At 34.6% G+C, this 235896-nt stretch overlaps 5 protein-coding genes and 1 pseudogene across 15 annotated transcripts; 3 read left to right on the top strand and 3 right to left on the bottom strand.

The window, feature by feature from the left end:
* Positions 1-49126: 49126 nt before the first annotated feature.
* On the top strand, positions 49127-86224 carry LOC143228749 (alpha-tubulin N-acetyltransferase 1-like). 10 transcript variants are annotated; one of them, XR_013015446.1, is made up of 12 exons: positions 49148-49370; positions 54359-54811; positions 56354-56411; positions 56690-56781; positions 57399-57570; positions 69289-69436; positions 72109-72176; positions 72550-72623; positions 74369-74448; positions 74695-74779; positions 75224-84544; positions 84622-86224. XR_013015446.1 is itself a non-coding variant. In XM_076460051.1 (11 exons), exons 2-11 carry the CDS (start codon positions 54636-54638, stop codon positions 75348-75350), a joined length of 1080 nt encoding a protein of 359 aa, XP_076316166.1. In that variant the 5' UTR covers positions 49127-49233; positions 54359-54635; the 3' UTR covers positions 75351-86224. The 10 variants fall into 10 exon arrangements, 9 of the variants coding, with proteins under 9 accessions (XP_076316166.1, XP_076316167.1, XP_076316169.1 ...); XM_076460051.1 differs by having other exon boundaries at positions 49127-49233; positions 75224-86224; XM_076460052.1 differs by having other exon boundaries at positions 49136-49198; positions 75224-86224.
* Positions 86225-86635: 411 nt separating this feature from the next.
* On the bottom strand, positions 86636-100117 carry LOC143228750 (calcium channel flower-like). Its single transcript, XM_076460059.1, has 5 exons — positions 99589-100117; positions 92612-92684; positions 92034-92159; positions 91651-91758; positions 86636-88206 (listed from the first exon to the last, which is right to left on the bottom strand). Exons 1-5 carry the CDS (start codon positions 99689-99691, stop codon positions 88095-88097), a joined length of 522 nt encoding a protein of 173 aa, XP_076316174.1. The 5' UTR covers positions 99692-100117; the 3' UTR covers positions 86636-88094.
* Positions 100118-103056: 2939 nt separating this feature from the next.
* Positions 103057-152706, top strand: LOC143227958 (transforming growth factor beta receptor type 3-like). The gene is made up of 10 exons (XM_076459308.1): positions 103057-103395; positions 116377-116591; positions 131979-132103; positions 132979-133185; positions 142069-142240; positions 143529-143655; positions 150028-150223; positions 151351-151531; positions 151756-151914; positions 152621-152706. The coding sequence occupies exons 2-10, from the start codon at positions 116510-116512 to the stop codon at positions 152704-152706; spliced, it is 1335 nt and encodes a 444-aa protein (XP_076315423.1). The 5' UTR covers positions 103057-103395; positions 116377-116509.
* Positions 152707-153037: 331 nt separating this feature from the next.
* Positions 153038-164976, top strand: LOC143228008 (transforming growth factor beta receptor type 3-like). The gene is made up of 8 exons (XM_076459355.1): positions 153038-153271; positions 154100-154345; positions 155528-155660; positions 157503-157599; positions 159350-159542; positions 160401-160542; positions 161493-161699; positions 163548-164976. Exons 1-8 carry the CDS (start codon positions 153098-153100, stop codon positions 163691-163693), a joined length of 1338 nt encoding a protein of 445 aa, XP_076315470.1. The 5' UTR covers positions 153038-153097; the 3' UTR covers positions 163694-164976.
* A 14174-nt stretch (positions 164977-179150) lies between these two features.
* Positions 179151-189183, bottom strand: LOC143228748 (cell division cycle 7-related protein kinase-like; annotated as a pseudogene). The gene is made up of 11 exons (XR_013015445.1): positions 189047-189183; positions 187377-187551; positions 186803-186883; positions 185069-185204; positions 184047-184140; positions 183347-183491; positions 182816-183029; positions 182276-182607; positions 180204-180286; positions 179761-179910; positions 179151-179508 (listed from the first exon to the last, which is right to left on the bottom strand). The product of XR_013015445.1 is annotated as a cell division cycle 7-related protein kinase-like (transcript).
* Positions 189184-192742: 3559 nt separating this feature from the next.
* Positions 192743-229473, bottom strand: LOC143227957 (uncharacterized). Its single transcript, XM_076459307.1, has 8 exons — positions 229258-229473; positions 212106-212314; positions 205714-205844; positions 202246-202349; positions 195278-195330; positions 194914-194993; positions 193829-194220; positions 192743-192941 (listed from the first exon to the last, which is right to left on the bottom strand). The coding sequence occupies exons 1-8, from the start codon at positions 229437-229439 to the stop codon at positions 192878-192880; spliced, it is 1215 nt and encodes a 404-aa protein (XP_076315422.1). The 5' UTR covers positions 229440-229473; the 3' UTR covers positions 192743-192877.
* Positions 229474-235896: the final 6423 nt, after the last annotated feature.

Genomic DNA, 235896 nt, shown 5'->3' with positions numbered 1-235896 from the left:
TTCAAATAACAGTTTATTATATACCTACATACTTCATCAAATAACAGTTTGCTATATACCTACATACTATCAAATAACAGTTTGTTATATACCTACATACTTCATCAAATAACAGTTTGCTATATACCTACATACTTCATCAAATAACAGTTTGCTATATACCTACATACTTCATCAAATAACAGTTTGCTATATACCTACATACTTTCAAATAACAGTTTGCTATATATACCTACATACTTCATCAAATAACAGTTTGCTATATATATACCTACATACTTTTATCAAATAACAGTTTGTTATATACCTACATACTTCATCAAATAACAGTTTGCTATATACCTACATATCATCAGTCAACAGTTTATTATATAAACCTACATACTTCATCAAATAACAGTTTGCTATATACCTACATACTTCATCAAATAACAGTTTTGTTAATATACCTACATACTTCATCAAATAATAGTTTGCACAGGTATCCTACATACTTCATCAAATAACAGTTTGCTATATACCTACATACTTCATCAAATAACAGTTTGCTATATATATACCTACATACTTCATCAAATAACAGTTTGCTATATATACCTACATACTCATCAAATAACAGTTTGCTTATATATACCTACATACTTCATCAAATAACAGTTTGCTATATACCTACATACCTCATCAAATAACAGTTTGCTATATATACCTACATACTTCATCAAATAACAGTTTGCTATATACCTACATACTTCATCAAATAACAGTTTGCTATATATACCTACATACTTCATCAAATAACAGTTTGCTATATACCTACATACATACTTCATCAAATAACAGTTTGCTATATACCTACATACTTCATCAAATAACAGTTTGCTATATACCTACATACTTCATCAAATAACAGTTTGCTATATACCTACATACTTCATCAAATAACAGTTTGCTATATACCTACATACTTCATCAAATAACAGTTTGCTATATACCTACATACTTCATCAAATAACAGTTTGCTATATACCTACATACTTCATCAAATAACAGTTTGCTATATACCTACATACTTCATCAAATAACAGTTTGCTATATATACCTACATACTTCATCAAATAACAGTTTGCTATATACCTACATACCTCTCATGAAATAATCAACAGTTTGCTATATACCTACATACTTCATCAAATAACAGCTTTATATATACCTACATACTTCATGAAATAACAGTTTGCTATATACCTACATACTTCATCAAATAACAGTTTGCTATATATACCTACACATACTCATGAAATAACAGTTTGCTATATATACCTACATACTTCATCATCAAATAACAGTTTGCTATATATACTACATACTCATCAAATAACAGTTTGCTATATACCTACATACTTCATCAAATAACAGTTTGCTATATACCTACATACTTCATGAAATAACAGTTTGTATATATACCTACATACTTCATCAAATAACAGTTTGCTATATACCTACATACTTCATCAATAACAGTTTGCTATATACCTACATACTTCATCAAATAACAGTTTATATATACCTACATACTTCATCAAATAACAGTTTGCTATATACCTACATATCATCAAATAACAGTTTGTTATATACCTACATACTTCATCAAATAACAGTTTGCTATATACCTACATACATACTTCATCAAATAACAGTTTGCTATATACCTACATACTTCATCAAATAACAGTTTGCTATATACCTACATACTTCATCAAATAACAGTTTGCTATATACCTACATATCATCAAATAACAGTTTGCTATATACCTACATACTTCATCAAATAACAGTTTGCTATATACCTACATACTCATCAATAACAGTTTGCTATATATACCTACATACTTCATCAAATAACAGTTTGCTATATATACCTACATACCATCAATAACAGTTTGCTATATATACCTACATACTTCATCAAATAACAGTTTGTATATATACCTACATACTTCATCAAATAACAGTTTGCTATATACCTACATACTTCATCAAATAACGGTTTGTTATTATATACCTACATACTTCATCAAATAACAGTTTGCTATATATACCTACATACTTCATCAAATAACAGTTTGCTATATACCTACATACTTCATCAAATAACAGTTTGCTTATATACCTACATACTTCATCAAATAACAGTTTGCTATATACCTACATACTTCATCAAATAACAGTTTGCTATATATACCTACATACTTCATCAAATAACAGTTTGCTATATACCTACATACTTCATCAAATAACAGTTTGCTATATACCTACATACTTCATCAAATAACAGTTTGCTATATACCTACATACTTCATCAAATAACAGTTTGCTATATACCTACATACTTCATCAAATAACAGTTTGCTATATACCTACATACTTCATCAAATAACAGTTTGTTATATACCTACATACTTCATCAAATAACAGTTTGCTATATACCTACATACTTCATCAAATAACAGTTTGCTATATATACCTACATATCATCAAATAACAGTTTGCTATATACCTACATACTTCATCAAATAACAGTTTGCTATATATACCTACATATTCTCATCAAATAACAGTTTGCTATATACCTACATACTTCATCAAATAACAGTTTGCTATATACCTACATACTTCATCAAATAACAGTTTGCTATATATACCTACATACTTCATCAAATAACAGTTTGTTATATACCTACATACTTCATCAAATAACAGTTTGCTATATATACCTACATACTTCATCAAATAACAGTTTGCTATATACCTACATACTTCATCAAATAACAGTTTGCTATTATACCTACATACTTCATCAAATAACAGTTTGCTATATACCTACATACTTCATGAAATAACAGTTTGTATATATACCTACATACTTCATCAAATAACAGGTTTATATATACCACATACTTCATCAAATAACAGTTTGCTATATACCTACATACTTCATCAAATAACAGTTTGTTATATACCTACATACTTCATCAAATAACAGTTTGCTATATACCTACATACTTCATCAAATAACAGTTTGCTATATACCTACATACTTCATCAAATAACAGTTTGCTATATACCTACATACTTCATCAAATAACAGTTTGCTATATACCTACATACTTCATCAAATAACAGTTTGCTATATATACCTACATACTTCATGAAATAACAGTTTGCTATATACCTACATACTTCATCAAATAACAGTTTGCTATATATACCTACATACTTCATCAAATAACAGTTTGCTATATATACCTACATACTTACTATCAAATAACAGTTTGCTATATACCTACATACTTCATCAAATAACAGTTTTGTTATATACCTACATACTTCATCAAATAACAGTTTGCTATATACCTACATACTTCATCAAATAACAGTTTGCTATATACCTACATACTTCATCAAATAACAGTTTGCTATATACCCTACATACTTCATCAAATAATCAATAGTTTGTTATATACCTACATACTTCATCAAATAACAGTTTGCTATATACCTACATACTTCATCAAATAACAACAGTTTGCTATATATACCACATACTTCATCAAATAACAGTTTGCTATATACCTACATACTTCATCAAATAACAGTTTGCTATATACCTACATACTTCATCAAATAACAGTTTTGTTATATACCTACATACTTCCATCAAATAACAGTTTGCTATATACCTACATACTTCATCAAATAACAGTTTGTTATATACCTACATACTTCATCAAATAACAGTTTGCTATATACCTACATACTTCATCAAATAACAGTTTGCTATATACCCTACATACCCCTACATCAAATAACAGTTTGCTATATACCTATAGATGTTCCAAAACATTCAATGTTATCTTAAATTAATGTTAATACCTGTAGTCATTGTCTTTTTTTTTCTTCGGTTACAGGCCTTACAACGATATCAAAAAAATTACTCTGTTAAAACGCTTAAGATGGGTCCCAGTCTGCGGATCTCATACAACAGTAGAAACTGAGCGTCATATACCCGTTATGGGCAGAGCACGGATAGCCCACTGTGTAGTTTTGTGCTTCAAACAAACAAACAATGCTATGCTTTTTCAGTTTTAAATATGTCACAATAGTGTCACTTTCATGGCGTCGTGGCTGTAACAGACGAATGCCGTATTTTGTACGCGAAAAGAAGTTGTATTTATATTTTATACTCTCGTGTAAAGGTTTCGTGTACGGCGTAAATTTGTACTCTAAATAACGTGTCTGGATATTTCTAAAAGCCATTCGAGGAAAGACTTGTGAATGTACAAGGAAATGATGAACAGGACAGAACTCCAGAGATATTGACTTAACAAGCGTCAACAAAACAACGTGCGTAGTGGTCGTTTTCACGTACGAAAGCAACACGCAACACAACTCTCGCGAAACTGTTGAGACCGAACTACATATTTTAGGTTTACCTACTGAGAAATATTGATACCCACAGGATACGATATTAAGGACATTTATTTGGAAGTGTTTCTATAGTTTCTTCTGTTGTCATCGAACAACAAAGGTGTCGACAGTCTGAACATTCCCTCAGCTAGCTGACTTAGCGCCTCCTAGCGACAGGTATGAGTTTAAAATACTTCTTGTTCTAAAACGAAACGTTCGTTACACACACAGTGTTTCAGAAGCGTTATTACTTTTCATGTAATAGCAAGGACTTGCCAAGAAGAATGAACGTACCCAACTATGGAGACAAGTGAGAAGTTTTATAATATAGCACCACCTGGTGTATCAGTGTGAACGAAGTACAAACCCCGAATCACAGAGTATTCATAGTTAACTTACTCTTTCAAAGCTCTAATAACATTAAGCAAACACGTTTATAAAGTTCTAAGCCTAGAGTTATAAGATATTAACAGGCGACTAAAGATTAAGATAGTTTTATAAGGATAGTTTGTGAAACAGTATTCATTATTAGTATTCTGTGTGAATAGTGTGTGTGAAACAATATACATCACCGGAGAGATAGTTCTATATGAATAGAATGTGTGAAACAGTATTGATTATCAGAGAAATAATTCTATACGGATAGTGTGTGTGTGTGTGAAACAGAATATATTAAAGAGGTAGCTCTATACGGATAATGTGTGTGAAAAAGTGTATATTATCAGAAAGATATTTCTATATGGATAGTGTGTGTGTGAAATAATATACACTATCAAACAGATAGTTCTATATGGATAGTGTGTGTGTGAAATAATATACACTATCAAACAGATAGTTCTATATGGATAGTGTGTGTATGAAATAATATACACTATCAAACAGATAGTTCTATATGGATAGTGTGTGTATGAAATAATATACACTATCAAACAGATAGTTCTATATGGATAGAGTGTGTGTGAAATAATATAGACTATCAAACAGATAGTTCTATATGGATAGTGTGTGTGTGAAATAATATACACTATCAAACAGATAGTTCTATATGGATAGAGTGTGTGTGAAATAATATAGACTATCAAACAGATAGTTCTATATGGATAGAGTGTGTGTGAAATAATATAGACTATCAAACAGATAGTTCTATATGGATAGTGTGTGTGTGAAATAATATACACTATCAAACAGATAGTTCTATATGGATAGTGTGTGTATGAAATAATATACACTATCAAACAGATAGTTCTATATGGATAGAGTGTGTGTGAAATAATATAGACTATCAAACAGATAGTTCTATATGGATAGTGTGTGTGTGAAATAATATAGACTATCAAACAGATAGTTCTATATGGATAGTGTGTGTATGAAATAATATACACTATCAAACAAATAGTTCTATATGGATAGTGTGTGTGTGAAATAATATAGACTATCAAACAGATAGTTCTATATGGATAGTGTGTGTGTGAAATAATATACACTATCAAACAGATAGTTCTATATGGATAGTGTGTGTGTGAAATAATATACACTATCAAACAGATAGTTCTATATGGATAGTGTGTGTGTGAAATAATATACACTATCAAACAGATAGTTCTATATGGATAGTGTGTGTATGAAATAATATACACTATCAAACAGATAGTTCTATATGGATAGAGTGTGTGTGAAATAATATAGACTATCAAACAGATAGTTCTATATGGATAGTGTGTGTGTGAAATAATATAGACTATCAAACAGATAGTTCTATATGGATAGTGTGTGTGTGAAATAATATACACTATCAAACAGATAGTTCTATATGGATAGTGTGTATGAAATAATATACACTATCAAACAAATAGTTCTATATGGATAGTGTGTGTGTGAAATAATATAGACTATCAAACAGATAGTCTCTATGGATAGTGTGTGTGTGAAATAATATACACTATCAAACAGATAGTTCTATATGGATAGTGTGTGTGTGAAATAATATACACTATCAAACAGATAATTCTATATGGATAGTGTGTGTGTGAAATAATATACACTATCAAACAGATAGTTCTATATGGAGAGTGTGTGTGTGAAATAATATACACTATCAAACAGATAGTTCTATATGGATAGTGTGTGTGTGAAAATAATATACACTATCAAACAGATAGTTCTATATGGAGTGTGTGTGTGAAATAATATACACTATCAAAACAGATAGTTCTATATGGATAGTGTGTGTGTGAAATAATATAGACTATCAAACAGATAGTTCTATATGGATAGTGTGTGTGTGAAATAATATACACTATCAAATAGATAGTTCTATATGGATAGTGTGTGCGAAACTATTTATTATCAGAGAAATAGCTCTATATGGACAGCTTGTGTAAAACAGTATACATTATCAGTGAGATAATTCTATACGGATATTGTATGTGAAACAGTTACATTATCAGAGAGATAATTCTATACGGGTATTGTATGTGAAACAGTTACATTATCAGAGAGATAATTCTATACGGATATTGTTGTGAAACAGTTACATCATAAGAGAGATAATTCTATACGGATATTGTATGTGAATCAGTTACGTTATCAGAGAGATAATTCTATACGGATATTCTATGTGAAACAGTTACGTTATCAGAGAGATAAATCAATGCGGATATTGTGTGTGAAACAGTTACATCATCAGAGAATAATTCTATACGGATATTGTATGTGAAACAGTTACATTATCAGAGAGATAATTCTATACGGGTATTGTATGTGAAACAGTTACATTATCAGAGAGATAATTCTATACGGGTATTGTGTGTGAAACAGTTACATTATCAGAGAGAATTCTATACGGGTATTGTACGTGAAACAGTTACATTATCAGAGATAATTCTATACGGATATTGTTGTGAAACAGTTACATCATAAGAGAGATAATTCTATACGGATATTGTATGTGAAACAGTTACGTTATCAAAGAGATAATTCTATACGGATATTCTATGTGAAACAGTTACGTTATCAGAGATAAATCAATGCGGATATTGTGTGTGAAACAGTTACATCATCAGAGAATAATTCTATACGGATATTGTATGTGAAACAGTTACGTTATCAGAGAGATAATTCTATACGGGTATTGTATGTGAAACAGTTACGTTATCAGAGAGATAATTTTATACGGATACTGTGTGTGAAACAGTTACGTTATCAGAGAGATAATTCTATACGGATATATGTATAAAGTGTGATTGTGTATTATAAAGATATAAACCATAAATGTTTACAAAATATATTTTTTGAAAGGTGAGATTTGAGAGCAGTGTGTAAAACAATATGGATTATTAGAAAGATAGTTGTGAGTGTACAGTAAGTTCTGTCAGGAAGTTAGAGTAACGTGTATAATTGTTTATATTATGATGGAGATGGTTCTTTAAGTATAGGGTATAAGACTCTATATGTAGTGTGAGATAGTTCTAAGAGAACAATACAATATCTATTATTTCTGTTTTCTGGTATTCATACGCATCTGCTCAAGGACTACTTGCACTTATAAACTGGATCTGGCGGTTATTAAAATAACACCACACTTGACGTACTCTTGTTCTATCGAATAACTTGATTCGGCTTTCACCCTAGTACCGTGAGAGATAGTTCAACAGTGTAATGTGTAAAACAATAGAAGTTATCAGGAGATAGTTCAACAGTGTAATGTGTAAAACAATAGAAGTTATCAGGAGAGAGTTCAACAGTGTAATGTGTAAAACAATAGAAGTTATCAGGGAGAAAGCTATACAGTGTAATGTGTAAAACAATAGAAGATATCAGGGAGAGAGTTCAACAGTGTAATGTGTAAAACAATAGAAGTTATCAGGGAGAAAGCTATACAGTGTAATGTGTAAAACAATAGAAGATATCAGGGAGAGAGTTCAACAGTGTAATGTGTAAAACAATAGAAGTTATCAGGGAGAGAGTTCAACAGTGTAATGTGTAAAACAGTAGAAGTTATCAGGGAGAGAGTTCAACAGTGTAATGTGTAAAACAGTAGAAGTTATCAGGAGAGAGTTCAACAGTGTAATGTGTAAAACAATAGAAGTTATCAGGAGAAAGCTATACAGTGTAATGTGTAAAACAATAGAAGTTATCAGGGAGATAGTTCAACAGTGTAATGTGTAAAACAGTAGAAGTTATCAGGGAGAGAGTTCAACAGTGTAATGTGTAAAACAGTAGAAGTTATCAGGGAGAGAGTTCAACAGTGTAATGTGTAAAGCAATAGAAGTTATCAGGGAGATAGTTCAACAGTGTAATGTGTAAAACATTAGAAGTTATCAGGAGAGAGTTCTACAGTGTAATGTGTAAAACAATAGAAGTTATCAGGGAGAGAGTTCAACAGTGTAATGTGTAAAACAGTAGAAGTTATCAGGAGAGAGTTCAACAGTGTAATGTGCAAAATAATAGAAGTTATCAGGGAGAGAGTTCTACAGTGTAATGTGTAAAGCAATAGAAGTTATCAGGGAGATAGTTCAACAGTGTAATGTGTAAAACAATAGAAGTTATCAGGGAGATAGTTCAACAGTGTAATGTGTAAAACATTAGAAGTTATCAAGGAGAGAGTTCTACAGTGTAATGTGTAAAACAATAGAAGTTATCAGGGAGAGAGTCTCAACAGTGTAATGTGTAAAACAGTAGAAGTTATCAGGGAGAGAGTTCAACAGTGTAATGTGTAAAGCAATAGAAGTTATCAGGAGAGAGTCTCTACAGTGTAATGTGTAAAGCAGTAGAAATTATCAGGGAGAAAGCTATACAGTGTAATGTGTAAAATAGTAGACGTTATGAGGGAGAGAGTTCTACAGTGTAATGTGTAAAACAATAGAAGTTATCAGGGAGAAAGCTATACAGTGTAATGTGTAAAACAGTAGACGTTATGAGGTAGAAAGTTCAACAGTGTAATGTGTAAAACAATAGAAGTTATCAGGGAGAAAGCTATACAGTGTAATGTGTAAAACAGTAGACGTTATGAGGGAGAGAGTTCTACAGTGTAATGTATAAAATAGTATATGTTATCAGAAAAACAGAATTATACATTTTTCGTATATTATGTATTATAAGAACTGATCTCTAATGTGTAATGTGTTACACAGTAGGTATTATCAAGGCTGATCTCTAAAGTGTAATGTGTTAAACAGTAGGTATTATCAAGGCTGATCTCTAAAGTGTAATGTGTTAAACAGTAGGTATTATCAAGGCTGATCTCTGATGTGTAATGTGTTAAACAGTAGGTATTATCAAGGCTGATCTCTAAAGTGTAATGTGTTAAACAGTAGGTATTATCAAGGCTGATCTCTGATGTGTAATGTGTTAAACAGTAGGTATTATCAAGACTGATCTCTAAAGTGTAATGTGTTAAAGAGTAGGTATTATCAAGGCTGATCTCTAAACTGTAATGTGTTAAACAGTAGGTATTATCAAGGCTGATCTCTAAAGTGTAATGTGTTAAACAGTAGGTATTATCAAGGCTGATCTCTGATGTGTAATGTGTTAAACAGTAGGTATTATCAAGACTGATCTCTAAAGTGTAATGTGTTAAACAGTAGGTATTATCAAGGCTGATCTCTAAAGTGTAATGTGTTAAACAGTAGGTATTATCAAGGCTGATCTCTGATGTGTAATGTGTTAAAGAGTAGGTATTATCAAGGCTGATCTCTAAACTGTAATGTGTTAAACAGTAGGTATTATCAAGACTGATCTCTAAAGTGTAATGTGTTAAACAGTAGGTATTATCAAGGCTGATCTCTAAAGTGTAATGTGTTAAACAGTAGGTATTATCAAGGCTGATCTCTAAGGTGTAATGTGTTAAAGAGTAGGTATTATCAAGGCTGATCTCTAAGGTGTAATGTGTTAAACAGTAGGTATTATCAAGGCTGATCTCTAAGGTGTAATGTGTTAAACATTAGGTATTATCAAGGCTGATCTCTAAAGTGTAATATGTTAAACAGTAGGTATTATCAAGGCTGATCTCTAAGGTGTAATGTGTTAAACAGTAGGTATTATCAAGGCTGATCTCTAAAGTGTAATGTGTTAAACAGTAGGTATTATCAAGGCTGATCTCTAAGGTGTAATGTGTTAAACAGTAGGTATTATCAAGGCTGATCTCTAAGGTGTAATGTGTTAAACAGTAGGTATTATCAAGGCTGATCTCTAAGGTGTAATGTGTTAAACAGTAGGTATTATCAAGGCTGATCTCTAAGGTGTAATGTGTTAAACAGTAGGTATTATCAAGGCTGATCTCTAAGGTGTAATGTGTTAAACAGCATGTGTTATCAAGGCTGATCTCTAAGGTGTTATGTGTTAAACAGTAGGTATTATCAAGGCTGATCTCTAAGGTGTAATGTGTTAAACAGTAGGTATTATCAAGGCTGATCTCTAAGGTGTAATGTGTTAAACAGTAGGTATTATCAAGGCTGATCTCTAAGGTGTAATGTGTTAAACAGTATGTATTATCAAGGCTGATCTCTAAGGTGTAATGTGTTAAACAGTAGGTATTATCAAGGCTGATCTCTAAGGTGTAATGTGTTAAACAGCATGTGTTATCAAGGCTGATCTCTGAGGTGTAATGTGTTAAACAGAAGGTATTATCAAGGCTGATCTCTAAGGTGTAATGTGTTAAACAGTAGGTATTATCAAGGCTGATCTCTAAGGTGTAATGTGTTAAACAGTAGGTATTATCAAGGCTGATCTCTAAGGTGTAATGTGTTAAACAGCATGTGTTATCAAGGCTGATCTCTAAGGTGTAATGTGTTAAACAGTAGGTATTATCAAGGCTGATCTCTAAGGTGTAATGTGTTAAACAGTATGTATTATCAAGGTTGATCTCTAAAGTGTAATGTGTTAAACAGTAGGTATTATCAAGGCTGATCTCTAAAGTGTAATGTGTTAAACAGTAGGTATTATCAAGGCTGATCTCTAAAGTGTAATGTGTTAAACAGTAGGTATTATGAAGGCTGATCTCTAAGGTGTAATGTGTTAAACAGTAGGTATTATCAAGGCTGATCTCTAAGGTGTAATGTGTTAAACAGTATTACGTTTTTAACTCGACTTTACTTCACACGAATGTTGGTTGAACCCTTTTACAGTTTCAGTGAATAATTGATATCAGAGCCTCTTTGGTAATGCAGTATAACTGCATTTCACTCTCCTAAGCTCAATGAAGTAACTTACGTTATCATAACGTTAGGGATACGTCAGAATACTCTGAATCAGGTCTTTAGTTTTGTGTTCTTGTTATGGAACGTTTGTAAGAGGAAATATTTCCTATAGCTTCTAGTTTCGAAAGTGGTGCAGAAGTACAGGTAATACATTAAACGAAGAGCCCTCTATCGGTAGCATACTTTACTAATCATCTTTCTTATTGAACAATACAGATCTGACAAAATAAAATTAGTGTAATTAGAATGTTCCCATTACCATTCAGAAGTGTTACTTTGTTACGGGTTCTTCCAGCTACTTCCCTAAGTTACCTCCTACCTATTGAGAACAAACATTTCGAGTTTCTAAGCTCCCTCTCACGACAAAAAAAAACAACTGTCTAACAACAGCAACAGTGGCGAAAGCACGCGAATTTGACTTTCCGTTTGTTTTTCACTTTCTTCAGGGGCCTGGCATGGCCTAGCGCGTAAGGCGTGCGACTCATAATCCGAGGGTCGCGGGTTCGCGCCCGCTAAACATGCTCGCCCTCCCAGCCGTGGGGGCGTTATAATGTGACGGTCAATCCCACTATTCGTTGGTAAAAGAGTAGCCCAAGAGTTGGCGGTGGGTGGTGATGACTAGCTGCCTTCCCTCTAGTCTTACACTGCTAAATTAGGGACGGCTAGCACAGATAGCCCTCGAGTAGCTTTGTGCGAAATTCCAAAAACAAAACAACAAATAAACTGACTTGAATATTTAAAATACTTTTTGAAGTAAAATAAACTACAACCGAAGGATGAACAGAGAAAAAAAAATACTGTCATGTCTTCGTTTTCTGTATAATTATTAAATTATAGATGAGGAAAGAGAACCAGTGAGATGCTTAATTATCTAAACATTAAAATAACTTAATAATTATGTAATCTACCCTAAATTTATTGAGGTTTTATTTTTAAATGAAGGTATTACTCACATATTTTTACAAAATACTCTTAAACACATGTTTATGTACAAAGTCTTATGAAACATAGTTTAAGATTTTTTTTCTGTAATTTAATTATAATTTCATATCACTATTATTACTTTCCATTAAAATATTAATTTATCTGGTTCTTCATACGATTGTCATTCTCTTCTTTATATATGTCAACTAGAACTTACAGTCGTCATGTCTTTTGCGACGAACGATTGTGGACCAAACAGTGCGATGTGACATAGTTATAACCTTTGGAACTTTAACAACCAACGTTCAACTTCGCCGATTTAGCACTAAAAAAACACAGTATCCTTTCTCTCAGATCTGTGTATCCAAATAGAACTTGAACATAATACAGGGTTTGAACTCGTGGGAAAGAAATCAACCAATTTGTGTTTTAAGATTATTTACAACGACACGTAACACAGACATAGACTAGACTCCCGCGGACTTAAAGCACGCGTTTCGTGAGGGACACGCGCGTATCTACTTCCTGATTGCAACCGTTTCCTCCCAGGCCTGGCCGGAAGTTTCGACGTCCTCGGCCTCCCATTGGGAGAAATGGTGACGTAAAACACCGTGCTGAGCGTTCGTGTTAAGCAAAACAGAGGAGCGCAGGGCTGCTTCGTGTTAATATTTTTTGTCTCGAACGCTAAAAGGCCACAACACTAAACGTATTTCAGTGAAATTGTAATCCTGTGAAAATACACACAGTGATACACAGGACATTAATTAAAGACAAGACATATTTTTACATTTTATGACATTAACAAAGACATGTAACTGGACAAGGGGCAGTAAATAAAGGTTTATTTCACACGAAACAAAACGATTACTGCCTTAAGCTATAATTATAAAAAAACAACCAAAAACTAATGTATCATTTTAACCTTCTCGAAATACGCGATTTAAGTTACTAACTACGGATACGCTGTTTACTAGGATTACCGTGTAAAACTAAAAAACTAAGGGCGTTTATTTTTAAATTACGTTCGTGTACGTGCACCATCAGTGCAAGTCTCGAACTGAATCTCTTATGTATGAATCCCAGAACCGTTTTCTCTTCTGTTATCTCAAGGAAAGGATTTCTTACTGAATGTTGACCGAGACTCTTCCAAAGCCGCCGAACAAGCTCATGATTGGACAATACAGATTATATAAAAATTAACTTATGCAAGCCAATGTTCCCACATCCAATCAATACTACATTTTAAAACTCTAAGCCTAACCTCGTATGCCTACAGTATATCCAACTCTTAATTTTGAGCTACTGGCCATAGGGAAGGTAACCAGCAACAAGTACGCTCCGCCTCACGGAATTTTATCGGCTACTTACACCGAATAATATGATCGAGTGTATCAGTTACAGTTAACACATTTAGCACTAGATGTCGCAAAGAGCAGGTCTTCACTCGCAGATGGCGCTGATTGTCCTTATTTGGCCTGGTGATTAGGAAGCTAGACTCGCAATCTGGGGGTCGTACGTTCGAATCCCTGTCACACCGAACATGCTTGCCCTTTCCACCGGGGGGGTGGGTATTATAACGTCACGGTCAACCACATTATTTGTTGATAAATGAATAGTCCAAAATTAGCGGAGTGTAGTGGCCTTCCCTTTAGCTCATCACAACTAAATTAGTGACGGCTAGTACAGGTAGCCCTGTTGCAGCTTTGGGTGAAATTCAAAACAAACAAAACTGTCATTATTTTAAGATTTTTTAACTGTGTGAAAGCTCTTGTTTTGGCCCGGCATGGCCAAGCGTGTTAAGGCGTGCGACTCGTAATCTGAGGATCGCGGGTTCGCATCCCCTTCGCGCCAAACATGCTCGCCCTTTCAGCCGTGGGGGCGTTATAATGTGACGGTCAATCCCACTATTCGTTGGTAAAAGAGTAGCCCAAGAGTTGGCGGTGGGCGGTAATGACTAGCTGCCTTCCCTCTAGTCTTACACTACTAAATTAGGGACGGCTAGCACAGATAGCCCTCGTGTAGCTTTGTGCGAAATTCAAAACAAACAATCAAGCTCTTGTTTTGACTTTTAATAATAACTTAGTTCATTTGTTGTAGTGTTTTTATCGTATATTACATAATATACTGACAAATAATCGCTGAACTGAAAACTTTATAATTCACTGTAACATTTTTATTTCGCAAAGTTATTTTGTTTATTTCGTGCAGTCCAATACAATACGATCAGATCATAATAAGACAGGAAGACAAAATTCATTCATTCCACAAGAGGGGGCCCGGCATGGCCAAGCGCGTAAGGCGCGCGACTCGTAATCCGAGGGTCGCGGGTTCGTGCCCGCGTCGCGCTAAACATGCTCGCCCTCCCAGCCGTGGGGGCGTTATAATGTGACGGTCAATCCCACTTTTCGTTGGTAAAGAGTAGCCCAAGAGTTGGCGGTGGGTGGTGATGACAAGCTGCCTTCCCTCTAGTCTTACACTGCTAAATTAGGGACGGCTAGCACAGATAGCCCTCAGTAGCTTTGTGCGAAATTCAAAACAAACAAACAATCCACAAAGGGAACTGGTAGTTAAAAAATTTTCTCCAGTAAATACAAAATAAAATATTCTATGGTGCATTCTCAAACACTCCGAGGAAATTTTTTTTTAAGAAATACAATTTGCATTTAAAGTAGACTCCTCTGGGTGGAAATACCCATCAATAATTAATGTAAAGTCACGAACAAAATATACCATTTAATCACCGCATGGTTGCTTTGCGTTCAGTGAATTCAAATCACGTTAATACATTACTTTGTTTCATCTTAAGAACAAAGCTACACAATGAGCGCTATCTATATCATGCTCACTAAGGGTTCCAAAACCCAGTTTTTAAACATAAATCAATATAAATTTGAATCGCAAGAAAAATATATTAGTATAATTTTAAAATTATATTACACAAGCGGAGACCATCACCTTACGAGTGGCTGTTTGTGCGAATAACTACCAAACGTAGTATTAAACAGTAATGTTTTCGTATGTTTAAAGTTGTACAGTTTTATAAAAAGGACAGTTTTTAAGAACTCTAGTTTCTCAGAACTACGTTTAAAAATTAAATCGATAAAGATGTAATCAAACGCTCACGTTCAGTCCTAGTGAAAGTCGTGATTTTGTCGTGACGAAACAAATGTTATTTAAAGCTGTGTTATTCGTGATGACGAGAACCCCACTTGAAGTAATAATGCTACGGTTATTAAAACTTTTATTTAAATAAAGGAGAGAACAAGGTTACGACCTTCTTAGGTCACCCTCACTTAACTTGAAGATGACCTAAAAAGGTCGAAACTTTGTTCTCTACTTTATCGCGAATTTTAACACCCATACCAGCTGTCTTGAATCCCAGTAAAGCCAAACGTGCTCGCCCTTTCAGCCGTGGAGAGAGGGGGTTATAATGTGACAGTCAATCCCACTATTCGTTGGTAAAAGAGTAGCGGCGGTGAGTGGTGATGACTATTTGCCTTTCCTCTTGTTTTACAATACTAAATTAGGAACGGCTAGTGCAGATAGCCCTCGTGTAGCTTTGCGCGAAATTCAAAAACAAACAAACAAACCAGCCGTCTTGAGATACAAAATTATGTTCTGTCATAAAGAAATGGTTGTTACACAAGCCAAAATTATTTTTCTAATTGTCTGAATCGTGAATACTCAAAGTGTGGGCCCGACATGACAAGGTGGATAAGGCACTCGACTCGTAATTTGAGGGTCGCGGGTCGAATCCCCATCATACCAACCATGCTCGCTCTTTCAGTTCCAGGGGCGTTACAATGTGACTGTAAATCACACTATTCGTTGGTAAAAGAGTAGCCCAAGAGTTGGTGGTGGGTGGTGATGACTAGCTGCCTTCCCTCTAGTCTTACACTGTTAAGTTAGGGACGGCTAGCGCAGATAGCCCTCGTGTAGCTTTCGGCGAAATTCAGAAACAAACCAAACCCAAAGTGTGAATTTTTTCACGGATTTTTATTTGTCGTGCCATTCAGTAGACAGCAGAGGAGTTTTGGTAACATACATAGAAACTGACATATACTCTTCGTTCATTACAGTAAGATTATCAGTTGAATAAGATGTGTTATTTATTTACAAGTTATAACATTTTAATTAAAATGAGTTGGTTATTTCGTTTCTCAGTATCAGTGTATAATATTAAGTGACCAATCAGGCAAACTTTTCAAAGAAAAAAGGCACAAAAGTAATTTACAAATAGGGCGCTGTTGTAATATATAAGTTGCATCGTTAAGCAAACGCCAGCTTGACAAAGATAACGCTAATTGCGACTCACTTTAGTCAAATATATATATTTTTGTACCAGTTAAAAATGGGTACAGTTGTAAACTAAAGTGCATTCAATTATTCGTAATACATAGTTATCAATATTTACGTAATGAAGGCCTCTAACTTTATTTGGGTGGGGGGCAGCCTCAAAATAGTTCCCTTTGTATGTGATAAGTCTCAGTGATTGTGACTGAAGAAAAACGTTCTGTAAAAAGTTTTCAGGTTAAAAGTAATAACATTCTTTAGGCCTACTAGTTTTAGAAGTGCTGATTATTTATTATCCAATCACTTTATTTCAACATCGTGGTTTAGAAATGTGTTTAAGTCAGACTTTTCAAAAGTACAATTTACGCTTGCGGTAAAGAGCAGTGAAGGTTGTAGGCAGTATATGGGGTGTATAAGAGAATGCTAGCCCAGAAAATCTTTTATTCAGTGAGAGAAAATTGTATATTTACTGGTTCAATGTGACGCTGAATTTTATCTGAATCTAATTATAGAGAACTATTTTATAAATTGACCAAAAAGATTCTGGTATTAATGCGCAAAATAATGAAAACAAGCCATTTTATAACAGCCAATAGTAGTAATTACTAATTGGACTATCTTTCAATAAGGTAAATACACCTACAAATGAAAAGAGAGCCTTATTTTTTAAAGGGTATTTTTGAAATTTCACTGTTTCAAAAGCACGGGTGACATGGGCATGGTGGATAGCAAAAACATACAGAGAGGCCTAAAAATAAGAATTGGTGAACTCTTTACAGTAAACAATTATGCTGATTGATGAAACAAGTTCAAAGAAATAACAAAAAAGCTGTGAAAATACAATAGCATGTTTAAACTTAGTTAAAGAAAGGCATATAAACAAAGAAAAAGTGAGCGAACACAGCTTTATCGCAACCCAATAATATTCGATAGGCTTAATATCTAAATCATTAGGAACAATAGGCCTAATATCAAAACCGTTAGAAGCATGCTAGCTGACGTAAGTGAAGTGTTATTCATGCACCACATATTTTTTCGTGGATAAAATGTTAAACATCTGTCATTTTGATATTTAATAGATATCACAAACATGCTGAGTTAACGTTTTCTTCCCGAAAAAACAACAACCTTTCTCTTACGTCTTTAGGCGTCATTTTGTAAATCATGTAAAAATGTTTTATGTTTTTCTCGCTACCGTTCTCTAGCGCGACATCTTGTATTCTGTCAACGCGGTGCTGAATCTATAGGCCTGAAACAACTGGTTTCTTTATGGAGAGAAAGGATGAAGGAGTTACTTTTGTCATATAACGGTCAACTAGCATGTCAGGAAAAGTAAATCATGGGTCCAGTAAATCGAGTAACGAGTTAGTTTTATTTTATCATATATGAAATTGTCAACAAAAGAAGCGTTTCTGAACCTACTTTTGGGTATTTTATTACGTCTATGAAATAACTACAAGGAGATAATTTAATGTATATTGTGTGTTCTCTCCGATTTTACATCGTTTTAAAGGTACCACTCTCCTTAATGCTAGTACAGATTGTAGTAATATATAGTCAATGATTAGTAAAAAATCTGGTCAAATTTTGTTGAACCTGCTCACTTGATAATTCCACAAATCATACATACCTTCAGTTCTTTTTTCTTTCACGCATACAAAAAAAAATCACTTTTATTTACAAAGTCAGAAGACCACACCACGTATTAACATGATGAATCCTTATTAGTCTTAGTATTTAGGACTATAGAGTGGCCTTTCTCAACAAAGCACCGCGAAGTTAATAACGTGCACCCTAGCGCCCTGTTAGATTAAACTGTTTTTCGAGAGCGGCAACAAATTCATACCCGAATAAACTCTTCGGAAAAGGACCACTTCCAGATGTTGATATTTTGTTAGCCCACTACGATTTTACCTAGAATTACTATGCCACATCCTGAAATTTGAAGGCACTTGAATTTTTGAGTATGAGAGGAGAGTCATGGAACCCCACTTCGAGACTTTTGCTTGGATTTGCCTATGGGTAATATTCCGTTACCGTTAAACCGATGTTATGACGAATCAATGAATTTGATAAGTAGAGATAAAGTGGCTATTTTTCAGTACTCTGAGGCTTATATTATTTATTAATGGATTACTTTCCCTAACCAAAATGTATAATTACAGTGAAAAGAAAAAAAAACAAACAAATTGACGTAGATATCTAATATATTCTTCGATTCGCTAAGTTCACAGTTCATCAGTACTGCTTGGAAAAGCGAAATAAGTGAACAAGGTAAGCCTAATATATAATATAAAATACTTTACCTGTTTGGATAACACTTGACACAGACAAAATTATATCGAATCACTAAATTTAGGTTTTCTTCTACTTACGTTAGACCTACATTATGATAAATCATTGTATTTGTTGAGTAAGAATGACAGGGCTTTAATGCAATATCTGTAAGCCGACTTTGGGATAAGTCGATTACTTTGGCAAGTAGAGATAAGAAGGCTGACTAATTCGATGTGTCCTAGCCTACATAAAGCCTATGTACTATATAAATGTATATGTATGTTAAGCTATAGTATTTTTCGGTTGTTCGATATTTTTCACTTAATTCTAAATGGTTATATGCACTAAATAAATTTAAGTGTTATTATTTGCATATATAAATATTTAATATATCAATAAAGCACGACGCAGCTGATGTGCCGTCACGAATACAAAACATTTAAGTTACATATATCAATCTATAACTACGCGTTGGTCACACTGGTTTATAGTTATGATATGTAAATATTATAGTTTGAGTTTTTCGAGCGTATTCACTTTTTCGTTTTTCATTTCTTTTATAGATTTCTGTACTTGGTTAAATATTTTATATTATCAAGACGTGACCAGCCTTGACTTACACTTATCTTACTGTGATACACAACAAAGAGAGAGGTCAGTTGAAGGACAGATGTATTTTATTTCCTGACGGCCTACCGCTAGTACAACGGTAAGTCTATGGATTTGCGTTCGATTTCCCTCGGTGGGCTCATTAGATAGCCCAATGTGGCTTTGCTATAAGAAAAATAAAAACGTATTTGCCGACGTTTCTAGGTCAAGTTATAAAGCTGTTTTGAAACAATATGGCTAACATACCTGTCGCGTGAGGTAAGAAATCTAGAGGACTCTAGTCTTCCTTTTCTTTGCCCCTCCTTATAATGCTAAAAGTCAGATTTCGATCCCCGCGTTGGTACAGCGCAAATAGCCCATAGCGTAGCTTGCGCGTAAAAAGAAAAAAAAATGTTTCCATGAGATTGTGTGTGTGTAGGCTGACATGTTGAGAGGTTATGATGGGTTTTAAGACTGAATATAGGACTAAACAAAGTTGATTCTTGGTCAAATTTGCCTTGGTGATTGTCTAGGGTAGACTTCTGCACCTGACTTCGTATTGCTTTACAAAGGGAAACTGCCCACTTCAACGATATCACATAAACAAATATTCGGAACAACTTGTAATTGTGGTATTGGTAGTTAAAGTTTTACTTGGTAACACCATGGGGTTTATAATGGTTATGATCAGGTAAGTAGGTATTGCTTTTGATAAAACCAGATTATAGCAGAGAGGTGTCTCTCTCGAGTGTAAAAATATGTGTAATGGAAGGGATACTAAAATTTAGGCTTAGGATCTTCAGTATATAAAGATTCTCTAATCATTCTTGAGTGTAGTTTTATTTTATGATACATCAAAATAAATGAGAATCACTAGAAATACTGAGAACAAGTAGCAAACTGGAAATGGTATGATCAACAAAATATGAAATATTTACACGCCAGAGGAGTCTAATCCAGAGTGGGTTGTACTGGATTTGCAGTTTTAGTGGACTGTATCTGCCTAGAGCGTAGAAATGGATAATGTGCTGAATCCTTAATCAGGTTGTTTGTAAAAAGAAACAAAAACAAAAAACTCAACACACAACCACCTTTTCATTCCAGACGGATACAATCCATAAAAACTTGAAATCCAAAACAATCCGTAAAACTTTAAAATCCAGAAAAATCCGTAAAGACTTGAAATCCAGAACAATCCAAAAAACTAAAATCTACTACAGTCCATAAAAACTTAAGATCTAGTACAATCCATAAAAAACTTAAGATCTAGTACAATCCATAAAAAACTTAAGATCTAGTACAATCCATAAAAACTTAAGATCTTGTACAATCCATAAAAACTTAAGATCTTGTACAATCCATAAAAACTTAAGATCTAGTACAATCCATAAAAACTTAAGATCTTGTACAATCCATAAAAACTTAAGATCTAGTACAATCCATAAAAACTTAAGATCTAGTACAATCCATAAAAACTTAAGATCTAGTACAATCAATAAAGGAACTTAAGATCTGGTACAATCCATACAAACTTAAGATCTAGTACAATCCATAAAACTCTTTCAAAATTTGTGTAAACCTGTTGGACTGGAACTAAAATTTCACTGATTGCAACTGTCTTGGGTTTAGGTATGGAAGACATTTTGATATCTGAACTGGAGCCATCACTAACTTGATGTAGTCCACACACATACATGGTGTATGTTCTCTGTTCGCCTTTGTATTCATATTGTCGACTTTTTTTTAGTGTTAAACAGCTTTATATATATAGAAATCTGTATGATACGTAAACACAAAAATACATACATACCTGTATCTGATTCACCATTAAACCGAATGCAATTAAAGTTTTAATGCGAGATGATAAAGAATTTTCAATGTAAATCCGCAATATACATAAGTGCCCACCCTGACATTTCAAATAAAAACCTGATCACCCCACCCAAGCTAATCTTTAGGGGTTTTTTTCAGCACTAATTGTGGGGAAGTAATTTGTTGAAAATGCACGGATTTATTAAAAATCAAGTTCGGGAAGACTCAACTTTTCAACAACTGGTAATCGTGTTTCTTGCGTCGAAGCTCATAAAAATAAAACTGTATTTTAGCAAAATTCAATATGTCACTGAACTTTAGTCACGTGACTGTGACACACCAGCACAAAGAGAAATTACTTTGTTGCCATACGCTGCACAATTAGACTCAAGCCAGTGACGTCACGCAAATGATGACTCACCCTTAAAGTGTGGGTAAAAAAAATCTCTGAAGGTAAGTATTTCGTTACCAATAGCAACACACGTAAAAACATTGTGACAGTTAACGGTTTGTACCTTGCTACAAAACAGGCACAGACTTATTTATAGATAAAAGTTAAGAGAAATTGTCCTAATAAAAAACACGAAAAGGAAGAGTGAAAATCATTAGATTTTTAAGACGAAATACAGTAAACTAAACATATTTGATAAACATGTTCAAATGTTTAGATCAAATTAGTGCAACTTATCAGACTTAAGGCTGATGAGAACACTGCAAAAAAATTTATATATTAATTTTTCAGTCAAACCATGTTGTTAGGTTAAAAAAAAAGTAAATTATTATGTTAACCCGATCAGTGCTTTGGCCCAACGACTTTTATTATTAGCTTCCCAGGAGCTCACTAGTAAGTTTTTGTTGTTTTTTTTTATTGTTGTCAAGCCCAAAACGGTTCAGTTGGCTATGTGTGCTTTTCCCACCACGGGTATCGGAACACTATCTTTTAACATGATAAGCCTGAGACTTACCATAAGACTTCACAGATAAGCTTGTTTGTTTGTTGTTAACCACAAAACTACTCTGTGCTGTGCTCACCGATGACATTGAAACCATTGTTTCAGCCTCATAAGCAATCAGACTTTCAAATGAGCTCCCCAATGGCTCAGTGGTAAATCTGTAGGCTTGTAACGAATATAAACAGGTTTCGATACCCTCGTAAGCGAGTACTTAACAAATAGTTATTAAGCTTTGTGTTTAACAATAAACAACAACCATTAGAACAACAGCAGTCAATACCTGGGGGGAGGTCAGTGTTGCTATCGATGATCGATTTGTAAAGTTTTATTAAAAAAAGTATAAAATTGGAAAATCTGCTTAAATTAACTTGTCAAGTTTCGCGCCTCAAAAGATTTAACAGAATTCTGAGCATAACATTTAAAGTACAACAATAAAAATAATTATGTTCGATTGTAAAAAATTATCTCCTGAACGCTTATGTGGTGATATTTAGCAGAGCTAGTGTGGACTTTCTGAGAAAACTAAGATTAATATAAGATTGTTTATTTTAAGCGCAAAATTTCACAATGGACTATTTGCGTTATGCTTGATGCAGGGTTATAACCCTGACCTTAAAGTTATAAACTCTCGACCTCTCCACGAGGCCCAGCATGGCAAGGTGGTTAGGGCGATCGACTCGTAACCTTAAGGTGGCAGGCTCAAATCCCCCTCACATCAAACATGCTCGTTATTTCAGCCGTGGGGGCGTTACAATCCTTCGGTCAATCCCACCATTCCCTGGTAAAAGAGTAGTCCAAGAGTTGGCGGCGGATGGTGATGACTAGCTGCCTTCCTTCTGGTTTTACATTGCTGAATTAGGGTCGACGGTTAGTGCAGATAGCCTTCGTGCAGATTTGCGCGAAATTCAAACCAAACGTATCTCTTTACTAAGCCGTCTCACAAAATGCTCGTATAAAAGTAAACTCGTTTCTTCTGTATACTGTATCAGATGTCACCGTCTTTTCAGTATTCTTCTAGATGAATCAAACACGTCAAGAGGTTTAATTTTAGTAATAAGTGTAAGTAACAATTTAAAAGACAGGAAGTGGATGTAAAAGAACAATAATGACCCGAAATACCGACGTAACGAACGAGAAAGAAATCTCTCCATAAACGCACACGTGTTTTCCAACATGGTGGATGCAATGTTCTCTTACTCTATCCTTGTTTGTCTAAAGGAATGTCATCGTTTTATTTAGCCAGATTTCCTTGTCACCAGGACACGTTACACCTACTGGTAGGTTATGTCTTCAGTGTTCCTAAGAACATCTGGTTATGCATCGAGCTAACTCTGAACCAGAAGGGATGGCTTCATCTCTTAAAACGTTTTACGAATTCCTATGTTTAATGTATCTAAATTATGACGTCTGGTCCAATTAAACCAAAAGGGATTAAACGTAACACAAACAAAATTTGAAGGAAAAATGCACAGTCTTTTTTTTCCTCGCTTCAAATAATTAAAACAACTGTGTGAAATAAAAATGTAGCACGTGACCACGAGTTTCTTCACATCCAATCACGACAAAGAAGAGGTACACGTGATATTTCTTTCAAAATGTTAAAAACTACTGTAACAAAAGTTGAAGTACATTTATTTTTTTACAAACAACTTTAACGACATATGCTACACACATCTTGTTACAGACATTCTATTCAAAGTTATCGTCTTCGAGGTGATAAGAAATTATCTCTGAAGTTACTTAGATACACATCGTGGGTTTCCTAAATGAAATGTTCAAACTGTTGCAAACTTCTCGAAACTCTGCAGGTATAACATCAATTTTTTTTTATTTTTTTTTTTTTACTTTATCGATGACGACGAAGTTTGGGACGAATTATTTTCCTTTTTGTTTCGGACTTTTCTTCAACCGTAACTTTTATAACTTACATTTTGACAAATAACCGTCAGTAATATTGTTAATACTAGCTGCACCGACAGAACAGTTGTTGTGGTCTCATTCTCTCTGCTTCAATTTTCCTTATTATATCATTTACACGCACGGAATTTAAGCTACTTATTTTGCAGGTATTACGCGTTAAATCGATAAGTGTTGGTCTATTTGTAAAACCAAAAAACTACGCAGTCAGACGAACAAACTCACTTGAACGTAACTTTAATTAATAAAATCAGATATACAGTAAACACTAACGAATAGTAATGGTATTTGTAATAATGCACAGAGTCTAGAACAGTTATGAACGATCAGCGAACGACACGGTTTTACAAGCTGAAACAAAGCAAATCACAAGAACGAAAACTAAAACTTGTAGTAAAAAAGAAACTTAGTTAAAAGGTGTTTATAGCAGCCTATGAAATGAATTGAAGCAATATTATTACAAAGTAAACTAAATGTAGAGTTGTAATGAAGGCAAACGTAGCTGATAATGCAGAAACGTCTGAATACGTGTTCACAAAGTGATACGCATTTTGTTCAAAACAAAATACATATGCATATTCTAGTCCTAAATAAGTTGAGAACGTCCACAGCAATTGTAGATAATATAATGTCCATTTTTTAGGACGCGTATATTAATTGTTGTTCGTGTAAAATGCTTTGTAATTAAAAAAACTAAAGTTGAAATCGAAGCCATTTGTCACGTGGTGACAATGACATTGTATCACTGCCTAGCATTCTCATTGTTTTAAAAGTTTTGACCAAACAGGTAAGGTGTTTCTGAATTTAAAAGCCAATAAGCATCCGGACTTCTTGGACAAAGGCCTTTCTAACTATATGATGTTTGTAATATATTTTCCGGTCTTGTCCTTCACACATCTTATTGTTCTCAAACTTCCTGTTCGTAATTTCATACCTGGAGACGAAAACAATTTTCGTCCTAACTAAGGTATTTATTTTAATCACCGTATTTAATTTTATATCACCAGTTGTCGTTCTAAGAATTCTGGGTGATTTTATAATGCACACATCTCTCCAAACTACACGGACAATGACAATATAAAACAACATAGCTGACGCCATTTCCGGCGGATAATCACTGATCTGTGCAAAACCATACATTATAATTACCAAGGGTTCAGAATTAGTGTTGAGGCTAGCGTTAGGGGTGGGGAAGAACAGAGGGAAGGCCCCACAAGTTAATTTTGTCTCAGACAAAATTGGATGTTTCATAGGCTTCCATTTTTTTTTGTTAATTTTGCAAAAAAGTGATTATCACAGATTTGTTTTATTTAAAATGTTCCTCGAAGCTAATGAGTATTTAATATTCACATGAACTCTGGTTGGATGAGACTGAAAACGAAAACTAGAAAGGTTTTGATGCAATAACAGCATTAAGATTTACCGATTCTATGACAGCTTAGATATAATCGAACGCATTTAGTGGAAACTCTAACTGAAAATGATACACCACAAAAGTGGATTACAATCACCTTCGGCTAGTAATCCGAGGGTCGCGGGTTCAAATCTCCATTGCACCAAACATGCTCGCCCTTTCAGCCGTGAAGGCGTTATAATATGACGGTTAATCCCATTATTCGTTGATAAAAAAAGTAGCCCAAGAATTGGCGGTGGGCGGTAATGACTAGCTGCCTTCCCTCTAGTCTTACACTGCTAAATTAGGGACGGCTAGCGCAGATAGCCCTCGAGTAGCTTTGCGCGAAATTCAAAACCAGATCAAACCAATCACGTTCAACAATTTACGTCGTGAGGTAAATATTTCAATAAAAGGTCAACAAAACCTGAAACAGAAGATGAGGAGATATATCCCCTCAACAAAACCTCAAACAGAAGCTGAGGAGATATATCCCCTCAACAAAACCTCAAACAGAAGCTGAGGAGATATATCCCCTCAACAAAACCTCAAACAGAAGCTGAGGAGATATATCCCCTCAACAAAACCTCAAACAGAAATTGAGGAGATATATCCCCTCAACAAAACCTCAAACAGAAGATGAGGAGATATATCCCCTCCATTGAAAACGTATTTAACTTATATTCTATTGACGGGCTAGAATATACAAATATTAATCATTTGATAAAGCTTTGCTATCATCCAGAAAACAGCGTCATCTAGTGTTAAGAAATAGCTCTAATATTAAAGATTACGCTGGTATAGTATTTTCTTGAGTTTTCACTGTTATAGAATGGCTGACAGATTTTGCTGAAGTTGGTACCCACATGGGTTTTCAGTAACATGGAACAAAGCTCTGTTCATTTGAAAGGCTCTGGTTTTGTCTTTCTTACTTGAGGTTTTTAGTAGTATAGAACAAAATTGTGTAACTTTATAGATTGTAGTTTTGTTTTTCCTTACCTGGATTTTCAGTAGTTCGGACCTTGAAAGGTTTCGTTGGTATGGTACTTACCTAAGTTTTCAACAATGTGCTTGCCACACAGTAGTTTAGTCAGAGATCGAGGAAGTGACATACTATTGGTTCATGTGGTTCGAAATAGTTAATAAACTGTTTCGAATTACATCATTTTTAGCGCCTTTACATCAATTTCCAGTCTTTTTAAAACTAGTTATCTAATAGCCTCATGAAGCGAAACTAAACAGAACTATAACAAACACATTCAACTAGGAGAGGCGTTGTGGGGGGTCGTAATTTAAGGACATTAAAGCCTTTACTGTTCCAACAAAGCTTTGGTCCTTGTTGTTTGTATATACCACGAGCGGTGAAGTAACTTAGCGTGAAACGTCACGTCCGGTTGTAACCCAAGCGTCTTGTTACGGTAGGTCGACTCTTAACTCACTTATAGCTTCATGTGATGCACCAACTTTAAAGACTTGACACGTGGGATAACAGTACGTTACACCTCAAACTTTCATATGCTTCACTACACGTACCAGTAAAAACGCGATCTCCCCATGACAGGAAGTTTCACAGCTTGTCATGAAGCCGATTCTCTACTGGTATTACGTTGTGCGTAACATCCAGCCAGACTCCGCCTTCAGAACTGTGGTGAACAGTACATATCCAATCAGAAGACGAATCACATTGAGTACCACAAATCATTTTGTTTTTCGTGCAGTTTTATTACTCCCAGATAGAAGGGAACTGCTGTCAATGAAGACAGCCTGCTCGATGTGCAGTCAATACTGTAGTCAGAGTTTTAGTGAAGGTAATGGACAACGTGCTTTTCACACACAAAGGCACATTTTCAGTCGAACGTTTAATAGATGTTACGTATTATGATTTATTCAAGACAATCCCCTAATTTATTGTATTACGTGTTACGATTGGAAATAACTCGAAAATGAGTGAAGTTTTAATTTTAATTATGAAGTTTCCTTTATTAATACAAACATATTTTAATAACAAAGAATAATACGATTTATAATAATGGTTATAACAAATATTAATTTATTTACAAAAGTTTTACAAGCAATATCGAGTCTTCTATCTGGTCAGGAACTAAATATTTTATGGACGGTTCACAGTGAGCGAATTAATTTTGAGCTGATAAAGGTACAATTTACTTAATGAGAAGCTAGCAAGCTCTTCGCCGATCACTCGTACGTTTTTCACCGCTGAAATTATATAATGTTTTCATGAAACGTTCGACGTTAATTCGCTGAAATTAAAAGATTTATAATGTTCGAAATCTATAAACTTTCCTGGTCAAATATCTGAAGTTCTCGATCAATAAGCGTTACTCAAACTGTAGCAAACCGACTTTCAGCACGTTGTGTTGGTTAATATTATAAACTTGAGAAGAGATGGTTGTAGATATTTTAGCTAAGGTACCAATACTGCTATTTACATACATATATACACTGTAGATTCTTACACTCTAGAGGCTTCCACAATTTCAGTGAATAGGCGAGAATTTTGCAATACACGTTCAACAGTATAAGTTACGTGCATTTGTAAGTATACATATTTAATTCCAACAGACAAAAATATAACAAATAAATATGTAATAATAAATCCTTCACATGGCTTATTACAAAGCCTGATATAGGAGTTATATAATAACCATAAAAATGCCCTTTCTCCTATAAATAAAACGAGGAAAGGTTTTCAGGTAATAAGTAAAAGATGATATTTGTGATGATATCAAGGCAGACAGAAGTTGAATGAAAATGAGGAAAGACAAGTAGATATCACCACATCATACGCCGCTAAGTGACACTTACTAATCCTAGCACTCTATTTCAGTATAACGTCTTTCCCATCTCGTGCTCCTCGGTGACACATGCAGGTAGAACTCTTATAAGGTACATAAAATAAGACTAAATAATGTATAAAAGTTTTATCAAATTAAAGACGTAGATACTGATGAACACAGTTTATCCCTCTTTATTCCACTAGTTGATTCTGATAAACACAGTTTATCCCCCTTTATTCCACTAGTTGATACTGGTAAACACAGTTTATCCCTCTTTATTCCACTAGTTGATACTGATAAACACAGTTTATCCCTCTTTATTCCACTAGTTGATACTGATAATACAGTTCATTTCACTTTATTCCACTAGTTGATTCTGATAAACACAGTTTATCCCTCTTTATTCCACTAGTTGATACTGATAAACACAGTTTATCCCTCTTTATTCCACTAGTTGATACTGATAATACAGTTCATTTCACTTTATTCCACTAGTTGATACTGGTAATACAGTTTATCCCTCTTTATTCCACTAGTTGATACTGGTAATACAGTTTATCTCTCTTTATTCCACTAGTTGATACTGATAAACACAGTTTATCCCTCTTTATTCCACTAGTTGATACTGGTAATACAGTTTATCCCTCTTTATTCCACTAGTTGATACTGATAAACACAGTTTATCCCTCTTTATTCCACTAGTTGATACTGGTAATACAGTTTATCCCTCTTTATTCCACTAGTTGATACTGATAAACACAGTTTATCCCTCTTTATTCCACTAGTTGATACTGGTAATACAGTTTATCCCTCTTTATTCCACTAGTTGATACTGGTAATACAGTTTATCCCTCTTTATTCCACTAGTTGATACTGATAAACACAGTTTATCCCTCTTTATTCCACTAGTTGATACTGGTAATACAGTTTATCCCTCTTTATTCCACTAGTTGATACTGATAAACACAGTTTATCCCTCTTATTCCACTAGTTGATACTGGTAATACAGTTTATCCTCTTTTATTCCACTAGTTGATACTGATAAACACAGTTTATCCCTCTTTATTCCACTAGTTGATACTGGTAAACACAGTTTATCCCTCTTTATTCCACTAGTTGATACTGATAAACACAGTTTATCCCTCTTTATTCCACTAGTTGATACTGATAATACAGTTCATTTCACTTTATTCCACTAGTTGATACTGGTAATACAGTTTATCCCTCTTTATTCCACTAGTTGATACTGGTAATACAGTTTATCCTCTTTATTCCACTAGTTGATACTGATAAACACAGTTTATCCCTCTTTTTATTCCACTAGTTGATACTGGTAATACAGTTTATCCCTCTTTATTCCACTAGTTGATACTGATAAACACAGTTTATCCCTCTTTATTCCACTAGTTCATACTGGTAATACAGTTTATCCCTCTTTATTCCACTAGTTGATACTGGTAAACACAGTTTATCCCTCTTTATTCCTCTAGTTGATACTGATAAACACAGTTTATCCTCTTTATTCCACTAGTTGATACTGATAAACACAGTTTATCCCCTTTATTCCACTAGTTGATACTGATAAACACAGTTTATCCCTCTTTATTCCACTAGTTGATACTGATAAACACAGTCTATCCCCCTTTATTCCACTAGTTGATACTGATAAACACAGTTTATCCCTCTTTATTCCACTAGTTGATACTGGTAATACAGTTTATCCTCTTTATTCCACTAGTTGATACTGATAAACACAGTTTATCCCTCTTTATTCCACTAGTTGATACTGGTAATACAGTTTATCCCTCTTTATTCCACTAGTTGATACTGGTAATACAGTTTATCCTCTTTATTCCACTAGTTGATACTGGTAATACAGTTTATCCCTCTTTATTCCACTAGTTGATACTGATAAACACAGTTTATCCTCTTTATTCCACTAGTTGATACTGGTAATACAGTTTATCCTCTTTATTCCACTAGTTGATACTGGTAATACAGTTTATTCCTCTTTATTCCACTAGTTGATACTGGTAATACAGTTTATCCCTCTTTATTCCACTAGTTGATACTGATAAACACAGTTTATCCCTCTTTATTCCACTAGTTGATACTGATAAACACAGTTTATCCCTCTTTATTCCACTAGTTGATACTGATAAACACAGTTTATCCCCCTTTATTCCACTAGTTGATACTGATAAACACAGTTTATCCCCTTTATTCCACTAGTTGATACTGATAAACACAGTTTATCCCTCTTTATTCCACTAGTTGATACTGATAAACACAGTCTATCCCCCTTTATTCCACTAGTTGATACTGATAAACACAGTTTATCCCTCTTTATTCCACTAGTTGATACTGATAATACAGTTCATTTCACTTTATTCCACTAGTTGATACTGGTAATACAGTTTATCCCTCTTTATTCCACTAGTTGATACTGGTAATACAGTTTATCCCTCTTTATTCCACTAGTTGATACTGATAAACACAGTTTATCCCTCTTTATTCCACTAGTTGATACTGGTAATACAGTTTATCCCTCTTTATTCCACTAGTTGATACTGATAAACACAGTTTATCCCTCTTTATTCCACTAGTTGATACTGGTAATACAGTTTATCCCTCTTTATTCCACTAGTTGATACTGGTAATACAGTTTATCCCTCTTTATTCCACTAGTTGATACTGGTAATACAGTTTATCCCTCTTTATCTCACTAGTTGATACTGATAAACACAGTTTATCCCTCTTTATTCCACTAGTTGATACTGATAAACACAGTTTATCCCTCTTTATTCCACTAGTTGATACTGATAAACACAGTTTATCCCTCTTTATTCCACTAGTTGATACTGATAAACACAGTCTATCCCCCTTTATTCCACTAGTTGATACTGATAAACACAGTTTATCCCTCTTTATTCCACTAGTTGATACTGATAAACACAGTTTATCCCCCTTTATTCCACTAGTTGATACTGATAAACACAGTTTATCCCTCTTTATTCCACTAGTTGATACTGGTAATACAGTTTATCCCTCTTTATTCCACTAGTTGATACTGATAAACACAGTCTATCCCCCTTTATTCCACTAGTTGATACTGATAAACACAGTTTATCCCTCTTTATTCCACTAGTTGATACTGATAAACACAGTTCATCCCCTTTATTCCACTAGTTGATACTGATAAACACAGTTTATCCTCTTTATTCCACTAGTTGATACTGATAAACACAGTTTATCCCTCTTTATTCCACTAGTTGATACTGATAAACACAGTCTATCCCCCTTTATTCCACTAGTTGATACTGATAAACACAATTTATCCATCTTTATTCCACTAGTTGATTCTGATAAACACAGTTTATCCCTCTTTATTCCACTAGTTGATACTGATAAACACAGTTTATCCCTCTTTATTCCACTAGTTGATACTGATAAACACAGTTTATCCTCTTTATTCCACTAGTTGATACTGATAAACACAGTTTATCCCTCTTTATTCCACTAGTTGATACTGATAAACACAGTTTATCCCCCTTTATTCCACTAGTTGATACTGATAAACACAGTTTATCCCCCTTTATTCCACTAGTTGATACTGATAAACACAGTTTATCCCTCTTTATTCCACTAGTTGATACTGATAAACACAGTTTATCCCTCTTTATTCTACTAGTTGATACTGATAAACACAGTTTATCCCCCTTTATTCCACTAGTTGATACTGATAAACACAGTTTATCCCTCTTTATTCCACTAGTTGATACTGATAAACACAGTTTATCCCTCTTTATTCCACTAGTTGATACTGATAAACACAGTTTATCCCTCTTTATTCCACTAGTTGATACTGATAAACACAGTTTATCCTCTTTATTCTACTAGTTGATACTGGTAATACAGTTCATTTCACTTTATTCTACTAGTTGATACTGATAAACACAGTTTATCCCTCTTTATTCCATTAGTTGATACTGATAAACACAGTCTATCCCCCTTTATTCTACTAGTTGATACTGATAAACACAGTTTATCCCTCTTTATTCCACTAGTTGATACTGATAAACACAATTTATCCCTCTTTATTCCACTAGTTGATACGGATAAACACAGTTTATCCCCCTTTATTCCACTAGTTGATACTGATAAACACAGTTTATCCTCTTTATTCCACTAGTTGATACTGATAAACACAGTTTATCCCCTTTATTCTACTAGTTGATACTGATAAACACAGTTTATCCTCTTTATTCTACTAGTTGATACTGATAAACACAGTTTATCCCCCTTTATTCTACTAGTTGATACTGATAAACACAGTTTATCCCTCTTTATTCCACTAGTTGATACTGATAAACACAATTTATCCCTCTTTATTCCACTAGTTGATACGGATAAACACAGTTTATCCCCCTTTATTCCACTAGTTGATACTGATAAACACAGTTTATCCCTCTTTATTCCACTAGTTGATACTGATAAACACAATTTATCCCTCTTTATTCTACTAGTTGATACTGATAAACACAGTTTATCCCTCTTTATTCTACTAGTTGATACTGATAAACACAGTTTATCCCCCTTTATTCTACTAGTTGATACTGATAAACACAGTTTATCCCTCTTTATTCCACTAGTTGATACTGATAAACACAATTTATCCCTCTTTATTCCACTAGTTGATACGGATAAACACAGTTTATCTCCTTTTATTCCACTAGTTGATACTGATAAACACAGTCTATCCCCCTTTATTCCACTAGTTGATACTGATAAACACAGTTTATCCCTCTTTATTCCACTAGTTGATACTGGTAATACAGTTTATCCCTCTTTATTCCACTAGTTGATACTGATAAACACAGTTTATCCCTCTTTATTCCACTAGTTGATACTGGTAATACAGTTTATCCCTCTTTATTCCACTAGTTGATACTGGTAATACAGTTTATCCCTCTTTATTCCACTAGTTGATACTGGTAATACAGTTTATCCCTCTTTATTCCACTAGTTGATACTGATAAACACAGTTTATCCCTCTTTATTCCACTAGTTGATACTGATAAACACAGTTTATCCCTCTTTATTCCACTAGTTGATACTGATAAACACAGTTTATCCCCTTTATTCCACTAGTTGATACTGATAAACACAGTCTATCCCCCTTTATTCCACTAGTTGATACTGATAAACACAGTTTATCCCTCTTTATTCCACTAGTTGATACTGATAAACACAGTCTATCCCCCTTTATTCCACTAGTTGATACTGATAAACACAGTTTATCCCTCTTTATTCCACTAGTTGATACTGATAATACAGTTCATTTCACTTTATTCCACTAGTTGATACTGGTAATACAGTTTATCCCTCTTTATTCCACTAGTTGATACTGGTAATACAGTTTATCCCTCTTTATTCCACTAGTTGATACTGATAAACACAGTTTATCCCTCTTTATTCCACTAGTTGATACTGGTAATACAGTTTATCCCTCTTTATTCCACTAGTTGATACTGATAAACACAGTTTATCCCTCTTTATTCCACTAGTTGATACTGGTAATACAGTTTATCCCTCTTTATTCCACTAGTTGATACTGATAAACACAGTTTATCCCTCTTTATTCCACTAGTTGATACTGGTAATACAGTTTATCCCTCTTTATTCCACTAGTTGATACTGATAAACACAGTTTATCCCTCTTTATTCCACTAGTTGATACTGGTAATACAGTTTATCCCTCTTTATTCCACTAGTTGATACTGATAAACACAGTTTATTTCTCTTTATTCCACTAGTTGATACTGGTAATACAGTTTATCCCTCTTTATTCCACTAGTTGATACTGATAAACACAGTTTATCCCTCTTTATTCCACTAGTTGATACTGGTAATACAGTTTATCCCTCTTTATTCCACTAGTTGATACTGATAAACACAGTTTATCCCTCTTTATTCCACTAGTTGATACTGGTAATACAGTTTATCCCTCTTTATTCCACTAGTTGATACTGATAAACACAGTTTATCCCTCTTATTCCACTAGTTGATACTGGTAATACAGTTTATCCCTCTTTATTCCACTAGTTGATACTGATAAACACAGTTTATCCCTCTTTATTCCACTAGTTGATACTGGTAATACAGTTTATCCCTCTTTATTCCACTAGTTGATACTGGTAATACAGTTTATCCCTCTTTATTCCACTAGTTGATACTGGTAATACAGTTTATCCCTCTTTATTCCACTAGTTGATACTGGTAATACAGTTTATCCCTCTTTATTCCACTAGTTGATACTGGTAATACAGTTTATCCCTCTTTATTCCACTAGTTGATACTGATAAACACAGTTTATCCCTCTTTATTCCACTAGTTGATACTGGTAATACAGTTTATCCTCTTTATTCCACTAGTTGATACTGGTAATACAGTTTATCCCTCTTTATTCCACTAGTTGATACTGATAAACACAGTTTATCCCTCTTTATTCCACTAGTTGATACTGGTAATACAGTTTATCCCTCTTTATTCCACTAGTTGATACTGGTAATACAGTTTATCCCTCTTTATTCCACTAGTTGATACTGATAAACACAGTTTATCCCTCTTTATTCCACTAGTTGATACTGGTAATACAGTTTATCCCTCTTTATTCCACTAGTTGATACTGATAAACACAGTTTATCCCTCTTTATTCCACTAGTTGATACTGGTAATACAGTTTATCCCTCTTTATTCCACTAGTTGATACTGATAAACACAGTTTATCCCTCTTTATTCCACTAGTTGATACTGGTAATACAGTTTATCCCTCTTTATTCCACTAGTTGATACTGGTAATACAGTTTATCCCTCTTTATTCCACTAGTTGATACTGGTAATACAGTTTATCCCTCTTTATTCCACTAGTTGATACTGGTAATACAGTTTATCCCTCTTTATTCCACTAGTTGATACTGGTAATACAGTTTATCCCTCTTTATTCCACTAGTTGATACTGGTAATACAGTTTATCCCTCTTTATTCCACTAGTTGATACTGGTAATACAGTTTATCCCTCTTTATTCCACTAGTTGATACTGGTAATACAGTTTATCCCTCTTTATTCCACTAGTTGATACTGATAAACACAGTTTATCCCTCTTTATTCCACTAGTTGATACTGATAAACACAGTTTATCCCTCTTTATTCCACTAGTTGATACTGATAAACACAGTTTATCCCTCTTTATTCCACTAGTTGATACTGGTAATACAGTTTATCCCTCTTTATTCCACTAGTTGATACTGATAAACACAGTTTATCCCTCTTTATTCCACTAGTTGATACTGGTAATACAGTTTATCCCTCTTTATTCCACTAGTTGATACTGATAAACACAGTTTATCCCTCTTTATTCCACTAGTTGATACTGGTAATACAGTTTATCCCTCTTTATTCCACTAGTTGATACTGATAAACACAGTCTATCCCCCTTTATTCCACTAGTTGATACTGATAAACTCAGTTTATCCCTCTTTATTCCACTAGTTGATACTGATAAACACAGTCTATCCCCCTTTATTCCACTAGTTGATACTGATAAACACAGTTTATCCCTCTTTATTCCACTAGTTGATACTGATAAACACAGTTTATCCCTCTTTATTCCACTAGTTGATACTGATAAACACAATTTATCCCTCTTTATTCCACTAGTTGATACGGATAAACACAGTTTATCCCCCTTTATTCCACTAGTTGATACTGATAAACACAGTTTATCCCTCTTTATTCCACTAGTTGATACTGATAAACACAGTTTATCCCTCTTTATTCCACTAGTTGATACTGATAAACACAGTTTATCCTCCTTTATTCCACTAGTTGATACTGATAAACACAGTTTATCCCTCTTTATTCCACTAGTTGATACTGATAAACACAGTTTATCCCTCTTTATTCCACTAGTTGATACTGATAAACACAGTTTATCCCCCTTTATTCCACTAGTTGATACTGATAAACACAGTTTATCCCCCTTTATTCCACTAGTTGATACTGATAAACACAGTTTATCCTCTTTATTCCACTAGTTGATACTGATAAACACAGTTTATCCCTCTTTTATTCTACTAGTTGATACTGATAAACACAGTTTATCCCCCTTTATTCCACTAGTTGATACTGATAAACACAGTTTATCCCTCTTTATTCCACTAGTTGATACTGATAAACACAGTTTATCCCTCTTTATTCCACTAGTTGATACTGATAAACACAGTTTATCCCTCTTTATTCCACTAGTTGATACTGATAAACACAGTTTATCCCTCTTTATTCTACTAGTTGATACTGGTAATACAGTTCATTTCACTTTATTCTACTAGTTGATACTGATAAACACAGTTTATCCCTCTTTATTCCATTAGTTGATACTGATAAACACAGTCTATCCCCCTTTATTCTACTAGTTGATACTGATAAACACAGTTTATCCCTCTTTATTCCACTAGTTGATACTGATAAACACAGTTTATCCCTCTTTATTCCACTAGTTGATACGGATAAACACAGTTTATCCCCCTTTATTCCACTAGTTGATACTGATAAACACAGTTTATCCCTCTTTATTCCACTAGTTGATACTGATAAACACAGTCTATCCCCCTTTATTCTACTAGTTGATACTGATAAACACAGTTTATCCCTCTTTATTCTACTAGTTGATACTGATAAACACAGTTTATCCCTCTTTATTCTACTAGTTGATACTGATAAACACAGTTTATCCCTCTTTATTCCACTAGTTGATACTGATAAACACAATTTATCCCTCTTTATTCCACTAGTTGATACTGATAAACACAGTTTATCCCCCTTTATTCCACTAGTTGATACTGATAAACACAGTTTATCCCTCTTTATTCCACTAGTTGATACTGATAAACACAATTTATCCCTCTTTATTCTACTAGTTGATACTGATAAACACAGTTTATCCCTCTTTATTCTACTAGTTGATACTGATAAACACAGTTTATCCCCCTTTATTCTACTAGTTGATACTGATAAACACAGTTTATCCCTCTTTATTCCACTAGTTGATACTGATAAACACAATTTATCCCTCTTTATTCCACTAGTTGATACTGATAAACACAGTTTATCCCCCTTTATTCCACTAGTTGATACTGATAAACACAGTTTATCCCTCTTTATTCCACTAGTTGATACTGATAAACACAGTTTATCCCTCTTTATTCTACTAGTTGATACTGATAAACACAGTTTATCCCTCTTTATTCTACTAGTTGATACTGGTAATACAGTTTATCCCTCTTTATTCTACTAGTTGATACTGATAAACACAGTTTATCCCTCTTTATTCCACTAGTTGATTTGGATGATTGTGTTCAAACATAAATGTATTTCATGAATGCCAAATACTATAAATACTCTTTATAGAGATTTGTTCATAGATAGTGGTGAATTCTTTATAAACGAATGATATATAGTATGACATTTTTTTGTCAAGTGATGGTTTAATGTCAATAGTTGTTTGATTAGATGCATAGTGCCTCTGAAAAAATATAACAGTATTCTAGTAACATGCTGTATGTGTTTGTAGTTTGAAGAAATATTTTTGCTAATTTTTTGGATAAAAATGACTTATAAAACTAAGTAGTTGTTATTCATTTTGATTTTATAAAATGTCGAAGATTTATGTAAAACGTTTTAATAAGAATCCATTCAAAATTCAGGACAGAGATTCAAGTAATAATTGTATGGTGCAAACTAAGACAACAGTTATCACTTTTAATAAAATTATGTGATACAAACTGAGACAACAGTTATCACTTTTAATAAAATTATGTGACACAAACTGAGACAACAGTTATCACTTTTAATAAAATTATGTGATACAAACTGAGACAACAGTTATCACTTTTAATAAAATTATGTGATACAAACTGAGACAACAGTTATCACTTTTAATAAAATTATGTGACACAAACTGAGACAACAGTTATCACTTTTAATAAAATTATGTGATACAAACTGAGACAACAGTTATCACTTTTAATAAAATTATGTGATACAAACAAAGACAACAGTTATCACTTTTAATAAAATTATGTGACACAAACTAAGACAATAATTACTGCCTTTGATAAAATTATGTGATACAAACTGAAACAACAGTTATCACTTTTAATAAAATTATGTGATACAAACTAAGACAATAATTACTACTTTTGATAAAATTATGTGACACAAACTAAGACAATAATTACTACTTTTGATAGAATTATATGACACAAACTAAGACAATAATTACTACTTTTGATAAAAGTATGTGACACAAACTAAGACAATAATTACTACTTTTGATAGAATTATATGACACAAACTAAGACAATAATTACTACTTTTGATAAAAGTATGTGACACAAACTAAGACAATAATTACTACTTTTGATAAAAGTATGTGACACAAACTAAGACAATAATTATCAGGTTTAATAAGCATTCTTAAGTGCAGTACTCAACACATTTAGTAAATACATCAGTTGTTTTCTCATTTTTAAATAAAGTTATTCAAGGAATCGTCGACCACTACATTTGTTTATTATACTGTATGTATTAGTGTGAACATAACTAAATGGAGGAACACCCAGTGGGGTATGTACCTCCATCGTACACCGTTGATCATATTCAGCCCCAAAAATATACGAAAATACATCAGTGTATTTGTCGTTATCAAAATACACGGACCATGAGGGCTTATAGTTTCATCAAAATTCGATCAGTTTTGAATAAGTTATAGAGCAAATGTAATGTGAAAAATCGGTCCTCATGTTAACAGGTAGAGATATGTTGGACTTTCGTGACCCTGCTGTGACCTTGACTTCCCCAAAACCAGTCAATTCTAAGGTGAGTCCTAGTCCAAATATGTACCAACTTTCGTTCAAATTCATTCATCTATTTTTGCGAAGTCTTGCCAACAATCACACAGAGGTGAAAACATAACCTCCGTTCACCTTCTATTCCTAAGTTAACCAGTAATTGTAACCAGGGAATATTCTCTATTAGCATGGTTAAATATTACTGTTGTTCAGAAAGTAACTCTGATGCCCAATTATGGTTTTATGTGTTAGAATGGTTCACTAAAGCCTGTTTGACCTACGAAACCAACATAAGATTAACAGAGAAAATTTAACTTTAATGATGAAAGAAAGTGCTGTTTCTAATGTTGTTTTTAATGTATTTCACACAATTCATAGGAAATCAAGTTTAAAAACTGAAGATAAATGGGTTAATTTTTCACTAATAGAAACATTCACTTACATAAAATTTAAGAACAACTAACATATTATAGACTGGTTTTAAAACCATTTCAGTACCTCAGCAATAAGTGTAAGGGCTTGTAACGCTAAATTTGGGTTTCGATACCTGCATTTTTCAGAGTATAGATAATCTATTTGCTCTTAACAACAAATAAAAAAAATTAAAATCTACTCATCTTATAGAGCACTGTCTATCTTACAGGCCCGGCATGGCCAGGTGGTTAAGGCACTTCACTTCCTAATCTGAGGGTCGTAGGTTCGAATCCCCATCGCACCAATCATGCCCACCCTTTCCGGCGTGAGGGTATTACAATGTGACGGTCAATCCCACTATTCCTTGGTAAAAGAGTAATCCAAGAGTTGGCGGTGAGTGGTGATGACTAGCTGCCTTCCCTCTTGTCTCACACTGCTAAATTAGGACTGCTATCGCAGATAGTTCCCGAGTAGCTACATACTTGCTAAGTGGTAGTTAAATCGAAGGATTGTTTTAGTATAAAGTCGTGGTACGGAGGTTAGAGACCTTCTGGTACACAGCCCAATGGTTAGCGTGTTGTCGGTCTTTGGAGCTGAGGTTCCATAGTTCACGTCCCGTTACTCCTAACAAATATCGTGCCTCGACCTTTGAGGTTGTGCATGCGTTGTAAGAGTAACTGTCAAATCCTACTGTTCGGTCTTACAAGATACTCGTTCCATCAGGTCTATCACTTCAAAAGTAGGGACGGTTAGCGCTGATCGCCCTCGTGTTATTTAGCGCAAAATTCAAGAAACAAATATATTCATGATCGGGTGACGTCATAAGTAGCTTTTGGTTATGCTGTTCATTTTAAAAACCACGTAACCAATCTGACGAAAGTAATTATTAGTATTTTACCAGGGGACTCATTGGTACTGAACAAATAGATACTAAAAATAAGGGTTTGGTTTTGGTTTGAATTTCGCCAAAGTTCACAAAAAGGCCATCTGCGCTTGTCGCCCCTAATTTAGCAGTAAAAGACCGAAAGGAAGGCAGCTGGTCATCACCACCCACCTCTGAATCTCTTGGAATACTCTTTTACCAAATAATGATGGGATTGATCGTAACATTGTGACGCTCCTACGGCTGAAAAACAATGAGTTGAATGATTTCAACCTAGTTTTTGTTTATTCAACTAACATGGTTGGATTTAAAACGATGTTCCTTTATCCTATTGTAGGAGTTTATTTTAACTTGGACTAAGACTGCAGTACCTGGAAAGATGCGAACCTAAAACATCCAATCCATCTTCACTCTTTCTTAAGTCAAGCTTACATCAGAAAATTTATTGAAAGATGAAACGAATACTTAAACGTATATACGATGAAACCAGCGAAGCTCAGGAGAGTTCTAAGATTAGCACATCAACATCCACGAAAATTCAGTTTGAATAACACTGTAATAACAGACGAACTGTAATCTTAATGTTTATGTTTGTTTTACACACAAGGACTGTCTGTCCTTATTTTGAACTGATAGACTAAAGGAACAGTGATTAGTCACCAGCACCTACTGTCCATCCTTGGACTATTAATCGAATTCTGGGATCTTACCATTACTCTTATACAGCTTGAAGTACGATTTTTATGGTAATGAGACGCGATCCACGAATTCTTGGATTCATAAACCTTCACGCAAACCGCTAAGCCACGTCCGGTTCCATAAAATCCACAAATGGAGAATTCGTCCTCCTTATGAGATTTGACATGTGAGAGATGTGCCCCCCAATTCGTCATATCACGAACTCAGTGACGTATTTAGGTAGGGGCTGGAGAGGGCTCAGCTACAGGGCAGATGGTGTTATTGGGGGCCCAATGATAATTTTATTATATGTAAAATTACTTCGGATATAAGGCTTATAAAAGGTATTAGCCCCTGGGCCCACACAACCTTAAATCCGCCACTGGATGAGCTGATATTGGATTATGCTTTTCTTACACGACAAGGAAATGGATTCCTTCTTGATAAATGTTATGCCATCACTTACACAAACATGCAACATGAAATGTTTGAAACTTTGTTTTACTGCTCCAGCTCGGTTTATTACAGAGAAACAAGCAACTGTAAATCGATCTATCCGTACACGTATTTTCAAGACAGTTTTAATTCGAGAAGACCCGGTAGGGTCAGCTGGTTAGAGCGATCGACTCGTGACCTTAAGGTGGCGGGCTCGAATCCCCGTCACACCAAACATGCTCGCCCTTTCAGCCTTGGGGGCGTTATATTGTGACGGTCAATCCCACTATTATTTGATAAAAGAGTTGGCGGTGAGTGGTGATGACTAGTTGCCTACCCTCTAGTCTTACACTGCAAAATTAGGGACGGCTAACGCAGATAGCCCTCGTGTACCTTAGCGCGAAATTCGAAACAAACCAATCATTTCAATAACAATTATAACCAAAAGGTTTAGATTCAATACTTCATATTTACAGTGTGAATATTTGATTGGCATACTTCGTGAACATTCATAAAGTAGGTCAACTTTACAATCTTTTGTTTGTTTCTGAATTTCGCACAAAGCTACACGAGGGCTATCTACGCTAGCCGTCCCTAATTTAACAGTGTAAGACTAGAGGAAAAGCAGCTAGTCATCATTACCCACCGCCAACTCTGGGGCTACTCTTTTACCAACGAATAGTGGGATTGATCGTCGAATTATAACACCTCTACGGCTGAAAGAACGGGCATGTTTGGTGTGACGGAGTCGAGCGCCCTAACCATGCTGGGCCTGTTTTCATGCCCTAACCACGCTGGGCCTGTTTTCATGCCCTAACCACGCTGGGCCTGTTTTCATTCCCTAACCATGCTGGGCCTGTTTTCATAACTGGACAAAAACTGGGGATACTGAAAAGTTTGAAATTTTTTGGAAGACTTCATGTAGACAAATCTGGTGAATAAAATTTTACAGAGCCCTCTAGTGGCACAACGGTATGTCTGCGGACTGACGCAGCTATAAACAGGGTTTTGATACCCGTGGTGGGCAGAGCACAGATAGCCCATTGTGTAGTTTTGTGCATAATTATTAAACAAGTTTTACAAAACTGTTCTAGATGTACATAATGTTTTAAGATTCGTATTTAGACAATCATTCGCTAAATTTACTGATTTCTATAGAAAGGCCCCGGCATGGCCAGATGGGCTAAGGCGTGTGACTCGTAATCTGAGGGTCCCGGGTTCGAATCCCTGTCACACCAAACATGCTCGCCCTTTCAACCGTGGGGGCGTTATAATGTTCGGTCAATCCCACTATTTGTTGGTAAAAGTGTAGCCCAAGAGTTAGCGGTGGGTGGTGATGACTAGTTGCCTTCCCTCTAGCCTTACACTGCTAAATTAGGGACGGCTAGCGCAGATAGCCATCGTGTAGCTATACGTAAAATTTCCAAACAAGCAAACAAATTTAACGTGGTTAGAATGTTATTATCATATACGTATTGAACGATGTTAATATATTAGGCCTACTATGCTTTTAAAACTGCATATACTGCAAGTCTTCGGTGGGTACGGTGAACTTAACGTGGTTAGAATATTAAAGTATAACCTATCTAAGCTGGAAACATGTACAAGTCGGAAAAATTTTGCAGTATTATCTTAAGGTTTCTCTCATAGAAGGCCCTCTATATGACGAAACCTGCGTAACGTGGACGGAAAACTATCTTTCACCAACCTCATCTGTTAACATGTAGGATCAGAACCTGAGTAAGGGGTTTAATTAATAATTTGTTTAAAAATTTTTTAATTTGTTAAATATTAATTTCTTGTTTAATTAATAATTTGTTTAAATATTAATAATTTCTTGTTTAATTAAAAATTTGTTTGAATATTAATAAATTCTTGTTTAATAAATAATTTGTTTAAATATTAATAAATTCTTGTTTAATTAATAATTTGTTTAAATATTAATAAATTCTTGTTTAATTAATAATTTGTTTAAATATTAATAAATTCTTGTTTAATTAATAATTTGTTTAAATATTAATAAATTCTCGGACATTTTGTTACAGTAAGTATTGGTTAAATATATTCTGTTCTTTTTACTGCCGTCATTATTTTTACAGTTAAACTAAATTCATGATTTCCAGAAATATATTTGTCTTTTAAGTGAAAAATTTTACTCTTTAAATAATTCTCACGAAAAAAATAAATTCCTATCTTCATTCATTTTAAAATTTAGGGAAAATTTAACATGGGTAAAAGTGAAAATCCGCGCTGTTTTAAAAATTTAAGGAAGAATGAACTTCCTGTGGAATAGAAAGCAAATAATAAAGTGTGGATGACAAGTCTTATATTAAAGGAATTTTTAACAAATTAAACAAAAGAATGGAACAAGAAAATATGAATATTCTACTTTTAATAGATAATACAACTTGTCACCCATGTACAACATCAGTTCTACAGCCACTAAATAATGGAATTATACAGTGTATAAAATTGAAGTACAGAAAACTGATGCTTCAGTATATTATTACAAACATGGACGACTGTAAGAGAACATCTGAAATGACCATGAAAACTGACGTGTTAGATACTATTGCATTTTTAAGTCATTTAATCAAATGTGTAATAAAGTGCTTTCGGAACTGTGGATTTTTTATTGATAATGGCGGAGATTGTGGAGAAGTTGTTTGTTATGACGATTCTAGTGGAATCCAAACTGATGGAGAAGATTGATTCAGATGATTCTGTGAACGTTCACAAGAATGTTTTTTACATAAACTGGTGAAACTGATTTAAAATCTATAATAGAATCACAAGATGGTAACGGTGTGCAAGATTCAGAAGATGAACAAAATGTAAAAGATAGTGAGAAAATAGAAATTCCTACTTTATCACAAGTGTTAAGTTGTATTAAGATTATCAAATTGTATACAAAAATGAAGGGGGGAAAATGAACTTCATGAAGAGTTCGTAGAATTGGTGTTCTCTTTTAACCACATGAGAAAGTCCATTGAAACAACGAGACAGTTGAAACTGGACACTTTCTTCAAATAAATTTAAGATTTTGTGTACTTATGTATATTTTGAATGTCTATTTTTGTTCTTATTCTAATAAATATAACATAAACAGTATAATAACTCTATTCACAGACGTCTTACTTCCCTTGAATTAAGCAAGTATAACGTTCCGTTTAAAAATTATATATAATTAATGAAATGCATGTTTAATAGGTCTAAACCAGAAAACCTGCTTAAGCCGGAAATTTTATCTGGTCCCATGCGTTTCCGCCTTAGACAGGTTTTACTGTATTATCATACATTTATTAAACGACGTTAATATATTAAGCCTACATGTATTTTTAACACTGCATATACTATGGCGTGAGTGAAATAAGTCGTCGTCAGAGGGCACGGTTAACTTAATGTAGTTGGAATATTATTGTCATATACTTATTCTAATACTAGAAAATTCCAAGTCACTGTATAACACATACAGTGTTATAAAATACAATAGGCCTGGTACTAATGTATGACAATTATAATTGAATTTTCTTCAGCTTTACCAGTTTGTAAAATGTGTTCATACCATAACCACTGTAGTCTGGTTCTTTTCTTCCGTTTTTACTTCGACTACAAATCTACAGTTTTGTTGTATCTTTAAAATAAACACTCTAGTTGCACCAAAGCTCTTGAACAGGTTGTAGTAACATGGTCAGGCGCGCGAAACAAACTCAGAAATTTGAGTCGTTCTGTTTTATATGGGCATGATTCACGTGAGTGAGTCTACCGTGAAACGTGAGAGTATATGGCAAGCACATTTGACCGATTGAACTGATACAAACTTGTGAAAAGAATTTTTTTATTATTCCATAACGTGCGAAATTTTGGGCTGTGGGTATATTATAAGGGCAACCAGTCCGACAAGAATATTACCGGGAGTTGGTGGTAGGTGGTGTTGATTAGGTGCCTTCTTATTATTCTGTTACTTCAAAACAACGGACAGATATAGCACAAGATAGCCCTCGTGCGGCTTTTCATAATATTCAACAAACAAACAAATGTCTTAAATTAATACAAGTCCGTTTTACTGTGTGGCAGTTGGTTTAAATTACATGTAGACAGGTGTGTTTATGTAGCTGTTTAATACAGCTGCGGCTAATGAATAAAATGTTTTGTATGTGAGAAAAACAGCGCCATCTGTTGGTTATTCTTTCAAATATTGCTAATGTTATCAAAGATGTGTTTTTTGTTACTGTTGTTTCATTCTATCTCGACAAATTCGTGGCTGCGGAGGATAGAACTATTTTCAATTTGATTTGTTGTGACTTTAGCACGTTACCTTTATCTATCGCCAGAGAACTGAGTCGCTTATTTTAGTGATGTAAGTAAGTAAACTTACCGCTAACCCAAGGCGGATGAAGACAGAATAGAACAGTGTTAGCAACACACCTACATGTTCTAAAAACACTCTAATAAGCCGAAAACCATATATATTTTGACATGGAACTATTCAAGGTATGAAGCCTTTCAAGATAGAACAGGTAATTTTAGAAACAAATTTAAAAAATTAGAGCCTCGTGAAACAGTTTTAATTATATAATTATTTTTAGTTTGTTTGTGCGTTTTCTTATAGCAAAGCCACATCGGACTATCTGCTGAGCCCACCGAGGGAATCGAACCGCTGATTTTAGCGTTGTAAATCCGTAGATATACCGCTGTACTAGCAGGAGGCAATTATTTTTAGAGTACAGATCTTTGCATGAGATAATCTGACCTGCTCTTATCTGTGCACCCTAGTGGCACAGCGGTATATCAGCGGACTTCCAACAAACTCTTATGTGCTAACGCTATTACTCTGTTTATTAATGAAACTTATAATTAAAAAACTAAATACGTAATAAAACAATATCCGTAATTTCGTTCTAAAAATTCTATATCCAAAATATTCCTTGATCTGTAATACTATGATTTATCTTTAACGATATTACAATTGTAATCTTGTTGATACTTACCTTATAAACATCATGTTGTTGTTGTTGTTTTGAATTAAGCACAAAGCTAAACAACGGGCTATCTGTGCTCTGCCCACCACGGGTATCGAACGTTTGTTGTCCGCAGACATTCCGCTGAGCTACTGGGAGGGGGTTAAACATCATGCCCAAGAAATTTGGAAACATTTTTGAAAAATCATACAGGGAAATGTTAAACATAGAAACACACGGTTTGTTGCACGTGCAAAAATAATTTGAGTTTTTTGTTGTTTTTTTTTTACAGTCCATATATATGTTGTATCCACAACAGAACTTTTTACTGTCACCATTACACTCTATGAAACATTACCCAGTCGTACTTGAGTTTCTTTGTCTGATCGCATAATATTTATTCAAATAATCCAAGATTTATCGATCTAACATATAATGCCTGCAAGAAAGCATAGCTTGAATTGTATGTGTGAAAATGATAGAATAAGGAAAACTGAAGCTATGAAAAGTAATACAAACGTTTTGTGGATTCAGGATAGTATTAACATGTTTATATAACAAACATGGCTTTCCAATTGCACAAGTGTAAATCGGGTTATTTTAACTAAATTTGTTTTAATATTTTACTTTTTTGTTACTTACGATAGGTCTCGTTCCTCAGTTGGTTAGCGGTAAGTTTACGGACTGACAACTAACATTTGGGGTTCGATTCCCGGCAATAAACGAGCACGGACAAGAGTAGCCTTCTTTTAGAACAATGAAGATGACGTCATGTGCACCACTCTTTCTGACTGTGGTAAGTATGTAGGCTTACGACACTAAAAGTCGCTTTTCGATAACTGTGATGGGCAGGAGGACACAGATAGGCAGTTGCTTAGAGAAGGTTTTTTTTGGAATTTCGCACAAAGCTACTCAAGGGCTATCTGTGCTAGCCGTCCCTAATTTAGCAGTGTAAGACTAGAGGGAAGGCAGCTAGTCATCACCACCCACCGCCAACTCTTGGGCTACTCTTTTACCAACGAATGGTGGGATTGACCGTAACATTATAACGCCTCCACGGCTGGGAGGGCGAGCATGTTTTGGCGCGACTCGGGCGCGAACCCGCGACCCTCAGATTACGAAGCGCACGCCTTAACGCGCTAAGCCATGCCAGGCCCTACTTAGAGAAGTGAAAACTGGTGTCGTAAGGGGTTTGATCCATGAATCTGAGTATCGGGGCCAACTATGCATCTACACCTGGTTTTGCGTTCCGTTACCAATACGTCTGCAAACTCACAAGCAAACAACCCGTTTCCACTTTAATGGTTACAAAGGAGAGTATTAGACTTGTAATTCGCATTTATATTATATAGAGTTATGTAAAGATATTAGGATAGTTTGTCTATTGACCAGTTCAACAACTTTTGAGGCCCGGGATGACCAGGTGGATAAGGCACTCGACTCGTAATCCGAGGGTCGCGGGTTCGAATACCCATCACAAACATGCTCGCACTTTTGGTCGTTATAATGTAATGATCAATCTCATCATTCGTTGGTAAAAGAGTAGCCCAAGAGTTGGCAGTTTTTGGTAATGAGTAACTGCCTTTTCTCTTGTCTAACACTGTTAAATTAGGTACGACTATTGCAGATAGCCCTCGTGAAGCTTTGCGCGAAATTCAAGACAAACCAAACCGAATAATTGGATTTGAACGTCAATCTTATAGCTCTCCTACCCCCCTCTCCCCCATGTTTGGAGAGTGTTCGTTTAGAAAAGGAACGCGTAGCGACATCTTTGGATGGTAATCACTAGGCCTCGTTCGACTCGTGCAAATAAAAATAACATTAATGAAAATTTTAAAATTGATGTTTTTAGTGCCTAAAATCTTTGTAAAAAGAAGAAAAAACAAGATTTATAATTACTTTCTCGTTGTACCAAGGCTGACAAAATATTGATACTTCATAGATATATTGCCATCGGCATAATTATTAGATATCACTAGGAATAAATTAGTAAGATAATGTATATAAATAACCTAATCAGTATTTCAGATTACTACCTCACAAACATAGGTAATTAAGTTGAAGAAAATCTCTACATGAAATTAAATTTATTCAATTACATGTAAAAGTAAAATAAAAATCACACAGAATTCAGTTTCATCGCATTTGGTTTAAATAGTGAACCCAAGTAAATATATATAAATATATTGTTAGAGTGCAAATAATATTAAAATTACAGAGGGCGTTAAAGAACCACAACAACAGCTATGGAGCCTTAACTACGAAGAATGTTTCCATTGGTGATGACTAATTGCCCAAGTATCTTAATAGTTCAGAATATATTTCAGTTCAAAGTTTGTATGAATGGAGTTACCGAAATACCATTTTGAAATATTTTTTTTGTCTGTTTGAAATGTGCAGTAGTGGTTTGGAGACGTAAATATTATTTCTAAGTAAATTAACGTAACTCTAAGTTGTAACAGTATCTAAAGTGAGTAAAACACTACGTGATACCGAAATTCTGTGTTTTTGTACGTTTGTATCGAACACGTAATGTCCATGACATGTAGACTCCATTGTAAATATAAAACTATTTACTCTAGTTTTGACTTTAGTTCAAGTGTTACTGATTAGTACATTATTATTATTGAACTTATGTAAATTAATTAATGTTAGTCTGTGTAAATTAATTTGATGGTAATTATATATTTTGTAACTACAGTAATAATTGAGACTAAATCTCTCCATTTGAATCTCTAAATAATACATAAATTGTTTTGTGGTAAATGAACATGTCTCTTTTTAAAGTGCTGTTTAAAATATGAAACTTTCCATGATACTTTGTTGGTAGGTAAGTTCTTGAATTTGTTTTTATGGCAGCTTTTAAGAATCTAGTTAGCATGTTCATTCTTAGGTAACAAGAATGTATAATGAAAGGCATATTGTTAACGGTTCTTATTTTATTCTGTCAATGTGAACAGATTCTGACCTATTTACACCAATATACCTGTCTCAAGTTTGTTTTTGTATGAGTAACTTATAGTGCATTTCAACAAAATTACTACTATAAAAATTACTTAAGCACAGTAATATCTGTTATTTACCAACCTAATTAATCAATAGATTTAAGCATATTTGAGCTTTTATAGTTATTATTTTGTATGAGTAGATAAATTGAAATGTAACTCATAAACTTTGTGAAATTTCAAATGTTGACACTTTAGTTATATGGAACGTTAAGAAACTTTAAATATTATAGTATGCAAGTTAAACCTCTTATCAGGCCTACACTTAATGTTGAATGATTGAACTTCAGACATTGAGGACAGTTCGTGGTGAAAAACTTTATAAACAGATGAGTTTGTTACTTGACCTTAATGTATACAGAGGGTATGTAATTGTTATTTACTGAGATACATTTGAAATTTTGTATACTGCATATAGATTTGTCTATATGTGGTTAGATGGCAAGATACTATCATGGTTTACCCAAGCCCAATAATTAAATCATTCACAGTTTACAATGAATAATTTTGTTTTATTAATCAAGATATTAAGAGCATGGGCTAAAGTTAGAAAGTACAAGAACTTGAAATTTTGTATGTATAACAATAGAAAACTTGTGAATTAAGTAGTAATTTACAGTAAAACTTAAAGACTGTAATACTGTTAAAGCCCTCTAGAGCAAGGGTCCCCAACCTTTGGCACTCATGACCCCTTACCTAAAAGTTTGAAACCCATGTGACCCCTACTTAGGGCTTACTATCAGCAGCTTAATTTTTCTTTTATTTTCTGTGAAGGAGAGGGAAAGAAACATCTAAAAAAATATTTAAAAATTCTGTAATTATTTATTAACAAATTAAATCACATTGGTCCAACCTGAATTCACTAAAAGAACATATATTTCTTAAAATAATATTAACATAGGTTTGAACAGCTATCCAACCCAGCTAGTGAGATGCCTGATGTTGCATTTCAGCAGCAAGCTTTGAAATTCGTGGCGGCGTTTGTTAGAGCCAGTTTCATGTCATCTCCAACATCCAATCTGTTCCTATTTTTTTGTTTTATATTGACAAGAGTGGAAAATCCTGCCTCACACAAGTAAGTAGAAGCAAATGGAACAAGGACACGTAAAGCTATCATGCTGACTTTGGAGTATGACTGATACATAGCGCACCAGAACTGAGTCACGGATTTCACCTTGAAGAGATCACGAGCTGAAGAGTCGTTCCTTAGATCCAGAAATTCATCTTGGATATCATCTGGGATGCTGGATACATCAAGTTCAGTACAAAATGGGTTCCTTACCAGGGCCTCCTGTTCCTGTGATAGCTCAGGAAAGTAACGCTCGACTTCCTTTTCTAGAGACTGAAGATGTTCGATAATCTCATCCTTGAGGAACTGATCCAGTTGGATCTGAGACTCACCCGTCACTCCACAAAGTTTTTCAAACATAGCGATGTTTCCAAGATTGATTTTCCGACACCAGTTCTGCAGTTTGGAAACAAAGGCCCGAAGACTATCTTGAAAAAGGAGAACATGTGTTTCCCTTCCTTGAAACTTCAAATTGAGCTTGTTCAGCTGGTCCAAAATGTCGGCTAGGTACGCAACCCTTTTATTCCATGCTTCATCTTTGAAGTGAGCTAAAAGATCTTTCCTTTCTTGAGTCTCCAGGAATAGCTTTATTTCATCTTTCATTTCAAAGACACGATTAATAACGTTTCCTTTCGACAACCAATGTACTGCTGTGTAGAAGAGAAGGACTTCGTGGTCAACATTCATGTCTTTGCATAGTTCTTTGAATAGGCAAGTGTTGAGTCTTCACATAATTTACAATTTTGATTACAGATTTAAGCACTTCCTGCAGAGAGGCAGGGAGAGTCTTACTGGCGAGAGCATATTGGTGAATCATGCAGTGCTTGAGGTGCTAGCTTCTTCACTCTCGACTGGAATCCTGATTTCGGTCCCAGCATAGCCGGTTCCCCATCCGTACAAACCCCACACACGTTTTCCCATTGAAGATCTTCGTCTTGAAAAAAAGTTGAAACTTTTTCCATGACATCATCAGCTTTTGTTGTGGTTTCAAGTGCACTGCAGAATAAGAATTCGTCTTTGATGTCACCTGACTTAATGTATCTCACGAAGACAAGCAACTGAGAACATGAACTTACAGCTAAACAGACACACAAGCATCACATTACGCGCTGCACTCACATACTCGCTACTCACTAGTACACACATATATAGAGTTGCAGACACATACACATTCACACAGGCACATTCACTCACAGGCACGCTGCACATACACCCATAATATCACCTAATGACATTGAACTAACGTAGCACACGTTTTGCTTTGCACCAAAACAAAAAAAATGTAAGAGCATGAAAATGTAATTGATGAAATAAAATTAATGTTATCCCAAGCTACTTCTAACAAGGCTACGCGACTCCCCTGCCAAAGCTTTGCGACCCCCTGGGGGGTCGCGACCCACCGGTTGGGAACCCCTGCTCTAGAGGTCATTGCATTGTGTGTTTTGTAACTGCTTCCATTAGGCCTAGATTATGGTTTGTAATAAATCCTTAAAATATTTATAAACATTATTGTGTGTATAACATGTCTTATAAATAAGATGGAAACAAGATGGTCAATTCTGAGCTTGTTAACAAAAAGGAAGTTCAAAACTCATAAGATCACGTAACATTTCCTGAGGGTTTTCAAGGAATCATAAGATCACGTAACATTTCCCTGAGGGTTTTCAAGGAAGCATAAGATCACGTAACATTTCCCTGAGGGTTTTCAAGGAATAATAAGATCACGTAACATTTCCCTGAGGGTTTTCAAGGATCATAATTTCCCTGAGGGTTTTCAATGAATCATAAGATCACGTAACATTTCCCTGAGGGTTTTCAAGGAATCATAAGATCACGTAATATTTCCCTGAGGGTTTTCAAGGAATCATAAGATCACGTAATATTTTCCTGAGGGTTTTCAAGGAAGTTAATGATTGGATATGCAGTCACTTGCTAACATATTTTGTAAGCCCTTTCAAAGGAGGTTATAAGGATTATTCAGGTAATTGTAGGCTTATTACTCCTATGTAGTGATGGGAAAAGGTTTTGAAGTCTGATAAGAGATACTTTGCCAAGTCATTTTGGAAAGTTCAACACTTTGTTGGATAGTCAAAATGGTGTCACTGGAGGAAAAATCTTTGGTTACTAATCTTTGGAGAGGTTGTTACTAATGAAGATAAGGGTAAGTGTGTGTGTATTTGGAGTATCTGGATTGTCAGAAAGCATTCGACAAAATGCCACTTAAAAGGCTTGTTATAAAGAGTTTCTCTGTAAGAGTTGGGGATAAGTTGACTCCTTGGATAGAAAACAAGCTGAATGGAAACTGGATTAAAATCATAAATGGATTTTCTGAGAGCTCAGTGATTTATGTCAGTTACATAGATGGAGGAATGGTCAGTAAGTTACTTAAATTTGCTAGTGATATTAAAGTCCTGGGTGTTGCTGGCTGTAAAGAGGAAGTTACTGATTTACAAAAGGAGTTAGATCATTTAGTGAGTTGGACAAACAAATGAAATGTGGTTTTTAATTATAATAAATACAAGGTAGTATGTGTGAAATACTGCAATATGAATCATTGGCATAATTTTGATGGGAATAACCGTAACAGTGTTATGGAAGAACATGATACTGATGTAGTAGTTTATCAGACTTTTAAACCACCTCAGTAATATGCTGTTGATAATGGTACAGGAAATATGATTTCATATTGTAACTAGACATATACTGAGAATAAAGTTTGAAGATGTTATAATTTAATTATATGGGTCACTTCTTAGGCCTAATTAGGCCTTTAGTGTTTTGTCTCCTTACCATAGAGAGAGCATTGAATTGTTGGACAAGATTCAGAGGAAGACTACTTGGAAGGTACCTGAGATAGAGGGGGGGTGTCATGAGAAGACAGGTTAATATCTCTTAAAGTTGTTTTCTCTTGAAAAAGAAGAGATAAAAGAGGGTTTGATTGAAGTGTTTAAGGGAACTGACTCATTATTTTTTACCAAATTTAATTAACTAGGACTAGGGTAGGATAGGGGCCTTTTTCAGTTAAAATAGTTTTATATTTCTAACAGGGTAATTGGCCCTCAAAATGAAATGCCTCTAAATGTAGTGGATACAAGAAATGTAAGAGAGAGCTTGATAAATATTTAAATGAAAGTTTTGGGATTCAGTTTTTAGTTTGGTTGTTTTCGTAAGTTTAGTTTGGTAGATGGGACAGCACAGGTGGACCAACAGGACCTTTGCTGTCCATAAATTTTATGTTAAAACCTTTTTTTTCTCTTTTTTTTATAACAACTTAAGTATATTTTAGTAACTTTAGGTTAGTAACTTATAATTTTTATTGTTTGAAACATTTGCAATTCTGACAAATAAACTTATAAATGTAATATGTACATGGGTGTTCTTTAGATTCTGATTTTTCTGGAGCTAGGAGAACTGAATTGAGTGTAATATATCCATTAAGCTGCTGTATAAACGAACCAGTGATCATGTCCAGATGTGAAGATTTATAAGAGAAACAATTGTTGATGTGCTTGTCTCACTTGGCAGTCAGAAATTAACAAGTGTGAAGTCAGTTAGAAATACAAGAGTTGTTGAGAATCGGGAAATAATTCTCTTTGGAGGAAGATATCTCAGGAAATAATTCTCTTTGGAGGAAGATATCTTGTTTGCCGTTTATCGACCAATGGAATTTCCCTTCACTGTACACTCTTTATTTCCAGTTTTAATATCCAAAGTAAACTGTCATCTTCAAGTGGAACCTGTAACCTCAGTTACACCAGACCATAATGACAATATTCAAGAAACATTCAGTAAACGTAAAGAGGAGAGCAGTTCTCACAACAAACTTTCAAACGGAAGGTTAGCATTTGAAGTTTTCTTGTCTTGAAAGATTGGTTTAAAATACTAAAATAAATCTTTATTAGGATAGTGGTTGTCACTTATGTTTTCTTTTTTTTCACAGATTGTTGTTTGATCCATTTTACCTTATCTCAGTTTTAATTGGAGATACCCGATGAATATTCTAACCACCTGAACTGAGATATGTTTTTGTAAACATTTTCTGTATACTATTTCAACTGCTCGGTTTTATTTTATTAACTGAGGAAGTGTAAAACTGTGTTCTTGAAATTTTGTTTTCTTTGACACAGCTTGTATTACTGCTTTATATCTGGCTATAATTTTCAGCTATAAGTAGTGGCTCCAATTTGGATATTCATTTTTTTTTTCATTTCTTAAAATAACAAACATTATTGAAACATTTGAGTTTTTACCCTATTTTTATTTTCCAAACATTTTTCAATCTGTTTTTTCTCCAACTTTGGCTTAGCCTCCACTAGTGCTTGGTTTATGGTCTTCATTTTCCGTTATTGCCAGATGTAGCATACACACACATGTATACAGTTCTGTTTTCTTTATTAATCTTTGGCTATTATTAGGTTTTGACTCAGGTTTTGGTTTGTTTTAAACTCAAATTTCTGCATATATATATATTTATTTTACAGTTTTGTTCCAATACTAAAAAAATACATTACTTGAACATAATTTAAAAAAAAATTTATATTCAAGAAGTATGAAACCTAAAAATGTTTTTTATTTTCCTTGTCTGGTTCTACTGTATTTTTGGTTCAGTTTTCAGTCCTTTAGAAACCTTTTATGTGTTGTTTTTGTATTTTGTGTTTTTCTGAGTTGATATATCAAGTTTTCTTGACTTAGGGTAGGTTAGGGACTCACAAACATTTTATCTGTTTTTGTATGGCTTTGTTTCTCTGTTTTTAATGTTCTTATTCTATCTGTGACCATTTTATAACTAACATCGTTTTTTTTGCTGAGGTCATATGTTATTTTATGGAGTTGTATAAAGTTTGTCATTGGAGAGTTAACTTTATTTCTTTTTGGTTTGTTTTTCTGTTGGATACGTTAATCTGCCACTAATATGTTTCTTGTTTGACATAACTTCAGTTTGATTACTTTGGATGCCTTAAAGTTCTTCTGTGCATATTTTGCTTGGCTTTTCCATAGCTTTAAATGTTTCTCTATGGCTTCTATTCTTCACAAAAACAGCTCTTTTCTCACAACTTGTATTAATAGTAGTTCGATATGCTTCCCTGATTGAAAAATTTATGATTTTTGTGAACAGAGAAAGAAAACCTCACCAGTATTTTAGTTATATTTATGAAAATTTGAATGTTCAGTATGTTATAAATAGAAATGATTGTGCAGTCATTAAGTTAATGTTGGTATTTAAATAACTTTAATACAATTTATTTTAAAGGACGTAAGTTTGTTTTCATGTAATTGTAAGGGACCTTAAGGTCTGACTTGACAGCAACTATATTACTGAATCATGATACATTACGGGGTATATATACATGTAACAGTTATTCAAATATGTCTTTTCAGATCAGATATTCAGAGACTCAAGCACGTAATTGATGCCTTAGGTGAAGCTTCTGCAGTGGTACGTTATTTTTGTTACTAATGAAAGAAGGAAAACCTCAGAAAAATTGACACACGTCTGTTTTTTTTTATTATTTCACTGTCAACTAAGAAAAACAATCCTCCCTTCAACATTTTGTATAATGTTTTTAAAGCTGGTTTTATGTACGAACATTGTATATATATGTGATTTTTTTGTTGCTTGTGAATAGTACTGTGTATATTTAAAACAAATATTAGGAACTTATGATGGTTTGTGGTTCCCTGGGGTGTAACATATCGCTACATTCCTTTCTGTAGGCACAGGGATTACAAAGTGCAATCACAAATGCTTCAAAACTTCAAAATTCAAATCACTGGATGTACGTAATGAAAAATTCAGAAACCAACAAGTGAGTACTGGTATTCTTGTAGAAAATTCCAGAAATTAATCAAAGCCTTTATAATAACTAGATAAAAAAAGTGACCATCAAGTTGTCAGCTGTTTAGGGTACTTTACTGATAGATCGTCTGAGATTATTACTCACTATTCATGAGCCATTTCTTACTATTTTTCTCTAATTTTCTGCTTTGTTGAGGGTGATTATTGTTTGTTAAAAGGTGATTTGGGGCTTAAAGGCTATTAATTGTAATTTGAGAATCATCTTTTGGTGTTCAGGGTTAATTTTTTTGGTGTTGAAAGGTCATGTGTTTGCTCTCCAGTGACCATTTTGGTCATTCAAGGGTAATTTCTTTCTAGAATAGACATGGCTGGACTAAAGTTTAATTTGGCCCTAAACCCAGGTAATATGTGTAAATAATAATAACTCACTGTGGCCTCTATTCTGCTTGTTTTATAAATCACATTTCTTTTCCTTGGGTAGCTGGCAGGGCTTTAGCCTTGAATCTATGTTAATCCAGTATTGGTAATTATTTTATTATTCAAGGGCCATTTTGTTGTAATGGTCTCTAAAACCATGAAAATATTTGTTATTCAACTGATTTTTGTATGTATTCACTGGCTTTCTAGTAGTTGTGGTGCTATCATTGGTTTCCTGAAGATTGGAAGAAAGAAACTTTTCATTATTGATGAGCACGGAGACATTCAGGAGCTATGGCCGCTCTGTGTTCTAGATTTCTACATCCATGATTCGTGTCAGAGGCAAGGCTATGGTCTTCAGGTTTTTAAAACAATGCTAAAAGTGAGTACAATACTTCTCTTGATAACCCGCAGTTGTTACCACATGTAAACCAATAACTCAGAACCCAACTGAACACATGGAAAGTTCAAATGTAATTCTTGTTTTTTATTAACTATGTTGTTACACATCAAATTTCTTTATATGCCACTACTTTTCTTACACATGGAAGACATGAAAACATTGTGGTGTTTTAACAGAGCTTAGAAAAATAGGTACAAGTATGTTATCTTTTATGAGGTTTACATTTTTAGGCTCTATTTTGTTATTTCAGAAATCCTTTAAAAAATTGATTTTCTGTTTTGTCCTAATTGCTGCTTAATTAGTTGGAAAAATATCTTTATAAAGTTTCTTCTGTTATTTTCAGTAAATTAATAGTTGTATTTTGAAAGTAATTAATGTTACAATTTCAGTGACAATTCTTCATGAGGTGCTGCTACACATTCTTGTTAAGTGTTTGAATTAATGTAGTAGTGGTAACAGAGGTCTTCACTATGGTTACAGGTAATAACACATAATTATTTTAAAAGTATATATTGCTTCTTCAAAACCAGTATTTATGTACTTATGATCTACTATTTTGTATTATAAGTGCCTGATCTGACTTACTACAACTTCTATTTTTGTTTTACATGTTTCTCAAAGCCATACTTGTTTCTTATGTTCAAGTTACCTACACGTGTGTTAAAAGTAGAACTGAAATGTTCCTGGTAGTAACTCATGTTGTTGGTTACAGATTGAAGAAGTTTCTGGTAGTAACTCATGTTGTTGGTTACAGATTGAAGAAGTTTCTGGTAGTAACTCATGTTGTTGGTTACAGATTGAAGAAGTTTCTGGTAGTAACTCATGTTGTTGGTTACAGATTGAAGAAGTTTCTGGTAGTAACTCATGTTGTTGGTTACAGATTGAAGAAGTTTCTGGTAGTAACTCATGTTGTTGGTTACAGATTGAAGAAGTTTCTGGTAGTAACTCATGTTGTTGGTTACAGATTGAAGAAGTTTCTGGTAGTAACTCATGTTGTTGGTTACAGATTGAAGAAGTTTCTGGTAGTAACTCATGTTGTTGGTTACAGATTGAAGAAGTTTCTGGTAGTAACTCATGTTGTTGGTTACAGATTGAAGAAGTTTCTGGTAGTAACTCATGTTGTTGGTTACAGATTGAAGAAGTTTCTGGTAGTAACTCATGTTGTTGGTTACAGATTGAAGAAGTTTCTGGTAGTAACTCATGTTGTTGGTTACAGATTGAAGAAGTTTCTGGTAGTAACTCATGTTGTTGGTTACAGATTGAAGAAGTTTCTGGTAGTAACTCATGTTGTTGGTTACAGATTGAAGAAGTTTCTGGTAGTAACTCATGTTGTTGGTTACAGATTGAAGAAGTTTCTGGTAGTAACTCATGTTGTTGGTTACAGATTGAAGAAGTTTCTGGTAGTAACTCATGTTGTTGGTTACAGATTGAAGAAGTTTCTGGTAGTAACTCATGTTGTTGGTTACAGATTGAAGAAGTTTCTGGTAGTAACTCATGTTGTTGGTTACAGATTGAAGAAGTTTCTGGTAGTAACTCATGTTGTTGGTTACAGATTGAAGAAGTTTCTGGTAGTAACTCATGTTGTTGGTTACAGATTGAAGAAGTTTCTGGTAGTAACTCATGTTGTTGGTTACAGATTGAAGAAGTTTCTGGTAGTAACTCATGTTGTTGGTTACAGATTGAAGAAGTTTCTGGTAGTAACTCATGTTGTTGGTTACAGATTGAAGAAGTTTCTGGTAGTAACTCATGTTGTTGGTTACAGATTGAAGAAGTTTCTGGTAGTAACTCATGTTGTTGGTTACAGATTGAAGAAGTTTCTGGTAGTAACTCATGTTGTTGGTTACAGATTGAAGAAGTTTCTGGTAGTAACTCATGTTGTTGGTTACAGATTGAAGAAGTTTCTGGTAGTAACTCATGTTGTTGTTACAGATTGAAGAAGTTTCTGGTAGTAACTCATGTTGTTGGTTACAGTTTCTGGTAAACTCATGTTGTTGGTTTCTGGTACAGATTGAAGAAGTTTCTGGTAGTAACTCATGTTGTTGGTTACAGATTGAAGAAGTTTCTGGTAGTAACTCATGTTGTTGGTTACAGATTGAAGAAGTTTCTGGTAGTAACTCATGTTGTTGGTTACAGATTGAAGAAGTTTCTGGTAGTAACTCATGTTGTTGGTTACAGATTGAAGAAGTTTCTGGTAGTAACTCATGTTGTTGGTTACAGATTGAAGAAGTTTCTGGTAGTAACTCATGTTGTTGGTTACAGATTGAAGAAGTTTCTGGTAGTAACTCATGTTGTTGGTTACAGATTGAAGAAGTTTCTGGTAGTAACTCATGTTGTTGGTTACAGATTGAAGAAGTTTCTGGTAGTAACTCATGTTGTTGGTTACAGATTGAAGAAGTTTCTGGTAGTAACTCATGTTGTTGGTTACAGATTGAAGAAGTTTCTGGTAGTAACTCATGTTGTTGGTTACAGATTGAAGAAGTTTCTGGTAGTAACTCATGTTGTTGGTTACAGATTGAAGAAGTTTCTGGTAGTAACTCATGTTGTTGGTTACAGATTGAAGAAGTTTCTGGTAGTAACTCATGTTGTTGGTTACAGATTGAAGAAGTTTCTGGTAGTAACTCATGTTGTTGGTTACAGATTGAAGAAGTTTCTGGTAGTAACTCATGTTGTTGGTTACAGATTGAAGAAGTTTCTGGTAGTAACTCATGTTGTTGGTTACAGATTGAAGAAGTTTCTGGTAGTAACTCATGTTGTTGGTTACAGATTGAAGAAGTTTCTGGTAGTAACTCATGTTGTTGGTTACAGATTGAAGAAGTTTCTGGTAACTCATGTTGTTGGTTACAGATTGAAGAAGTTTCTGGTAGTAACATGTTGTTGGTTACAGATTGAAGAAGTTTCTGGTAGTAACTCATGTTGTTGGTTACAGATTGAAGAAGTTTCTGGTAGTAACTCATGTTGTTGGTTACTGGTAGTAACTCATGTTGTTGGTTACAGATTGAAGAAGTTTCTGGTAGTAACTCATGTTGTTGGTTACAGATTGAAGAAGTTTCTGGTAGTAACTCATGTTGTTGGTTACAGATTGAAGAAGTTTCTGGTAGTAACTCATGTTGTTGGTTACAGATTGAAGAAGTTTCTGGTAGTAACTCATGTTGTTGGTTACAGATTGAAGAAGTTTCTGGTAGTAACTCATGTTGTTGGTTACAGATTGAAGAAGTTTCTGGTAGTAACTCATGTTGTTGGTTACAGATTGAAGAAGTTAGTAACAGTTGTTGGTTACAGATTGAAGAAGTTTCTGGTAGTAACTCATGTTGTTGGTTACAGATTGAAGAAGTTTCTGGTAGTAACTCATGTTGTTGGTTACAGATTGAAGAAGTTTCTGGTAGTAACTCATGTTGTTGGTTACAGATTGAAGAAGTTTCTGGTAGTAACTCATGTTGTTGGTTACAGATTGAAGAAGTTTCTGGTAGTAACTCATGTTGTTGGTTACAGATTGAAGAAGTTTCTGGTAGTAACTCATGTTGTTGGTTACAGATTGAAGAAGTTTCTGGTAGTAACTCATGTTGTTGGTTACAGATTGAAGAAGTTTCTGGTAGTAACTCATGTTGTTGGTTACAGATTGAAGAAGTTTCTGGTAGTAACTCATGTTGTTGGTTACAGATTGAAGAAGTTTCTGGTAGTAACTCATGTTGTTGGTTACAGATTGAAGAAGTTTCTGGTAGTAACTCATGTTGTTGGTTACAGATTGAAGAAGTTTCTGGTAGTAACTCATGTTGTTGGTTACAGATTGAAGAAGTTTCTGGTAGTAACTCATGTTGTTGGTTACAGATTGAAGAAGTTTCTGGTAGTAACTCATGTTGTTGGTTACAGATTGAAGAAGTTTCTGGTAGTAACTCATGTTGTTGGTTACAGATTGAAGAAGTTTCTGGTAGTAACTCATGTTGTTGGTTACAGATTGAAGAAGTTTCTGGTAGTAACTCATGTTGTTGGTTACAGATTGAAGAAGTTTCTGGTAGTAACTCATGTTGTTGGTTACAGAAGAAGTTGAAGAAGTTTCTGGTAGTAACTCATGTTGTTGGTTACAGATTGAAGAAGTTTCTGGTAGTAACTCATGTTGTTGGTTACAGATTGAAGAAGTTTCTGGTAGTAACTCATGTTGTTGGTTACAGATTGAAGAAGTTTCTGGTAGTAACTCATGTTGTTGGTTACAGATTGAAGAAGTTTCTGGTAGTAACTCATGTTGTTGGTTACAGATTGAAGAAGTTTCTGGTAGTAACTCATGTTGTTGGTTACAGATTGAAGAAGTTTCTGGTAGTAACTCATGTTGTTGGTTACAGATTGAAGAAGTTTCTGGTAGTAACTCATGTTGTTGGTTACAGGTTGAAGAAGTTTCTGGTAGTAACTCATGTTGTTGGTTACAGATTGAAGAAGTTTCTGGTAGTAACTCATGTTGTTGGTTACAGATTGAAGAAGTTTCTGGTAGTAACTCATGTTGTTGGTTGAAGAAGTTTCAGATTGAAGAAGTTTCTGGTAGTAACTCATGTTGTTGGTTACAGATTGAAGAAGTTTCTGGTAGTAACTCATGTTGTTGGTTACAGATTGAAGAAGTTTCTGGTAGTAACTCATGTTGTTGGTTACAGATTGAAGAAGTTTCTGGTAGTAACTCATGTTGTTGGTTACAGATTGAAGAAGTTTCTGGTAGTAACTCATGTTGCTGGTTACAGATTGAAGAAGTTTCTGGTAGTAACTCATGTTGTTGGTTACAGATTGAAGAAGTTTCTGGTAGTAACTCATGTTGTTGGTTACAGATTGAAGAAGTTTCTGGTAGTAACTCATGTTGTTGGTTACAGATTGAAGAAGTTTCTGGTAGTAACTCATGTTGTTGGTTACAGATTGAAGAAGTTTCTGGTAGTAACTCATGTTGTTGGTTACAGATTGAAGAAGTTTCTGGTAGTAACTCATGTTGTTGGTTACAGATTGAAGAAGTTTCTGGTAGTAACTCATGTTGTTGGTTACAGATTGAAGAAGTTTCTGGTAGTAACTCATGTTGTTGGTTACAGATTGAAGAAGTTTCTGGTAGTAACTCATGTTGTTGGTTACAGATTGAAGAAGTTTCTGGTAGTAACTCATGTTGTTGGTTACAGATTGAAGAAGTTTCTGGTAGTAACTCATGTTGTTGGTTACAGATTGAAGAAGTTTCTAGTAGTAGTAACTCATGTTGCTGGTTACAGAGTGAAGAAGTTTCTGTAGTAACTCATGTTGTTGTACAGATTGAAGAAGTTTCTGGTAGTAACCCATGTTGTTGGTTACAGATTGAAGAAGTCGTTGGTTACAGAGTGAAGAAGTTTCTGGTAGTAACCCATGTTGTTGGTTACAGATTGAAGAAGTTTCTGGTAGTAACCTCATGTTGCTGTTTACAGATTGAAGAAGTCTGGTAGTAACTCATGCTACAGAGAAGATTCTCTAGTAACTCATGTTGTTGGTTACAGATTGAAGAAGTTTCTAGGTAACTCATGTTGCGGTTGAGTGAAAGTTTCTGGTAGTAACTATGTTGTTGGTTACAGATTGAAGAAGTTTCAGTAGTAACTCATGTTATTGGTTACAGATGAAGAAGTTTCTGGTAGTAACTCATGCTGGTTACATTGAAGAAGTTTCTGGTAGTAACTCATGTTGCTGGTTACAGATTGAAGAAGTTTCTGGTAGTAACTCATGTTGTTGGTTACAGATTGAAGAAGTTTCTGGTAGTAACTCATGTTGTTGGTTACAGATTGAAGAAGTTTCTAGTAGTAACCATGTTGTTGGTTACAGATTGAAGAAGTTTCTGGTAGTAACTCATGTTGTTGGTTACAGATTGAAGAAGTTTCTGGTAGTAACTCATGTTGTTGGTTACAGATTGAAGAAGTTTCTGGTAGTTCATGTTGTTGGTTACAGATTGAAGAAGTTTCTTGGTAGTAACTCATGTTGTTGGTTACAGATTGAAGAAGTTTCTGGTAGTAACTCATGTTGTTGGTTACAGATTGAAGAAGTTTCTGGTAGTAACTCATGTTGTTGGTTACAGATTGAAGAAGTTTCTGGTAGTAACTCATGTTGTTGGTTACAGATTGAAGAAGTTTCTGGTAGTAACTCATGTTGTTGGTTACAGATTGAAGAAGTTTCTGGTAGTAACTCATGTTGTTGGTTACAGATTGAAGAAGTTTCTGGTAGTAACTCATGTTGTTGGTTACAGATTGAAGAAGTTTCTGGTAGTAACTCATGTTGTTGGTTACAGGTTGAAGAAGTTTCTGGTAGTAACTCATGTTGTTGGTTACAGATTGAAGAAGTTTCTGGTAGTAACTCATGTTGTTGGTTACAGATTGAAGAAGTTTCTGGTAGTAACTCTGCATGTTGTTGGTTACAGATTGAAGAAGTTTCTGGTAGCTCTATGTTGTTGGTTTTTTTCGATTGAAGTTCCTGGTAGTAACTCTTAAATGTGTTATTACTTACAGATTGAAGAAGATTCTGGTAGTAACTCCTAAATGTGTTATTAGTTACAGATTGAAGAAGTTTCTGGTAGTAACTCCTAAATGTGTTATTACTTACAGATTGAAGAAGTTTCTGGTAGTAACTCCTCAATGTGTTGTTGGTTACAGATTGAAGAAGTTTCTGGTAGTAACTCATGTTGTTGGTTACAGATTGAAGAAGTTTCTGGTAGTAACTCATGTTGTTGGTTACAGATTGAAGAAGTTTCTGGTAGTAACTCATGTTGTTGGTTACAGATTGAAGAAGTTTCTGGTAGTAACTCATGTTGTTGGTTACAGATTGAAGAAGTTTCTGGTAGTAACTCATGTTGTTGGTTACAGATTGAAGAAGTTTCTGGTAGTAACTCATGTTGTTGGTTACAGATTGAAGAAGTTTCTGGTAGTAACTCATGTTGTTGGTTACAGATTGAAGAAGTTTCTGGTAGTAACTCATGTTGTTGGTTACAGATTGAAGAAGTTTCTGGTAGTAACTCATGTTGTTGGTTACAGATTGAAGAAGTTTCTGGTAGTAACTCATGTTGTTGGTTACAGATTGAAGAAGTTTCTGGTAGTAACTCATGTTGTTGGTTACAGATTGAAGAAGTTTCTGGTAGTAACTCATGTTGTTGGTTAGAGATTGAAGAAGTTTCTGGTAGTAACTCATGTTGTTGGTTACAGAGTGAAGAAGTTTCTGGTAGTAACTCATGTTGTTGGTTACAGATTGAAGAAGTTTCTGGTAGTAACTCATGTTGTTGGTTACAGATTGAAGAAGTTTCTGGTAGTAACTCATGTTGTTGGTTACAGACAGATTGAAGAAGTTTCTGGTAGTAACTCATGTTGTTGGTTACAGATTGAAGAAGTTTCTGGTAGTAACTCATGTTGTTGGTTACAGATTGAAGAAGTTTCTGGTAGTAACTCATGTTGTTGGTTACAGATTGAAGAAGTTTCTGGTAGTAACTCATGTTGTTGGTTACAGATTGAAGAAGTTTCTGGTAGTAACTCATGTTGTTGGTTACATTGGTTACAGATTGAAGAAGTTTCTGGTAGTAACTCATGTTGTTGGTTACAGATTGAAGAAGTTTCTGGTAGTAACTCATGTTGTTGGTTACAGATTGAAGAAGTTTCTGGTAGTAACTCATGTTGTTGGTTACAGATTGAAGAAGTTTCTGGTAGTAACTCATGACAGATTGAAGAAGTTTCTGGTAGTAACTCATGTTGTTGGTTACAGATTGAAGAAGTTTCTGGTAGTAACTCATGTTGTTGGTTACAGATTGAAGAAGTTTCTGGTAGTAACTCATGTTGTTGGTTACAGATTGAAGAAGTTTCTGGTAGTAACTCATGTTGTTGGTTACTGGTAGAACTCATGTTGTTGGTTACAGAAGAAGTTTCTGGTAGTAACTCATGTTGTTGGTTACAGATTGAAGAAGTTTCTGGTAGTAACTCATGTTGTTGGTTACAGATTGAAGAAGTTTCTGGTAGTAACTCATGTTGTTGGTTACAGATTGAAGAAGTTTCTGGTAGTAACTCATGTTGTTGGTTACAGATTGAAGAAGTTTCTGGTAGTAACTCATGTTGTTGGTTACAGATTGAAGAAGTTTCTGGTAGTAACTCATGTTGTTGGTTACAGATTGAAGAAGTTTCTGGTAGTAACTCATGTTGTTGGTTACAGATTGAAGAAGTTTCTGGTAGTAACTCATGTTGTTGGTTACAGATTGAAGAAGTTTCTGGTAGTAACTCATGTTGTTGGTTACAGATTGAAGAAGTTTCTGGTAGTAACTCATGTTGTTGGTTACAGATTGAAGAAGTTTCTGGTAGTAACTCATGTTGTTGGTTACAGATTGAAGAAGTTTCTGGTAGTAACTCATGTTGTTGGTTACAGATTGAAGAAGTTTCTGGTAGTAACTCATGTTGTTGGTTACAGATTGAAGAAGTTTCTGGTAGTAACTCATGTTGTTGGTTACAGATTGAAGAAGTTTCTGGTAGTAACTCATGTTGTTGGTTACAGATTGAAGAAGTTTCTGGTAGTAACTCATGTTGTTGGTTACAGATTGAAGAAGTTTCTGGTAGTAACTCATGTTGTTGGTTACAGATTGAAGAAGTTTCTGGTTGGTTACAGTAAGAAGTTTCTCTCATGTTGTTGGTTACAGATTGAAGAAGTTTCTGGTAGTAACTCATGTTGTTGGTTACAGATTGAAGAAGTTTCTGGTAGTAACTCATGTTACAGATTGAAGAAGTTTCTGGTAGTAACTCATGTTGTTGGTTACAGATTGAAGAAGTTTCTGGTAGTAACTCATGTTGTTGGTTACAGATTGAAGAAGTTTCTGGTAGTAACTCATGTTGTTGGTTACAGATTGAAGAAGTTTCTGGTAGTAACTCATGTTGTTGGTTACAGATTGAAGAAGTTTCTGGTAGTAACTCATGTTGTTGGTTACAGATTGAAGAAGTTTCTGGTAGTAACTCATGTTGTTGGTTACAGATTGAAGAAGTTTCTGGTAGTAACTCATGTTGTTGGTTACAGATTGAAGAAGTTTCTGGTAGTAACTCATGTTGTTGGTTACAGATTGAAGAAGTTTCTGGTAGTAACTCATGTTGTTGGTTACAGATTGAAGAAGTTTCTGGTAGTAACTCATGTTGTTGGTTACAGATTGAAGAAGTTTCTGGTAGTAACTCATGTTGTTGGTTACAGATTTGAAGAAGTTTCTGGTAGTAACTCATGTTGTTGGTTACAGATTGAAGAAGTTTCTGGTAGTAACCCATGTTGTTACAGATTGAAGAAGTTTCTGGTACAGATTGAAGAAGTTTCTGGTAGTAACTCATGTTGTTGGTTACAGATTGAAGAAGTTTCTGGTAGTAACTCATGTTGTTGGTTACAGATTGAAGAAGTTTCTGGTAGTAACTCATGTTGTTGGTTACAGATTGAAGAAGTTTCTGGTAGTAACTCATGTTGTTGGTTACAGATTGAAGAAGTTTCTGGTAGTAACTCATGTTGTTGGTTACAGATTGAAGAAGTTTCTGGTAGTAACTCATGTTGTTGGTTACAGATTGAAGAAGTTTCTGGTAGTAACTCATGTTGTTGGTTACAGATTGAAGAAGTTTCTGGTAGTAACTCATGTTGTTGGTTACAGATTGAAGAAGTTTCTGGTAGTAACTCATGTTGTTGGTTACAGATTGAAGAAGTTTCTGGTAGTAACTCATGTTGTTGGTTACAGATTGAAGAAGTTTCTGGTAGTAACTCATGTTGTTGGTTACAGATTGAAGAAGTTTCTGGTAGTAACTCATGTTGTGGTTACAGGTTACACAGATTGAAGAAGTTTCTGGTAGTAACTCATGTTGTTGGTTACAGATTGAAGAAGTTTCTGGTAGTAACTCATGTTGTTGGTTACAGATTGAAGAAGTTTCTGGTAGTAACTCATGTTGTTGGTTACAGATTGAAGAAGTTTCTGGTAGTAACTCATGTTGTTGGTTACAGATTGAAGAAGTTTCTGGTAGTAACTCATGTTGTTGGTTACAGATTGAAGAAGTTTCTGGTAGTAACTCATGTTGTTGGTTACAGATTGAAGAAGTTTCTGGTAGTAACTCATGTTGTTGGTTACAGATTGAAGAAGTTTCTGGTAGTAACTCATGTTGTTGGTTACAGATTGAAGAAGTTTCTGGTAGTAACTCATGTTGTTGGTTACAGATTGAAGAAGTTTCTGGTAGTAACTCATGTTGTTGGTTACAGATTGAAGAAGTTTCTGGTAGTAACTCATGTTGTTGGTTACAGATTGAAGAAGTTTCTGGTAGTAACTCATGTTGTTGGTTACAGATTGAAGAAGTTTCTGGTAGTAACTCATGTTGTTGGTTACAGATGAAGAAGTTTCTGGTAGTAACTCATGTTGTTGGTTACAGATTGAAGAAGTTTCTGGTAGTAACTCATGTTGTTGGTTACAGATTGAAGAAGTTTCTGGTAGTAACTCATGTTGTTGGTTACAGATTGAAGAAGTTTCTGGTAGTAACTCATGTTGTTGGTTACAGATTGAAGAAGTTTCTGGTAGTAACTCATGTTGAAGAAGTTTCTGGTAGTAACTCATTGACAGATTGAAGAAGTTTCTGGTAGTAACTCATGTTGTTGGTTACAGATTGAAGAAGTTTCTGGTAGTAACTCATGTTGTTGAAGAAGTTTCTGGTACAGTTGGTTGAAGAAGTTTCTGGTAGTAACTCATGTTGTTGGTTACAGATTGAAGAAGTTTCTGGTAGTAACTCATGTTGTTGGTTACAGATTGAAGAAGTTTCTGGTAGTAACTCATGTTGTTGGTTACAGATTGAAGAAGTTTCTGGTAGTAACTCATGTTGTTGGTTACAGATTGAAGAAGTTTCTGGTAGTAACTCATGTTGTTGGTTACAGATTGAAGAAGTTTCTGGTAGTAACTCATGTTGTTGGTTACAGATTGAAGAAGTTTCTGGTAGTAACTCATGTTGTTGGTTACAGATTGAAGAAGTTTCTGGTAGTAACTCATGTTGTTGGTTACAGATTGAAGAAGTTTCTGGTAGTAACTCATGTTGTTGGTTACAGATTGAAGAAGTTTCTGGTAGTAACTCATGTTGTTGGTTACAGAGTGAAGAAGTTTCTGGTAGTAACTCATGTTGTTGGTTACAGATTGAAGAAGTTTCTGGTAGTAACTCATGTTGTTGGTTACAGATTGAAGAAGTTTCTGGTAGTAACTCATGTTGTTGGTTACAGATTGAAGAAGTTTCTGGTAGTAACTCATGTTGTTGGTTACAGATTGAAGAAGTTTCTGGTACTAACTCATGTTTCTGAAGTAGTAACTCATGTTGTTGGTTACAGATTGAAGAAGTTTCTAGTAGTAACTCATGTTGTTGGTTACAGATTGAAGAAGTTTCTGGTAGTAACTCATGTTGCTGGTTACAGATTGAAGAAGTTTCTGGTAGTAACTCATGTTGCTGGTTACAGATTGAAGAAGTTTCTGGTAGTAACTCATGTTGTTGGTTACAGATTGAAGAAGTTTCTGGTAGTAACTCATGTTGTTGGTTACAGATTGAAGAAGTTTCTGGTAGTAACTCATGTTGTTGGTTACAGATTGAAGAAGTTTCTGGTAGTAACTCATGTTGTTGGTTACAGATTGAAGAAGTTTCTGGTAGTAACTCATGTTGTTGGTTACAGATTGAAGAAGTTTCTGGTAGTAACTCATGTTGTTGGTTACAGATTGAAGAAGTTTCTCCAGAAGAGCTTGCTATTGATCGACCGTCCCACAAATTTTTAACATTCTTGAAGAAACATTTTGGACTTGAATACACCATTCCTCAAACAAACAATTTTGTTGTGTTTGTAGGATTTTTCAAAGACAAACATGGTAAGTTACTGGTTTAAGGAATGTGCATGTAGTTACAAACCTTCATGTTTAAATAATAACATGACAAAATTCGATCATTTTGTTGCATGTGCGGTAACAAGAGTACTTCTGTGTCTACAGACTAATTTGACTAGATTGAAGTTTGTTTTTTTTAGACTGTGGAAGTGGTGTATCTGTAGAACATCTTAACACCCAAACCTTATACATTTCTGTAACTACTGGTAGATAGGAAAAACACCAGTTAACTTTTTATATCTGACTTGGTGAGAATGCAGACTGAATTAGCAAGAGTTAGAAGAATGTGTTCAGGGAACCTAAGTGGTGGGAAGGGACGTGTTCAGGGAACCTAAGTGGTGGGAAGAGACGTGTTCAGGGAACCTAAGTGGTGGGAAGGGACGTGTTCAGGGAACCTAAGTGGTGGGGAGGGACGTGTTCAGGGAACCTAAGTGGTGGGAGGGACGTGTTCAGGAACCTAAGTGGTGGGAAGGGACGTGTTCAGGAACCCAAGTGGTGGGAAGGGACGGTTCAGGAACCCAAGTGGTGGGAAGGGACGTGTTCAGGGAACCCAAGTGGTGGGAAGGGACGTGTTCAGGGAACCCAAGTGGTGGGAAGGGACGTGTTCAGGAACCCAAGTGGTGGGAAGGGACGTGTTCAGGGAACCTAAGTGGTGGGAAGGGACGTGTTCAGGAACCTAAGTGGTGGGGAGGGACGTGTTCAGGGAACCTAAGTGGTGGGGAGGGACGTGTTCAGGGAACCTAAGTGGTGGGAAGGGACGGTTCAGGAACCCAAGTGGTGGGAAGGGACTTGTTCAGGAACCTAAGTGGTGGGAAGGGACGTGTTCAGGAACCTAAGTGGTGGGAAGGGACGTGTTCAGGGAACCTAAGTGGTGGGGAGGGACGTGTTCAGGGAACCTAAGTGGTGGGAAGAGACAGAAGTTTATTTTGTGTTTGGTGGGAAGTGAATGTCAAAGACAGTATGTTTATAAATATGATATTGTGTTTATAAAACAAAGACAGTATGTTTATAAATATTATATTGTGTTTATAAAACAAAGACAGTATGTTTATAAATATGATATTGTGTTTATAAACAAAGACAGTATGTTTATAAATATAATATTGTGTTTATAAAACAAAGACAGTGTGTTTATAAATATGATATTGTGTTTATAAAACAAAGACAGTGTGTTTATAAATATGATATTGTGTTTATAAAACAAAGACAGTATGTTTATAAATATGATATTGTGTTTATAAAACAAAGACAGTATGTTTATAAATATGATATTGTGTTTATAAAACAAAGACAGTATGTTTATAAATATGATATTGTGTTTATAAAACAAAGACAGTATGTTTATAAATATGATATTGTGTTTATAAACAAAGACAGTATGTTTATAAATATAATATTGTGTTTATAAAACAAAGACAGTGTGTTTATAAATATGATATTGTGTTTATAAAACAAAGACAGTGTGTTTATAAATATGATATTGTGTTTATAAAACAAAGACAGTATGTTTATAAATATGATATTGTGTTTATAAAACAAAGACAGTATGTTTATAAATATGATATTGTGTTTATAAAACAAAGACAGTATGTTTATAAATATGATATTGTGTTTATAAAACAAAGACAGTATGTTCATAAATATGATATTGTGTTTATAAAACAAAGACAGTATGTTTATAAATATGATATTGTGTTTATAAAACAAAGACAGTATGTTTATAAATATGATATTGTGTTTATAAAACAAAGTCAGTATGTTTATAAATATAATATTGTGTTTATAAACAAATTTTATAAAAGTTTGTGTAAAACTGTATGTTTTTAAGGATACCCAGCTTTTCACATGAAGTGTTATTGTCTGGAAATAAAATCCATAAATTTGAAAAATCTGGGAGGGGGCAATTGAGTTTTTGAGGAAGATACCCCCACTCCTCATATATGGAAAGAAAGTCTGAAGTATTACCCACACTTCTGTTTGTTTCTCTCACTTTTCATAAAGAAACATTATTGAAATGTAGTTCTCTGTATGTTTTGGTATATTTCGAAACTTCCATTGTAATGGTTAATTATAGAATCTGAACTCGTTCTTGATGATTGATATGTGACGGACTAAAATATCCATCAACTTAAAACAGTGTGAGTTTAACAACAATCATGTGTTACAAAGTAATAACCTGATCATAAACTTTATTTTAAAGTTATAATAAAACTTCTTCACAAACAATATTTGTAGTTTGTTTTCCATCTACCAACAAATAAAGATTCTGAGGTGATCCCACCCTTGAACACCCTACATCTCAGTGACTCTGAGAAAAACATGGTTGTACAAGAAACAATCCAACAACTTTCACACTTTGGATCTCCTCAGAATATTCAACATGGTCTAAAGTGTCAACTTCCCAAGATTGTTTGAGATTGACTCAATAGGCTGGGGGTGACTACACCAAGAGGATTTACAAAATAGAAATAGAGTTAAGTTCAAGTTTGACCCTGTTAGGAATTTCCCATAATTTCCAATTTACGTGTTTACATACATATTTTGAGAGAGATTGGCTGAGTAGACTTTGAGGAGTTAGGATGTAAATAAACACACACGTTTTGACTTTATCTGTGTATATGTGATAAGAACACTCTACTTCATTTAATTACACTTAGAAAGTGGCTCATCTCATCCAACGCACCAGAAATCTACCAGAAGAGAACAGCATAATTCTGTGAAGAAGGTATAAAATTTATGTCCAATATATATTAGATTACTTATATGAACTGTTATTATAATAACTCATATGAACTTTTAAAAAATTGTAGAAATGTTTATCACATGTTTAAAAATTTTAAGTCGGACAAAATTGTGTGAACTTTCCACAAAATATACACCAGTTTCATCAAAATGTTAATTCTAGAGTTAATGTATTTTTGTCTACTGTCTGGTTATTTCTCACAAGTTTCAATGTTTCTCTGTCTATGTATGTGTTTTGAGACTCATTTCTTAGCTATGGATGGAAAACTAATGCATGTGTTCTTTCAAGTGATTAGATTTCCTCACGTCAGTTGATTATACAAATATAATAAGTTAGCACTGTTCTTACTTTATAGTTTTCTTCAAGAATAGACCTTTCTTTAAAACCAGAACCTGTAAGCAAGAACTTCAATTCTTCTGGTACCGAGGGGTGAGTGGAATATTACTTATCCCAGAAATGTTTGTGACGTTAATTTAAGATTTTTCTGTGTGTGTGTACTAGATTTTTTTATGCTATTGTTTTTCTACACATATACCTGAATATATTCTAGTCGTGCGTAGTTCAGAGTAGGAAAAATGAAAGTGTGTAAAACAAGTGCTTGTTTCTGGCTGCTAATTTACATATCTAGGAAAAATCCGAACCTCTGCAATATATAATCAAACCATATAGTGCATGATTTCTGTTTTGTTAGGAAGATTCATAGTTTTTGACACGTGTGTGAAATAACAGCAGTTGGTTTGAGGTTAGTAATTCACAGTCACAAGTGTTGACATCTTACGTTTTGTCCTAAAGAAAACTTTCTATCTCGTGATTATAAATAAACTCACAGATTTATTTTATAATGAAGTAACTATATTAATCGATAATGTCTTTGGATTGGTGTATCTTGCAACTTATGACTTCAACTCTCTAAGTATTTGTGTTTGTCAGTTATAACATGTTGCTAGTTGTCTAAAGAACTTTATTTTAAATCAATAACAACATCTATTATTAACTGTCTCTGGATTACTGAAAGGCAGCTTTTTAAATTAATATTGTTTTAATAATAAAATTTGGAGCACTTTACTTTCACTTGTTGGAATTAATTAAGTGCTTCTTAGGTTTAACAGTGTTGATAAATAAGGTTGGATATTTATTTAGTTTCACTCTAGTCAGTTGATAATTCTGCTTCTAAATTTGTTGAAAACAAAACTGTTACGTTTAACCTTCTGTGTTTGTTCTGTTATGTTTAACCTGCTGTGTTTGTTCTGTTACGTTTAACCTGCTGTGTTTGTTCTGTTACGCTTTAACCTTCCGTGTTTGTTCTGTTAAGTTTAACCTGCTGTGTTTGTTCTGTTACGTTTAACCTGCTGTGTTTGTTCTGTTAAGTTTAACCTGCTGTGTTTGTTCTGTTAAGTTTAACCTGCTGTGTTTGTTCTTCACGTGTCTTCATTCATTCAGTTATTTGTATTAACACATTCACTGCTAACAATGTATTAACACATCAATCAACAAATGTGTTGTAACTATGTGTTAGAATACAGATAAACAGCCCTTTAAGACTGTATGGTGACCACGTGTGCAGTGTTCCTTTGTGAATAACAGAAAATTTTTTTTTACCAAGGTGTCGAGTGATGTGACCTTAAATGTTTTGCAGTGATTTGTTTTAGTCACCACTATAGCTACAAGATGGCAGGGTTGGGCTGCACAGATGTTCCAGTATGAGTGAATTTGTGTTCAACCAGAACCTGATTATGTCACTTTAGAATAATGATATAGATATGGATACTGCTAGTAGTGTCAATTGATGGATGGTGGACTCTTCAGACAATATGTGTTAATCCAATTGATATTTGTTTTACTGTACGACCTTAAGTAATGGCAGCTTTGCCATCAGAGGCTGTTCCACTTGTCATTTTCAAACTGTTTGTAATGGAGGACGTTGCAAATCTGATGGTTAGTGAAACAAAGATTGATTGAACAGTTCTTGGAATTGAACTGTCTGTTTCTCATGCCTCGAGTAAATGCTGCTAGTGGCTGGACTTCGTAGGCTTAACGCATGGGTTAAGAAAGCTGCAAGAGGGAACATATTAGGAACGTTTATATAGAAGTTGTTTAGTGATGTGTGATTAACGTATTACTAAAAAAGTACAAGGACATATTGTGTAAAGTGTAGTCCCTGTAAACTTTTACAGATGTCTCCAGTGGAGTACAGATATTCCTTCTAATACCCCCAAGTCCAGCAACCATAGCACTAATACACCTAACGAACTTGGTAAGTCTGTGTCTTTCATTGATTTGAGGTTAATGTAGATAAAGTAATGCTAATTTTTAATTAATATTTTTTTGGTAATGTAACTGAGTATCAGTTGTTTGAATATTATTTATTAGTATTATTGTAAGAAGACTTAAGTTTTCTCTTACTACTTTTGTACGTTAACCTCTACAGAAGAGGTGAACTTACACTACGATAACTTCCAAGTTGCACATTTGTAGCATTTACTTAAGAAATAAATTTCAGATTCTCAGAAAAATGAAGAAGTTATTGCTAAACGAAGTTGTAATGGAAATGCTGTAAGCCATGGAAAAGAAAATATCTCTGTGTTGTAAGTGTATTTTTATCTTAAAAGATATATTAGAAAATGCTTGTTTATTTAAAGTTATATCAATAAACTAAACTTACTGTTGGTTACATAACACCCTAATAATATGCACAAGTCTTCCAAAAAATAGTATACATTAAAGTACCTTCACCGATTATCACGTGAACCTTCTGTCTATTTTACTGATAAAGTGGGTCACTTCATCCAATATGTTACATGTAATGCTGTATCAGACAAATACAATTATTTGATCTAATGCAATTCTTGGGCCTCACCAGTATTGAGGAATATAAAAAGAAATATATATATATTACTCATTACTTTACAACATATAAACTTTCATATTAGTACTCATTGTACGGGTGATACAGGAATTTCTGTTTCAGTCTCACAAACCATAATGAAAAAAGTCATGATGCTAAATATGAAGTATTTCTGTTACTACAGAAAACATCTATACAGTCCGATCAAACCAGACACCTCCATGAGGCAGTCACCTCCCCAGAGAAGACGTCTAGAAACTGCAAGCTCTTGGAAACTTTTTGGGGTGCCTCCACCAGAGTTGGAGGACTAAAGTTAATGACTTCAGATTTATAAGTTTAACTACTCATAATTTTGCTAGCTTACTAAAAAGACTAGGTCATATTAGTCAATTAAGTTATTGTTTATACATAGATGTTAGAAAAATATTTTATTCATTTTCATGAAATTTTTTACAAAGAAAAAATTACAATTTTTTTAGGTATTTAATGAGTTCTATTGTATATTAAGAAAGTTATTCCAAAGATGTATCTTTATCATGTGTTAAATGTTACTGTGTTTTTGTATATTGTAAATAACTAAGTATATTGTGACTTCATCATGTTAACCACGATTAACTGTTAACAACATTTTTAGTTTTATACACAGTTTACAACAGCCTTAGAAAGTCTGAAACTAGGAGTTTGTTGTTATACCGAGTGATAATGGTTGTAGGAGTCTGTCATTATACCGAGTGATAATGGTTGTAGGAGTTTGTCATTATACCGAGTGATAATGGTTGTAGGAGTTTGTCATTATACCAACTGATAATGGTTGTAGGAGTTTGTCATTATACCAACTGATAATGGTTGTAGGAGTTTGTCATTATACCAACTGATAATGGTTGTAGGAGTTTGTGATTATACCGAGTGATAATGGTTGTAGGAGTTTGTCATTATACCAACTGATAATGGTTGTAGAAGTTTGTCATTATACCAACTGATAATGGTTGTAGGAGTCTGTCATTATACCGAGTGATAATGGTTGTAGGAGTTTGTAATTATACCAACTGATAATGGTTGTAGGAGTTTGTCATTATACCGAGTGATAAGGGTTGTAGGAGTTTGTCATTATACCAACTGATAATGGTTGTAGGAGTTTGTCATTATACCAACTGATAATGGTTGTAGGAGTTTGTCATTATACCAACTGATAATGGTTGTAGGAGTTTGTCATTATACCAAGTGATAATGGTTGTAGGAGTTTGTCATTATACCAACTGATAATGGTTGTAGGAGTTTGTCATTATACCAAGTGATAATGGTTGTAGGAGTTTGTCATTATACCAACTGATAATGGTTGTAGGAGTTTGTCATTATACCAACTGATAATGGTTGTAGGAGTTTGTCATTATACCAAGTGATAATGGTTGTAGGAGTTTGTCATTATACCAACTGATAATGGTTGTAGGAGTTTGTCATTATACCAACTGATAATGGTTGTAGGAGTTTGTCATTATACCAACTGATAATGGTTGTAGGAGTTTGTCATTATACCAACTGATAATGGTTGTAGAAGTTTGTCATTATACCAACTGATAATGGTTGTAGGAGTCTGTCATTATACCGAGTGATAATGGTTGTAGGAGTTTGTAATTATACCAACTGATAATGGTTGTAGGAGTTTGTCATTATACCGAGTGATAAGGGTTGTAGGAGTTTGTCATTATACCAACTGATAATGGTTGTAGGAGTTTGTCATTATACCAACTGATAATGGTTGTAGGAGTTTGTCATTATACCAACTGATAATGGTTGTAGGAGTTTGTCATTATACCAAGTGATAATGGTTGTAGGAGTTTGTCATTATACCAACTGATAATGGTTGTAGGAGTTTGTCATTATACCAAGTGATAATGGTTGTAGGAGTTTGTCATTATACCAACTGATAATGGTTGTAGGAGTTTGTCATTATACCAACTGATAATGGTTGTAGGAGTTTGTCATTATATCGAGTGATAATGGTTGTAGGAGTTTGTGATTATACCAACTGATAATGGTTGTAGGAGTTTGTCATTATACCAACTGATAATGGTTGTAGGAGTTTGTCATTATACCAACTGATAATGGTTGTAGGAGTTTGTCATTATACTAACTGATAATGGTTGTAGAAGTCTGTCATTATACCAACTGATAATGGTTGTAGGAGTTTGTCATTATACCGAGTGATAATGGTTGTAGGAGTTTGTCATTATGCCAACTGATAATGGTTGTAGGAGTTTGTCATTATACCAACTGATAATGGTTGTAGGAGTTTGTGATTATACCGAGTGATAATGGTTGTAGGAGTTTGTGATTATACCGAGTGATAATGGTTGTAGGAGTTTGTCATTATACCGAGTGATAATGGTTGTAGGAGTTTGTGATTATACCGAGTGATAATGGTTGTAGGAGTTTGTCATTATACCAACTGATAATGGTTGTAGGAGAGTGTCATTATACCGAGTGATAATGGTTGTAGGAGTTTGTAATTATACCAACTGATAATGGTTGTAGAAGTCTGTCATTATACCAACTGATGATTGTTGTAGGAGTCTGTCATTATACTAACTGATAATGGTTGTAGGAGTTTGTCATTATACCAACTGATAATGGTTGTAGGAGTTTGTGATTATACCGAGTGATAATGGTTGTAGGAGTTTGTGATTATACCGAGTGATGATGGTTGTAGGAGATTGTGATTATACCGAGTGATAATGGTTGTAGGAGTTTGTCATTATACCAACTGATAATGGTTGTAGGAGTTTGTCATTATACCAACTGATAATGGTTGTAGGAGTTTGTCATTATACTAACTGATAATGGTTGTAGGAGTTTGTCATTATACCAACTGATAATGGTTGTAGGAGTCTGTCATTATATCGAGTGATAATGGTTGTAGTAGCCTGTCATTATACCAACTGATAATGGTTGTAGGAGTTTGTCATTATACCGAGTGATAATGGTTGTAGGAGTTTGTCATTATACCGAGTGATAATGGTTGTAGGAGTTTGTCATTATACCAACTGATAATGGTTGTAGGAGTCTGTCATTATACCGAGTGATAATGGTTGTAGGAGTTTGTAATTATACCAACTGATAATGGTTGTAGGAGTTTGTCATTATACCGAGTGATAAGGGTTGTAGGAGTTTGTCATTATACCAACTGATAATGGTTGTAGGAGTTTGTCATTATACCAACTGATAATGGTTGTAGGAGTTTGTCATTATACCAACTGATAATGGTTGTAGGAGTTTGTCATTATACCAAGTGATAATGGTTGTAGGAGTTTGTCATTATACCAACTGATAATGGTTGTAGGAGTTTGTCATTATACCAAGTGATAATGGTTGTAGGAGTTTGTCATTATACCAACTGATAATGGTTGTAGGAGTTTGTCATTATACCAACTGATAATGGTTGTAGGAGTTTGTCATTATATCGAGTGATAATGGTTGTAGGAGTTTGTGATTATACCAACTGATAATGGTTGTAGGAGTTTGTCATTATACCAACTGATAATGGTTGTAGGAGTTTGTCATTATACCAACTGATAATGGTTGTAGGAGTTTGTCATTATACTAACTGATAATGGTTGTAGAAGTCTGTCATTATACCAACTGATAATGGTTGTAGGAGTTTGTCATTATACCGAGTGATAATGGTTGTAGGAGTTTGTCATTATGCCAACTGATAATGGTTGTAGGAGTTTGTCATTATACCAACTGATAATGGTTGTAGGAGTTTGTGATTATACCGAGTGATAATGGTTGTAGGAGTTTGTGATTATACCGAGTGATAATGGTTGTAGGAGTTTGTCATTATACCGAGTGATAATGGTTGTAGGAGTTTGTGATTATACCGAGTGATAATGGTTGTAGGAGTTTGTCATTATACCAACTGATAATGGTTGTAGGAGAGTGTCATTATACCGAGTGATAATGGTTGTAGGAGTTTGTCATTATACCAACTGATAATGGTTGTAGAAGTCTGTCATTATACCAACTGATGATTGTTGTAGGAGTCTGTCATTATACTAACTGATAATGGTTGTAGGAGTTTGTCATTATACCAACTGATAATGGTTGTAGGAGTTTGTGATTATACCGAGTGATAATGGTTGTAGGAGTTTGTGATTATACCAGTGATGATGGTTGTAGGAGATTGTGATTATACCGAGTGATAATGGTTGTAGGAGTTTGTCATTATACCAACTGATAATGGTTGTAGGAGTTTGTCATTATACCAACTGATAATGGTTGTAGGAGTTTGTCATTATACTAACTGATAATGGTTGTAGGAGTTTGTCATTATACCAACTGATAATGGTTGTAGGAGTCTGTCATTATATCGAGTGATAATGGTTGTAGTAGCCTGTCATTATACCAACTGATAATGGTTGTAGGAGTTTGTCATTATACCGAGTGATAATGGTTGTAGGAGTTTGTCATTATACCGAGTGATAATGGTTGTAGGAGTTTGTCATTATACTAACTGATAATGGTTGTAGGAGTTTGTCATTATACCGAGTGATAATGGTTGTAGGAGTCTGTCATTATACCAACTGATAATGGTTGTAGTAGCCTGTCATTATACCAACTGATAATGGTTGTAGGAGTTTGTCATTATACCGAGTGATAATGGTTGTAGGAGTTTGTCATTATACCGAGTGATAATGGTTGTAGGAGTTTGTCATTATACCAACTGATAATTGTTGTAGGAGTTTGTCATTATACCGAGTGATAATGGTTGTAGGAGTTTGTCATTATACCGAGTGATAATGGTTGTAGGAGTTTGTCATTATACCGAGTGATAATGGTTGTAGGAGTTTGTCATTATACCGAGTGATAATGGTTGTAGGAGTTTGTCATTATACCAACTGATAATGGTTGTAGGAGTTTGTCATTATACCAACTGATAATGGTTGTAGGAGTTTGTCATTATACCGAGTGATAATGGTTGTAGGAGTTTGTCATTATACCGAGTGATAATGGTTGTAGGAGTTTGTCATTATACCAACTGATAATGGTTGTAGGAGTTTGTCATTATACCAACTGATAATGGTTGTAGGAGTTTGTCATTATACCAACTGATAATGGTTGTAGGAGTTTGTCATTATACCAACTGATAATGGTTGTAGGAGTTTGTGATTATACCAACTGATAATGGTTGTAGGAGTTTGTCATTATACTAATTGATAATGGTTGTAGAAGTCTGTCATTATACCAACTGATAATGGTTGTAGGAGTTTGTCATTATACCGAGTGATAATGGTTGTAGGAGTTTGTCATTATACCGAGTGATAATGGTTGTAGGAGTTTGTCATTATACTAACTGATAATGGTTGTAGGAGTTTGTCATTATACCGAGTGATAATGGTTGTAGGAGTCTGTCATTATACCAACTGATAATGGTTGTAGTAGCCTGTCATTATACCAACTGATAATGGTTGTAGGAGTTTGTCATTATACCAACTGATAATGGTTGTAGGAGTTTGTCATTATACCAACTGATAATGGTTGTAGGAGTTTGTCATTATACCAACTGATAATGGTTGTAGGAGTTTGTCATTATACCAACTGATAATGGTTGTAGGAGTTTGTCATTATACCAACTGATAATGGTTGTAGGAGTTTGTCATTATACCGAGTGATAATGGTTGTAGGAGTTTGTCATTATACTAACTGATAATGGTTGTAGGAGTTTGTCATTATACCAACTGATAATGGTTGTAGGAGTTTGTCATTATACCGAGTGATAATGGTTGTAGGAGTTTGTCATTATACCAACTGATAATGGTTGTAGGAGTTTGTCATTATACCGAGTGATAATGGTTGTAGGAGTCTGTCATTATACCAACTGATAATGGTTGTAGGAGTTTGTCATTATACCAACTGATAATGGTTGTAGGAGTTTGTCATTATACCAACTGATAATGGTTGTAGGAGTTTGTCATTATACCAACTGATAATGGTTGTAGGAGTTTGTCATTATACCAACTGATAATGGTTGTAGGAGTTTGTCATTATACCAACTGATAATGGTTGTAGGAGTTTGTCATTATACCAACTGATAATGGTTGTAGGAGTTTGTCATTATACCAACTGATAATGGTTGTAGGAGTTTGTCATTATACCAACTGATAATGGTTGTAGGAGTTTGTCATTATACCGAGTGATAATGGTTGTAGGAGTTTGTCATTATACTAACTGATAATGGTTGTAGGAGTTTGTCATTATACCAACTGATAATGGTTGTAGGAGTTTGTCATTATACTAACTGATAATGGTTGTAGGAGTTTGTCATTATACCAACTGATAATGGTTGTAGGAGTTTGTCATTATACCGAGTGATAATGGTTGTAGGAGTCTGTCATTATACCAACTGATAATGGTTGTAGGAGTTTGTCATTATACCAACTGATAATGGTTGTAGGAGTTTGTCATTATACCAACTGATAATGGTTGTAGGAGTTTGTCATTATACCAACTGATAATGGTTGTAGGAGTTTGTCATTATACCAACTGATAATGGTTGTAGGAGTTTGTCATTATACCGAGTGATAATGGTTGTAGGAGTTTGTCATTATACCAACTGATAATGGTTGTAGGAGTTTGTCATTATACCAACTGATAATGGTTGTTGGAGTCTGTCATTATACTAACTGATAATGGTTGTAGGAGTTTGTCATTATACTAACTGATAATGGTTGTAGGAGTTTGTCATTATACCAACTGATAATGGTTGTAGGAGTTTGTGATTATACCAACTGATAATGGTTGTAGAAGTCTGTCATTATACTGAGTGATAATGGTTGTAGTAGCCTGTTATTATACCAACTGATAATCCATTATTACATGGTTGATATTAACAGCCTAGAATTCTGTAGATGAGCATTATTTAGGGGTGTTGATGAACCTATGTTTTATAGACAAGTAATGTTCGACAGATTAATGAAACAAAATATCTTGATAATAATTTCTACTTAACAAAAAGTAATATTATATCCTGACATGTTTCTTTGTCTTATGTGACCTGAGAAACAGCTGTGATATTCATGTTTTCAACCATACATTAATAAATTAATTAATCGGTTTTATCATTTTGTTATACTTTCTATGTAACCCCAGTACATGTCATTAGTCAGTAAGAAATGAAACTAAGGCTTTGGTGCTGGTATAGCTGTGTTTCGGTAATTGGTCTCAATAGTTAGTCCAAGAAAATAAACAATACCCGACACATAGTTGAGGTACTTTATTAGTGTTTAAGATCTATAAACTGAAACTTAAGAGTTAAAGAACAAAATAGTGGTAATGCAGGTGTATAACTGACAGAAGGTAGCAAGTTGAACTGTTTTTGTCTGCACAGAAACATAAATAATTTTATTACTTCTATTAAAAATCTAATGTTATATTACCTAACTTTTAACAAAAGTATTAACGTCACATTATAAAGTTACTTCAGTAACTGATCGCAGTTGTATTTTTATGTGGACAACTATCATTAACAAGGGTATTGACAGACTTGCATTCTTTGGACGAGTATCACTACAGCTGGTTGGTTGACCTGTGTTCTTTGGTCACATTTATATCTTGTGTGAAGTTGTATTTCACTTAAGTTTAAATGCCACAAGTTATATGAGGGTTGTTCAAAAAATATGCGGACCGACGTCATAAAACAAAATGTACTTTATTTAGAAGTTACAGGTCTGGGACCCCTTCAAAGTACTCTCTTCCCAACGCACACACTTATCCCAACGGTGTTTCCACTTGTTGAAACAGTTCTGGTACGCTTCTTTTGTAATGTCCTCCAGCTCCTTCGTCGCATTTGCCTTAATCTCGGGAATCGTCTTAAATCTTCTTCCTTTTAAGGGTCTTTTGAGTTTGGGAACAAGAAAAAATCGCAATGAGCAAGGTCAGGTGAGTAGGGGGGTGGGGAAGAACAGTGATCGAGTGTTTGGCCAAAAACTCACGAGTTCTGAGGCACAAATTTCGCAGCAACGCGGTGCATCTTCAATTTTTCGGTCAAAATCTCGTAACAAGATCCAACTGATATCCCACACTATTCAGCAAGCTCCCTGACAGTCAGACGTCGATTTGCCCGCACCAGGGTGTTGATTTTGTCGACTTGTGGGTCGTCAGTTGACGTGGAAGGACGTCCAGGACGCTCATCATCTTCAATGGACTGTCGACCATCCTTAAAACGTTCATGCCACTTGAAACATGCCGTATGCTTTATAGCAACATCACCGTAAGCCGTGTTAAGCATAGCAAAAGTTTCAGTCGCAGATTTTCCAAGTTTAACACAGAATTTCACAGCAAGTCGTTGCTCCTTCAGGTCATTCATTCTGAAATCCGCCAAACGAGAAAATCGCACTTCACTTAAAACAGCGTAGCTAATACACAAATGAAGATATCTGCAATCGGGAAATGGCGCCGTAATCAGCTGATCTGTGCGAACCTAGTGGATTCCCCTGGAACCAACTGGAGCTGCGCAATTGAAACGGTCCGTGTATTTTTTGAACAGCCCTCGTAATCGATGTTGTCAATTTTTAAGGTTTTTCAAAAAATGTTAATAGTGTTCATTTTGATAAGTGGCACTTTCTCATAATGATAACACTTAAAAAACTTGTGTGTCATTGTTGGGAAGGATATAATTGTGTTAAAAGTATTTGATGAGCATTATTTATTAGAATTAGTTTTATTTTAAATTTGTAAATTAAATAATGTCATTTTTAATGAAAGTTTGAAGACCAAACTTATTTTTAAATGTTTTTTTTTAAACTCAAAATACAAAAGGTATTGAAAAACAAATATGTACTTGCAATATTATGTCATTAACAAAGTACCTCATTTTTATTTTTCTCTACTTTGAAGAGCAGTTACCAACCCACAACTGAGTGAAGGGTGATATAGATATGGGCTTGAGTGCTTGCATCTTTCTCTCCTATTTGTATTATTTTATTTCTTTATATTTTATGTGAAACTGGTGAATGGAGGTTAAGACTGATAGACGGTGTATCCCCACCACAGTGTGGGTCCTACTTCTTCAGTCACCTCCAAAACCTAGGGTACATTCTATTTCCTATGCTATAGCATGTACCATGTGATTCTGTCAATCAGTGAGAATTTTTATTTATTTTTTTAGTTTCAGCTTGTTTTTTTTTTGTAATAAACTGAATTTAGTCAGATGTTTGGATTTACTGTTCTCAGTGCAGTCTTTCCTTTATCTGATTTAGCTCAAGCCTTAGTATTAATATTTTCATACACACACAAAATCTTTGAGAAACGCCATCATCTTATCCACTGAATGTTCACACTAACATTAAAGTAATTGAAAACAAACCATTTTTATGTATCAAAGTACTTTAATGTATTTCATTACTTCTTTGATAGGGAGCAACTATCTGATGGTTTCAGTTTTGATTTCTATATCAAAGTATTTCAATATAAGCTAGTTCTTCTTTGACAGGTAGTGACTTCACAGTAGGTTTCAGTTTTGATTTCTATATCAAAGTATTTCAATATAAGCTAGTTCTTCTTTGACAGGTAGTGACTTCACAGTAGATTTCAGTTTTGATTTTTACATCAAGGTACCTTAACACGCATTTCTTTTTTGGCAGGTAGCAACTGAATGGAGTTTTTCAGTTTTGCTCTTATGATAAGCAGACCAACATATTTATAAATATGTTTGTTTAAAAATCAAACAGTTTCAAAATTCAGTTGTAGCGACTTGCCCCCAAATCATGAACACTTTCTAAAATGATTCGAAAGTCATATGTAAGAAGTGTCAACACACAAGGTTAATCACTTATTACACATTTTTATAATTGTGTTTTTCAATAAAATGAATGTTATTTTTCTTTAGGATATTTTTGTTTTCTGTTCTTCCTTCACTTTCAGAGATATAAATTTAAAACAAATTGTACAGTTTAAACTATAATGCCCTCTCTCCCAGTTTAACCATAGTAATTAGTTTAAAATGTGATTGAAAATTACTTTTTGACACTACCTTTCGTTCGTACAATAGAAAAAGATTCAACCAGATAAACAAATTTGTATTTTCTATTGACATTTTCAAATATGCACAATACATCCTCCCATTTCAACTGGAGTGCACAGTGTAATAAAGTACATTAGACTAATTTATAATTCACTTCATATCTGAATAATATACATTTCTTTACTACAGTTTTTAAACAGTAATTAGTGTTTCTGAAAAGTGATATTTAATGGGTAGTTACTTACACATAATTATGCATGTTTTTAATTATGTAATTACCACGTTCTGGATTAATTGGTCACCTGTTTTTTGGTATAGTTGAAACGAATAGATAAAAGCATACTATAAAGGACTTTACTTCCCCAATTTCTTTCTTTTATATATAGAATACAAAAATATTTTTTTTCAGTTGATATTTTACAATAACTCCAGCAGTACTATGTGTGTAATGGCCACATTTTCCCACATGCAAAATTCATTTAAGTTGAAAAGTTTGATTTATACAACTTGTTTTAGTAAATTGTTTAAGACAGCTGTATATTACTGATCAAGAAATTCCACAGTTATACCAACTTATTGTTAATAAGTTAACAGTAAACTGACAAAAACAGTCAACTGAATTTTGTGTTTCAGTCTGTATGATCTTTAGATTTATATCACTGTGTATTTACATTACAGGTTTATGTTTTTTGTTCTACTTCTGGAAGAAAGCTGTGATATTTATGTGAAATTTTGGGCTTATGAAAGCTAATATTTTTACTTAGATTCTCTCGTGCACGATACTGACATTACGTGTTTGTACAACACTTATGAAACAGTGCTAGTAGTATCAATGAACTAAAAATTATACAGGTTCAAACCAAGGTCAGCAGGAAAGTAATTGTAATAATACACAAACTGCTGTTTTTGAAGTAGCTTTATTTTTTGTTAGCAGATCACTAAACAATATTATTGAGGTGGAAAACATCACACACTAACTGTATTTGGATTAATTGTAACTTTAGAAAAATCTGTGTTATAACTTTTTGGAATGTGTTTTTCACTCGTTAATTTGCTAGGAAATGAAACTCATTGTCAAATTTGTATTTTTTAGCATGTACTAACAGTCTCTTCTAATATTCATGTGTTTTAATGTAACCGAAGACCAATAAATAACTGTTAAAAGACTAGTCTCTGGTGTCTCTACAGTATTGTTTGGTCAATAAGGACTGTCAGAAGAGAAGTCTCATTGTTTGTAACTTGACACGTAAACTTTAACATCTAAAACATGCATGTTTCATGTAGCACAAGTTTCCTTAGGCTTGTTTTTGTTTTAGCTAATGTACTTAAGTTTATGAAATGACTTATTTTTCAAAATTGCTATTTACTCTATTATGTGAATTTATAAACTTTCGTAAGTCCTATGTTTCATACATCCATGTAAATTTCAAAACTTAAATACAATAAAACACTCAAATCTCTGCATTATATGCAGTTTTTAATTTCAGATACATCAACTGAAAGATACACTAATACCAGAAGTTAAATACTTAAAATGTTTTATATAAGATTTTGTAAACAAATCAAAAGTTCACTATATAAATGTAATTATTTTATTACTTTGAAAGTATTAAAAAACAAAATGGACAAGTATCTTGACTGCTACTCTTAAAACATCTTTTCAATATTATATGGATTCTTCTACATGAATTATCACACAGATGATTAAACGTTAGTGAGAGGACCATGTGCTTAATGTCGTCAGCTAACTTTAGAAACGAAGCCAGGTTTCATGTTCTTCTGCTTAGTGGAGAAACAACTTCCTATGAAAAACTTTACTCTTGCATGAAACTATTTATACTAATGTCCCATCAAAACTTCCACCTTGACTTACATACCGGTTCTGTCTTTCGAAACAAGGCTTAATTTTGGCTGTCAGAAATCTCAAAGCTTTTGTGTATATATTAAAAAAATTATGCTTGCAAAGTTTCCATTACAAAAGAAGTTACTGCTGAATGAACAAGAAACTGCTACGCAAACGTTACGTATCACCGATAAAACTTGTTTTCAGTTAAAAATTAAGCCCTGTTTAGAATAGTTTACCAAACATATTTGTATATTCAGTAGAAACTGTTTTCGGGAAGATCTGGATATCTGGTAACACTTTTTGAGTAATAACCCTATAAATGTTTGCACACTGTCACTGAAGAGAACATTTAACTGTAATCACAATAAGTGACCTGAAAACACAATAACAGCACTGAAAATGTCAAACAACAGGGTTACTGGAATGTATGCAATGCACAAAAAAGAAAATAATTTGAATATCAGACCACCAGTATACAAAGGAAGTATCAAAAAAATAAAGCATATGAAAATAGATACTTAGTTTTTTGAATATGAAGTATAACCAACTTTAGTATGTGATCAAATTTATCCAAAACTATCTTGATGACAAAAGACACCTTTATTTCAAATATTGGTTTATCCTATACTTATATTATAATTAAATCATGCTGGTAAACATGTTTTAATGTACTAATAGTTTGTTTTCATTCCTTTATGTGTTAACACCAAAGCAATGACTAAAAGTAAACACAACAGTTGAACTATTTGTGTTGTTATTAGAGCAGTGTTTTTACAAGAGGTTCAAAACATTTTTAACATATAAAGTGCAGGAAAACTAAACAGTTCAACAATATTAGGTAAACCTACAGTCAGGACATCAGAAGAGAAAAGAAAGCATTCTCTACAAACTGTAGATACCTCAAAGCCTATATCTTTATAACACTCAAACCTTACAATAATAGTAATAAGAAGTGATATTATGGTAAAAGAAACCACACTATGGTGAACCATCGGCCAACTTCAAACTGATAAAGCTATCAATCAACAGATCAAAATTTCTTACAAATTTAACAATGTAAGAGTTAAATTGTACTGCTTAATATATACTCACAACTCGCTGTGTACAAAACTCATAGCCTCTTACTATTAATAAATTATTTCAATAAGATATTCGCTGCTACTAAAGTGAACTATTTACACAAATAATAACTTAAGATCTTTCTTGAGTTTCGGGTCCAGCCTCCACATCTCTTTGCTCTTCATTAGTTTGAATAAGGTTAAACGTGCTTGATGACTTTGCCATCATCTCCTCTTTGCTAGCCCTGCAGAGAGATGATGATGCATTGTTATTCACATCTCAAAACAATGTGCAAACTGTTTACTGTATGTTGAAACATCTTTACAGTAGACAATTTATATTCAACAGTTTTTTACTAGAAAACCTGTTTCTGCCTCACATTTACCAGTCTAATACAACAGTCTTGTGTAAATCATTACAAATAATACTTGGATAAGTAAACGTTCCAGCATTATTTGCTGAGACGAATTTACCTTTTTAAATTACACGTTATGTAACAACTGAAATTCAAGCAACCTGATGATCCTTTTGTTTTTAGGCCTAGTTGCAGAAAGAACTCCAATGGTCAGGTCTCTTAGTTTGTTTTTAAGCATTGATTATTAGGAAGACAGGAAGAAACTTAAGATGCTACATTGGCCCATAACTGTAGCAAAAACTTACTTGTAATTTCTTTATATTCCCATATTATGAACGTTGCTTTGAAGTGTTGACAAGAAACATCCTGTATTAACCCTTCCATTATGGGTTGGGTTCAAGAGTTTTTCTCACAATCAAACCATTGAAAGAAATAATTTGGACTCAGAGTTGGTTGGTTTGGTGTTTTATGACACAAAGCAACCAAGTTTAAAGAAAAAATCCTTCTGGTCACCCTCAATTAAAAGGGAATCACATCTTGAGGGTTCTGTTACTACAGTTGGAAATGAACCAATTCAAGCCATTAACTCCAACTCAAAAGTATAAAACAATCTCTCATACAGTGAACATATTTCTCTAATTTTGTTTAAACAGGAAAATAAAATTATTATTAAGCATACTGATAAAGCGGTGCCACTGTCATAAGTCAGACTACATTGACAAACCTTACCAATAACTTAATGAACAAACTACTGTTAAAAAGGTAGATCTGGACCCTGCACCACAACTGTTAAAATCATGGAAGATATGTTATGTAGTTTACAGAAAACATCAGTCATAAAACATTAGTTTCTTTTACCTAAACAGCTAGTACCAGATAACTTTCACATTACCACAAATACAACAATCCTGGTTATCCTTTATTTTTAAATGCTGTATGCCTACTGTAAACTTGCATGCTTATGTTGACCATCACAACAAAAATATCCCCCACATTTGATGTTGTACATTAAAGATGCAACATGTTTTCTGAACATGATCTCCAACATGAACAACAAGAAGAAACACTATTCTCTGTGCTATGGATGTTTCTTCCCTCTACTCAAACATTTCCCACAAAGAGGGTTTAAAAGCCTTAGAATCTTCTCTGCTAAAACTAGACAAACACTTAAATTATTACAGACTTAGCTGAACTAGTAGTTACACTTAATGGTTTCGAATTTAGTAATTAGTTCTATATTCAAACAAAAAGTAAAACTGTGGACACCAAGATATGCTAAAGTTTTTAAGGCAGACTTAGAGGCGAGGCTGTTGGAAAGTTACACAGATAAACAAGCATTTTGGAAACACTACATCAATGACAAGTTGTTGTTTTTTTTCATTTGGGTAGGAGACGAAGATTCACCACTGTCCTTTTACAGATGTACTAACACCTACCACAGTTATATTAAACTTATTCTATAATATTCCACTTCCCAAACAAGTTTCTTAGATGTAAACCTAACACTAAAAGATTGTATACTACACACTAATTTGTACCAAAAACCAGCAGATAAACAGCAATACTTACAGAATCACAACTGTCACCCTCCAAACACAAAATCACAATCAATCAAACACTTGAAGATATACTGTGACAGTAAGAACTATGACAGTCACATTAGTTCTTTGCTGTGACAGTAAGAACTATGACAGTCACATTAGTTCTTTGCTGTGACAGTAAGAACTATGACAGTCACATTAGTTCTTTGCTGTGACAGTAAGAACTATGACAGTCACATTAGTTCTTTGCTGTGACAGTAAGAACTATGACATCACATTAGTTATTTGCTGTGACAGTAAGAACTATGACAGTCACATTAGTTCTTTGCTGTGACAGTAAGAACTATGACCATCACATTAGTTCTTTGCTGTGACAGTAAGAACTATGACAGTCACATTAGTTCTTTGCTGTGACAGTAAGAACTATGACAGTCACATTAGTTCTTTGAAATGGACTGAATGAAAGTGGTTATTAACAAAATACTGTCACCCAACAACTTGAGCAACTAACAAAACATCACATGAATCTGTCTTGAAACAATTACCGAACACAACTTTATTATCCAAAACTAAAAAACCTACCCTGGATAATAATAAAAAAAACAACAGTTATATATGTCCTCCAACGTAATTATTCACTGAAATCCATTTTTAGAAAAGTTTACATTGTTTCTTTCAAGAAAAATCAAACTTTGTATTCACACTTAATTCATGCTAAAGTCAGTTTCAAGCTGGCACCAGGTGGAAGTCACCCTCACAATAACAAGAGATGCCAAAACTGTCAGTTCATGCAGAAAACAAATTTTCTGATAAAGACAGCCAAAAGCAATTTAAAATAACTAAACCCATAACCTGCTCTACTAAAAATGTTATTAACTTAACACAGTGCCAAAATTACAATATGTATATCAAACCCAAATAACTACAGAGAAAAATTTTAATAACCACAAATCAGCAATCAAGACAAAGAATTTCCAGTCACAAAAACACTTTAACGTTCGTGGACACCACCGACAACATCAAACTGATGACAAACTTTACATCTAACAGAAACAGGGAAGTTAAAGAATCTTACTGGATAGCACCGTTAAATACCATTATGCCAAATGGCATCAACCTCAAACACAAGATTGTTGACTTTCATGTCTCTAAAACGATTTTCAAAACTAAATTCACAGTTAAACACCTTTCACATTAATAGTATTACTTTGATACTGTATGTTGCACCACATCATTGTTTTCTCTGTTTCCCACCATCTTGTTATTCAAATCTTATTTTTAATTTTATCTATATAAAGACTGGTTAACATTTCTTATAACTGTTATCAAAGATTTTTGGCACAAACGAAATCTAACGCCAATAACTATAGTTTATGATTGGCTAGTTCTCAAAGCCAACTCATTCTGAACACCTGGTTTACGTGACATCCATGCCCATATATTTCACCATATTCGTTTACTGTAACCCTTTATTCTCCTGGAAAAGAACAGTGAATTATTCAAAAGCGTTCGAGTTTTGGGTCTCTCTCTTAAAAACCAGTAGTTACGTTACATTATTAAACCTATAGTTTTGATAAACCAAGAAACTAATTCTAGTAAATAACTGTTACTGTGTTTTCTAAGAACTCATTACAATTAAAGTTTTCACATAGAACATCTGATTTAAACAAATGTTACAACTGGAAGTAGTTTCTGAATATAACCTTACTATTAGTAAATGTTAAAAACTATAAGGTATCAAAAATAGAGTTTAATAACAAAACAGAAACCTGAGGTAAAAAAAAGAACTTACTTTTTCCCCAATGACATAATTCCGTACAAGCTACCAGTAACAAAAATCAGCCCCGATCCAAAGAAGGTAGAGAGATTGGTACAAATTATTACAATGAGCGACGACAAACTAACAGGAGAAAATAAAATGAGTCAGTAACTTAAAGGAAGAACAAACAAAAAATTTTTCACCACAAGAGGAAAACAAGGACAGTTCTATTGCAATTAGACAGGATACACTTTTAATATATAAGAAATTCAAATTAACCACCAGAAACAATATCTGACAACAAATAGTACACAATTTGTATGTGTGCATACTTTCTTCTGAAAAATAAATGTACAATGTGAAAGTTGATTCTCTGTCTTAAATGACACATTCAAATCACAATTCAAAAGACTTACATAACATACAGCAATGCCTTATGCCAATATGGTTTCTTCTCAAAGTAATTGTGTGGAATTTGAGCAAAGTCCAGAAAAGCACAAAAGCACGGTGCTTCAATCAGTGCCACCGTAACACCCAGCAACCTATGATTAAGGGTAGGTAAGAAAACTCTCTTATTATGGTCTGCTGAAAATATTTGTAATTCAACTGTTCTTACCTCATACTTATATCCTTGAAATTGTATATATTTAAATGTCAGTTTTAACTGTTCAAACCTGAAACTTTGGAATCACAACTGAGTGCTTATCATAAAGAAAATTTCTTTGACATAAGATATCCACATAGAAACTTTCTCAGATGTAAACAGATGAACAACTCTGAAGTTTTAGATACAAAAGATAATGTAAATAAACAAAAGAACAATACTTTTAATACTTATGAAATTTAAAAACTTTTTTAAATAATAGAGAATTTAAAACTAAAAATCATTTGTCCAAAATGCATAACAGTACCACAAAGAAAAAAAATACACACCAGACTTTACAACAAGTGTGGTAATTTTTTAAATGCAAACCAGAGATTGCCACAGACTTACATTTGTAATATTCCTGCCATGAGACATCGAGGGGTAATGGTAACACATGCCCAAGCACCAGTTCCTATGGCCACTGTAAGACAAGAAAATAAATAGTAAAATAGAAATAAGTAAACATTTTAAAAATATTTGCAAATTTAAAACCTTACACATTACTAGGACATCTCATTTTCTGATTTGTGTACTTAAAATATTTAGAACCTTACACATTACTAGGACATATCATTTTCTGATTTATGTACTTAAAATATTTAGAACCTTACACATTACTAGGACATCTCATTTTCTGATTTATGTACTTAAAATATTTAGAACCTTACACATTACTAGGACATCTCATTTTCTGATTGTGTACTTAAAATATTTAGAACCTTACACATTACTAGGACATCTCATTTTCTGATTGTGTACTTAAAATATTTAGAACCTTACACATTACTAGGACATCTCATTTTCTGATTTATGTACTTAAAATATTTAGAACCTTACACATTACTAGGACATCTCATTTTCTGATTGTGTACTTAAAATATTTAGAACCTTACACATTACTAGGACATCTCATTTTCTGATTTGTGTACTTAAAATATTTAGAACCTTACACATTACTAGGACATCTCATTTTCTGATTGTGTACTTAAAATATTTAGAACCTTACACATTACTAGGACATCTCATTTTCTGATTTATATACTTTGTGATTTGGTTAATATTAAAACTACTAGCAGTGACCATAGCTATTATCTTGAAATCAACCTGGCACCATTTTCATTGTGTTTGTTGGTAAAAATTCTGAAAAGATTATGCAGAAACCTATTATGTTCTTTGATTCCCTATTTCTGCTGCAACAGACTAGTTGCACAGAATTCACAGCTCTGCAATACAGTTTGGAAGACAAAAAATAAATAAATAAATACATTAGGCCTAATACAACAAGGTAATCAAATCTGTCTGGTTTAAATGTGTGTCTTTACATTTCACCAAGAATGTGACACACTATAGCAATGAATTATTCACTAGTATCCCACAGACTGAATATTATTCACTTAAGTTTCTTTTTTCACAATATGTGAATTCAGTGAAGAGAACCTCACACAGAGGTCTAATTTAGTCTTAGCTTAGCTATTCCAACAGAACCTAAAGATGTTTAGGTTTAATACTGCTAAGTAAATGACTATGTTTAAATCAAATAATATTAGTTGTTGTAACTATCACTGACAAGAGTGGAGAAAGGAATATGAAACCTAATCTACAAATTCCTTTGCATAAGGACAGTATTTTGGATTTAGTAATACAATGGAAGGTTCTTCAAACTTGTTTAAAAATATTAATGTTTTTCTGGTTACTAAAAATATGTTATCTCTAAATTTGGTTTGATCTTTCAATTTATCAAGTCTGTTTTTTTCACTTTATTAACATCCATTTTATGTTATTAACTGTATGCTGTGGAATACTGTAGCAAACAATTTGAAACATATTCTGGGCTTCCACTACAAAAATAACTCTCTTAACCACTGTGGCTAAACAAAGTAATTTTCTTTTAGCCACAGTGACAGTTGTTTAGCCACAATTTTAGGTCGCCAAAAACTGTGTAGTGTGTGACTTTTAATATGCATCAATTCCATCCAGTAACAAATTGTTGTAATTATGTGAAAATCTACAAGACATTAAGTTTTATTTTTTTATTCTCCAGCAATCTTCCCCACCAAAAGAAAGAAAATAAACATGATAAAGAGGAAAATAAAGATACATTTCTCAAAATAACACAGAAACAAAACAATGACTTAAGACTAGAATATGGTAGCATGACTAGTAAGTATATAAATCCAATGGCAGCTCTTCAGCCAAATCATTCTCAACAGAAGATGTGGTAGAAGTGGACACCTGAGGTTCTGAAGCACATTTCTTCAACAGGGAATGGTACCCACACCTGTCTTTATGAGTGACCCAGTATCTGAATGCAGAGTCAAAGTTAAAATGATCTAAAGGTTTGGACTCCATGGATAAGTTCAGTAACATTTCTGTCTTGGCCACAGACAGACTGCTCCTGGCATCTGTTTTGATGCTGTTGTACCTGCTAATTCCCCCACTCACAGCCAACAGACGTAACTGGAATTATTAATCCAATTCCTGCAAGCTGAGACAGATTTGGAAAAGTCTGGTGGATGTATTCCTTGTAGAAGCTCTTGATGTTTCTGTTTTTGTGAGCATCCTGTTCCATTATGTTCCTTAGTAAGAGCCATCCAGTCAGTGCCTCATCCTCATTGATGAAAGGAGAAAAGTGCTGGATGAGTTTCTTCAGATCATCCTCATCAGATACTGCTTTGCTGTGACATGGGCTAAATATTGAAAAAATTGGCATGATGTTAGTGTCTGGGAATGCCACTTGTAGTCTTGTGACCACCTCTTCAACAAATGTCTCAGCAGCTGATCTGTACTTTTCACATTGTTTATCAATATCTTTGATGTCATGGCCTCTGTAAGAAGTATAACCACTGGCATCAGGAGCTTGTGGGAGTTCCTTCAGTGCAGTCTGTGTATAAGGACCAGCAACTGAAATCTTCACAAAAGTCCAAGAATGCTGACAGTGTCATGTGTCATCATGACAAAGCTGTAACATGACATTTGCTGGACTAGACCATGTAGCAAGGCTCGGCCTGGAGTACCACATTCCATTGCTAAAACCTGCAGGCAGCTTATCACAGATGCAATACAGTTGACTAGTGCTTGGACGGAATCATTAAAAGAGAGCCATCATGTGAAGAACACTTGCTTGGTTTTGTTGCTTTTCTCTCCATGCAATGCTTTGGTCTCTTCCAGAACCCGACACAACTTGGTAGAATATTTCAGGCTTTTTGCAAACTGGTTCAAAACTGAAATGTACTTCACAAGGTATGCACCTGGTTTGCTGTGCAAACAATGGCTTGTTATTATCCAGAGGCATTTCTCCTTAAATTTTGTAGCAACACCTGTTTTATTCCCACCATGACATTTGCACAATCAGTTGCAAGTCCAGTCAAGTCAACATCAAACAATCCTCGATGTGCCATGACTGAGCACATTGTATTGTAGATAGAATCAGCCCCAGTGTTGGTCAGCTCACTCACAGCAAGGAACCGACTTGTAACCTCACCTAATGATGAATGATACCTGATATAAATTATCAGTATAGAGGTGTTTCCTGCATCAGTTGCTTCATCTGCTTCAAGAGCAAAAAATGGGAAAGGCAAAGCCCGAAAGTCTGCCTGTATTTCATCGTGAACTACATGATTTAGGGCACTGTACATATCATCCAGAAACTGGCTGTGGGTGTATGTGAAGCTCTCTGTTCCACTTTGTGACTGAGTCTGTAGTTTCTTTAGAGAGGTCACTCTCTGTTAAAAAATATATAAAAACTTGTGTTTTGAAATAAAACCACCAATTAAAGTAATTTAAGTAAATAAAAGATATTCGGAAGAGTTGGCTAGCTACTTAATTTTTGATAGATATTTTCAAAATGCTTCACTTTTAGAAAATCAAATTGCCTTTTGTTTTAAGAAAATACTGTAGAAAACAGAAAGTATCTTATTAATACTAGAATGAATATTCTTACACTGAATACTTGTAGTGAAAGGAGGGAATGAAACTTCACAGTTGGGATGGCTTCCTTTGTTTGTACAAGTAATTTCGCCACCTATGCCTGAATGCCACCCTTACACCCCACATACATATTCACAGCAGCAGTTGCATTGTCCTTCTTCAAAACTTGTGATGCTACTGCACTGCAATGATCTTCTGACCGTGCATGTTTCACTAAGTCATCTTTTTTAGGCTTAGTAGCAGTTTTCCCAGTGGTAACATAAATATTTGTCTTCTTGTTGTCCCTGCATAATTTGCAATGAAATGTATTTTGTTGGGAAACATGTTCCAGCCAAGGAAACTGTGAAAACCAAGTTTCCTTAACAACTCTGTGAAAATCTCGGGTATACATTTTTTTCACACCGACAGTCTGATCACTGCTGCAAGTTTCAGTTTCTTCAGAGCTGTCTTTTCTTTTGGAAGTGGATTTCCCACCATCAGTTAATGTTCTTGCTTCGATCTTCTTTTGAAAAAAAATTTATATATCTAACTGTTTAGACATCTTTTTATCTGATCTAGGAGTTATCATGATTTAAATTCAAACACATGTCAAATGAAACTTGGGATTTCCACTTTTGTACAGACCATATGTTGGTTTGATGAAAGTCAGGTTTTCTCTGATTACTGTTTGTTTACCACTGGCAGAATCAAACATGTAGCATAAGAAATGAAAATAAAAGAAATCATTAGCACAGCTGAGTAATAATTTTTAAAAATTTAATTTGTTAGTTGTCATATCCCTGAAATCATAAAAATACATATATAAAGAAAATATATATTACAGTCAGTGGTAGTTTTTAAAAGACATTTCTTGTCTCTTCAACTCGCTGGGGAGCGCCTCTGATCATTTGTCATCATTAACAGCATGGATGGCGATAAAAACCATGAAAGCTGTTAAGACTGAAGAAACTTAAGCAGAATAAATAAAGGAAAACCATCCAAGACCGAAAAATTATCATCTTTCGCCACTGTAGCGAAAACAAAACTAGATTTTTTTAGCCACAGGTTGTTTCTTTTTGCCAATAGTTCTAACATGTTCTATCATTGGGCAAGTTCTTTTGAATTATTTGGTGAAAATAGTTCACAGTTAAGACCATGCAATGGTAACAAATTAATTTATTTATTCAATAAAATTACATCAGAGACTATGTTCACTTTGATGCAAACTGTAGGCCTAAGGTTACAAACTTTTTACGATATAAACTTCAAACTACTTTAGGCCTATATACTAATTGATTTTAAAAGAAATTTCTTTGATTGATAAGAAATGTTGAATAACTTAAGAATTAACTTACAGAACTGGAACCTCCTACTCAACTTTTCAACAAATAATTCACTGAAATAATTACTCTCTATTCTTATATATTTCTATACGTATAAGCTTATCACTTGATATTCATCACAATTACTAGATTCTTTATTAATAGTTCCATCTAGCAAACATTTAAAATATAACAATACTGTAAAGTTTGTATGATAACAAACTCAGTAATCACAATTTACACAATAATTCTCAGTTCATACTAACTAAACAATAAAAAATTACACAACACTTTTAACTCTTTTCAGATAAATACTGCATCAAAATATACACTTATCAAGCAGGTACCACGGTTTTAGAAACAGTCTTAAATAACCATAGATTTTTTTTGTTTTGCTCATATTTATTAAGAACAAACCAACTGGTTAAAACTGTTCCAACTTTGTAACAGTCATACAAAGGGATAGGTCTAACACCTGTTCTGTGAATGTTACAGCCACTTACGTGGTGTGTGACCAATTAATATTATTTGAAATGTGTTATTAGAGGCTAAAACTTTCAGTGATGAGATCTTGTATTATCTGAATTAAACTCAGAAACTGAAAAACTCACAAATCCAATTAATAAATTGTTAATCTACATTCCCACAGATGTTCGTCTGAAGACGCAACTTAAAAACGTAGCAAGAGACAATTCTGTTTGAAGTTAATAAGCACAAAGCTACACGCTGAGCTACCTGTGTTCTGTCCAACATGGGTATCTAAACCTGGGTTCTAGCACTGTACGTCTGCAGACATAACACCATGCTACTGGGAGGGCAAAAAACGTAGGCAGCTTAGCAATGAATATTTACATATTCTTAACAGTAGTTCATTTCTATAAACAGTCATTTGACAGCCTGTATTCCCTAAAAATATAAGCATCTCAGTAACAAGCCTCAAATGCACTGAACAATGGTTAGTAGTTATTTAAATTAAACATTTATTTAATTTTAAAAAAATTACAAGACAACAGCAGTATACATGGCTGTACAAAAACCTTGAACAAATTAAACATTATTTTCTCAGCTGTACAGCAGGAAGGTAATACGTTTCATAGCTACTAAAAGTAAAATAAGTAAGCAAAGGAAAAATATCTATCTCTACAAACCTATGAACAATTATTGTCTTTATGATGGGATTTGATTTTGAATTTCACAAAGAGCTACTCTAGGACTATCTGTGTTAGCCTTTCGTAATTTAGAAGTGATAGGCTAGAGGGAAGTTAGCTAGTCAACACCACCCAAAATCAACTCTTGAAAACAAAAAGTGGGATCGATTGTTATATTGTAACCCCCATGCCGTCTTATAGCGAGTCAAGAGCCCTAACCACCAAGTAGCATTCTTTATGACAAGCTGAAACCAAGTATTTGAATTTCATAGTGTAGAATATCAAAGTTTTTGAAAGTAGATTTTTTAAAAAATGTTTGAATACAATATTAAGAAACTAGCAGGTTTATTTCATCTGAAGATGTGAGAAACTACTCACTTATAACTCATATACGATACACTACAGTTATCCAATTTGTATTCCATCCAGTAGCATATTTTAACGTGTATGCTACATGGAGGTTTTTAATGGCTATTATCGTATATTGTACTGTATAATAAACTTCTGTAATAGTTTGAAAATTAACACAATTTATTTTCAGTTTCATCAAAAAGGTCGGTATGACATCAAGATGTTGTGCAGTATATGTGATATAATTTCAGTAAAATGCACTGTATATGATTTTTAACAAGGTGTACAATATATCATTTAATATTGCTGAATATTGGGCATACGTATATATTTATAATTAAAAACAAAATGTCCGACGTACTAAACTCTAAACCATACGTTATTATTTTCTTACAGACTGTGTACATTACATTCTCAGTCTACGGAGTGGCTAATATAATTCTACGTATAATTTGAACGACGTATAAATTATGTATATATGGGAAAAAAAATGTACAACATATAGCAAAACACAAAATTATTTATACACTGTGTACACTATTAATTTTTTTTAAATAACTTGACAAATATTATGAAAATATATATACATCCATCTTACCAAGTGAACTAACCGAGCCCAAAAATCGTGTAAAATATTTGAGCCACCATGGAGCATCGTCTAACGTATCCTTCTTTACGGTATTTTGTTCTTGGTTATTCATATTTTTTATCACAACTTACATCACTTTGCCCCTCTAACTTTGCTGGATTAAAATGACAGAAAAAAAAGGAATCGTATTTTGTACCTGTTATTGATAGCTTTTACTAAAAATATTCACCAATTATGACGTTATTACTTAAAACGCAAAAACTCTGAGACGCGTGATTCTACCATACGTTGATAACCATGAAGAAATCATCTGTACCATCTACGTGACGTTTTCGCTAACATACGTAACAAGGGTTAATAACACTAGTTAAAACAGTCGATTATCTACGTTTGGCAATCGTACTTTGCACACTATTACGAATAAAGCACGATTAGCCATTAGACGTGCATTATCGAATAACAGTGTGCACTTACAAATAATTACTCAAAATAGTTAAGCACAGTCTCTCGATAAAACAAATAACTCCTAGGCCGCAGTACAACTAACGATTTCTAGATAGTAATACTTATAGTATTTTAAATATAAATTATTTATCACAGTCGTGTACAACAACGATATCGAAATATTTATACAAACGAATGACAGTCGTTTAAAAAACATATATTTACAGAAAAATAAACGTATTTTTATTTTACAGGTATTGGTAATGAATATAATGCGAAAAAAAGATAAAACTAATTTTAACGAAGTACAGCTGTTACGTTTTCGACGAAACTCTGTAATGCGCATGTGAAATTCCGCCACCTATCAAGTTAATTTGATTAATCTGATTAAAGCAAACCGACAGGTATCATGGAAACGAGAAGAAACAGAAAATTTATGTTGCATATGTTAAGATATTTTATTTATTTAACAAATATCCGCGTCAAAATCTGAAAGAATAATTTATATAAATCCCAAATTCCCATTTAGAAATTTGCGCAAATGTAAAAATAAATCCAATATTAAAAAACCTACATCTTTATTTTTTTCTTTAACTAACACTCGGATAAAAAAAACCGGTAACAAGCTTTTCTTTAAGGAGTTAAAGAAGGTTAAATAATAAATTTGCGGGTCTCTTTGTCTTTTTCTGATAGACCAATAAAGAGTGAGTAGGTGTCTGGAGGTTGGAGATTTGTTAAGTTTGGTGTAGTATGTACGCATATCATATACATTTTATGCCTTCTTATTTTAACGTAGAATTTTTCAATACAATTTAGCAATGAGCATGGGCTAGATTAGGCTAATTTAGCGATGAGTATGGGTTAGATTAGGTTAATTTTTGTATGCAATAATATGCGTGTTCTTTACCTTCTCATACTAAGGACAACTGTTTTCAAAATTTTTCGTTTATTCTAAGTCTCTACAGATTTTGCAAAACACGAGGTAAAAAAAATCATTAATCCGATTTCAATCTAGCTACATTTGTTTTTAGTCATTCTATTGAGGTCACATCAATTATATTCATGGAGGTATAGTTGTATGTTGCACACGAATGTTCACAACCCATGTCCACCAATACTAGAATATATCGCTATCTCGAGAAAATAGTCTATCCTGTGTTTGAATGAGAATGGTCAGTCACGTGGGTAGTAATAATTAATATGGATACATTAGACATTCTTCACTGGATAATAAATTTTAAATTTAAATATTTGCGTATCATATATGGTTTGTTTTGTTTTTAAATTTCGCGCAAAGCTACACAAGAACTATCTGCGCTAGCCGTCCCTAATTTAGCAGTGTAAAACTAGAGGCAAGGCAGTTAGTCATCACCACCCACCGCCAACTCTTGGGCTACTCTTTTACCAACGAATAGTGGGATTGACCGTCACATTATAACGCCCACACGGCTGAAAGGGCAAGCATATTTGGTGCGACAGGGATTCGAACCCGCGCCCCTCAAATTGAGAGTCGAGTGCCTTAACCACCTGGCCATACCAAACCCAGTGTGTCATTTCTCGAACGATAGGTTTTACACTGTTCTGTAGATTTTCCTAATGACAAATTAACGATAATTTTGTATTATATTTACACATGATTTAGTTAGATTTAGCTTTATTTACACACCTACATACAAAACCTACTATTATGACATAAAACACATGACGTATTTTATAACTTCTTGTGTTATTATTTTTTTTTTTTGAGAATTTGTTATATCTGCATGTGTGTGCAGTTTTGACAAAACACGTTGGCCAAGCGGGAAGACCTGGCATGGCCAAGCGCGTAAGGCGTGCGACTCGTAATCCGTGGGTCGCAGGTTCGCGCCCGCGTCGCGCTAAACATGCTCGCCCTCCCCGTGGGGGTGTATATTGTGACGGTCAATGCCACTATTCGTTGGTAAAAGAGTAGCCCAAGAGTTGGCGGTGGGTGATGATAACTAACTGCCTTCTTTTTAGTCTTACACTGCTAAATTAGGGACGGCTAGCGCAGATAGCTCTGGTGTAGCTTTGTGCGAAATTCCCAAACAAACAAAAACAAACCAAGCGGGAAACTAATTTCTTTTTCCTTTTCTACCTATTGTTCTGAGTCATTCTCCTGGAGTAGCACTTTTTCTATTTCACTGGAAAAATAGCTGCTGTAAAAATCATCGTAGTATGCATAGTTAAAGAATTACGTTTTCTATTGACAATCAGTCAATCTTTTGAGGTTATAGTTTTCGTTATTGTCTCTCTGGATAAAACTAATGTTAACGAGTTAATTGAGTAACGTGAGATTTATTTCGGGCTGGAACACGATTTCCATAGATCTAGTCTGGAAGAGAATGTATTTATCACTTACTCTTGTTTGTGATTCTGAAGTTAGAACAATTTCAGATTTAACTCATTAGTCAATTGTTTGTTTGTTTTGGAATTTCGCACAAAGTTACTCGAGGGCTATCTGTGCTAGCCGTCCCTAATTTAGCAGTGTAAGACTAGAGGGAAGGCAGCTAGTCATCACCACCCACCGCCAACTCTTGGGCTACTCTTTTACCAACGAATAGTGGGATTGACCGTCACATTATACACCCCCACGGCTGGGAGGGCGAGCATGTTTAGCGCGACGCGGGCGCGAACCCGCGACCCTCGGATTACGAGTCACACGCCTTACGCGCTCGGCCATGCCAGGCCATCATTAGTCAATACAACTGTCTGTTGTGACAAGTAAAATTCATTTATTAGCGTGCTTATCTAAATAAAAATTGTACAGTCTGATTACCCAGTCTTTCTTTACTCCTTCTAACGCATTTAGTCGTAGAATACATGATTATTTAATAAAAAAAATATATATTGAAGGATTTCCCAAAATCTCAAAACTGACACTATTGCAGTCGACGTGACGATGTCGTAGTTTTTATTTACATGGATAGATGGTGCTATTGGGACAAAAGCATGATTAAACTCATGGAGAACTGGGGTTTCTCTGACAGTTTGACTGTAAAGAGTAATAAAATGTGTGATGTTCACTATGAAGAGACGTGCGGATTGGTCTTCGAGCGGTAAAATGTTCTTAATGTGAAAGTAATATGCGTACACTTATTCATAAGAATGTTTATACAACTGTGATGTTGTACACACAATGTATGTCTTTATACAAGAGGATTGACTCAACCGATTACTGAGAAATGTTTATTAATACATTTTACATGAGAGACTGAAGAAGTCGAAGCCAGTATATTTTCTAAAGCCTGAAAATATAAAGTGTTATTACTGGTACTTTCTTCTTTGCAAGTTGAGGTACTACTAGACTACAAATTCGAAAGAAAAAATTGAGCACCTTTCAAGCACACCAAGGTGTTTTTTTATTCTTGTATTCATAATTAAAACTTTACTGAAAGTTAATATTAGTTTTCGAGTAATATAGAGTAACTTGAATAAGATATATTAACATTCTATAAAAGTTGTTTGTAATGTGTAAGTTGATGTATTTCAAAAGCTTTCACTGTATATTTTTTTGCTTTTGCTTCGGGTTTTGTCACTTGTTACTTAGGGCTTTTTTTGGTATCTCAAAAATTTGAACCAGCTCTCTTTTAATCTATAATCTTGTAGAAATTATACCCAATATGCTTATGTTCATTCTTGATGTATAAACTAGAATTTACATGATTTTTTTTTCAATCTAATTTGTATTTAATTTATAAATTTGGATTTAGGACGTGGGGAGACATGGGTAAAATTTTTAAGAGCCTCAGAAATGAACTTTATAAGTCATACAGTTTAGTAGTGTTCATTAGCTATATTTTGAGCAGTTTAGAAACACCAGCGATGGGTAGATAATATTCAAATACATATAATATTTGTAATAGCATTTTATTTAAATGGCAGAACAAGTACTTTTAGGACTAAAATAACAATCTGTGAGAATCTGTTAATAAAAAAATTGTTAAAAAGTTTAAATGAAATTAAAAATCACTGTTGTCATTGAGACACAGTTGTAAATATACATGTATTTTCAATGGATCATCCAGCTTTGATTACGCAATGTAACAAAATGTTTACTGTTTCTTGTTCCTGGACAGAAAGTGTTATTTACCAATTACTTAAGCCTAAAGTAAATGGAAAGACCTATTTTTCTCTTCAAACTTTGCTTTTGTGACCTGGGAACGTATAACGAAAACATGATGGGAGATTATATTTGGGGGCTGATACGTGAAAGTGTTTACATTACAGTCGCTAATTTCGAAAGACTACTCACTTCTAAACATTTTTGTACAACTTTAATATAAATACATGTAAATCTTGATCCATATGTTGTTTTATTCAGACCTTATGTAAATGAAAATGTACAAATTTGTCCCTTTTTACCTAGAAAATAGGTTAATTTCTAAATTTCATTATCCAGGTCACAAAACCAAAGTTTGAAGGGAATAATGGCCATTTTCTGTACTTTTACAACATAAGCAAATAACACATACTATCCAGGAACAAAATTTGTGTTACATAGTGTTATTTGTGTTACATAGTGTTATTTGTGTTACATAGTGTTATTTGTGTTACATTGTGTAATTTGTGTTACATAGTGTTATTTGTGTTACATTGTGTAATTTGTTTCATAGTGTTATTTGTGTTTCATAGTGTTACTTGTGTTACATAGTGTTATTTGTGTTACATTGTGTAATTTTTTCTTTCACTTGGGAGAGTGCAGAGCAACTATATCCACTTGACCTTTGCCCTAAAATCTGACCCTGAGTAAACCATAAGTAAATTGGTTTCATTTAAGGGACCATATAGGCCCTTTACGGCTGTCCTTTCACACCCATATGGAAGGTAAATGTTTAAAATAGATAATTTTCGTTTTAAAATCCCTTAAAGTGCTAGCCTTTACTACTACCTGTGGTAACTCATTTGATTAATTAATTTAGCTTGCATGTCTTTTTTTTTTCCAAATCTGAAACTTCTGTCCTGTGGTCATTATTGTTATCAGAATATTACAAAAATAAATCTGAGATTTTTTATTTTATTAGTTGTCGAGATAGTCTTGTAAACTTGAATAAGATCATCTCTTACCCATCTTCTCCTAGGAGAACATATTAAATCATAACCTGTCTTGTGAGATAACCCTTCAATTCTCAAAATTGTCCTTTTTTGAACTCTTTCCAATAAGTCTGTATTATTTCTTACTCTAAGGAGAACAAACCAGTACACAGCATTCTAAGTGATTCATAATAGGTGATTTTCATGATTACTTGTTTTTCACTTGTAGTCCGTATGCTTATAAATACATCCTGAAATTCTAACAACAGCATTACTGGTTCTCTCTCCAGCCTTACTGTTAACTAAGTTTCCATATATAATAAAGAGAATCCTCATTTTAACAACTTAAGTGCACTATCCTCCATTTATTATAAAGAAAAATAATTTGCCAAATATCTGGCCAGCTTACAAATGGCTCCAAGACAGTTTGTAAGATCTCAGTATTATCTGGCCAGCTAACAAATGGCTCCAAGTCAGTTTGTGAGATCTCAGTGATTTTTACAGCTAATCTTCTGTGTGGCAGTTTATCAGAGCTACATAATTCACTGGAACTATCCTATTATCCAATTAAATAGTCTTTCTCTAACCTATACCAGTGTGAGTTTTACAGCTAATCTTCTGTGTGGTAGTTTATCAGAGCTACATAATTCACTGGAACTATCCTATTATCCAATTAAATAGTCTTTCTCTAACCTATACCAGTGTGATTTTTACAGCTAATCTTCTGTGTGGTAGTTTATCAGAGCTACATAATTCACTGGAACTATCCTATTATCCAATTAAATAGTCTTTCTCTAACCTATACCAGTGTGATTTTTACAGCTAATCTTCTGTGTGGCAGTTTATCAGAGCTACATAATTCACTGGAACTATCCTATTATCCAATTAAATAGTCTTTCTCTAACCTATACCAGTGTGATTTTTTACAGCTAATCTTCTGTGGTAGTTTATCAGAGCTACATAATTCACTGGAACTATCCTATTATCCAATTAAATAGTCTTTCTCTAACCTATACCAGTGTGATTTTTACAGCTAATCTTCTGTGTGGTAGTTTATCAGAGCTACATAATTCACTGGAACTATCCTATTATCCAATTAAATAGTCTTTCTCTAACCTATACCAGTGTGAGTTTTACAGCTAATCTTCTGTGTGGTAGTTTATCAGAGCTACATAATTCACTGGAACTATCCTATTATCCAATTAAATAGTCTTTCTCTAACCTATACCAGTGTGATTTTTACAGCTAATCTTCTGTGTGGCAGTTTATCAGAGCTACATAATTCACTGGAACTATTGTTTGACAGTCAATCAGTGATTGACAGTGCAACACTACAACCAATGAACAAATCAAGTTGCACCTCCAGTGGCACAGTGCAATGTTTGTGGACTCACACTGTTAGAAACTGGGTTTCAATACCCATAGTGAGAATAACAAAGATAGCCCTTTGTGCTTACTAACAAAGTTTCTAACAGGTGACCTGGAATTCTGTAATACAGTTTATCTTATCATTTTAGAATAAAAATATTGGCAGATTGAAATAGACATATTTCTTGCTTAGCATTGCTAAGTAATAAAAGGTAGGATTTTATAAAGAGTGTCTCCTACTGAGTACCATTATCTCCTACTGAGTACCATTATCCTCCATTATAAAAAAGTTTCAGAGTAAATCCAGTCATTTTTGTTACTTGGTCTAATGCTTCAGTGAACTTGCAGACTAATAGTAAAGTTGTTTACAAAACAAGAAATGAAAATTATGATTTTCAGGAAAATATTTAATTTTTAATTGGTATTAATAATTTATATTTGTTCTAAGGCATGAAGACACTGTATTTGTTGTTATCAGATTTTTCATCTGTGACACTGTATTCATTGGTATCAGATGTTTCATCTGCGACACTGTATTTGCTGTTATCAGATTTTTCTTCTGTGACACTGTATTTGCTGTTATCAGATTTTTCATTTGTGACACTGTATTTGTTGTTATCAGATTTTTCATCTGTGACACTGTATTTGTTGTTATCAGATTTTTCATCTGTGACACTGTATTTGCTGTTATCAGATTTTTCATTTGTGACACTATTTGTTATCAGATTTTTCATCTGTGACACTCTATTTGTTGTTATCAGATTTTTCATCTGTGACACTGTATTCATTGGTATCAGATGTTTCATCTGCGACACTGTATTTGCTGTTATCAGATTTTTCTTCTGTGACACTGTATTTGCTGTTATCAGATTTTTAATTTGTGACACTGTATTTGTTGTTATCAGATTTTTCATCTGTGACACTGTATTTGTTGTTATCAGATTTTTCATCTGTGACACTGTATTTGCTGTTATCAGATTTTTCATTTGTGACACTGTATTTGTTGTTATCAGATTTTTCATCTGTGACACTGTATTTGCTGTTATCAGATTTTCAGCTAACATTGTTTGAAATGATTTTGGGATAAGTCCACAGTTTCCATCACAGGTAATATTGCTTTTTTAACCATATAATTTAGTAAATTTATTTATACATCAGAAATATCTTCTGTAATAAGAATAAAACATACTACTGTGGTAGTCATGGACAGGGGTACAGAAGGGACATGTACCATACATCCTGAATGTTATTTTCAGCCAAAAAAATGTTTCATCTCGTTTGCTTGTCACTTTCTCACTTTTAACCAAGTTTGGAGTATGTGGTGGTGGGTGGATTTGGAAACCGGAAAATGCATTTAGTGACAGAAATAGGATGAAAGAAGGTGAAACCAGTCACAATTTCAAAGTTTCTAGGAATGCATTCTTTTAATGCTTACTTTAGACACACGTGCAGCATTTCTGTACGTTACGATTGACTCTCAGATTAAAGATGGTACAGTGTCCGTATCAGAAGGATATAAAAACCCAAATTAGTCTTCACTGCTTGTGTTTTAACAGCTTCAGGTACAGATGTAATCATGTTTTATTATTACTTTTGGACTTTGAGAAGATGGGTTAGGCACAATGTAGCTATTGTAATTTTTGTTTTCTAACAGGGTGATTGTTTTACAGACAAAAGGTGTTGTTGTAAGTTGTAGAAGCTGTTACTTAAAAAGCATTGAAGAGGAAAATTGATGCTTGGTTTACATTATATGTTCTCCTGAGGATGGATTACAAGGGTAGCTATGAAGGACTAAAGTGGTTCATTCTTGTTATGAAACCACTTGTAGTTATAATACCTACAAATATTTCACTTCATCACTTAAATATTAAAATTATGCACGTTGTTTTACTTTTGGACTTTATTTAGAATTCTGATGTATGTTCAGGATAGCTTTTGGGCTTCATTAAAATGATGTATGTTCAGGATAGCTTTTGGGCTTCATTAAAATGATGTATGTTCAGGATAACTTTTGGGCTTCATTAAAATGATGTATGTTCAGGATAACTTTTGGGCTTCATTAAAATGATGTATGTTCAGGATAACTTTTGGGCTTCATTAAAATGATGTATGTTCAGGATAACTTTTGGGCTTCATTAAAATGATGTATGTTCAGGATAACTTTTGGGCTTCTTTAAAATGATGTATGTTCAGGATAGCTTTTGGGCTTCATTAAAATGATGTATGTTCAGGATAGCTTTTGGGCTTCATTAAAATGATGTATGTTCAGGATAACTTTTGGGCTTCATTAAAATGATGTATGTTCAGGATAGCTTTTGGGCTTCATTAAAATGATGTATGTTCAGGATAGCTTTTGGGCTTCATTAAAATGATGTATGTTCAGGATAACTTTTGGGCTTCATTAAAATGATGTATGTTCAGGATAACTTTGGGCTTCATTAAAATGATGTATGTTCAGGATAACTTTTGGGCTTCATTAAAATGATGTATGTTCAGGATAGCTTTGGGCTTCATTAAAATGATGTATGTTCAGGATAGCTTTTGGGCTTCATTAAAATGATGTATGTTCAGGATAACTTTTGGGCTTCATTAAAATGATGTATGTTCAGGATAGCTTTTGGGCTTCATTAAAATGATGTATGTTCAGGATAACTTTTAGGCTTTACTAAGATGTTAAGATGTAGGTTTAGGATAACTTTTGGGCTTCACTTAACATGTTGAGGTGTTTAGGGTAACTTTTAGGCTTCATTAAAGAGTAGTGTGTATTAGATATTTGTTAGGCTTAAATGTGTTTGTCATTAAATGTAGTAAATGTAGGTTTTTGCTTTTAGAAGATTGTGGTTTGATCAAACTAACCGTACAAATCTGTACTTTCAGTGATAAAAGCGACTTCTTAATTTGCATGTCCAGAAAATGATATAACATTTGTGGTGAAGGTTTAATGTTATAAAACAGCTGTAATATACACATTTTTTATGAGCATAGGTAAATATTTTATCTACTTTTTAATATGATTCAATGAAGGAGCTTGTTTAGTTTTCACTGTCATGTTTAGAAACAGCTGCCAGCTTCAGTATGTACTGAATAGTATGATATGTTGACTACCAGTTGCTGTTATCCATGGTATATTTAGATATGTACTGAATAGTATGATATGTTGACCTCCAGTTACTATTATCCATGGTATATTTAGGTATGTACTGAATAGTATGATATGTTGACTACCAGTTACTGTTATCTATGGTATATTTAGGTATGTACTGAATAGTATGATATGTTGACCACCAGTTACTATTATCCATGGTATATTTAGGTATGTACTGAATAGTATGATATGTTGACTACCAGTTCCTGTTATCCATGGTATATTTAGGTATGTACTGAATAGTATGATATGTTGACCACCAGTTTCTGTTATCCATGGTATATTTAGGTATGTACTGAATAGTATGATATGTTGACTACCAGTTGCTGTTATCCATGGTATATTTAGGTATGTACTGAATAGTATGATATGTTGACCACCAGTTACTATTATCCATGGTATATTTAGGTATGTACTGAATAGTATGATATGTTGACCACCAGTTACTGTTATCCATGGTATATTTAGGTATGTACTGAATAGTATGATATGTTGACCACCAGTTACTATTATCCATGGTATATTTAGGTATGTACTGAATAGTATGATATGTTGACTACCAGTTTCTGTTATCCATGGTATATTTAGGTATGTACTGAATAGTATGATATGTTGACCACCAGTTACTGTTATCCATGGTATATTTAGTTATGTACTGAATAGTATATGTTGACCACCAGTTACTATTATCCATGGTATATTTAGGTATGTACTGAATAGTATGATATGTTTACTACCAGTTGCTGTTATCCATGGTATATTTAGGTATGTACTGAATAGTATGATATGTTGACCACCAGTTACTGTTATCCATGGTATATTTAGGTATGTACTGAATAGTATGATATGTTGACCACCAGTTACTATTATCCATGGTATATTTAGGTATGTACTGAATAGTATGATATGTTGACTACCAGTTACTGTTATCCATGGTATATTTAGGTATGTACTGAATAGTATGATATGTTGACTACCAGTTACTGTTATCCATGGTATATTTAGGTATGTACTGAATAGTATGATATGTTGACTACCAGTTACTGTTATCCATGGTATATTTAGGTATGTACTGAATAGTATGATATGTTGACTACCAGTTACTGTTATCCATGGTATATTTAGGTATGTACTGAATAGTATGATATGTTGACCACCAGTTACTATTATCCATGGTATATTTAGGTATGTACTGAATAGTATGATATGTTGACCACCAGTTACTGTTATCCATGGTATATTTAGGTATGTACTGAATAGTATGATATGTTGACCACCAGTTACTATTATCCATGGTATATTTAGGTATGTACTGAATAGTATGATATGTTGACTACCAGTTTCTGTTATCCATGGTATATTTAGGTATGTACTGAATAGTATGATATGTTGACTACCAGTTTCTGTTATCCATGGTATATTTAGGTATGTACTGAATAGTATGATATGTTGACCACCAGTTACTATTATCCATGGTATATTTAGGTATGTACTGAATAGTATGATATGTTGACTACCAGTTACTATTATCCATGGTATATTTACGTATGTACTGAATAGTATGATATGTTGACTACCAGTTACTATTATCATGGTATATTTAGGTATGTACTGAATAGTATGATATGTTGACCACCAGTTACTGTTATCCATGGTATATTTAGGTATGTACTGTATAGTATGATATGTTGACCACCAGTTACTATTATCCATGGTATATTTAGGTATGTACTGAATAGTATGATATGTTGACCACCAGTTACTATTATCCATGGTATATTTAGGTATGTACTGAATAGTATGATATGTTGACCACCAGTTACGATAATCCATGGTATATTTAGGTATGTACTGAATAGTATGATATGTTGACCACCAGTTACTATTATCCATGGTATATTTAGGTATGTACTGAATAGTATGATATGCTGACCACCAGTTACTGTTATCCATGGTATATTTAGGTATGTACTGAATAGTATGATATGCTGACCACCAGTTACTGTTATCCATGGTATATTTAGGTATGTACTGAATAGTATGATATGTTGACTACCAGTTGCTGTTATCCATGGTATATTTAGGTATGTACTGAATAGTATGATATGTTGACTACCAGTTACTGTTATCCATGATATATTTAGGTATGTACTGAATAGTATGATATGTTGACTACCAGTTACTATTATCCATGGTATATTTAGGTATGTACTGAATAGTATGATATGTTGACTACCAGTTACTATTATCCATGGTATATTTACATTATGTACTGAATAGTATGATATGTTGACCACCAGTTACTATTATCCATGGTATATTTAGGTATGTACTGAATAGTATGATATGTTGATCACCAGTTACTATTATCCATGGTATATTTAGGTATGTACTGAATAGTATGATATGTTGACCACCAGTTACTATTATCCATGGTATATTTAGGTATGTACTGAATAGTATGATATGCTGACCACCAGTTACTGTTATCCATGGTATATTTAGGTACGCACTGAATAGTATGATATGCTGACTACCAGTTTCTGTTATCCATGGTATATTTAGGTATGTACTGAATAGTATGATATGTTGACTACCAGTTGCTGTTATCCATGGTATATTTAGGTATGTACTGAATAGTATGATGTGTTGACTACCAGTTGCTGTTATTCATGGTATATTTAGGTATGTACTGAATAGTATGATATGTTGACCACCAGTTACTATTATCCATGGTATATTTAGGTATGTACTGAATAGTATGATATGTTGACCACCAGTTACTGTTATCCATTGTATATTTAGGTATGTACTGAATAGTATGATATGTTGACTACCAGTTACTGTTATCCATGGTATATTTACGTATGTACTGAATAGTATGATATGTTGACCACCAGTTACTATTATCCATGGTATATTTAGGTATGTACTGAATAGTATGATACGTTGACTACCAGTTACTATTATCCATGGTATATTTACGTATGTACTGAATAGTATGATATGTTGACTACCAGTTACTATTATCATGGTATATTTAGGTATGTACTGAATAGTATGATATGTTGACCACCAGTTACTGTTATCCATGGTATATTTAGGTATGTACTGTATAGTATGATATGTTGACCACCAGTTACTATTATCCATGGTATATTTAGGTATGTACTGAATAGTATGATATGTTGACCACCAGTTACTATTATCCATGGTATATTTAGGTATGTACTGAATAGTATGATATGTTGACCACCAGTTACGATAATCCATGGTATATTTAGGTATGTACTGAATAGTATGATATGTTGACCACCAGTTACTATTATCCATGGTATATTTAGGTATGTACTGAATAGTATGATATGCTGACCACCAGTTACTGTTATCCATGGTATATTTAGGTATGTACTGAATAGTATGATATGCTGACCACCAGTTACTGTTATCCATGGTATATTTAGGTATGTACTGAATAGTATGATATGTTGACTACCAGTTGCTGTTATCCATGGTATATTTAGGTATGTACTGAATAGTATGATATGTTGACTACCAGTTACTGTTATCCATGATATATTTAGGTATGTACTGAATAGTATGATATGTTGACTACCAGTTACTATTATCCATGGTATATTTAGGTATGTACTGAATAGTATGATATGTTGACTACCAGTTACTATTATCCATGGTATATTTACGTATGTACTGAATAGTATGATATGTTGACCACCAGTTACTATTATCCATGGTATATTTAGGTATGTACTGAATAGTATGATATGTTGATCACCAGTTACTATTATCCATGGTATATTTAGGTATGTACTGAATAGTATGATATGTTGACCACCAGTTACTATTATCCATGGTATATTTAGGTATGTACTGAATAGTATGATATGCTGACCACCAGTTACTGTTATCCATGGTATATTTAGGTACGTACTGAATAGTATGATATGCTGACTACCAGTTTCTGTTATCCATGGTATATTTAGGTATGTACTGAATAGTATGATATGTTGACTACCAGTTGCTGTTATCCATGGTATATTTAGGTATGTACTGAATAGTATGATGTGTTGACTACCAGTTGCTGTTATTCATGGTATATTTAGGTATGTACTGAATAGTATGATATGTTGACCACCAGTTACTATTATCCATGGTATATTTAGGTATGTACTGAATAGTATGATATGTTGACCACCAGTTACTGTTATCCATTGTATATTTAGGTATGTACTGAATAGTATGATATGTTGACTACCAGTTACTGTTATCCATGGTATATTTAGGTATGTACTGAATAGTATGATATGTTGACCACCAGTTACTGTTATCCATGGTATATTTAGGTATGTACCGAATAGTATGATATATTGACCACCAGTTACTGTTATCCATGGTATATTTAGGTATGTACTGAATAGTACGATATGTTGACTACCAGTTACTGTTATCCATGGTATATTTAGGTATGTACTGAATAGTATGATATGTTGACCACCAGTTACTGTTATCCATGGTATATTTAGGTATGTACTGAATAGTATGATATGTTGACCACCAGTTACTATTATCCATGGTATATTTAGGTATGTACTGAATAGTATGATATGTTGACTACCAGTTACTGTTATCCATGATATATTTAGGTATGTACTGAATAGTATGATATGTTGACCACCAGTTTCTATTATCCATGGTGTATTTAGGTATGTACTGAATAGTATGATATGTTGACCACCAGTTACTATTATCCATGGTATATTTAGGTATGTACTGAATAGTATGATATGTTGACTACCAGTTTCTGTTATCCATGGTATATTTAGGTATGTACTGAATAGTATGATATGTTGACTACCAGTTTCTGTTATCCATGGTATATTTAGGTATGTACTGAATAGTATGATATGTTGACTACCAGTTGCTGTTATCCATGGTATATTTAGGTATGTACTGAATAGTATGATATGTTGGCCACCAGTTACTATTATCCATGGTATATTTAGGTATGTACTAAATAGTATGATATTTTGACCACCAGTTACTGTTATCCATGGTATATTTAGGTATGTACTGAATAGTATGATATGTTGACTACCAGTTACTATTATCCATGGTATATTTAGGTATGTACTGAATAGTATGATATGTTGACTACCAGTTACTATTATCCATGGTATATTTACGTATGTACTGAATAGTATGATATGTTGACTACCAGTTACTATTATCATGGTATATTTAGGTATGTACTGAATAGTATGATATGTTAACCACCAGTTACTGTTATCCATGGTATATTTAGGTATGTACTGTATAGTGTGATATGTTGACCACCAGTTACTATTATCCATGGTATATTTAGGTATGTACTGAATAGTATGATATGTTGACCACCAGTTACTATTATCCATGGTATATTTAGGTATGTACTGAATAGTATGATATGTTGACCACCAGTTACTATTATCCATTGTATATTTAGGTATGTACTGAATAGTATGATATGCTGACTACCAGTTACTGTTATCCATGGTATATTTAGGTATGTACTGAATAGTATGATATGTTGACCACCAGTTACTATTATCCATGGTATATTTAGGTATGTACTGAATAGTATGATATGTTGACCACCAGTTACTATTATCCATGGTATATTTAGGTATGTACTGAATAGTATGATATGTTGACCACCAGTTACTATTATCCATTGTATATTTAGGTATGTACTGAATAGTATGATATGCTGACTACCAGTTACTGTTATCCATGGTATATTTAGGTATGTACTGAATAGTATGATATGTTGACCACCAGTTACTGTTATTCATGGTATATTTAGGTATGTACTGAATAGTATGATATGTTGACTACCAGTTACTGTTATCCATGATATATTTAGGTATGTACTGAATAGTATGATATGTTGACCACCAGTTACTATTATCCATGGTATATTTAGGTATGTACTGAATAGTATGATATGTTGACCACCAGTTCCTGTTATCCATGGTATATTTAGGTATGTACTGAATAGTATGATATGTTGACTACCAGTTGCTGTTATTCATGGTATATTTAGGTATGTACTGAATAATATGATATGTTGACCACCAGTTACTATTATCCATGGTATATTTAGGTATGTACTGAATAGTATGATATGTTGACCACCAGTTACTGTTATCCATGGTATATTTAGGTATGTACTGAATAGTATGATATGTTGACTACCAGTTGCTGTTATCCATGGTATATTTAGGTATGTACTGAATAGTATGATATGTTGACCACCAGTTACTATTATCCATGGTATATTTAGGTATGTACTGAATAGTATGATATGTTGACTAGCAGTTACTATTATCCATGGTATATTTTTTTATGTTTGTTACAAAAATTTGTCTATATATATCTAAATGCTAAATGTTGGTTTATCACATAGTGGTATATATGGTATATTTGGTTTTTGTTGCAAAAATTTGATCATATATAAATAAATACTAAATAATGGTTTGAGATACACACACACAGCAGATATTCATGGTCTGTTTTTTATGTTTATGAGATATGTAAATACTAAATATTGATTTCAGATACACCCACATTACCAGATAGTGGAATTTGTAATTTTACAATTGCTTTAAAATTTGATACATGTAAAATTACTGTTTACTTAGGAAATAATTATTGCCAGGTACTAGTATTCATGGTAGTTTTTATATTTGGTCCAGATATAAACACTTATTGTATATATATTTTTTTAGGGCCCTAAAGTTGATTTACTAGCATAAAATAACACAATCTGTCAACGTAACAAGAAACATCATCTGTCACTGAAGGTTGGAAGAGCCACTGCAAGTGGTCAGTTGAGAAAATCTTTATTTTGAATCCAGCAGAATGGATTTCCACATAATGAACATTTTTCTTCTGGTTGCTGTCGCAAGGATTCACTTTATTGTAATGACAAAAGGAAAATCTGGTGAGTATTATCCGACCACTTGTTCGATCCTAGGTGAAACATTACTTCTAGTTACCTGTATTCATCAAATGTACAGCTTCTCCAGAAAAATACAGAATTTCTTTAAGTATCAAACACCAAATTGTGAAGAAAGTGTATTTTTTTGTCTTTCATATGTTTGTTACTTCATATGATAGTTTTTTGAAAATGTGCTTGAACTCTCATCAGGTGTACAACAGAAAAAATAAAACTCAGTATGTTTATCTCAAAGGGTAGCAGTACCAATTAACATTGGATATTAGTGATGAAGTATATTTTACCATTTGTGTCCAAGGGGGATTTGTAAAAGTCACAGTCGTCCGACACAACAGAGACAGGATGTCTTTCCTACCACCATCTTTATGTTGAATTTGGGGGCATTATGAAGAGTATGTGCAGACATGTTCTCTTTCATGTTTACAGGGAAAACTAGGAAAGTTACAGGGAAAACTAGTTTTCCCTCAGTTGTTGAAACAAGTCTTATTTGTATGAAATCTTTAGTTTACAAGCTGGTTAAGGGCTGGCTTTTAGTAGTCATATTTTTATAGAGGTTTCTCTTTATGAGTTAACATGTTGGCTGCCATGTACTCCAGCAATGAGTGACCACTGACTTTTGGTTATGGACACCACAAAACGCTGGGAGGTCACAGACTATTATGTTTCAAAGCCAAACGTTACTTGTGATATGTGAGTTTGGGACACCGTGGTTACTCCTTGGCAGCTTTTGAACATTTAATTTTATCCATAGTTAATTTATTATGTGGCAGCCAATGTGTTAATATTGTTTTTTGAAGTTTTGTAGAAGTTGTTATTATAAAACCAGTGTTTCTGTATTTTGTTTAATATTATAAAAACAATTTTAGAATCTTTGCCTTTCAATTCTATTACGACATCTTGGATGACATATAACAAGCTGTTTTATCTTCACGTGCACCTCAAGTACTGATCACTTTAGAAATCAATGGATTATGATAGAAAAGCCTCATGGGAGATATATAGGACTCAGTTGAAATAGTGAATAACAAGCTACTAATGTTACAAAGGTTAGCGTTACATTTAGAAATGTTTCAGTTGAGACTCTTAACAACTACCAGCACTGCTAACTACCTTATCCAACAGGTTCGGAGTGACACACCAGAAGGAAATATCCAGAGCACAGACAGGGTACAGAAAAAAGAAGAGACCTTAGCCAAACTTCCTGGCCATTTGGTAAGGCTTGACCAGTTACCTTAACTACGTGCTCTAGGTGAAATGGTGGATTCGGTAGCACTTGGCTTGTTTATGGATGCCACGACAGACAAGGATATGAGAATTAGATAGAAGCAAAGTAAAAGTACATTTTTAACCCTTTTGCTGCATAATTAATTTCATATACAGGCCCAGTCAGTGTCATTTTCTCTATCAAAAACATTGTAAGTTAGCAGAAGCAGTATATGTTATACATGATGATATATAAGACACTGTGACATTGATGTTTATGACATTATGGTGTCAATAACTGACCTAAGTTATGGTAGCATTAGTCATCTGCTGCTCCAGTTTGTTCATACTTGTGTTTCCCACTCATGCTCCCAAGTGTCATTAAAACCACTGTCAATATATGTTAATTTTCTGCCAACTGTAGTCGCTTCTTGCAGTTGAAAGGGTTAAGGGAAGCTCTGCAGTTGGCAAAGGAACTTGAAACATAAGAGTTGCAAATAAACAACTAAAGATCTCTTCAGTTATGAGAACATCAGATCCTGTAATATTAAAACATCAACTACTGGTAGTCTGGAAGAACTCAGATAAGAATACTCCATTTGCCCCAGATGAGCAGAGAGGCTCATTATTTGAGGAAATATCAGCTGAGAGCTCGTGGATTTATTAATGGAAAACCTTGCAGAATGTTGATTGATACTGGTTCAAAAGCTGCCGTAGTATGATCCAATTTGGTGATGAAAGGTGGAAGGTCCAGAGACATGAGTGATGTGATGAGTAGTTTAGTGTAATGGTCCAGCACAAGAGAAGCTGGACATCACCCTTCTGTAGGGAACTTCACTGTAACTCATGGTGAGAGTAAGTGACATCAAGAAAGTGTGTATTGGGAACATTCTTTATGTGAAGGCATGAATGCAAGATCAGGTTAGCTTAGTGGTATATGACCAGGAGACCACTATACAGTGCATGATGGCTACTACACCAATAGTTGCACATCCAGTGACATCAGGTACACTGGTTATTCTACCATCCAGAAGTGAAAAACTCTCTTCAGGAGATGCCCGGCATGGCCAGGTGGGTTAAGGTGTTTGACTCATAATCTGAGTCACGGTTTCAAATCCCTGTTGCACCAAACATGCTCGCCCTTTCAGCTGTGGGGGCACTATAATGTGATGGTCAATCCCACTATTTGTTGGTAAATGAGTAGCTGAAGAGTTGGTGGTGGATGGTGATGACTAGCTGCCTTCCCTCTAGACTTACACTACTAAGTTAGGGATGGCTAGCTCAGATAGCCCTCATGTAGCTGTGCGCAAAATAAAAACACAACAAACAAGCTCTTCAGAAGTCAATAGTAATAAATCGATGTCTAGTGACAGAGGCATGGTAGAACCAAACAAAATGTCACTATGATGTTACTGCTGTTAAGAGTGGATTTCATCTAGAAAACATGATATGGCTGAAATGTTCCTGTCATAAAAAAGGAAGATTTCCAAAGTTAAGCGTGCGTGTGAAGAGCCATATATTGTACTTAAAATCATTGATGTGGTTTATAGTATCCAGAAATACAGATAGTCCAAGCCAAAGGTCATCCATCATGATTGTCTTTAGAAGTGCATAAGTGAGAAAACAGTCAACTGGATAATTTATTCTGATGAGGTTGTTCACGTTCATTCTGTTGGTATAAGTTCTCCAAGTTCATTCTTTGTATGTTTAACATTCTTGATGTTCATTCTGGCAGCGTGAATTTGGGCACTGTAACTGTATTAGGAATCACAGGTTGTGGGGTTCGAATCCTGGTAATTCTACTAAAACAACAAACATTCTGATTGTAATGCATACAAAAAAGTTTGTTAGAACATTTGACAACAGCCAGAGAGTTCACCGGTCGAAACGTTGTGAAAATAATAATAATACACATACTATAGACGAGAGTAATAATATGCATAATTATACCATTAGTAAAAGAAGGACACTCCTAACAGACCTTCCATTATTCGGATTACGACCCCTATTTATGAGCTTGATTCAACAATACCATCTATCACGGGTGTAGATTTTTTACACCCGATGGGGGGAGATGATTTTTCCAACCACTTATATGGACTTTTCAATTTGCAAATTGTTAATCTCTAATTACGTGAACCTGAAAGCTGGAAACATGCAGTCACAGAGTAATCTTATTACCACGATACTTGCATGTATACTTAGGCCTACTGACTGATACTTACGAACTATCGCTTAGATCGAAAAGCTTAGAAGCACGCCTATGTTAAAGATGTACATTTCGGTTACGGAAAAAGCCTACATCTAGGCCTAATTATGTAATTCGATTGGTAAAAACACGAGAATCACAAGAACGAACACACAATTTGTAGGCCTGTGATGCAATAAAACAATTCAACAGACCAAACTGTAGGGGAAGATGATTGTATGCACCATGCCCCCACCTAAAATGAAGGGGGTGAATTCCCCCATCCCCCCAGGATCTACACCCCTGTCATCTACTTTTTATTAATAATGCTTTAAGAAGTTAACGACATAAAATATGTTGCTGCCCTGTTAGAAGTTGTGATAACATAAAGTGAAAAATGATTTTCAAACTAAATTAATTTAAAATCAATTAGTTTTATAATACGCAAGGCCCGGCATGGCCTAGCGCATAAGGCGTGCGACTCGTAATCCGAGGGTCGCGGGTTCGCGCCCGCGTCGCGCTAAACATGCTCGCCCTCCCAGCCGTGGGGGGCGTATAATGTTACGGTCAATCCCACTATTCGTTGGTAAAAGAGTAGCCCAAGAGTTGGCGGTGGGTGGTGATGACTAGCTGCCTTCCCTCTAGTCTTACACTGCTAAATTAGGGACGGCTAGCACAGATAGCCCTCGAGTAGCTTTGTGCGAAATTCCCAAACAAACAAACAAACAAAATTTATAATACGCGTTTAAAATTCTATTTCATGTAGGTGATGATACAAATACGAGGTCTGTTAAAAAAATACGCGGACTGACGTCATAAAACAAAATGTACTTTATTTAGAAGTTACAGGTCTGGGACCCCTTCAAAGTACTCTCCTCCCCAACGCACACACTTATCCCAACGGTGTTTCCACTTGTTGAAACAGTCCTGGTACGCTTCTTTGTAATGTTCTCCAGCTTCTTTGTCGCATTTGCCTTAATCTCGGGAATCCTCTCAAATCTTCTTCCTTTCAAGGGTCTTTTGAGTTTGGAGAACAAGAAAAAATCGCAAGGAGCAAGGTCAGGTGAGTAGGGGGGGTGGGGAAGAACAGTGATCGAGTGTTTGGCCAAAAACTCACAAGTTCTGAGGGCTGAATTTCGCAACAACGCGGTGCGTCTTCACTTTTTCGGTCAAAATCTCGTAACAAGATCCAACTGATATCCCACACTCTTCAGCAAGCTCCCTGACAGTCAGACGTCGATTTGCCCGCACCAGGTTGTTGATTTTGTCGACGTGTGGGTCGTCAGTTGACGTGGAAGGACGTCCAGGACACTCATCATCTTCAATGGACTGTCGACTATCCTTAAAACGTTCATGCCACTTGAAACATGCCGTACGCTTCATAGCAACATCACCGTAAGCCGTGTTAAGCATAGCAAATGTTTCAGTCGCAGATTTTCCAAGTTTAACACAAAATTTCACAGCAAGTCGTTGCTCCTTCAGGTCATTCATTCTGAAATCCGCCAAACGAAAAATCGCACTTCACTTAAAACCGCGTAGCTAATACACAAATGAAGATATCTGCAATCGGGAAATGGCGTCGTAATCAGCTGATTTGTGCGAACCTAGCGACACCAAGCGGATTCCACTGGAACCAACTGGAGCCACGCAATTCAAACAGTCCGCGTATTTTTTGAACAGCCCTCGTAGTTTTGCATGACTAAGGATCAGGTTATGTGTGTCTTGACAAATGTTTAATGATATGTTTCACTGATTAGGTTTCTTTGATTTGTTTGCCGTATGAGTTAGTTGGTTTATAAATGCAAAGCATGTTTTTTGTAGAACAACAACAAAAGTGGATACATATAAATTAATCTTGTGGATGCTTCCTTTATGGAAGCGCCACTGTACAACAAATGTTTAAACTAAAGTTTGTAACCACGTCAGCTAACATTAGATCTTTTGCTTTTTTTATATTTTTTGTAGATTTGAACTGTTAATAAATTAACTTTTTTAACTTTGGAACCTGTAACGTTCAAAGTGGATCGACATAGTTTTGATCTGAAAAATAAACTCGTAATTTTTCAACAGTTGCTGTTACAAAACAGCCTAACCGTTGTAAAAGTCAGTGTGTCATGTCATGTCATGTCATACTTGATTTCTCGAAATAAGAGGAACCATAAAAGCCAAAATGAATTTATCCAGATAATTACTATCTACCCATTACGATTTTAATGACCGGGTGAAAGGGAGCCTTGAGAGATTTGTGTGTCGTGAAACCTTATAAGTGTAGTGAGTGTTTGTATAATAAACCTAAATTGTCCCCCAGTGGTTCAACGGTACGTCTGCGGAATTACAACGCTAAAAACCGGGTTTCGATACCCGTGATGGGCAGAGCACAGATAGCCCATTGTGTAGCTTTGTGCTTATTTTAAAAACAACAACAAGCCTAAATTAAATACGTTGTGTTGAGATCACCTAGTCTAGAACCACGTGCATAAAATTTATAAATGCAATATTAATCTTAAATAATCTTGCCCCATAAGTTGTGACAGGCTGTAGGCTATTTTTATTATCATAAACACCTCTTGTCATTGTCTAAGGGGCCCGGCATGGTTAAGGCACTCGACTGGTAATCTGAGGGTTGCGGGTTCGAATCTCTGTCACACCAAACATTTTAACATTCACGCCCTTTCAGCCGGGGGGGGGGGTGTTATAAAGTTATGGTCAGTTGCACTATTCATTGGTAAAAGAGTAGTTCAAGAGTTGGCGATGGGTGGTGATGACTAGTTATCTTCCCTCTAGTCTTACACTGCAAAATTAGGGACGACTAGTGCAGATAGCTCTCATGTAACTTTGCTGGAAATTCAAAGCAAACAAACATTGGTATTGTTTTAAGGTTTCTGTAAAATTTTAAAAATAAAATATTTCTCTAAGTCCGGGAAAGTGTCTTTTATTTTTTTGTAACTGTCAGATTGAAACACGATAAGATTTCTACTATCTTTCTATCGAGAAGATCATAAAAATGAATAGACATTTAGTAGCTCTTGTTTCGACACCATTTCTTTCTCTCTTTATTTCTTCTCAAGCTGATCTCGTAGGAAATCTCGCGTGTTTCACTCTTCTTCCTTCCGGGCTGGCTCATCGGTTTCTTGTATAAGTGTATGAACACAGAGAACCCCTAGGAACACCCGTACCTTTCCTTTTCATCTCATTTTTTCATACAGAATAACTTCAGTGAACTCCCCTTCCTCCAACATACACACATTTTTTGTTTTGTTTTCATGGCAGTAGAGAGAGGATTAGATACAGCTGCGTGTCAGCGTGCTAAAAATACCCTAACACGTTTTACTTTGATCGCGTATGGCTGGAAAACTTAATATACCGCGTGTATTATACATATACCTCCCGTTTCATTTTCAATGTGAAACTGTGTTTTTCTGTTGTTGTTGTTTTTTTTTTTCATTTTCTGCTACTCAGTGAGGTTTTGTATTTTCATATTTTCTCACTCTATTAGATCACAGATTATATATAATCTGATTTACAACGATTTTTTTCAACATTCTGATGCTTCGTGGTTCGTATATTCGTCTGGCTCCAAAATACATTCGTCTTAGGCGTGTTATGACAAGTAAAAAGATCGTTTTTCGCTTTCTTGTAAAAGGCTTACACACCACAACTACAATCAGCGTTTAACACCATGTGACCTGAACAATGTGTGGTGATCCAGGCTTCGGTAACATTTTGTAAACGTTATTTGAATTACACCATTTTGTTGGTCCAGGCCAAGGTAATGTTTTGTGAACTTATAATTTAAACGATGACGGCTTATTGTCCAACACAACCTCTTCCTTAAGGTGCCCATATAGAAACAAACAGTTTAATTGTTTGTTTTTTTGAAATTTTGCACAAAGCTACTCGAGGGCTATCTGTGCTAGCTGTCCCTAATTTAGTAGTGTAAGACTAGAGGGAAGGCAGCTAGTCATCACCACCCACCGCCAACTCTTGGGCTACTCTTGTACCAACAAATAGTGGGATTGACCGTGACATTATACGCCCCCACGGCTGGGAGGGCGAGCATGTTTAAACAGTTTAATTATAGACGTAGGAAAATCGTGTGCAATGTATTTAAGAAACCGTCTCCAATGACTCGGCTTCAATTCTAACTTTAAAAACTGGGTTTCAATACCCATGGCGGGCGCAGCACAGATAACCTATTGTGTAGCCTTGTGATTACAACAAACAAAGAAACCCTGCATAATAAATCTTTGTAGTACTTTTACATTTACAATATTTTAATTGAAAAATATTGGACAGTCTGTTTAACCAGAAAGCAGGAAGTTCTAACTTGTATTGGAAAACGACCTTTGACACCAAGTTTTGTATTTCTAACCAACGTCGTGATTGTTGGAAAACCGTATTTGATGATTGGAACGATAGTGTGGATTCTTTGATAGATTGTTTATAATACATCCAAATCAGTTTGAAATGTTCGTGGTGGGTTCCAGCCTCAGTATTGTGGGTTTTACTTAAAGTGTGAACAGTGTTATTGTTTTGAATGAATAGCTGTTTACATTAAAACGAACGATACATTTACAGTGTACACAATCAGAACAACGTATTTGGTTTTGTTAATTACAATTCTACCTAGTACGGTCGTCTATCTGTCGTGTTATCTAATTCTTTATCGTACATAAAGATCTGTTTAAATTAACCTAGTTTGGTTGTGTACACACACTATTGAGGCAATCTTAAGAAGGATTTGGAAGGAAAGTTGGCACCGTGCCAGATCTGACACACTGCGCATGCGTTCTGCTCACTGCGTTTTATTGATCATAAAATTGAGTGAATGAACCTTCAATGTTCAACTCACGCGAGTCAAATAGCCAACAGATTTTTCATATTTATGTTTGTTTGTTTGTTCGTTCGTTCATTCACTTTATTTAACTGTCCGTCCTAACCGTTTTGCTCGTCTACTCGGTCAGTTTAATTATCTAGTTTATATATATCAGTTTGTCCTTTCGGAGAAGCCGTTCGATTTAGTGATTGGCTTATTCAATCGCACACACACATTTATTTACAAATCTTGTTACGAAAGTTTAACTACTCCATGAACTGTTTTATTTATATATCTGGTTATTTGTGTTGCTGTCTGTTATTCTTATTATATCTCTATCTATGTAGAGGCAATCTATGTATAAAAACACTGTTACCTTTCTATCCGTGTGGTGCTCCAAATTGTTTGGTTTGTTTTGAATTTCACTCAAAGCTACACGAAGGCTATCTACGCTATCCGTCTCTAATTTAGAAGTGTAAGACTAGAGGGAAGGCAGCTAGTCATCACCACCCACGGGCAACTCTTAGGGCTGGGGCTAGTCTTTCACCAACGAATAATGACATTGATTGTAACATTTTAACGCCCTCACGGTGAGCATGTTTGGTGTGACGGGGATTCGAACCCGCAACGCTCAGATTACGAGTCGAGTGCCATGCCAGGCCGAGTTGCTCTGAAGAGCACGCTAAGCCAATTAGAAGAATGCAGGAGGAATGTTAATCGACGAACGATTCAGGTCTGGCAGAAGTCACGAGCTCACTGACAATACTGAGTGAACAAGGAAGTAAAATACACGAATCGATATGTTAATAAATAATGTAATGTTAGCAAAAGAGTAAATAAAACGTCCATTATCACAGCAATTCCATTGAAATTAAAGATCTGCCTCGTGATGTTTAACCAATCTTCCAGTTAATAATAAAAAATAACCAGCCTCTCTGCAATATATCTAAGATTAGTTTAATAATTTTGGTGAATTGGTTTATTATGTTGATAAACACGGATGTCTCTGTGGCAACGTTACTACTACTAACAATAATATTATTGTTTCACATTATACGACAAGAATAGAGGGCCATCCAAAATGGCGGGAGACCAAAGCCTACAAATTGTCGTCTTCCAGTATTCGTTTGCAAGTTTGTACCATACATTACAGATATAAGAAAAACAAAGGACCTTCTAAGTTATTTTTTAACCGCATTTAATCACGTTATTGCAAGTTTTCTTGAAACTATATTTCTTGTAAACACTTGATCATTAAAAACTTTTCTTTATAACGAACAACGAATTAAGTTCACTTGATGCTAAGTGAATCCTTGGTATAAAAACTCCATTCTTGACAGGCTTTGATACAGCCGAAAAAATACCGAAATTTAGGTGCTAAGTTACGCCTAGGTTACTGATTGAATGTAATGGCCCGGCATGGCCAAGCGTGTTGAGGCGTGCGACTCGTAATCTGAGGGTCGCGGGTTCTATGCCCGTCCTTGCAGCCGTGGGAGCGTTATAATATGACGGTCAGTCCCACTATTCATTGGTAAAAAGTAGCCCAAGAGTTGGCGGTAGGTGGTGATGACTAGCTGCCTTCCCTCTAGTCTTACACTGCTAAATTAGGGACGGCTAGCGCAGATAGCCCTCGAGTAGCTTTGTGCGAAATTCAAAACAAACAAACAAAACAAACATGATTGAATGTAACTAAAATGGGAACAGGCAATCAAAAGACGAAATGTTGTAGAAAATGAATAATTGGACACGTGTTACTAGCGAAATGAGGTTATATTTGAATGTTGCTGACTCAGTAGATATGTCGTTAGAGAACACAATATTTTAACGTTTATAAAACAGACATGAGGTTATATTTGAATGTTGCTGACCCAGTATATACGTCGTTAGAGAACACAGTATTTTAACGTTTATAGAACAGAATGAGGTTACCTTTGGATGTTGCTGACCCAGTAGATATATCGTTAGAGAACACAATATTTTAACGTTTATAGAACAGACATGAGGTTACGTTTGGATGTTGCTGACTTAGTAGATATGTCGTGATATGTGACCATTTGTCAGTGAGTTGTTTCTTTTTGAAGGAACTCCTTTCGTTGTCAGTTATCTCTCCTTCTCAAGAAAACCCTAGCTTGTTTGTTGGAGAGTTTAGAATAATAAATCATGTAGAAATAAGTAAAGAAAATCTTTTCAAAATGTCAGCCCAACATTGACTTCGTTTTTTGAACAGTTTTCCTTTTCCTGTTTGTGTTGTTTTGTTTTTGTTTAATGCAGTGTTTCAATAGACTTAAGAAAGTTGTATTTATAACCAAGTTATAAATATAGTTAGATCCTGGCATTATTTATCGATTATTGATTGATCATTCCTAATCTATTTCACCCTGTACTTAATCTTTTTAAATGAACACCAAACTTCTGTAAGAAAGCAAACTTCAAGGGGTAATGATAACATCCCCTACTCTATAATTATGATTTCTTAAGTTACAACTAGGTGTTAACAATACTTATAAAAGCGTATATTCAGTTTAAGACTATGTCACTTCAGTATAATTTGTTCTTACCGTTGTTTTAGTTTTTCAGTTATCGTGTAATAAAAATGAAGAAAGATAAACAAATTCAAACTTTTTTCCATACAATTTACAGACATTTCTAGAACTTATGACTCAGTCATTACATAGATATTGTTATAAAAGGAAACATTGTATGGTATTGTAAAGTTATGATAGCCTATTGAGGAGATATTAAAATTATTTCGAAGAACGATACGACCCAATCCTATATATATAGTGCTGCCACCTACTTGTGTTTAAATTAACTGTAGTGAATAGAGTATTATTTAAAACGCCATACACAATTTTTATTAAGAGTGCAGCATAAAAAAAAGTAAACAAAGAAAAAGCCCCCAATTTTTTTCCCTTCACGTCCAATCACTGACGTATTTTAAAGCTGTTTGTTTGTACAAGTCGCACAGCACGAGACACGCAAATTATCCGATATAAATCGCTCCGCAGTGAAGTACACAAATTACGAATAAAGATTTAATCTATTTCATCTCTGTAACGAGGGGGAAATTGATGACTGGATTACCACTTGATTGATAATTTAGTACGTCACTAAACAGTAGAATATTCAACATGATAGAATAAAAAAAACAACAAAAAAACACGTCGTATGTTATTTAACGAGCTCGTTAAATATGTTGACGTACATATTTTTTCCTCCCTAGCGTTTAACGTGAGTTGTGCGCGCGCGTGTGTGTCTGATACGATTTTAATGAAGTCACATAGCCTAAGTCATAACTTTTTTTCGGTCAACATCTTACTGCCGCTATATAATCCCTAATAAAAAAAACACTCAACAGATCAAGGCAGCATTAATTAGAACGTTTGTGATTCATTACGTCTTGTGTTTTAAAATCATAGTGAGAACACAGGCAAAAATCTATAGAGTGAAAGTGTTACTGTGAAAGAAATGGTGAACCCATATTTCAAAGATTTGTGGATGACAACTTTGTAATTTTCACTGAAACCGGTGCATTTTGTTCGTATCTGAAGTCACATGCGTACTAAAGTGTACATCGTAATGTGGTTGTTAAAATACGACTTATTAAACAACTGGAGCAGGATTGTCAAACCTTAGCTGTGTTTACTCACAAGTTCCTTTGTTGTTTTTATTACTATCAGTGATAGTTTCTAGAGGGACAGTATCACTCGAACTTTCTGTCCACTATGGATAGATCAGTATCACTCAAACCTTCTGTCCACTATACATAGGTCAGTATCACTCAAACCTTCTGTCCACTATAGATAGGTCAGCATCACTCAAACCTTCTGTCCACTATAGATAGGTCAACATCACTCAAACCTTCTGTCTACTACAGATAGATAAGCATTACTCAAACCTGTCCACTTTAGATAGGTCAGTATTACTCAAACCTTCTGTCCACTATAGATAGGTCAGTATTACTCAAACCTGTCCACTTTAGATAGGTCAGTATTACTCAAACCTGTCCACTTTAGATAGGTCAGTATTACTCAAACCTTCTGTCCACTATAGATAGGTCAGTATCAATCAAACCTTCTGTCCACTATAGATAGGTCAGTATCAATCAAACCTTCTGTCCACTATAGATAGATCAGCATCACTCAAACCTTCTGTCCACTATAGATAGGTCAGTATCACTGAAACCTTCTGTCTGCTATAGATAGTAGATCAGCATCACTCAATCCTTCTGTCCACTATAGATGGGTCAGCATCACTCAAACCTTCTGTCCACCAGAGATAGGTCAGCATCACTCAAATTTTCTGTTCACTATAGATAGGTCAGCATCACTCAAATTTTCTGTCCACTATAGATAGGTCAGCATCACTCAAATTTTCTGTCCACTATAGATAGGTCAGCATCACAAAAACCTTCTGACCACTATAGATAGATAAGCATTACTCAAATCTTCTGTCCACTATAGATAGATTAGTATCACTCAAATCTTCTGTCCACTATAGATAGGTCAGTATCACTCAATCCTTCTGTCCACTATAGATAGGTCCGTATCACTCAATCCTTTGTCCACTACAGATAGGTCAGCATCACTCAAACCTTCTATCCACTACAGATAGGTCAGCATTACTCAAATTTTCTGTCCACTACAGATGGTCAGCATTACTCAAATCTTCTGTCCACTACAGATGGTCTGTCAGCATATTATTTACATTACCTTTTTCCAATTGTTCATATAATTTGTTTTCCTCTTCGTCTTCGGAGTGTTTTTCTTTCATTTAATGTCCAGTATAATCAAATAGAAATATCTACTGAGAAGAAACTGGGTGATGCGTGAGGGTATTCTGTTATGTTAACACTAACAGTGCTGTTAGTAAACTGTTTTGGATCTGTGGGGCAGGGTAAACCCGAGCCGCTTTCAGCGAAGGAGGTAAAAAACTGATCACCCGGATTGCGACATCCATAAACTGATGATTGTGTATACTACCAAAGTGTGCGAAGTATCTTCTAGGTAAAACTGATGTAACTGAAACGTTGTGTTCCCCAGTGAAGAACTGAGTTTTGAAACAAGAGGAGCTTAACTTGACCATATAGTGAACATACAGTAAACAACCTGCCAGTTACTGTTACCTCTAATGATGGAGAGGTAAAGCGAAAGAGGTTAATAAATACTTCCTTGAATATTAAAACTTGTATCTTATTGATTTTCATTTGTTCCGATTATAAAAATCCGTTTACTAATTTCAGCTGCTTTGTGCCATGAAACACTAAATCAGCCAACCAACCATTTATGCAACTTACATTAAATCAAATGGCAAATTTAGCTTCGTCTGTGGGACAGACTATGTGGGACAAGTGAAACTGTGAAAGGGAGTGGTGGAGTGCTTTGAGAGTTTCACTTGTCCCTATTTACAAGAAACTACCAACATATTTTCCTCAGCTTGCTAATAAGTAAGATATAAGTGACTCTTCGCCCATCATTTTTGTAAGAGGTTATTATTTGCTAAGATACTGCCTGTAGAGTTATATTTACTTTCCGTACGTGCCCGGCTCGGGTTCGAATTCTGCATTATCAGACATTTTTTTGGACAACTTAGTAGAAATCAGCCACGCAACTTACGTGTTAATTTTATGAAGTATTATTTGACAAACGACTGTGCGTGTGTGTGTGATCAAAGCTAGAATATACCCCCAACCCCCGAAGGGTTACTATAGCAACAGTAGACAATACAAACTTGGTATTTTTTACGTGTTCGGAATATGATATCTTAAGACTTCTGTAGATAGTCGCATCTTGAATATTTTACTACCCTGGACGAGGCTGTTGCATTGTGTCTGTCTGTCTGTTTGTGTTTCCGCGCAAGTGATTCGAAACCTAATGGACCGATATTTTACACAAGATGGAAATTCAGTATGGGACAATCCTTTCCAAATTTGGTTCAGGTCCGTATCCAGATTCCGGATAATTTTGTATCTTTTTTTTTGGGGGGGGGAGGGATAAGGCGCTTTGGGGTTAATAACCCTGTAAAGTATGATCAGATCTGTACCAAATTTCATGGACAATTAAGGTTCCTCATCATACTACAAAACGTGATCTGGATCGTTGATCGTTCTGGATCTGAGAAGGATTTTCTCAGTTTTCGAATGTGAAATTTAATGTGATCCTGTATAACCACGTGCAGCGGTTATGTAATCTTTCTGATTGCTCGTGGTTCTTTAGCTCTCACGATAATTCATTTCGTTTCTCGTGCAAGCACTCTGCTATCTCGTGCGGCTTCCAACAGCAGCTTGTCTAATCACCACGAGTCCTACCACACCCCGTAATTTTCGTATTACTAGCTGATATACTCGTTCAACTCGCAGAGAAGGCACAGGAGCCTCGAGAAGTGAATTAGGGTGGTCAGTTCCGAACAGCAACTCTCCCGTGACACTCCTTAAGGAGATTAAAGGTGCATGTCAGGATTGCTGGTAATTAGTCCAGGTGTTCGTCAGTTATAAACGGACACTCACACACCATCTGCCAACAATTGTTTCATTACATATCTAAACTTGTAGCACTTAATGTATACGACACTGGCGGTTTTAACACCGTGCTTTAAAATGCCATTAACAATCGTAAGAGGCTATCACGGTCGTCTTGTCCTTATAGCACGTGATTTAAATATCGGTGACTGTGTCTAGTGTACTTATGAGCAAAACAACATCGTCAGTCAACAACCTCAACTGTTTGACCAACAACAACATCAAAACACGTGGTTCTCGCTAAGAATTATTAGTGGTGTAATGATATTAGCCAACTGTGACGCTCGCTAATCAAACTACGTAGTCATTTATTTAAAAATTACCATAGTTTATGTTGTTGTTGTTTTTTATCTCTCGGACCACGAAAGACAATTTGAAGGTTTAAACTACTTGGATGTCATTTATAAAAGAAAAATTAAATATCTTTGTGAGCGAAACGTTAACTTAAAAATAGCAGCTTTTGTTCAATAAAGTGTTAACAATATACCAACGTTGGTCTTTTTAGCTACTTAACCTATGCTAAGGAAAAGTTTTACAACGGTTTAAACACAGGTTATGATTTTATTTATTTATTTTGCCTTGTTAATTAATATCTCTAGAACCCTAGTGGCAGTTTCCGATAACTAAAACAATCAGTTTCTATTCCAGTGTCTGACAGTCCACTGTCGTGTACGGTGAAACAGCACTTCCAGTCACAGTACGTAACTCCACTGCTGGAGAGGATATCGCACGTGACAGGGTGCACAAGTCAAGACATCTCCAGGAATTCGAAGGTAAATTGAAAACACAAAACAAAACTGTTGTGTGATTATAATAAAGAAAGCTGTAATAGGTTACTTTACTTGTGACAAGTTAGATATCGCTTTTCAGTAGGGGAGAGGTACGAAGGTAAGAAACGTGGGGGCTCTAACCGTGGGAGCTTTCAGCATTTTAGTTTTCACGTTTCAGCTTCTCCGCGTTATGCTTTCTTGAAGCATTTTATTATAAGTTTTTAACTTTACTTTTTATATATTTTTAAAAGTATCTAGTATGGTGCTGCTACGTATGTTTAACCAGGTGGTTAGGGGGCGTTCAAGTCGCAATCTGCGGGTGACGTGTTCGTACTTTTTATATATTTTTAAAAGTATCTAGTATGGTGCTGCTACGTATGTTTAACCAGGTGGTTAGGGGCGTTCAAGTCGCGGGTGACGTGTTCGAATCTTAGTCCCACTAAACATGACATTTCAACTGTGAGGGCATTATAACGTTACGGTCAATTCCCACTATTCGTTGGTAAGAGTAGCCCAAGAGTTGGCGGTTGGTGGTGATGTCTTCCCTGTAGTCTGTCACCGCTATCCGCGCTAGCCGTCCCTAATTTAGCAGTGAAAGACTAGAGGTATGACATTTAGTCATCACCGCCCACCACCAACTCTCGGGCTACTCTTACCAACGAATAGTGGGAATTGATCGTCACATTATAATGCCCTCACATTTGAAAGGCCACGCTTTGTTCGAAACTGAAACTAACTCACAGGGTTCTGTAAAATATTTTACATAAGTGATCTAAATGCACCTTAAATAATATACACAACTATAGTATATAGTAATATGTGGGAGTAAAACTAAAGGCACTCAGAAACTGCTGAATTAGGAACTTTTTTAATTTTAGGAAGTTCACGTGGTGAGCTTGGAAAGTGCTGGTCTCAACACCACCTCATTGCGAGGCTTTCTTCCTCGCGTATCTCTAAAAGTTAAACCTCGCATGGAAAACAGTCTTCACGTTGGCCCTCTGGTGGTTGTTCTCAACACTGCGACTCCAGTCATGTGGCAATTGGAGGTGGAACGGATTTCCAGTAACTCGCGGTTTGTCGTCTTTGTAAGTTTTTTAATTGTATTTTGGGCAGTTTGTACTGAGATAAAAAACAGTTGTTATTGTTTTTATTAGATTTCATTTCCTGTTACTGTAATAGTCTTAACGTGTTCCAGTCCTTGGTTTATAATTGTGTTGATTAATCGTTTTGTGCTGTTAACTTCACAATGAGTAATTTTAATTATATTTTTACTGTTCAGTAGTCAACTAATAGTGTGACAAGAAGTCAGTCGTTCATTGGAAAGAAATTTAAAATCAACATGTTTTGTATTTCTTTATTTTTCTCTCTATTTCTGAAAGAAACAACAACAAATTAAAAACCCTTTAAATTTTTAAGTTCTCTGAGTGTGTTTATTGTTTAATGTATGTGGTATATCCAGTAGATGTGTTTGTTGTTTAATGTATGTGGTATATCCAGTAGATGTGTTTTTTTTTGTTTAATGTATGTGATATACCCAGTAGATGTGTTTTGTTGTTTATTGTATGTGGTATATCCAGTAGATGTGTTTGCTGTTTAATGTATGTGGTATACCCAGTAGATGTGTTTGTTGTTTAATGTATGTGGTATATCCAGTGGATGTGTTTGTTGTTTAATGTATGTGGTATATCCAGTAGATGTGTTTGTTGTTTAATGTATGGGGTATATCCAGTAGATGTGTTTGTTGTTTAATGTATGGGGTATATCCAGTAGATGTGTTTGTTGTTTAATGTATGGGGTATATCCAGTAGATGTGTTTGTTGTTTAATGTATGTGGTATATCCAGTAGATGTGTTTGTTGTTTATTGTATGTGGTATATCCAGTAGATGTATTTGTTGTTTAATGTATGTGGTATGTCCAGTAGATGTTTTTTTTTTGTTTAATGTATGTGGTATATCCAGAAGATGTGTTTGTTGTTTAATGTATGTGGTATATCCAGTAGATGTGTTTGTTGTTTAATGTATGTGGTATATCCAGTAGATGTTTTTGTTGTTTAATGTATGTGGTATATCCAGTGGATGTGTTTGTTGTTTAATGTATGTGGTATATCCAGTGGATGTGTTTGTTGTTTAATGTATGTGGTATATCCAGTAGATGTTTTTTTTTTGTTTAATGTATGTGGTATATCCAGTAGATGTGTTTGTTGTTTAATGTATGTGGTATATCCAGTAGATGTTTTTGTTGTTTAATGTATGTGGTATATCCAGTGGATGTGTTTGTTGTTTAATGTATGTGGTATATCCAGTGGATGTGTTTGTTGTTTAATGTATGTGGTATATCCAGTAGATGTTTTTTTTTTGTTTAATGTATGTGGTATATCCAGTAGATGTGTTTGTTGTTTAATGTATGTGGTATATCCAGTAGATGTGTTTGTTGTTTAATGTATGTGGTATATCCAGTAGATGTATTTGTTGTTTAATGTATGTGGTATATCCAGTAGATGTGTTTGTTGTTTAATATGGTATATCCAGTAGATGTTTTTTTTTTTGTTTAATGTATGTGGTATATCCAGTAGATGTATTTGTTGTTTAATGTATGTGGTATATCCAGTAGATGTGTTTGTTGTTTAATGTATGTGGTATATCCAGTAGATGTTTTTTTTTTGTTTAATGTATGTGGTATATCCAGTAGATGTATTTGTTGTTCAATGTATGTGGTATATCCAGTAGATGTGTTTGTTGTTTAATGTATGTGGTATATCCAGTAGATGTTTTTTTTTTGTTTAATGTATGTGGTATAACCAGTAGATGTGTTTGTTGTTTAATGTATGTGGTATATCCAGTAGATGTATTTGTTGTTTAATGTATGTGGTATATCCAGTAGATGTGTTTGTTGTTTAATGTATGTGGTATATCCAGTAGATGTATTTGTTGTTTAATGTATGTGGTATATCCAGTAGATGTGTTTGTTGTTTAATGTATGTGGTATATCCAGTAGATGTGTTTGCTGTTTAATGTATGTGGCATATCCAGTAGATGTGTTTGTTGTTTAATGTATGTGGTATATCCAGTAGATGTTTTTTTTTTGTTTAATGTATGTGGTATAACCAGTAGATGTGTTTGTTGTTTAATGTATGTGGTATATCCAGTAGATGTATTTGTTGTTTAATGTATGTGGTATATCCAGTAGATGTGTTTGTTGTTTAATGTATGTGGTATATCCAGTAGATGTATTTGTTGTTTAATGTATGTGGTATATCCAGTAGATGTGTTTGTTGTTTAATGTATGTGGTATAACTAGTAGATGTGTTTGCTGTTTAATGTATGTGGCATATCCAGTAGATGTGTTTGTTGTTTAATGTATGTGGTATATCCAGTAGATGTGTTTGTTGTTTAATGTATGTGGCATATCCAGTAGACGTGTTTGTTGTTTAATGTATGTGGTATATCCAGTAGATGTTTTTTTTTGTTTAATGTATGTGGTATATCCAGTAGATGTATTTGTTGTTTAATGTATGTGGTATATCCAGTAGATGTGTTTGTTGTTTAATGTATGTGGTATATCCAGTAGATGTGTTTGTTGTTTAATGTATGTGGTATAACCAGTAGATGTGTTTGCTGTTTAATGTATGTGGCATATCCAGTAGATGTGTTTGTTGTTTAATGTATCTGGTATATCCAGTAGATGTTTTTTTTTTGTTTAATGTATGGGGTATATCCAGTAGATGTGTTTGTTGTTCAATGTATGTGGTATATCCAGTAGATGTGTTTGTTGTTTAATGTATGTGGTATATCCAGTAGATGTGTTTGTTGTTTAATGTATGTGGTATATCCAGTAGATGTGTTTGTTGTTTAATGTATGTGGTATACCCAGTAGATGTTTTTGTTGTTTAATGTATGTGGTATATCCAGTAGATGTTTTTGTTGTTTAATGTATGTGGTATATCCAGTAGATGTTTTTGTTGTTTAATGTATGTGGTATACCCAGTAGATGTGTTTGTTGTTTAATGTATGTGGTATATCCAGTAGATGTGTTTGTTGTTTAATGTATGTGGTATATCCAGTAGATGTGTTTGTTGTTTAATGTATGTGGTATATCCAGTAGATGTGTTTGTTGTTTAATGTATGTGGTATATCCAGTAGATGTGTTTGTTGTTTAATGTATGTGGTATACCCAGTAGATGGTTTTTTTTTGTTTAATGTATGTGGTATATCCAGTAGATGTGTTTGTTGTTTAATGTATGTGGTATATCCAGTAGATGTGTTTGTTGTTTAATGTATGTGGTATATCCAGTAGATGTTTTTGTTGTTTAATGTATGTGGTATACCCAGTAGATGTGTTTGTTGTTTAATGTATGTGGTATATCCAGTAGATGTTTTTTTTTTGTTTAATGTATGTGGTATACCCAGTAGATGTGTTTGTTGTTTAATGTATCTGGTATATCCAGTAGATGTGTTTGTTGTTTAATGTATGTGGTATATCCAGTAGATGGTTTTTTTTGTTTAATGTATGTGGTATACCCAGTAGATGTGTTTGTTGTTTAATGTATGTGGTATACCCAGTAGATGTGTTTGTTGTTTAATGTATGTGGTATACCCAGTAGATGTGTTTGTTGTTTAATGTATGTGGTATATCGAGTAGATATATATATATATATATTTTAATTTATGTGGTAGGTACACCTAATAGTTGTGTTTGTTGTTTAATATATGTGATATATTCAATAGATTGATTCTGACATATTTAGGTTTTCATGACCGCCATGTTTTTTTGTTTTTATAAAGCGTCACTTGGTTGTGTTTTATACAGGAAAACCATCATTCTTTTCTAAATACAAGAAGAAATCTCTATTAGCCGCAGAACTTGAAATTCTTTTAGACAGGATTAGGGTAAATTAATCCGTGAGGCCTCCCTACCCACCCTTTATTAACTATGTTTTTGTGATCCGTGATGACGAGAAAACCCACTTGCAGAGAAAATTATATATTTTAAAACGGCTGGTATGGGTAGAGAAAGCATTGTGTAGAGGAGCGAACAACGTTTCGACTTTCTTCGATCATCATCAGGTTCGCTCCTCTACATTGTGCTTTCTCTACTCATACCAGCCGTTTTTAAATACATGTTTTTTGAGCCAGCATTGTAAAGCGTAGTGTGCGCGTATACCCGATTCGACTTTATTATCCTCTGAGGATCTTTACCAGCCAACCATTGAGCTGAAGTTATTTTAGGCAGTATTAGAGGAAATTAATATATGCAACCTTGAGTGTGGTCAAGTGATAATTGAAAGGGTCTAAACTGAGTCCAGAACTGTAATTCGATCTAAAATCGATCAAGAAATGACGGAGCTATGAGCTAAAATATTGAGCTTGGAAAACTCAGAGCCATTTTATGAGCCGTTTTGCCGCGGCAAAAAAAACGACTTGAATACGTTTAACACGACATATGATTTGGCTGTGTTTAACGTAACGTGACTGTCGCGTTTTTTCTTAACAACAAACGTGTTAAATTGACGTCACATTAAACTAACAACTTCCTCAATTCGTCGAGTTTTACCAAAGATTATTTGGTTTTATTCATTAAACAAGTGAATACAGTGGAGTTTTAAAGAAAAGCTTATGATATTTCTTATTGTGTTTTCTTTTTTGACACTCTGACGCTCTGTGGTATAATTTATTAGAGTATCTGAGAGAAGAGAATTACAGTTTTATTATAGAACTTAATCAGCGTCGCTTCAAACACGTGCAAATCCAGGTTAGAGTTACGGATTGTATGAACAACCCTTTCGGCTTTATTGAAACGCACGTGTGTAATACAGCTAAACCAATGTACACCAACTCCAGGGCAGGTAATGAGCTTGTTCATTTATTATTTTAACACTTGTTTCTACGAGTTCTCATTAACACCAGGCTGCTCTGCGTTCTCTCTCTGTAATACAAACATCGAAGCTCCTTGAAAGAAACGTGATTGTCAGAGTATCTTTAAGTCTTAACAAAATTAAACTGATCCGGAACGAATGTTTCGTCCTATAGTACTGACGTCTGAAGTTCGGAACGTGAATTTTTGTCGTGTATCCGTGATGGAAGGAGAGAGCATGAAGTAACAATATCTTACCCCCCCTCGTTGCTTATGTCCCCCTCTGGTACAGCGGTAAGTCTACGGATTTACAACGCTAAAATAAAGGGTTCGATTCCCCTCGATGGGCTCGGCAGATAGCCCAATGTGGCTTTGCTGTAAGAAAACACACACCTTTGTTTATTCTTGAAAATATATCTTTGATTACTTACTGTTTATTATTTCACGAGATGTTACTGTGAAATTTGATCTAAGCCTACTTGTTAGAGGTTGTTCTATAGTAAAGATTCATTACACTGAGGTATTATATACTTGTAAAAACACTGTTTAACATTGTATTTCGTCGCTAACATGGCGTACGAGTGTTGTTGGGCGATGCTAACATCATGTTTGTACATTGTTATGGTTGTATTTAAATGTCAACATTGTACTGACATACTTTCATACGTAACTTACGTCTGTAAACGTATACGAAAGTTGTTATACGTAAGTAACAATGTATTTCAACATTATGTAATTGTAACGTGTACATTGTTAATATATTTTAACACCACTATACGTTTGTAACATCGTATTAAACACTTCGTTAATGTTGTTGTCTGAACACTGTTGTATATAGTTCATATTTACGGTCAAATATTCTTGTAACAGCAAGTGTACCAGACTTATTAAACAACGTACTCTAACCTCTATATTTAGGGTACTTCCGAACTTTATATTTCATGAACTTTGATTAGAAGTATTTATGTGTTGACGTGCCTCACTTGGTTAGATTGTATTTCTATATGGCATTAGTTTACAGTATTTTATTGTATCCATCCAGTGATACGGCGGTATGGCTCAGGAGATAGCCGGATGTGGCTTTGCTATATGAAAACACACACAGCAGTATGTCTGCGCACTTACAGGGCTAGAAACCGAGTTTCGATACCCATGATGGGCAGAGAACAAACAGCTCATTGTTTAGCTCTGTGCTTAATTAAAGAGAAACAAACTTTCGTTGTGATTTAATGTTTTTATTTATTCGTGTAACTTGTTTTGTGTTCACGATTTGCAAAACGGTTCGTGATCCCAGAACCTAGCGGCGGATTGCGTAACTAAAGTAACTTTAAATTAATTGAAACACTTTTTACAAAATGAACTATTTTGTCGACACCGAGCGAAAGTAAAATTAGTAAAAATAAATATACAATAAAATGTTAAATGACTGGTCCAATAAATAAATTATATAATGCTGTGTTAATTATTATTTAACCTAAAGGTCTGGTATATAAATGACTCAAATAAAAAATGACAGACTGCAATCCACTTGTTTAATATATTTCACGTCATAAAAGTAATTAGCAATGAAAAGTAATGGTACTGTACATGTGTGTGAAGTGCTAAGACCTATTCTGTGTTGTGTTCTATCTCAGTCGGATTAAAGACTTCTGGTATTGCGCGAAGGTCCTCTTCGGCATTGAATTATTGGAGATGTACGTGACATATAATAACAAACGCTTCTTTGCTTTCAATTTTATAGGTCCGTACAATATCTAAACCTTTGAGTCATAGAGTTATTTCTTATTTGTTTAAAGTGTGAGACTTTGGAAACGATAACAAAAATAAATTGGTTTGCGTGTCCTAGTTTCAGAATCCAGTTTGCGTGTCCTAGTTTCAGAATCCAGTTTGCGTGTCCTAGTTTCAAAATCCAGAATCCACAGTTTAGAAGCTCAGAAGTGGATGATAATTCAAAATTTTGATTTTGTTAACATAGTTGAAATGTTAGACGTTTAAAATTCTGAAGTAATATTGGAAGATTTAGTTTTGTATAAAAAACACGACAAAAAACACTTCAGTGCGGTTCTTGTGAATGGTTAAATGACATCATAGGTTAAATAAGTTTATTTCCCGTTTCCGACTAGGATGGATAAATTTGTTAACAGTTGACTAAACGTGTGCAGCGGAACAGAGTTTCCGTCCACTACAATAAACAGTGAGGAACAGAGTTTTTGTTCGAAACACTATAATAAACAGTGAGGAACAGAGGTTTCGTCCGAAGCACTACAATAAACAGTAGGGATGTTGTAATGTTGAACCAAAGCAATATGGCGGCGATAGATCTAAGTTCTATTGAAAAAAACAGAACAATGAAAATTATTATAAAAGCAAAACGCTATGTTAAAGTATCCGTTTCGTCCCCAATGTAAACTTCATTATTCATGTGTACGTAAATGTTCGTTGTTACGGTATTACCACTTTCAACGTTTCATCTTAGCCAGTGGAATGTGGTTGGACACCTAGGTAAAATTGATAGCACCCTGACTGCTGCTAGGTACAAGATACTCATCATGGGTATGTAGCGAAAGTAAACAGAACATCGTTGAACTATTCGCAACCGTTATGTACGACTTTATAAGGGAACTGAGAAATTCAAACAGTAACCAAACAACTTAGCGATTTTTTTTTTTTGGGGGGGGGGGGGGAACATACAGGACGTGGAACAACATTTCTAATCGTCCGTTGTTACGGTAGGCATATAAAGTACGCAGTACTGTGTTTAATAAAGTAAATATGTGTTATAACGCACTGTACAATTGTTTAACTTTTCTCTTGAGTTTTTTGTATTAATTTACTGAACTAATGGCTATTAATCAAACAGTATTTTAGGCTTAAGTCTGTGTATTGTTTACTGAATCACACAATATTTCTGTATTAAATCTGTGTATTGTTTACCGTACTAAATTGGTTAAAGTCATTTCAAATCTTAAACTAAGCAACAAATATTAAGAGTGGCAGAAAACCATCCAGTTACCCGCGTGCATTTCATGGTATAGCGATTAAGACGCTCGAATCTCAGTGTGAGGGTCGCGGATTCGAATCCCCATCACTGATCATGCTTGACCATTCAGTTGTGAAGAGTAATTTTAATTTTACGCTCAGGCCCCCTATTACTTGGTTAAAAAAGTAGCCCAACAGTTGGCGGATGGTAATGTTGACTTTCTGCTTTCCCTTTCATCTATCATTGCTATATTAGGGACGGCTAACGCAGATAGCTGTAGTTTTAGATGCAAGCCAAATTAACATGAAAGGTGAGTTGACATTCGCTCAGAATTGCGCATGAGTGACATTTGTGTGTGAGTTGTGTTGTTCTTTGTAATAAGTTCCGATTGATAATTGTTTTTAATTTTTCTTGAGATTTGAATTCCTGTGTGTATGTTTCTAAGTTACCTCACCGTAGCTTCTACATTGTTTTTAACTGTAGACATACATCGTAGGAGATTGCTGCTCCTATGGCGCATCCTGTAATCCAACAAATAAACACGATGATTGCTGCTCCTGTGGCGCATCCTGTAATCCAACAAATAAACACGATGATTGCTGCTCCTGTGGCGCATCCTGTAATCCAACAAATAAGCACGATGATTGCTGCTCCTGTGGCGCATCCTGTAATCCAACAAATAAGCACGATGATTGCTGCTCCTGTGGCGCATCCTGTAATCCAACAAATAAGCACGATGATTGCTGCTCCTGTGGCGCATCCTGTAATCCAACAAATAAGCACGATGATTGCTGCTCCTGTGGCGCATCCTGTAATCCAACAAATAAACACTCCTTATCAATTTTTCTAGTGAATCAGCAGTAAGTTTACGGATTTAGAACGTTAAAATTCGGGGTTCGATTCTCCGCGACGTACCCAGCACATATGGTTATTGTGTAGTTTCAACAAAGCAGTAGTTGTTTAACTTAAGTGTGCTGTTAAAGAACGGTGGTCGTTTGTGCTACAGATAAGTGCAGGGTGTGAGAAAATGTGTTTTTTATGTTTATTTTTAGTTGACTTGATATGCCAAACACGAACACACACAACCTGTTATCTCCGCTTACTGGGTTTACACAGATAAATAATTTGATGTTACAGGTCACCGAAGAGTCCCAGGTGGTTCCTAGTGCTCCTTTAACGTTGATGGTTCGACAGAAACAAAAAGCACCCCTCGACAAGATCGTGAAGTGGGCAAGAAGTCGCTTTGTAGCACTGACGTCATTGTCCATAATCGGAATAGCAAACACCATTGTTCTGAAGGTCGGGATAGGTAGGTTTAATGTGTCTTTAATTTTTACAGAGGTGGCGCTGAAAGCGTAACAAATTTATAAACCCGTGTGGAAGCTTCGTACTTGGTTGTTGTGTTAAAACGTGATAAAACCCCTGCCTTGAAGTACAGGGGCGTTGCGTCTCATCCCCAGTTCCCGCGCCCTTGGGCTAATGATATTTGACCTTATCTGTGTGAGTATTCAGAGTACGAAATCGATTTTTCCTTCGGGTAGCTGCTTGCAAATAAAAAGCGCATTTTTTTTTTTGTTTTATAAGTGTATACCCTGTAATTTTGTAATGTAACTGTCTCATAGGTCCATACGTGCTTTGTTTGTCGAATAGCAAATTATTTTGAATATTTCTAACACATTTTGATGCAAACATTTCTATACAATTCAAACATAAAGCAGAAGGAAAAAAATAGCTGCCTTCTTATGCGAAGTGATATTTAAATCATGACACACGAATATAGTAAATGTCTTTAGAAGTCACCGCTGAGATCAGGAAGACAAATAAAAACTGGAAAATTAAACTTGCGAAATTCCGCTATTAACGGGCACGGCATGGCCTGGTGGTTAAGGCATTCAACTCCTAATCCAAGGGTCGCGGATTCGAATCCCCGTCACACCAAACATGCTCACCTTTTCAGCTGTAGGGACGTTATATGTGAAGGTCAATCCCACTATTCGTTGGTAAAAGTGTAGCCCAAGAGTTGACGGTGGGTGGTGATGACTGGCTGCCTTTCCTCTAGTCTTACACGTACAAGTTATGGATGGCTAGCGTAGATAGCCCTCGTGTAGATTTGCGCGAAACTCAAAAGAAAACAAACCAAACTGCTATTAACTGTGGACGGATTAGTTCAATAGGTACATAAAGATTAGCTCAATTAGCGCGTGTGTGGAGTGTGTGTGATTTGTAACCAATTAGCGAGGACTGGTTGTTTAAAATTATGGCAGATTTATATGAGCATATAATTAAAAAATTACTTCTAAGCTAACAAAGCTAATGTTACCATATTTACCTCTATTTTTCATGAATAATTATTTGTTGTTACATGTATGTTGGTGTATCTCTTAATGTACTTGTGTATCCATCCGCAAGTCAGATAAAATATATTCAATCTATTTTTAGCTTCAGTAGATGTTCGTGTGTCGGGTTTCTATTTCTTTGTACATTTTGTAAGTTACTGAGTGAACCAAAGTATACGATATAAGAACTTCTAATCTATATGAACTTATACCTAACCACATGTTTTTCTGTTTAATATTTTTAATTTTCTGTTTTTATAGATGCCAATTATTCGGAAACTTGTGAAGGTATCAGCGAGAAATCAGTTCACAATGTGGAAGCTTTCTTTATACAGCCGCAACCTGCCGCAGGCTGTACGGTGTCAGAAAACATTGGACCTACTAAAAGGTTCGTATAAACTGGGATCTTTTGTGTCTTCCACACCGGATACGTCGTGTCTATAAATTTCTGTCGGCTTTTCGTGGTAGTTTGTGTAAACTCGATCAAAATACAGGCTTGAACAGATTATAGCTTCAGCGTAATGTTTGAAACTCAACTCCATAGTTCTTATTACCTGAATAAACACGACTGGTTTGGAACCAGTTAAGTCCAATTACGTTTACGTTTATTTTGACACCTAGATGTGAGCTAAGTTAAACACAGCCGTTTTAAACGGTATGCTGTGATAGCATATATCCAAACCAAGTTCATTGTACTATGTGGCAAACTGTCAGCTTCGTATGTAAACAAGTTTCACTTCCCAGCAGAGAGGAAAGGAAGGCGATATGGTACTTGTGCTTACATGTAATCTGCTCTGCGGGGGGTAGGCAGTACCTGTTGATTGTGAAGCATTATCACAGAATCTTTATGGTTCAGAGGGACGACTCGTACACCTGAGATGATAATGGAGTTGTTAATTATACAAAAGTTAAAATAAATTAACATTCAGATCAAGTTACCATTGCAAGTGAGTTTAACGTTTTTCTTTATCAATACCAACGATTTCAGAAAATAGACACCTGATATAACCTTTGATCTCACCATGTGACAGGACAGACACCTGATATAACCTTTGATCTCACCATGTGACAGGACAGACACCTGATATAACCTTTGATCTCACCATGTGACAGGACAGACAATTGATGTAACCTTTGATCAACCATGTTACAGGACAGACAATTGATGTAACCTTTGATCAACCATGTTACAGGACAGACAATTGATGTAACCTTTGATCAACCATGTTACAGGACAGACAATTGATGTAACCTTTGATCTCACCATGTTACAGGACAGACAATTGATGTAACCTTTGATCTCACCATGTTACAGGACAGAAATTGATGTAACCTTTGATCAACCATGTTACAGGACAGACAATTGATGTAACCTTTGATCTCACCATGTTACAGGACAGACAATTGATGTAACCTTTGATCTCACCATGTTACAGGACAGACAATTGATGTAACCTTTGATCTCACCATGTTACAGGACAGACAATTGATGTAACCTTTGATCTCACCATGTTACAGGACAGACAATTGATGTAACCTTTGATCAACCATGTTACAGGACAGACAATTGATGTAACCTCTGATCTCACCATTTTAAAAGGTCATATAACTGATGTTTTACTAAATTTGTAGAGTCTGTTGTAAGAATGCTTTTGTTTGCCATTTTTAAAGCTGCATTTATCGGATAAAGAAAACAATTAAACTGTGACAGTGTCAAAATAATATCGAATATCTAGAAATCTGAGATTATATGGTAATCAAAGATCTCAGTGATTCATATTATCGTGAAAACTCGAATCTTACCAAGGCAAAATTTCAATGTCTTATATTGTCATGGAAACAGAAATCATCAAGGTGGAATCTTTATTCCTGTTGTCATGACAACACAACTTCTGCACACAGTTGTCTAACCCAGTGGTATGTATACCGTTGGTTAATGATGTCTCTTCTTTCTAACCATGTCCTTTGTTGTACTACCTCATAATTGTAATCATACTTAATTGTACCATCCGATCATTGTAACCATACTTTGTTGTACCACGCCATCTTATTGTTACTTTATGATAGAAACGTTTGTTTGGTAGATTCTGTAACCAATTTTTTTTTCTAATATTCTATTTTCACATAATTTATACGCACCTATATCCATAGTTGGGTTTTCTTAAACCAACTAGGCTAAACAAACAGATAAATAAGTTCCTGAGCCTCATTGAATGAGAGAGACGACAACCATCTGCCGCCAGTAGTGGCTGCTGTTGACTGTCATTCTTATAACGCACTGACAGTTGAGCAACTTTAAATTTCCATATCCCCGCGTTAATCATCACGTAATGATATAGGCTCGTGTTGATTTTGTTATATTACTACTTGCCCTACGATTCATACTAGTAGCGATTACATTGTTTTTTACAAGAGAAAATCAAAGAAATCTGTTTACATCGTGTTCTGTGACAGTAACAGGTTGTTAAAGGTCAAAAACACAGCTTTATGACAGCAGAAAAAACTCTGAGTTCGTTTTATTTTAATGTCAAGAGGAACCACGCCATTATTATGAGACTTTTATTCGACTTATTGTTTTCCAGCATACTGTAATTTGCTTTCTATTTCGAGCACGAGGGCAATCTGTGCCAGCCGTCCCTTATTTAGCAGTTTTAGATCAGAAGGAAGGCAGCTAGTTATCACCACCCCTCACTAACTTTTGATCCACTCTTTTACCAATGAATACTGGAATTTATCGTGCCATTACAACGCTCCCACGGCTGAAAAGGGCGAGCATGTTCAGTGTCGACTCGCTTGTTTTCGCTGTCAGTTGAATTATTTAAAAATCTGTGGTGGGTGGTGGTGGTGGTTCTCGGAACATCGTGAGACTATTGAGTTTCCGAAAGATGCATCAGCATTTGAAGACGCGAAACTGGTTGTTGTAGAAAGTGCACCGATGTTCTTCAGTTGTAACGTAAAATATTCATTATAAATAAGTGACGTGGTTCTCCTCAAGAAAGTTCTATATTCGCAGGTTTCAGGAGGATCCTTAAGGTTTATCTGGGCGGAGTTACAACTTCAACCCTAGCTTGTTGGCGCAGTTCCAAGAACAATCACTGAGGCCTGAGTAAACTTTTCATTGTAAAACGTTAACATTTAAAAATACTTTCCTTAACTAGCGCCATCTATTGTCATTGTTCCCAAATACTTTCCTCTGTCATTTAGTTCTGTTGCTTACATCTTGTTGCTGCTTAAAACTTATTTATTTTTTATCTCGTTTGTTAGTTATAAGATTCAAAATTCAAAAGACACTTTTTTGTTAAAATAGTTTTGTCATTATAGTCTCATACACTACTTTCTCGTGAACTGTTGACAAAGGAGAGTGTAGCCTAAAGTTTCGTCACCTACGCCTCGTTTGAAGCTGAAGTGTGATTTGCCACCTTGGGATAATTTTTATAAAAGGTTTGTTAACATTGGGAAGTTTTCTTCGTGTTAGGCCTATAGAAATTAAACATTATTTTATACCCAACCATATCGTGTTAGGCCTATAGAAATTAAACAGTATTTTATACCCAACCACATCGTGTTAGGCCTATAGAAATTAAACAGTATTTTATACCCAACCACATCGTGTTAGGCCTATAGAAATTAAACAGTATTTTATACCCAACCACATCGTGTTAGGCCTATAGAAATTAAACAGTATTTTATACCCAACCACATCGTGTTAGGCCTATAGAAATTAAACAGTATTTTATACCCAACCACATCGTGTTAGGCCTATAGAAATTAAACAGTATTTTATACCCAACCATATCGTGTTAGGCCTATAGAAATTAAACAGTATTTTATACCCAACCATATCGTGTTAGGCCTATAGAAATTAAACAGTATTTTATACCCAACCACATCGTGTTAGGCCTATAGAAATTAAACAGTATTTTATACCCAACCATATCGTGTTAGGCCTATAGAAATTAAACAGTATTTTATACCCAACCACACTGATTAACAGTTAGCCTGAAGAACTGATAGCGTTCTAAAAATGAGGTTTTCATATTTCTTGTATAACTTTATGGTCAACAATGAACAGATGCTCATCTCTGGTCCAACTTACTAGCTGAAACACTCAACTTGTTGTCGCTTTTATAGAAAAACAGCTCACCAAGTGACAAGTTTATTTTTAGATACACAATAAAAGACAAAAAATAATGTTTCTCATTATTCATCCATATATCGAAACTGGTAAACCGAGGGAAGGGGACCATCCTTTCTTCACGGAGTTACAAACTTCTGAACCCTTATGACAACGCTCAAGAGAGGGAACGTGTGTTTGTATGTGCCCATGGAAGTGAAAGAGTTAGTATAGAGACATTATAAACTGTTTATGTATGCAGCAGATGAAGTGTTCTCACATCTGATTTTATTCCATACGTAAACTGGACCTGTATTTAAGAACATATTTTTGAGGGCCATAAGCTATTTTTATGATGTTTGATACATCCAGGTTATTCAATACTATGTTGAAATTATTTTATAAGACACTTTAACTTTCTGATGTTCATGTGGTGAAACTAGTGTAAAAGTTATTAACTAGGGATGTTCATGTGGTGAAACTAGTGTAAAAGTTATTAACTAGGGATGTTCATGTGGTGAAACTAGTGTCAAAGTTATTAACTATGAATGTTCATGTGGTGAAACTAGTGTCAAAGTTATTAACTAGGAATGTTCATGTGGTGAAACTATTGTCAAAGTTATTAATTAGGGTTGTTCATGTGGTGAAACGAGTGTCAAAGTTATTAACTAGAGATGTTCATGTGGTGAAACTAGTGTCAAAGTTATTAATTATGGTTGTTCATGTGGTGAAACTAGTGTCAAAATTATCAATTAGGGATGTTTATGTGGTGAAACTAGTGTCAAAATTATCAATTAGGGATGTTTATGTGGTGAACCTAGTGTCAAAATTATCAATTAGGGATGTTTATGTGGTGAAACTAGTGTCAAAATTATCAATTAGGGATGTTCATGTGGTGAAACTAGTGTCAAAGTTATTAACTAGGAATGTTCATGTTGTGAAACTAGTGTAAAAGTTATTAACTAGGGATGTTCATGTGGTGAAACTAGTGTCAAAGTTATTAACTAGGAATGTTCATGTGGTGAAACTAGTGTAAAAGTTATTAACTAGGGATGTTCATGTGGTGAAACTAGTGTAAAAGTTATTAACTAGGGATGTTCATGTGGTGAAACTAGTGTCAAAGTTATTAATTAGGGTTGTTCATGTGGTGAAACTAGTGTCAAAGTTATTAACTAGGAATGTTCATGTGGTGAAACTAGTGTCAAAGTTATTAATTAGGGTTGTTCATGTGGTGAAACTAGTGTCAAAGTTATTAACTAGGAATGTTCATGTGGTGAAACTAGTGTCAAAGTTATTAATTAGAGTTGTTCATGTGGTGAAACGAGTGTCAAAGTTATTAACTAGGAATGTTCATGTGGTGAAACTAGTGTCAAAGTTATTAATTATGGTTGTTCATGTGGTGAAACTAGTGTCAAAGTTATTAACTAGGAATGTTCATGTGGTGAAACTAGTGTCAAAGTTATTAATTAGGGCTGTTCATGTGGTGAAACTAGTGTCAAAGTTATTAACTAGGAATGTTCATGTGGTGAAACTAGTGTCAAAGTTATTAATTATGGTTGTTCATGTGGTGAAACTAGTGTCAAAGTTATTAGTTAGGGTTGTTCATGTGGTGAAACTAGTGTCAAAGTTATTAGTTAGGGTTGTTCATGTGGTGAAACTAGTGTCCAAATTATCAATTAGGGATGTTTATGTGGTGAAACTAGTGTCAAAATTATCAATTAGGGATGTTCATGTGGTGAAACTAGTGTAAAAGTTATTAACTAGGGATGTTCATGTGGTGAAACTAGTGTCAAAGTTATTAACTATGAATGTTCATGTGGTGAAACTAGTGTCAAAGTTATTAACTAGGAATGTTCATGTGGTGAAACTAGTGTCAAAGTTATTAATTATGGTTGTTCATGTGGTGAAACTAGTGTAAAAGCTATTAACTAGGGATGTTCATGTGGTGAAACTAGTGTCAAAGTTATTAACTAGGGATGTTCATGTGGTGAAACTAGTGTCAAAGTTATTAACTAGGGATGTTCATGTGGTGAAACTAGTGTCAAAGTTATTAATTAGGGTTGTTCATGTGGTGAAACTAGTGTCAAAGTTATTAACTAGGAATGTTCATGTGGTGAAACTAGTGTAAAAGTTATTAACTAGGGATGTTCATGTGGTGAAACTAGTGTCAAAGTTATTAACTAGGGATGTTCATGTGGTGAAACTAGTGTCAAAGTTATTAACTAGGGATGTTCATGTGGTGAAACTAGTGTCAAAGTTATTAATTAGGGCTGTACATGTGGTGAAACTAGTGTCAAAGTTATTAACTAGGAATGTTCATGTGGTGAAACTAGTGTCAAAGTTATTAACTAGGAATGTTCATGTGGTGAAACTAGTGTCAAAGTTATTAATTAGAGTTGTTCATGTGGTGAAACGAGTGTCAAAGTTATTAACTAGGAATGTTCATGTGGTGAAACTAGTGTCAAAGTTATTAGTTAGGGTTGTTCATGTGGTGAAACTAGTGTCAAAGTTATTAATTAGGGTTGTTCATGTGGTGAAACTAGTGTCCAAATTATCAATTAGGGATGTTTATGTGGTGAAACTAGTGTAAAAGTTATTAACTAGGGATGTTTATGTGGTGAAACTAATGTCAAAATTATTAATTAGGGATGTTCATGTGGTGAAACTACTGTCAACAGAAGAATTCAGTGAAGTCGTTGTTCATCTGCATCCCAAAGGGGCAGCTGAGGCAAGGACTAGCAAGATAGTTGTTGCTAAGGATTTAGTTTTAATACTGAAGTCTGATTCAGCAGTCAAGTGGAGAATTGATAGCTGGGGAATTCAGGGCACTGTCTATGTTGTGGTAAGAGATAATACCAGCTGTGGTAAGATCTGTGTAGATAATACCAGCTGTGGTAAGATCTGTGTAGATAATATCAGCTGTGGTAAGATCTGTATAGATAATACCAGCTGTGGTAAGAGATATGTACAGATAATACCAGCTGTGGTAAGAGATCTGTATAGGTACTCTACCAGCTGTGGTAAAAGATCTGTATAGGTACTACCAGCTGTGGTAAAAGATCTGTATAGGTGCTCTACCAGCTGTGGTAAGAGATCTGTATAGGTGCTCTACCAGCTGTGGTAAGAGATCTGTATAGGTACTACCAGCTGTGGTAAAAGATCTGTATAGGTACTACCAGCTGTGGTAAGAGATCTGTATAGGTACTACCGCTGTGGTAAGAGATCTGTATAGGTACTACCAGCTGTGGTAAGAGATCTGTATAGGTACTACCAGCTGTGGTGAAAGATCTGTATAGGTACTACCAGCTGTGGTGAAAGATCTGTATAGGTACTACCAGCTGTGGTAAGAGATCTGTATAGGTACTACCAGCTGTGGTAAGAGATCTGTATATTTATAGATATACAAGGTACAGTTATAGATACTTTACACAATGTTATAAGAGTCAGATGGGTACTGCTCATGTGAAAATAGATTCTTGTAACTACCGTTTTCTGTAATAAGTGTTTATTTTGTTTGTTATCCACTGTAGTAAGGTATTCTTTCAATTATTGTAAATATTTGTAACATTGTGGAAATTATTGTTGTAAATAGTTTCGATAGGATATTACTATGAATATTTATTTTGTATGATAAGATATTGTGTGATTGTTATCCATGTTGTAAGATATTGTGATGGGAAAGTATTGGGATAAATACTGTTAAAGTTGTGATAATGAATTTGAAGCAGTTGTGTTTGGTTACTTTGATATAACTGATTCCTAATTAAATTGGTTACTGATATATGTGAATCTGTTAAAATAGTTTCTGGTATCTATTACTTCCGTTATTAATTCAATGTATATTATCTTGTTTTTTTTAGCTGCAGTAGACTGTGTCTTCACATGAATAAACAATGATAACTAAGCTAAGTGTGTAATAAGAACCTTCTGACTTGTATTATTGTATTGGTTTTGCTTTCTTACTTTTAGGCTGAACACCAGGTGTTTCCAGGATCAATGCCTGCCTTCCATCTTTTACAAGTTCAAGTCCGAAGTCTTCCTCTTACCCTAGAAGAATTGACATTAGAAGTGATTGACAGCAATATTTCGACAGTCATAGAATCTTGGACAGTCAACAGAGTCAACATTATGGTTGTAGGAGAGATTCTTGGTTAGTCATTGATAACTGTTAATATTGTTAGTGGTGGTAGTAAAAAAACAGTAGTGTCTTGTAAACCACAAGTGTAAGATATGGAGCTGAGAAACATGAAGTAACTTAATTTACCCATGATGGTTTAATCATCATATAACTACTTAGATCAGTATTTTTAGTAGGATCAGTGTAGAGTCCATTGAAGATGTTAGTTTTCCTGACCAGATATATCTTTTCTTTAGGTTCTAACCACTACAATGTACAGAGTGATGGTGGGTCATCTCGGAATAAATTCTCTGTTGGCCAAGATAAAGCCCAGCCTGTTCTATCTCACCAGACAAAACTTAACACTACTGCATATCCTTTTACATCGTGGAATCATAAAATACGGAACAGAAATGGTGAGCTAGCCGTATTTAATGATGGAATGATATTTTCATTAATGAAACAGGAAAAACAAAAAGACATAATTCCATCATGTACATAATTTCGATTAGTTAGTTACAAAAATCACCAACATTACATTTAGAGGGAATTAATAGGAAAATACTGTGGGCATTATAAGTGTTCACTGCTCAAAATGGTCAGTTAATCTGGAAAGGGTTAAACTTAAAGGCATTTGGAAAGGAGCCTTGTCCTTCGTGTCTGAAAACATGAACATGACTGTGAACTCTCTCTTGGCAAGTTTACATATCATGGATATCTTTTCTACATCAGCTACAGTGTTGTGATAAATGAAAAACTCTTTAACCAGAAAAACTTTAGAACTTGTGTCTATCATAGGGTAAGGTTCTTCAACTGTTTCTGTGAACTGGACAGTACTTTGGCTTGAGTTACTAGAGCCCATATTAAGTCCTCTCAATGGCCTCCTAATAAGTTTGTTCTGGGTTCTACATTGTACTATACATATGTTTCTGGCTTCCATGTGATTATAATTGGGACTAAAATTAGGAATAAGCAAGCCAGAAGTTCTTTACTTTGTAAGTAGTTAAGCAACTTTAGTGGATAGTAAAGGAAAAAGGTGATGTCACATGTACAAAAACTTATCTATAGTGTCACTCATTTTGTTTTTCATATTTATTTTAGATATTTTTTTGTAATCTGTAGCTGACTGGCCATGGCCATTTGGTCATCTCTGTGGCCCAGAAGTGCCCTGTGGGCTGTTAGTTAAAAATCCCTCTTTAAAGTTCTAAAGGGGTATAAATAATATTAGGTTTGTTTTGAGTTACCTTTAAGCCTATTTGTGACTATGTACTTCATTAGTATTGCAATTGGTTGTATTATTAACATGATTAATGGCCCTTTTGTGTAATAGGCTGATTTAATTAATACCTTGTTTACAAGGCACGAGGAGCCTAGTTAAGCAGTTATGTATGATTTTAAGGGTAAAGATATCTGTGATTGATAGTGTATGGAGAGTAATGATGAAACTGGTATAACTTTCATAATTATCAACGAATCTTGTTTTGAATTTTATAGAAACGGGAAATGTCGATGAAAACCTTACATTGGGAGTTGGATAGTTTGACGAATCTGGAGTGCAGAAAGAATGAGATAAAAGTAAACTTTCCCAAATCTTCGTGCATGAAAATTGCTACTAAATTAAATGGAGCCAACATTGGCTGGCTTGAAGTTACATTAAAGGACCAAGAATGTAAGGCAAGAAGTAATAAAACCCATTATATCCTGGAAACCAACCTAAACAGCTGTGGGTCCAGCATGGTTCCTGATGGGAGGAGGTATTATTACAAGAACCAGGTATGGTGACAAGGGTGTTGTGTTGTGTCATTTAATAAGATTTAACTCCTTCACTAGAATCTATATTTAGATTATTTTATTTATATTTACTTTTAAATTAAGCATTTAACTAATGTATAATACAAAAATTTTGATTTGATAAGAAACTCATTGACATGGCTCAGTAATATGTTAAATGTAAGTCAACAGACACGATGACATGAACTTTGGGTCATGACCCATGTCGGTAGGGTTAAAAAAAGTAGACTCGGAACAAATTTGTTTTTGTTTCTTTTGAATTTTGGGCAAAGCTACAAAAGGGCTATCTGCACTAGTTGTCCCTAATTTAGCAGTGTAAGACTAGAGTGAAGGCAGCTAGTGATCACCACCCACCGCCAACTCTTGGGCTACTATTTTAACAACAAATAGTGGAATTGACTGTTACATTATAATGCCCCCACAGCTGAAAGGATGAGCATGTTTGGTGTAATAGGGATTCAAATCTGCAACCCTCAGATTATGAGTCAAACACCTTAACCCACCTGGCCATTCCGAGCCCTCAGAATGAAAGTTGTTTTTAATTTGTTATAATGTGATAATAAAAATAAAGAGAAGACAGTCCTGTATATTGAAAAGGCCTTAGCCTTATGTTTTTCTTCAGCAAGTATAATTTTGTTGTAATATTCAATATGATTTGTTAGTGATTCAATTTTTTTTCTTTTTCCAGATGTGACATGGTTTGTATACCACTATTACATTTATAGTTGGTCGTGTTTTGTTCCAAACAGAAAATTATTGGCAAAATCAGTGATTATATATTTTAAAAAAAACACTATGTATTTTCTACAGGTATTATTTTGGGCACCCGTCAGACCAAAAGGGATTTTGGGTAATCAGAAAGATTTGAGTAGTGAATTTGATGAAAGCTTTGCTGATGATGAAGATATGATTAGTTCAGACGATGGATCAGGAGTGGGGCACCACCTTAAACAAGTCCTTGCAAATCAGCAAGGGATCACCCAGTCAAGACTTCTTTTCACCCAAAATATCCTATGTGTTTATAATATGACTGGTAGCAGAAGCAGACCTAAAGAGGTTAGGTCTTTTTTTATTTTTTTAAAAAGAAATCATAGTGATATTTATGTTTGTGAAAGAGTATGTTTAAATGAAAATATTAAATATAATAGTAAAGGTTTTATTAAAATATATAAACAGACCAACAAAAAAATCAGTGTGAATCAGGGACGTAGATCCTGGGGGGAATGAATGGTATACATCCACCCTTCATTTTAGGTGGGGGTTATGGTGCATACAATCATCTCCCCCTACAGTTTGGTCTGTTGAATTGTTTTATTGCATCACAGGCCTACAAATTGCATGTTTGTTCTTGTGATTCTCGTGTTCTTACCAATCGAATTGCATAATTAGGCCTAGATGTAGGCTTTTTCAGTAGCCGAAATGTGCATCTTTAATATAGGCGTGCTTCTAAGCTTTTTGATCTAAGCGATAGTTCGTAAGTATCAGTCAGTAGGCCTAAGTATACATGCAAGTATCGTGGCAACAAGATTACTCTGTGACTGCATGTTTACAGCTTTCAGGTTCATGTAATCAGAGATTACCAATTTACAAATTGAACAGTCCACATAGGTGGTTGCAAAAATCATCCACCCCCCATCGGGTGTAAAAAATCTACACCCCTGATGTGAAGGACCTGCAAACAATGCTAAATATTTTTTGAGTTCCATATAACATAAGAAATATTTTCTAACGTTTCAAGTTTGATCTTTAATATGTGAATTAAAACAATGAAGTAGGAACATGTAATATACAATAAATCTTATATAAAATGTACCAAATAATATAATACCAACATTATCTTTATGATCATTGAACTATTTCTGTGCAATTTGAATTGCTTTTAAGAAATATTGGAAATAACTGGAGCAAATGCTCCTAAACCCCAAAATAGACCAGTTTTTTTTTTTTTTTTATTATAGGCCTAAGAAAGCTCAAATCATTCCAGAGGCTTAACTTCCCTGAACCTCTAACATCCCCACCCCTCACAAATGAAATCTTAAATGTTACTTCTTATGTGATGAAAATAGTGTGAGGGATATTAATTTGGTTTACCACAAAGTTATTTAAAAATAATCTTCAGTTTTAGAATGCACAAAAGTTAAGAGTTTCTTTTAATGAGTGAATACAAACTGTGTAACAACTGTGCTTTAAATGTTGTAAGTTATGGATGTGGTTGGTGTAACTAGTTTATATTCCTAGGTGAACCACCCTCATGTGTTCCATATGCACCTGTACAAAGACTCAGACTTTCACAAAAAGCTACTTCGAGTGAATGGTTTGTTAGAAGTATTGTCTCAAGACAATGTGTATGTGAAGACTGCTATAGAAGCAGGTGTGTTTTAAATTGGTTATTTATGACTTGTGGTCAATTACACAGACCCGTAAATCTGAACTTCATAAAAGTCATTTTAGTCTAATAACGGTTTTCTCAAAATTTGGTTATGCAGATTTCTAAAACAATATTCATATTTTTCTGTCATGTAAGGTTTGTTTACAAGTTAAAACAAACTCTTAGATCAAATTGTTATTTCATTTACAACAACAGAAATTTGTATTGACATGTTTGGGTTCTAGAATGATCGGTTAGACTTGCATTTCACGATTGGTCTAAAGAAATCTGTAGCGAGTGGTTGTCAACATTTTAAGCATAGCAAATTGTGATCTAATTTGAATAAAAATGATTCTTGATTGAGGGGTACATGATGGAGAAAAGTGGACATCAATGTTGGACTTCCATACAGGAATTACTGTGATGTATAGCAATTTTGATATAATAAAACCATTGTAGATGTTTGATATTAATTTATTTATTGGTAGCAATGAAATTTAATGATTGTGACAAATAATATTGAAAATGTAGACATTGTTAAGGCTGTGTGAACTTGTTAATTATTTATAGACATTGTTCACAGGCTGTGTGAACTTGTTAATTATTTATAGACATTGTTCACAGGCTGTGTGAACTTGTTAATTATTTATAGACATTGTTCACAGGCTGTGTGAACTGCTTACTTATTTATAGACATTGTTCACAGGCTGTGTGAACTTGTTACTTATTTGTATACATTGTTCACAGGCTGTGTGAACTTGTTACTTATTTGTATACATTGTTCACAGGCTGTGTGAACTTGTTACTTATTTGTATACATTGTTCACAGGCTGTGTGAACTTGTTACTTATTTGTATACATTGTTCACAGGCTGTGTGAACTTGTTACTTATTTGTATACATTGTTCACAGGCTGTGTGAACTTGTTAATTATTTATAGACATTGTTCACAGGCTGTGTGAACTTGTTACTTATTTATAGACATTGTTCACAGGCTGTGTGAAGTTGTTACTTATTTATAGACATTGTTCACAGGCTGTGTGAAGTTGTTACTTACTTATAGACATTGTTCACAGGCTGTGTGAAGTTGTTACTTACTTATAGACATTGTTCACAGGCTGTGTGAACTTGTTACTTACTTATAGACATTGTTCACAGGCTGTGTGAACTTGTTACTTACTTATAGACATTGTTCACAGGCTGTGTGAACTTGTTACTTACTTATAGACATTGTTCACAGGCTGTGTGAACTTGTTACTTATTTGTATACATTGTTCACAGGCTGTGTGAACTTGGTACTTATTTGTATACATTGTTCACAGGCTGTGTGAACTTGTTACTTATTTGTATACATTGTTCACAGGCTGTGTGAACTTGTTACTTATTTGTATACATTGTTCACAGGCTGTGTGAACTTGTTACTTATTTGTATACATTGTTCACAGGCTGTGTGAAATTGTTACTTATTTGTATACATTGTTCACAGGCTGTGTGAACTTGTTACTTATTTATAGACATTGTTCACAGGCTGTGTGAACTTGTTACTTATTTATAGACATTGTTCACAGGCTGTGTGAACTTGTTACTTATTTATAAACATTGTTCACAGGCTGTGGGAACTTGTTACTTATTTCTAGACATTGTTCACAGGCTGTGCGAAATTGTCAATTATTTGTAGACATTGTTCACAGACTGTGCGAAATTGTCAATTACTTGTAGACATTGTTCACAGACTGTGTGAAATTGTCAATTATTTGTATACATTGTTCACAGACTGTGCGAAATTGTCAATTATTTTTGTACAATGTTTACAAGCTGTGTGAAATTGTTAATTATTTATCCTCAGGTCCTGACTTGTTTGTCGTAACTGATGAGTGCTGGTTATCTCTGACAAATAATTCACTTGTAATTACTGAAAATCGAGAAGTATTGATTCAACACAGGTAAAAAAGCAAACGTTTAGTGAAATGTTATTGGATATTCAGTGATATATTTCAGGAAAACTGTCGTTTGTGATTATAAACAAATGTTGAAATACGTTCATAACTTAGAGGTTGTTTGTAATCACTGTTGTAGTAATAAACACAAGTCTAGATTAATTTTCAATAATTGAAAGTGATTTTGGTAAATGCAATCCTTTTAGCCTTTGTTTCTTATCAGTGCTGCTACGTTTTTAAGTCCAGTGGATGTGTAACTGTTAACCATGAAATTCCAGTTGTAAAAAATGTGTAATGGATATATTTATATAAAATGTGTAATGGATATATTTATATAAAATGTGTAATGGATATATTTATATAAAATGTGTAATGGATATATTTATATAAAATGCTGCCTTTTGTTTTTTTGAGAGTTCTTCTGTTAAAAGAATATTAGTTGGAATGGATTCATTTCTGTTGACCAGTCATCAGAATGAAGTTTAAAGTTGAGTTACAAAGTAATAAAATATTTCATTGAGGCTACAGTTTCAGAATGGTCGTACAAACTCTAAGGTTTCAACTCATCATCTTCAAGGCCAAACTGGTTGTATCATCTTGACATGATCTTTACTAGATGCAGAATGTTAATGGAGAAGCCTGTAATTAAATTGATTAAAAGTTCATCTTTCTTAAAATTTTTGTTTTTCTCTAATAGGTCAGTAGTAAAGTTTGTATAATAGGAAATGCTTTTTGTTCATTTTTATATGAGGTATTTAATTTGTATACTAGTTTAACTTCAGTTGTGGCCTAAGGGGTAAACAACCCCATAAATTATCATATTTAGAAGGGGAGGATTGGAGGCTAGAATGATATGAAAAAGTGGGTAAATATGAGGGGGAGGATTAGAGACTAGAATGATATGGAGAAGTGGGTAAATATGAGGGGGAGGATTGGAGACTGGAATGATATGGAGAAGTGGGTAAATATGAGGGGGAGGATTAGAGACTAGAATGATATGGAGAAGTGGGTAAATATGAGGGGGAGGATTGGAGACTAGAATAATATGGAGAAGTGGGTAAATATTACAGGGAGGATTGGAGACTAAAATGACATGGAGAAGTGGGTAAATATTACGGGGAGGATTGGAGACCGGAATGATATGGAGAAGTGGGTAAATATGAGGGGGAGGATTAGAGGCTAGAATGATATGGAGAAGTAGGCTGGAAAAAAGAATGGTGGGCAGAATGATCCTTCTATTGAAGTAAAATGTGTGACTGGAATAACAGAGTTAGCGCTTCATTTGTAGAAAGTAAAAACAATTTATAATATAACGTGGCAACTTTAATGAATTTTTTTTTTAAATACTGAATACAATGTTTTAAATTGATTAAGTGATGCTGATTAAGGAAAATAATATATGTATGTGATGGGGGGTCATCTTTTGTGGGTATTGTTTATCTTGTACATATGTATGTGATGGGTAGTCATCTTTCGTGGACATTGTTTATCTTGTATATCTATGTGATGGGGGAGTCATCTTTCGTGGGCATTGTTTATCTTGTACATATGTATGTGATGGGGGAGTCATCTTTCGTGGACATTGTTTATCTTGGATGATCATTCACATGAAGATAAACAAATGTTTAACAACCTTGATATGTACTGTATTGTATTTTTATCTTGATATGTACTGTATTGTATTTTTATCTTCATGTGTACCGTATTGTATTTTTATCTTCATGTGTACCGTATTGTATTTTTATCTTGATTTTAGTTGCCCCAAACATTTGAGTGTTGGTCTGTTGGGTGTTGAACATCATGGCTCGCGCAGTCCTGAGGAGTTGAGTTACCAACAGAGGTTTTTCTTTCACTTCACCCAGAGGTGGATTGGCCACAAGGTTTTTCTTCACTGCCGTCTTGCTGTCTGTTCTGACAAACCCAACAGTCCACTTGATGGTGTGAAACAGGTGAGATGTTTTAGTTTATATGAAGGGGAGGTTGTTACGTTTTACGTTTTTTCTTAATGCTACAAACACATTTCTCATGTTTGATTTCTTGTTAGACAAAATTGATTTTTTTTTAACTAGGTCGTGTCAAAAATGGAGGTTCAGAAGTGTGGGAAGTTGAGAGATTAATTCCACTAATTGTGTGTATAATATAGAGCCACAATTGTATATTTTTTATGATGGGAATGCAAAATATTTTGAAGTTGATGGAATTTCTCAAACAGTAATTTCACAAGTAAAGTCAAGTTAGGTCATAAAAAAATTAATTCGTCATTTTTAAGAACTTGTAATAGAATATAAATTAACTAGATTGACACTTATATTTCAAGTTATTAACTATATAAATTCTGATAAAAACAAATAATAATAAAACATTTGTCAATAATAATAATAATGATCTAATATTTGATTCATCCCTGGTAACTTCACGATAAGTCTGAAGGCTTATGACACTAAAAACAGAATTTTGATACCAATGGTGTATCTTTGTACATAACAACAAAACAAACATCAGTGCTCTATTCTTGTAGTAACAATATTTTATCCATTATGTTTATATGTGGTATTGTAACATTGTTTGACACGTACGTACGTCGTTTTCTTTATTGTCTTGACTTCATTTCAGAAGCTTATAATGCTGTAATGTTGGTTTTAACATTCATGGTGGGCACTGGACATATAGCTCATTGTATACATTTATGTGCTGGATAACAAACAAAACAAAAACCTTTGAAGATGTTTCCTTTACAGAACTGCCACAAATGATATATTTTAAAGTTATTGTAAATGAAATCGGGAACAAAATATTCATTTTAATAGTGCATTGACCCAAAGGACTATTGTGTGGGAAATGATGCTGAGCAGGTTTCGGGAAGTCGGACGGAGCAACACTTCAGTGTGCAAGTCGAAGGTCCAATATATGTACTACCATCTCGGGAAACTCGAGGGAAAGACGCTAATGGTGAGTAAAGCTGTTTAAAGATTTGAAGAAAAGGCTTTTAGATAAAAAATTAATGAATAGTTAACCCTAAAATCACCAGTGGAGTCCATTTACAGTTACTCTCAGACATGGGTATTTTTATTACATTTTTCTAAACTATTTACACAATTTTGTTGGTTATAGGGCACCTTGTAACATTTACTTTATATACACAAAAAATAACTACTGTTATCCACCCTAATTAGCATTTGGATTCCCTATATGAATTGTACACAAACCAATCAACAGTACAATTAATTCCACTAATCAGTCTTGAGGTTTTCTGTGCATTGTAAATAGAAAATGAACATAATTTTTCTTAACTTTAACACAGAATTTTATGACAGGCAAAACATATTCAATGTATTGCATTACGTGAACCCCCACTGTTTCTGAACAGTGTACAAAAGGGTCTGTCAATTGAGGAATAAGGAAAAGCCACAATTACTAGAATGTTATATTGTATTTTTCGTTGGAGGTAGTTTTCAATTCTCTTCAGGGACTCTATCAGACTGAAAGAGTAACATGATAACAACGAGCTGTTTCTTCTGGAAGGTTAATAGTGAGTTTCTGGACTTAAAATGCTAAATTTCAGGGATTGATTTGCTTTAGCAGGTAATTCTTGTAGCTTTGTGTTGAAACAGCAACTTTTAATGCTCAAGACATAAAAAGGTCAGTATTGCTACAGTGTCCAAATCAACTGGACAGCAGAATAACAAGCAAAGTTCCATCAGGAGGAGAGGGACCTTATGAAATATTATTTTGAATTATAAACCACTTAAAAACACATAACTAAAGTCATGAGATTTCATTGTTTTACTCAAATATGTTACTCGTTGTAGAAACATTTTGATTACAGCAGAATGCTTGACCTATAAATATAAATGATTCATTTTTGCTGAAGAGAAGTGATGTTCTGTGTACCTCTCCAGCTCCTTTCCTGTTTAACTATCTTCCTGTGATGGATAAAAATCTCGATAGGATATCGCCAGTGGTCAAATCTGACATAAGTGCAGGATCTTGTTCGAGCCACGTGATGATGGAACTGTCAACAGCTGCTGTTGTAGGAATTGCTTTTGCCTCTTTCCTTATTGGAGCTGGACTGGTGGTTGTTTTATGGTTTATACACTTGCATACAGGTACAAATTAGATTGTGTGTAGGTTCTACTATTAATTCTTTTATTAATAAGATTGCTATTAATATTATATTTAACGTACTGTTTGATTCTAAATAAATACATTTCTCATTATTATCACTCTCTGATGTCATATTTACAGGTTTTGGGTATCTTCGACTTCTAAGCCAGTGGTTTCAAATTTTTTCACACCTATGACTGGTAAAATCTTTGTATAAATGAGCTTATTGACCGTTAGATCTGTAGTGTCTTCTCAAAGTTTTAAAGTGAAAGTTGTGTGGTTTGTGGATTTGGCAGAGATATAGGAATGAAACAACACTTTCAACTGTTTCTAATTTGTATAAATTAGGCTTACATAAAAATCTGTGTGGATCAGTAGTTTGGAACCAGTTCGTTTTCATGACAAGACGTAGAAAGTTAGACCAGTTGAAATAAAATGCTAGTAATGGGTTTCTTAAAAATGGAAGATTGAGTGAAGTCACCAAGCTTAGAAGAAGTTTCAAGTTCCTCTTAACAGAAAGGAAAAGGGAAAATGTTCAGAAATTACATTAATAAGGCTCTGAAATGTTAACATTTCATTAACATAGTTAAGAACCTTCTATTAGTGAAGGTTTATGTTTGTGAGACCATGGGGTTGAGTACCCTCTTGCCCAACCTAAGTATGCCACTGATTTAACCAGATTCTTATTTTCTCCACCAATTTGAGATTTGAACATGTAGGAGCGAAGACTCATGATCATTCAGAGACTACCATGTATTACTTTATTCAGCCTTTGAAATATTAAGATAAAATTAGTTATAGAACTCAAACAAAAGTCAGACATTGAAAAGAATTCATAAAATTTAGATTTGAACAAAAAAGCTGAAGAATCATATAATCCACAAGCAAGTTTAGTAAGTAAAAACCAAAAATTCTTTTTGTATTTATATTGCCATAAAACCTTCAGGGTTAGCTGAACCTTGGCATAAAACCTTCATGGTTAGCTAAACCTTGGTTTAAGACCTTTAGGGTTAGCCAAACCTTGACATAAGACCTTTGTGGTTAGCTAATTTTAGCATATAACTTATGGGTCACTTTTTTTTACTAGTTCTTTAAATAGTGAGGTTGATCTCAAACTGGTAAATATTTTTTATTTCTTATATTTTGGTACAATCAACAAAAATTGATTCATACCATTGAAAGGAGTGGTTGTCTATTGAACTCTGCAAAATGTTTCATTTACATTAGTGAATGTCTAATGTGGTCATGATGAAGAAAATTCCAATCACTTCTCCAATGAACCAAAACAACATGAAAGATTAGGTACATGATTAAACTTGGTAATCAGACTTGTGTAATAATTACATTTTTAGCAGAAAAACCAAATCTAATTGAATTAAGGTTGTTAATTATTCAGCCATTGATAATAAGTTAAAAGTTTTGATTCATAAATCACATAAATCGTAATGTTCCTTTTTCTTTCAAATTATTTTTAATATGTTCATTTTGGTGTGTAAAAATAGATGTCTTGGTTAGTTCTAACATCGAATGAAAATCTTTCTTGTATGAACCTTAAATACTGTTTTTAGATTACCTCCAGCTTGAAGTATGAAATAAATTATAAATCAAGTAAAAACAACAACTGAAGTCTCAAGTGATTTTTATTGCAAATATTAGGCCTAATGGATTCCAGTATTTTCCCAGCTTTTGGTATATGAACTGTGATTCTGAAAACTGTTTCTCCTGTTATTAAATGTGGTAAAACAAGTGCATGAGAAGTAAAGTTGGGGCTGATAAACTCGATGATCAAAAGCAGACATAAAACTACTATTAGAAGGGTATTTGGGATTCATGCTTTGTGTCTTTTGTAGATCCATCTCAAAGAACCCGAGCTCAGCAACAGAGGGATGTTCGCCATCGTCACCGTCACCACCACTCAGGCTGTGACCTGTCGGGGCACAGCGGAAGCTCGACCCCAAGCTCCCAAGCACCCATGACCGTGCATGCATGTGCGTAACTTCTGTACTGTAGCCCATTGTTTTGCTCAGTAGAAGGTGCTGCCCTCTTGGTGTACCTGAGTATACATCATTCTTTGATTTTCATATTATGGATGTATGTTATCAGAAACCTCATTTTTCCTTCAAGCTCAGTATCTTTTACTTAAAATTCTAAATGCATATCACTAGACTTAGGGGGGGGGGAACCCATTTCTTTTCAATCTCAAGTTTCCATTTTTTACGTGACTAAACATTAATTTGAATATCTTTTATATTCCACATTTATCGAACAGTACCACACATTGTCTATCGTGTACTTGGATGAAATGTGTACAATTCATCATAATGTAGTAGTATCCATTCCAGATATGTTTCTTATTTTGTTTTTCATCAGGTTTTGTTACATAAATGTTGTATAATAAGGTGACATCTCGCGTATACTGAAGATTTAGAGTTATTTAATTTAGTTATATATATTATTGTCAAGTTTGTTAATATTTCTTTGAAGAATGCAGGTACTTTTCAGTAATATTTTGTAACTAGTTCTGACTGTGTTTTAGTTGTGGATACATCATAGTAATGTATAAAAGTCTCACAAAAGGTGGAAGGACAGTGATCACCAGTTCCTGTTTTCACATACCCTGGATAACTCACTAACCCTTTTCACAGATATGATGGTTGTGGGAAGCTAGGCATGATAACATCCAGTGATGACCACAGCTTTACCTTCAGTGCACAAAGTTGTTGAAAGTTTTTCATATAGAAGAAGAACAGGCTTATATTTTCTTTATCTCTTCCATATAATTATGTATATGTACACAATATAAACATTAAAACATTCAGTTATTTTATAGTAACTTTTGAGGAAATGTGAACAGAAATTGACTTGATAAAACAGGTAAATAATGCTCACTTTGCTTCCATGACATTTTTACTAAGTTAAAAATATTATCTGATCACAATGATAGCAAATTCTTTACTTTAAGACTCTGTAAGAATTGTTCATTTTCAAAAGGTTCGTTTATTAGAATTAATTATAATAATATTACATCAAAGACTGTTCTCTTTCTCTGCATCAAATTAGACCCGGTATGCATATGACTATTTATTAGTGTATAATCACTGGGAGATTGTACCCTGTTTCACAGAATGTGACAGGAGTGTTCTAAACTGTTTCACATTGCAGTATTTGACTTGAATGTTTGGTTTTAACTTGTTTCACATTGTATAATTTGAACTGAGTGTTTAATTTGAACTTCAGTATGTGATTTTGGAGTTTATTTCACAGTGTAGAGTATGACATTGATAAGTGTACAATTCATTTCACAGTGTAGAGTATGACATTGATAAGTGTATAATTCATTTCACAGTGTAGAGTATGACATTGATAAGTGTATAATTCATTTCACAGTGCAGAGTATGACATTGATAAGTGTATAATTCATTTCACAGTGCAGAGTATGACATTGATAAGTGTACAATTCATTTCACAGTGTAGAGTATGACATTGATAAGTGTATAATTCATTTCACAGTGTAGAGTATGACATTGATAAGTGTACAATTCATTTCACAGTGTAGAGTATGACATTGATAAGTGTATAATTCATTTCACAGTGTAGAGTATGACATTGATAAGTGTATAATTCATTTCACAGTGTAGAGTATGACATTGATAAGTGCATAATTCATTTCACAGTGTAGAGTATGACATTGATAAGTGTATAATTCATTTCACAGTGCAGAGTATGACATTGATAAGTGTATAATTCATTTCACAGTGCAGAGTATGACATTGATAAGTGTATAATTCATTTCACAGTGCAGAGTATGACATTGATAAGTGTATAATTCATTTCACAGTGCAGAGTATGACATTGATAAGTGTATAATTCATTTCACAGTGTAGAGTATGACATTGATAAGTGTACAATTCATTTCACAGTGTAGAGTATGACATTGATAAGTGTACAATTCATTTCACAGTGTAGAGTATGACATTGATAAGTGTATAATTCATTTCACAGTGTAGAGTATGACATTGATAAGTGTACAATTCATTTCACAGTGTAGAGTATGACATTGATAAGTGTATAATTCATTTCACAGTGTAGAGTATGACATTGATAAGTGTATAATTCATTTCACAGTGCAGAGTATGACATTGATAAGTGTATAATTCATTTCACAGTGTAGAGTATGACATTGATAAGTGTATAATTCATTTCACAGTGCAGAGTATGACATTGATAAGTGTATAATTCATTTCACAGTGTAGAGTATGACATTGATAAGTGTATAATTCATTTCACAGTGCAGAGTATGACATTGATAAGTGTATAATTCATTTCACAGTGTAGAGTATGACATTGATAAGTGTATAATTCATTTCACAGTGTAGAGTATGACATTGATAAGTGTACAATTCATTTCACAGTGTAGAGTATGACATTGATAAGTGTACAATTCATTTCACAGTGTAGAGTATGACATTGATAAGTGTACAATTCATTTCACAGTGCAGAGTATGACATTGATAAGTGTATAATTCATTTCACAGTGTAGAGTATGACATTGATAAGTGTACAATTCATTTCACAGTGTAGAGTATGACATTGATAAGTGTACAATTCATTTCACAGTGCAGAGTATGACATTGATAAGTGTATAATTCATTTCACAGTGCAGAGTATGACATTGATAAGTGTATAATTCATTTCACAGTGCAGAGTATGACATTGATAAGTGTATAGTTCATTTCACAGTAGAGAGTACGACATTGATAAGTGTATAATTCATTTCACAGTAGAGAGTATGACATTGATAAGTGTATAATTCATTTCACAGTGCAGAGTATGACATTGATAAGTGTATAATTCATTTCACAGTGCAGAGTATGACATTGATAAGTGTATAATTCATTTCACAGTGCAGAGTATGACATTGATAAGTGTATAATTCATTTCACAGTGCAGAGTATGACATTGATAAGTGTATAATTCATTTCACAGTGCAGAGTATGATTTAGTGAATGTATAACTCATGCTTCACAGTCTAGAATATGATATAGTGAATGTATAACTCATGTTTCACAGTCTAGAATATGATATAGTGAATGTATAACTCATGTTTCACAGTCTAGAATATGATATAATGAATGTATAACTCATGTTTCACAGTCTAGAATATGGTATACTGAATATATAACTCATGTTTCACAGTCTAGAATATGGTATAGTGAATGTACAACTCATGTTTCACAGTCTAGAATATGGTATAGTGAATGTACAACTCATGTTTCACAGTCTAGAATATGGTATAGTGAATGTACAACTCATGTTTCACAGTCTAGAATATGATATAGTGAATGTATAACTCATGTTTCACAGTCTAGAATATGATATAGTGAATGTATAACTTATGTTTCACAGTCTAGAATATGATATAGTGAATGTATAACTCATGCTTCATAGTCTAGAATATGATTTAGTGAATGTATAACTCATGTTTCACAGTCTAGAATATGATATAGTGAATGTATAACTCATGTTTCACAGTCTAGAATATGATATAGTGAATGTATAACTCATGTTTCACAGTCTAGAATATGATATAGTGAATGTATAACTCATGTTTCACAGTCTAGAATATGATATAGTGAATGTATAACTCATGTTTCACAGTCTAGAATATGATATAGTGAATGTATAACTCATGTTTCACAGTCTAGAATATGATATAGTGAATGTATAACTCATGTTTCACAGTCTAGAATATGATATAGTGAATGTATAACTCATGTTTCACAGTCTAGAATATGATATAGTGAATGTATAACTCATGTTTCACAGTCTAGAATATGATATAGTGAATGTACAACTCATGTTTCACAGTCTAGAATATGGTATAGTGAATGTACAACTCATGTTTCACAGTCTAGAATATGATTTAGTGAATGTATAACTCATGTTTCACAGTCTAGAATATGATTTAGTGAATGTATAACTCATGTTTCACAGTCTAGAATATGATTTAGTGAATGTATAACTCATGTTTCACAGTCTAGAATATGATATAGTGAATGTATAACTCATGTTTCACAGTCTAGAATATGATTTAGTGAATGTATAACTCATGTTTCACAGTCTAGAATATGATATAGTGAATGTATAACTCATGTTTCATAGTCTAGAATATGATATAGTGAATGTATAACTCATGTTTCATAGTCTAGAATATGATTTAGTGAATGTATAACTCATGTTTCACAGTCTAGAATATGATTTAGTGAATGTATAACTCATGTTTTACAGTCTAGAATATGATTTAGTGAATGTATAACTCATGTTTCACAGTCTAGAATATGATTTAGTGAATGTATAACTCATGTTTTACAGTCTAGAATATGATTTAGTGAATGTATAACTCATGTTTCACAGTCTAGAATATGATTTAGTGAATGTATAACTCATGTTTCACAGTCTAGAATATGATATAGTGAATGTATAACTCATGTTTCACAGTCTAGAATATGATATAGTGAATGTATAACTCATGTTTCACAGTCTAGAATATGATATAGTGAATGTATAACTCATGTTTCACAGTCTAGAATATGGTATACTGAATGTACAACTCATGTTTCACAGTCTAGAATATGATTTAGTGAATGTATAACTCATGTTTCTCAGTCTAGAATATGATTTAGTGAATGTATAACTCATGTTTCACAGTCTAGAATATGATTTAGTGAATGTATAACTCATGTTTTACAGTCTAGAATATGATTTAGTGAATGTATAACTCATGTTTCACAGTCTAGAATATGATTTAGTGAATGTATAACTCATGTTTCACAGTCTAGAATATGATATAGTGAATGTATAACTCATGTTTCATAGTCTAGAATATGATTTAGTGAATGTATAACTCATGTTTTACAGTCTAGAATATGATTTAGTGAATGTATAACTCATGTTTCACAGTCTAGAATATGATTTAGTGAATGTATAACTCATGTTTTACAGTCTAGAATATGATTTAGTGAATGTATAACTCATGTTTCACAGTCTAGAATATGATTTAGTGAATGTATAACTCATGTTTCACAGTCTAGAATATGATATAGTGAATGTATAACTCATGCTTCACAGTCTAGAATATGATTTAGTGAATGTATAACTCATGTTTCACAGTCTAGAATATGATATAGTGAATGTATAACTCATGTTTCACAGTCTAGAATACGATTTGTTGAATGTATAACTTATGCTTCCCAATGTAATATATGGCTTAGTACATAAGTGATTTTGACATCCTTGAACTATTATTATTAATGTAATTTTTACTACAACAATACCAAGTGATTCTGTGTACAAACATTACACCATGTTTTGCAAAGATACTTAAGATCACGTTACAGATTTTCTGTGTTGGAAAATGATAAAGATTCATTTATCATACTTTTGCAATGGTTATTATTCTATAGAATATTTTGGTAAGTTTAGCTGATTGTTTAGTGTTAAAATGTGTCTTTTACTACCAGGTGTTAACAGTGATTCGACGAGATGTTACACAAAACAAAACACAAATTAGTTATTGGAATTGCTTAACAATCATTGTCATTTGAATTGTTAAAATGAAGACAGTATGCAAATATCACTAAAAAAATCTTCCACACAATAAAAGGTATCACATGACACTTGGCAACAGTCTACCATTTGATGAAATTGTACTGTTCATCTGTAACTTACTAGAATGCTGTTGTCCATCTTTTTTATATATATACAATTCAGTAGGTAAACACAGTGACATGTCCAGTTCAGTAGATAAATACAGTGACTTCAAACATACATGCAGTTAAGTAGATAAACAATGACATATACAGTTCAGTGGATAAATAAAGTAACTCCACAAACATATACAGTTCAGTGGATAAATAAAGTAACTCCACAAACATATACAGTTCAGTGGATAAATAAAGTAACTCCACAAACATATACAGTTCAGTGGATAAATAAAGTAACTCCACAAACATATACAGTTCAGTGGATAAACACAGTGACTACAAACATATATACACTTCAGTAGGTAAACACAGTGACTACAAACATATATACACTTCAGTAGGTAAACACAGTGACTACAAACATATATACAGTTCAGTAGGTAAACACAGTGACTACAAACATATATACAGTTCAGTAGGTAAACACTGACTCTAGAAACATGTATACAGTTCAGTAGATAAACACAGTGACTCTAGAAACGTATACAGTTCAGTAGATAAACACAGTGACTCTAGAAACGTATACAGTTCAGTAGATAAACACTGACTCTAGAAACATGTATACAGTTCAGTAGATAAACACTGACTCTAGAAACATGTATACAGTTCAGTAGATAAACACTGACTCTAGAAACATGTATACAGTTCAGTAGATAAACACTGACTCTAGAAACATGTATACAGTTCAGTAGATAAACACTGACTCTAGAAACATGTATACAGTTCAGTAGATAAACACTGACTCTAGAAACATGTATACAGTTCAGTAGATAAACACTGACTCTAGAAACATGTATACAGTTCAGTAGATAAACACTGACTCTAGAAACATGTATACAGTTCAAGAGATAAACACAGTGACTCTAGAAACATGTATACAGTTCACTAGATAAACACTGACTCTAGAAACATGTATACAGTTCACTAGATAAATACAGTGACTATCTAGAAACGTGTATACAGTTCACTAGATAAATACAGTGACTATCTAGAAACGTGTATACAGTTCAGTATATAAACACAGTGACTCTAGAAACATGTATACAATTCAGTAGATAAACACAGTGACTCTAGAAACGTGCATACAGTTCACTAGATAAACGCAGTGACTCTAGAAACGTGCATACCGTTCAGTAGATAAACGCAGTGACTCTAGAAACGTGCATACAGTTCAGTAGATAAACGCAGTGACTCTAGAAACGTGCATACAGTTCAGTAGATAAACGCAGTGACTCTAGAAACGTGCATACAGTTCAGTAGATAAACGCAGTGACTCTAGAAACGTGCATACAGTTCAGTAGATAAACGCAGTGACTCTAGAAACGTGCATACAGTTCAGTAGATAAACGCAGTGACTCTAGAAACGTGCATACAGTTCAGTAGATAAACGCAGTGACTCTAGAAACGTGCATACAGTTCAGTAGATAAACGCAGTGACTCTAGAAACGTGCATACAGTTCAGTAGATAAACGCAGTGACTCTAGAAACGTGCATACAGTTCAGTAGATAAACGCAGTGACTCTAGAAACGTGCATACAGTTCAGTAGATAAACGCAGTGACTCTAGAAACGTGCATACAGTTCAGTAGATAAACGCAGTGACTCTAGAAACGTGCATACAGTTCAGTAGATAAACGCAGTGACTCTAGAAACGTGCATACAGTTCAGTAGATAAACGCAGTGACTCTAGAAACGTGCATACAGTTCAGTAGATCAACGCAGTGACTCTAGAAACGTGCATACAGTTCAGTAGATCAACGCAGTGACTCTAGAAACGTGCATACAGTTCAGTAGATCAACGCAGTGACTCTAGAAACGTGCATACAGTTCAGTAGATCAGCGCGGTGACTCTAGAAACGTGCATACAGTTCAGTAGATCAGCGCGGTGACTCTAGAAACGTGCATACAGTTCAGTAGATCAGCGCGGTGACTCTAGAAACGTGCATACAGTTCAGTAGATCAACGCAGTGACTCTAGAAACGTGCATACAGTTCAGTAGATCAACGCAGTGACTATCTAGAAACGTGCATACAGTTCAGTAGATAAACGCAGTGACTCTAGAAACGTGCATACAGTTCAGTAGATAAACGCAGTGACTCTAGAAACGTGCATACAGTTCAGTAGATAAACGCAGTGACTCTAGAAACGTGCATACAGTTCAGTAGATAAACGCAGTGACTCTAGAAACGTGCATACAGTTCAGTAGATAAACGCGGTGACTCTAGAAACGTGCATACAGTTCAGTAGATAAGCGCGGTGACTCTAGAAACGTGCATACAGTTCAGTAGATCAACGCGGTGACTCTAGAAACGTGCATACAGTTCAGTAGATCAACGCGAGTGACTCTAGAAACGTGCATACAGTTCAGTAGATCAACGCAGTGACTCTAGAAACGTGCATACAGTTCAGTAGATCAACGCAGTGACTCTAGAAACGTGCATACAGTTCAGTAGATCAACGCAGTGACTCTAGAAACGTGCATACAGTTCAGTAGATCAACGCAGTGACTATCTAGAAACGTGCATACAGTTCAGTAGATCAACGCAGTGACTATCTAGAAACGTGCATACAGTTCAGTAGATAAACACAGTGACTATCTAGAAACGTGCATACAGTTCAGTAGATAAACACAGTGACTATCTAGAAACGTGCATACAGTTCAGTAGATAAATGCAGTGACTATCTAGAAACGTGCATACAGTTCAGTAGATAAACACAGTGACTATCTAGAAACGTGCATACAGTTCAGTAGATAAATGCAGTGACTATCTAGAAACGTGTATACAGTTCAGTAGATAAACACAGTGACTATCTAGAAACGTGTATACAGTTCACTAGATAAATTAAGTAACTCCACATACAAATATACAGTATTTATCTACAGTGACTGTGTATAAATGTATATACAGTTCAGCAGATATACACAATCATTACATATGTAAAACCTAACTCATATAGTAGAATTTAATGAGTGTATACCCACACATACACCTAATGGTTATAATAACATTATTGACATATAAAAACATACTGGGCTATTTGTACAGTTTGACATTTATCATAATAATAAAGTTTTTCATTGTTTATTTTCAGTATCTTTATAACTTTGTTTACTCTAACAACATTTATTTGATCTTACTGAGAAAATATTCAAGTCACAATAAGTTAACACATATCATTTTAGTTGTTTTTATTTAAGTAAAGAGTATTGTCTAAAAATAAGCCTTTGGTTTTGTACGTGAGACAGATTGGAGGCTTTGTGTCTCGGTTTCTTGGAAAGTTAAAATGGTGGACCTCTATCATAACTTATTCTTGCTTAAAATGTAGAAGTTATTTTTGTATGTTTAGCTTTATCTGTGATTGTTTTCAATTTGTGTGATGTGCATTTATTTAGTGTTATTAAATCAAGTTTGTAGATTTAATTGGGTCTAAAGTGTACAGAGTTTAAGAAAGGAGTGTAGAAACACGACATGATGTTGGATTACTTGTGTCAGACAAAATTGATGAAGTTTAAAACATAGCAGCATTTTAAATGTTTTCTGATTATGTTTTTTTTATAACAGAAAAACAATGTTTTAGATATATACATACTGTCTGTGTGTCATGTGAGACCTTTAGATGTATACATACTGTCTGTGTGTCATGTGAGACCTTTAGATGTATACATACTGTCTGTGTGTCATGCGAGACCTTTAAATGTATACATACCGTCTGTGTGTCAGGTGAGACCTTTAGGTGTATACCTACCGTCTGTGTGTCATGCGAGACCTTTCGATGTATACATACTGTCTGTGTGTCATGCGAGACCTTTAAATGTATACATACCGTCTGTGTGTCATGCGAGACCTTTAAATGTATACATACCGTCTGTGTGTCAGGTGAGACCTTTAGGTGTATACCTACCGTCTGTGTGTCAGGTGAGACCTTTAGGTGTATACCTACCGTCTGTGTGTCAGGTGAGACCTTTAGGTGTATACCTACCGTCTGTGTGTCAGGTGAGACCTTTAGGTGTATACCTACCGTCTGTGTGTCAGGTGAGACCTTTAGGTGTATACCTACCGTCTGTGTGTCAGGTGAGACCTTTAGGTGTATACCTACCGTCTGTGTGTCAGGTGAGACCTTTAGATGTATTCCTACCGTCTGTGTGTCAGATGAGACCTTTAGATGTATTCCTACCGTCTGTGTGTCAGGTGAGACCTTTAGATGTATTCCTACCGTCTGTGTGTCAGGTGAGACCTTTAGATGTATTCCTACTGTCTGTGTGTCAGGTGAGACCTTTAGATGTATACCTACTGTCTGTGTGTCATGTGAGACCTTTAGATGTATACATACTGTCTGTGTGTCATGTGAGACCTTTAGATGTAAAGCATCACTTTCAAACCCATTCATAAACAGATCACACAACAGAGAAGGTAATGGAGAACTAATAGCTGAGTTTTGATGAGAAGAAACCCACCTGAAATAAAAGTATATCTCAGAACGGCTGAAGTGAGTATTAACATGTAATGATAAGCAGAGAACAATGTGTTAACACGTACTGATAAGCAGAGAACAATTTGTTAACACGTACTGATAAGCAGAGAACAATTTGTTAACACGTACTGATAAGCAGAGAACAATGTGTTAACACGTACTGATAAGCAGAGAACAATGTGTTAACACGTACTGATAAGCAGAGAACAATGTGTTAACACGTACTGATGAGCAGAGAACAATGTGTTAACACGCACTGATGAGCAGAGAACAATGTGTTAACACGTACTGATGAGCAGAGAACAATGTGTTAACACGTACTGATGAGCAGAGAACAATGTGTTAACACGTACTGATGAGCAGAGAACAATGTGTTAACACGTACTGATGAGCAGAGAACAATGTGTTAACACGTACTGATAAACAGAGAACAATGTGTTAACACATACTGATAAGCAGAGAACAATGTGTTAATACTCATACTAGCAGTTCTAAGACACATTTTTAGACTTTATATCTGTTAATAGATCTTATGAATTTTTAACACAAGTTCTATGAAGTTTGTTCTTTCTGAAATTGTAACGACTTATGCTTTGTTTACACGTAGTTTGTCATCAAAACAACTGATGGCTGTGTCAATAGATACTTTTGTGAATAATTATATCAAAATATACAGTCTCATGATTAGTATTTAAACTCAACTTACGTATACGTTCAACAAATTCTATGGAATGTTTAATGATATAATTGTTTTTACCACTCATGAAAGAAAACTTGTGTTTAAAGTCCAGCTGTGTTGTGGAAGGATGATAAGTCTTTGGGAATCTCCTATTATGCGAACTTTTGGTAAATCATGAATATTTGGAATTACAGAATAACTCGGAATCAACCAAGGCTGTACAAGCTCAATTCCACCAGAGAGGTTATGTTTTAACCTTTCATTATTTAGTAACTTCAACATTCTTTGTATAACACTATTCATTTTCGATAATTCTTTTATCACCTTTACAATATCCAAATTATTTCGTGACTCTAACACTTGTACATTTTAATTTTTCTATAAATTAACATTAAAATTGTATATTAACCCTATACATTTAGCTTTAACAGTTATTGAAACCTTGTTCTTCTTCTATAATGGAGTCTTCTTGAGAAAACATGTGCTTATATAACAGACGATAACTGTTGTGCACGTTCCTGAAGACGTTACTGCTTGTCACTATACAGAACTTTTTATTTCTATGTCTTTAGAAATTCCGTGACTTCAAAACATGTTTGTGAGTGTGCCTAACATTGATTTAAATTTTCAGTGTAGGCTACTGAAATATGACCCCTTTATAACACTTATAAAAAATATAGAACAAAATGTTCTTAGCACTTATCATGATGTTATGTAAGCTATGTGACGAGAAAACAAAATACACCTCAAAAGCTGGGTGTGGATATTTTAAACAGACACACCAGAGCTGTCTTCATGGATACTTGCACTAAACTCCAAAATCGGGTGTCAAAACACCAAAGTTGTAGTAACTTGAAAAGATCCTGTTGTTATGTGAATAGACGTATTGTGATGGGAATAAGCTGAACCAGTCATGGAACTAACAGAAATAGATACCTTATGAAAGTAAGGTAAACAGATAGGACGGCTTAACTTTCTTTACTGTCCCATCAGACAGATGTTAAATGAGTTTTGATACATGTAATTTGTTTCCCAACCATTAAACTACAAAAAATAATGGAACAGTAGTGACAACTTTTATGATTTATATGAAACATGAGTTATGGATTGCTACTGTATCATGTCAGTAAAACACAAGTTATGTATGGGTCACTACCGTGCCACGTCCATAAAACATGAGTTATGGATCACTATAGTGCCATGTCAATATAATTCATCTTCCAGTAAGTTTTAATTAACTTTGTAATTCTCCCCTCACATTCTTTTTCTTGTTTATTAAAGCATAAAATGAGTGCAAGAATTTTTTTTTCCAGAGTTTAAATCAGTCAGGCACATGCAAGCTAGTCATGTTAGACTTATCCCTTAAGTATATCATCCCATGACAAGACTGGTTGTTTTCCATTCCTTAATTGAAAAAAATCCAATTAGGTTAAATGTTTTGGTTGTGTTCACAAACATGTTGCTTGTAACCCAAAAAGTAATTCATGAAAGCTCTTATTTTGTTATGTTAGCTGTTTGTACAGGGTGGCCCGTAAGTCCCTACCCATCCATATATCTTGTGTATATGTCCCTCATTCTTGCTGCATATTATGTGACGCCATGTTCTGCGAGACATTTTCCTCAACATAGCAGGGGTTATTGTTCCAAATGCCACAGTCACAGCTGCCTTCAACTCATCATTAGTATTATAACGTTGTTTATAATAACATATTGTTGGGTAGAGAGTTACGGGCCACCCTGTATATTGTCGTACGTGAATTCTCATTAGACATTGAGTGTTTACTCTCTATCAAAGTACTGTACTGTACTCTCAGATTGAGGGACTTATAAGCATGTTGTATATTTTTAAAAATCAGAACTTGAGAACACCTTTTATAGAGTTCCATTATTCTGAATAATCTTGTATCTTATTACATACTGTCTGTAAATTCCTAAGTATGTAAAAGATGTTAACTGTGGGAACGTTCATATTGTTTTTAATGTATAAAAACAAACGGCGATGCTACGTCAGTGTTACATAACATTTTTATGTCTTATTTATATAGGTTTATAGCAATTTCTTTCACTAGTGCCAATTACTAAAGTTTGTACATAAGTCACAACTGAAAGCACTGTGGGGTTTATTGGAAGGATACAATGTCTACTTGTTCACGTATCTTGAACCTCCAGTGACTGATGTATATTTGAAGACTTGCTTTGAAGCTGGGTTTTGATGGGCACAAAACATCTGGGTCATTGTGTAGTTTCATTCTTAACAATCCATCTCACGTTTCTAGAATACAAAGTACAAATAATTTTTCCAGTCGGTCTTGCTTCTATTTAGCCGAACTAAGTCACAGGGTAAACACAAAGATTAACCATTCCATCCATTTCTGAAGCAACCTACACAATTCTTGAAGTAGTGACCTATCTAACCCAAGCAACTGGTGACAAAGGTGATGGCCCAAATAAGTTTACCCTAAAAAAAATTTTAAATTTAAGTTTTTCATATCACAAAAAATGCAAGATTGTAGAAAACTAAATGGAATTCCAGTAAATGTTTGAGGTGCTCTAAACTAGGATTAAATTTTGGTATTGTTACGTTCACATTGTATATTTGTAGTAAAATAGTGTTAAGTGTTGTGTGAAATAATGTCTTAGATAATTGGTTTTGTCAGCTATTCAGTGTAAGTAAATGTTATTGTACATCATTAAGGTTCTAATAATATTTTTCATAACTTCCAATGAGTTTTCTGTATAACTGGATTTTTTTTGTTCATGTATAAATTGTGGACATTATCTTTGGTGTTACTACATCAACTGGTCTGTAAAATTGTAGCCGTTAGTTTAAAAGTCAGTTTTAGTTCATCATCATACGTTTCAGACCGTATGTCATAACTTCCCCGAAAGCCCATGTATTTATAAATATAATTTATTTAAATTTTATGTAGTGACAAACAAAAGTTGAATTATTTATTTGAATAATATTTATTATAATTCTGTATGATACAGTGTTAATTATTATAGGAACTGGTACATAAGTGGAGAAGTTAGATGTTTGTATGGTTTTTTATGCAACTGATGTATAAATCTGCTTCCTGATCACAGAATTCCATTCCTGTGCTTAAACATTCAGTAATTTTACATAAAGTACAGTTTGGTATTTGCTCAATTTCCACTTTATGCAAGATATGTAGTAAGGAACTATTATGAGTAAACAAGTAATCCATTTTAAGTTTTATTTAGTAAAATAAAACAATTATTACAGTAATAACTAATTTTACTTGTTTAGTTCATTATCTCTTGCTATCACAACTGTAAGTATGTTAATTTATACAATAAAGTTTACTTCAGGAATTGGTTATTTAAATACCTTTAAGTTTTATTTAAATTTGTAGGTCAGTTTAATACATATATACACACACAACATCCATGGTAAAAACTTCTCCATAAATAGAAGAATACAAGAAGTCAATTTATTAACATTGTAAAGTGGAATGAAACACAATCAGTGTGAACAGAACACTCAGTATTTCTGTTCACTTGTATATAACATTCAATATAGAAAATTACCTTGTGCAAACAAGATATTGGTTTGATAATCACGTCATGGACAGTTATTTTGAAAAAAACAAATCCTGTTAATTAAATTTACATTTTTGGATAAGTCTTCAGTTGTTACAAACACTCATTGATATAAGATTTATTTTTTAATTCAGTTATAACATGTTCACAATGCTTTCTGAAGTTTGTTGAAACCACATCTCCAAAGAAATTAAAAAATATATACTTTTTCCTGTTCTTAAACTTTGGACATGTCAGATGGTTTCAGTTTCTATAAACTCATTAAATAGTAAGGATCCCAATAAACTATACGTATGAAAGTTTAATATACACATTTAAAAAAAAACACAGATAGAAACGAAGTTATTTATAAAATTGAGTTTTAGAACAAATGGAATCCCAGAATGTGCAACAATTAAAAGAAATTATGTCTAATATTAACCATGTAAAATATCCATAGTTAAGACCCACTGAAAAAATAAATGTGGTTGGGTTGAGGTATTTCACCTTAGATGCTACAATCAAACTCTGCACGTATACTTTTAGTCTGTTAAAATTTCTGTGTAGTTGGTTGAACTTGTGTACAATATCCTACAACTCTTTCCAAAAGAGCTTTCTCAAAGTTGAAGCATTTTCATGAGTTTCAAAACAAGCTTGTCTGGAAAACAAACCGTGCAACGTGCATTTATAATCACAAAAGTTAGTTTGTACGCTGGTCAGGTGTGGTCGTCAGATACTCATGAAACCACTTCTCACAAGTACTCGAGTTTAGGGTCATTCTTTAATATTATTACTGCTTTTCATGGATTCAGCTGGACCTTAAAGTAACATAACCAGCTTTATTTTAGTGACAATGTCTGAATTCAACACAAAGTATCTATATACTGTATTTTGATATTCAAAATTTTCAGTATATTCCTACCAAATTAATACAAATATATTTGTAAGGTTATGGTAATTATAAGGTTAAAAAGAAAACTGAATTTTGTACAAACTGTAGCTTTTCTGTAAAACAGATACCAAAACGAAATTCCTGAAGAATGATCGAATAAAAGATTAGATGTAATAAATATTTCACCCACTTTCTTACACCATGAATACTATTTTAATATTAAAAACTAACTTTACTCAATTTAAACACTAGAGGGCGCATGAGTTTCAAAGTAAGCATGCGCAAGGGCAGCATCAGCAGATATTCTAATGAATGGGTCAGGATCCATCATTGATTCTAAAAGTTCATAGGCACTTTCAGGAAAGGTCGTTTCTCTACCCAAACTGTCAAAGCCTCTTAACTGCTTACACAAAATGTTCAGCTTTAAGGATGGCTTTTGACAACTCATGGTCACTTTTTTACCTAGAAAAGAATAGACAACTAGTCTGTAATTAAAAGATTAACGTAGCAAAGTGTTGTTATACACCTTAAAACTTTCACTTCTAATACATATGCTGTTACTTTGAGGAATACAAAACTTGTAGCTACTACAGATGATTTAATGTTATATCTATTTTGTTGTTCGTTCAGCGAATTACAAATAAAATGAAAAAAAATCAGTTACTGGACACAGCAAATAACTTGTGATATTTAATATCACTGGGACAACAGTACCTAACTTTTGAGCTGATTCTTGAAGCCGGGTGGTTCCAACAACTGTTGCGATTTCTGCTAGGGAGGTTAAATCATCCGTGGCTCGAAAAAAGGGGTAACGTCCACTTAAGAGAGACAGAAAAATTACCCCAGCTGACCACACGTCAATGGCTGTAAAATATTGAAGAATTGCACTGAGATGATTGCAAGGCTTAACAACAGAAAACTAGGGGGCACTTGTCTAATAATAATAAAGGTCATGGTACTTGTAATTAATTTCAAATAGTTATCCAAGTGACCTTTTTAAGTCTGTTAAATTACCCAGAAAAGCTGATAAGGATTCACCGTGTTCACAAATAGAGTAAAGATTTGCGATTTTTTTCAGTCTTTGGATATACAATGTTTCAGTTTCAACTGTTTGGTATAAACATAGATATGTTCACAACTAACAGTCTTATAATTACCTGTAGTTTGTGCTTTATATTTTAGTAACACTTCAGGAGCTCTAAATCCAGGAGTGCCAGCCCTTGGAGCAACTTCTTGTGACCTAATGCACAAAAACAGATATACTGATATGATCTTGTAACATTCAACAGATTTTATAATTAACAAAACTTGCATAATTTAAAAAAAACTTAATTTTTCATCAAAAGAAAAAAAACATTTCAAAGACTTGATTTTTGACCCTGTACACTACATAAGCAATGGTTCATGCTTTAAGTACAACTTTAGTTGTATCTTCCTGAAATGACAAACCTGATTAGTTTTAGTCATGAAACATTTGAAACCACAGTATACATTTAAAACTGATTGTGTTATAACAATAACGAAATGTCTCTGACAATTTAAGATATCCACAATTGTTATAATACTAACTTTGATGCAGAAAGTAGTTAAAATGGAAAAAAGTTAATAGTCAAACAACAGGCGAGACAGATTGACATTATTACAAAATTAAACAGCTTCTGGTCAGAACAAGCTAAGTATTTAGAGCAAAACTATAAACCAACTTGGACATTGGTATAGCTAATTAGGTATACCTTTCTTACATTTCTACTTGTATAGGAATCCAATGTTTCAGGAATTTGGTACCTGGTAAAACCAATTATATCTCATGAAGTTGAGCCAACTTAGGAGATTTAGGTTAGTCCTAGCTAGGACTTCTAAACTAATGACATAAAACAGTCTTCATAAACGTATAATGATAAATGACAAGTTATTATAACAATTGTCATAAATTAATGCAATAATATAATAAAGTAGCATCCTGGCACTTACAAACTGGAAATCACAGTTAGTTTTATTCTGAGAAAACAGGTACAAAGTAGCTCTCTCAAGTCTCGGACAAACGCACAAGTTACGAGAGAGTAATTATGTAACAAAATCCATAAATCTTCTGCCCACAGTTTAATCTCCATGACAGATATTAAAGTTTAAGGTCAGAACTAAAATCCTTGAGAAGGATAACCAGAGAATTGTGCGACTGGCCAAAAAACTGTCCATATTTAAATATTCCTTTCAGAAGGTGGGCAGGTACTTAGTGACTAGTATAATAAAACACTCTTCACAAATTATACCAAGTAGAGCATCTGAGTCAAGAAATTAAGTTTTACTAGAACTGTTAGTCATTATTGTTACAAAAAATCAAACATCGTTGGAAGAATACAGGTTTCCCAACAGTCTGCTGCCGTCAAAGTTTAAAATAAAAGGCTATATATAACAAATTACAGGATATTTTTAGCAAAATCTCTCTTATGTGTGGGCGTATTATAATCAGTGAAGTTTTATAGACCAAACACCCTTCTTTTTTACACCTTATACCAAACAACTTAGGACAGTTATTCCTCTTTAATGGTTACGAATCACTCAGAGTTCCCTTACACACAGGTCTCTGAAGAAGTCACTTGGGAGTTCCACTGAAATCATCGATGTATGGATTTACAAGTGAGGTGTACAATTTATGTAGTTTTTGCACGTGTGCCACTGAACACAGAGTATCTGCCTCAAGGCACATGTATGGTTTTTATAAGTTTAATTGTAAACAGAAAATTTTATTTCTTTGAAAATAATTTTAATACCACAAAGTATTAACAAACAGGATATTGTAGACTCTTGAGTAACCATGTATGTTTTAAAGGTCAAGTTCTTGATAAACATGTTTCATACGTTTGCTTGCAACAAGACAAAGACGACTCCAGCAAGTAGGATAGTTTATTTTTTGTTACATTATACAACTTGAACTGAAAGACCTAGAGAGGGGTGTAATTATACTGCTGGGAAGCTGTGTAAAGTTGCTTGAGACAGTTTTGGGTTTGTTGCGAATTAGACAGAGTTAACATACTTTTCAATGCCAACCTATTTTCATATTTAACATTCAACTCCCTCACCAAATGAAACACTCTGGAAATGTCACCAACACAGAGACCCTGGTTAAGGTTTAAGTTATGAAAAGTCAGTAAAACTGCAAGGACCTCCAAGCACTTTAGTGTTTTAAACCTTACGCTTCGAGTCAAAATGTGCTGAAAATCTGACATACCTACTTAAACAGATGTTACAAACCTGTGGCTTTCCGAAGCAACCACAGGTCTGTTTCTGTGCGTTGCTACTGATGTGACCACCACTAAGTCGGACATGGTTGCCTTCTAACTTTACCATCCGTGGCTCATTTTTTGTAGGTTGTATTTCAGTCACAGTGTGGGGATTTTTCCTCGTTAATTGTAGATGAGTTTTTTTTGGAGCCGGACCCAAATTATCAAGACGTTTCAAAGGTGTGGCAGAATGACTTGAGACTAGGGAGCCTTGGTGTCTTATGGCATCAGACGATTCACAAAATCCTTTCTTGTTACGATGAATATTAGAAACAATTATCTAAAAAATAACAAGATTACATATTAAAAAAATTCCAGAATACATGTATTAGAGAAAGATACTCTTCACTATACCAAAAAAATGAGCAGAAAAATATTGCTTGTTCCAAAAGTAACCCTTGAAAAGCTTTCAACTTTTGTTAAGTTTTAAACTTAGTTTTAAAGTGAAGTGTTTTAAACGGAGTGTCAAATTAACTTTTCATTAGTACCTCATTCTCTTGGTTGACACTTCTTGGTCTCTTCCTGGGTGTCATTGTACGTTGGGAAAACACTTTTGGGTGGTCTTTGCTTTTTATTTTGGATTTGTCAGGAGTTCCGTGGGAATTTCTATTACTCAGTTCTTCACACTGAGCCACTTTAGTTTTCTCTTGAGATTTCATCTCTTTCATGAACTGAGCAAGTCCAAAATCAACTAAAGCATACCTGAAGGTAAGAATGTAGTACTGGTCAGTTGCACAGTTCATCACATCAGTGTAAATAACAAAACATCAGTGAAGAACAAACGATAGCAAATACTTTGAACTTTAAACATGAACCAGCAATGTAGACATTTCACAAACAAATGTTCGATATATTTTAATATATTAAACATCATTATGAAATTAGATAAAATAAGCTATGAAGTTTAAAAACGTGACATTCATAAATTATACAAATATACTTTTGAATGGAGAATATTTCTTGACATAAAAGACCACAAGCGACAACAACGTACTAGTGTGTACCGTTTCAAAATTTACCGTTTTAACTTCTTATTGTACAAGAAATTGCTAGGTTTAACATCTCTATGTATGATTCCCTTCTCGTGAATCTTCGTCAGTGCCTGTAAAAGGTGTTTTTCATATAATCTTTTACCTCATCTTCTGTCAGACTTCTTATACAATCCTGAAGGAAAGATGAAGGCCAAACATTATACACAATTTAAAAGTAGGAATATTAGATTCATATTTTAAATATAATTACCAGTTAAATTATTTTGTAACAATGTGATTCTAATAACTATACAGTTAAAAGTACCTCACATTTTTACTGACATCCTAACAGGTCTTTCGCTTCACTTACTGACAATTTTAATAAGTGGAACACCAAAACTGACATCCTAACAGTTTTTCGTTTCACTTACTGACAATTTTAATACTATTTCCAGGAAAAGTTCCGATTTATTATCAGAGTATTCTCAGTGCTAATATAAAGGGATTAAGTTTGAATTAAGAGTCTGAAATAATTACAAAATAAAATTTATAAAACCTTTCTGAAACATACAATTAATCAGGAACCTTAAAACAGAATACCATCATTTAGTACCAACACTGCTTTTTAATTTATAAAAAGACAACCCTTACATCTGTTTCAAATTATGAGAAAAAAAATTTTAATTAAAAAATACATTCAAGACAAAATACACACTGAATACTTTATGTATATATGTTTAGTACATACCGAAAATGTGATATGTGGAAAAAAAGGCATAACGATTACAACATGGCCTCGCTCCATGAGACAAAGTTCAACATTCATTACATTACAGGAACCTCTAAAACAGACGAAATGGTAGATTAGAAGGAGATTAATATAACTTATACAAAGAAAAGGTCAAATCTTTGAAGAATACACAGATACGAAAATTTCCAATTACTGGGTTCTTTAATATTATTGTTTACTAAATCAGAAGTACTGTTGAACAACCTTAATGATCCCCTTCTTCCTGGTATACCAATTGAGAGACAACAAAACTATGTCTCTTGAATAATAAGGATTATGTAGTAATGTAGAGAAAACGTTTCAGTAGTGACTCCAAATATTAAACTATCACCCAACCATAAATTTTGTTTTTAAAATATCTAAACCTAAGGTATAATAACTGCTATTTGACTACATGAAATTCCACCACTTACAAAGTGGCTGTGAGTATCTCACAGTTCAGTGGCTAAAATAAATCACGGTTATAAGCCTAATAAACAGAATAAAAAAAAACCATGCTATATTGAAATTTTCCTTTCTTTTTTGGTGTGGCTTTCATCACACAAATATTAGACGTACTGTACTGGTTCCACTGATTTGTCAGCTTTCTCCGTTTCAACAGTATACCACGTTTGTGTGTTTTTTAAACCCTGTATTTGTCATTTAGGGTTTTCTTGGACCCGAAAAGTTTCTTAAACCTCAGCACCAACAGATGGAAACATGGACACATTTGTTGCACTCAGTAGCTTATTAGATGCACGTAATTTATGTGGTAAAACAGAAATAAGTTGTAATATTTAATCTACTGATTAACAAACAAAGCTTTTAATCATGTTTTCTACTTTCCAAACTACAGTTCATAATTATTTAATGGTTTATAAATTAATTTCTTATGATAATTCTCTGGGACATCCATAGAATAGCTACGAAAGACTTTAACAGAGCACTAAAACGTGGCAAATTCAACTCGAAACACTACTGATACCAGCTTAGCCACTCACCCAACCTCTTTCATGCATCGGAGTTCATTTGCAATTCTCTGGGGGTGACTAGTTGGTATTAAGTATTTCAATGCAAAGTCTTCTTTAGAGTTTTCTTTCCTCTTCAAGGAAGCTCTAAAAACCTTACTGAAAGTTCCTGCATATAAAAAAATAAACATAAAAAATACCACATTATCACAAACACTTTAACAAATCAGTTAGATATCTACATACATTTTGTGTTGCTGTTAGGTTTTAATACTTTATTACCAATTCAATTTATCTGTAATGATTAATAAAAACAAACATTTCAGTACAACTGTCCATCAGAGAGCTGTAATAACCCTGTATCCATCTAGTAAAAACTGACTGAATTACTTCCAATGTTTCTCAAACCTACAGAATCGAACTTCACTGAAACAGGAGAAGAGTTGTTTGTATGGAGCGATTCAATGTTCCTTCTTTCAATTCTCTTGTAAGTTACTTCAACTAACCCATATCTTCTGCCATACGTGACCTTGCTATACTAGTGGGCTTTGTCTATCTGATTCATTACAGCACCATGTTTTTGATAATTATCAAATAATTTCTCTTCCATATCATGTATACGACTTGAAACTTTGTTCATTCGTGAAGAATTAGTGTTCCTTGAGATCCAACATTCTGTCTTAGGACAACCACCATGGCAATGTCTGTTAAATACCTCAGTCGGCCACCAAGACTATGCCTGTTAAATACCTCAGTCGGCCACCAAGACTATGCCTGTTAAATACCTCAGTCGGCCACCAAGACTGTCTGTTAAATACCTCAGTCGGCCACCAAGACTGTCTGTTAAATACCTCAGTCGGCCACCAAGACTGTCTGTTAAATACCTCAGACTGTGTTAAATACTACATGACAACCATCATGAGTACTTTTTAAATAGGTTATCGTCTTTAAGTCCAGACATTTTATACCAACAAAACGGAGAACTTATCTCAAGGTTTCAACATCTTTAAGTCCAGACATTTTATACCAACAAAACGGAGAACTTATCTCAAGGTTTCAACATCTTTAAGTCCAGACATTTTATACCAACAAAACGGAGAACTTATCTCAAGGTTTCAGCATCTTTAAGTCCAGACATTTTATACCAACAAAACGGAGAACTTATCTCAAGGTTTCAACATCTTTAAGTCCAGACATTTTATACCAACAAAACGGAGAACTTATCTCAAGGTTTCAACATCTTTAAGTCCAGACATTCTATACCAACAAAACGGAGAACTTATCTCAAGGTTTCAACATCTTTAAGTCCAGACATACTAACAAAACGGAGAACTTATCTCAAGGTTTATTATTTCTAAACTACCAACATTTATTTTTCATACTGATACAAGGAGTCTAATTTACAAGTATACTAATAACAAAATAAGAAGGTGACACACAAATATACTAATAATAAAATAAAAAGGTGACACACGATTCCTAATGCATGAATGTATGAACAGCTATTTCTATCCTGCACTGAAAAGAATCTTAGTGCCAAACTTAATAAATTCTATAAAGAAGTTTTGAACTACATTTAAACTAAGTTTAATTATTGTCAATGATTCTCTGAACTATAGAACTTTGAAAAACAAACGACTACATGATTTTTATTGATTAACTTTAACACCTCAAACATGTTATTAAAGCTTCTAAAACACACAATGAACTTACCACACCTCATTTTGTTAAAGTTTAAAACTCTAGTAATTACACACTTCTGCTTACCTTCACCAATCTTTTCTTTCACTGCAAAAAGTTTCTCAACTTGAGGAATATTCTTCAACATGTTTGTAATATCGTTGTCTTCTAAATCACAAAAAAATTAAACGTCCATAAATGTGCCAAAATTATTCTAGATAAATTTTTATAGTACCGACATGTCCGTTTATTAATATCCAATAATTAATACATTCCCCGTCGCACCAAACATGCTCTCCCTTTCAGCCATGGGGACGTTATAATGTGATGGTCAATCCCACTATTAGTTGGTAAAAGAGTAGCCCAAGAGTTGGCGGTGGGTGGTGATGACTAGTTGCCTTCCCTCTAGTCTTACACTGCTGAATTAGGGACGGCTAGCACAGATAGCCCTCGAGTAGCTTTGCGCGAAATTCAAAAACAAACAAACAAACAAAAGACAAACAATTAATACGTACAGCTAACAGAAGCATAATAAACACTAACAAATTTAGCCAGTGACTACCGTGCGCAGTTCGATTCAGTTAAACTGAGAATAAATATGTTCAAACCAGTTTTATTTTACTTCTTACAGAGGTATAATGACAATGCTGTTTTCCCATACCTTCGTTTCTGCATCTTGATGAGATGTGGGACTTGTAATCTAACTTCTCTCTCTCCGAATCCTTCAGTTTGGAGTTACTTTCATAACTCTTCAAATTTTTAAAATTGGCAGTTTCTTTCAGATGAGTTAGACTGAGATTTCTACACGGCCCTAATACTGTTTTTGTATCCACTGACTAAGAAATGATAATAGAAACTTAATAAGTGAAACTTTTTACTAACTATAAACTATACTTTCTTTGTTTTTTTCAGAAGTCTCTACCAATAAAAATAAAAATATACATTTTGTTAAATGAAAGAAATGTAAAAAATCAAAATAACTTCAAAATTAAACTTTCTTAAAATTGACCACAAGTTTAATTTGATAGCTTTACTTTTGTTCACTAAACTTTATTGAGTAACTAGCAACTGTTTTAAGATCTATTAAGGTAAGGGTTTTCAGCTTTGTTTAACATTACTTTGTAATTACGGCAGTTGTGTAGAAATACATGGTAGTTTATTCCTATTATAAATTTATTTTTGCCTTATTTGTACAACTCACAATATCAAAAAAAAAAAAAAAATTGAGGTAGATAGTCTTATAAATGTAGAGATTAGGGTGTTTTATTTCTACTTTAAAGTTATATCAAACTATTAATGGTAACTACCTTCCCACAACTGGCTGCAGACTGGGAAAGGCAGTGGGAGTTGGGACATTATGGGTTCAAACACACAACTCCTAACCCCTAACTAATTCTCTTTCGTTACTCAATAGTTTGGCTTCAGTATGTGCATTTTGTCTAATAGATAGAATACCCCAGGATGTTTGGGTGCTGTGACCACAGACATTATCCATGACAAGAAAGACTAGTATCCTGATAACAGAATAATTAACAATGTTGTAAACTCATTATAATGTTCATCAAATTTAGTATAAATTTTACCGATTGTTGTATGCTACACATCAGATTATATATATATATATGTTTACAAGATTTTATAGTATTAATAGAAATTACTCTGACTTAACAACTGTAGACTAAGTTTGCATATACGATAGCCTGAAAAGGCTTAGCACTTAAATATTGTAACTTAAGTAACGTTATCAATCCCAATTTGAATAATAAAAAAGCGAAAACTTAATAATATTATTGTTTTAGTTTTTTACCATGAGAGTTGCAAAGCTATTACTACGATGTACGTGTAAAGTCCTACAGAAAGTCACTTCATCATAACACAAAAACAAAGCCTGCGTTTGTGGGAAAATGATCGAAATTTAATATTATTCCAAATTTTACAAATTACATAAAAAATGTGCCAATATTTTTAAGAACACGTTAACAAAATGGACTTAAATGAGAAAAGAAAAACTAACTGTATTAACTGTGTTATTACCATGTCATTACATTAATCTACAGCGATTTATTACGATATACTATCAAATAATAATAATTATTATACAGTTAAAATGTCCATTTCAGGCAGAACTGACCGAGTCAGAACACTTTGGTTTATCATCAGCGTTAGTGAAACAGGCCTACGTTTAATTTAGACCGAAATGACACTATAACCATTTCTAATATTCCAGGAAACATTCATTTCAACACTAATACTAGTTAGAAAATACAACTGAGTTTGTAATTTTAATACAACGTTGTTTTTTTTAAGATTCATATAACATAAAATACCAACCATTTTTAAAGTTTTAGCAATTTCCACAAAACGCCTTGAGTTTCAGAATCCTTCTTATTTATCCACAGAGAAATCTGGCCCAACTGAACGTGGAATACAAAGTTCCCGCCGACACAGCATGAAATCCCTCTATTGTGCAGAAAGTTAAGAAATTTCTAACCTGATAATATACTTAATGCGTGAAATTTAATCTGCCTAATTATTTCAGCATCGCCGCCTGATGGAAACACAACTTAAAAAAAACAAACACGTTAACCTATAATTTCCAAGTGAATAAAATATATTTATAGGAAACCAAATGATTGAAATTTTTGGGAGAACACATAGGTAGATTTTATTTTATCAGTGAAAGACATTTGTCTTTTTGTTTTGTCTCACATACTTTCTAAAAATGAGGACTACAGAGTACACAATGTACTCTTGTACTGAATAATGATTGTTATGAATTGAATTCAATTTATCTTAATATGAGATATTTGCTTTGAATTTACAGTTTCAGTTGCAATCGAAACTCACAGCTCTTATTTTAACCTGTACATATTGGACACATTTTTTACAGCATTTTAGATCGTGAGATCGTGCAATTATCCATGTAAGATTTCACATTATTTTGTAAGTTAAATGAATGTTATTTGAAAAAAATATTCCACAAACAATACATTCAGCTTAACCCTAATTTACTACACCACATTTTTTAGTGCAACTCAGTGATCTTTCTTAGATAGAATTAGGAGCAAAACTAATTGTTAATTCGGTTTCTATATTATAAGAATAAATGATGCAGTGTGGGTTTGTTTTGAATTTTGCGCAAAGCTGCACGAGGGCTATCTGTGCCAGCCGTTCCTAATTTTTTAGTGTAAGACTAGATGAAAGGCAGCTAGTCATCACATCCCACTGCCAACTCGTGGGCTACTCGAGGGGTATCTGTGCTAGCCGTCCCTAATTTTGCAGTGTAAGATTAGGGGGGAAGGTAGCTAGTCATTACCACCCACCCAAACTCTTTGACTATTCTTTTATCACCGAATAGTGGGATTGACCATCACATTATAACGCCCCCACGGCTGAATGGGTGATCATGTTTGGTGTGATGGGTATTCGAGCCCGCGACCTTCAAATTACGAGTCGAGCGTCTTAACTGAAAAAAAATATTAACTGATAAACCTTTTAAGAAATTAAATTTCTCTTGTTTTTAACTTCTTGAATATTATTATTTTTCTTTATTTCTTTAGATTTATTTATTTCTAACCTTTAATTAGGCTGTGTCTTCTGGTTAAAAATTACACGTTATTTCTGCTTCAGTCCAGGAGTACTTTTATATTATTTTATTATTATAAGTATTGCTTTTAATGTTATAATTGGAGTTACTGTTTAACCTACCTATATGTTGGGTGTGGCCTAGTGGTTTGCGTGCTGGGCTGTAAGTCTGAGAATACTTCCTTTGAATCACGTTTTCATTGTATTTCACTCTATTTTTGGAGCCGCGGGTTCATCACAAGAGATCGATCAATTCCATTAAAGTAATCAAAGTGTTAGCTGTAGGTGCCTTTGAATAGTTATTTTTTTTCTCTGGTCTAAAAATTCAAAATTTGGTTTCTGTTTGAAATTAAGCACAAAGCTAAACAATGGGCTATCAGTGCTCTCCCCCACCAGGGAGTATCGAAACCCGGTTTCTAGCGTTGTAGCTTTGTAAACATATCACGGTGCCACAAGGTGTTCAAAATTTGGAACGGCTAGGACAAATATCCCTCGAGTAAACATGAACGAATATCTGAGAAGAAATTTCTTAAATAGTAAAATAAAACACAAAAAAACGATTTTTTTTGTGGCACATTAAAAGATAAACATTGGTTAGTAAAGTGGTTATTCAGTTACTAAAACTTGTATAAAGAATGCTACTAAAGGTTATACAACTTTCTTATGTGCTGAGCTTTATATATAACAGCCTTACGATTGCGTGACCTGGGAGTTTTAGATCTTGATTTTCACCTGTCCCTTGTAGTTTCAGTTACATGTTCTTCTGTCTAATATGCGAGGAAATAATGCAGAAACGAAGGAGTTAAAGTTTCCCAGCTACACAAGGGGTTAAAATAACGTGCTTTAGAAAAAATTGCTTGTATCAAAGTATGGACGTCTTCTGAATCACAAGTGACGTCAGTTCCGTTCGATGTTTCCGGTTTTTCATTTTGTGATTTTTTTTTTGGAACAAAACAAGTGCGTAGGGTATTAACCTGACATTCTCATGTTTTTTACATTGTCATATTTAATCACGTAGTTGGAGTACACGAATTTTATAGTAAATATTAAATCACTCGGTAGCTAAGCCTCGTTTTTTGTTCAGCTTGAAGCATGACGGTGGCTAAAACAAAATACACAGCTTATATAACTAATTAATTAATATTTGTTGTAACATTCAATGCAACACGTGTAGCTACCAGATTGGTCACCAATTTTCATTTCGTTTCTTTAAGTCAAATATTCAATCCCTTTTTTGGTGCACTTTTCTCACACCTGAGGTGTTGTTTTTTTTATTAGATATTATGACTTTTTTGTCAGTACACGCCAACAAACCTCAGCAAACAAGATGACACTCCATTGTAACTAACATTAGTTTCAGGATCGCAACCCTATTATTTACAGAACCAACTAAATTCTTTAAAATATATGATAATAGTTTTTTCTTCTCTAAAACAGCGTTAATAGATTCCTTTATAGTAACGCCATGGAATTAACATTAACAGTTCCTTGTCATCTTTCCATGCAATCGGTACAACCGTATCAAGCACCATTATTTGTGCTTATTGCTTAAGCTAATATCACGTGATGCTAAGCGCTTTTTAATTAGAATAATTTCACAGAATTTAGTAAATATGTGCGAAAAATTTGGCACTGAATAATTAATAACAAAAATTTAAGTCCGATGCTCACGTGACATTTTTGCGTAAGCATGCGCAAACATTTCCGTGAAATTTGAGCGATTTTTGTTGAATAACTTTGCACGTGTGGCTTTTATTTGTATCAAATGAGATTTCTAAAGGTTGTGAAAAAATATATCAGTGTACCACGTTTGAAAAAAAAAATCCATATAACGTTCTTCTATCAAATAAAGTTTCAGAGCTTTTGGTGTGAGGAAGTAGAAAATAAAAAAAGGGAGTCAAAATTGGAAATGTCATATCTCAGGTATTATTAATATATTGCTCTGAAATTTGGTATGCGAAATAAGGGATAAGTAGAGAACATCCATTGAAAATACGTGATAGTTTCGATTACAAAGTCTGAGATACAGAAGGTAAGAAAAAAATCGCCTAATTACCACTTTCGTTAATGTTTGTTTGTTTATTTTCAATTTTTGCGCAAAGATACACGAGGGCTATCTGCGCTAACCGTCCCTAATTTAGCAGTGTAAGACTAGAAGGAAGGCAGCTAGTCATCACTACCCACCGCCAACTCTTGGGTTACTCTTTTACCAACGCACAGTGGGATTGACCGTCACATTACAACGCGCGTGTATCTTCCTTACGAAAAGCTACAAACCACCTTTGGTTCCATATTTTTCGGACACCAAAATAATAAAGAAAACAAAACATAAATAGAAATTCATTGATAGTCGTGATTATTTTATAAGAAAAATCACCTGGTGGTCTGTTGTGAACTACAATGATTTATTTTAATTAAACTTTTATTGTTACATAAGATAGAAATAAGTACTTCTTATTATAGAATATACTCAAACAATGTATTAAACCAACACTTATATTCTATGTTCTTTTCGTTCTTCAAAGTCGTCACTCCTCTTTCTTGAAATAAATTCCAATCAAAAACGAGGTCGTTTTGTCACGTGGTTTGAGCTTCTTTTAATTCGTTTAATTCCCGCATCTCTGTTGGTGTCAATAAAGCCCTGAAATCCAATTAAAATATCGTAAAAATAACATACTTTCTTCATTTGTCCAATAGCGTTACAACAATCAATATTTGACAACATATACATATATGCATATTTAGTTTCGGTTTTATTAAGAAAATTTAAAATTATAAAACGAAACGGAAAGTTGAGTGTTAAACATGTTTATCTATTTTGTTAATAGTGTCCATTGCTCGTAATTTAAGGTGTGGGTGAATTATACGAATGACAGTCGATCTCTTAGCATGATTGACAGTAATGCTGACTTCCTTCTGTTCAGTACTTCAAAATTAGAAACGGTGGCAGATGGCCTAACTTTGCCATAAGAATAAATAAATACACTGCTCTTAGTAACAAATAAAACTCGAAAACACGTTTTGTTGATAACGCTGTAAAAATTACTGTTTGGTTTGTGCTCTTCCAAGAACGTATTGGTGAAAGGAAATAAGACTGTATTAAAATATGCCAACCACACTATATATATGTCATATATTTTGACGAAGCCTTGCACCCAGTACCAGACCTCATCTAGCCAGACGATATTTATACTGCCAAACTACATGAACTACAACTGTTATAGTTTGAACAAGATTAAATTGATAGAGAGTTATTTCTGTGAATGTAAAATGAGTCGTTTACAAACTACAATTAGGGTTAGTAACACAACTTTATTCATCTATTTTAACATCGATTATTTATTATTTTTAAGCATCAACAGCAATACATTACCTATAAATAAATTAACATGTTGATCACGAAGACGAAAATCTGTTAAACCGTCAATGTTTCATTTCTTTAAAACATCAGAACACTTGAAATAAACATCAAAGTATGGTTATCTTTACAAGGTTGAAACATGTCGACAAAACGCTTGAGATATTTACCTGTTCAAAGTTTTGAAGGGTACTTTTAGGCCTTCTTGTCGAAGCTTCTGATAAATTTCCCAGCATTCTCTGGCAGGACGTGACAGATTAAGAAGCAACGTCATCATTGCATCTTCATTTTCACTGGATGGCTCTTCTGGATCACACGTGATGTCAGTTCCGTTCGATGTTTCTGGGTTTTCATTTTCTATTGTGTTTTTTGGAATATAAGAACGAATTTTCGAGTTGTCTTTACAGCTACTATAATCTCTTTCTGTTTTTTCGTATTTTCCTTCTGAGCCATGATTTATCTCATCAGGAAAATCGGTGGAAGAGTGAACCCTAGATATTGATGTCATCCATGACGTATCACATTCTGATAACCCAAAACTGGGCGAAATATCTTCTAATGTCTGGAAGAAAACAAATAAGTTTTCACTTGGCTACTTTGCCATTAGAAGAGAAATGTTTCTAGTGGCACATCTGTAAGTTTTAAGGCTAAAAACTGGGTTCAGGTACCCGTGTTGGGCATACCATAGGAATTCCATTTGTCCTCAGTAATAAAGAAAGTGTACTTTCATACGTATATTTTCCAATTGTGGAGAATTTACGTCGGATATAATAATGTCTTAATAAGTCGAAATTAGATGTAAAAATTCAACAAAAATTTTACAGGGATTCCACTTTCGTATAAACCGTGAGTAAACAAACTGTGAGATGTAGTTTTCTTCGATTCTTTTGTTGTCAGAATTGTTTTGTTTGTTTATCATTACTGTTCATCCTTCTAATCAAGTATTCGGATCTGACTGTCACTCTTATAGCAAAGCACACATTTCTTTTCTGGCAACGGGACTCCAACCAGGGATTATCGGGTTCACAATTTAATACATTAACCATTAGCCAATGCCCGAATCATGTGTCTGTGAAGTGTATATTAAGTGTCCTTATTTACCCTTTCATTCTATCAGAATTTGGGAATTTTTCTTTTAAATTTTTATTTGAATATTTACATATAATTTATAGTAAATGCCTTATTAATCGAATGGTGTTTATCATCTAACTATTCGTAATATCAGATAAGTGAGACGTCCGGTGCAGCCACTCACTTGTTGAGATGATTCTGAGGAGGAGCTGGAAGCTCGGATGTTCCTCACCTTTTGAGATCCCCTCACATCAAGACTGACACCTGTTAAAAGTGGATAAAAATCCTTTATATTAAGAATACAACACGTTTCTACACTACAGATGGCGTTAGATCTCACTATTTGTAAACTCAGAGTTCGATTCACCTTGAGGCTTAACTACTGAATCCTGACTTTATCTGTTCATTTCGTTATACAGAGTAAATCAGTAATTTACCTTGTAGGTTTAGATGTAGAATCATGACTGGGTAACAAGTTACATCATTAACTCACCTGTAAGTTTAGATATAGAATCATGAATGGGTAACAAGTCATAACATTAACTCACCTGTAAGTTTAGATATAGAATCATGACTTGGTAGAGATGACTGGTGTCGTGTTCTAGAAGATATATACAAAGAACAACCATACATTTAGCTTACTTATAAAAACATAAAACTGCGAGTTATTGTTTGTTAATGTTATTGGTTTTGGTTGCCAGTTGAGTAACATAAAAATACTTAAATAAAAAAAAATATTTGAATTAGAAAAAAATAAAGTCCAGTTAACTCTGAAACTTGCTGCTTGCAAGATCGTTTCATATTCGAAAACAAATTATTTTTAAAAGAATTAGATTTTAGTTAGAAAGACGATCGGTAGATGAAGTACTTATTGATCGAGTTCTGAACAGAGTAAGGGATATTTATTTTGGAAATTAGTGTTTTCATCGTATCTGTAGGAACGTCGTTTTACGATTTCTATTCTATTTTTCCCTGGTGGATCAGCTGTGAGGTGACGAACTTACAACGTTAAATACCAGAGTTTGATTCTTTGCGTTGCACAAAGCACGTATCATCCATTGTTTAGCTCTGCATTAAAAGCAATAACAACCGCTGTCTTATAACCTAAAAGGCGTCCATCATCAATCAATGCTGCCACCTACAATATTCCCGCTGTTTAGGGGGTATTAAAGTATTACTCAAGACTGTGTAGCATGTTTAGGTTTATGGACTACTACTATTTCTTTGATGTGGGGCTTGCTAATTTATGTTTGTATTTCATCTGTTTTTAACTAAACCCAAACCTTATTTTTTAACCTTACGTTATTTACGCTTAATTCAAGTTAACAATAACCTAATTTAGGCAAGCTAAACTTAACCTTAACCAAAAATAACCATAATGAAACTTAAGTTAATCCAGCTTAAAATATATTCTTAACCTAATATCTAAACCAAGCCTTAACTTCATAGTAACACTCCATGCCGTTACGTATGACCGTCTTCTATCTGTCAAAAAGCTGTCTTGTCCAAAACGCACAACTCTTACCAGCAGGGTTTCCATAATCCATACATGATGGCGTATTACAATGGCAGTTTGCCAGTGCCACTTTCAACAACCTGATTGCACAGAAATCCATTGGCACAGGTCGGGCTACTGGACTGGTATGTCTGCTTATGAAATATTATGAATACTTGTTTTATTATACGACTGCTTTAGGTATTCAACAGTTGAAAGAATATGTAGCGAAAGGAACTTGTGTAAATGTGAAAAACTATGTCAGTTCTCCAGACAGAGATCTTCTCTGATTATGTTACGAACGTATAGACACTGTGAGATGGCAAATTTTAATTTTTATTATTACGGTTGTACAGATACTGTGGATGTATCAGAAAAATATGTAAATCTATGATCACATGAGATGTACTCCCGTGACCTACTCTGTGAATAAATATCCTTCAAGAAGCTTTACTAAGAGAGAGAAAATCATGAGGCAGTTTGTTTGTTTGTTTTGGAATTTCGCACAAAGCTACACGAGAGCTATCTGCGCTAGCCGTCCCTAATTTAGCAGTGTAAGACTAGAGGGAAGGCAGCGAGTCATCACCACCCACCGCCAACTCTTGGGCTACTCTTTTACGAACGAATAGCGGGATTGACCGTCACTTATAACGCCTCCATGGCTGAAAGGGCGAGCAAGTTTGGTGCGATGGGGATTCGAACCCGCGACCCTCAGATTATGCCGAACCTCTTGAGATAGCTATTGAAGGGCACATTTGTTACTGTTTTCACTCGATATTGTTATCAGTATTATGAGCGACATAAAGAGATATTGTTCGAATATTGTGTTTGGTTTTCTTTTGAAATTATGGCCCGGCATGGCCGAGCGCGTAAGGCGTGCGACTCGTAATCCGAGGGTCGCGGGTTCGCGCCCGCGTCGCGCTAAACATGCTCGCCCTCCCAGCCGTGGGGGTGTATAATGTGACGGTCAATCCCACTATTCGTTGGTAAAAGAGTAGCCCAAGAGTTGGCGGTGGGTGGTGATGACTAGCTGCCTTCCCTCTAGTCTTACACTGCTAAATTAGGGACGGCTAGCACAGATAGCCCTCGAGTAGCTTTGTGCGAAATTCCAAAACAAACAAACAAACAAACAAACTTTTGAAATTAAGTTTTTCTTTCTGTTTTTTCGTGATTTCATTATTACTGATTTATTCCCATTTATGATAAACTGTTTATTAATATTTGTGTGGAGTCTCGGACAGACATTTGTTTCTGAACGGTATTGAATTTATTTCTAAGAATTGTTATGGTGAATAAATTGTGTTTGGTTACGGAACCATGATTGTGGTGATATGTTCATTTTAGACTATTACAACACTTTTGACACTGACATTTGTGATCGTTGTTTCTCATCTGTTACAAGACACTTTGCTTATTACAACTTGGCACGACTTGTTGTAGGTCTCTCTCAGGATGGTCCTGGTGGCCCGAATTGATCCGTTCTTTTATTTTTCATAACAATCACATGTAAGGGATACTCCCTATCTTGGAAATTCTAAATCCCAGATGTGGACACATCAGTGTACTCTGAATATATTAATGTTTTGCATCACGAAGCATTATTTGTGTCGTTCCTGAAGCTGAGTCGTTGTTTTACAGGAAACTGCGTGAGTTAGAGCGGGCGTATTCAAAAAATTACTTATCGGCTATACTTACTGAAAACTGAAAAACGTGATTTTGTATACAGCAGCAGTTTACTGACACGTAAAACAAACAGCTTAACAGAATGTAATAAAACAAGAACATCATAAAAGAGGTAGATCACGTTACACATAAAAAAAACAAACAGTTTTACCAGCCAATCAAATCAAACAACAGAACATTCTAAGTAAAGACTTCTTTTTTGTGATTGAACTGAGTCGTTTTTTGATCTCAGTTTTTTACCTTCAAGAAGACTAGTATGATATTTCAAAATCTATGGTTATTGTCTTTTAAAGTAACTTCATTTCGAGGTTAAGCCTCGCTTATCACGAAAACAATTTATCCAAACTAGAACGTAAAACTTTTATATTTCTGATTGATTGATGCTGACAAATACGGCGGGAAATGTACCTCCATTTTTTTTTTCGTTGTTAAAGATCTCTGTCATAAGAAGCGACCTCTATGAAAACTGGGGAATTTCTTTTAAAACTCAGTGTTGGGAATTGTTTACGTAGTTCATGATGTCACATTCAAAGGAATAAATCTTGAAGTTATTTATATTCTTGAACAAACAATAACTTCACGTTCAATGTTTTAAAAATACTGTGATAATGAATGGAAGCCATTTTCTCAACGTGACACAAACTAAATCACGTCACAGATGTCTAGAATTCATATCTAGCCAGCTCTAATTTAGAAATGCTGACCAAAAGGAACGAAATCCGCCAAAAGTACCTTCTGCCTATTATACAGCTTGGAAACTGACCGTCACAGTTAAAACGACCTTCTTTCCCAATAGCCGAGAGTACTAAACTGACATTTCGTGGTTCAAACCTTCGACCTTACAAGTTCGAGCTCGACACGCTAATCACAAGGTCACGCGTGTCTGGGTCAAAGGTAAGTGAAGAACGTACATGAGGTATATTTCTTTACCCACGGGAAATCACATAGGTATAAAAAATCTAACAGTTAAATCCCATGAACAAACACGGATAACACATTACAAACTTGTGTATTACATTCACCTCATAACAGATGTGTTACAGGCTAATAGAACTTAATTAATAAGTTCTGAGTGACAATTTAGCTTCATTCAATCTGTATGAATTGTATTTAACTGAAACATAGGTCCTGTATTCTACTGATACTACTTAAGTACTGTATTCTATTAATACTATTTAGGTCCTGTATTCTATTAATACTACTTAGGTCCTGTATTCTATTAATACTACTTAGGTACTGTATTCTACTACTACTACTTAGGTACTGTATTCTACTAATACTACTTAGGTACTGTATTCTATTAATACTACTTAAGTACTGTATTCTACTAATACTACTTAGGTACTGTATTCTATTAATATAACTCAGGTTCTGTATTCTACTGATACAACTTAGGTCCTGTATTCTACTAGTACAACTCAGGTCCTGTATTCTACTAATACAACTCAGGTCCTGTATTCTACTAGTACAACTCAGGTCCTGTATTCTACTAATACAACTCAGGTCCTGTATTCTACTGATACAACTCAGGTCCTGTATTCTACTAGTAAAACTTAGGTACTGTATTCTACTAATACAAATCAGGTACTGAATTCTACTAGAACAACTCAGGTCCTGTATTCTACTAATACTACTTAGGCACTGTATTCTATTAATATAACTCAGGTCCTGTATTCTATTAATACTACTTAGGTACTGTATTCTATTAATACTACTTAGGTCCTGTATTCTACTACTACTACTTAGGTACTGTATTCTATTAATACTACTTAGGTACTGTATTCTACTAATACTACTTAGGTACTGTATTCTATTAATATAACTCAGGTCCTGTATTCTACTAGTACAACTCAGATTCTGTATTCTACTAATACAACTTAGGTCCTGCATTCTACTAACACAACTTAGGTCCTGTATTCTACTGATACAACTTAGGTCCTGTATTCTACTAGTACAACTTAGGTCCTGTATTCTACTAGTACAACTTAGGTCCTGTATTCTACTTATACAACTTAGGTCCTGTATTCTACTAGTACAACTCAGGTTCTGCATTCTACTAATACAACTCAGGTACTGTATTCTATTAGTACAACTTAGGTCCTGTATTCTACTAATACAACTCAGGTCCTGTATTCTACTAGTACAACTCAGGTCCTGTATTCTACTAATACAACTCAGGTCCTGTATTCTACTGATACAACTTAGGTCCTGTATTCTACTAGTACAATTCAGGTCCTGTATTCTACTAATACAACTCAGGTCCTGTATTCTACTGATACAACTTAGGTCCTGTATTCTACTAGTACAACTTAGGTACTGTATTCTACTAATACAAATCAGGTCCTGTATTCCACTAGTACAACTCAGGTCCTGTATTCTACAAATACAACTCAAGTCCTGTATTCTACTAATACAACTCAGGTCCTGTATTCTACTAGTACAACTCAGATTCTGTATTCTACTAATACAACTTAGGTACTGTATTCTATTAATATAACTCAGGTCCTGTATTCTACTAGTACAACTCAGATTCTGTATTCTACTAATACAACTTAGGTCCTGCATTCTACTAACACAACTTAGGTCCTGTATTCTACTGATACAACTTAGGTCCTGTATTCTACTAGTACAACTTAGGTCCTGTATTCTACTAGTACAACTTAGGTCCTGTATTCTACTTATACAACTTAGGTCCTGTATTCTACTAGTACAACTCAGGTTCTGCATTCTACTAATACAACTCAGGTACTGTATTCTATTAGTACAACTTAGGTCCTGTATTCTACTAATACAACTCAGGTCCTGTATTCTACTAGTACAACTCAGGTCCTGTATTCTACTAATACAACTCAGGTCCTGTATTCTACTGATACAACTTAGGTCCTGTATTCTACTAGTACAATTCAGGTCCTGTATTCTACTAATACAACTCAGGTCCTGTATTCTACTGATACAACTTAGGTCCTGTATTCTACTAGTACAACTTAGGTACTGTATTCTACTAATACAAATCAGGTCCTGTATTCCACTAGTACAACTCAGGTCCTGTATTCTACAAATACAACTCAAGTCCTGTATTCTACTAATACAACTCAGGTCCTGTATTCTACTAGTACAACTCAGATTCTGTATTCTACTAATACAACTTAGGTCCTGCATTCTACTAATATAACTGAAGTCCTGTATTCTACTAACACAACTTAGGTCCTGTATTCTACTTATACAACTTAGGTCCTGTATTCTACTAGTACAACTCAGGTTCTGTATTCTACTAATACAACTCAGGTCCTGTATTCTATTAGTACAACTTAGGTCCTGTATTCTACTAATACAACTCAGGTCCTGTATTCTACTAGTACAACTCAGGTCCTGTATTCTACTAATACAACTCAGGTCCTGTATTCTACTGATACAACTTAGGTCCTGTATTCTACTAGTACAACTTAGGTACTGTATTCTACTAATACAAATCAGGTCCTGTATTCCACTAGTACAACTCAGGTCCTGTATTCTACTGATACAACTCAAGTCCTGTATTCTACTAATACAACTCAGGTCCTGTATTCTACTAGTACAACTTAGGTCCTGTATTCTACTAATACAACTTAGGTCCTGTATTCTACTAGTACAACTTAGGTCCTGTATTTTACTAATATAACTCAGGTCCTGTATTCAACTAATGTTACATAGCTACGAATGTCTTTACTATTCAGTTCCTTGTTTGTTTACCAATGTTTTAAGAGAACTATGGAAACACATATTTTACAGGTTGTTGGTGTCCATCACTAAATATACATTTGTAGCAATCCTTCTTATCTAGGAGAAATAAAACGATATAAAAACATTCTCTTGTAACTGTTACTTTTATAACGTCTGTGAAATGTTTGATGTGTGGAAACTACTTGGACATCTTCTGTATCTTAATGTTTTTATTTCATTTCTGGTTTTATCCAATAACCTTTTTGATTTTTAAAAATTGTTTTATCATATTTTTTATTCTTATACTTTGTTTGTGTTATCATGTTAACAGAAGGTGGCGCTGTGATTGTTTCAGCGCAAAGCTACAAAAAGGTGGAATTGAACCCTGAATTTTAACGACACAATGCGGGACACAAGAAAACTGCCGTTAGTTTTTCGTATCTGAAAAAAAATAATAATTATAAAAACAATATATGAAATACTTTATTCTATTTAACAAAGTGTTGTTGGTTTAAATTATTTTTAATGAAATCGTATTGCTTTAAACATTTGTTTTATAAACACGATAGTATAGTTCTGAAGACTTAACTCCCTTAGACTAGTATTGCGATCTCTATTATCAGAGGATATAAAACGTACCTCTTATGAGTTCGATTGTCACGTGGTGACGCTGAATAAACGAGCTGATTAGTACGTAGTATGCGTCCTTGGGATGAGCTTAGCAGTCCAGTGCTGGTTGAAGCCTAGGAATAAACAAAACACAGGTGTTCATGATCTGTAGCAACGGTATAAGGTTAATAGTGTTTCCACTGATTGTGATGGTTCTGTTTATAACCTAATAGCCCCTTCTTCCTCCACGAATTATGTTTGTCATGGTTAGAAACCATTGCTTATCAGACTTCAATGCACTGAGGTCAGCGTTATCAGACTCTTTTATCATAGCTTTCATCAACCCGGAGCGGACGAGGGTTCGTTGGAACAGCTTAATGGTACAGAGGTTTAAGGAGTTCCATGTGGTGCTTTAACAGGGGCTTCGGCGAATGTGTGGTATGAATTTCAATTTGTAGTTGTATCTTATGGAGGACCTGGCATGTTGTATCTTATGGAGGACCTGGCATGTTGTATCTTATGAAGGACCTGGCATGTTGACTTGGACATGTAGCTGAAACGTTTGTTTTGATGGATCCACAATTTGAATGTAGACAGAGATGGTATTCCGTCGCATGCAGGGTTAACAACTTGTCACTTTTTTGATATTTGGATGTTTGACTTTTCATTATAAGTGTAACCTGCGACCACCACGAATACGGAGACACTTCATCAACCTATGACCAGGTAGTTGGAACTCTCAACTCGAATCTCTGTCCCACCAAACAGGTCATCCTCTTAGTCGTGGTGAAGTTATAATGTTTCGGTCAATCCAACTATTTTTCAGTGAAAGAGTAGCCCGAGATTTGGCGGTGGGTGGTGATGACTAGCTAGCTACCTTCCGTCTAGTATTCTCTGCTAAATTCGGGACGGCTAGTGCAGATGGTGCTCGTGCACTTTCATTTTAACCAAATCAAACTTCTTCGACGTGCTTTGTATTATTTTTGAAATGTCATATCGGTGGTTGAACGACAACAAACTTTGTTGTCTGATCTTCCATTTGCCTCAAGCCAGATTCCACTGGCGCAGTTTTAGAGTTTTGGTCTTCCGTTCAATTATGTGATTTGGGAGAAGGTTGTAAAGATGGATTCTGTGGGGATTTGGTAGAGCTAAACCTCTTTGAATGTCAGTTATCTTGTTCACAGCTCCAGGAAAATGACTGTTTCACCGGTTACTCAGTTCACTCTTACTACCGTGCAACTTGTGGCCAATTGTGACAAAGTATGGTAAATTTCCACTCTACAATTTAAATTTAGCTTCGAAAAAGTTCAAACCTGAACGAAACTCGATAAAACAAACAAATAATACGAGGTTCCTTACACTGGCATAACGTACATAATATCTATTCTGTTTTTACGTTATCTCTTACTCACTGCAGTAAATTGATACAAGATTCGTGGTTCTGATGCTACTGAATTATTCAGACGACACGCTGGTTGAGACACTAAAAATGAATACCTAAAGTATGAACTATTTCTTTAAGAGATTATTTATTTATGTTCCCCTATATTCACGTAACATTGCGAAAATCCGGATTGTTTTTGATTACTTAACGAATATACATGTTCATCCAGTTTTCTCACCAGAGCTCCAGATGTGTCTATCTCCATTTTCATTGTCGTAATTCATATGTCGATGTAGCTGTTATTGGTTCAAACCTGTTTGTGTGAAGCAATTCGTACAACATCTTACACCAGCTGCATAAAAGAAAAGACTTACACATTTTGTATTTGATGAATATTTGTACCTAATTTTATGGCTAAAGAGAAGCAAACTTCAGTTCACCTGTTTCTTTTGGTTGTTTTTTGGTCACAGAGAGCAAAACTTTCATTTCTTACTAAGTAGCCAAAGTGAACCGAGTTTTCAGTTCTTACTACGTGGTCAAAGTGGAATGAACTTTCATATTTTATTACGTGGCCAAGGATAGCTGAACCTACAGTTCTTACTACATGATCAAGGACAACTAAACCTTCAGTCTTTTGTGATCAAAGAGAGCTGAACCTCCAATTTGTACTACATGACCAAGGACAACTAAACTTTCAGTTTTTATGTGATCAAAGAAAGCTGAACCTTCAGTTCTTACTACATGACCAAGGACAACTAAACCTTCAGTTTTTTGTGATTAAAGAGAGCTGAACCTACAGTTCTTACTACATGACCAAGGACAACTAAACCTTCAGTTTTTTGTGATCAAAGAAAGCTGAACCTACAGTTCTTACTACATGACCAAGGACAACTAAACTTTCAGTTTTTTGTGATCAAAGAAAGCTGAACCTACAGTTCTTACTACATGACCAAGGACAACTAAACCTTCAGTTTTTTGTGATAAAAAAAGCTGAACCTACAGTTCTTACTACATGACCAAGGACAACTAAACCTTCAGTTTTTTGTGATCAAAGAAAGCTGAACCTACAGTTCTTACTACATGACCAAGGACAACTAAACCTTCAGTTTTTTGTGATAAAAAAAGCTGAACCTACAGTTCTTACTACATGACCAAGGACAACTAAACCTTCAGTTTTTATGTGATCAAAGAGAGCTGAACCTCCAGTTCTTACAACATGACCAAGGACAACTAAACCTTCAGTTTTTTGTGATCAAAGAGAGCTGAACCTCCAGTTTTTTGTGATCAAAGAAAGCTGAACCTCCAGTTCGTACTACATGACCAAGGACAACTAAACTTTCAGTTTTTTTGTGATCAAAGAAAGCTGAACCTCCAGTTCGTACTACATGACCAAGGACAACTAAACCTTCAGTTTTTTGTGATCAAAGAAAGCTGAACCTCCAGTTCTTACTACATGACCAAGGACAACTAAACCTTCAGTTTTTTGTGATTAAAGAAAGCTGAACCTCCAGTTCTTACAACATGACCAAGGACAACTAAACCTTCAGTTTTTTGTGATCAAAGAGAGCTGAACCTCCAGTTCTTACTACATGACCAAGGACAACTAAACTTTCAGTTTTTGTGATCAAAGAAAGCTGAACCTCCAGTTCTTACTACATGACCAAGGACAACTAAACCTTCAGTTTTTTGTGATTAAAGAAAGCTGAACCTACAGTTCTTACTACATGACCAAGGACATTTAAACCTTCAGTTTTCTGTGATCAAAGAAAGCTGAACCTCCAGTTCTTACTACATGACCAAGGACAACTAAACCTTCAATTTTTATGTGATCAAAGAGATCTGAACCTGCAGTTCGTACTACATGACCAAGGACAACTAAACCTTCAGTCTTTTGTGATCAAAGAGATCTGAACCTCTGTTTCTTAATTTGTGACGAGGGAAGGGTGAACTTTCAGTTCTTACTACGTGGTCTTCGATTTTTAGATGATCACCACATGTAAGTGATTCGTTTCGTAATCCAGGAAGAAATATTAAATATTTTATAATACAGAAAATACGTCAGAACGTATCTTAGTAACTATCGTTAACCTAAGTTTCACGTGAAGTCTTCTTACATTGTTTCTTGGGTTTCGAGTATTTGTTTCTCGGAAGCAGGGAACCAAGGTTCCAGCCCTGGTTTTCCGGAGAACTGAGCTGGCTGTTTCAGTTTGGCTCGATCCTACCAATCCTGCTCGTTTTTTGTTTCCTAATAAAACAAAAACACATAAAGTAGACGTTAAACAGTTGGAAGAATTCTATAATAAGTATTCAGAGGCAAGTTGCCAACCATGTATGCATAAAACATAGTTATTAAAATCAATCTTGAGTACCATAAAAAAGTTTCAGGAACAAATGACCAAATGTTTCCGATTAGGCACGCCCCTGTATGCCCCTGTATGATTTCACTTCTTATTTCCTTTCCTCCTATAGTAGTTACCCTTAACAGTTTCTGCCTACACCCAAATTCCCTTAATAAATTTATATCTTACTACGTCTCTGCAAACTTCGCCATTAAATGAAGAGAGAAAATGGAAGTGAAAATAACAAACATTATAATTGTGTGTGAAGCTTTAGAACAAACAGAGTGTTACCTTGGTAACTTACACTGTACGACACACCTTACCTTGGTAACATACACTGTTCGACACACGCTACCTTGGTAACTTACACTGTACGACACACCTTACCTTGGTAAGTTACACTGTACGACACACGTTACCTTGGTAACTTACAATGTACGACACACGTTATCTTGGTAACTTACACTTACGACACACGTTACTTTAGTGACTTACACTGTGCGACAAACGTTATCTTGACTAACTTACACTGTACGACACACGTTACCTTGAAGATTTGTTACTTATGTTAAGTTGTGTGAAAGATCTTGCAGTTATGCAGTTAAAAGTATGTTGTACGACACACTAGAGTTAAAAGTATGTTGTAAGACACACCAAAGTTAAAAGTATGTTGTAAGACACCAGAGTTAAAAGTATGTTGTACGACACACCAAAGTTAAAAGTATGTTGTAAGACACATCAGAGTTAAAAGTATGTTGTAAGACACACCAAAGTTAAAAGTATGTTGTAAGATACCAGAGTTAAAAGTATGTTGTAAGACACACCGGAGTTAAAAGTATGTTGTAAGACACATCAGAGTTAAAAGTATGTTGTAAGACACACCAAAGTTAAAAGTTTGTTGTAAGTCACACCAAAGTTAAAAGTATGTTGTAAGACACACCAGAGTTAAAAGTATGTTGTAAGACACCAGAGTTATAAGTATGTTGTAAGACACACCAGAGTTAAAAGTATGTTGTAAGACACCAGAGTTAAAAGTATGTTGTACGACATATCAGAGTTAAAAGTATGTTGTAAGACACACCAGAGTTAAAAGTATGTTGTAAGACACACCAGAGTTAAAAGTATGTTGTAAGACACCAGAGTTAAAAGTATGTTGTAAGACACACCAAAGTTAAAAGTATGTTGTAAGACACACCAGAGTTAAAAGTATGTTGCACGACACACCAGAGTCACACCTTATTTTCGTGACACAGATTATCTTGTATCTCAAGTCGTGTGACAAAAACGAACCTGTTTGTTTTATGTGTCACACAGATGATCCTGCATCTTGACCAGTGTAAGAGAGATGTCTTTGTACTTTAACCTGCGTGACACAAACGATATTGTATTTTACCTCATGTGACACAAACGATCCTATAACACATGTACTGTGAGGCAAGTTATTCTTCTAATACGTACATTGATAGACAAGATATTTTTATAATATATATAATGAGATACAAAATGCTCTATAACGCGTGCAGGCATTTAAAGTACAGTAGTACTTAATAGTAAGGGTCGACAAGGATACCAAATAGTTCAAGTGCCGAAACCCCCCCCCCCCCATTAAAGTCTTAAGGGAAAACTTGACAATTCAAAGTATTGGTTATGATATATTATGCGCATATATAATGATAATACATTAACAAGGTACCTAACATTAACAAGGTACCTAACATTAACAAGATACCTAACATTAACAAGGTACCTAACATTAACAAGGTACCTAACATAAACAAGATACCTAACATTTCCGGTATGATAATTCAAACAACAGTTTTTTTCGTCTACAGGACCACATACTTTATTAACACATCAGTACCACATACTTTATTAACACATTACTACTACATACTTTATTAACACATCAGTACCACATACTTTATTAACACATGAGTACCACATACTTTATTAACACATTACTACTACATACTTTATTAACACATCAGTACCACATACTTTATTAACACATCACTACTACATACTTTATTAACACATCAGTACCACATACTTTATTTACACGTCAGTGGTACCACATACTTTATGAACACGTCAGTACCACATACTTTATTAACACGGCAGTACCAGATACTTTATTAACACATCACTCCCACATACTTTATTAACACATCAGTACCGCATACTTTATTAACACATCACTACTACATACTTTATTAACACGGCAGTAGTACCACATACTTTATCAACACATCACTCCTACATACTTTATTAACACATCGCTCCCACATAGTTTATTAACACATCAGTACCACATACTTTATTAACACATCAGTACCACATACTTTATTAACACATCACTACTACATAGCTTTGGCTTACGGCAGTAGTACCACATACTTTATCAACACATCACTCCTACATACTTTATTAACACATCACTTCCACATAGCTTTATTAACACATCAGTACCACACACTTTATTAACACATCAGTACCACATACTTTATTAACACATCACTACTACACACTTTATTAACACGGCAGTAGTACCACATACTTTATTAACACATCACTTCCACATACTTTATTAACACATCAGTACCACATACTTTATGAACACGTCAGTACAACATACTTTATTAACACATCACTCCCACATAGCTTTATTAACACATCAGTTGCCACATACTTTTTAACGCATCGGTGCCACGTGGCTTTATTAACACATCCGCTACTACATACTTTATTAACACGTCACTATCACATACTTTATTAACACGTCAGTACCGCATACTTTATGAACACGTCACTACTACATACTTTATTAACACGTCACTACCACATACTTTATTAACACGTCACTACTACATACTTTATTAACACGTCACTACCACATACTTTATTAACACGTCAATGGTTGCCACATACTTTATGAACACGTCAGTACAACATACTTTATTAACACATCAGTACCACATACTTTATTAACACATCACTACTACATACTTTAATAACACATCACTACTACATACTTTATTAACACATCAGTACCACATACTTTATTAACACATCAGTACCACATACTTTATCAACACATCACTCCTACATACTTTATTAACACGTCACTACTACATACTTTATTAACACGTCACTACCACATACTTTATTAACACGTCAATGGTACCACATACTTTGTGAACACGTCAGTACAACATACTTTATTAACACGGCAGTAGTACCACATACTTTATTAATACATCAGTACCACGTACTTTATTAACACATCAGTACCACATACTTTATTAACACATCAGTACCACATACTTTATTAACACATCAGTGCCACATACTTTATTAACGCATCACTACTACATACTTTATTAACACGTCACTACTACATACTTTATTAACACGTCAATGGTACCACATACTTTATGAACACGTCAGTACCACATACTTTATTAACACATCAGTACCACATACTTTATTAACACATCAGTACCACATACTTTATTAACACATCACTACTACATACTTTATTAACACATCACTCCTACATACTTTATTAACACATCACTCCCACATACTTTATTAACACGTCACTACTACATACTTTATTAACACGTCACTAACACATACTTTATTAACACCTCAGTACCACATACTTTATTAACACATCATTACCACATACTTTCTTAACACGGCAGTAGTACCACATACTTTATTAATACATCAGTACCACATACTTTATTAACACGTCAGTACCACATACTTTATTAACACGCCACTACTACATACTTTATTAACACGTCACTACCACATACTTTATTAACACGTCAGTACCACATACTTTATTAACACGTCACTACTACATACTTTATTAACACGTCACTACTACATACTTTATTAACACGTCACTAACACATACTTTATTAACACATCAGTACCACATACTTTATTAACACATCATTACCACACACTTTATTAACACGGCACTAGTACCACATACTTTATTAATACATCAATACCACATACTTTATTAATACATCAGTACCACATACTTTATTAACACATCAGTACCACATACTTTATTAACACGTCAGTACCACATACTTTATTAACACGTCACTACTACATACTTTATTAACACGTCACTACCACATACTTTATTAACACGTCAGTACCACATACTTTATTAACACGTCAGTACCACATACTTTATGAACACGTCAGTAGAACATACTTTAATAACACGGTAGTACCACATACTTTATGAACACGTCACTACTACATACTTTATTAACATGGCAGTGGAACTAGTACCTAGATGGCTAGGATTGTCGCTTCGAGATTACTTTAGCGTACTTGATTGGTCTGTGGGTTTCAGCTTTTGACATTCCATTTAAATTCCATTGATTCCTACATATGAAATTTAAATGGTAAATATGTCATGGACGTACTTAAGTATCTATTCAACGAAATAGATGGTGTTATATTAATAGATACATGACAGCTTCTAAAGGGAAGGTGCACTACATGGCCAAAAGTATGTGGACACCCCTTATAATTTGTGGGTTCGGCTATTTCAGCCACACCCATTGCTAATAGATGCATAAAATCAAGCATACAGCCATGCAGTCTCCATAGACAAACATTGGCAGTAGAATGGGTCGTACTGAAGAGCTCAGTGACTTTCAATGTGGCACTGTCATGGGATACCACCTTTCTAACAAGTTAGTTCATCAAATTTCTGCCCTGCTAGGGCTGCCCCGGTCAACTGTAAGTGCCGTTATTGTAAGGTGGAAACGTCTAGGAGCAGCAACAGCTCAGCCACGAAGCGGTAGGCCACACAAGCTTATAGAACGGGTCCACCAAGTACAGAAGCGTGTAAAAATCGTCTGTCCACAGTTCAATACTTACTGCCGAGTTTCAAACTGCCTCTGGAAGCAGCGTCAGCACAATAATTGTTCATCGAAAGCTTCATGAAATGGTTTCCATGGCCGAGCAGCCGCACACAAGTCTAAGATCACCATGCACCATGTCAAGCGTCAGTTGGAATGATGTAAAGCATACTGCCATTGGACTCTGGAGTAGTGGAAACGCGTTTTCTGGAGTGATAAATCACATTTCACTATCTGTTAGTCTGACAGATGAACCTGGATTTGGTAGATGCCAGGAGAACGCTATCTACCTGAATGCATAGTGCCAACTGTAAAGTTTTGTGGAGGAGGCATAATGGTATGGGGCTGTTTTTCATGGTTTGGGCTAGCCTCTTTAGTTCCAGTGAAGGGAAATCTTAATGTTACAGCATAAAATGACATTCCTGAGAATTTTATGCTTCCAACTTTGTGTAACAGTTTGGAGAAGATCCTTTTTTGTTTCAGCATGACAATGCCCCCGTGCACAAAGCGAGATCCATAAAAACATAGTTTGCAGAGGTTGGTGTGGAAGAACTTAATTGGCCTACACAGTGCCCTGACCTCAACCCCATCGAACCCCTTTGGGATGAACTGGAACATCGACTGCGAGCCAGGCTTTCTTTCCTGACATCAGTGCCCAACCTCACTGATGCTCTTGTGGCTAAATAAAAGCGAATCCCCGCAGCCATGTTCCAAAATATAGTGAAAAGCCTTCCCAGAAGAGTGGAGGCAGCAAAGGGGGGACCAACTCCATATTGATACCCATAGTTTTGGAATGAGATGTTAAACAAACACATATGGGTGTGATGGTCGGGTGTACACATACTTTTGGCTATCTAGTATATATACTTTACACAGATGTAACATAAAAAGAAAGAAACAAGAACATTAATAAATATTTATTTAAAATGACACATAAATCAGAAATTTATAATATATAATTATTTCTTTGGCAACTTTATACACTTATCTACAGACCAAAGTAAAAAATACATTTTATAAATGTATCAAATATATAATTGTGGCTTCAATTTTTGCTTCATTACTTTCTGTAGCAGGGTCCCGACTTCGTTTTAAAATTCATATATTTTAATACTCTCGTCTTTATAACACATACTATTAAACAAAACATTTATATAACACAAACACTTAGACAATATTTTAGTAGCATACTGCTGTGCGAGTTAACACTCGTATAGCAGACACTACAAATATTTTCTAATAACCAAAATCCAAACTTATTCTTACCATAAGTATGCTTTTTTGTTGCTGCCTTAGTAACGTAAGTTGAACAGAGTTGCCTTGGTGATGGAAGCCTATGCAAGTTCGGTAAAGGTAGGCTTGTTGACTTGAAGGAAACTGAACGTTCTTTTTTTTCTGATTGATCTTTGACATCCGTTGCTTTAGAAACCAATGTTTGACTATCACAACAATTCTCTCTGCACGTTATAACGTTTCTGTTTGAAATATATATATATAAAAGTCATTAATAATTACGTTATCATATATCTGATGCTGCCTACCTGACATTTTGAGCCTTCGTAAGGTTACAAGACTGGAACGTTCCCACATTTGGTATATTAATAAACAAGAATGTGGGTTTGGTTTGTTTTGGATTTCGCGCAAAGCTACCCGAGGGCTATCCGCGCTAGCCATCCCTAATTTAGTAGTGTAAGACTAGAGGGAAGGCAGCTAGTCGTCAACAACCATCGCGAGCTCTTTTACCAACGAATAATGGGATTGACCGTAACATTACAACGCCCCCACGGCTGAAAGAGCGAGGATGTTTGGTGTGACGGGGATTCGAACCCGCGACCCTCAGATTACGAGTCGAGTCCTGAACCACCTGGCCATGCCGGGCCAGAATGTGGGCATAGAAAGGTGTTAAATCTCTTCAGAGAAGTAAGTGTCTGCAGCAACCTTGAAATTGGTCGAGTTTCTTACCCAAATGTTTCCATCATAATACTTCTTTTGTCAATTGGACCAATAAACTGTGGAGCTGTGGTTCCGCTGTACCAAATAAACCCGCTCCACACCTCGTAGTAGCGGATGAGTGAAGGTCATTTTCCAATATTCGGTTTGACAAGAGTTTCACAAAGTTGGTGTTGTCTTTACTTTAATCTATCACAGCTAAATTAACGATGGATATCAGGAGTGGCTTTTGAGTAGCTTTGAGCGAAATCACAGAAACCATCAAAACTTTACTTTTAATACGGAAAAGTAGATTTTTGTTTACCAGTTTACGTTTTTGTCCTTTTTCTTTAACATGGCTGAAATAACCCTGACCTTCTTGTGTATACAACATCAGATGACCAATGAATATGTCAAAGGGGTTCAAGCATGTTCAAGTAATAAACGTATCAGAACAGGGACGTCGGGGAATCCCATATTCGAGAATTGGTTGAAAAGCTTCACCTTTTCAACTGCGAGTGCTTTACGGAAACATTTAATGTCTCTATTTGGCTGACTGCCTTCTCTTTGGTCAATTCAAGGTCAGAGATTTACGATTTGGTCAGTTAGACCATTGTATGCATAATTTACCGGCCAGATGAAAAGACAATACGAACATTGTAGTTTTAGTATGTTATTATTTCCTAAAAAGTCATTAAATAATAATGATGTTAAGTCTAAAAATAACAATGCTGATGGGTGGGTGGGTGGAAGGGGAAACAGGCCTATGGAAAGTTTTCATATAATACTAAAATAACAATGCTGATGGGTGGATGGGTGGGTGGAAGAGGAAACAGGCCTATGGAAAGTTTCTCATATAATATTAAAATAACAATGCTGATGGGTGGGTGGGTGGAACCCATAGGAAACAGGCCTATGGAAAGTTTCCATATAATATTAAAATAACAATGCTAATGGGTGGGTGGGTGGAAGGAAAAACAGGCCTATGGAAAGTTTTCATATAATACTAAAATAACAATGCTGATGGGTGGGTGGGTAAAAGGGAAAAAGCCTATGGAAAGTTTTCATATAATATTAAAATAACAATGCTGATGGGTAATTGGAAGAGGAAACAGGCCTATGGAAAGTTTCTCATATAATATTAAAATAACAATGCTGATGGGTGGGTGGGTGGAAGAGGAAACAGGCCTATGGAAAGTTTCCATATAATATTAAAATAACAATGCTAATGGGTGGGTGGGTGGAAGGAAAAACAGGCCTATGTAAAGTTTTCATATAATACTAAAATAACAATGCTGATGGGTGGGTGGGTGAAAGGGAAAAAGGCTATGGAAAGTTTTCATATAATATTAAAATAACAATGCTAATGGGTGGGTAGGTGGAAGGGGAAACAGGCCTACTGACAATTTTTTAAAATGACATTGGAATAACAATGTTGATGGGTGGTAGTTAGAAAAAATAGGCCTACTGAAGGTTTTTCATATAATATTAAAATAATAATGCTGATAGGTGGGTGGGTGAAAGGGAAAAAGCCTATGGAAAGTTTTTCATATAATATTAAAATAACAATGCTGATAGGTGGGTGGGTGGAAGGGAAACAGGCCTATGGAAAGTTTTCATATAATATTAAAATAACAATGCTGATAGGTGGGTGGGTAAAAGGAAACAGGCCTATGGAAAGTTTTCATATAATATTAAAATAACAATGCTGATAGGTGGGTGAGTGGAAGGAAACAGGCCTACGGAAAGTTTTTCATTTAACAGTAGTGATACATCTTTTTAATGGTTTCAGAACATTGAGGAAAGTTATTTGAGGGATTATTTGCTTATAATATTTCCTCATATAGAGCTGATGGATTATGGGAAGGCAACTAGTAAATGGCATCCACTTACCATTCTTGGGTTATTCCCTTAGTTGAAAAGTGGGATTTGACTGTCACGTTTATAACACACCCACAGAGTGTAATTATGCTTCAATGGCATAAACAGCAAGGCCACGCCCAGCCCTTCAAGATAAAAACAAATGTTAAGGTATGTACATTGTAGTAAGGCAATACTTATGAAATTCGGTCGATGTATTCTTCTGTTTTATTTTTTTTATTTCATAAGAGACATATATTAACAATTCACCCCATGCATGCTACTCTTTAGACATGCGTGTATTTCGTGGACAGGTGAAATGTACAGCAGACCTTTACCATTTGGTGTGATTAACCACACGGCTACCTTTAAAAGAAAACTTATCAGTTCTTGAGAGTCGTTTATCACAGGATTTTAAATTTGAATTTTCTGTGAGCTGCAGCTTAATGTTCTAGAGAGCGATTATGCGTTTTGAATTACAACTTATTTCCATATTTTTAGGAAATGTCTTTGTAGGTTACAATCCTGGATTCAGGAGAAAAACAAAAGAAATAAATAAAAAGGAACTGATACTAACCTTCCTTGGTACGCAAGTCAAGTATTTCCACTGAACAACATGTGGGAAACATTAAATTCCCCTATAAAATTGGTTTGTTTTGAATTTCGCGCAGGGCTACTCGAGGGCTATCTGAGCTAGCCGTCTCTAATTTATCAGTGTAAGACTAGAGGGAAGGCACCTAGTCATCACCTCCCACCGCCAACTCTTGGGCTACTCTTTTACCAACGAATAGTGGGATTGACGGTCACATTATAACGCCCCCACAGCTGAAAGGGCGAGCATGTTTGATGCGACCTGGATGCGAACTCGCGACCTTCGAATTACGAGTCTAGCACACTAACCACCTGGCCATGCCGGGGCCCATTGATCAACTGAGAAATGGTTAAATGCTACAAACTCAAATAAGAAATGAGTGAACGTCACGTTCTCCTAATAAGAATAATTAAATACCACATCCCCTAAAATCAGAAGTGGGTAAAGGCCTCACTTCCCAATTAGGTAACATATAAATGCTGCACTTTCCAACACAGTGATATAAAAGTCACCGCACCCTCCAAATAAGAAGCCACCAAAAACCTAGTTATCAAATAAGAAAGTGGAAAACGTCATAGTCACCCCCAGCAAAATAAACAGATAAATGTCCCTTAAAAAGGAATGAGTAGATATCACATTCTCAAAAAGAAATGTGTAAAACACTCACTTCCAGAATAAAGAGTGTGTAATGTGTAAAAACCTCACTCCCAGAATGAAGAGGGTGTAATGTGTAAAACACTCACTCCCAGAATGAAGAGTGTGTAATGTGTAAAACACTCACTCCCAGAATGAACAGTGTGTAATGTGTAAAACACTCACTTCCAGAATGAAGAGTGTGTAATGTGTAAAAACCTCACTCCCAGAATGAAGAGTGTGCAATGTGTAAAAACATCACTCCCAGAATGAACAGTGTGTAATGTATAAAACACTCACTCCCAGAATGAAGAGTGTGTAATGTGTAAAAACCTCACTCCCAGAATAAAAAGTGTGTAATATGTAAAACACTCACTCCCAGAATGAAGAGTGTGTAATATGTAAAACACTCACTCCCAGAATGAAGAGTGTGTAATGTGCAAAACACTCACTACCAGAATAAAGTGTGTGTAATGTGTAAAACACTCACTCACAGAATGAAGAGTGTGTAATGTGTAAAAACCTCACTCCCAGAATGAAGAGTGTGTAATGTGTAAAAACCTCACTCCCAGAATGAAGAGTGTGTAATGTGTAAAACACTCACTCCCAGAATGAAGAGTGGGTAATGTGTAAAAACCTCACTCCCAGAAAAAAGAGTGTGTAATATGTAAAACACTCACTCCCAGAATGAAGAGTGTGTAATAAGTAAAACACTCACTCCCAGAATGAACAGTGTGTGTGTAAAACACTCACTCCCAGAATGAAGAGTGTGTAATGTGTAAAACACTCACTCCCAGAATGAAGAGTGTGTAATGTGTAAAACACTCACTCCCAGAATGAAGTGCGTGTAATGTGTAAAACACTCACTCCCAGAATAAAGAGTGTATAATGTGCAAAACACTAACTCCCAGAATGAAAAGTGTGTAATATGTAAAACACTCACTACCAGAATGAAGAGTGTGTAATGTGTAAAACACTCACTCCCAGAATGAAGAGTGTGTAATGTGTAAAACACTCACTCCCAGAATGAAGACTGTGTAATGAGTAAAACACTCACTTCCAGAATGAAAGGTGTGTAATGTGTAAAACACTCACTCCCAGAATGAAGACTGTGTAATGTGTAAAACACTCACTCCCAGAATGAAGAGTGTGTAATGTGTAAAACACTCACTCCCAGAATGAAGAGTGTGTAATGTGTAAAAATACTCACTCCCAGAATGAAGAGAGTGTAATGTTAAAAACTTCACTCTCAGAATAAAGAGTGTGTAATATTAAAACACTCACTCCCAGAATGAAGAGTGTGTAATGTGTAAAACACTCACCCCAGAATGAAAAGTGTGTAATGTGTAAAACACTCACTCCCAGAATGAAGAGTGTGTAATGTGTAAAACCTCACTCCCAGAATGAAAAGTGTGTAATGTGTAAAACACTCACTCCCAGAATGAAGAGTGTGTAATGTGTAAAACACTCACTCCCAGAATTAAGAGTGTGTAATGTGTGAAACACTCACTCCCAGAATAAAGAGTGTGTAATGTGTAAAACACTCACTCCCAGAATGAACAGTGTGTAATGTGTAAAACACTCACTTCCAGAATGAAGACTGTGTAATGTGTAAAAACCTCACTCCCAGAATGAAGAGTGTGCAATGTGTAAAAACATCACTCCCAGAATGAAGAGTGTGTAATGTATAAAACACTCACTCCCAGAATGAAGAGTGTGTAATGTGTAAAAACCTCACCCCAGAATAAAAAAAGTGTGTAATATGTAAAACACTCACCCTAGAATGAAGTGTGTGTAATGTGTAAAACACTCACTCCCAGAATGAAGAGTGTGTAATATGTAAAACACTCACTCCCAGAATGAAGAGTGTGTAATGTGTAAAACACTCACTACCAGAATAAAGTGTGTGTAATGTGTAAAACACTCACTCACAGAATGAAGAGTGTGTAATGTGTAAAAACCTCACTCCCAGAATGAAGAGTGTGTAATGTGTGAAACACTCACTCCCAGAATGAAGAGTGGGTAATGTGTAAAACACTCACTACCAGAATGAAGGGTGTGTAATGTGTAAAACACTCACTCCCAGAATGAAGAGTGTGTAATGTGTAAAACACTCACTCCCAGAATGAAGACTGTGTAATGTGTAAAACACTCACTTCCAGAATGAAGAGTGTGTGATGTGTAAAACACTCACTCCCAGAATGAAAAGTGTGTAATATGTAAAACAATCACTCCCAGAATGAAGAGTGTGTAATGTGCAAAACACTCACTACCAGAATAAAGTGTGTGTAATGTGTAAAACACTCACTCACAGAATGAAGAGTGTGTAATGTGTAAAAACCTCACTCCCAGAATGAAGAGTGTGTAATGTGTAAAACCCTCACTCCCAGAATGAAGAGTGTGTAATGTGTAAAACACTCACTCCCAGAATGAAGAGTGGGTAATGTGTAAAACCTCACTCCCAGAATAAAGAGTGTGTAATATGTAAAACACTCACTCCCAGAATGAAGAGTGTGTAATAAGTAAAACACTCACTCCCAGAATGAACAGTGTGTAATGTGTAAAACACTCACTCCCAGAATGAAGAGTGTGTAATGTGTAAAACACTAACTCCCAGAATGAAGAGTGTGTAATGTGTAAAATACTCACTCCCAGAATGAAGTGCGTGTAATGTGTAAAACACTCACTCCCAGAATAAAGAGTGTATAATGTGCAAAACACTAACTCCCAGAATGAAAAGTGTGTAATATGTAAAACACTCACTACCAGAATGAAGAGTGTGTAATGTGTAAAACACTCACTCCCAGAATGAAGAGTGTGTAATGTGTAAAACACTCACCCCAGAATGAAGACTGTGTAATGAGTAAAACACTCACTTCCAGAATGAAAGTGTGTAATGTGTAAAACACTCACTCCCAGAATGAAGAGTGTGTAATGTGTAAAACACTCACTCCCAGAATGAAGAGTGTGTAATGTGTAAAACACTCACTCCCAGAATGAAGAGTGTGTAATATGTAAAACACTCACTCCCAGAATGAAGAGAGTGTAATGTGTAAAACTTCACTCTCAGAATAAAGAGTGTGTAATATTAAAACACTCACTCCCAGAATGAAGAGTGTGTAATGTGTAAAACACTCACTCCCAGAATGAAAAGTGTGTAATGTGTAAAACACTCACTCCCAGAATGAAGAGTGTGTAATGTGTAAAAACCTCACTCCCAGAATGAAAAGTGTGTAATGTGTAAAACACTCACTCCCAGAATGAAGAGTGTGTGATGTGTAAAACACTCACTCCCAGAATTAAGAGTGTGTAATGTGTGAAACACTCACTCCCAGAATGAAGAGTGTGTAATGTGTAAAACACTCACCCCAGAATGAACAGTGTGTAATGTGTAAAACACTCACTTCCAGAATGAAGAGTGTGTAATGTGTAAAACCTCACTCACAGAATGAAGAGTGTGCAATGTGTAAAAACATCACTCCCAGAATGAAGAGTGTGTAATGTATAAAACACTCACTCCCAGAATGAAGAGTGTGTAATGTGTAAAAACCTCACTCCCAGAATAAAAAGTGTGTAATATGTAAAACACTCACTCCTAGAATGAAGTGTGTGTAATGTGTAAAACACTCACTCCCAGAATGAAGAGTGTAATATGTAAAACACTCACTCCCAGAATGAAGAGTGTGTAATGTGTAAAACACTCACTACCAGAATAAAGTGTGTGTAATGTGTAAAACACTCACTCACAGAATGAAGAGTGTAATGTGTAAAACCTCACTCCCAGAATGAAGAGTGTGTAATGTGTGAAACACTCACCCCAGAATGAAGAGTGGGTAATGTGTAAAACACTCACTACCAGAATGAAGGGTGTGTAATGTAAAACACTCACTCCCAGAATGAAGAGTGTGTAATGTGTAAAAACACTCACTCCCAGAATGAACAGTGTGTAATATGTAAAACAGTCACTCCCAGAATGAAGAGTGTGTAATGTGTAAAAACCTCACTCCCAGAATGAAGTGTGTGTAATGTGTAAAACACTCACTCCCAGAATGAAAAGAGTGTAATGTGTAAAACCTCACCCCAGAATGAAGAGTGTGTAATGTGTAAAAACCTCACTCTCAGAATAAAGAGTGTGTAATATGTAAAACACTCACTCCCAGAATGAAGAGTGTGTGATGTGTAAAAACCTCACTATCAGAATGAAGAGTGTGTAATGTGTAAAACACTCACTCCCAGAATGAAGAGTTATACAATTTTAGGTTGACTCTTGTCTCCACTGCTGACTTTTATCGCTATCAAAATACTGAAGTTAAAAAGTCGTTTCTCTAAAGTGTCTTATATTTATGGTGATCTTATAACCCCTTGACCATTAACCATCTTTTACAGTAAGATCGCTCTTTATAAAGATCATCTGACGTTTTGACCTCACAAGTTCGTCCGTATGCTCTTCGCAATGGTCATCACTAACCATAGGTCAGTTTTAAATCTAGTAGCCATGGCGAGCAACGTATAATTAAAACGAACAAGACATGTTAATCTAGTTGACCCAGTTGTCAAACCCCAATTCTAATTAATATCTACCAGTGGATGTTTGTTTAGTTTTCTTCCTGTTTTATTTACTTTATGTTTCACTACTTCAACTGTTTATTTCTCTTAATCTAAATCAGACGTATAACTTTTGTTTTTAATGTGATAAAATGATATTTTAACATTTGGAACTGTGGCAATATTCAGAGTTCTGCACTTGGAAATTTGGAATTACCCAGATTTGGCCAAAGGTCCTAACTTGACTCCATATTCTTAAAGTCACCCATACTAATGATATTCAATATTCGTCATTTCGAAGATTATCTGTCATAAGTTTTAGTGAAAATGTGTAGTTAAGTTTAGCCTTCTGGGTAACGTGCTGGACTGTGGCTTCATGGTCCACCATGGCTCGTGTTGCATTAGGGCCGAGAGGGAGCGACTTTTCTGATACTTGGAATAAGATGTTCGTACTTTTCGTGATGATGTGCGAACAGTGTGATGATGTTCGGGCAGTGTGATGATGTGTGAACTGTGTGATGATGTGCGAACAGTGTGATGATGTGTGAACAGTGTGATGATGTGTGAACAGTGTGATGATGTGCGGACAGTGTGATGATGTGCGAACATTGTGATGATGTGTGAACAGTGTGATGATGTGTGAACATTGTGATGATGTATGAACAGTGTGATGATGTGCGAACAGTGTGATGATATTGCGAAACAGTGTGATGATATGTGAACAGTGCGATGATGTGCGAAACAGTGTGACGATGCGTGAACAGTGTGACGATGCGCGAACAGTGTGATGATGCGTGAACAGTGTGATGATGCGCGACAGTGTGATGATGATGCGCGAACATTGTGATGATGCGAAACAGCGTGATGATAATGCGCAAACAGTGTGACGATGTGCGAACCGTGTGATGACGTGCGAACAACAGTGTGATGACGTATGAACAGCAGTGATGACGATGCGCGAAACAAGCGTGACGATAGCGCGAACAGTGTGACGATGAACGTGCGAAACGAAATGTGACGACGTATGTGATGCGAACCGTGCGACGACGCCGAACCGTGCGACGATGTGAACAGTGTGATGACGTGCGAACCGTGTGATGACGATATGAACATTGTGATGATGTGCGAACATTGTGACGATGCGCGAACCGTGCGACGACGCGCGAACAGCGTGACGACGCGAACCGTGCGACGACGCGCGATAGCGCGACGACGTGCGATGAGTGTGACGACGCGCGAACATCATGTGATGATGCGCGAACACTGCGACGATGCAATGCGCGACAGCGCGTGACGACGCGCGAAACAGCGCGACGACGCGCGATTAAGCGTGACGACGTGCGAGACAGCGTGACGATGTGTGAAACAGTGCGATGATGTGCGAAACAGTGTGATGATATGCGCGACAGTGTGACGGTGCGCGAACATCGTGACGATGTCCGAACATTGTGATGATAATGCGAACCGTGCGATGATGCGCGAGCAGCGTGATGACGTACGAACAGTGTGACGACGCGAACCGTGCGACGACGTACGAACAGTGCGTGTTGATGTGCGAAACAGTGTGATGATGTGCGAACCGTGTGATGATGTATACGAACATTGTGATGATGTACGAACACATTGTGATGATGCGCGAACAGCGTGATGATGACGTGCGAACCGTGTGATGATGTGCGAACAGTGTGATGACGTGTGAACAGTGTGATGATGTGCGCGAACAGTGTGATGACGTGTGAACATTGTGATGATGTGTGAACATTGTGATGATATTACGAACAGTGTGATGATATTACGAACATTGTGATGATGTGTGAACAGTGTGATGATAATGCGAACCGTGCGATGACGTATGAACAGTGTAATGTTGATGCGAACAGTGTGATGATGTGTGAACCGTGTGATGATGTATGAACATTGTGATGATGTATGAACATTGTGTGATGATGTATGAACATCAGTGATGATGTGCGAACCGTGTGATGACGTGCGAACAGCGTGATGATGTGCGAACAGTGTGATGATGCGCGAAAACAGTGTGATGATGTGCGAACCGTGCGATGATGCGCGAACAGTGTGATGATGCGAACCGTGTGATGACGTGCGAACCGTGTGATGATGCGCGAACAGTGTGATGATGTGTGAACCGTGCGATGATGTGCGAACAGTGCGATGATGTGTGAACAGTGATGATGTGCGAACAGCGTGATGATGCGCAAAACAGTGTGATGATGTGCGAACAGTGTGATGATGTGAGAACCGTGATGATGTACGAACAGTGTGATGATGTGCGAACCGTGTGATGATGTGTGAACAGTGTAATGATGTGCGAACAGTGTGATGATGTGAGAACTGTGTGATGATGTATGAACTGTGTGATGATGTGTGAACTGTGTGATGATGTGCGGACAGTGTGATGATGTGTGAACTGTGTGATGATGTGCGAACAGTGTGATGATGTGTGAACTGTGTGATGATGTGTGAACAGTGTGATGATGTGTGAACAGTGTGATGATGTGCGAACAGTGTGATGATGTGCGAACAGTGTGATGATGTGTGAACTGTGTGATGATGTGCGAACAGTGTGATGATGTGGGTAAGAAATTCGAAATTTGTTACTCGTATTAAATATGCTTCCAAATATTAGAAATAAGACAAGGAAATGAAACCCTGACATACAAAAGAAAAACGTGAACATATCAGTTGTATAATAATTCCATAAACGATAATTTTACCAAGCAGATTTCCGTGACCCAGCCAATTCAGCGTGGTTTTGTCTGTTTTCTAATTTTCGCGTTTCGTAAGATCGTGTGTAAGTAATATATGCTATTTCCATAGAAATAACCAGAGAACAGAAGCGACACAAGACAGACTTTCTTAAAGTACGGCTTTCAGAACCTGAGCTTCTAACAATTTACAATAATTAGCTGTATTGAAGGACATGAGCTGAAATGGAAATTCTACTATTTTGAAGCCCTAGTCACGAAGGACATAGCATTTGAACGTGTTCTAAGTAATACAGTAAGTTAAACGCTATTTGAATGCCACTGCGATTAGCCGAGAATTATAAAACAGTTTCATAACATGGTGGAAACAAAATAATAACAAAGAAAAGTAAAACTAAAACAGCTATTATTTTCAACGACTGTCGGTGAACTTTGAAAACTTGTTGTGTGAAAGGCAGTAACCATGAAATTTAACTTCTTAACAACAACATTAAAAGGAAATACGTTAAAAAACAATATTTTAACAACTGTAGTTGTAGCTAGAAAATTTATTGTTTTATCAAAAACAAACCCAACAACAACGAAGTTTAGCTTCATTAATATTTATTAACTCGTTAACGAGATCAAATGTTGTACCTGTTTGTCTCTTTTTACACATACAAATACATACTGACTACATCTTTGAAATAACATTTAAGGAATGTTTGCGAAGAAAGATTTATCCAGAGTTTGAAAAGGAATGGTGGAAAAACATTAATTGAAGTATTTAAAAGGTCAAAGCTAAAGTAAAGGTCATATATTATTACAGATATTTTAAAGGTTTGTGGCATACGTGGTAGAAATGCGTTTTAAATGAGTATGTTTTTTGACAACACGTACACGTACAATCATGTGAAAAGTTAGGACATCCCATGAAAGCCTGTGTATTTTGTAACAGTTTTGATATATAGATATTTAATCTCAATTTTAACAATACTGAGAGATTATAGGAATATAACTAAACAATTAAAACTGAAGAAAAGACTTTTCAAGATCTTCTGTAAATGTAATTCTACAAAAATGCATATTCTAACTGAGGAAAAAGTTAGGACACCCCCACATTTATTCCCACTTAAAATGGCTCAACTCACACACAGGTGTATCACACCAGGTGCACATGATTTTAGAAGATCGTTACTCAGCATTTTGAATGAGGCTTGCCCTATTTAAATCTCAGACATTTAGTTTGGTGTGCTCCTGACTGTTGAAGTGGGAGTGAGCACCATGGTGAGAGCTAAAGAGCTGTCTGAGGCCTTCAGACAGAAAATTGTAGAAGCTATGAGTCTGGTAATGGATTTAAAAAGATCCCAAAAGATTTTGAAATCAGATATTCCACTGTCCGGAAAACAGTCAACAAGTGGAGGGCCTTCAAAACAACTGCCAACATGCCCAGGTCTGGTCGTTTAAACAAGTTCACCCCGAGAGCAGACCGCAAGATGCTAAAAGAGATCTCCAAGTACCCTAACATGTCATCACGGGACCTGCAGCAGGCTCTGGCTACTGTTGATGTGAAAGTGCATGTCCCTACAATCAGAAAGAGACTGCACAAGTTTAACTTGCATGGGAGGTGTGCAAGGAGGAAACCTTTGTTCTCTAAGAAAAACATCAAGGCCAGACTGAAGTTTGCCAGAGAGAATGTAGACAAAGACCAGGACTTCTGGAATAATGTTCTTTGGACAGATGAGTCCAAAGTTGAATTATTTGGACACCAGAACAGAGGAAATGTTTGGCGTAAACCAAATACAGCATTCCAAGTAAAGAACCTCATATCAACTGTGAAGCATGGAGGTGGAAGTGTCATGGTTTGGGGCTTCTTTGCTGTAGTAGGACCTGGACAGCTTACAATCATAGAATCCACTATGAATTCAACTGTGTATCAGAGGGTGCTTGAGGAACATGTGAGTCCATCTGTAAGAAAATTAAAGCTGAAGCGGAACTGGACCCTGCAACAGGACAATGACCCAAAACATACCAGTAAATCCACCAAGGACTGGCTGAAAACTAAGAAATGGAGAGTTCTAGAATAGCCGAGTCAAAGCCCAGATCTTAATCCCATTGAGATGCTGTGGGATGACTTGAAACAGGCTGTACATGCAAGAAACCCCTCAAACATCTCACAGCTGAAAGAATTCTGCATTGAAAAGTGGGAAAACATTCTTCAGACCTATGTCAGAGACTGGTAGATGGCTACAAGAAGTGTCTCATTGCAGTTATTTCAGCCAAAGGGGTAACACTAGCTATTAGGGTAGGGTGGTCCTAACTTATTCCTCAGTTAGAATATGCATTTTGTAGAATTACATTTACAGAAGATCTTGAAAAGTCTTTTCTTCAGTTTTAATTTTTAGTTATATTCCTATAATCTCTCAGTATTGTTGAAATTGAGATTAAATATCCATATATCCAAAAATGTTACACAAATACACAGACTTTCATAGGGAGTCCTAACTTTTTCACATGACTGTATGTTTGCTTACCTGTCGAGTATTTAAAACAAGTTAAACGTAAATCAACCGACAATAGTCACAAGGGTATCCATTCTCGATTGTGATATATTCACACTTTTCTGTCACAAACCATAAAATATTAAAATAATTACTTCTGTTTAAAATATGTCGACTACTTAACATACTGCTAACAGCAAACATGAACTGAAAACAGAAATATAATCAGTGTCATATGTTGTGATGTTAAGAACAACAAGGAAGTAACTACATCAGTGTTATATGTTGTGAAGTTAAGAAGAACAAAAAAGTGGCTACATCGGTGTTATATGTTGTGAAGTTAAGAACAACAAGGAATTGACTACATCAGTGTTATATGTTGTGATGTTAGAACAACAAGGAAGTGACTACATCAGTGTTATATGTTGTGATGTTAAGAACAACAAGTGATTACATCAGTGTTATATGTTGTCATGTTAGGAACAAGAAGGAAGTAACTACAACTGTATTATATGTTGTCATGTTAGGAACGAGAAGGTAGTGACTACATCAGTGTTATATGTTGTCATGTTAAGAACAACAAGGAAGTGACTACATCAGTGTTATATGTTGTGATGTTAGGAACTATTAGGTAGTGACTACATCAGTGTTATATGTTGTGAAGTTAAGAACAACAAGGAAGTAACTACATCAGTGTTATATGTTGTGATGTTAAGAACAACAAGGAAGTGACTACATCAGTGTTATATGTTGTGATGTTAAAAACAACAAGGAAGTGACTACATCAGTGTTATATGTTGTGATCTTAAGAACAACAAGGAAGTGACTACATCAGTGTTATATGTTGTGATGTTAAGAACAACAAGGAAGTGACTACATCAGTGTTATATGTTGTGATCTTAAGAACAACAAGGAAGTGACTACATCAGTGTTATATGTTGTCATGTTAGGAACAAGAAGGAAGTAACTACAACTGTATTATATGTTGTCATGTTAGAACGAGAAGGTAGTGACTACATCAGTGTTATATGTTGTGAAAATCTTACAGAAAAGTTCGAAGTTTTGTTCGTTTTTCTCTAATATTGTAATTTTCTAAATTGATTAGTACTCGGAAAATACTTTTATAGAAAAAAAATGTTGTAGAACCCTTAAGAAGACATAAAGGATCAAAGTATGTGATTGGTAGAAACATCGGGTTTTTCTTGTTATACCTAAAGTTTAAATATATAAAACAGAGAAATAAATAGCAACTCATTTTCTTACTAGTTGACCGAAATTAAGTGGACAAGTCATTTTAATTCTAACCTTTATATTTTATCGTGAAGGAAAGAATAGTCATAGATATATTAGTTGAAGTCTCTGGAAACCTACATCTGGCGTCTCTGAATCTATTGGTTCTTTATTTATCGGGTGTCAAGGTCTGTTCGATAATGATTAATTGTACGTCACGTGATACTTTAATTCACCGAAGAGAAGTATATATATATATATATTGAAACAGGTTTGTCCCAATTCAACACTTCTGTAGAAATGACATGACGCAATAAAATATTATGACAGGGAAATAAATCATTCAGTTAAAAAACTTCTATATTTCAATATGTGCAACATGTGACAAAATAACAAGAGCCTGGTGTGGATTTTATAATTCCGTTACGAAACTCTGTTGTATTAAGAAACAAGTATTTCTCTATTTTTTAACTGTACTTGTAGTTAAAATATTTTGTCGACGAAAGTTTAAAGTCGGGAAGTAATTAGAAAGACACGTTTTGTTAATCTTAAAAGATGTAAAAAAACATTAATAAATTTGTTATTACGTATAAGTAAAAATAGAGCCTTATCAGTGACCACTCTGACGTCACGTGTTTTACTTCGTAGACTGTCTGCAGGCAATTTTCCTGTTCGCTCCCCCGCTAGTACAGCGGTAAGTCTACGGATTTACAACGGTAAAATCAGGGGTTCGATTCCCCTCGATGGGCTCAGCAGATAGCCCGATGTGGCTTTGCTATAAGAAAACACACACAGATTTTCCCGTTCTTTTGTTAAATTATGTATTTATATTAAACGACGAATCGTTATAGCTGTCTTGATAACGCATGTTGCTTTATATGAACACTTGCATTGTCTTGTCGTGTGGGTTTCTTATACGGCTTCATATTTTAGGTCATACGTGTATGTTCTAATATGTCGAACCAATTGCATTACTTTATAATATGGACCATTTATAAGAAAATATTTTAGGACAGCAGTGTGGATTTTAAGGTCGTGCGGATCAATGACTATTAATTTTGATACATCTCGTGTGATTGAGATTGAATCCCGGTCCTGTGATTGAACCGGCTGTAGCCTCTACAGACACACATAGAAAGAACTATCGCAAACAGACAGATAGAAAACCACAAATAGGAAGACAAATATAAACTCAAAATATAGAGAGACAAGCAGGAAGATAGATATTAATAAGAAAATATAGATAGGTTGATGAAGACTGACAAACAGATAAATAACGGCAGAGAGACCGGTGGCAGAGCAAACAGTTCAGGAACTGTGGCAAAGAAATATGTGACACCCGTTTCTTTTGTTGTTGTTTTTTCTTCAGAAGATAGAACCAGACCAGGCCACCAGAGGGCATGCGTCCTGTAGCTTTGTTTGGTTTGTTTGGAATTAAGTACAAAACTATTAGCTATCTGTGCTCTGCTTACCACAGGTATCAAAACCCGGTTTCTAGCTGTGCCAGTCCGCAGATATACGCCGTGCCACTGCGGGTCGGCTATGGGTGTTGCCCTGGTTAGTTCCGCCTCTGAGGCAGACAGATAGACAGAATGACCATTAAGTTTAGTGAGAATGAAACTTTTGTTTGACGGGAGAAAAAATCATGCAACACCAACTTGTTATATTTTAACACAGATTCGAGAGAAAAAAAACATCAAACGAAAATATTATTTTTTTTTTCATAACTTAGAAAGAATTATTTAATAGAAATCCAGTCACTAGTAAAACAAAATAACACAATAGCTACTTTAGTAATACTCTTTAATATGTTCTTAGACTTTTTGCGGGATCTGTTATTATGTTGGTGCACGCGCTTCGCGACATGGGCGGGGCTCGTTCTGTTAATAAATTCAGTGACGAAACATTTTTAAGGTTACCCGAGCTTATTGCTCTATTCAAAATCTAAACACGATCTATGTTGAAATTATTAGATCCCTTTTTTTCTCTCATTTTATTTCTTTAGGAAAATATGAGAATATGATAAAAAAAATAATACATCTTTGTTTGTTAATACAAGGTGTCCCCACAAAGTCATGACCCGGCATGGCCAGGTGGGTTAAAGAGTTCAATTCGTAATCTGAGAGACGCAGGTTCGAATTCCCTTCGCACCAAACATGTTCGCCCTTTCAGCTGTGAAGGCGTTATAATGGTACGGTCAATCCTACTATTCGTTGGTAAAAGAGTAGCCCAAGAGTTGGCGGCGGGTGGTGATGACTAGCTGCCTTCCCTCTGGTCTTACACTGCTAAATTAGCGACGGCTAGCGCAGATAGCCCTCGTGTAGCTTTGCGGGAAATTCAAAAAATAAAACGTAAACAAACCCCACAAAGTCTGTTAACCATTACAACATCGTAACGAACACAGTATTTTTTTGCACACTAACCTTGTTATCAGACGCCTTCTGTACTTCAGTTTAGCACCTTCTTTTCTCTCAGCGTTGTTTTCATCTGCATCTTTCTGTTTCACACGTCTCGAACTTGACATTTTAAATTCGAACGGTTTTGGAGGTTTGGAGCACGACTTTAACCGCCTGCTCTTTGAAGATTCCACGTGTTCTTTGCCCATGTCTTCACCAGTTCTCCCTGTTAAGTGTATCGTTCGGTCGCCATTCGATCTGTTTCTCACACGTTTTCTTTTCCTAACTGTTTTTTTTCTTTCTGTTCTCAGCACTGTCGGTGTCCTCCTCTTCCACAGATTCATTTATTTCCGATTCGGATAAATGAATGATTTTCAACATCATCTCCTTCAACAGATTAAATCTATTTTCTTCGTCTTCGTCATTGTTTGGTAGTACCCCCAGGGCTTTCTGTCTTATATAGAGACATTCGTCTTCCTTCGTAAAATAAGGATTCTTCCACCGAGCATTCATAATTTCAGTCACCACATAGGACAGTCCACTTTACAGTACCTGTATAGCAGTGGTCAGACAAACAAATGGACAATTATAATGGGGTAATCTACTTCCTCTGTAACCTTTCTCTGTCTTTCTCTAAGATTTTGTCAAAAGCTCAATACATTAAGAAACGTTATTTTCCTTACAAAATAATACAGTAAAACCTGTCTGAGCCAGAAACATCAAAATTTTGCAGTATTATCTTAAGATTTCTCTTATATGAGGCCCTCTATATGGTGGAACCTGCGTAACGCAGACAGAAACCTATCTTTCACCTACCTCATCTATCTACAAGTAGGCTTAGAACCTGAGAAAATCAGAAAAAAATGTTTTATTAAATATTAATTTCTTATTTAATTAATAATTTGTTTAAATATTCATAAATTCTTGTTTAATTAATAATTTGTTTAAATATTCATAAATTCTTGTTTAATCAATAATTTGTTTATATATTAATAAAATTTTGTTTCATTGATAATTTGTTTAAATATTAATAAATTCTTGTTTAATTAATAATTTGTTTAAATATTAATAAATTCTTGTTTAATTAATATTTTTAAATATTAATAAATTCTTGTTTAATTAATAATTTGTTTAAATATTAATAAATTCTTGTTTAATTAATATTTTTAAATATTAATAAATTCTTGTTTAATTAATAATTTGTTTAAATATTAATAAATTCTTGTTTAATTAATAATTTGATTAAATATTAATAAATTCTTGTTTAATTAATAATTTGTTTAAATATTAATAATTTCTTGTTTAAATATTAATAATTTCTTGTTTAATTAATAATTTGTTTAAATATTAATAAATTCTTGTTTAATTAATAATTTGTTTAAATATTAATAAATTCTTGTTTAATTAATAATTTGTTTAAATATTAATAAATTCTTGTTTAATTAATAATTTGTTTAAACATTAATAAATTCTTGTTTAATTAATAATTTGTTTAAATATTAATAAATTCTCAAACATTTTGTTACAGTGAGTATTGGTTAAATATATTGTTTTTTTCTGACGTCATTATTTTTACAGTTAAATTAGATTCATGATTTGTAGAAATATATTTGTCTTTTAAGTGAAAAGTTTTACTCTTTAAATAATTCTCACGAGAAAAATAAATTCCTATCTTCCTAAAATTTAGGAAAATTTGCTTAATGCCTTCATGTTTTTTTAAAGTTGTTTGTTATGACAATTGTACTGAAATCCAAACTCTGATTGATTCAGATGATTCTGTGAACGTGGAAAGTTTTGTGAACGTTGACAAGAATGTTTTAACAGAAACTGATCAAACTGATTTAAAATCTATAATAGAATCACAAGATGTTAACAGTGTGAGAGATTCAGAAGATGAACAAAATGGAAAAGATAGTGAGAAAATAGAAATTCCTACTTCATCACAAGTGTTACGTTGTATTAACGTTATCAAATTGTATACAAAAATGAAGTGGGAAAATGAACTTCATGAAGAGGTCGTAGAATTTGTGTTCTCTTTTAACCACATGAGAAAGTCCATTGAAACAGTTGAAACTGGACACTTTCTTCAAATAAATTTGATTAAGAATTTGTGTACTTATGTATATTTTGAATGTCTATTTTCGTTCTTATTCTAATAAATATAACATAAACAGTATAATAACTCTATTCACAAACGTCTTACCTCAAGTCAAGCAAGTATAACGTTCCGTTTAAAAACTATACATAATTAATGAAATGCATGTTTAACAGGTCTAAACCAGAAAACCTGATTAAGCCGGAAATATTATTCGGTCCCATGCGATTCCGCCTTAGACAGGTTTTACTGTATTAAGTAGAAAACAAAGTGATCTTTCTTCGATTCAAATGTTAATCAAATTTTTAACCCTGAAAGAAGATGATGTTAATAGGAACATGCTAACAACAGATTTTATATAAAAAAATACGTGGAAGGAACATGCTACCAACATATTTAATACGTGGAAAACCCTCATATTTTAGAGATATTGGATATAAATACCCTCACAACCCTCACAGTAATATTGGTACAAATTGTTGATAGTTTTACTTCAATAACATGTTTAATAAGATTAAACTGTTTTAAGGTTTGTGTTTTTTTCTTATATTGTCAAAATTACACTAATCAACACTTGAAATTAATTAAAGAGATGAAAACAGCTCATGTGTTATACACATAGGCGTTCGTATCCCCTTCGCACCAAACATGCTCGCCTTTTCAGCCGTGGGGGCGTTATAATTTGATGGTCAATCCCACTATTCGTTGGTAAAAGAGTAGCCCAAGAGTTGGCGGTGGGTGATGTTTACTAGCTGCTTTCTTTTATGAGTTAGGGACAACACACGGGACGGTCTTCCAGAAATTTGCGCGAAATTAAAATTAAGAAACCAAAATCACTAAAGCTATATATCTCACACAAACTACCGTATTTATAGGCTTAAGCACGTTTTAAAATTAAACTATAGCTTTAAAATGTGACGTCATTTTAACTTCGAGTTCGCATGCGCGTTTATCACGTGGGACTTCTAAAATAGAACATGTTGCTAAGAGCTAAGCCAGCTTAGTAAAATATCTTGCTTTAAACAGAACCATAATTAACACATTCAATTAGTGTTTTGTGTTACACAAACCATCGTTAACGTATTTAACGAAAATCTTACACTCAACACAATCACAAATAAGGCATTTCACGAATAATTCAAGTTATATTCGGCAACTCAGCAAAACTCCATTTGAAAAGATTTCTATGTTAGGTATGAAGGAAAAACAGACATTACCGGAGATGTGGGAAAACATTACAATGCTATATTTTCAGAGCTGAACAATAACTAACTGAAGAACGAAACAAATATGTCTCAGTAAAGTAGCGTTGTGTCATATATTTAATATTACAATATCTTACTGCTATTGATCCACGTTAATCTAACACTAACAAGAAAATTCCATTACTGGCAGCATGGAGATTAGTGAAATTCCGTACGTTTTAACCATATTACTCAGCGTACAAAACAGGCTATAAGTATATATATGTAATCCTCTATACGTAGAGCATGTCAGAAAATAAAATCATTTATAATGCAAATACCTTCACGACTTCTTTTTTATTCCTCCTGTGCTAAGCATTAAAGGGTATTTATTGATATATTTGTTGTTCAGGGCAAAGTTTCACAGTGGGGTATCAGTGTTCTGTCCACTGCGCGTATCGAAACTCGATTTCTAGAGTTATAAGACTTACTGCTGAGCCGCAAAGAAGCCAAATACACTGATTTGTTTGTTTCAGCGCAAAGCCACTTCGGGCCATGTGTTGCCCACCGCGGGAAAACGAACCTTGGGTATAAGTGCTGTGATTTAATAAACGTACAGCTGACCCAACAGATACTAGATACACTGAACTAATTATTGTTGTTTATTATTAAACACATAGCTAAACAAATGGTTATCTGTGCTCTGTCCACCACAGGCATCGAAACCGGTTTCTAGTGGTATATGTCCCCAGACATGCCGCTGTGCTACTGGAGGGCGAACAAATTATTTTCAGTTTCATTAGTAGAAACTCTAAAGTGGATTATTTGTCTAACTGGATACCATATTTATATACATATATGCACATATGGATGACATATTTAAACAGAAATAAAAAACAGGAAACCAATAACGCAAAAAATGAAAATTTTAGGACAAACAGTGTTATCTACTTATCATATCGTAGAACGCGGCCCGTCAGGAAAATCATCCTCGTGTCACTGACGTTTCATAATTTTTGTCCAATCACGATCATTCAGCCTTTTTTCTGTTTTGTCCCTCTATTTGAATATATACATTGTATTAATTATAATTCCAGTTATCCAGTATGGTTCTTTCTAGTCATCGATATATTTTCCAGAGTACATTGAAATTTTTTTGAGATCGAAACAATGAATTCAGAGTCAAAATTACCGAAACTGTAGGCTGTTTCGTTATTTAAAATTTGATGCACAGAAAGTAAGCTGTAAACGCATTTGGAGACTTTGATAACACTCATCTGGACGGAAATGTAAACGTAATAATGAAATATTTCTAACAAATAAAACTGAAAACTTAAACATATAATTTTAGGTACTTTTATAAAATAAATAAAGTTAGATTAGGGACTTCTCGGGCTCAAGATATGAAGGGTCTTATCCCATTACCTATGTTATTAAATATTTATATGTTTCAACTGTTACATTAATGTTAACAATTATCCACTAAACATTGCACAACGCCATCTGCTGATTGTAATCTATTTTTTCTACCTTATACAAACGATACATGAATAAAAACTAAACCAACAAAGCCAAAGTATTATTCAACCGTTCATTCAAAGCAGTCTACTATTTTAACGTTTCATAGCTAGTGAATAAACAGGACAGCTACCGCCCGATCAACCTCGTTAGCTATATGGGCAAAATCCTATAACGTATAATTTATTCGCGGTAGATTATACACCTTTCTGGAGATCATCTATTAACCTGTTGACTGCCAAGTGTTTCAGCTGCTACAATACAACAGTAATGCTTCTTCATTTTGTAACTTTTTCCGTGACGCCATTTTGGATCGAAAGTGAAACAGTTTGTAAGTAGGTTAAATGCATGTATGGTGCTGACTTCTAGCGTTGAAGTTAGGTATAATTGAGAACAATTAACTCGTCCGTGGCACTGTGTTACCATCGGCTTGGACGAGTTATCTCGTCTACGGCACTGAACAGGTTAATTCACAGAAAAGTAAAGCAGATTCAGAAAAATGTATATAAACAACAAAAATTAAATTAACGAAACAATAGTGACGATAAAAATTAGTGTATTGTCGTCTGCTTTAGGCCCGGCATAGCCAGGTGGGTTAAGGCGTGCGATTTGTAATCCGAGGGTCGCGGGTTCGTATCCCCGTCGCACCAAGCATGCTCGCCTTTTCAGCCGTGAGGCTGTTATAATGTTACGGTCAATCCCACTATTCGTTGGTAAAGAGTAGCCCAAGAGTTGGCGGTGGGTGGTGATGACTAGCTGCCTTCCCTCTAGTCTTACACTGCTAAATTAGGGACGGTTAGCGCATATAGCCCTCAGTAGCTTTGCGCGAAATTCAAAAAAACAAAAGATCGTCTGTTTTCTCGATATAAATATGTTCGACACTGGATGACGCGACAGTCTTAGGTCTGGACGATTAAGTCAAAGTAACTTCAGCGAACCCTCACAAGCTGTACAACTTTCTGAAAAAAAAAAAAAGGTAAGAACATTTGTTCCCTAGGGTGGGAGAGTCTGTCCCATAATTTTTATCGTGTATGTTAGCTGTATGTACCAATCTTCTACTTAGAATTCATTGACGGTGTCATTTTGGAAGAACGCCCCACACCATCTGTAGCAACTTCGATATACAACATGCTGAACTAGAATACTTGAATGTTTTAAACAATTATATTAAAATAACAAGTGTTCGCAGAACCAGAAGGAGCCCGCCATGGCCAGATGGTTAAGGTCCTCGACTCGTAATCCGAGGGTCGTGGGTTCGAATCCCTGTTACAAAACATGCTCATCCTTTCATCCGTGGGAGCGTTATAATGTGACAGTCGATCCCATTCGTTGGTAAAAGAGTAGCCCAAGAGTTGGCGGTGGGTGGTAATGACTACTTGCCTTCCCTCTAGTCTTACACTGCTAAATGGGGACGGCTAGCGCAGATAGCCCTCGTGTATCTTTGCGTGAAATTCAAAACAAAACAAACAAACAAACACATTAGAACCTGAAATTTAACACTTACTGGTAAGTCACTTTAAAAACTGTTATTTCGTTTGTCAAGCCGTCTTTAATTTAGCAATAATAGCCTGGAAGGAGAGCAACAAGACAACAACACTCGCCGCCAACTCTTTGGCTACTCTCTTATCAGTGTACAGTGGAATTGACTAACAAGTTATAACGACACCACGGCTAAAAGATGAAATGTTCGGTGAAGGGGATTCGAACCTGTGAACCTCAGATTGCGAAATGAAGCGCCCTCACCACCAAGCCGTGTCAGAGCTGGAAATATATATATGTATTTAAAATACAGTGCATAAAGGCTCGAAGACTTAGTGCGTGTAACTGGTCCGTTAGATGCTCTATATTGCTTTTTGTTAAGATTTCCCC

This window comes from Tachypleus tridentatus, chromosome 10 (assembly GCF_004210375.1).
Source record: "Tachypleus tridentatus isolate NWPU-2018 chromosome 10, ASM421037v1, whole genome shotgun sequence".
NCBI classification, from domain to species: Eukaryota; Metazoa; Arthropoda; class Merostomata; order Xiphosura; family Limulidae; genus Tachypleus; species Tachypleus tridentatus.
The sequence above is the reverse complement of the archived record's forward strand: the minus strand, read 5'-3'. Positions and strand labels throughout refer to the sequence as shown.

Excerpts from the sequence above, each read along its gene's own strand:
- LOC143228749 (XM_076460051.1), top strand. The coding sequence starts at position 54,636 with ATGGAATTTCCCTTCACTGTACACTCTTTATTTCCAGTTTTAATATCC. Across the intron at positions 56,412-56,689 it reads TAGGTGAAGCTTCTGCAGTG|GCACAGGGATTACAAAGTGC; the intron begins GTACGTTATTTT and ends TCCTTTCTGTAG. Across the intron at positions 69,437-72,108 it reads ATTTTTCAAAGACAAACATG|AAAGTGGCTCATCTCATCCA; the intron begins GTAAGTTACTGG and ends AATTACACTTAG.
- LOC143228750 (XM_076460059.1), bottom strand. The coding sequence starts at position 99,691 with ATGAATAACCAAGAACAAAATACCGTAAAGAAGGATACGTTAGACGAT. Across the intron at positions 92,160-92,611 it reads ATGGCAGGAATATTACAAAT|GTTGCTGGGTGTTACGGTGG; the intron begins GTAAGTCTGTGG and ends CCTTAATCATAG. Across the intron at positions 88,207-91,650 it reads ATTATGTCATTGGGGAAAAA|GGCTAGCAAAGAGGAGATGA; the intron begins GTAAGTTCTTTT and ends ATCTCTCTGCAG.
- LOC143227958 (XM_076459308.1), top strand. The coding sequence starts at position 116,510 with ATGGATTTCCACATAATGAACATTTTTCTTCTGGTTGCTGTCGCAAGG. Across the intron at positions 132,104-132,978 it reads ACATCTCCAGGAATTCGAAG|GAAGTTCACGTGGTGAGCTT; the intron begins GTAAATTGAAAA and ends TTTTAATTTTAG. Across the intron at positions 151,532-151,755 it reads GGTTGTAGGAGAGATTCTTG|GTTCTAACCACTACAATGTA; the intron begins GTTAGTCATTGA and ends TCTTTTCTTTAG.
- LOC143228008 (XM_076459355.1), top strand. The coding sequence starts at position 153,098 with ATGAAAATTGCTACTAAATTAAATGGAGCCAACATTGGCTGGCTTGAA. Across the intron at positions 157,600-159,349 it reads GAAGTATTGATTCAACACAG|TTGCCCCAAACATTTGAGTG; the intron begins GTAAAAAAGCAA and ends TCTTGATTTTAG. Across the intron at positions 161,700-163,547 it reads GTTTATACACTTGCATACAG|ATCCATCTCAAAGAACCCGA; the intron begins GTACAAATTAGA and ends TGTCTTTTGTAG.
- LOC143227957 (XM_076459307.1), bottom strand. The coding sequence starts at position 229,439 with ATGGGCAAAGAACACGTGGAATCTTCAAAGAGCAGGCGGTTAAAGTCG. Across the intron at positions 212,315-229,257 it reads AGAAGGCGTCTGATAACAAG|AAACGTTATAACGTGCAGAG; the intron begins GTTAGTGTGCAA and ends TATTTCAAACAG. Across the intron at positions 205,845-212,105 it reads AACAAAAAAGCATACTTATG|GAAACAAAAAACGAGCAGGA; the intron begins GTAAGAATAAGT and ends TTGTTTTATTAG.